Source organism: Scyliorhinus torazame, chromosome 15 (genome assembly GCF_047496885.1).
Source record: "Scyliorhinus torazame isolate Kashiwa2021f chromosome 15, sScyTor2.1, whole genome shotgun sequence".
In the NCBI taxonomy this organism is placed as follows: domain Eukaryota; kingdom Metazoa; phylum Chordata; class Chondrichthyes; order Carcharhiniformes; family Scyliorhinidae; genus Scyliorhinus; species Scyliorhinus torazame.
Window position 1 is genome coordinate 89711852 of NC_092721.1, and position 288358 is coordinate 90000209.

Consider the following 288358-nt stretch of genomic DNA (forward strand, 5'->3'; position numbering starts at 1 on the left):
CCAACCCATATATAAAGGACACCACACACATGATCTGCCCCTTTCCAGTGGAGACAGTGAGAACCGACACAGGGTTGATTCAATATTACACCCACCACATGGATTGCAGCAGCTGGTTAGTCAGTCTGGGTCGCTATGGTAGGATTAGCAGTAGTGTCGAACCCGAGTAATAGAAGTGTAAATAGTTTAATAAACGTGTTGAAGTTATCTCCACGTCTCAACCTTCCTTTGTCAAGTGCACCACAAGGAAGCCGCTTATGTTATACCTACCACATAACAAATCATGATACCAGGAGTGAACTGTTTCAATCCACATAGCCATACCTCAGCGTACAGTGACAACCAGCAATGATACCCAGGCAAGATGTTTGAGATCTGGGTTCCGCAGCAGCTCCAGTGCCACGGCGATCTCCGTGAAAACTGGCGGGCAATCCGGCAAAAGTTTGAAATCTTCCTGGTGGCAGCCGAACTAGAAGACCGGGCCGATGCTGAAAGGAAAGAGCTTCTCCTCACCATAGCTGGTGCCAGAGCAGAAGAAATCTTTAAAAAATTCAATTTCTCCAAAGGGCAAAACAGGAGCGACTTCCAGGCAGTCCTGGACAAATTCGGCAAATACTGTGAGGAAAGCACACTCCAACCAGCAAGAAAAGGTAAGAGAAACGCCAGTACTCACTATGCTGTCGTGATCCCGGAGCAGAAAACAGTTTTGATCGGCGGCCATCTTTCTAAAGGGTCTGCAGTTGCGCGAGATGCGCGCAGAACGGGAAGGTCCATTTGCGCATGCGCATGCGCAAGACGCCGCGCATGCACAATCCCGCGCCCAAGTGCCCATGCCATCGTGAACGCCGTTGAGGTTCACGACGGCACGAAACGGCCCCTATCCCGACCGATTCAGGGCCCGATAATGGGCTAGGATCGGGGCCGCATCATCTACACGAGCCAGGCCTTGTCGCTGCGTGAAGGCGCCGCCGCATACATGACGCAGTCGGCGCCGCATAACTGGCGTCACCCGTGCATGCGTGGTTGTCGTCCTCTCCGAGTCCACCCCGCAAGAAGATGGCGGACGGATCTTGCGGGGCCGATCGGTGGGCACCGATCGCGGGCCATCCCACATTTGAGGTACCCCCCGGTGCAGGATCCCCCCTCCCCCGCAGGCCGCACCCCCCCCCCCCCCCCAGCGTTCCCGCGCTGTTCCTGACGGCAGCGACCAGGTGTGGACGGCGCCGGGGGGAACCCGCCGTTTTGGCCTGGCCGCTCGGCCCACCCGGGCCTGAGAATAGCGGGGGTGCAGGAGAATCGCCATTTTGGGTGTCTCCGGCGATTCTCCGGCCTGCGGCCCGCAGAACTCGACGGGGCCGTTCCCGCCGCTTGGGAGAATCGCGGGAGGGCGTCGGACCGGCGTCCCGGGAAATTTTGGCGGCCCAGGCGATTCTCCCAACCGGCGCGGGAGTGGAGAATCTCGCCCAGTCTGCGGCGGCCCTGGTGGGGGGCGGGAGGATCAAGCACCGGGGGGGGGGGGGGGGGGGGGGCGGCCTTATGCCGGCCTGGGCGCCGATTGAGCGGGTCAGATGGAGCGGCACGGGGCAGATCGGTGGGACCTTATTTGTTGATCCAGATCCGCCATCGCGTTTGGTGTAGCCGCTGGAGGCCGCTGCCGTGCGCATGCGCAGACTCGAAACCGGAAGTGCGGGGGCCCGTATCCACAGCCAAAGCTGTGGGAAGCTCCCCGGGTCCCTGCTAGCCCCCTGCAGGTAAGTGAATTGCTCTTTATTTTTTTCAGGAAAGTCTGGAGTGAAACGCCAGCGTGGGGACACAGCCCCATTTTTGGAGAATCCAGCCCAATGGCTTTGGGCTTCTCAAAATTTAATTGGAGAAAGTTTTTGCTCATACAGCACTGGATGCCAGGCCACCAGTCTGATAATTTAGCAACGGTTGAGGAGTTGAAAGCAGCTATAGTGATGAGGAGCAGCTGGGTTTCATCAATATACATGTGAAAACTAATGCTGTGTTTTGGGATAGTATTGCCGAGGGGCAGCATGTAGATGAGAAAACGAAAGGGGCCACAGGTAGATCCCTAGAATACATGAATTCTATGGATCTATCTGTTGCACCTTTCTTGGGGAAATTATATGAGAGTGGGAAGAAAAGCCAGTGTAAGTGACACTCTAGTCACAGTTAGAGAACTAGGAAACTACAGTGCACCCAACTGAACGACAGTGGTGTGGTGTTGGAGGACGATGGTGGAGTCAATCATGTCAAAGATAGCAGACTGGTTGATAAGGATGAATAGGGATAGTTTAACTTTGTTACAATCATATTAGATGTAATCTGTGACTTTGATAAGAATTATTTTGGTACTATCATAGAATCATAGAATAGAATAGAATTTATTGGTAAAGGGATTGAGTTTCGGTGCCATGAGGTCATGTTGCAGCTGTATAAAACTCTGGTGCGGCCACATTTGGAGTATTGCGTGCAGTTCTGGTCGCCGCATTATAGGAATTTTGTGGAAGCATTGGAAAGGGTGCAGAGGAGATTTACCAGGATGTTGCCTTGTATGGAGGGAAGATCTTATGAGGAAAGGCTGAGGGACTTAAGGCTGTTTTCGTTAGAGAGAAGAAGGTTAAGAGGTGACTTAATTGAGGCATACAAGATGATCAGAGGATTAGATCGGGTGGACAGTGAGAGCCTTTTTCCTCGGATGGTGATGGCTAGCTTTAAATTGAGGGGAGATAGATATAGGACAGATGTCAGAGGGTAGTAAGGACGCGGAATGCCCTGCCTGCAACAGTAGTGGACTCACCAACATTAAGGGTATTTAAGTGGTCATTGGATAAACATATGGATGATAAGGGAATAGTGCAGATGGGCTTTAGATTGGTTTCACAGGTCGGCGCAACATCGAGGGCCGAATGGCCTGTACAGCACTGTAATGTTCTATGTTCTAGTACTGTAGAGGGACAGAAATCTGATTATAAGAATTCAAACATGAAGTTACAGGAAAGATGGGCATGGATTTGGGAGCATAATGCATGTTCAACAATTTTGGAGAGAAAGTGGAGGATAGAGATGGGGATGGTGGATTGCAAGAACGATATTTTCAAGGATTGTTTTTTAGAAGATGGTTGATGTTGGTAGTTTTGAAGAAGAGATGTAGAGAACCTGAAGAGAGATAACCGATTATATCTGGATGGACATGAGGGGCAATAGGGGCGTAATTCGCGCGCGAGCGATTTTCCGGGAACCAGAGAATCACGGCAGTAGTGAGGTAGGGTGGGGAGGATGGACTCTTAGGGAAGATTTGGTCTGGTGGACTAGGGAAGAAAGGAAAGTGGCAGAGTCCACTGTTCTTCTTCCATTCTCGCAACAATCTTTCTTCAGTGCCGTAGCTATTTGGCGGGATATAAAATGTTACGACTTTTACCTTGAAAAGTAATTTACAGAATTTAATTTTTACCTTGACTTTTACAAATTCGTACTTCATTCTTTTCAGCAAGAGGTCCCATTTCTGTTTGTCAGTCGCCATGTGTGGTCTGTTCTGTAAGGGTGTATCTTAAACTGTACATTTTCTTGGCAAAATGTCCTTATTGTCATTTAATCCTAGGCTTTAGTTTATGAGGCAAAATAACCCAGCGAGTATTTCTGAGCTGCAAAATTGAGGCTGACTCCGAATCTGAATATTAACTAAACATGCATTCATTACTTGAAAAATGGGTGAGAGGTTGTCGACTTATTTGTCAAGTATAAACCCAAACATTTATTTTGGTGCTGATTGAAACACTGCAATCCGTAAGTAGGAAGAAACATTTTGGGGAGGATTATGTTCTTTTACAGTTTATGAATGGAAAGGTATCTAGCACATTTTCACCAGTTTTGATATCAAAACCTGCTCAACATTTTCTACTAAATCTCTCAGCATGGCAGCACAGAATAAGACATCATTATAAATTAATCTCAGTTTTCTCCTGGGCAGTAGGCATCAAATAAGTATATTAAGCAGGCCAGTCATTCTGGACAAGTTAAGTTGCTGTCTGCAGTGCGGTCAGTCACTCAGTCCTCACTTCCCTGACCAGCTTCCTGTTTGTCTCTTCTTTTTAAATTAATTCATGCGATGTTGGCATCACTGTCTGGGCCAGCATTTATTGCCCATCCACTGAACGGCTTGATAGGCCATTTCATAGGAGTCAATTTGGATAACAGATTCCTGGATGGCAGATTTCCATCCCGAAAGGGACATTAGCGAACAGATGGGTTTTTCCAACAATAGTTCCATGCTCATGATTCCAATTTTGTTGAATTCAAATTTCACCATCTGTCAGAGTTTTATTGAATTCCAATTTCACCATCTGCCATGGACTCGAACCCAAGGTTTCTGGATTAGTAGTCCAGTGACAATACCACTACTCCACCTTAAGGGCATCATGGTAGCACAGTGGGTAGCACTGTTGCTTCACAGCGCCAGCGTCCCTGGTTCGATTCCTGGCTTGGATCGCTGTCTGTGTGGAGTCTGCACATTCTCCCTGTGTCTGCATGTGTTTCCTCCGGGTACTCTGGTTTCCTCCCACAAGTCCCGAAAGATGCGCTATTAGGTGAATTTTACATTCTGAATTCTCCCTCTGTGTACCCAAACAGGCACCGGAATGTGGCGACCAGAGGCTTTTCACAATAACTTTGTTGCAGTGTTATTGTAAGCCTACTTGTGACAATAATAAAGATTATTATTATTATTATAACTTGCTTGCATATCGACAGTGCGTCGTAAATATCAATAATAAATTTATTGGCAGAAAATTCACAATGACATTAAACTGGGCAATGAAGCTGCTTTCCTGAGAACTTATTTTACTTTTTCTCGTGTAGAGAGCCGACACAGACAAGAGTGGCCTCTTTGAATCTTCTAAGACTGCAGTTGGAATTTAAAAGGTTTCGGAAACATGTTTAGCATTGAAATTTGTCAAATCATTCTGGGTGTCAGAGCAGCTCTTTTGCAGAGGCTGGGGTTGATAGCCATGGCCTCTTGAGTTGAAAACCCTGCTCTATAGATTTTACCACAAATTCTAGACTGTGCTCAAGGATGCTGCAAGGTCTAAAGTGTCATTTTTTGGATGAGTTGATATACTGAGGCCCCTGACTGCCTCCTCAGATGGTGCAAACGTTCTCATGGCACTTTTTTGAAGAAAGGTAGGGGTGTTATCCCCTGGCCTCTCCAACATTTATCCCTCAACCGAGCGAAATATCTCGTCATTATCACATTGCTGTTTGTCAGGCCTTATTGTGTGTAAACTGGCTGTGGTGTTTGTTATAACAGTGACCACACTTTAAAGTAGTTCATTGGTTTTAAAGAACTGTGGGATGTTCTGAGGTCATAAAAGGTACCATGTAAATTGCTATTGTACTTTGTCGATTATTCTTTTTGTCTACTGTGTACGTACTGTGTACATTCCCTTGGCCGCAGAAAAATACTTTTCACTGTAACTTCGGTATATGTGACAATAAATCAATCAATCAATCAGATGCGTGAAACCAAGTGGTTTTGAGAGCCCTGGTGCCAGGTGCCCCGGAGGGGGGTGAGGTTTGTTGGCGCCCCGTTTCTTTTGTCGGAATATCCTCAGGCAGGATTTCACACCTGAGGTCCATGGGTTGGGGGCAGAATAAAGGGACTGAGGTACGGATCCAGTGGTATGGGGAATGGGGTTTGTCAATCCCTTCTAAAGTGAAGGTTTTGTTGGGAACCGAATGCCTTCATTTGGTTCACTAGGTACCATCCGACTTTCTTGGTATCTACTAGCAGCTTGTAAACAGAGTGGCTGGTTTAATCTACTACTGGATAAGGTCAGGCATATTTGGGGGACACGAAGGTACCAGGCTGGAACATTGGACGGGATTCTCCGGTCGTCGATGAGGAAATCGCGTCTTGCGATCGGCCAGAGAATCCCCGTCCACGACCGAATCGGAGGCGCCGCCGCATTCGTGATGGTCCACCTCCTCCAAAGCAGCGTACTCAGAGAGTATTCCGCACGCTGTACCGACATTGCCTGAGGCTCACCCTCCGATGCTTCGCCCCCGACCGGCCAAGTTCCCAATGGCATGGGTCTCTCAAGGTCTCATCCGTCGGGAACTCTGCGTGGCGGCTACGGACTCAGTCCAACGCCGCCACTGTTGGGGGGTGGTCCGGGGTGAGCGAGCCGGCCAAAGGGCGGCACTATTTTGCAGGCCGGGTCCGTGAGCAATCGACGCCATGTTGCACAGCGCAACCGCTGAAGGCCGGTGCCGTGCACACACGTGGCCACGGACCCGCCAATTCTCCGGGCCGTATCTGCAGCTAGAGCCGAGAGCTCTACGCTGCCTAGCTGCTAGCCCCCAGCCAAATGGAGGTTCTGTGGCCAAATGGGCAGGTTCCCAAATGGGCAGGTGTTTTTTCTGTCGTGAAACGCCACCGTTTCCACGCCGACGTGGGGACAAACACTCAAAATCAGAGAATCCAGCCCATTATCTTTTGCCCAACGTTTTATTTGATGGGGTTTACCTTACCATTGAAGTAGGCCTTCCCTATCTTAATGGCTGAGGCCTGTTGTGCAGCCTGGACGTCTTCATTAATGCTTTCACGGCGCTGCCATGCGTGAAGGCCATGAGTTTAGTTCGGATAAAGCTAACCCGAATAGAGGCTCGATTCCTCAGATAGGTCGGCTGGTAATTTCACGTAGGGAGTGAATCTGGTGGAACTAGATACAGAATTCTGTATTACCATGAGAACGAAGAGCAGGACTTTGTTCCAGGAGCGGTTCTTCTGCTGAACGGTTATGTGGATCATGTCTTTAAGAATTCTGTTAATTCTTTCCACAATCCCACTGGACTGAGGGCGGTAAGCAGTGTGGAAATGTTGTTTTACCCCAAACAACCCCATTATCCATTGCATTACCTGGATAGTGAAGTGAATGCCCTGGTTTGAATCGATGCTGCGCGGGAGACCCTGCTTAGTGAAGATTTGCTGCACTCGGATGTTAGTCGTGTCCTTGGCCGTGTTAATACCGGTTGGAAGGACCCATCCATTTATTAAAAGTGCCTATGACCAGGATGTATTTGTAACCTCCCATGTCAGGAGGTAGAGGACTGATATAATGAATCTGTAGATTAGTCCACAGCCCTTCCACGGGGCAAGTGTGTCTCAGCTCTCCTTTGTGAGCATATTTATCGGGATTGTTTTGTTTACAGACTATACAATTATCAACCTAATGTCGTACGTCCTAGTTTATGTTTGACCACCAGCACAATCTCTCAATGCATTCATGTGTGGTCCCTGCCCCTTGGTGGCCCAGGACATTGTGATTTTGGTATATGATTTGGTTTTGGTCCCTGGTCTGGACCACACACAGGCCGTCTTTAAGGACTAGCCTATCCCGTACAGTGATGGTGTCCTTTCTTGTGTCAAAAGAGGTTGGGCCAGCCCTTTCCTGAATGTGTTTCAGGCCCTGGTTGTTGTTCTGGGCCTGTTTAAGGTTTTTGATCTTTGTCTGATGGTCACAGCATCAATGCATTCGGTAATGGGGGGTTGCCAGGGTGCTCCCTACCAAACACCCTGTTTGGCTAATTCATCCACCCTTATGTTCCCAAATGGGCAGGTGTTATGGTCGGCCTTAACTTTGGTGATGACGTACTCATGGCCTTGGGCAGTTTGAAAAATGAATCTTAAAAATGGCTGATGGCTGAGATTTCTCATCTGCTGAGACGAATCCCCTCACTTCCCGCAGCAAGTCTGTTAAAATATCGCAGACGTACATACTGTCTGAGTGTATGCCTGCTGGTGTGGGGAACAGGTCGGGGTGGCTGACACATAGGCTATGGCTGCTAGCTCTGCAGCCTGGCCACTCATATGGGTGGGATGTTTAAAGGCTATCTCCCTCAAGGGCTTGCCTCCCTGGTCTTCCACACAAATACCACACCCTGTTTTCCTGATCATCTCCTCCACCATAGAGAATCCGTACACAGAAATGTTTAGGGTGTGACTGTCATAGCTGATTCCTCCTGGACCTTCCCCCTTTTTTTGGCAATATTGATTGCTGGAGCCTGGCATTCGTGGGGCTCCTCTCCGTTGGTCAGGTTGTCTGCCAGGAAGGTGGGGACTCGGGTATGTTTGACCGCAATGTCGCGGCCCTGGAGCATAAGTGTCCAACGTGGTATTCGATTTTGGCTTTCGTCCCATCTTTGATCTGCCTGTTCAGCAGTAATCATATTAGGGTGTGTTCTGTGAAGATGGTGAGGGGGTGTAAGCTGAATATGTAGCTAAAACGTTGTACAACTCAGAAAAACGATAATAGGTGCTTCTTGCATACGGAAAAGCTTTGTTCCACCGGAGTTAGAATGGAAGAACTGTAGTTTACTGGGCCAAGTCGCCCATGACGTTCTTGGAGGAGCACGCCTGCCAGTGTGCTCTCAGTGGCCGCTACCCCAAGTGCAAAGGGGAGATCTGTGTCAGGTACTTATAGTGCAGGGGCCGGGCCAAGGCCTGTTTCAGTTGTGACACCGCATGTGTGTAGAGCTCGGTCCAGTCCATGGGTTATTTTTACCTAAAAGCTGAGAAAGGGAGGTGGCCTTGGTAGCGAAACCATCGATGTGGTTTGAGCAGTACCCCACCAAGCCTAGAAATGAGCACAATGGGTTCACGTCCTTCGGTAGAGGCAGCCATATTATCAACTCTATCTGCTTCCTTTCGATTTCATGTTTCCCTCCGGTCACTACTGTACCCAAGTAGGATACTTGTGGTCTCATGATTTGGGTTTTCTTGGAATTTACCTTCAAACCCAATGTGGTGAGGAGATTCAGCATTTTCTTTAGCAGTTTAAGATGTTCCCCCTGGTTTTGGTCTGAAGGAGAAGATCGTCCACATACTGAACCAACTATTTGGGTTTAGAAAACTCGTCTAGGCCCTTCGCAAGTTTCTCGTGTAATAGGGAAGGAGAGTTGGGAAACCTTGTGGCAGACATGTCCAAGTGTACTGTTGTCCCTGGAAAGTGAAGGCAAATTTGTATTGACACTGACTATCTAAAGGGATGGACCAAAAGCTATTACCGATGTCCAGTACTGTAAAATATTTGGTGTGTGGAGCCTGTCTCATATGGCTTCTGGACTGGTCAAGAGTTATTGGTGGAGGCAAGGGGGAGTAGGACTTCCTGTTGTAATAATTGCTAATTACTTTGCCAACTTCCTGTTGTAATAATTGCTAATTACTTTGCAACTTCCTCCTTGGCTTGCTTGGGGAATCTGTACTGTTTCTGGGGTTTTGGATCAGGACCTTCTATGATAACCTCCCTTGTCATTCGGCCACAGTCATGTTATGGTTGGCACAAGCCTGTGTGCATTTAGCTAAGACGCCCTGTGCCCCAGGATCTTCGGTCACCTCAGTGGGTTCAGTCCACAACTCTCAAAGGTTGAAATCTGGTCTATCTATTTCCTAGGCCATCTCGACTGGGGATTTGCGGTGGTCGTCATCAGCCATATGCAGCAGTTAGCAGGATTAAAATACAGGTTACATTTCATCATTAGGTCAGACCCCAAAATATGTTCTGCTTCGGGGTGAAGGTTAACCAATAGTGGGCTGGTAACACACCACCTACCCCAACCTGAATTCTAATGGGTCCATTTCGGAACCTTCCTGTACAAGGCCTGTGAAGCCACTTCGCATGATCTTTTTGCGGGTGCACTATGTGTGGCTGAGGTAGCGGGATGTGTTGAGGGTAGTGCAGGATCCTCCTACATCCCATAGGAACTCGACAGGGTGGCCTCATACCAGGGGTCGACCTACACTATTCCATTTAGCGTTACACACCCATGTTGGTGAGGCCTGGAGCAAGCAATTAGTAAGGCAAATTACATGTTGGCTTTGGTTGCAAGGGAATTAGAGTATAATAATAAAGAAGTCTTGCTACAGTGGTACAGGGTTTTGCTGAGATCACAAATGGTGTACAGTGTGCAGTTTTGGTGTGGCCATGTAAAATGGCTGCCCGCAAGGGATGATGGGAATTGTGGTCAGGTTGGGATACAGACAGGACACAACTTGTGTATATTGCAAACAATAACTCAGACTTAGACAAAAACTCGCACCTGGTAGAGCCCACTCACAGGTCTCCCCAGGACAATGGACTTCAGATTGAAATTTACCATTAGTAACAGACTGGGGGCGCCTATTTGCCTTATTTGGGAATGCCTACGTGCCTTGGACAATATCAACTAGGACCCGCCCAGCCATCAAGGTACCTGCCCATAGTTGGCCAGAATCGATTAGGGTAATCAAAATCCTATCAATCCTTTGGATCCCTACCTGGGACCGCCCAAAAGAGCACGAAAGATCAGAGGATAAGAGGAACTGCGCAACCAACATTCTGTCTCTTTTGGGGGACCTGCTTCTGTCATCCAACTGCAGCAAATAGACCAGCCAAGTTGAAGGACCCGTGATCTGCACCTGAAGGACAACACTCAGCCTAGACTAACCAGACAACCTCCAGCCCCAACACGTGGGGAACCAGATAAAGGCCTTATCTAACCTGCACAGAGCCGGTCACTTGGAAGTTAGGTAAATGCCGTTTAAACTGCTAGATATAGTCTAATGTGTAGTAGCGTGTAATTTATTAAATTTAGAACTAATCCTATGTTCACTAATAAACTGTGATTATACTAAATACTTGTTGTGTGGTCATTTGTCCAATACCCGGAACACACTCGCACATTGTGATTATTAATAGTAATAAAGATAGAAGTCAACAACCTTGGTCTCCGCATTTAAGAAAGGATATACTTGCTTTGGAGGTGGTAGAGCGAAGGTTCACTAAATTAGTCTCTGGGATAACGGGGTGGTCCTACGATGGGAGGCTGAGTGAATTGGGCTTATATTCTCTAGAACTTAGAAGAATGAGAGGCAGGCCCATTGAAACCTTAAATTCCAAAGGAGCATGATAGGGTTGACACAGGGATTGTTTCAGCTGGTCAGAAATGGGGAAATGGAGTTGAAACCCAAGATTAGCCATGAACATATTGAACGGTGGAGCAGGCACGATGGACTATGTAGTCTTCTCCTGCTCCTGTTTCTTTGTTCCTGAGTCATTGGTAGGGAGAGGGATGGAGCTGGTAGCCAGGGAATTGAGTTTGGAGCAGGGACCAAAAAGAATGGTCCCGAACTCATCGGTGGGTTTGGCGATGGGAGTGGAAAATGTCATGAGAAATGCAAAGTCGTGTTTTACGTTGGCGTAAAAGTGTGATGTGAGTGGCCAAATGTTGAACATTGGGAAACGCATCCCATCTGTGATGGGGGGAGATGTCACTCGCATCACACTCTTACGCCAACGTAAAACATGACTTTGCATTTCTCATATTTTCCGCTCCCATCGCCAATTTAATGTTCTCCATCAGCGGGATCTCCCATTTCACCGGTGGCACATTCATGGCCACGGATTTCCCCACGGATTCACCCCATGGGGGTGCCCACAATGGGAAACCCAATTGGTCGCCTGCCGGGACGGAGAATCCCGCTGCCAGTGGAGGTGCGCCGCACAGAAAACAGGTGCGGCAGGACGGAGGATCTCGCCAATTCTTTTTTTTCAAATTAAGGGTCAATTTAGCGTGGCCAATCTAGCTACCCTGCAGATCTTTGGGTTGTGGGGGTGAGACCCCCGCAAACATGGGGAGAATGTGCAAACTCCACACGGACAGTGACCCAGGGCCGGGATTGAACCTGGGACCTCAGCATCGTGAGGCAGCAGTTCTAACCACTGTTCCACCGAGCCGCCCCTTTCCCCCAGTCTGACATTTAACTCTGCCGATTTCTGGGCAAATCACGCCAATTACTTAAGTTTTCGCAATATTTTATTGGAGCAAACCAATTGGAGCTCATCGAGTACTGGATGTCGGATAAGATCATGAGCAACAGTGGAGGAGTCAAGAGAGCTGATGGTGAGGTAGAGCTGGGACAATTTCAGTGCTCCATATATTAACATATCCCCTTCTCCCATGTCAGCCATACTCACCTCCTTTCCCACATGTCCCTCATTCTCTCCCCTTGGGGCGGCATGGTAGCACCGTTGCTTCACAATGCCAGGGTTCCAGGTTTGATTCCCGGCTTGGGTCACTGTCTGTGCAAAGTCTGCACATTCTCCCCGTGTCTGCTTGGGTTTCCTCTGGGTGTTCCAGTTTCCTCCCACAAGTTCTGAAGGACGTGCTGTTAGTTAATTTGGACATTCTGAATTCTCCCTTAGTGTACCCAAACAGGCGCCGGAGTGTGGCGGCTAGGGGCTTTTCACAGTAACGTCATTGCAGTGTTAATACAAACAAAGAACAATACAGCACTGGCACAGGCCCTTCGGCCCTCCAAACCCGCGCCCAGCACGTGTGCTATCTTGACCAACCGCCTATATCTTTCTAAAGCCCGTCTGTTCATGTGCCTATCCAGATAAGTCTTAAAGGTCGCTAATGTATCTGCCTCAACCTCACCTCACTCAGCAGTGCATTCCAGGCCACCACCACCTTCTGTGTAAAAATCTTCCCCCGCACACCTCCACTGAACCTTTCCCCCCTCACCTTGAACTTGTGCCCCCTTGTAATTACGGGGCGTCATTCTCCGACCCCACGGATGGGCCGAAGTCCCGCCAATAAATTGCCTGTCCTGTCGGCGTAAATTAGAGTAGCTATTTACCGGCGGGACAAGGCGGCGTGGGCGGGCTACGGGGTCCTGGGGGGGGCGCGGGGCGATCTGACCCCGGGCGGTGCCCCCACGGTGGCCTGGCCCGCGATCGGGGCCCACCGATCCGCGGGCGGGCCTGTGCCGTGGGGGCACTCTTTCCCTTCCGCCTTCACCACGGTCTCCACCATGGCGGAGGTGGAAGAGACTCTCCCCACTGCGCATGCGCGGAAAACTGTCAGCGGCCACTGACACTCCCGCGCATGCACCGCCCGGAGATGTCATTTCCGCGCCAGCTGGCGGGGCAACAAACGCCGTTTCCGCCAGCTGGCGGGGCGGAAATCCCTCCGGCGCCGGCCTAGCCCCTCAATGTTGGGGCTCGGCCCCCAAAGATGCGGAGCATTCCGCACCTTTGGGGCGGCGCGATGCCCGTCTGATTGGCGCCGTTTTGGGTGCCAGTCAGTGGACATCGCGCCGTTTGGGGAGAATTTTGCCCGTTATTTCCGCCTTGGGAAAAAGCTTCCAACTGTTCACCCTATCTATATCCCTAATAATTTTATAAACCTCTATCAGGTCGCCCCTCAGCCTCCGTCTCTCGAGGGAGAACAATCACAGTTTATTCAATCTCTCTTCATAGCTAATACCCTCCATACCAGGCAACATCCTTTTCTGTACTTTCTCCAAAGCCTCCACGTCCTTCTGGTAGTGCGGTGGCCAGAATTGGACACAGTATTCCAAATGTGGCCTCACCAACGTTCTAAATAATTGTAACATAATTTTCGAGCTTTTTTACTCGATACCCTGTCCTATGAAGGCAAGCATGCCATATACTTTCTTTACCACCATTTCCACACGGGCTGCCAATTTTAAGGATCTGTGGACCTGCACGTCCAGATCTCTGTGTCTCTATGCTCCTGATGGTTCTGCCATTTATTTTATAGCTCCCACCTGAATTGGATCTGCCAAAATGCATCACCTCGCATTTGCCCGGGTTGAATTCCATCTGCCATTTCCCTGCCCAATTTTGCAGCCTATCTATATCCTGTTGTATTCTCTAACAATCTTCATCACTATCCGCAACTCCTGCAATCTTAGTATCATCCGCAAACTTGCTAATCAGACCTGCTACGTTTTCTTCCAAGTCATTTATATATATTACAAAGAGCAGAGGTCCCAGTACTGATCCCTGCAGAACACCAATAGTTACAGACCTCTATTTGGAAAAACACCCTTCCACTGCTACCCTCTGTCTTCTATGGCCAAGCCGGTTCTTGATCCATCCAGATAGTTCACCCCTGACACCATATGATCTAATCTTTTGCACCAGCCTGCCATGAGGGACCTTATGAAATACTTTACTAAAGTCCATGTAGACAACATCCACAGCCCTTCCCTTGGCAATCATTTTTGTCACCTCCTCAAAAAATTCAATCAAATTAGTGAGACATGACCTCCCTCGTACAAAACCATGGTGCCTGTCGCTAATAAGACCATTCACCTACAAATGTGCATAGATCCTATCTCTGAGAATCTTTTCCAACAATTTCACTATCACTGACGTCAAGTTCATTGGCCTATAATTACCCAGATTATTCTTACAACCCTTCTTAAATAACGGTACAACATTGGCTATCCTCCAATCCTCTAGGATCTCACCTGTGGCCAATGAGGATACAAAGATTTCTGTCAGAGGCCCAGTGATTCCATCTCTTGTCTCCCTCAGTAATCTGGGATAGATGCTATCTGGCCCTGGGAATGTCTACCTTAATGCTTTTTAGCACACCTAACACTTCTTCCCTCATAATAACGACCTGTTGTAAAGTGTTTACACATCCCTCTGAGACACCACCAATCACCATGTCCCTCTCCTTTGTGAATACCGATGCAAGATACTCATTAAAAGACCTCATCTACTTCCTCTGGTTCTACACATAATTTCCCTCCTTTGTCCTTGAGTGGACCAACTCTTTCTCTAGTTACCCTCTTGTTCCGAATATACGTATAAAATGTCTTGGGATTCTCCTAAATCCTGTCTGCCAAGGACATGTAAGCCTACTTGTGACAATAATAGATCATTTTGCCGCATTTGCTATCCCTCCCGTGTTCCACATTTTCCCTTCCTAAGTCCCCCACACAGTTCTCCCTTCCCCACTCACCTTCACACATTCCCCAAGTCTCCTTACATTCCCCCCCACAATCACCCTTCTCCACTTGGCTCATTCTTGTCCTTTAGCTGTCTCTTATCCTTTTTTCTTCTGACATTTCTGCAACTTCGATTCCATCTTCACATACCTGCCTTGACATGCCCCACTCTCATTCCTTCCCCTGACATGCTGCACTCTCGCCTCGTTTTCCCGCATGTCTCTTGTTTCCATTATAAGGGCCCTTCCTGTTATTTCCCATTTCTTTTACTTTATGGTTATCATTTTTGATCCATGGATATTTAATGGGCATACACCTTTAGTTGCGCACAGGAAGTGTGCTAGCTATTGAACAGCAGAAGACAGACTTTTTGGCACCCGAGAGGTCAGAGGGATTCAGTTCGATTGGTTGACTGGTGGATTTCGCCCGGTAACAGGCAGTCATTGGGTCCTACCCGAGTGGAATGATTTTCAGAGAACCAAGGAAAGGAGAGATGAAGCTGCTCTTTTTTTCTCTCTCTCTCTCTTTCTCCAGAAAAGCTGCTGTATTTCTGAACCTGCCGAGAACCTGGGTGTATCTACAGTGAAAACTATTACAGACTGAAATCAGAAACCTCGAACGGAAGCCTAAACTGAAGGAATCTCCACCAAACCCCTCTCTTCACCAACATCTTCCCAGCTCACCTCCCTTCCCCAAATATCTGGCTGAATTTGGAAGTATGTGCAACTTTAACCTTGTGACAAAATTTACATTACTTCAATTGTTACCATGAAGTACAGTGCAGGCCTTTTGTTTTGCACTTAAAACAATTAGGAAAATACTCCCTTCTGACAGCAAAATGCCTTTGTTATGTAGGGTATTACAGAGAAGAGTACGATGTATCATAAATATTTCAATGTGTCTGGCAACACCAACAGTAGTTTAATAATTCTGCATTATTTTCCAAGCAGTACTTTGATGTGCAAATCACTCATTAATAATGCATTTCCAGGATTTAGCTTGGGGAGAGCTTCAATTTTCAGACTATCATGTTCCAGCAGTATGCAAACAGTCTGGTGTGTGGTCACTGAGAGCTTAATTCTATCCATTCCATCAATGGACTGCTGTGAAGATGTCAAACGCAAGATAAACATTGCATAAAATGCTACAAATGTATTCAGAATGGAATAGAGTAGTTTGTAAATTTACAAAGTGTTTGACAGAACAGTGGCAGGCAGGATGATGAGCATAAGATTAGCACAATTTCCTGGTGGTTTGTATTTGATCATGAAGTATGAATGATTTTCTCGTGGACAAGTGTCAGGTTCCCCAATGAACTTCAGGCGCTCTGCTGGCTGGATGAATTAAGCTTCCATATCTGTGGACAGTTGTCTCAAAAATATGGAAAAAGGTTGCAAGCTCCATTTATAGATATCCGGACAGACAGGGGTGTACTATAACAATTGAACTACACTATAATACATATGGTTATGAGTTTATGAATGCAAGAAACTCATAATAATAATAATCATTATTATTTTCTACTCATTATATTTGATCCTGTTTGGAAATGTCTAGTCCAGTGCTGTTTGCACGAGTGAAAAAGCATAAGGTAATGGGCAGCACGGTAGCACAGTGCTTAGCACTATTGCTTCACAACGGCAGGGGCTTGGGTCACTGTCTGTGTGGAGTCAGCACGTTCTCCCGGTGTCTGTGTGGGTTTCCTCTGGGTTCCTCCCACAAGTCCCGAAAAAGACGTGCTTGTCAGATGAATTGGTCGTTCTGAATTCTGTGTAGCCGAACAGGCCCCGGATGTGACTCGGGGATTTTCACAGTAACTTTATTGCAGTGTTAATGTAAGCTGACTTGTGACACTAATAAAGATTATTATATGCTGCTTTGGCTAATAATTTTTAATGGCTTTTGTAGATACTTAAAAGCAGCTGGAGAGAATGAAGTGGCGAAATAGGAACAAGCAGAAACTTGTATAGATTATTCACACAAATGTGTTCTAAATGCAGAGGTGTTTTGATCGGATGGAAATCTGCTGGTTGCAGTGAAGACGACCGATGAGGAACGGAAGTTAGGAAAGAGATTTCCTCATGTGCTAGCTGAAAAATATGGTGCTGTAGCTGTTTTGGGTCTGTCACTGTTGCTGGAAATATTTTAGCAGAAAGAAATCTTCAAATCAAGAGCCAGGAGCTAACTTTCCTTTATTTTTCAGAGACACGAGCCTCCAACTGCATTTTTGAATACACAGAATGTTGATGGGGAAGGAAATGTTATCAGTTTCATTCATGGAACTTTGTTGTTATTCACTTTCTTATATCCAGTGACAATGTTCATTTTCAACTTTTCAGAAAATGCACATGATATTCATGCTATACTTTTTAAACAGACTTGGTCAAATGAATTAAAAATGTTATGATATTTTTTGAAACAGCATTCCTGATTAAAGATGACAGAGATTTAGAATTATCTGAATTATAGCAGCTGTTAACATTTAATATAATTTCCTACACTACAACAGTGACGATGCTTAAAATATTCCATTTGCCTGGAATTGGTGATTTATAATGTATGTCAACTTCAACTCCCAAAGAGAGCAGCTGTGCGTATGTTTCCTGGTTCTCAAACCAGCAATCTTGATAGTCTCTCCTGCCCTCTAGCCCTGGTAAATGGAGTAAGATAATACATTTTTGAAAAATTGCATTTATAAAGTATCTTTTGTGACCACATGATGTCGCAAAGTGCACTTTTGAAATATAGGGTGTCATTCTCCCACCCCCCGCCGGGTCGGAGAATGGCCGTTGGCCGCCGTGAATCCCGCCCCCGCCGAAGTCTCCGGTACCGGAGATTGGGCGGGGGCGGGAATCGGGCCGCGCCGGTTGGCGGGACCCCCCGCTGGATTCTCCGGCCCGGATGGGCCGAAGTCCCGCCCAGGAATTGCCTGTCCCGCCGACGTAAATCAAACCTGGTATTTACCGGCGGGACCAGGCGGCGTGGGCGGGCTCCGGGGTCCTGGGGGGGGGCGCGGGGCGATCTGACCCCGGGGGGTGCCCCCACGGTAGTTAGGCCCGCGATCATGGCCCACCGATCCGCGGGCGGGCCTGTGCCGTGGGGGCACTCTTTCCCTTCCACCTCCGCTACGGCCTCCACCATGGCGGAGGCGGAAGAGACTCTCCCCACTGCGCATGCGCGGGAAACTGACAGCGGCAGCTGACGCTCCCGCGCATGCGCCGCATTTCCGCGCCAGTTGGCGGGCAACAAACGCCATTTCCGCCAGCTGGCGGGGCGGAAATCCCTCCGGCGTCGGCCTAGCCCCTCAATGTTGGGGCTAGGCCGCCAAAGATGCGGAGCATTCCGCACCTTTGGGCCGGCGCGATGCCCGTCTGATTGGCGCCGTCTTTGGCGCCAGTCGGCGGACATCCCGCCGTTGGGGGAGAATTTCGCCCATAGTCACTGCTGTAATGCTGGATATGCAGCAGCCACTTTGTTATTTATAGCTCGCTGTGCGAATGTGATAATGACCTAATAATCTGGTTTTGAGTTGTTGATTCAGAGATAAATATTGGCCAGGACACGAGGGATAACCCCCCTGCTCATCTTCAAAATAATACTAATAGATCTTTTCTGTCCACCTGAGGGGGCAAACAGGACCCCAGTCTAATGTATCATTAGAAAACGATTAGTTGCAGTTTCCTCACTCCATCATAATAAATAAAAAATGGAAACAAGAGAGGATAGTTGTATTCTTTTGCAAATGTTTTTAAAAGAAAAACTTTTCACATAACATTTGTATAAATTGCAGAATTGTCTGCGTTAGTCCTAATAAACATCGATGCAAACATTCTACTTCTTTAAGCTTCAGGATGTTTGCCTACATTTTAAATCAAATATGTTTTCCAGCCATTAATAAATGACAACAGGTTTTAGGTGTCCAGGTGAATGGTAACATGACTGTAGAATGATAGGTCGACATTAACTATATCATTGTGGGTCAGGTACAGAATTTGTGCACTTCTCTGTAATTTCAAAGAGGTAGTAGTACATGTTTGTTCTCAAGGCAACATCATATGCTGTCTCACCCACGTTATTTTTTAGATCTGAATTGATGTAGCGATTCATTAACAACAATTCAATGGTTTCCTTTGTGCCTTTACTTCCTGAAGCAAGATGCAATGCAGTCAGCAAACCATTGGTCTGGGCATTGATGTCTGCTTCATGTTGTAGAAGAAATGAAGCTATTGCTGCATTGTTCCATTTACAAGCACTGTGCAAAGGTGTCCAACCATCGACAGTACGAGCATGCACATCTGCTCCATGAGCTATGAGCTCACGAGCAACCTCTATATGATCATTGTAGGCAGCCCTATGAAGAGGTGTGTAGTTGTCATCATCTTTAACATTTACCAGATCTGGATTTTCAGAGAGCAGTCTCCTTACTATTGAAATCTATAAGAAAACAAAATTAGTTTAACACTTGTTGTTGCACATATAGAGACTTAAGTGATGGTTTATTTGTTGCCTTTTCTTGCCATTTGTATATCATGGAACTTAGGAACATTCATAGCTTTTGACAATAATGATCTTTTAAACCTGTTTCTTGAATAAAAACATTTTATAAGTTATCATTACTAAATATTCCTGTTGCAACCAAAAACAAAATGTGTGACAGCAACAAGGTACAACAGAAAATGTAATTGAGTTAGGCCTTCAATGTTTTTCAGATTTCATAGTGAAAGGATGTGTGTAATGGTGTTGAAGAAGCAGTTTGCTCCAGAGAATTATGAATCAGAGCACACTTGGATAAAAAAAGCACATATACTCTAAATACATAGATACATAGAAGATAGGAGCAGGAGGAGGCCTTCTGGCCCTTCAAGCCTGCTCTGCCATTCATCACGATCATGACTGATCATCCAACTCAATAGCTTAATACTGCTTTTCCCCATAGCCTTTGATCCCATTCTCCCCAAGTGCTATTCCTAGCCAACTCTTGAACATATTCAATGTAGCCGCCTCTTGAACATATTCAATGTAGCCGCCTCTTGAACATATTCAATGTAGCCGCCTCTTGAACATATTCAATGTAGCCACCTCTTGAATGTATTGAATATATACTCCTTAAGTGTACAAAGAAAAGTACAGCACAAGAACAGGTCCTTCGGCCCTCCAAGCCTGTGGCGAACATGCTGCCCGTCTAACCTAAAACCTTCTACACTTCCGGGGTCCGAATCCCTCTATTCCCATCCTATTCATGTATTTGTCAAGACGCCCCAGAAAAATAGATCGAGAGATGTAGATTTATAATCTAAAAGGTGGGAGTATGGTTAGAAAAAGCCGTTAAATGCAAACAGAATTCAGCATTTTATTAAAAGGGCCATCAAATATGAAAACAAGAAAGTGATATTAAATTTGGATATAAGATTGGTTTGGCCATAACTGGAGCATTGCATGTTAGTTTGGGCATATAAAGATATATATGTATACAGAAATACTTATGGATTCATGTCATGGAAAGAGTAGAGTGACGCTTCACTGGGATAACAGAAATGGGAGGTTGTATAGTTGTAAAGAACGGTTTGAAAATTGGACCTTTTCTTTTAAACTATAGGAACAAAGGAGGTTAACAGAGGAAAACAAATAAAAATAAAACAACTTGGATCTACATACTGCTTTATCAAATCCTCAGGAAGTCCTAAAGTGGTCTCAACCAATGAATTGCAGTGTAAAATGGGTAAATTAACAGATGTTGTGAAAATGATAGGAAGTTTTGAGAGGGTTAATAAATGAAAGACTTCCTGCCATTTGACACCAAAAGGGCAGCACGGAGGTAGCAGTTGAGGATTATTATTAGAATAGAGGAGGAACATTGTTTTTTTTTTTTTAAACAAAAGTTATTCGAAATTACCACAAGTGGCTATTGGGGCAGAGACAATAACATCACTTCAAAAATAATTGGAAAAATATTTTAAAAGGAATAATATAAACGGAACTAGGACAAGAGTAGACCATTTCAGTTATGTGCCAGCCACAAGTCCCCGATGGTCTCCTGTGCTTGTGTCCAAAACTTGTAGTTTCAAAAGTCTGCTTTGCAATTTTATTCAAAGTACCTCACCACTTGCTATTTCTCCTCTTTTGTGGCTGCTTTATCAAATACCTCCACCCTGTACTTGGGAAAGAAGCTAGTGTAGTGTTTAGCACAGGACTAAATAGCTGGCTTTTAAAACAAGCCTGCAGTGTGGGTTCAATTCCCGTACCAGCCTCCCCGAACAGGCGCTGGAATGTGGTGACTAGGGGCTTTTCACAGTAACTTCATTTGAAGCCTACTTGTGACAATAAGCGATTTTCATTTCATTTGAAATTCACTTCCAGCTGCAGCTCATTTAATTTCTCCCGATAAAATACTGTGCTGTACCATGCATCTCGGGTAAGACCTTGGGTGGGATTTTCTAGCCCTTCCCACCAGCGGGATCGTCATAATGGTTCAGGTAAACTATTGATTCATTACATCCATGAATTCTCTCCCATTAAAACTTGTTTTTCTTCCTTCTCTCTTCTCTGCTCCTGGCCTGAATACAGTGACATAAAAACAGAAAATGCTGGAAACGCAGTAGGTCTGGCAGTGTCTGGAGAGAGAAACAGAGTTGATGTTCCGTGACATGTTTTCACAGATGATCACAGCCCAATGATACCTTCTCAGTCCAAGTATTTGTCTGATGTTTCTCTTGGGATTTTACCAGGGTTGCTACTGATCTTCCACAAAAGTTACAGTGGGCAATTGGGAGAACTCCATATAAATTATTTCACAATGAATGCTGGAAGGCATTCTGTGGGCGCCATGACAAAACCCGAGCCTTAATAACGCCACATACAGTCTCCTGGAAAGGTTACTGGATAACAAAAGAACTGGGAACCCAAATATATGTTGTACTGCCTTCTTGACCTAAATTCCTGCACTTTTCTGCTGTCCCAGTCAGAGCTTATGCCCCAGATTTTCTTTTTTTAAAAAAAATATTTTATTGAAATATTTGGCCAACCATCACAGTACATTGTGTATCCTTTACACAGTAATATAACAATATAAATAACAATGGCCAGTTTTATAAACAAGAAATAAATAATATATAAACAAAAACAAAACTAAATGGCAACTGCCTTGTCCCAGATAAATATTCTCCAAAAATATGTTTTAACAGTCCAATATACAATTATCTAGAACAACAACCTATACATATTATACTTATATATTAACATCCCTGAGAATCCCTCTGGTTCCTCCCCCCCCTTCTCTCCCCCCCCCCCTCTCCCCCCCCTCCCTCCCCCCCCTCTTGTACCCTCCCTGCCAGTGACAGGGATACCATGTCCCATCTCTTGAAGTCCTCCTCCATCTGTTCCACCAGCCGCGTTAAGTTTAACCTATGCAATGTACCCCAATTCTTGGCTATCTGGATCCCAAAGTAGCGAAAGTCCCTTGTTACCTTCCTCAGCGGTAAGTCCTCTATTTCTCTGCTCTGCTCCCCTGGATGCACCACAAACAGCTCACTTTTCCCCATGTTCAGCTTATATCCTGAAAATTCTCCAAATTCCCCAAGTATCCGCATTATCTCTGGCATCCCCTCCGCCGGGTCCGCCACATACACCAATAAATCGTCCGCGTAAAGAGATACCCGGTGTTCCTCTCCTCCCCTAAGTACTCCCCTCCACTTCCTGGAACCCCTCAATGCTATTGCCAGGGGCTCAATCGCCAGTGCAAACAATAATGGGGACAGAGGACATCCCTGCCTCGTCCCTCTATGGAGCTGAAAATACGCAGACCCACGTCCATTCGTGACCACGCTCGCCATCGGGGCCCTATACAGCAGCTGTACCCATCTAATATACTCATCTCCAAAGCCAAATCTCCTCAACGCCTCCCACAAATAATCCCACTCCACTCTATCAAATGCTTTCTCGGCATCCATCGCCACCACTATCTCCGCTTCCCCCTCTGGTGGGGGCATCATCATTACCCCTAACAGCCTCCGTATATTCGTATTCAGCTGTCTCCCCTTCACAAACCCAGTTTGGTCCTCATGGACTACCCCCGGGACACAATCCTCTATCCTCATTGCCATTACCTTGGCCAGAATCTTAGCGTCTACATTTAGGAGGGAAATAGGTCTATAGGACCCGCATTGCAGCGGGTCTTTTTCCTTCTTTAGGAGAAGCGATATCGTTGCCTCCGACATAGTCGGGGGCAGCTGTCCCCTTTCCTTCGCCTAATTAAAGGTTCTCATCAGTATCGGGGCAAGCAAGTCCACATATTTCCTATAAAATTCGACTGGAAATCCATCCGGTCCCGGAGCCTTCCCCGCCTGCATACTCCTAATTCCTTTCACTACTTCCTCTATCTCGATCTGTGCTCCCAGTCCCACCCTCTCCTGCTCCTCCACCTTAGGAAATTCCAGCCGGTCCAGGAAGCACATCATTCTCTCCTTCCCATCCGGGGGCCGAGCTTCGTATAATCTTTTATAGAATGCCTTGAACACTCCATTCACTCTCTCCGCTCTATCTCTCCTTCCTCATCCCTCACTCCCCCTATTTCCCTCACTGCTCGCCTTTTCCTCAATTGATGGGCCAGCAACCTGCTCGCCTTCTCCCCATACTCATACTGTACACCCTGTGCCTTCCTCCACTGTGCTTCTGCAGTACCCATTGTCAGCAAGTCAAATTCTACGTGTAACCTTTGCCTTTCCTTGTACAGTCCCTCCTCCGGTGCCTCCGCATATTGCCTGTCCACCCTCAGAAGTTCTTGCAGCAACCGCTCCCGTTCCCTACTCTCCTGCTTTCCTTTATGTGCCCTGATTGATATCAGCTCCCCTCTAACCACTGCCTTCAGCGCCTCCCAGACCACTCCCACCTGGACCTCCCCGTTATCATTGAGTTCCAAGTATTTTTCAATGCACCCCCTCACCCTTAGACACACCCCTTCATCTGCCATTAGTCCCATGTCCATTCTCCAGGGTGGACGCCCTTCTGTTTCCTCCCCTATCTCCAAGTCTACCCAATGTGGAGCGTGATCCGAAATGGCTATAGCCGTATACTCCGTCCCCCTCACCTTCGGGATCAACGCCCTTCCCAAAACAAAAAAGTCTATTCGCGAATAAACTTTGTGGACATAGGAGAAAAACGAAAACTCCTTACTCCTAGGTCTGCTAAATCTCCACGGGTCTACTCCTCCCATCTGCTCCATAAAATCTTTAAGCACCTTGGCTGCAGCCGGCCTCCTTCCAGTCCTGGATCTCGACCTGTCCAGCCCTGGCTCCAGCACCGTATTAAAATCTCCCCCCATTACCAACTTTCCCACCTCTGGGTCCGGGATGCGTCCTAGCATGCGCCTCATAAAATTGGCATCATCCCAGTTCGGGGCATATACGTTTACCAAGACCACCGCCTCCCCCTGTAATTTGCCACTCACCATCACGTATCTGCCCCCGCTATCCGCCACGGTGGTCTTTGCCTCAAACATAACCCGCTTCCCCACTAGTATAGCCACCCCCCTGTTTTTCGCATCTAGCCCCGAATGAAACACCTGCCCCACCCATCCTTTGCGTAGTCTAACCTGGTCTATAAGTTTCAAGTGCGTCTCTTGTAACATAACCACGTCTGCCTTAAGTTTCTTAAGGTGTGCGAGTACTCGTGCCCTCTTTATCGGCCCGTTCAGCCCTCTCACATTCCACGTGATCAACCGGGTTGGGGGGCTTTTTACCCCCCCCCCCCCCGTTGTCGATTAGCCATCCCCTTTTTCCCAGCTCCTCACCCGGTTCCCACGCAGCTGTGTCCCCCCCAGGCAGTGCCCCCCCGCCCACCCCACCCCATTCCGGCTCCCCCCTCTCCCCAGCAGCAGCAACCCAGTAACTCCCCCCTCCCACCCCCCCCGCTAGATCGCCCACTAGCGTAGTTACACCCCCCATGTTGCTCCCAGAAGTCAGCAAACTCTGGCCGACCTCGGCTTCCCCCCGTGACCTTGGCTCGCACCGTGCGACGCCCCCTCCTTCCTGCTTCCCTATTCCCGCCATGATTATCATAGCGCGGGAACAAAGCCCGCGCTTCCCTTTTGGCCCCGCCCCCCATGGCCAACGCCCCATCTCCTCCACCTCCCTTCCTCCCTCCACCACCACCTGTGGAAGAAAGAAAAGTTACCGCATCGCAGGATTAATAACATAAAACTCATCTTTCCCCCCTTTTTCCCCCCCATACTCGCCCCACCACTTTGTTTCAAACGTTCTTTTTTAATAACCCGCTTATTCCAGTTTTTCTTCCACAATAAAAGTCCACGCCTCATCCGCCGTCTCAAAGTAGTGGTGCCTCCCTTGATATGTGACCCACAGTCTTGCCGGTTGCAGCATTCCAAATTTTATCTTCTTTTTGTGAAGCACCGCCTTGGCCCGATTAAAGCTCGCCCTCCTTCTCGCCACCTCCGCACTCCAGTCTTGATATACGCGGATCACCGCGTTCTCCCACCTACTGCTCCGAGTTTTCTTTGCCCATCTAAGGACCATCTCTTTGTCCTTAAAACGGAGGAAACTCACCACTATGGCTCTAGGAATTTCTCCTGCTCTCGGTCCTCGCGCCATCACTCGGTATGCTCCCTCCACCTCCAGCGGACCCGCCGGGGCCTCCGCTCCCATTAACGAGTGCAGCATCGTGCTCACATATGCCCCGACGTCTGCTCCTTCTGCACCTTCAGGAAGACCAAGAATCCTTAAATTATTCCTCCTCGCGTTATTCTCCAGCACCTCCAGTCTTTCCACACATCGTTTATGGTGTGCCTCGTGCATCTCCGTCTTCACCACCAGGCCCTGTATATCGTCCTCGTTCTCGGCAGCCTTTGCCTTCACGACCCGAAGCTCCCGCTCCTGGGTCTTTTGCTCATCCTTTAGCCCTTCGATCGCCTGTAATATCGGGGCCAACAGCTCCTTCTTCATTTCCTTTTTAAGTTCTTCCACGCAACATTTCAAAAACTCTTGTTGTTCAGGGCCCCATGTTAAACTGCCACCTTCCGTCACCATCTTGGTTCTTGCTTGCCTTCCTTGCCGCTGCTCCAAAGGATCCACTGCAATCTGGCCACTTCTCTCTCCTTTTTCCATCCGTTTCCGGGGGGGATTCCCTTCTGGTTTACCGCACAGTGCTTCTAGCCGTTAAAATTGCCGTTGGGGCTCTTATTAAGAGCCCAAAAGTCCGTTCCACCGGGAGCTGCCGAAACGTGCGACTTAGCTGGTCATCGCCGCACCCGGAAGTCTGCCCCAGATTTTCTTGTCTAGGTAACAATGAGGCTAATGTTGTTCATGGTTGTTTCTGCATAAATGGCATTGCAATTTTAGAAGAGGGGCAAATGCCCAGTTAAATGCTAATAACTGACTTCCGTGGACCATGGAATAAGTGGTCACACACAAGGCAGCTCCTGCCCAAGGTTACAGAAAAGAGCTCTTTTTTAATCAATACAGGATGGAATTTTGATGAAAAGACGTAGGTGAATGTTGGAGGGGTACTTTCCCCCAGGAATGGTATGTCTCTTGGTTACCAGACCCGGCAGAAACAGTAAAAGATTTGGCTGGAGCTGCTGTAAAGGCAAAAGCCTCTTCCAGCATGCAGGCGGGGGAAGGGCAAGCTTAAAGGCTTCAAGCTGACTTGAGGGCCTTTATTAAAGGTGAATTCTAGCAGCAGAGGGAACAACTGTGTAAAGATCTCACCAAGGCCATTGAAGAAGCGGGGACGAGGCTTCCGGTGGTGGCCATGGAGAAGTAGGTCGCGCATTCGGCAGCTCCCGTCTGGAACGGACTCTCAGACCTTTTTCAGGAGTTTCCACAGACTTTTGGGGGCAGATTGGTGAAGCGAACACTGCCAAAAGGATTCCCTCTCTGTGGGACTTCCGGTGATGGTGGGCGGGAGGCAGCTGCGCGTTGGAGGGCTCCTGTTCGGGAACGACATTGTCGGGGGTTATATCCCGGTCTTAGGGCCAGCGAAGGCAGTGAAAGTCGGGAGACAGCACAAAGAAGGGAAATGTCGAAAACCGGCAAAAAAACGGCTGTGAAAAAAGCAGCTGGAAGTCCGTCGGGGAGTGAAAAGGTCATCGCGGGGCCAGTAAAGAAAATGGTGGCTGGAGCGCTAGGGGAGGCCACATTGCTTACGGCTGAAGAAATAACTAAGGTGATGGCTGTGGAATTCGAAAGGCAGTTTACGAAACATATGGAGGCAATAAGGAAGGGGATGGGGGCGATTTTGAAAGTGCTGGTGGAGGAGGCGATTTCCCCGGTGATGACGGCGGTGGCGAGCGCAGTGGCGGAGGTGCGGGAGCAAGGGGAGGCGCTGAAGGAAGTGGAAGAGACAGTACTGCAGCACAGTGGTCAACTTACCTCGATGGGGAAGGCGATGCGGAAGGTGATGGAGATCAACAAGGATGTGCGAGGCAAAATGGAAGACCTGGAAAACAGATCCAGGCAACAGAATTTGAGGATTGTGGGGCTGCCTAAAGGAATTGAAGGACCGAGGCCGACTGAGTATTTTGCCGCGATGTTGGTGAAACTATTGGGGGAGGGGGAGGATCCCTCCCGATATGAGCTGGATCGGGCACATCAGTCATGGAGGCCTGTACCAAAGGCGAGTGAGCCGCCAAGAGTAGTGACTCTGTGCTTCCGTAGGTACAGGGTAAAGGAGAAGGTCCTGTGCTGGGCTAAGCAGAAGCGGGTGGTGCAGTGAGCTGGAGCTGGTATACGCGTATACCAGGACTTTATGGTGGAGCTGGCGAGGAGGCGGGCTTCCTTCAACCGGGTGAAGAGGGCACTGTGCGTTAGCAGGGTGCAGTGCGGCATTGTATATCCAGCGAAGCTGAGGGTGACCTACAAGTTGAAGGACTTTTATTTTGGGACGGCAGAAGCAGCGGAGGAGTTTGTGAAGGCAGAAGGACTGTGGCAGAATTGAGAAATGGTCATGTACCAATGTAGCCTCATGACTGTATTTTGTTTTTGTTTCACTGCGTGCTGGTGTATGGGCTATAGGAGCCAACGTTGTGTATATTTGGACAAGGGAGGAAATGGGACTTTCAGTCGAAATGAGGGCTCTTTGGGGTGTAGGTGGATATGCGGGGTTTGTGTGCTAAAAGGGGACTTCTGGGTTTTTCCTGGGGCCGGGCAAGGGGGAAAGGGACACGGGCGGGGGCCTCCACGCTGGCTGGTTTAAGCCGGCCAGTGAACGGGAGTGAGGTAGGGGGAGGGGCTGCGGCCATCGGAGCCTGGTAGAACAGGATCTGAGTGGTCTAGCCGGGGTGGAATGTTGGGGGTAGGGAACCAAGTTTGGGGGGAGGAGTTTTACAAGAGGAAGTGGAGGGGGAGGAGTTGGGGAGGGGTTTACAACTCTTGGGTGTCATTTACGGTACTCTTTTGGAGGTTGGATGGCATTGAGTGTTGTCGGCGGGGGGGACACGGGGACTCTATAGGTTAATGGTGGCCATGGGCGATTCCGGACTCCTTTTTCTTTTTCGCTTTTTTTTCCACCGTGGGAGGGTTTGTTTTATTTGAGGCATATATTGACAGTTGGGTGGGGTGGAGGAGGATGGGATCGTTGTTGATGTTAAGGGCATTGACTTTGTATTTGTTACCGTTTGTTGCCTGTTGGTGGGGTGTAAATTTTGAAGGAAAATGTGAAAATGGAGACTAAAAACATTTTTTAAAAAATGCTAATAACAAAAAATTGCTGTACCCATTGCACCCTTCTTATGTTATCTCACAAGAAAATGGAATTTGTCTTCCTCATTAATAACATGCATTAAATGTCATAACGTTGACTTCCGGTGACGGCGGGCAGGAGGCAGCCGCACACTGGAGGGCTCCCGCTCGGGAATAGAAATTTTGGTGTTTTTACGCCTGGTCCCAGGGGCAACGGAGGCTGATAAAGCTGCAAGAAGGCACAGGGAGGAGAAATGTCCAAGCTTGGGAAAAAAACGGCCATGAAAAAGGGGGTTAATGAAAGTCCGCAGGTGAGTGGAAGGGTCAGTGCAAGAACTGTAAGGAAAGTGGAGGCTGGAGCACCAGGGGAGGCCGCATCGTTCACAGCAGAAGAAATGACCAAAGTGATGGTTGTGGAATTTGAAAAACAGTTCACAAAGCACATGGAAAGGATGAAAAGGAGATAGAGGTGAGTACCCCGGTGAGGGTGGCGGTATCGAGCACAGCGGCGGAGGTGCGAGAGCAAGGTGAGACACCTTGATGGGGAAAGAGTTGCGGAAGGTGACAGAGACAACAAGGGTCTGCAAGCCAAAATGGAAGACCTGGAAAACTATTCCAGGCGGCAGAATCGGAGGATCGTGGGTCTGCCCGAAGGGGTGGAAGGCCCGAGGCCGACGGAGTATTTTGCCATGATGTTGACGGAGTTATTGGGGGAGGGGGACGATCCCTCTCGATACGAACTGGATCGGGCTCATCGGTTGTGGAGGCCTATACCAAAGACGAGTGAGCCGCAAGAGTAGTAACTGTTTGTTTCCGTAGGTACAGCGTTGAGGAGAAGGTCCTGTGCTGGGCGTAGCAGAAGTGGGTGGTGCAATGGGCTGGAGCTGGTATACGCATATACCAGGACTTTACGGTGGAGCTGGCGAGGAGGCGTGCTGCCTTCAGCCGGGTGAAGAAGGCACTGTACATCGGCAAGGTGCAGTGCGGCATAGTATATCCAGCTAAGTTGAGAGTGACCTACAAATCCAAGGACTTTCATTTTGGGATGGAGGAAGCGGCGGAGGAGTTTGCGAAGGCAGAAGGACTGTGGCAGAATTGAGAAATGGGACTGAGAACAGGTCATGTACCGATGTAGCTTCGTGTAATTTTATTGTTTCACTGCGTGTTGGTGTATGTACTAAATGAGCCGACGCTGTATATTTGGACAAGGGAAGAGTTGGGACTTTCATTTGCAATGATGTTTCTTTGGGGTTTGTGTATGCAGGGGTTGTGTGCTAAAGGGGATTTCTTGGTTTTCCTGGGACCGGGCAAGGGGGAAGGAGACCCGGGCGGGGGCCTCCACGCTGGCTGGTTTAAGCCGGCCAGTGAACAGGAGTGAGGTGGGGGGAGGGACTGCGGCCATTGGAGCCTGGTAGAACAGGTTTCAGTGAGTCTAGCCGGGGTGAAAAGTTGGGGGAAGGAGTTTACAAGAGGAAGTGGAGGGGAGGTGTCTGGGAGGGTTGGGGGGGGGGGGGGTTGGTTCTACAATAAATGGGTGCCATTTGCAGTACTCTTTCGGGGATTGGATGGCATTGAATATTTTGGGGAGGGGGTTGGGCTATGTGTCAATGGTGACCAGGGGCGATTCCTGATTCCTTTTTCCTCCTTGGGAGGATTAGTTTTATTTGATGCTTATATTGTCAGGTGGGCCGTTGTTTGGGGGGTGGTGGGAGGATGGGATCGTTGTTGTTGGTAGGGGGATTGACATTGTAATCGTTACTGTTTGTTGGTGGGGGGTAATATCTGAAGAAAATGTGAAAATGGAGAATAAAAATATTTTAAAAAGAAAATGTCATAACGTTGCTATATTTACAAGGTAGATACAAACTAAATTCACGATAGATGTATAGGGCTAGGAATTATAAGCCTAAGTATTCTTTCAAAAATATGCTAAGTTTTAATGATTCCAATCAATTGCCCTTGCACTAAAATTAAGAGTCTCACTTTGTCAGGTAAAGTATTTTTGAAATTTTAAGAATGTCAAATGTTAAACTTTTAAAAATCCTTTATTTCTTTTTTCTCTTTTAATCCAATCTTTCTTTTTCTCTTTTTGTATGTTTAAACACAGAATTTACCCCCTTGCAGTCAAATTCCTTCCCAGTCCTTCCATTATTTATACCCCAATGCTTAAATAAAATTTGTTAAGACGATGTATCCCTGTTGGTTATCCTATTCACTCAGATGCTCCCTTTCTTTCACTGAGTCAATTTGAGGACAAATTATTTTTGAGTTGAAGGATAAAGGGGTAAGTCTAACTAATGGCAGGCACAGTTAGATGCCCTGCTGCAGCAATATCTGGCCTCAAATAAATGAGCCTTGACAAGATAGAAACTAGAATATTCCCACTCTATACACTGTAACTGACCATTATTCTATATGGTGCATTTACACATTGACCCATTAAGGACCCATAAGACTGCTTAGAGATAACATTTTTAGAATTAAAATATCATGTTAAATACCATAAAATAGTAGCAGTACCGTTAAATGAAAACCCCCTCACATGTTTTGAATTTTCCAGTTCCAAGAATATTGCTGCATCAATGTGATAGCATTCGCAATGTCCTACATAAAGTTCATTGTGGGAAAGAGAAAGATATGCAAAGACCTGGCTGCAGAGTTTCCTTGTGTTTTCACGTGGATATTGGTTTCAAAACCTTAAGAGAATATATGCAGTGACTTCTAGTTATTATGTATTTTGATCCAATGATTCGTGATTTTAAGCCTACCTGATCCACCACCTACCTGACCCGGCAGGAGCCGAGAAGACAGAGTTCCCCTGCACACTTTGGCACGTGCATGACTTCAATTAGTTCCCAACCCAGAGAGCTGTCTCATTGTCAGACCTGGCCTTCAGCTAGAAGGGGAATATGTCTTTGGGGGGGGGGTGGCAGGGATGGAATTTTGCTAATAGGGTTTGCGTATTGTTAGCTATACCAGCATTTATTGCCCATCCCTAATTGCCCTGGAGAAGGTGGTGGTGAGCTGCCTTCTTGAACTGCTGCACAGTGAAGGTGGTGTAGGTAAACCCATGGTGCTGTTAGGGACGGAGTGTCAGGCTATTGAACCAGTGATGATGAAGGAACAGGATATATTTCCATGTCAGATGGTGTACGATTCAGAAGGGATTTTGCAGGTGGTGGAGTTCTCATGCTTTTGCTGCTTTCGTTCGTCTAGGTGATAAAGGTCAACAGTTTGGGAGGTGCTGTCGAAGAAGTCTTTCTGGGTTGCTGCTGTGCATCTTGTAGATGACACTCGCTGCTGCAGTGGTGCGCTGGTGGCAAAGGGAGTAAATATTTAAGGGGATGGATGGGGTGCTGAACAAGTGGGTTGCTTTATTCTAAATGTTGAGCTTCTTGAGCATTATTGGAGCTGCACTCATCCAGGCAAGTGGAGAGTATTCCATCACACATTCTACTTGTGCCTTGCAGATGATGGAAAGACTTTGGGGAGCAGGCAGTGTACCACTCACCACAGATATCCAACCTCTTACCAGTTCTTGCAGCCACAGTTCTTAATATGTTAAGTCCAGTTAAGTGGTGATGGGGGGGTAGTAGAGAAAGAGAGAGCAAGAGTGATTGACGATTCTGTAGGGTTTAATAACAATGGGGAGGTCTTGCTGTCGGTGGTATAGGAGGCATTGAAGGCGGTGGGAAGCGGTGAGATCGTCTCCTATAAGGCGCAGGTGGATAGGGAGGCGAGAGAGGAGTGGCCTTGGCTGGTAGATGAAAGTTTCGAAGTTGATGGGATGTATGCGGAAGATCCCACCATGGAACATTTGGCCAGTAGAAATGAACTGCAGACGCAGTTTGACCTTTTGCCCACAGAAGTGGTACGCTAGTTGAGGTGGGCAGAGTGTGGTGTGTGAGTATAGGAATAAGTCACTTGCTGGCGGGGCAGCGGCCTCCCAGGAGATTGTTCAAGTCCAGGATGGGGTGAAGGGGCTGGTGATGGTGCCGGAGCAGGAGAATAGGATATTTTAGGAATTTTATTGGAGGCTATATAGGTCAGAGCCTCCGGGGGATGAGGCGGACATGAGTGACTTTTTGCAGGGACTGTAGTGTCCCAGAGTGGAAGAGGAGGAGCAGGTTTGGAGGAGCCGGTAGGGATTGAGGAGGTTCGGACGGCGATAGGGAAATGCAAACGGGTATAGCACCGAGGCCGGATGGGTTCCCGGTAGAGTTTTCGAAGACGTTTTCGGACGGGGTGGCACCACTGTTGGTAGAGATGTTTTAGGACGCCATAGCTAGGAGGGGGTGCTCCCTGAGACGATGGAACAGCTATCTATTTCACTTTTGTTTAAAAAAAAATAAGGACCCAGTGGAGTGTGAGTCTAATTGGCCAATATCCCTGTTAAATGTGAATGCCAAGATTCTTGCCAAAGTGTTGGCGCTTAGGCTGGAGGAATGTCTCCCGCAGGTGGTTCATAGATCATAGAACATACAGTGCAGAAGGAGGCCATTCAGCCCATCGAGTCTGCACCGACCCACTTAAGCCCTCACTTCCACCCTATCCCCGTAACCCAATAGTCCCTCCTAACCTCTTTGGTTACTGAGGGCAATTTATCATGGCCAATCCACCTAACCTGCACGTCTTTGGACTGTGGGAGGAAACCGGAGCACCCGGAGGAAACCCACGCAGACACGGGGAGAATGTGCAGATTCCGCACAGACAGTGACCCAGTGGTTTGGGGAGGATCAGACAGTATTTGTAAAGGGTAGGCAGTTGTTCTCGAATGTGTGGCGCTTAGTTAATGTGGTGCTCGCCACGTCAGAAGTGGGGGGGGGGGGGGCGACTTCCGGTGGCGCCCTTGAGGAAGCAGGTCGCAGGTCGGATCGCTCCCGCCCGCGATGGGCAAACGGACCTGTTTCGCAGGATTTCTTCAGGACCTGGCGACCTGAATCGGTGGAGGGGACGAAAGGAAAAGGTTTCCCCCCCGGGGTATGGACAGTTGGACCAGAAGTGGTCGAGTGGAGCGGCGAAGTTCGAAGCAGGAGCAGCAGGGACCCCAGACCGGGCAGCGAAGCATGGCGGACGGCAGGGACCAGGGAGCGGAGGCTCACTGGCCAAGGGAGCAGCAGATGGAGTTTTTTAGAAGCTGCTTCACCGAACTGAGGAGGGACACGTTGGACCCGATGAGGGCGGTGATGGATCGAATGGTCGAGGCGCAGGCGGTCCAAGAGAAGGCGCTAAGGGAGGTCGAGGTGAAGCTCTCCACCCAGGCGGACACGGTAACGGAGCTGGAGCACGTGGTGGAGGAGCTGAACTCTCGCCAGAGGAGGATGCAGGAGCAGCTTGAATAGCTGGGGAATAGAGCCAGGAGGCAGAACCTGAGGATCGTGGGCCTCCCCGAGGGCTGTGAGGGATCGGATGCGGGCGCATACGTGTTGGTTATGCTCGGGGCGCTGATGGGACCGGAGGCCTTCCCTCGACCCCTGGAGTTGGATGGGGCGCATAGAGCCCCCGCAAGGAAGCCCAGGACGGGCGACCGACCGGGGGCCTTGGTGGTTCGCTTTTATCGGCTTGCTGACAGGGATCGTGTGCTGTGATGGGCCAAGACGGAGAGGAGCAGCAGATGGGAGAACTGCGAGGTGCGTATCTACCAGGGCTTGGGAACGGAGCTGGCAAAGAGGCGTGCAGGATTCATCAAGGAAAAGGCAGCCCTCTTCAAAAAGCAGGTGAGATATGGAATGCTGTATCCTGCGAAGCTCTGGGTTACATTTGAGGACCTCCATCACTACTTCGAGACACCAGAACAGGTTTGGGCCTTTATTAAAGAGAAGAAGCTGGACTTGAACTAACGGGCACTTAGTTTTTTCAGTGCTCTAACTTGCTTTGACTAGGAATGGACTTTTATTAAAAGAAGAAGCTGGACTTTAACTAAAGGACTCTGGGCTCACAGAGCTTTTGTGTGGCGGCGGTCTGTTAAAGTATCCTGTACTGTAATGTTTTATCGAAGATTGTTTTCAGCCTGGACAGAGAGCGGGGGCTGGAGGGCGCACTGCTTAGGGTGATTTTGGGAGATTGCAACAAGGTGGGGCGGGAGGGGGGGGCTGCACTTGGTATCTTTTGGCGGTAGATCGGGGCCTCTGATGGGGGGGGATGGGCTCGGGGCTGGTTAAGGGACTTGAAAGGGCACGGGGAGATACAATCAGGTTAATGGGTCCATAATGTGTGGGGGGAGGGCCCGAGCATTTGGGCAGGAGACAGTCGGGCGCCAAGGGCAGGCGTCGGCGTAGCTAGCGTAGGTCAGGGGGCACCAGGGAGAGTAGGAGAAGGGGCGGGCTAGGGCCAAGCGCAGGGCGGACCTGGCAGGTCAAGCCTCGGGGGGCCGGGGTGGGTCAGGAGGGGGAGCAGCCGGGAAGGAGAGCAGAGAAGACTTGAGGGCAGGGGGGGGGGGGTGATCAGGGATCCCCCGGGGGAGAAAGTCGCTTGCAGGGGACAGCGTAGGAAACTGACAGCAGCAGCACCCGGGGTGGGGGTGTGTGGGAGGGTTAGAGCATGTGGGAGAAAGCATTTGATCGGGTAGAGTGGAGTTATTTGTTTGCAGTGTTGGAACAGTTTGGGATTGGGCCTAAGTTTGTGGCTTGGGTCGAATTGTCATAAAAGGAACCAAGCATAGGGTGTCCCTGTATGCTGTTGACCTTTTGTTGTATATTTTCAACCCGGTTCCCAAGTTGGGGGGTATAATGGGGCTGTTCAAGCAATTTGGGCTTTTTCAGGATACAAATTGAATTTGGAGAACAACGAGTGCTTTTTGGTCTCACTGCCAGGGTAGGGTGTGGGCTTGCCGTTTCATGTGGCTATTACTCACTTCAGGTATCTGGTGGGGCAGGTAGTTCGAGACTAGGCCCAGCTTCATAAATTGAATTTTACAAGCCTGGTGGGCAGGGTCAAGGCGGATCTGTTGCGGTGGGACAGCCTCCCCCTATAAATGGCAGGCAAAGGTACAGTCAGTAAAGATGAATGTTTTGCCTCTGTTTTTATTCTTATTCCAGTGTTTACCGGTCTTCTTGCCAAAGGCACTTTTTATGGGGTGGAACGGTTGATTTTGTAGTTTGTCTGGACAGGTAAGGTCGCAAGGATTTGGAAAAGTGTGTTTCACAGAGGCCGACGGGGGCGGTGGGGGTGATGCTGTTATTCTTTCTACTTTGTGTTGTTTTATTTTATGTATAAAATGTTAAAAAGTGTATTAAAGTATTTTTAAAAAGAAAGAAAATCATTGCAAACTGTCTTTTGTGATCCTTGCTCTGGGGTGGAAAGGGGCAAGTGCAGTTGTTTCCCAAGCAAACATGCGATAGTAGGTAGAGATGTACAGGATCTCACCTCCTTAAACTAGCAACCTTTTCCTTGGTGTACCCGCTCGATGTCCCATGGTTCTGGCAGTCCGGCCGTTTATACTTCAGTCTGAATGAAGCTTGCAGCCTCAGTTAAAGACCCCACCCACCTCCTTGGACCTTCCTGCCTCAATTAAAGCCAGTTGTGGGCAGGCTGGAAGCAGGTTTGGGTCAGGAATCTGATTTTTAAGTTTTTACACCCCACCAGACCAAATCTCACCTGTTTTTGTGGTTAAAAAGATCTGCCAGAGTCATGCACACTAGTGTATCGGACTCACCTGGTTTTTCTCAGATGCCCAGAGTAATAGACCTGCTGGGTCGTTTTCCAACTCCATCTCTTTCATTTTAAAATCAGAATCACTTTCAACCTCATCTTCCTCATCTGACTGTCTTGGCCACTTGCTATGTGTTCCCATAGGTATCAGATGTCCATGTGTCTCTAACAAATCCAGCTGATTGAAGTATTCTGGAAAACTTGCCATCCCTTCAATGTTGTATTCCGGATTCTGGTTTTCTCCAGGTGTTTGATTTTCTCCTGAAGGATTTGCAACAAGTGGCTCATTTGCTTTGGCATCATTTTTCTCTTGTCTATTCATCATCTTCTCTGAAAAACAGTATTATCCTAATTAAATAATGGTGATTTAGCTTGAAAATATTAATGGCTTAAAAGATGATTTCTCATTAATAAATCCAACAGCAGAGTGCAGGATAGAAAGTCACCCCATTCTCTCTTACTGCTCCCTGCTCCATGTTCAGTAAACGTCATTCAATTTGGTCACATTTAACAATATGACCAAAATCTATTGTGTATCAAAATCCATAGTTAATACAATCTCCGAGACTATTTCCTTCGAGCTATTTGTGATGTCTCATATGCCATTAAAAGGACATTATTAAATGTTTTTGGTGAATACTAAACAACATCTATGTTGGTGTCAATCCTACTCCACCGGAAAAAATAGTAGTTACAACACTCTAATGCAGCCCGGACAGTTGGACAATATCTATTTTAGTACAACATGCAAGGACAGGCAAATAAAAATGCTCTATGTGGATCTGAATGAAAAGCCGGTGGTGTAGCAGGTCGAATGGCTGAAATGAGCTTTACTTTCCTGTCACATGCAATAAGACCTATAATTGACCTTAGTTATTTTCTTCCCCTTCATTCGGACCTAAATATTTTTGGAGATGTGGTGCATTAAGACAGGAAATGCAAGGTTTCCTATCCCGAGACAGAAAAGAGATTGATTATGATCGCCTCGTCATTAAGAAGCTGCTGTACTAGGGCAAGCAATGGATCAACCTTCATAGAACTAAGGAGACTGTGTTAACATGCCTTCCCTGAATCTCCCTCTCACTGGAATAATACAAATTCAAAAGTGGAGACATTAGGATAGAGACAATAAAGACAAACACTAATTAGAATTGAAGCATTAAAAGTGACAAGAGCCAAAATTCAGATGTGAGCGGTTAGAGGGGAAGAATACACAGAGAGAGGCACAGAAATATTTAGAATTATATAAAGAAACCAAGAGCAGTGTATTTTGTCAATAAAGGACCGAAGTAATCAAAAATTGGATTGGATTGGTTTATTGTCATGTGTACCGAGGTACAGTGAAAAGTATTTTTCTGCGAGTAGCTCAACAGATCATTAAGTACATGAAAATAAAATAAAATAAAATGAAAATACATAATTAAGTTAAAAAAGAAAGGTTTGTAATAATGTTAGTCTTAAATTTTAAAAGATTAGTACGATTATAAGATAAGTAAAAAGAGGATCTGTTTGGGAGAGCACGGAGAGTCGCCAAGCTCTGGCGCCATCTTGTGCATGACATAAGAATGACATTACAGTTCTGAAGGAAAGCTCATGATTGAAATGGGTTTATAATTTGCTGTTTAAATAACCATGAGATTATTTGTGTGAATGCTTCAGAAACATCAGGGGAAGGCAGAAATCCAAAAGCTCCTGCTCTGGGCGTGGAAAATACACCTGCTCCCTACACCCCATTCAAATGAATATTAAAAGGCAGGAAGTTGCTATACTTGCACCAAGATACAAATTAATACCACCACATAAGTTATTGTTCTTTTCAGTCCAAGAGTCCAAGTACCGTATTAATGATGCTTGTTAGTCACTACTGGTCAATGTCTTTGGCACTGAAAATTAACTATTACATTAACTATTGTATGGAGTCATTTTCATTCTGCTTTGACAACGAGTCATCGGACTCGAAACGTTAGCTCTCCCTACAGATGCTGCCAGACCTGCTGAGAATTTCCAGCATTTTCTTTTGTTTTTCATTCAGGGTTTTGTTGGGGATTTTAAAAAGATATAAGATTTTATTTAAGCCTCCTTTCTGTTTCTTTCTCTCTCGCTCATATTAATCAAATATTTCCCTATTTCGTACTGTACCTGAAACACTCTAATTTACACTTCTTCATCTTATTAATTTCACAATTCTTCAATCTGATTGGTTAAAATACATATTTCTAAGTGCAAGCTGATTATGTAATCAGCTCGCTCTTAAAGTAATTTGTTACTCAAAATTTTAAAACCAGGGGGCAGCACGGTGGCGCAGTGAGTAGCACTGCTGCCTCACAGCACCGAGGTCCCAGGTTCGATTCCAGCTCTGGGTCACTGTCAGTGTGGAGTTTGCACATTCTCCCTGTGCTTGCGTGGGTTTCGCCCCCAAAACCCAAAAGATGTGCAGGCTAGGTGGATTGGCCACACTAAAATTGCCCCTTAATTGGAAAAAATGAATTGGGTACTCTTAAATTTATTTAAAAAAATTTAAAACCAAAAAATGCAGCAGATAATCCAACAAAGGCAGTAGACAGAATCACAGATTTGCTACGGTACATGAGGCCATTCAGCCCATTGTGGCTGCACAAGCTCGTCAAATGAGCATTATGACTTAGTGCCATTCTCCTGCCTTTTCCCAGTAACCCGGCACATTGTTTCTATTTGAATAATCATCTAATGCCCTCTTCAATGCCTCAATTGAACCTGCCTCCCCACTTCCAGACAGTGCATTGCAGACCCAATCCACTCGCTGCGTGAAAACGTTTTTTCTCACATCACATTTGCTTCTTTTGCAAATAATTCTAAGTCTGTGGCCTCTCATTCTCAATCTTTTTACAAGCAGGAACAGTTTTCCCTCTATCAAATTCACTTCTACAGCAGACTCCTAGCTGTCAATGGAAAGTAGAGCTGATTATTCAAACAAAATACATTTTAATGTTTTAACATGATTTAAAAAGCCATTCTATCCCAATATTCTTTTATTTTAGCGTTTTCAGTGTGCAAAAAAGGGAAATCTTAATCTTGCCTTTATATATAAACTACTAACAATTTGGAATTGTTGAATATGAAATGAAAGCATCCAGTTGTTGAAAATGGGATAAGTACAATATTTGAAGCAAACATTGGCTGAAAAGATTAGAAGTTTGGGATTGGAAGTCTTGTGACTGTGGCTTCAGCTAAATCAGGGTTTTTCAAACTCAGGGTCGTGACTCATGGGTGGGTCACTGGCGGATGTTGGGAGGGTCGCGCGATCGGTCGTGGTGTTCCCGATTGTGGGAGTAACACCGAACAGCCGCGACCGGCTTTTAAATTGAGAATGCTGGCCGCAACCGGCCTTTAAATACAAACAATGGAATCTTCCCACCAGAAACGGTTGCAGAAAGCAGTTCACACACCTGGCATTCACACTAACATCATGCACCCTGTTCGTCCGTGCTTTGGATGCAAAATCACAGAGAGATTCCTCCATTTTGTAACTGGTAATAAGCAAGTAACAGGACTGTGTGAAGGGCCAGAGGCACAAACAGGCCAGGATCGCACAACAGAATCTCCTGGAGAGAGCTTCTCAGGAGGGTCCATGGCAGGACAAAGCAATGCTGGTGTTAGCTGTATCCAGAGCCTTTGGTGAACAACTCATTAAGAAACTGAAATCGGGAATAAAGTAGTATAAAGGTGATTTCTTGAGGTGTGGCTTTGTTAATTGTGCAAATGCAAATTAGGATGCAAAGCCCATGTGTGTTATATGCAGAGAAGTACTGGCAAATTTATGTTTAAAACCATAAAAACTTCAAAAGCATTTGAACACTAAGCATGGTGAGTTTGAGGGCAAACCTCTTGATTTTTTTCAAAGGGTGCAACGAGAACTTAAATCGTCAGCTGAAGTCCTTAACAGAAATGTAACATTGAATGACAACGCAAGTGAGATTGCGAGGACCAAGAAGTCTGACCTGTCGCATTAAAGGTAAGCAATATTAATGTGCTTTGAAGGTCAGCCGGTGTGGGTCGTGAATGTCGGCCGGCATGGGTCGCGAAGGTCGGCCAGTGTGGGTCGCGAAGGTCGGCCAGTTGGTGAAAGTTTGAAAAACATCGAGCAAAATGGCACAAATACTACATATTCTTATCCATGTTTTACGAGGCAAAAGTTGTATTATAGTACAATAATTGAACCATGTCTCCTTTAATACAGTGTTCTTGAGGTCCAGAGCTACACAATGACATGGTAGGTCTAGTGGACACGAGTTGGTTGCACCAGGACAGACGTGGCTCTTTTGGGTCAGAGAAGGTTCTCAGAGATAATCGGAAACCAAGTTGTATTATTTGTATGTAATTTAAAATAAATGGAAGACAAAAATCACTGCAATAAAGCCTGTTTTACAATAAGCACATGTGTAAGTCATGAGTGGCGCTGTCATTAGAAGTTTGTTGAGATGGTACCCACTAAAAGATTTGCTAACAGTTCACATGACACTCAATACTGACAAGAAACAGCGTGTAGATGAAGGGAAAAAAGGGTGGAAACCTTGAGTTGACCGAGCCACTTGAGAAGCCATTATTATACATTTGTTTCTTTTGTTAGGATTAACTGAAGTGGTTAGAGGGAATAAATAAGCTTGGATGGAGGAGGCCATTGGACTGATTAAGCATGTCAAACCAGACAGAAGAGTCAAGTAGGGATAGCAATCATAAAAGATTCAGTTTGGTAATGTTGACCAGGCTAGTCACAATAGTGAGGGCAGAAACCACACTGAAATAATTCAGGGACTATGGGCAGACGAGTCTGAAGTTGGATCATGAATGTATGTTTCAAAGGGAAAGGTAGGTTAGGCATGAGTAGCAGTTAACATGGCATTGGAGGTAAGGAGGAAGTGACTGGGGTAGGGTGGAGTTGAAACAAAATGGTTGTTGAAAAGAGGATTTGCTTGAGAATAATTAGTCTGTGAGCGGGGAGACATCAAGTCAGTCGCCTTCATGTTTCAGGGAGCAGAGGTTGGAACTAAATCAATAAAACAGCAAAGATTGCAATATGATCAAGAATTTATTTTAATCTATAATTGAGAACATCTGCACGATTTCCTCAGCTTCTGGTCAACAGATGCCAAGCTATCTCTCCCATCTAACTCTGAATCATGTTACTCGGCAGCTTTGTTTCCCTCTCAAGTTCATCTCTTGCTCGAGGCTCAGCATCTACTCATTGGATTCCTTCTGAATCTAACTCTTAACCACTCAACTGGCCTGAGGGCTTACTGATATTGTACATGGCCCTCTTTGTTTGAGCACTGTCCCATTATTTTTCAAAAGCATCACCATCATCACATCCAAAAATCATACCCCCTTCTCAGCAACTTCTCTAATCCCAGTTTCAAGATCCTTTTATGCTTCTTATGAATTCAGGACTGCCAATGGATATCTTCTCACAGTCAGTGATGTCACTCTCAAGTGGTTAAGTGTCTTATTTTTGCAGATGTGATTATGTATACTGCCCCATATCTATTTATGCAATAGCATAATCCAGGAATGTAACAACTGCATCCCCCTTTCACATGGACCAGTTACTCATTGTCTTTAGCTCTGAAAGAAAGATTAAAAATTGTCCCTTCACTTCCCATGACTCTGGCAGAATTTTTTCCAATTGGTCAGTTTTTCAGCTATTGCAAAAATGGATATATAATGAGCATTTTGCTGTACTACAAACTCCAGTGCCTTCTATAACCACCACCCTCACAATAAAATCCAAATTGTTCAGACCATCACTACCTGGCTCCTGTTGTTCAAAACGGTCAAATTTTATTCTCATCTATAAATCTCTCCCCTACTTGTGCAACCTGCTTCAAACATACATCCCCAGTCTCTTCCCTCCCTCCTCCATCATTCATGGCTGAACCTCCAGTCACCTCAGCCTTATTCTCTAGAACTCCTATTGCCTTATCTCACCACATTTATTTTTGTTATTTTAATTTTGAGTACCCAATTATATATTTTTCCAGTTAGATAATTTAGCATGGACAATCCACCTACTCTGCACATCTTTGGGTGTGTGGGGGTGAGACCCACAGACATGGGGAGAATGTGCAAACTCCACACAGACAGTGACCTGGGATCAAATCCAGATCCTCAGCGCCATGTGGCAGCAGTGCTAACCACTGTGCCATCCCTCACTACAAGTGTCTTTAACCAGCCATTTGAGCAGCACGGCAGCTAGTACTGGTCTCACAGCACCAGGGACCCAGGTTTAATTCTGGCCTTCGGTGGCTATGTGGTTTGCAAATTCTCAGTGTCTGCGTGGGTTTCCTCCCTCAGTGAAAAGATGTGAGGTTACGTGGATTGGCTATGCTAAAGTGCCCTTAGTGTCCAGGATGTGCAGGTGAACTAGGGTTGCAGGGATAGGGCGGTTAGGGTGCTCTTTTAGAGGGTCGGTGCAGACTCAATGAGCCGAATGCCCTCCTTCAGCACTGTAGGGATTCTATGATTCTCTCCTAATTCTTCCTCAAGAGTGTGAAGCTGCCTCCACCAGAGACATTTTCATAGTGTACCCAGGTGCAATTAGATTGCTGAGGCTATGATTCAAGTCAGACTGCTAGAGAAAATACAAGGGTGATGGTCTCAAGATAAAATAGTAACCAGAGGAGAAAATGGTCTATTTATTAGACTATAAGACATAGGAGCAGCATTTGGCCATTCCTCCATCGAGACTGCTCCGCCATTCAATCATGGCTGATATTATTTAATCCCCATTCTCCTGCCTTCTCTTCATAACTCCATATCCCCTAATTACTCCATCCAACACTAACATGAGTACAATTTCATGTTTAAAAATCACTTGAGCTGGGTGTCACTATGGATTCTAACTCCTATTTTGATTAGGATTAAGAGCGGTATAGCAATGGACTAGTAATTCCAACAGGGCATCTTGAACTAAACAGCTGTCGTAAACCCCCACCTGATTCCCTCAAGTCTTGTGGGGCAGGGAACCTGCCGCCCTTATCCAATCTGGACTAGCTCGAGAGGGAGGGATGGGGAATGAATGCGGCCACCAGGATGAATACAGAATGGCGCGTAAACTGAGCTTGTCCCGCACTTTGCAATGCCTCACCGATTACTCACACTTCCGGTCACCGCGGCCGTTTCACTGATTGTGTCCGGGTTAAACCGAAAGTGAAATTCCGTCTCCTGCGGTGATTGGTCTGCTCCGGCGTCCCAGCGGTGATTGGCCGGCTCCGGCGTCCCAATGGTGATTGGGCGGCTCCGCCATCCGAGCGGTGATTGGCCGGCTCCGGCATCCCAGTTGTGATTGGCCGGCTCCGGTGTCCCAGCGGTGATTGGCCGGCTCCGGTGTCCCAGCGGTGATTGGTCGACTCTGCTGTCCCAGCCGTGATTGGTCGGCCCCGGTGTCCCAGCGGTGATTGGTCGGCTCCCACATCCCAGCGGTGATTGGATATCTCAGGCTGATGCGCTGCCCGCCAGCTAGGGCCGGCCATCGCCGTGGTGCGCATGCGTGCGGCCCGGGGAGAGGCTCTCATTCAGGGTGAGTGAGAGGTAGGTAGCTTGACTCTAGCTCGTCTCAGCGTGGTGATTATAAACTGGGTTATTCCTCAATATGCGGTTCTTTCTGATCAGTTTCATTGTTAACTTTGTTTTCTCTATTCCTTTCAGAAATCCATCCCGGTTTCCAGATTTCAATGGAAACTTTATAAATCGAGCTGTCCATTTGTTAACTTTCAGCAGGCTGGCAGCATGAGTGCTGGAAATACCCTGTAAGTTCAGATCAGTCAGTCTTTGCAGCTCAGTTTTCAACATTTAATTTTGTGTTGGTTAGACATTTTGGAAAGTCTTTCACTTCAGTTGTGAGAGCGATTCACGAGGGATTTTCGGGGCTCAGTAGCTTCTTGACCATCACAGGGAAAGCACTCGGGACTGAGATCTTTCCAGTTCTGACAATCCCATCCGATGGCTCTAAGAAGTTGCTGATTTGCCTGAATTGTGCTTGCTTTCTGTACAGACTGGTTAGAACATAGAACATTACAGCGCAGTACAGGCCCTTCGGCCCTCGATGTTGCGCCGACCTGTGAAACCACTCTAAAGCCCATCTACACTATTCCCTTATCGTCCATATGTCTATCCTATGACCATTTGAATGCCCTTAGTGTTGGCGAGTCCACTACTGTTGCAGGCAGGGCATTCCACACACTTACTACTCTCTGAGTAAAGAACCTACCTCTGACATCTGTCCTATATCTATCTCCCCTCAATTTAAAGCTATGTCCTCTCGTGCTAGACATCACCATCCACGGAAAAAGGCTCTCACTGTCCACCCTATCTAATCCTCTGATCATCTTGTATGCCTCAATTAAGTCACCTCTTAACCTTCTCTCCAATGAAAACAGTCTCGAGTCCCTCAGCCTTCCCTCATAAGATCTTCCCTCCATACCAGGCAACATTTTGGTAAATCTCCTCTGCACCCTTTCCAATGCTTCCACATCCTTCCTATAATGCGGCGACCAGAATTGCACGCAATACTCCAAATGCGGCCGCACCAGAGTTTTGTACAGCTGCAACATGACCTCATGGCTCCGAAACTCAATCCCTCTACCAATAAAAGCTAACACACCGTACGCCTTCTTAACAACCCTCCCAACCTGGGTGGCAACTTTCAGGGATCTATGTACATGGACAACGAGATCTCTCTGCTCATCCACACTACCAAGAATCTTACCATTAGCCCAGTACTCTGACTTCCTGTTATTCCTTCCAAAATGAATTACCTCATACTTTTCTGCATTAAACTCCATTTGCCACCTCTCAGCCCAGCGCTGCAGCTTATCTATGTCCCTCTGTAACTTGTAACATCCTTCCGCACTGTCCACAACTCCACCGACATTACTGTCATCTGCAAATTTACTCACCCATCCTTCTACGCCCTCCTCCAGGTCATTTATAAAAATGACAAACCGCAGTGGACCCAAAACAGATCCTTGTGGTACACCACTAGTAACTGGACTCCAGTCTGAACATTTCCCATCAACCACCACACTTTGTCTTCTTCCAGCTAGCCAATTTCTGATCCAAACTGCTAAATCACCCTGAATCCCACGCCTCCGTATTTTCTGCAGTAGCCTACCGTGGGGAACCTTATCAAATGCTTTACTGAAATCCATATACACCACATCAACTGCTTTACCCTCATCCACCTGTTTGGTCACCTTCTCAAAGAACTCAATAAGGTTTGTGAGGCACGACCTACCCTTCACAAAACCATGTTGACTATCTCTAATCAAATTATTCCTTTCCAGATGATTATACACCCTATCTCTTATAAACCTTTCCAAGACTTTGCCCACAACAGAAGTAAGGCTCACTGGTCTATAGTTACCGGGGTTATCTCTACTCCCCTTCTTGAACAAGGGGACAACATTTGCTATTCTCCAGTCTTCTGGCACTATTCCAGTAGACAAAGATGACTTAAAGATCAAAGCCAAAGGCTCAGCAATCTCCTCCCTAGCTTCCCAGAGAATTCTAGGATAAATCCCAGGCGGCCCGGGGGACTTATCTATTTTCACACTTTCCAGAATTGCTAACACCTCCTCCTCATGAACCTCAAGCCCTTCTGCTGAGGGCTCGTTTAATGCATCGACGGCATCCGTCTGCTGTGGAAGCCATTTCCAAGGTGCTTACATCTTGAGAAGGTCGGACAGGAGGGCTGCCTTTGTGGCAAAACCGTCAATGTGATTCCTACAGTAGCCAACCAGTCCTAGAAATGACCGGAGGGGTGTGACACTATGGGGCAGGGGTAATTTGACGATCGAGTCGATTAGTTTCTGCTCGATCTCGCGTTGGCCGTGTGTGATCACTGTTCCTAAGTCAATCACTTTTTCCTGTAAAATCTGGGCCTTTTGGGGGTTGACTTTACAGCCAATTTGTTGAAGGAGTCCTAATAGTTCGACGAGAAGTGAAATGTACTCTCCCTTAGTGTCCGTCTGTAAAAGCAAATCATCTACATATTGGACCAGACAATTGGGTCGGGAAAATTTCCCTAATCCATTCACTTTTGAGGACCTGGATTCAGACATTACAGACTTGTAGTTGGCATTGCCAGGACCAGCTCTAGGGGCACCTGTGAATCTTGTGGTTTAAATGGTATTGTGACTATGGCTGCTGCTGAGCTGGGTAAAACTGCTCAGTTATCTTGCTGATCTCGTAACATTGTAAGCTACTGATCAGATGTCATGAACCCAGGAAATATTAAACAACTAATACAGTATGTTTATAGTCTCAAATAAAAGCAAAATACTGCCGGTGCTGGAAATCTGTAATAAGAACAGAAAATGCTGGATAAACTCTGCATGTCTGGCAGCATCTGTGGCGAGAGAAACACCGTTAATGTTTTGCGTCCATGTGGGTGGCACGTGGTGCAGTGGTTAGCACTGGGACTACGGCACTGAGGACTCTGGTTTGAATCCCTCCCTGGGTCACTGTCTGTGTGGAGTTTGCACATTCTCCCTGTGTCTGTGTGGGTTTCACCCCCACAACCCAAAGATGTGCAGGTTAGGTAGATTGGCTGTGCTAAATTGCCTCTTAATTGAGAAAAAAAAATGTTTTGAGTCCATGTGACCATTCTGCACAAAAGTTAACGCTGATGCTGCCGGACCTGCTGAGTTTATCCAGCATTTTCTGTTTTTATTTATGTTTGCCAACTGCCCTTGTACCCATGGGCCTCAGGATTCCAACAAGGGAGAGAAAGAGAAAAATTTGTGTGCTCGGACGCATCTTATTCTCGTTTACTACATATCTAATTCTTCAAAGTAACAAAGACACTATTAAGACAATTATGAGTGAAAAAAGTTCTTTGATTTCCTCGAATTAATTCAGTGTTTTGTAATATTACAGTGCAGATGAGGATACTTTTAAAATTTTGATTGCAACTGACATTCATCTTGGCTATTTGGAAAAAGATGCCATAAGAGGAAACGATACCCTTGTTACCTTTGATGAGATTTTAAGATGTGCGCAGGAGAATGAGGTAAGTCACCTGTAAAGGTGATAATGTTTCATAATAATACCAGGTATTCTTTTACTAGCCAAACATAATTGCACTCTGAATCAGAGATAAATACAATTACATATCACTCTGATTTCCCTGTCACAGTTTGAAATCAAACTGAATAGTGCAATTTTAAAAAGGAACTGGGTGAATGTTTTAGTTAAGAGAATTAAACAACAAATTACATTTATGTAGCATATAGGGGAAAATATCCCATGGTTCACAGAGGTGTGACTGAATGGACGTGGAATCATGGAAGGAGTGATTATGAGGAGTACAAGTACAGTGAGTTGAAGCAGGCTGCTAGAAGCTGTAAAAATGAGGAGCATTGAAGATTTGAAGCATATAAAGAGAAGAATGTGAGGCACTAGGTAACTTGGAGCCAGTAAAAGTAAATAAAGTTGAAGTGTTGGGCAGAAATGACTACGTTTAAATTAGCAGCAGAGTTTTTGGTGGGCTAGAAGTTAAGAAGGGTCAGCAAGGAGCAATAGAGGTGGCGATAAAGGCATGCAGATCAATTTTAGCAGTGGAGATAGGCTGTTGTGGAGGTGGGCCAATTTACAGAAGATTAAGGGTGCTCCAATATTGCAAGATTTACAGTTCCCATTATAAATGCGGACATGGACTTGTGGTGGCGGCTATGAGTTGATTGATCACACACAAGATGGCTCCCACATGGAGGTTTAGGTTTTGGCCCTTTCTGCCCGGTTAACGGACGTTTTGGTGGGAAACAGGACAGAGAAAGCTGATTGGTTTCTCCTCCGATGTGGAATGTCGGTGGGTTATAATACCGAGCTTACATCAAACAAAGCCCTTGCTCGACAGTTGAATGACACTCGTGGCGCAGTGAAGGAAGGTGTGGTGGAACAGGCTGGGTCGTCATCGCACTCCCCATTCCTGTTAAATGGAGTTTATCACAGGAGAGTTTAAGAAGCACCGGCAGGAGATACCGGAAGACCTGTCCTGGGTGATCAAGGCAACAATAGCTCCTTTTCGTGGGGCTTTGGAGAGGGTGGAGAAGAGAATGGAGTTGCAGTGACACGAGAGGCGGAGTGGGTGGTCTCTGATAACAGTGATCGGATCGTGTCGCTGAATGCAGAGCCCACAAAGTGTTGAGGGCCAGAGTGGACGACTAAGAAAATCGATCCAGGTGTCAAAAACCTAAGAATAGTTGGACTACCAGAGGGGGGTCGAAGGCACGAGCGTCTCCGACTACATGGCGAAGATGTCTGGGAAGCTGATCGAGGAGGGGGTCTTCGAGAAGACCCACCGGTTGCTGTGTCAGGCCGGGAGCTGGAGAACTGCCCCGGGCAGTGATCATCCGGCTGCATAAGTTCCAAGATGAGTGGATTTTGAAGTGGGCGAAATCCACACGAGACTAGCTGAGAAGGTCAGCTGATTCGTTTCTATCAGGACACTGGGGCCGAACTGGCAAAATGGGCTTCAACAAAGCCAAGATGGTGCTCTTTAGGATCAAGGTGCAAATCGGGATGCTGGACTTGGCAAAACTGTGGGTTACATTTAAGAACAAAGTTAATTTCTTTAATACGCCGGAGGAAGTAAATGACTTTGTTCGGAAGAATGGTCTAGGGGAGGGGACTAATGCTGATAATGTACAATCTTGACGTGTTTCTCAATTTGAATATTTGGAGATGTTATGATTGCGTGCATTGGTTTTTCCATTATGGTCAATGTTGGGATTGTTCAGAGTCTGTGTTTTTCTCTTGGTTTGGGTGTGTTCTTTTTGCAATAGTTTGGGTGGGGGATTGGGGGAAGGGTAGGTTGGACTATGAGGGTGGGACTCTTGTGTGGTTCTCCAAGGAGTGGGGGGTCGCCATGCCAGCAGGTGATGCTACTAAATGGAAGCAGGGTGGGGGCGGGGGCTGCAGCAGGTAGCCAGTGAGGGGGGGGGCAGACAGGTTTGAGGGGGTAGGCGTGTCCCCTGGGTTCAGGGCGGGGGTGGGGGAGGATGTAGTTGCGAGGTGGTTGGTTGGACGGAGAGTTTGGAGGGTGGGAAGGGTAGTAAGCTGGTAACGCATGTGTCGTTATAGTTGGGTGTAGGTGGGGATGGAGGCGGTGGTCATTCTGGCTGGGCCCGACCTTGATGGGAGCTTGGAGTTAACAAGATCTCTAGATTAGTTGGGGATGGCTGATCTTAATGGGGCGGGGGGGGGCTCAGAGATCCCCGTTGAGGATGGTGATATGGAATATGAGTGGGCTGAATGGCCTGGTGAAAAGATCCGGGATGTTTGCTGATTTGAAGAGCTTGAAGGTGGATGTTGTCTTCCTACAGGAGACGCATTTGAGGTTGAAAGACCAGGCAAGGCTAAGGAGGGGATGGATGGAGCAGGTGTACCACTTGGGGTTTGATTCAAATTTGGTGATCCTGTTCATTAAGAGGGTGGCTTTTACAGTGGGTGGCATAGTCCTGGACCCGGGTTTGTGGAGGGGAGGGGGGGGGCGAGGGGGGGTGCGGCGAGCGGTGTTATGGTACGGTACATGATGGTGAGTGGGGTGCTGGCAGGGACCCCAGTAGTCTTATTGAACATTTATGCACCTAATTGGGACGACATGGAGTTTATAAAGAAGGTGTTGGCAGCTTTCCCGGACCTCGACTCCTATCATGGGGGTTGATTTTGACTGCGTTTTGGACCCAAAGATGGATAGGTTGAGCCCCAAGTCGTTAGTAAAGCCGGTATTGCCGAAGGAAGTCGAGGTATTTGTTGAACAGATGGGCGGGGTGGATCACTGGAGGTTTAAGCATCCGGGAGAGGGGGAGTTCTCCTCTTCCCACGTGCTTTTGGTATACTCCCGAATAAACCGTTTTCGTTGTGGGGAAATCAATACTCCCGGGGATCGCAGGGACGGAATATCCGGCGATAGTGATCTCTGACCACGCACCACATTATGTAGATGTGAGGCAGGAAACAGGTCGAGCACAGAGGCCCCTGTGCAGATTAGGTCTGGTGCTCCTGGCGAATTAAGAGGTTTTGTGAGAAAGTAGCCTCGGCAACAGAGAATTATGTGGCGTTTAATCAGAATGGGGAGGCATTTGGTTAGCACTGTTGTCTCACGGCGCCGAGGTCCCAGGTTCGATCCCGGCACCTGGTCACTGTCCCTGCAAAGTTTCCACATTCTCCCGTGTCTGCGTGGATCTCACTCCCACAATCCAAAAACGATGTGCAGGGTAGGTGGATTGGCCATGCTAAATTGCTCCTTAATTGAAAAAAAGAACTGAGAACGCTAAATTTATTAAAAGAGAGAATGGGGAGGCATTGCACCCCAGTTTCTGGGAGTGCTGAAGGCGGTGGTCAGAGGGGAGGTAATTTCATATAAGGCCCACAGGGATAAGGTTGGGAGGGTGGAAAGGCAAAGGTTGGTTGATGCAATCTTGGAAGTGGATCAACGGTATTCCGTAACCCTGATGAAAGAGGTGTCAGCGGAGGGAAAGAGGTTACAGGTGGAGTTGGATCTGGTATCGATTGGAAAGGTTGTGAGTCAACTGCGCCGTTTGCAGGCGTACTCCATGAATAAAGGCCAGCCGTCTGTTAGCTCACCAGTTGAGTCAAAAGATGACTATGCAAGAAATGGCTCTGGCGAGGGACGAGGGGGGGGGGGGAGGCGGGGTGAGGGCTCTGGATAAAATCAGTGGAGCATTTGAGGCATTTTAGCGGGGGTTGTATAGGTTCAAACCCCTGGCAGAGGATTCCGAGATTGAGCGTTTTTTGGATGGATTAGACTTCCTGGTGGTGGAGAGGTTGCAGGGCACTGCCATTAGGACTGCAGGAGGCAATGGAGTGTATTAGGTCTATGCAATCGGGGACGTCACCGAGGCCCGATGGCTTCCTGGTGGAATTTTATAAACTATTTGCGGCTTCACTCATACCACACATTTATTGGGGATGTATAATGATGCGTTGGCGCGGGGAGGGGGGGGGAGATTACCGGCCATGCTGCCGCAAGCGTCCCTTTCCCTGAACCGAAAGAAGGATAAGGACCTGGTGGAATGGGCAACTTGTTGGCCCATCTTTCTGTTGAACACAAATGTGAAGGTATTAGCAAAGGCCTTGGCGAGCTGCATGGAAGGTTGTGTTCCGGGGGTGGTCTCCGAGGATTAGACTGGCTCTGTGAAGGGGCGACAACTGTCGAATAATTTTAGGTGGCTTTTGAATGTGGTCATGACCATGTCTTTGAGGAGGGGCTATAAGTAGTTATCTTATGGCTTTCGATCGGGTGGAATGGAAGTACCGTTTTAAGATCCTGGGACGGTTTAGGCCAACTGTTATCTCCTTGGTGAGATTGTTATACACCGCCCCCAAGGCGAGTGCAAGGTGAGCTCTGGATTCTTGCCATTTCTTGGGGCATGAGACAGGGATGCCTGTTGTTATTTATACTAACTAGTGAACTCCTGGCCATCGCACTTAGGTCATCGAAGGAATGGACAGGCATTGAAAAGGGGCGGGGCGGGTGGTAGAGAACACAGGGTGTCCCTTTACACGGATGATTTGTTACTGTAAACACAAGATCCCTCTGATCCTTGGTGCTTCCCAGGGTCCTGCCGTTTATCATGTATTTCTTTGCCTTGTTTGTCCTGCCCAAGTGTATCACCTCACACTTATCTGGTTTGAATTCCATTTTCCACTGATCAGCCTGTCTATATCCTCCTGTCAATGAAGGTTATCCTCCTCACTATTTACCACCGTACCAATTTTCTTATTGTCCGCAGCTAATGGGGGTAGGTTGGTGGAGGGTTGTTTTGGGGGTAAAATTAGTTAATTTGTAAAGATATGAAATGACAAACTGTAATATGGTTGCGTATATCTTTTATGACTGTGGAAACCTTTGTACTGTTTGGATTAAAATTATTTTTTTTTAAAAATGCAGACATGGAAATTTATATCAAAAATATTGATAGGATATGTATCCAGATTCAATATAGCCAAGAGCTGTATATCATAAAGTTTAATGGAAATGAGGTTCTATTTAATACATATGGCAAGTTGATTTTTGACTAAGGTTATGGGACTGGATTCTCCGCACCCCGACAGCTCAATCTCGGCCGGCACCGGGACGGAGAATCCATTTTCCCGCACGGAATCGGGATCGGCGGCAGTTCCTCGATTATCCGGGCCCCGAAAAGCAAGAGTACGCCACGCCGTGTATCCCCTACCTACGGCCATTGCTGGAGGCCCACCTTGCCATTCCCCGCCCCCGACCGGCCAAAATCCCGACAGCATGGATCTAACATGGTCCTACCTGTCGGGATACTAGTGTGGCGGCTGCAGACTCAGTCCCCGGCCGCCATGGTCGGGGGCGGGCCGATCGTAGGGCAGGGGAGGGCCTTATACGCCAGCGGGCTAATTCTGGGCGGGCGATCGGGGTCGGGCGCACAGCCGATCGGGGGCACTATTTGTAAGGTCCAGCTCCGTGGTCTGAGTCCGCCATGGAGCACGGTGCGGCCGCTGGAGGCTGTTGCCAAGTGCATGTGCGGCCTCCGACCCGGAGGTGCGGGGTCCCATATCTGCAGCAAAAGCTGCGAGGTTCCCGACGGGTCCCTGCTAGCCCCCTGCAGGGCTATGAATATGTGGCCCTTTCATGACAGTTTTTCTGGCATGAAAGGCCACAGTTTTTACGACGGCATGGGGACATAGTCCCAAAAACGGAGAATCCAGCCCATGGTCACCCCTCTTGATCATAGCATTTTGGCTTGCTGTGTATTTTCTGCTTTTTGTTTTTTAAAATATATTTTAAAGTACCCAATTTGTTTTTTTTCCAATTAAGGGGCAATTTAGTGTGGCCAATCCACCTACCTTGCACATCTTTGAGTTGTGGGGGTGAGACTCGTACAGACACAGGGAGAATGTGCAAACTCCACACGGACAGTGACCCGGGGCCGGGATCGAACCCAGGTCCTCGGCGTCGTGAGGCAGCAGTGCTAACCACTGCATCACCGTGCTGCCCCAATTTCATTCATTTTGTAAAGCACTTTGAGACCTATTTCTGTTTTGAAGATGCTGTATAAATGTATGCTGTTAAATACCAATGACCTTGATCACTGATCTGTGAATAAAAACTGTTGTTTTTGTTGCAATTCTTTTTATCGTATATCATGCTGCATCAAAGATAGATGACTCACACTTGAGAATTGGTTTATAATTTGAATGATTAGACTACTGACATGATCCTCTGTTGGCCCTCCTACTCCTGGTTGTGCTATACCCATGTAAATCCTATGGTGTTGGTTTAGGTTTACTCTGAAACAATGCAAGTAACTTTTTAAATGACCAATTGCTTAAGTATAATAAACTTGGGGAAGAAATGTCAGAGTTGAATTACTGTAACTAAAATCTAGTTTGTTTTCTTTGTTCGCCATCTGAAGGAATAGTTGGTTTGGCTTTGCCAGTGCGGCTCTGCAGTTGGCTGCTCCAATGCAGTGTAGGGTAGGTACATTAGTCTGAAGATCCCTTTCTCTAGGAAGCTATATAGTTCTGCTTGGCTGCTGAAATGAGAATTCTCATGATCCTATCACACTCTTGGGAGCATGTGCACAAACTGCTCAGACAATTGTTCCGTTATGTTGGTTAATTAACCTAAAGTTTAGTCTAGGTCATCCTTAATCATAGTTAAAGTAACATTTATTTTTACTTTGTTTTACCTTGCATCAGCCAAAATTCAGAAATAAATTTATTCTGCTTTATCTCTGCCCACTTCTTAGGTTGATTTTATACTGCTGGGAGGCGATCTCTTTCATGACAACAAACCCTCCCGTAAGACATTACATACCTGTATGGAGTTATTGAGAAAATACTGCATGGGGGATAATCCAATACAGTTTGAAATTTTAAGCGATCAGTCGGTTAATTTTGGTTTTAGCAAGTAAGTACTTTTTATATATACATTTGTGGGTATTATTTATTTACGTCTGTTTTCCTGTTGTTTAAGGTAATTGTATTAGAATTCTTGCTAACGATTGATTTCAGAGAATCTTTTCGGAGTTCCGCAAGATTTGGAAATCTAAATGTTCTTGCCATTTATTCAGTTTTTTTACTTTTGCATTTTTATTTTGTGACCGGTTTTAGCTACAAACTGTAGTGGATCGTTTGGGTAGCATTAAATTCAAGGTAACTCCTGGAACAATGAAAACCACCTTTGTACATGGGTTTTGTTAACATAGCAAATTCATACGAACAGCTAAATAGATGTTGGCACGAAAAGGGCATGGTATACAAAAGTGGTTATGCTTTGTAGCACAACACTTCTATATATTCTTAGCCTTTGTCTATCTATCAGTGTTGATATGCTGAACTTGGCATCTGGATGGTTCAACATCGTGGTAGAAACATTGCCTTTCTGAATATTTGCTATTACATTTTGATACATATGAGGTCTTGCACTATTTGGCTTTCTTTTAAAAAAATATTTTTATTAAGCTTTTGTAATTTTAATCAAGAATACAACCAACAACAGTGAACTTAAAAAAAGAAAACAATAAGCTAATCTCCCCACCCCCGCCCCGAATGTGCTCCCTCCCCACCTACCCTCCTTTAACAGCGAACAGTGACCAATTCCTTGAAATACAATGTAATGGTTCTCATTTCTGGCAGAACCCTTCAGTTGACGCCCTTACGGTGTATTTGACCTTCCTGAGGTGTAAAAACTCCATTAGGTCCTCCAGCCAGGGCGGCACGTGGCGCAGAGGTTAGCACTGCTGCCTCGCAGCACCGAGGACCCGGGTTCGATCCTGACTCTGGGTCACTGTCCGTGTAAGTTTGCACATTCTCCCCATGTATGCGTGGGTCTCATCCGCCCAATCCAAAAAGATGTGCCGTGTGAGGCAGCACGGTGACGCAGTGTTAGTACTGCTGCCTCACGGCGCCGAGTTCCAAGTTCGATTCCGGCTCTGGGTCACTGTCCGTGTGGAGTTTGCACATTCTCCCCGTGTTTGTGTGAGGTTCGCCCCCACAACCCAAAGATGTGCAGGGTCGGTGGATTGGCCATGCTAAATTTCCTCTTATTTGGAAAAAACAATATCCAGTCCCTTAGCCACGCTGAGGCAGTTGGTGGCATTGCCAGCCTCCAAATCAACAGGACTCTCCTCCGAGCAACCATTGAGGCGAAGGCAAGGATAGCTGTCCGCAGTCCCGGCACATCTGAGACCCCAAATATAGCAGCGAAAGGACAGGACTACAGCTCAATGTTCAGGCTCACCGACATGGTGCTGCAAAAGGAGACCCAAATCCCCACAAACTTGGGACAGGACCAGAACCTGTACGTGTGATTAGCGGCCCCCTTGAATAGTGCTCGTACCTATCCTCAACCCCCACAAATAAACAACTCATTCTGGCCTCGGTGAGGTGCGTCCTAAACACTACCTTGAGCTGGATCAGCCTCGGCCTCGCGCATGATGACGTGGCGTTAACCCTGTGGAGGGCGTCACTCCACACCTCTTCCAATGTAGGCTCCAGCTCCTCCTCCCACTTGGTCTTAACCATTCCACCGCGCCTGGATCTCCCCCAAATCCTGCCTGCATATGCCGGATGTACAACCCTCTTCCGACCCCGAACAGGAAGGATTCTCTCCAGCAAGGATGATGGCAGTGCTAACAAGAATGCCAGAAACATCCATTTGACAAAATTTTGTACCTGGAGGTACCTAAGTGAGTCCGAGCCCAAGAGCCCAAATTTCTCAATTCTTCGAGGCTGGCAAACTGCCCTCCACGAATAAATCGTACACTCTCTCCAGCCCCTTCAGCACCCCAAATGTTGCATTCAACCGTGCCAACTCAAACAAGTGGTTAACACAAATGGGGGCAGCCTTGACACTGACCTCAGCTTGAAATGCTGATGGAGTTGCCTCCAAATGGAGACACTATCCGGGTTTGGTGAGTACTTTGCTGGAGCAAATGGCAGCAACGCCATCAGCAGTGCCCCCAAACTGGACCCTCTACACAACCCAGACTCCATCCGCACCCAGGTAGACCCCGGGTCTCCACACCACCCCAACACCTTCTCTGCTCGAGGAGCCCAGCAATAAAATATCAGATTTGACAGAGCAAGACCCCTCGTGGCCTGACTGTCCATCCCTCTATAGATACCCTTCGAATCTTCAGAGTTTCCCCCGAGCATATGAAGCCTCAACCCCCGGAAAAATGACTTGGGTAGAAAAACTAGAAGACATTGAAATATCTGTTTTGCTTTCTATTTTCTCATCCCTCTTGCCAGTAATTTGTCCTCGAGGTGCACAACGAACAACTAATTTTTATTTTTCATAGGACATTAAGTAACACAAAGTAATGCTTAATAAAGTTTTTTCTTTTTCTTAATTTTTCCAATTAAGGCACAATTTAGCATTGCCAATGCACCTACCCTGCACATCTTTGGTTTGTGGGGGTGAGACCCATGTAGACACTGGGAGAGTGTGCAAACTCCACACGGACGGGGCCGGGATCGAACCCGGGTCCTTGGCACCATGAGACAGCAGTGCTAAACACTGCGCCACCGTGCCGTCCAAATACTTAACAAAGTTGCGCAGTGACTTTACTGACTTCATGCGGATCTTGCCTCCGAATTCGTACTTGGACGCATCAATAACGTGGGCTGATTCCTTTCTGTCTTGTTCTCCTTTTAAAAACTGGCATGCTGTCTCTCTTCTAAACTCTTCATATTCCCACTATTGCTGCTGACGGCTGGTGCTTATTAACCCCTCCTGACACACAGCTTATCTTCATGATCAGTGGTGTTCCTGAACTCTGTTGTGGGCAGTGTATGATCAGTGTCTGATTGGTTTAAGTGTTTATGTTCATTCTCTGATTGGTTTCTTAAGAGTGATGGTTATTTACAGATCTTACTTTCTATTACCTTGTGACTGATTCTATAAGAGCGGCACGGTAGCACAGAGGGTGGCACGGTAGTACAGTGGTTAGCACTGTTGCTTCACAGCTCCAGGGTCCCAGATTCAATTCCCAGCTTGGGCCATTGTGTAGAGTCTGCACGTTTTCCTTGTGTCTGCATGGGTTTCCTCCGGTTTCTTCCCACAATCCAAAGATGTGCAGGTTAGGTGGATTGGCCATGCTGAATTGTCCTTGGTGTCCACTAAGGTTAGGTGGGGTAGCTGGGTTATGGGGATAGGGTGAGGTATGTGCTTTAGTGGAGTGTTCTTTCCAAGGGCCGGTGTAGGCTCGATGGGCCGAATGGCCACCTTCTGCACTATAAATTCTATGAAGGTGTCAATTATCCTTCGGACAGTCCCTGTCATTATAGCTTTTTCTGTACTTTCATTACCTTTTTTGGCTTTCTACTAATATAATGGGCCCCCTTATAATTATTTCTTAATCTACTTATTTGAGAGAAGAGAGTTAGATGGTGATAAGTACTGATGATTAACTTCTGGGTTCATCATCCCAAATACCTAAATGATGTATGGGTATCAATATTGGATATCCTATAGGATTTCCTGAGGATTTCCTCAAGGTAGTGTCCTTGGCTGAACCATCTTCAGTTGCTTCATCAATTACCTTCCTCCATCATAAGGGCAGAAGAGGGGATGTTTGCAGATGACTGCACAATGTTCAGCACCATTCACGACTCTTCAGATACTGACGCAGTCCATACCCAAATGTAGCAAGACCTGGACAATATCCAGGCTTGGGCTGACATTCGTGCCACACCAGTGCCAGGAAATGGCCATCTCCTACAAGAGAGGCTCAACCCATTGCCCCTTGACATTCTTTGGCATTACCATTGCTGAATCATCCACTATCAAAATCCTGGGGTTACCATTGACAAGAAACTGAACCGGACTAGCCCTATAAATACTATGGCCAACTGCGCGGTCGAAGACGAGGAATCATGTGGCGAGTAACCCCCCCCCCTGTCGCTGGGTCAAAATCCTGGAACTGTCTCCCGAACAGCACAGTGGGTGTACCTACTCCTCAGGAACTGAAGCTGTCCAAGAAGGCAGCTCATCACCACCTTCTGAAGGGCAACTAGGAATGAGCAATAAATGTTGGCCCGCATACCATCTATTCATTAAAAAAAATTCTCACTGAGGCATGGTGCTTATCAGTCATTTTGCTGAAATAGTTACTTCCGGCGACCGGAGAATCGGTTCGCGCGTGCGGTCGACGTGGAGCCGGTCGGGGGCCGTTGAAAGAGGACCCCGCGTTGATTCTCCGCGGTCGACCGGCCGAGTTCCCGCCGGCGTGGTTCGTGTATGGTTCCACCCGGCGGCAGCTCGGCGTTGCGGCGGCTGTCCTGGTGGGGCAGGGGGATCAGTCTCCGGGGGGGGGGGGGGGGGGTGTCCTCCACAACGGCCAGGCCTGCGATTGGGGGCCACAGATTGGCGCGGGGCCGGGGGGGGGGGGGTCCCGACCTTCTTTTGCGCCAGCCTGCTGTGTGGCTCCACCATGTTGTGCGGCGCGGAAGTGGCGAGGAGTGCAGGGCCGCGTACGGCAGCGCAGAGCACTCTGTGAGCTACAGAATTGCTGGGCCAAGAGGCCCGTTTACGCCGGCGTCAACACTTAGCCGGGATTTTAGAGAATCCTGGCCAGTATTTTTGCATTCTGGAACTGGGTCACGTGACTTCTGTGACTTCTGGTTTCAATCTAGCCTTATCTGAGCCACTGTCTCGAGAGCTGTTCAGTCGTAGACATTTTATCTCTGTGAAGCAGCTTGTGTCCTTGCAAATGCAACATAGTAACTGCTGTAGTCCAGTGCCTTGTGCAAAAGTGGTTCTGTTCAAATATATATGGGCACGATTTAACGGGATAAAAACAGAGTTCTATTTTAGGTGCGTTTAGCGGGGTGTTTCTCAGCGCCTGCCAGAGGCGGTGCGAGCGCCACAAGCCTCTCACGAGATTTAACAAACTTGTCGCGTCACAGAGTCTGGCGCGACAAGGCCGTTCGATATGTCCAGCCAATGACGTTATTAATTAATATTCTATATAATGCATCTTCATAATTCAGCAAAGGAACAGTTATAAGCCAGAATAGTGTGTGGCTTGAGGGGAACTTGCAGGTGGTGTTCCTAAGTGTTTGGTGTCCTTTCAGTTGTTAGTGCTTGCAAGTTGGCTTTTTAACCAAAAACTGAAACTTGGTTTACTCATGGCTATTTGCTACCTTCATTTATTTTCTTCAGATTTCCTTGGGTAAACTATCAAGATGGAAATTTAAATGTCTCGATTCCTGTTTTCAGTGTTCATGGCAACCATGATGACCCTACAGGGGTAAGATTGCTTCCAGTTACTTTACAAAATGAAATCATAGAATCATAATTGCACACAAGGCCATTTGGTCCCTCCAGCCCATGTCAGCCATTTGTACATCAAGACGTAAGGTGCAATTTAACAAAAAAACAGAGTCCCATTTTGGGCCCGAACAGCGGGGTGTTTATGGTGTTTTTTCAGGGCCTCTGCGGGGAATGCCCCTCTGTGTGTGGGTCTGTCTGTGTGTGTGGGTCTGTCTGTGTGTGTGGGTCTGTCTGTGTGTGTGGGTCTGTCTGTGTGTGTGGGTCTGTCTGTGTGTGTGGGTCTGTCTGTGTGTGTGGGTCTGTCTGTGTGTGTGGGTGTGTCTGTCTCTGTGTGTCTGTCTCTGTGTGTCTGTCTCTGTGTGTCTGTGTGTGTGTGTCTGTCTCTGTGTTTGTGTGTGTCTGTCTGTGTGTGTGTCTGTCTGTGTGTGTCTGTCTGTGTGTGTGTCTGTGTCTGTGTGTATGTCTGCCTATCTGTGTGTCTCTGTGTGTGTCTCTGTCTGTCTGTGTGTCTGTCTGTGTCTGTCTGTGTCTGTCTGTGTCTGTCTGTCTGTCTGTCTGTCTGTCTGTCTGTGTGTCTGTCTGTCTGTGTGTCTGTGTGTCTGTCTGTGTGTCTGTCTGTGTGTCTGTCTGTGTGTCTGTCTGTGTGTCTGTCTCCCTCTCTCTCTCCCTCTCTCTCTCCCTCTCTCTCCCTCTCTCTCTCCCTCTCTCTCTCCCTCTCTCTCTCCCTCTCTCTCTCCGTCTGTCTCTCTCTCTCTCTCTCTCTCTTCCCCTCCCTCTCTCTCTTCCCCTCCCTCTCTCTCTTCCCCTCCCTCTCTCTCTTCCCCTCCCTCTCTCTCCCCCCCTCTCTCTCCCCCCTCTCTCTCTCTCCCCCTCTCTTTCTCGTTCTCTTTCTGCCTCTCTGACTCCTTCTCTGACTCACTTTCTGCCTCTCTCTTTCTTTGATTCTCTCTCTCTGTTTTGCCCTTGCACTCCTCCCCCCTAACGTCCGAGTTGAATTGAAATCACAGTATTTTTTTAAAGATTTATTTATATTCCTATTTGCAATTGGGAACTTTCATCATGGTATGGAATTTTACCAGGCAGTTGGAGGTGGGATTGGTGTTGGCCAGGCTGAAAAATTGCAGAAACAGACATTGGCCTCATTGTTTTCCCCCCTCCCCCTGGAGTCACTGTGGGTAAAACGGACAGCTTAGTACTGCAACTAAAAGATCAATAAAGCTTTATTTTGTGGTTACAATGGCTCTTTCCCAATATAGCATGTTGTGTTTGCAATGAGACATCAAGCCACGATCATTACAGCACCATAAAAGGGAAATCAGCAGTAAATGATCCAGCCACGGGGTAAGGCTAGAATTAACTTGCGTGAACAACTCTCTGAACTAAGTAATTTGGACAGTTTGAAGGGAAAGTTGGTGTCAATGAGACCAGTTGGAGAGAAAATGGAGATATTGACCTTTAAAGCTGTGTCCTTACACAGCGACATGGGTTTCACATGGTCTGAGGCCAGAACTGCAGGGAAAGCAAGCACCACAGGACCAGCAGTTGTAGCATCCAGCACGGGAATGGCATCAGGACACAGTACAGAGAATGGTTGACGGGCTGCACCCAGAAGAAGGGACTCTGCGCTCAGGATCCAGAAGCCAAACATCAGCTTTCTCAACCTGTCAAAGCAGCAATGGTTCTGAAGTCTGCGGCTTTCTTGTTAGCTGGTTGCTAACCTGTGTGCCCTGATCAAGGATGACAATGTCATTAGGAGTAAGCGATCACCCATTGTCGGTGATGGGCAAGGTTACTGCAGTTTTGAAATTGTTATGCATCTGACTCATTTCAGGGCTCAGCTCATCTAAATCAACAGCCCACAAATGTATCAGTCAGATCTTGGATGCCTTATATTGGAGAGCCTCCAAGGACATTAAGCTCGAAACAGATGCATCCAGACAAGCCCAGAGGACTGCAGAATTCACCCCTTTGGCAAGCTTTTCTTAGCTCCAGGGCACCATTGACATTGTGTGGTGCTCAAAGCACCTGTGGACCGGCCAGTTGTTTCTGTTGGATGAGTTTCCATTCATTCACAGGAAAATCCTGCAGGTGTATATGTGCCTGTCGGGGAGGCTGCTGGGAAGGGCTGTTACCTGCTGGCACCTTGAGGAGAGACCCCAATTCAATTATTTCTATATACTTGTTCCCTCTGAGAGTTGACCTGCACATCCCTGCTAACCAAATGTGGGTGAGCATTTGGAAATACTGCTTTGCCATGGAGGCAACTGCTTGTGCAATTCTTGTCAATGGACGTGCCATCGTAAGAAGACCATTGTTGTGTGACTGGATCCACTCATTGACCTGCTGCTTGAAATTAGCCACTCTTTCAGTGAAGCTCATACATCACATCTCAACACATCGAGGAACAGTGTTTGCAATATTTTTGTTTTACGAAGGAGATATTAAGTGAAATCTGCCACTTCTTGTAGGTAGACTTGCAGCTGCAAAGCATGAACTTCTTCACATCAGGGTCCTTACAGACTGGGATAGGTGACATCTCTTAAAGTCTTCCAGTATACAGATCAGTGCGATATTAGGGAGTGACTGACTTTATTTGTGCCACGAGCAGAGTGCATGGCATTCCCTCTGACTAGAGATGAGGAATACGGAGCATGCACATGGCTTTGCGACGATTGTAGGCTTCCTCATTGCGCAGGGTGCCATCAACGGCACACACCTACTTCTATGGGCAGTAGATCTAAATGCAGAGATGCACCGCAACTGTAAAGCATTTCACTTCCTGAATGTGCCGATCATACTTGGGTGGGAGGGTGAGCTGTGCGAAGGATGCAGAAATGCTTCAGTGAGACTTGAACAAGTTGAGTGAGTGGACAAATGCATGGCAGATGCTGTATAATGTGGATAAATGTGAGGTTATCCAGTTCGGTAGCAAAAACAGAAAGGTAAATTATCTGAATGCTATAGATTGAGAGATGGGAATGTGCAACTATACCTGGGTGTCAAGAGCAGGGTTGTCTTGCTGCAGTCATGCAGTGCCTTGGTGAGACCACACCTGGACTATTGTGTGCAGTTTTGGTCCCCTTATCTGAGAAAGGATGTTCTTGCTATGGAGGGAACGCGGCAAAGGTTTACCAGACTGCTTCTTGGGATAGTGGGACTGAGGTATGAGGAGCGATTGAGTAGGTTAGGACTATATTCACTGTGGTTTAGAAGAATGAAGGGAGATCTCCTAGGAACCTATAAAATTCTACGGGGGTGGATGCAAGAAGGATATTTTCAATCACGGAGGAGTCCCGAACCAGGGGATACAGTCTGAGGACTGCGGTGTAGACTATTTAGGACTGAGATGAGGAGTAATATTCTTCACCCAGAGAATGGTAAGCCTATGGAATTTGCTATCACAAAACGTAGGTGAGGCCAAACATTGTATGTTTTTAAGAAGGAGTTATATATAGCTCTTGGGGCTAAAGGGATCAAAGAAAGGGAGGAGAGGAAGCATGAACAGGCGACTGAGTTGGATGGTCAGCCATGATCATACTGAATGGCGGAGCAGGCTTGAAGGGCCCAAAGTCCTACTCCAATTTTCAATGTTTCTATATCCTGGTAGCATAACAATGCCTTTATCTTATGCCAATTTTGTTCCCTCGGGCAAAATAGCAGGTAGCTGCTGTGAGACAGGGTCTGTCCACTGAAAGCTTGCAATTCTGCTGCGTGATCCAATCACATGTAGCTAGTATACATATAAGGAGAGCCATGTTGCCACACAAAACTTCATCAAGCAGACCATTAGGGTGCTTGAGCATAAGCTGTGTTATCTGGAGTGCTGTGAGGGTGCCCTGCAATATTCAGCTGAGCATGTGTGATAATTTGTCATTTCCTGTAAAACCATGCTATCTTGGGGGCCACAGCCCTTACCATCAGATATACAGGGAGCAGAAGGAGGAAAATAATTATTTCTGGCTGGGCTATCTATGATCAGCGCATTCAACTGATGAGCATGAATCCAAGTCATCATTGTACAGCAGTTTCACAGCTTTCTCTCTCTTTCTCGCTGACTGTTACTGTATCTTCTTGGTCACAAACAATGCTGAAATAAAAGCCACCAAGAAATAACCATTCTCCATCCGCTTTATCACACAAGTCATCCAATATTCTAAAAAAAAAATCAACTGATCATTCTTGTGTATTTCTTTATTGCCTGGCTTCTGGGTACCTTTGTATGGCCAAGTGCTCCTACACCATGTTCCCACAGCATGGAGCATGGCTAGCAGAGGCTGCCAAGTATGGGAGACTGCAGATGGCCCTGCAGGACAACCTCATGAAGCTCTGTTTATCGAAGGCTGGGTTTCGGACTGCAGCACCTCAATATGGACAACAGTGTCTAGGTTGGCTGGCTGTGCAGGAGAGGGATTGGCAGAGAGACAATGGTGAAAGGACTAATACCACCACCCTGAGTACAGACAGCGGATTTGTGCTTCGCTGCCTTCTCCTTGGCGGCACTTTAGTCCTAGTAATGTGCTGGAGGATAGATTGCTGGACTGCTATGATATCCTGCAAGTACCATTTGGACACTGACAGCTGCAACCATGCTGTGTGTCAACAAATTGAGATTGCATGATTCCAGTCTGAGCTTCCAGTGTAGCACTGAGACATCAACCATCAGCCACTGAATCATGGTTGGATCTGAAGCATTCTCAAAGTTGGTCACCGTTTTCACAGTGGAAAGGTTGAGCTCCAAATTCTGCACAAAGTCCTCTTCCACGACGGTGCTTGTCTCCACGATGGTGCTTCTTGATAGTGACAGCAGGAATTCTGACAGGCCTGATGTTCGGGTAAGCGTTTTCCAAGGCAGCCTTCAGGTCGTGCGACAACGCAGAATCGGCGAGCAGAAACCTATAGCCAAGTTCTGCACAGATGAGTACGGCCCCAACCGGGACCTTGGATTCATGTCGCATTACATTCACCCCCCACCATCTGGCCTGGGTTGTGAAATCCTACCAACTGACCTGGTTTGAGACAATTCACACCTCTTTAACCTGGGATTACCCCTCTCTCTGTATCTGTAAAGACCTCTGCAGATGCTCGCATTCAAAGTATCGTCTTGCAGCTTTGACTTCGTCTATATATATATATATATATTTGTTTTTGGAACCTACCTCTTCATTCACCTGAGGAAGGAGCAGTGCTCCGAAAGCTAGTGATTCGAAACAAACCTATTGGACTTTAACCTGGTGTTGTAAGACATGCTGTGCTCACCGCAGTCCAACGCCGGCATCTTCATATCATTGCTTTTTGATAGTGACAGCAGGAATTCTGACAGGCCTGCACAAGTACCAACCATTTCACTGTGCATGCCCAGCAGCCTTTCCTGTAGGCCGCAGCATTGATGTCTCCATCTGTGCATTCTGTAGCAGAACATTTGTGTCACTTTTCCTTCAGGCAAACTGGCAACTGCTTTACCCTTGTCCCCTGCTCCTTTTGCAGGCCCCTCCTGCCTAATAACTCACCATATGCAAATCCTGCCACTATGCTGCCCTCTATATTACACATGTCAGTATCTGAACTGGTGACTGCAAGTATGTGATTGAATGAAGAAATTTCTTAATCTGTCTCGTGTTTCTCTTTCTCTTCATGTTCCTGTGCCACTGCTGGGCCAAGTAGTGGTTCTTGGGTATCTGAAAGTAGAAGAGCACAGGGTATGGTTTTGGTAAGTGGAGGGTGGCAATGCAAGAGATAATGCGATACCATCTGTACCTTATAAACCACAAGAAATGGTGAGTTGAGGAGAAAGTAGGATGTGCAAATGAGGATTTGAAGATTAGGCAGGAACATAACTGCACTTTCAATAATGCCAGCCCTGCTGACCATGGCCTTTGTTGTGACCGCTCCAATGATGGTGAGCAGGATCTCCTCCATAAGGATGAGGACCATGTCCCGTGCTGGGTAGGATGCAGCTACTTGCAGTTATAGAGCAATAAAATAATTTACCACGTAGAAAGAAGCCATTTGGCCTACAGGGCCTGAAAGAAGCCTACAGGGATGGTGCAGGCGGGAGGGATTCAGATTTCTGGATAACTGGGGCTCTTTCTGGGGAAAGAGGATGGTCTACATCTGAACCTGCGGGGCACAAATATCCTGGGGGGGAGATTTGTTAGTGCTCTTTGGGGGGGTTTAAACTAATGCAGCAGGGGCATGGGAACCTGGATTGTAGTTTTAGGGTAAGGGAGAATGAGAGTATAGAGGTCAGGAGCTCAGATTTGACGTCGCAGGAGGGGGCCAGTGTTCAGGTAGGTGGTTTGAAGTGTGTCTACTTCAATGCCAGGAGTATACGAAATAAGGTAGGGGAACTGGCAGCATGGGTTGGTACCTGGGACTTCGATGTTGTGGCCATTTCGGAGACATGGATAGAGCAGGGACAGGAATGGATGTTGCAGGTTCCGGGGTTTAGGTGTTTTAGTAAGCTCAGAGAAGGAGGCAAAAGAGGGGGAGGTGTGGCGCTGCTAGTCAAGAGCAGTATTACGGTGGCGGAGAGGATGCTAGATGGGGACTCATCTTCCGAGGTAGTATGGGCTGAGGTTAGAAACAGGAAAGGAGAGGTCACCCTGTTGGGAGTTTTCTATAGGCCTCCAAATAGTTCTAGGGATGTAGAGGAAAGGATGGCGAGGATGATCCTGGATAAGAGCGAAAGTAACAGGGTAGTTATTATGGGAGACTTTAACTTTCCAAATATTGACTGGAAAAGATATAGTTCGAGTACATTAGATGGGTCGTTTTTTGTACAGTGTGTGCAGGAGGGTTTCCTGACACAGTTTGTTGACAGGCCAACAAGAGGCGAGGCCACATTGGATTTGGTTTTGGGTAATGAACCAGGCCAGGTGTTGGATTTGGAGGTAGGTGAGCACTTTGGGGACAGTGACCACAATTCGGTGACGTTTACGTTAAGGATGGAAAGGGATAAGTATACACCGCAGGGCAAGAGTTATAGCTGGGGGAAGGGAAATTATGATGCCATTAGACGTGACTTGGGGGGGATAAGGTGGAGAAGTAGGCTGCAAGTGTTGGACACACTGGATAAGTGGAGCTTGTTCAAGGATTAGCTACTGCGTGTTCTTGATAAGTATGTACCAGTCAGGCAGGGAGGAAGGTGCCGAGCGAGGGAACCGTGGTTTACCAAAGAAGTGGAATCTCTTGTTAAGAGGAAGAAGGAGGCCTATGTGAAGATGAGGTGTGAAGTTTCAGTTGGGGCGATGGATAGTTACAAGGTAGCGAGGAAGGATCTAAAGAGAGAGCTAAGACGAGCAAGGAGGGGCCATGAGAAGTATTTGGCAGGGAGGATCAAGGAAAACCCAAAAGCTTTCTATAGGTATGTCAGGAATAAGCGAATGACTAGGGAAAGAGTAGGACCAGTCAAGGACAGGAATGGGAAGTTGTGTGTAGAGTCTGAAGAGATAGGCGAGATACTAAATGAATATTTTTCGTCAGTATTCACTCAGGAAAAAGATAATGTTGTGGAGGAGAATGCTGAGCTCCAGGTAAATAGATTAGATGGCATTGAGGTACGTAGGGAAGAGGTGTTGGCAATTCTGGACAGGCTGAAAATAGATAAGTCCCCGGGACCTGATGGGATTTATCCTAGGATTCTCTGGGAGGCCAGGGAAGAGATTGCTGGACCATTGGCTTTGATTTTTATGTCATCATTGGCTACAGGAATAGTGCCAGAGGACTGGAGGATAGCAAATGTGGTCCCTTTGTTCAAAAAGGGGAGCAGAGACAACCCCGGCAACTATAGACCGGTGAGCCTCACGTCTGTAGTGGGTAAAGTCTTGGAGGGGATTATAAGAGACAAGATTTATAATCATCTAGATAGGAATAATATGATCAGGGATAGTCAGCATGGCTTTGTGAAGGGTAGGTCATGCCTCACAAACCTTATCGAGTTCTTTGAGAAGGTGACTGAACAGGTAGACGAGGGTAGAGCAGTTGATGTGGTGTATATGGATTTCAGCAAAGCGTTTGATAAGGTTCCCCACGGTAGGCTATTGCAGAAAATACGGAGGCTGGGGATTGAGGGTGATTTAGAGATGTGGATCAGAAATTGGCTAGCTGAAAGAAGACAGAGGGTGGTGGTTGATGGGAAATGTTCAGAATGGAGTTCAGTCACAAGTGGAGTACCACAAGGATCTGTTCTGGGGCCGTTGCTGTTTGTCATTTTTATCAATGACGTAGAGGAAGGCGCAGAAGGGTGGGTGAGTAAATTTGCAGACGATACTAAAGTCGGTGGTGTTGTCGATAGTGTGGAAGGAAGTAGCAGGTTACAGAGGGATATAGATAAGCTGCAGAGCTGGGCTGAGAGGTGGCAAATGGAGTTTAATGTAGAGAAGTGTGAGGTGATTCACTTTGGAAGGAATAGCAGGAATGCGGAATATTTGGCTAATGGTAAAGCTCTTGGAAGTGTGGATGAGCAGAGGGATCTAGGTGTCCATGTACATAGATCCCTGAAAGTTGCCACCCAGGTTGATAGGGTGGTGAAGAAGGCCTATGGAGTGTTGGCCTTTATTGGTAGAGGGATTGAGTTCCGGAGTCAGGAGGTCATGTTGCAGCTGTACAGAACTCTGGTACGGCCGCATTTGGAGTATTGCGTACAGTTCTGGTCACCGCATTATAGGAAGGACGTGGAGGCTTTGGAGCGGGTGCAGAGGAGATTTACCAGGATGTTGCCTGGTATGGAGGGAAGATTTTATGAGGACAGGCTGATGGACTTGAGGTTGTTTTCGTTGGAGAGAAGAAGGTTAAGAGGAGACTTAATAGAGGCATACAAAATGATCAGGGGGTTGGATAGGGTGGACAGTGAGAGCCTTCTCCCGCGGATGGAAATGGCTGGCACGAGGGGACATAACTTTAAACTGAGGGGTAATAGATATAGGACAGAGGTCAGAGGTAGGTTCTTTACGCAAAGAGTAGTGAGGCCGTGGAATGCCCTACCTGCTACAGTAGTGAACTCGCCAACATTGAGGGCATTTAAAAGTTTATTGGATAAACATATGGATGATAATGGTATAGTGTAGGTTAGATGGCTTTTGTTTCGGTGCAACATCGTGGGCCGAAGGGCCTGTACTGCGCTGTATTGTTCTATGTTCTATTTGGCGTATGAGCCCATGCCGGCTTCCTGCGGAGCAGTCAAATAAGTTCCACTTAATCCCTGTAGCCCTGCAAGTTTATTTCTTTCAAGCGCCTATCCAGTTTCCTTTTGGGTAGCAAGTTCCACGTCATTACCACACACTACATAAAAAAAGGTCTGTTCTCCTGGTTCAATGGTCATGGCTGACAGGGATACTCTTCTGTGCTGCAGAAGCAATGGTCTCTATAGCGCTTCGGGAGTAATGGAGGCAAGCGGAAAAGTGTTCACGTGAGGCTTCTTGCACATGGTTCTCGTCACCCTGCCAAAGAGCAATTTCTCTAAAAGCATTCATGTTCAGACAGGAAGAAAAATGAAATGAATGAATGAAAATCGCTTATTGTCACAAGTAGGCTTCGATGAAGTTACTGTGAAAAGCCCCTAGTCGCCACATTCCGGCACCTGTTCGGGGAGGCTGGTACGGGGATCGAACCGTGCTGCTTGCCTGCCTTGGTCTGCTTTAAAAGCCAGCGAGTTAGCTGAGTGTGCTAAACCAGGATGGAAGACCATCCTTCTCTGGTCCTCCAGAATGTCCTTTACCTGGAAGTGATGGGGTGGGGTGTCGCAGAATCCTACACTGCAGAAGGAGGCCATTCGACCCAAAGAGCACCCTACCTAGGCCCACTCCCCTGCCCTATCCCTGCAACCTAACCTACACACCTTTGCACACTAAGGGGGAATTTAGCATGGTCAAGCCACCTAACCTGCACACCTTTTGGACTCTGGGATGAAACCAGAATACCTGGAGGAAGGCCACTCAGTCACCGGGAAAAGTGCTAACTCCACACAGACAGTGACCCAAGGTTGGAATTGAACCCAGGTCCCTGGCGCAGTGAGGGAGCAGTGCTAACCATGTCTAGAGGGAGGTCAGGTGAAGGACATAGTACTGGCCTGTTAGCTTGAAATTGGTAGGAAACATGCACACTAAATATCATTTGAATTTGTTCACACAGCCACTGAAGTGTTGTCAATGCAGGCTGCAGGCAACCCTGCTTTGGTAATGGCTCTCATCCAGACGAGGAGATGGGGGTTCATTGGTGACTGACACAGGGCCACGAAGAGCATGGACCTGAGCAGCAAGAGGCACTGGGGCCTTTAAAAGGTCAAGATGCTTGCAAACATAGACTATTGCAATGGCGAGCATTCGCCTGCTGTGCTCCTGCCTAGAACTGTGCAAAAACAATGCCAGATGTGTTCTCATAGCTCAGGATGTGGTTGCTCACGTCTGCAAGCTTCTCCAGCAGGAGTTTTGGCTGTAAGGACTCTGGAGGAGTAACACTGTGCTCCTGGCCTGCAGTGAGTGAACGTCTGTCTGGGTGTCCTTTAAATATGGTGCCAGGACCTTCGACCCCATGAGGTGATGGCAGGACGGGTGACCTCCTGCCACTAGGCCACAAGATTTGCTAAGTTTCTCGCTGATGAATAATTAATAATGTTTTTAAAATTTAAGAGTACCCAATTCATTTTATCCAATTAATGGGCAATTTAGTGTGGCCAATCCACATACTCTGCACTTAACAACTAGGAGCAGGAGTAGGCCATCTGGCCCCTCGAGCCTGCTCCGCCATTCAATGAGATCATGGCTGATCTTTTGTGGACTCAGCTCCACTTTCCGGCACGAACACCATAATCCCTTAATCCCTTTATTCTTCAAAAAACTATCGTTGTCTTAAAAACATTTGATGAAGGAGTCTCAACTGCTTCACGGGGCAAGGAATTCCATAGATTCACAACCCTTTGGGTAAAGAAGTTCCTCTTAAACTCAGTCCTAAATCTACTTCCCCTTATTTTGAGGCTATGCCCCCTAGTTCTGCTTTCACCCACCAGTGGAAACAACCTGCCCGCATCTATCCTATCTATTCCCTTCATAATTTTATATGTTTCTATAAGATCCCCCCTCATCCTTCTAAATTCCAACGAGTACAATCCAGACTACTCAACCTCTTCTCGTAATCCAACCCCTTCAGCTCTGGGATTAACCTAGTGAATCTCCTCTGCTCACTCTCCAGCGCCAGTACGTCCTTTCTCAGGTAAGGAGACCAAAACTGAACACAATACTCCAGGTGTGGCCTCACTAACACCTTATACAATTGCAGCAGAACCTCCCTAGTCTTAAACTCCATCCCTCTAGCAATGAAGGAGAAAATTCCATTTGCCTTCTTAATCACCTGTTGCACCTGTAAACCAACTTTTTGCGACTCATGCACTAGCACACCCAGGTCTCTCTGCACAGCAGCATGTTTTAATATTTTATCATTTAAATAATAATCCCTTTTGCTGTTATTCCTACCAAAATGGATAACCTCACATTTGTCTACATTGTATTCCATCTTCCAGACCCTAGCCCATTCACTTAACCTACCCAAATCCTTCTGCAGACTTCCAGTATCTTCTGCACTTTTTGCTTTACCACTTATCTTAGTGTCGTCTGCAAACTTGGACACATTGCCCTTGGTCCCCAGCTCCAAATCATCTATGTAAATTGTGAACAATTGTGGGCCCAACACTGATCCCTGAGGGACACCACTAGCTACTGATTGCCAACCAGAGAAACACCCATTAATCCCCATTCTTTGCTTTCTATTAATTAACCAATCCTCTATCCATGCTACTACTTTTGCAGCAACCTTTTGTGTGGCACCTTGTCAAAGGCTTTCTGGAAATCCAGATATACCACATCCATTGGCTCCCCGTTATCTACCGCACTGGCAATGTCCTCAAAATTTCACTAAATTAGTTAGGCACGACCTGCCCTTTATGAACCCATGCTGCGTCTGCCCAATGGGACAATTTCCATCCAGATGCCTCGCTATTTCTTCCTTGATGATAGATTCCAGCATCTTTCCTACTACCAAAGTTAAGCTAACTGGCCTATAATTACCCACTTTCTGCCTACCTCCTTTTTAAACAGTGGTGTCACGTTTGCTAATTTCCAATCTGCCGGGACCACCCAGAGTCAAGTGAATTTTGGTAAATTATCACTAGTACATATACAATTTCCCTAGCCATCTCTTTTAGCACTCTGGGATGCATTCCGTCAGGGCCAGGAGACATGTCTACCTTTAGCCCCATTAGCTTACCCATCACTACCTCCTTAGTGATAACAATCATCTCAAGGTCCTCACCTGTCATTGCCTCATTTCCACCAGTCACTGGCATGTTATTTGTGTCTTCCACTGTGAAGACCGACCCAAAAACTTGTTCAGTTTCTCAGCCATTTCCTCATCTCCCATTATTAAATCTCCCTTCTCATCCTCTAAAGGACCAATATTTACCTTTTGTCACTCTTTTTTGTTTTATATATTTGTAGAAACTTTTACTATCTGTTTTTATATTCTGAGCAAGTTTACTCTCATAATCTATCTTACTCTTTATAGCTTTTTTAGTGGCTTTCTGTTGCCCCCTAAAGATTTCCCAGTCCTCTAGTCTCCCACTAATCTTTGCCACTTTGTATGCTTTTTCCTTCAATTTGATACTCTCCCTTATTTCCTTAGATATCCATGGTCGATTTCCCCTCTTTCTACAGTCCTTCCTTTTGTTGGTATAAACCTTTGCTGAGCACTGTGAAAAATCGCTTGGAAGGGTCTCCACTGTTCCTCAACTGTTTCACCATAAAGTTTTTGCTCCCAGTCTACCTTAGCTAGCTCTTCTCTCATCCCATTGTAATCCCCTTTCTTTAAGCACAAAACACTAGTGCTTGATTTTACCTTCTCACCCTCCATCTGTATTTTAAATTCCACCATATTGTGATCGCTCCTTCCGAGAGGATCCCTAACTATGAGATCATGAATCAATCCTTTCTCATTACACAGGACCAGATCTAGGATCGCTTGTTCCCTCGTAGGTTCCATTACATACTGTTCTAGGAAACTATCGCGGATATATTCTATAAACTCCTCCTCAAGGCTGCCTTGACCGACCTGGTTAAACCAATTGACATGTAGATTAAAATCCCCCATGATAACTGCTGTACTATTTCTACATGCATCCTTTATTTCTTTGTTTATTGCCTGCCCCACCATAATGTTACTATTTGGTGGCCTATCGACTACTCCTATCAGTGACTTTTTTGCCTTACTATTCCTGATTTCCACCCAAATGGATTCAACCTTACCTCCATAGCACCGATGTCATCCCTTATTATTGCCCGGATGTCATCCTTAAATAATAGAGGTACACCACCTCCCTTACCATCCACTCTGTCCTTCCGAATAGTTTGATACCCTTGGATATTTAACTCCCAGTCGTGACCATCCTTTAACCATGTTTCAGTAATGGCCACTAAATCATAATCATTCACGATGATTTGCGCCATCAAATTATTCCGAATACTAGAGCATTCAGGTAAAGTACACTTATGTTGGCTTTTATACCTCTGTTTTGAATCTTAACACCTTGATCAGTAACCTCTCCTAAGTTATTTTTCCTCTTAACCTTTCTCCTAATTTTCCTTGTCGTTGAACCCATATCTTCATGTAACAACCTGCCGCGTCGCTTTCCATTTATGTTTTTACTTCCCGTTTTATTCCTTTTAGCATTACTGGGCCAATTTACTGAGCTCCCCTCAGTCACTGTACCTTGTACTGTCGCCCTTTTTGATTTTTGACTGTGGGTTCTCTGCCTTACACTTTCCCCCTTACTGCCTTTTGTTTCTGTCCCTGTTTTACTACCTTCTGACTTCCTGCATCGGTTCCCAGCCCCTGCCACATTAGTTTAAACACTCCCCAACCACTCTACACACATCTTTTGTGTTGGGGTGAGACCCAAGCAGACACTGGGAGAATGTGCAAACTCCACACAGTCAGTGACCCGGGCTTAAGTAATGAGTTGAAAGTCAAAGATCATGCATGCATGTTTACCCCTCAGGAATCACTTCAAATTTCCCACCGGTCACCGCACTTAGTTTCTAGAATGGAAAATTTAACCCGTGGTTAGCTGGCATACCTGTCATAGTTCGAAAGCTAGCAATGTTGGTGTAAAGTATATTGGGTGAGGTGAAGGTATGAATATTATGAGTTGTATACTGTGGTGTATTGAGCAGTGTCTGAGGTTACTGGTTCATTTGTGAAGATGTGACATTTGAAAATGCATCCAGTCACCAATTGTGAGGTCACTGAACCTCTTGCGGCACTCTATCCAAGTCGTCAGGGCCATACTGTTGCCATTTACTGTAACGGCTATCTTCTGCTGCTTTTGTAGCATCTGTTCAGAAGGCGTCCTTCTCCCTTGAGGTTATAGACCTTTTCTCCTTCTGCTTGCCTCCAGCAACAAGGCCTCCGGTGCCGTGCCCCAAGCACCTTGGAGTCCACTGTCTGTCCTTTACCACCATACTCACTCACTCTTCTGCTGTTCAAACACTCTCTTTCCTCAGCTACTTCCAGGAGGTGCTACAGTTAGAATGCACCTCACCTTTAAGAGGTGCAGGCAGACTTTATTAGTGCAAGGAAGCTTTAGGTAGTGCTCGTCTTGCACAAACTGACCCCTCTGCAGCTGCTTAACAGCACATTCAGCTCTGGGCTGCACATTAACACAATTAAAATTTGCAGACAATGCTCTTCATTGAAGGAATAGGTACTGGTTAACCATACATCATGTTTCCTGCGTCTATTTTCAGGCCTTGGCCAATTTTTTCCCATTTTTTTTTTTAATGGTATCAAATAACTATATAGTAAATGCCATTATGCCACAATCAAATTTAGCCCCAACCAGCTTTACCTGGTACATTTAAAAAAAATCACATAAATGAAACGATTAAAGAGGTAATTGAACCCTTGTAATTGTTCTGCTTTAAAGGATTTGATTTGGTGTATATATTGCATTTTAATTTGACTGAAACTTTTTCTCCATTTCAATACTGTTTTAGGCAGATTCATTGTGTGCCTTGGATCTTTTGAGCTGTGCTGGATTAGTAAACCATTTTGGTCGGTCAATGTCTGTTGAGAAGATTGACATTAGCCCTGTGCTGATGCAGAAAGGAAATACTAAGCTGGCGCTGTATGGGTTAGGTGAGATTTTCGAGCTTGATGAAATCAAAAACCTATTTTATTTGAATTGTAAAGGCATTATTACGGTTTATTATGAACCGCAAGTTTTCTCATGTCTGGCTCAGGAAGAAAGAGCTTGCGTTTTTATGATTCTTTTTGTACTCTCTGAAATCCCAAAATGCTCTGAGTTAATGTGTAGTCACTACATAAATGAGTGACCAGTAAATTTGTTGTGACTTGCTTATTGAAATGAACAATAGCTAAGACATTAGAAAATCTTGAGTCTAGTGGCTGCCTGGCTCTGTCCTGTCCTAGAGTGATCTTGCAAGATGTGGAGTCTGACCAGCACAAGTCATCTATCCAGTAGTGCCAGGTAGCTAATTGGGCTCAATTTAAGTTCTCACATAGGGTCAGATTGATGACGCTGCTGTGATCTTATATTCCTGCGAGTACGCCCACTTCTGCCAGTTGGATATAGCTGCGGACTTCTGTTGAACACAGTGCTCCTGGAATCAGCTTCTTAATTGGCTGCTTCCCGGAAGATTGTGACCAGTGCCTCGCAGCAGCCACTTGTGGGTTCCCGACACTGAACTGAGACGGACTTCGGGGTCCAACATTCTCGGGGCAATTCAGCTCCCCGGCTCTTTTTCTAGTAGTGCTATCAAATTGTTCATATCCACCTGATGAGGAAAACTGGGCTTTAGGTTGCTGTAACGTTTGCTGTTCTATGTGTTTTAAGGGTGTACAGTAGCATCCTGCTTTTGAAAGTGGATAATCTCTGGGATTTGGTCAATGAACTATCCTCCGAGGACAGCTTGCTTATTTCACTATTTTATGTTTCACATTCACATCACTCTTCATTTTTAGCATAGTTGCTAAAGCTATTTGCAGAAACCCCTGAATGGTAGATTGTTAGAATTTTAGTATCTGCACAAAATATTTCTTTTACATTTAACAAATGTAGACTAATGCGACTTCTCTGTTCATTCCTGTGGCTACTGTTTGGATACATAATTAATGCTGAACGTGTGGAGATGGCAGTCAATCAACTAACTTGACAGATACGCAGCTCGAGCAAGTGGATCCTAACTGATTTGAACATTGTAGGAACTACATTACTTTTTGTTGTTTGCCTGATATTAACAACTCCAATGATCATTGATCTTGAACAATGATCCAAACTACCTAGCCCCTCATATGCCAGGGAACACCATACATCATGCATCTAATTTAAACTTACACCTCTGCTATTTGACTGAATGGCAAGTTAAGTCGATGCAGGTATAATGCTATGACCAAGCAGTTGATTTTTCTAATATTCTCCCTTAACGCAGCAATTCATGCTGCTGGGAGTTGGCTTGAATGGTCATTCATATGTAAGCTGAAATTTTTCATGGCTGCAACTTCTTTGTCCCTGGAGGACAATCATACTAAGACCATGATTGAGTGTGGAAATTCTGATGTTTTTACTCCCCTCGCTAGGCAGATGACAAGCTTGAGGTGACAAGGGCAAGTATTCTCACTGCAGGTTCCCGATACAGTAAAGTCCTCACTTAAAGTTGAAGCTGCTCTCCTGAAAATTGACTTTTAAGCGAGTGATGGGTTCTCATAGAGAACTCGTTTCAAAGGCAGAGATAGGTTCCTTTGGTTTTTCTGGGCAAGAAATGTCTGATGTACAAGTTGAAATAATGTACTGTACATGTGCAGTGCTTGCTGGAATAACTTGTAAAATGAAATAAATAAGTGAATTTAATAGAATATACATTTGTTGTGGTGGGGTCTTCCAATTAACTACAGTAAACAGGTTACAATAGTTTATTCATGATTCAAACATGGGGGGAACTACCTCAGGAACCCCTGGAAGAGCAGTCTCCACTGATACAGCTCTCCATTCTAACACTGCTTTAACACAGCATACACATGGAGAGCATTCTAATACAACTGTCTTCACCAAGTCACAAATATCGGCTGCTTATACAGTTAGTACACAGAACATTTAAAATTCCCATCTTGTCTACGTGTTTTATAATGAAACCTTCACCCAAAAGCTTGTCCTGAATCTCCTATCTAAGAAACTGTCTGTTCTTCTAACAAGTAAATAACCTTGCTGGCAAGTTCTGCTGATATTAGGACCTTGAGGTAGAGCATTAACCAGCATGTGCTCTTTTTCTAATGCAGGGGTGTTAGATCTATCTCCCCTTTTACTGATTCTATTCATTTCCCCACACAAATTCACATTAGAAAACACCATATCACCCAGGAGAAAAAAGCCCTGAGTACAGCAGTTTCTGTGTCCCACCCACAGGATTCCTGAAACTTTGCTCAACCTTTTGATTACGGAGTCCTCCATTATCAGTATCTTTCACAGAATTTTAAATTGAGCAAATTTCTTAGCATCATGGGCTGATTTCATACTTGTGACAGGGGTCCCGCCCATTCGTTGGAGAAACCCCGTGTCACTTGTCCCTAGGCAGTGACCAGGCAATCGGCCACTTGCCTGGACAGTTTTGAGTCTCTCACGCAGTCAAACACTCTATAGGGCAGAAATCCCCCTCCTGAGAGCTGCTGGCCAACACTCCCTCCTCCACCCCTGTGCTGGTGTTTGGGGGGTGCGGAGGAGGGGAGGGGAGGGGAAGAGAATTCTGCCAAGGGCAGGGGCTGAATACAGGAAAGGCAACTACATGACCTTTCAATGCCCATCATCTAAAAGGCTGAAGTCCGTAGTGTGCTGATGAACACTCCCTAAATCGATGCAGATGCAGCAACACTTGACCCCCCCATCCAGAACAGAGCAGTTGATATGACTCATGGTGCTGCTAAGGGGCTCTTGAGTCTACCACAAACGCATGTAGTGGATGAAATGTATACTATCTACAGGGTGAACTGCAGCAAATTTAAAAATATATACTTTTCTCCTCATGACTCCACCAAGAAGAACAAAAGCAACAAAGTTGTGGGTTGCAATATTCGTTCACCATGACTGCATCTATATTCTTATGCAGTAAGCCCCAGCTTAACGTTGACTCAGACTCAATATTTTTCCTCTTTACCATTGTTAATAAGATAGTCTTGATAGATTTGATTAACATTGGCAGTTTAAAGGTGGCACGGTGGTGCAGTGGTTAGCACTACTACCTATGGTGCTGAGGACCCGGGTTCGATCCTGGCCCCGGGTCACTGTCCGTGTGGAGTTTGCACATTCTTCCCATGTCTGTGTGGGTCTCACACTCCGAACCCAACAATGTGCAGGTGAGGTGTGGATTGGTGACAATAAATTGTCCCTTAATTGGAAAAAAATAATTGGGCACTCTAAATTTATAAAAAACATTGCCAGTTTAATTTTTAAATTGTTTGCCACAGAATTCCTCTTCTGTTCCCTGGCTGCTCACATGATCTTTTCCACGGTGCTTCCGCTCCTACCCTCAGTCTCTTTTTCCCCTCACTCCTGCCCTTGCCCTGCCATTACTTCCCTTCAGCCTTGCCTCCCACCCTGTTCTTTTAAAAAAATATATATTTTATACAAACATGTATCATAAGAACTAGGAGCAGGAGTAGGCCATCTGGCCCCTCGAGCTTGCTCCACCATTCAATGAGATCATGGCTGATCTTTTGTGGACTCAGCTCCACTTTCCGGCCCGAACACCATAACCCTTAATCCTTTATTCTTCAAAAAACTATCTATCTTTATCTTAAAAACATTTAATGAAGGAGCCTCTACTGCTTCACTGGGCAAGGAATTCCATAGATTCACAACCCTTTGGGTGAAGACGTTCCTCCTAAACTCAGTCCTAAATCTACTTCCCCTTATTTTGAGGCTGTGCCCCCTAGTTCTGCTTTCACCCGCCAGTGGAAACAGCCTGCCCGCATCTATCCTATCTATTCCCTTCATAATCTTATATGTTTCTATAAGATCCCCCCTCATCCTTCTAAATTCCAACGAGTACAGTCCCAGTCTACTCAACCTCTCCTCGTAATCCAACCCCTTCAGCTCTGGGATTAACCTAGTGAATCTCCTCTGAACACCCTCCAGTGCCAGTACGTCCTTTCTCAGGTAAGGAGACCAAAACTGAACACAATACTCCAGGTGTGGCCTCACTAACACCTTATACAATTGCAGCAGAACCTCCCTAGTCTTAAACCCCATCCCTCTAGCAATGAAGGAGAAAATTCCATTTGCCTTCTTAATCACCTGTTGCACCTGAAAACCAACTTTCTGCGACTCATGCACTAGCACACCCAGGTCTCTCTGCTCAGCAGCATGTTTTAATATTTTATCATTTAAATAATAATCCCTTTTGCTGTTATTCCTACCAAAATGGACAACCTCACATTTGTCAACATTGTATTCCATCTGCCAGACCCTAGCCCATTCACTTAGCCTATCCAAATCCCTCTGCAGACTTCCAGTATCTTCTGCACTTTTTGCTTTACCACTTATCTTAGTGTCGTCTGCAAACTTGGACACATTGCCCTTGGTCCCCAACTCCAAATCATCTATGTAAATTGTGAACAGTTGTGGGCCCAACACTGATCCCTGAGGGACACCACTAGCTACTGATTGCCAACCAGAGAAACACCCATTAATCCCCACTCTTTGCTTTCTATTAATTAACCAATCCTCTATCCATGTTACTACTTTCCCCTCAAAGGTTTTTAATTTTAGACTTTTAATTCTGGATTTTTATGAAATTCAAATGTCACCATTTGCCATGGCGGGATTTGAACCTGGGTCCCCCGATCTTGTTCTGGGTCTCTGGATTACTTGTCCAGCGACAGTACCATTGCACTACTGCCTCTCCTTTGAGAGGCATCAAACAGGTTATAGCTAAGAAACACCCTGGGAAATATGCTTCCCTACAATCAACTATACAGTCTGGACAGATTTTTCCTCCTTTTCACCCCTCCCCTTCCCCACGATGAACAGCCCCTCAAACACGGTCACAAACACCTTTCCTCAACCCCCCCGCAGAGCCATTTAACTCATACTTTATCTTCTCTAATCACAGGAATGCGTACAGGTCACCCAACCAAGCCGCTACCCCCCGGCCGCGATGCCGACCGCCACTCCTGCGAAATTCGCCGCTGTGCAATCAGACCAAGACATCGGCCTTCCTGTTCTCCATGAGCTCCGGCTTCTCTGAAACCCCAAATATCGCCACCAAAGGGTCTGGGTCCACCTCCTCCTCCACTATCCTAGCTAAGCCTGCAAATACTCCCGCCCAGAATCTTCCAAATTTTTTGCAACCCCAAAACATGTGCGCGTGATTCGCTGGCCCGTGCCCACCTCTCGTACTCATCTGCTACCCCCTGAAAGAACTCACGCATTCTCGCCCGAGTCATATGCACCACCTTAAACTGTATCAGGCTCATCCTTGCACATGACGAGGCCCCGTTTACCCTTCGCAGTGCCTCACTCCATACTCCCCAATTGATCTCTCCTCCTAACTCTGCTTCACATTTCTCCTTGATCTTCACCACCTGCTTGCCTCCCTGATCCCCCAGCTACTTATATATATCCCCAATTCTTCCCTCCCCTTCCACATCTGGGAGCAGCAGTCGCTCCAGCAAGGTGTATCCCAGCAACCTAGGGAACCCCCTCCAGACCTTTCGCGCAAAGTCCCTAACCTGCAGATACCTGAACTCACTCCCCCTCTCCCTTAGCCCCTCCAGATTGGCGAACCCTTCCTCCAAATATAGATCCCTCACCTTGACCAGCCCCACTTCCCTCCACCTCCTGTATACACTATCCATCCATCCCGGCTCAAACTCATGATTCTCGCACAGCGGCATTAGCACCGACATCCCTTCCACCCTAAAATGCCTCCTCAACTGATTCCATATCTTCACTATGGACTGCACCACCGGGCTCCTTGAATACCTACTCTGAGCCATTGGCAATGCTGCCGTCATCATAGCCCTCAAACTTGACCCCTTACAAGATTCCTCCTTTATCTGAACCCACTCTCTCCCACTCTGTTTATACTGAGCCTCTGGAGTCTTTCCTTTGCTTGCTCTCCTTCTGGCTCCTGTTCTGAACTCACATGGAAGTCATGGCTGCCATCTAGTGGCAGCAGTTGGACAGTGCAAGTAGTTCTGAGACTACAGGTGCCACCTCCGCTGACCACCTGGTTAATTCTAAAAGTACTTTCGATGCGTGTACTTTAAAAATATTGTATTCCTTTTATATTCCATGAAGTGTTTCATTTTGCATGCTGTTTCATCTTGTGCACAGTGCTGCACATATATGATACAGTATTTCAACTTGTACATTGTTTTTTCCGAGCGAGAAATTAATAAAGGAATCTAACTGGCTTTAGCATTGATTCCGATGATTCACTTCAAGTAATTTCACTTAAAAATTGTGCTTTTCAGGAACACAACTTTAAGTGAGGGGTCCCAGTATTCCGGACAAAATTGTCACTTCCAATAATTGAAGTAATCCAAGGCCAAAGACCACTATCAACTTATATGAGCATTTAAAAATGACTGTCTTCCTGAAAGCAAATAAAATAATTTTGTCAGCTGGCTTGCTTCTCTTGGAGGTGGAGGCAAAAAAAGGTGTACTAACCTTTTGTCACCAAGGGCATCCAACTCTCAATTCTGTGAACCACTTGTGATTGAAAGGTAATGTCCTCATAGCTTTGTCAGTGCCACTTTGTCCAGATTGTGACTCCAGATTCCTTTCTCTCCATTGACTAGCCATTGTGAGCCACTTCACCTCACCAGCAAGCCTGAGATTGGGAGCTCAGTGGTGTGAGTAATCAAAACACTGCTCAATATGGTGGCTAAATCTCTTCTGAAATATTCTGTCACATTGCTGGGATTAGGGTGACACAGTAGCACAGTGGTTAGCACTGTTGCTTCACAATGCCAGGGTCCCGGGTTAGATTCCCGCTTGGGTCACTGTCTGTGCGGAGTCTGTACATTCTCCCCGTGTCTGCGTGGGTTTCCACCGGGTGCTCCAGTTTCCTCCCACAAATCCCGAAAGACGTGCTTGTTAGATGAATTGGACATTCTGAATTCTCCCTCTGTGTCCCCGAACAGGCGCCGGAATGTGGCGACTAGGGGACTTTTACAGTAACTGCATTGCAGTGTTAATGTAAGCCTACTTGGGACAATAATAATAATTATTAACTGACACTTTAGGTCAACATCTTGGCTTGAAAAGTGCTGTTGCTAGTTTTTATTCTCCCCACAAGGGGCATCAATTATTGGTGGTAATTGTTTATGGGCCATCAAACTGTAGTGTTAATGTTAGGCATGGTATAAATCAGGACATTATGGATCTATGGAATGTGGGTATGCAGCAATAATGGGCGACTTGAATTTACACATAGACAGGGTTAACTGAATTAGCACTAATGCTGTTGAGGCGGAATTCCTGGAGTATGTATGAGATGGGTTTATGGAGCAGTATATTGAGAAGCCAACTAGGAATCAGGCTTTTTTGGAATTAGTATTGTGTAATAAGAGAAGGCTTATTAATAACCTTGCTGTAAAGGAGCCTTTGGGAAATTGTGACCCTAATATGGTAGAATCTTTTACTAAGTTTGAATCTAGGGTCTTAAATCTGAAGGTATGCGGAGCAAGCCGGCTATGGTGTATTGGGAACATACACCAATGGATTTGATAGTAGACATGCAATGGCTAGTACTTAAAGAAATACTACATAGTCTACAACAGATATACATTTTTGTAAGGCACAAACACCCAAAGAGAAAGGTAAATCAACCGTGCTTAATGAAAGAAGATTGCATTAGCTCAAGGAAGTGGCTGATAAGGGTGCCAGAAAAAGTGGTCAGCCTGAAGATTGGGAGCAATTTAGATCCCAGTAAAGGAGGACCAAAAAACTGGTGAAGGAAGGGAAAAAGAGAATATGGAGGCAAACTAGTGAGGAACATAAAGGTGACAGCTTTGATCGGTTTGTGAAACTGGAAAGATTAGCTAGGACAAATGTGGGTCCATTACAGGTGGGTACAGGAGAATTTACATTGGAAAAGCATGATAGCACAGTGGTTAGCACAGTTGCTGCACAGCTCCAGGGTCCCAGCTTCTAATCCGGCTTGGGTCACTGTCTGTGCGGAGTCTGCACGTTCTCCCCGTGTCTGCGTGGGTTTTCTCTTGGTGCTCCGGTTTCCTCCCACAGTCCAAAGATGTGCAGGTTAGGTGGATTGGCCATGCTAAATTGCCTTTAGTATCCAAAAAGGTTGGGTGTGGTTACTGGGTTGTGGGGGTGTGGGCTTGGTAGGGTGCTCTTTCCAAGGGCCGGTACAGACTTGATGGGCTGAATGGCCTCCTTCACTGTAAATTCTATGAGATCTATGAGAACAGGTCAATGGCAGAGAAACTAAACAGTTACTTTGCTTCTGTCTTCATGGAAGGTACAGAAAATCTCCCAGAAATACTAGGTGACTAAGGGATTTGTTAAACTGAGGAACTAAAAGTAATTAGTGTTAGTGAAGAGGTGGTACTTGAAAAGTTAACTGGATTGAAGATTGATAAATTCCCTGGACCAGATGAGCTTCACCCTAGAATGTTGAAGGAGATGGCTAAAGCCGTAGTGGATGTATTGATGATTATCTTTCAAAGATTTATAGATTCTGGAAAGTAGCAAATGTAACCCCATGATTTAAGAACGGAGGACGAGTGAGAATAGAGAACTAAGGTACCTGTTAGTTTGAAATCAGTAGTCAAGAAAATGTTGGAATTTATTAGATTGGATGTGATAACTGTCCGTTTCGCAAAGAATAGTCAAATTGGAAAGTGTCAGATGGGATTTCTGAAAGGGAAATCATGTTTCACAAACTTGCTGGATGGTTTTGAGAATATTATAGTATTGATGAAGGAGAATCAGTGAATGTGGTATATTTAGATTTTTCGAAGGCTTTTGATGAGGTCGCACCCAGGAAGCTATTAGTAAGTGAAATTGAAGTGCATAGGATTGGGGGAAACATAAAATAATTGGATTGAGAATTGATTAACAGGCAAAAAGCGGAGATTGGGAATAAACAGAGCATTCTCAGAATGACAAACTTACTAGTGGGGTACCGCAAGGATTAGTGCTAGGTCCGCAGTTCACAATCTATCAAAATGATTTGGATATGGGGACCAATTGCAATTTTTCCAAATTTGCTGATGGCACTAAACTGGGTGGGAACGTAAGTTGTGAGGAGAATGAAAGAAGGCTTCAAGAGGACTTGGACAGGCTAAGTGAATGGACTAGCACAAGGCAAATGGAGTATAAAGTGAATGAATGTGAAGTTATTCACTTTGGTAGGAAAAACAAAAAGGCAGAATATTTGTTAAATGGTGAGGGGTCTGGAAATGTTTGTGTCCAAAGGGATCAGGGTATCCTTGTTCATGAGTCACTAAACGTTAGCATGCAGGTGCAGCACGCCATTAGGAAGGCAAATAGTGGGCGCGATTCTCCAGACTCCGACACCAAAATCGCGTTCGGCGATCGGACGGTAAATCCACGTTGGCACCAAAATCGGGGGCGGCGCCGCATTTGCGATGCTCTGCCCCCTCCAAAATGGCATGCTCTAGGTGTACGCTACACGCCATCGGGATGGCCTCAGGCCGTTACCTGAGGCCCTCCACCCGATGCACCACTCCCGATGGGCCGAGTTCCCGACAGAGTGGGGCGGGTGTGCTACTTATTTTTGGGAAATCGGTGTGGCGGCTGTGGACTCAGTCCAGCACCGCCACAGACGGGGGTGGGGGGGCCGGGGGGGGGGGGGGGGGGGGAGCCGATCTGTGGGGCGGGGGGGAGAAAGAGAGCCGATCTGTGGGGGGGGGGGGGGGGGTGCTTTGACGCGGGCTGGGGAGACTGGTGGAGGGTGATCCAGGGGTGGTGAGCCTGGCCAAAGGGGGTCACTATTTGGTAGGCCGCGTCCGCTCGCGGCCGGAGCCATGTTGAGCCACGCGGCCGCTGCAGGCGCAGCTATGCTCATGCGCGGCCACGGACCCGGCAATTCTCTGGCCGTATCTGCAGCTAGAGTCGGATGCTTTATGCTGCGTACCTGCTAGCCCCCCACAAGACAGGAGATCGGTTGCCGTTTTGCGCCGTTTTTTCGGTCATAAAACGTCACCGTTCCGCATCAGCTTTTAGTCTCAAAATCTTGCCATTGAGGGAGGTTTACCAGATTAATCCCTGGGATGGCGGGATTGTCTTCTGAGATGAGATTGAGGTGACTGGATCTGTATTCCCAAGAGTTGTGAAGAATTGCAGGCTGTGACCATCTGGATCCAGATAAGATGCTTCCTCAGACTGGAGAGTCGAAAACCAGGAAACCGTGGCTATTTAAGACTTGGATGAGGAGGAATTTCTTCACTCAGATCATGGTGAATCTTCGGAATTCTCTTTCCTCCTAGGGCTGTGGAAGCTGAAAGAGTGTACATGTTCAAGACAGAAATTTCAATTTTGATTGATGGATTTGAATTTTATGTTTAAAGTAATATTGGAAATTATAGAATGGCATATTTCTCTCTCTCTCTCTCTCTCTCTATCTCTGTCTTTCTCTCTCGCTTCTTTCTTTTTCCCTCTCTCTTTTTCTTTCTCTCTTCTCACTCTCTCCTCTCTTTCTCTCCTTTTTCTTTCTCTCTTTCTTTCTCTTTTTCTCTCTTTTGCTTTCTTTTTCTCTCCTTTTTCTTTTTCTCTTTTTTCTCTTTCTCTTCTCCCTCTCTATTTCTCTCTCCCTCTCCTTTCTCGCTCTCTCTTTCCCTCTCCTTTTTCTCTCTCTCTCCTGCTCTTTCTCTCTCTCTCTCTCTCTCTCTCTCTCTCCCTCTTCCTCTCCTTTTTCTCTCTCTCTCCCGCTCTTTTTCTCTCTCTCTCTGCCTTGCTTTTATTTTTTAATTACTTGGGAACTGGGCGACCCTTATGTTCCCTGTTACTTTCTCCATGGCAATGCCTTGGCCGAATCAGTCAATTTGCCAACCAATCAGCACTTTTTCTCCTGTAGCATAAATTATTGTGATAATTTGAAATTTAGCATTCTTGCATTTTTCCCAATGAGCGCAAGATGAAAAGCTTTGCCATGTTTCTTCAACAATATATAATTTGTGATGAATACATACGCACACAAGTATGAGATATGAATTGTCTATAATCAAAATTTAGCAAATCCTGAAATTTAGAAAAAAATAATATAAGGAAAATAAACTACAGGACTTTGGTTGTAAACATGCTTCTAAGACTTGTTAGTATAGTATTTTGAGTCAAGTACACATCTTGCAGTATTGTTCAGGGTTTTAAGAATTGTCCTTTTAAAAGAGATTTGTCCTACTCCACTTGAAATCGTTTGGGAACTTTGGTAAAATGCAGTGTGTGCTCTACTAATCCATAGGAGCCATCCCAGATGAGCGTCTCTACCGGATGTTTGTAAATAAACAAGTTACTATGCTGAGGCCAAAGGAAGAAGAAGATAGCTGGTTTAACATATTTGTCATTCATCAAAACAGGTAAGAATCTAATTAATTGATGATCTGGTATAGGGGCAGCTTGGTGGTGCAATAGTTAGCACTACTGGCTCACAGCGCCGAGGACCTGGATTCAATCCTGGCCCCGGGTCACTGTTATGTGGAGTTTGCATATTCTCCCTGTGTCTGCATGGGTCTCACCCCCACAACCCAAAAAGATATGCAGGGTAGGTGGATTGGCCACGGTAAATTGCCCCTTAATTGGGGAAAAAGAATTGGGTACTCTAAATGTATTTTTAAAAAAACTAATGATCTGGTGGCAAATAATATTATCAATCAATTTTAACTGTAGACTGGATGAGAAAAAAAATCAACAAAATGAGTCTCACTACTTGGATTTTTTGACGTCTGCACTAATTAACAAAGTATAGCACAATATTTCAGATTTCTTTGGATCATTCTAATTCGTGCAGGTGTATGTTATTCAGATGACTTGTCATGGGGAGGGGAAAGTTAAAAAGAATGCCAAATGTTTTGAAAGAGAAAGCAGGAAAAACTAATCTGCAGGTCCTGCCTTTATTCTCTGTTGCGAAGGGATTTGGAATGTGAAGGTTGCTGAATTGTTAAAAATAATATGAGGAATCTGTCTTCAAGATTACATTTTTGCTGAAACTGAGAGGTTGAATAAACTCTGTTTGTTCTCACTGGAACGAAGGAGGTTGAGGGGCGACCTGATAGAGGTCTACAAAATTATGAGGGGCATAGACAGAGTGGATAATCAGAGACTTTTTCTCAGGATAGAGGGGTCAATTACTAGGGGGCATAGGTTAAGGTGCGAGGAGCAAGGTTTAGAGGAGATGTACGAAGCAAGTTATTTTTACACCAAGGGTAGTGGGTGCCTGGAACTCACTGCCGAGGAGGTGGTGGAAGGAAGGACGATAGTGACGTTTAAGGGGCATCTTGACAAATTCATGAATAGGATGGGAATAGAGGGATATGGACGCCGGAAGTGTAGAAGATTTTAGTTTAGACGGGCAGCATGGTCGGCGCAGGCTTGGAGGGCCGAAGGGCCTGTTCCTGTGCTGTACTTTTCTTTGTGCTTTCTTATGCCATGATCTCTTTTAAAATTCAAAAAACTGGCAGAAAAAATGGACGGGACTTTCTGGCCCTGACACTGGTGGGCATTATCATGGGTGGGGTGGGGAACTGTGACGATACCGGCTGGTGTCGGGGCCAGAATATCCCACCCAATGAGACAGTCATCTCTTCTGTCAGAAGAAAATGGAAAGCCTCGGAAGTGTTTAACATTTGTGTCAGTTGTGGTTCTTAAGAAGTAAAACAACATTTTTGAGCTTTAGAGATGGGGATAATGTTGTACTTGGAAATTACCTTTATATCAGCTTGTTAAGTATTTGTACAATTTGTTGTTTCTCAAACAGGAGCAAACACGGAGCTACTAATTACATTCCTGAACAGTTTCTGGATGATTTCCTTGACCTTGTCATTTGGGGACATGAACACGAATGTAAAATCTCTCCCACAAGAAATGAACAGCAGCTCTTCTATGTTTCACAGCCTGGGAGCAGTGTTGTCACTTCTCTTTCTCCAGGCGAAGCTGTCAAAAAGTATGTGCCTTTTTAAAAAAACAAATTCTACCTTGCTATAACTTTTTTAACGTTGAGATGAATTTGTTACTGTCAGCAATCTAATTTTAAAAATTGGATTTTGATCACTGATTGCCTGACGAGGAGTTGCAGATTGCCTCATTGAATCATTACAACCCTTGTACTAATGGATGTTTCCACACTGGTGTTAAGTGAGGAATTCTATGGTAGCACGGTGGCGCAGTGGTTAGTACTTCTGCCTCACAGCGCCAGGGACCCGCGTTCAATTTCGACCTTGGGTGACTGTGTGGTGTTTGCACATTCTCCCCATGTCTGCATGGGTATCCAGTGGGTGCTCTGGTTTCCTCCCACAGTTCAAAGATGTGCAGGTTAGGTGGTTTGGGCATGCTAAATTACCCCTTAGTATCCAAAAGGTTTGGTGGGGTGTGGGCCTAGGTAGGGTGTTCTTTTGGAGGGTCAGTGCAAGCTTGATGGGCTGAATGACCTCCTTCTGCACTGTAGGGATTCTATGATTCTATATTAACCCAGCAATAATGAAGGAATTATGATATACGTCCGAGTGAGACTGCTATGATGTGGCTTGGGACCTTGGAGGTGATAATGTTCCTAAGAACTGGTCAACTCTTGTGCTGCTAACTTAATGTTTTGAGTTGAGATTTCACTGTGTTAACTTAGTCTAAGGTAGAAGTTTCTCGACACGTTCACATGTAGCAAAGCAGACAAATTGCCTACCCAAACAATACAGATAATATATAATGGACCACTTGCAATGCGAACTGGTCCTTTCAACGTAGCTTTTGAAATCTGTTTGTGAGAGATATGGCAGATGTGAGTTGAATTTATTGACTTGATTATTTATTCAGCGACATGGTAGCACAGTGGTTAGCACTGTTGTCAGGTCCCAGGTTCGATTCCCAGCTTGGGTCACTGTCTAAGCGGAGTCTGCACGTTCTCCCTGTGTCTGCGTGGGTTTCCTCTGGGTGCTCCGGTTTCCTCTCACAAGACCCGAAAGACATTCTCTTGGGTGAATTGGACATTCTGAATTCTCCCTGTGTACCCGAACAGGCGCTGGAATGTGTCCATTGGCTGCAGTATTTTTCTGGTCACTTAAAATTATTCCATTTTCATCACATTCCACTTTGAACACCTCATTTTTATCTAGAACTAAACCGAATGTTAAAAAGCTCGTAGTATAGAGTTTCACGCACCAGGAGTACATCTGTCATTTGGGTGCAAAGGTCAATGTGCTTATCCTGTCAGATGCATTGACTTTTTGTGATGAATAACTATTATACTTTCCAGCAGCATGGATTTCTAAAATTCACTTCAATACCTAGATCAAAGTGTGCGTAATTGAGTCAGAAGCGAGAGATATTGACATGGAATGATCGATCCTTGGCTATCATCAATATTTATGAAGTTTAGTAGTGATATTTATGAAGATTTATTGCTCTTGATTATAGGCACGTTGGCTTGTTGCGAATCAAAGGGAAGAAAATGAACATGCGGAAGATTCCTTTGAAAACAATTCGCCAGTTCTTTATTGAGGATGTTGTTCTTGCAGATCACTCTGATATATTTAACCCAGATCATCCCAAAGTCATGCAGAAAATCGAGGCTTTTTGTTTGGAGAAGGTAAGCCGGTAGAATACAATAAGTCCTTTCTTGATCTGAGTCAGACTGCAGAAGACAATTCTGAGCTTGTTCTAAAATATTCTCCATGGAGACTGCAAATTGTAGTGAGTGCCCTTGGTGTCACATAATCTTTGCAGTGCAGAAGGAAGCCATTTGTCCCGTCGACTCTGCACTGGCTCTCTGAAAGAGGATTCTACGTAGTCCCAGTCCCCTGCCTTATCCCCATTCTTCAGATAGCAATCCAGTTCCCTTTTGAATACCTCAATCGAACTTGCCTCCACTACCCTCAGGGAATTAGTTCCATGCTCCAGCCACCCTCTGGGTGAAATAGTTTCTATCCCATCACTTTTACTAATTTTATGAATGATTTTGAATCTGTGCCCTCTAGTTCTTGATGCTCTCTTGAGTGGAAACAGTTTCTCACTATTTACCCATTCATACTCCTCAGAATTTTGAATATTTCTGTCAAGTCTCCTCTTGGCCTTCTTTTCTCCAAGGAAAACAATCCTAACCTCTCCAACCTATCCTCATAACTACAATTCTTTATTCCTAAAACCATTCTTGTGTATCTCCTCTGTACTCTCTCTAATGCCTTCATATCCTTCCTCGAGTATAGTGACCAGAACTGGATGCAATGCTCCACAGGAGGCCTAACTGGTGTCTTATACATGTTCAATATGACCTCCTTACTCTTGTACTGTGCCCTTATCAATAAAGTGTCAGATACTTTATAGCATATTAACTGCTCTCTCAACCTGCCTTGCCATCTTCAATGACTTATGTACATCTACACCGAGGTCCCTCTGTGTCTCCATTTTCTTCCTGCCAAATGAAATACTTCCCGCTTCTCGACATTGAACTTAATCTGCCTGAATTTAGTCTGTCTGATCCACCAACATGTCAATGTCCTTATGAAGTTCAAGACTTTCCTTATCACAGTTGAAACATTTTGCATCATCCCTGAACACCACAGTCTAGGTAATTAATATATATCAGCAAGAACAGGAGTCCCAATACTTACCCTTAGGGAATTCTACTACATGTCTTCCTCCACTACGAAAAACAACCATTTATCATTACTCTCTGTTTCCTATCACTCAGATAATTTCTTATCCAAGTAGCTCCTTTCACTTTTATTCCATGAGCTAGAATTTTGCTCACAGGCTTGTTGTATGGCACGGTATCAAATGCCTTTTGAGAATCCATATAAGTTCCATCAACAAAGTTGTCTTTATCAACCATCTCTATTACCTCTTCAAATCACTCCAGCAAGTTAGTCAAACATGATTTTCACTTAATGAATCCATGCTGGCTTTCCTTCATTATCCTGCACTTAAGTGACGATTGATTTAGTCCCAAAGAAGTTTCCAGAAGTTTCCTTACCACTGAAGTCAAACTGACTGGTCTGTAGTGGCTGGATTTATCCTTGCACCACTTTTTGAACAAGGGTGCAACATTTATAGTTTTCCAGTCTGCAACAGCACAGTAGCAGCCTGAATTCCTGAAATTGGTCTGCACCAACACTGAGAATGACAACAGTTTCTCCACACAGAATGAGTTCATTCGCACCGGAAGGCACAGGGTATGCACTTACCCCCATCCTTCCAAAGAATTAAATTGTTCACGATGGAAGACATTAATTCTGTGCCAATCTCCACCCTTCTGGAGATGTTATACTCCTTAGCTCAAGATCACTACGGAATGCACAGTGATCTGCATGCTTGCACTGTGGGTCATTTAGGGATATTTGTATACTTAAACTACAGCATTTAATTTAATTTGATTTAAATTTGTTTTTTTTTTCTTTGGAGAATTTTATTTATCCTTAACTGGAATACATGCTATGCATTTACAGAATAAAATTAATATTGGGACAGTCTTAAATGGGTAGAGACTCAGGGTAAGATCAAACTGAAAGGATTCGAAGTGTCGTTTGTGGCACGTTTTGCTGGGAGTTTCCTGCCTGCTCTGTCGGCGAGTTCTCCACTGCTATCTAACCACATTTAGTCACTTTTTTGGGCCTTGGGGTGTTTCTCACCGCTGAAGCCCAAATCAACTCCTCTGAGATCGGGACGCCATTTTGAAAGGGTGCATCTCAAAGTGATCTTGTGGGTCCCCCACACTCCCCACCCATGGGCAGTGACACCCCCCACACATATGGGCATATCCCCCAAGTGATGACACCCTGCTATGAGGTTGCTGAGGACCCCCCATTTCAGGCTTCCTACGCCCCCTTCCAGGACCTCCATCCAGCACCCCCCCACCAACCCTTCATACCTTCTTCCATGGGCATGTCCCCCCCCCCTTCTCAGGCCCTGACCTTTGGCAGTGTCACCCGAGCACCTTGGGTGACAGGGCCAAATTGCCCAATTTGCAGGCCTCCTCGGTGCTGTTCTGCCTGGTCCACGATTGTGTGGACCAGTACCAACGGCACCTGGCTGGGTACTCGCTGGGGGGGGGGCGTTAGATGCCGGGAGCCTAGTAGATCCCGGGTAGGCCTAAGTACGTTCTGAACCTGCTTAAGCACGCGTGGCTTGGTCGTGCCCATTGTGGGCGAGGATCCTGATCGTGCTGTCTCGTGAGCGGTAGACCTTGCGAGGCATACTGGCTGCCAGGAAGCCCGTGTGAAGCTTCTTCCGGCATCTACCTTAATTGGAATACATGCTATGCAGTTACAGAATAAAATTAATATTGGGACAGTCTCAAATGGGTAGAAACTCCGGGTAAGATCAAACTGGAAGGTTTCGAAGTGTTGTTTGTGGCGCTTTGCACTCCCGTTTGGGCACGATGCGGCTGGCAAATCATGCCCTCAATATTTTGTTTAGACAATGAATAGTTCTTTTGTACTAATTGAATAATAGCTCCTTTTATTTGTCTGTTTGTATTCATCCTACAGGTAGAAGGAATGTTGGATGTTGCTGAAAGAGAACGTTTGGGAAATCCACGCCAACCAGAAAAGCCCCTAATAAGAATGAGAGTTAGTGCTTTTTTTTATGGCGTCGCCCTTTATAAAATGCAAATTGGAATTGGCAGAAATTAAAGCCAATTTTGAAGAACAAAGATGCTAAAGGATATTTCTTTTGTGGATAAAATATCAGGACTAGATATCCTTTTGGGATGTGTAACAAATATATTCACTATTCTGTCTAAATGAAGTCTCAAGTTTGTTACATCGAAGAAGGGCCTGGGAGATGTAGTGCATGCGTCATTAAAGGTGTATAATCGATGCAGTGAAGGGGAATGAAAAACAAATCTAATTGGTGTAAAACAAGCTGACATTGCAGTTGGGTGTCATCACCCAAGGCCAATTTCTGCCTTTCTATTTGATTTGTGTACAGGAGCTTGATCAGGTCACATCTCGAATACTGTCTTGACCTCCGCTAAATGAGGATATACATGCCTTGATAAAGGTTTCACCGAATCAGTGTTTCATCATAACTTCATTGCTTTGTACTCTGTGCCTTTGTTTCTTAAACCCAGAGACCTGCAGCACAGTAGCAGTGGGCAGCACTGTAGCACAGTGGTTAGCACTGTGGCTTCACAGCGCCAGGGTCCCAGGTTCGATTCCCCGCTGGGTCACTATGTGCGGAGTCTGCATGTTCTCCCCGTGTCTGCGTGGGTTTCCTCCGGGTGCTCTGGTTTCCTCCCACAGTCCAAAGACATGCAGGTTCGATGGATTGGCTATGCTAAATTGCCCTTAGTGTCCAGAAAAGGTTAAATGGGGTTATTGGGTTATGGGGATAGGGTGGAAATGAGAGCTGAAGTGGGTCAATGCAGACTTGATGGACCGAATGGCCCCCTTCTGCACTGTATGTTCTATGCTCTATGCCTCTTTAACCTTTATCTCAACTTGCCCTAACATCTTCAATGATCTGTTTGTATATACCCCTAGGCAGGTCTGTTCCTGCACCTGCACCCCATTTAGAATTGTATCTTTATTTTTTGTTGCCTGTCTCCATTCTTGCTACAAAAATATATAATTACATACTTCTCTACATTAAATTTCATATGCCAAGTTTGTGCCCTTTCCACACTCATGTTTTCTTGAAGTCTCACTCTATCCTCCTTCACAGTTCACAATAAACTTTGAAATTGTGCCATGCATAGTCAAGTCTTGACTATTAATATATATGAAGAAAAACATGGTCCTGGTAACTGATCTCTGAAGAGCATCACTGTATATTCATCCAGCCAAAAACAGTTGTTCACTACTACTCCCTGTTTTCTATCAACATTGCGTCCTTACAGCCACAATCCCTTTTGTATCATGGGCTGCAATGTTGCTGGTAAGCTTACTATATGGCACTTTTTTAGAAGTCCAAAATGCACTACATTACCCTCATCGATCCTCACTTGTTACCTGAGCAAAAAGGTTAAGTTAGTTAAACATGATTTGCCTTTCGCAAACGCGTGTTAGCTTTCCTTAATTAATCCACACTTGTCTGAGTGACTATTAATTTTGTCCAGGATTATCATATCTGAAAGCTTTCCCACCACTGAGGTTAAACTGACTGACCTGTAGTTTTTGCATTTATCTTTGCAGCTTTTGAACGAGGAAATTTGTAATTCCCCAGTCCTCTGGCACTACCCTAATCTAAGGAGGATTGTATGATTATGGCCAGTGTGTCGGCAATTTTCACCGTTGCTTCCCTTAGCCTGAGATGCATTCCATCCTGTCTGGTGACATTAATTTTTGCCTTTGTAATCCCACCTCTTTTGCAATTTTCAGCCTATCCAGTATCTCAACTCCCTCCTCATTCACTTGGGTTCTAGCTGCATCTTCTTCCTCGGTAAAGACAAGTGCGAAGTGCACATTTAGCTCCTCAGCCATGCTCTGTTTCCATGTGTGGATTCCCTTTTGGTTACTAATCAAGCCCCACTCTCCTCTTGCTAGCCGTTCAGTCTTTTATGCATAGAGAAGACTTTGGATTCTCTTATATTTTGCTGCCATTCTCTTCTCGTGCTCTTTTTGCCTGCCATTTTCTTCTACATTTCCCTTCTGAGTTTTCTACATTTGGCCTGGTTTTACTTATATTATCAACCTGATAGCCATCATACACATCCAGGGGCCGATTTTGAGCTTGTGTTTGCCATCAGCGTAAATGGTGACGGGGGCCCCAAATCCCACGTGCATGGTTCCTCATTTTCCCTGCCCACCCAGGGAAAATACCTCCATGATGGGTGATGTAACTGGCTGGAAACCTCGTATCCATATATTTTTAATAAATATCAGTCAAGGGTTTCCCAACCACATAATTCCTCCCTCGTTGAATATTCATATGTCATGTCGGTGAGGTTTACAACAGGAATATAAAATTGGGAATCAATTGAGGGGAATCTGCTGGGGGTGCCAAGGTAAATATAGCCCCCGGGGGGAGAGGGACATGCCGAGGCACTGGCCCCTAGCACCGGTGCACAGTGCCCAGTTGGCAGTGCCAGGGATGAGACCTCTGGGGAGCCCTATGAGAATGGAGGAGAGCTGATATCTGTGATAACGGTTGTGAGAGTTGCCCCGATACTTTTGTGGTGGGGTGGGGGTGGAGAGAGCCCTGATACTTCCATGGTTGTGGGCGGGGGAAAGAGAGCCTGCATATTACGTGGTTTTGTGTCGTGGGCAGTGGGGTGAGGAGAGATAACCCAATACCTCCACGATGGGGGTTTGAAATGAAATGAAAATCGCTTATTGTCACAAGTAGGATTCAAATGAAGTTACTGTGAAAAGCCCCTAGTCGCCACATTCCGGCGCCTGTTCGGGGAGGCTGGTATAGGAATTGAACCATGCTGCTGGCCTGCCTTGGTCTGCTTTAAAAGCCAGTGATTTAGCCCAGTGAGCTAAACCAGCCCCTCAGGGGTTTCCTTGATGCTTGTGCAGGGAGGATCCTCCGTGTCCGTTGGGGGGAGTATTATTTTCAGCACAGAGCTGGGTGCCCTTTAAATATGGCGCCCCAATCACTATCAGGCCCCATCTTGCCAGAGTGAAGGCAAAAACCACGTCCCCAGATTTTCTGTGCACAGCGTGCCTGAAAGTCTGGTGTGAAAACTCGGCTGTGCATCTGGAGAGAAACATGCTGGTTTTCAGCCTGAACCTGGTAAAATTCCGTCTCTTTTTCTTCATCTTACTCTATATATCTGTCCTCATGCAGGGAACTCGGGCTTTGTTTGTCCTACTTGTCCCCCTTGTGGAAATGTACCTTGACCTGCAGCCCTTTGTTCAATTACAGTTTGCCTGCCAATCTGTCATTTAGCTGGGACACGTCCATTCTCAGCCCTCTGAATTTGGCCCTCCTATAACTAAATATTTTTAAACTTTAAACATAAACTTGGAGATTTGTTTGAGGTCTTTTAAAAATAAGATTAAACAATGACCACTTGTGTGGGTCATTTGAGATAGCCAGATTAAGGAGGACCAGGGGACATGTGAACTTTTCATTGATATATTTGTTATTTTTAAAAAATATATTTTTATTACGGTATTTGCAATTTTTATAACAATAATAATAACAGCGACATAAACATGGTGCAATAAACATTTCCACCCCCCTCACAATCTTCACACCCGAACCATAAAACAACAATCTGCCCCCCCCCCCCTCCGCTGACATTTTAATTTTCTCGAGAAAGTTGACGAAAGGCTGCCACCTCCGGGAGAACCCTAACATTGACCCTCTTCAGGCAAACTTTATTTTCTCGCGACTGAGAAACCCAGCCATGTCACTAACCCAGGTCTCTACACTCGGGGGCTTTGAGTCCCTCCACATTAATAAGATCCGTCTCTGTGCTACCAGGGAGGCAAAGGCCAGGATGTCGGCCTCTTTCACCCCCTGAACTCCCGGATCTTCCGACACTCCAAAGATCGCGACCTCTGGATTCAGCACCACCCGTGTTTTGAGTACCGTGGACATTGCCTGAGTGAAACCCTGCCAAAACCCTCTAAGCTTCGGGCATGCCCAAAACATGTGGACATGATTTGCTGGGCTTCCCACGCACCTCGCACACCTGTCCTTTATTCCCAAGAACTTGCTCATCCGGGCCACCGTCATGTGTGCCCGGTGGACTACCTTGAACTGTATCAGGCTAAGCCTGGCCCATGATGAGGATGTATTAACCCTGCTTAGGGCATCCACCCACAGACCCGCGTCTATCTCTCCCCCTAACTTGTCTTTCCACTTGCCCTTGAGCTCCTCCACCGGAGTTTCCTCCGCATCCAAACGTTCCTGGTAAATATCTGATACCTTCCCCTCTCCCAGCCATGTACTGGAGACTACTCTCTCCTGTATCCCCCGTGGTGGCAGCAGCGGGAAGGCCATAACCTGCCTTCTCAAGAAGTCTCTTAGCTGTAGAATTGCCTGCTGGCAATTCAAATTTATCCTCCAAGGCTTTCAAGCTCGGAAAGCTCCCATCTATAAATAGATCCCCCATCCTCCTAATTCCTGCCCTTTGCCATCTCCGGAATCTACCATCCAACCTACCCGGTACAAACCGATGGTTATTATAAATCGGGGGTCGCCCCACATATATTAATTGAACAAAACTTGAGACTGAACTTAAATTGAGTTTTAATATCAATTAGCCACTTTTATTAATCTGTCTACTGACGATTGGTTTTCTTGTACAGAATATTAAGACGTTTTCAACTTCACCCTGCAGGAAGCTTAGTCGAAATGATTGTTTCTCTCAATTACAGATAGGTTGAATTCAAGATACAGTAACAGTTCAAATCAAATATGCACAGTATATAGACAACTGCGCAATTTAAATTAGATTTGCAAAGCAAGAGGACAGAACAGATTTTAGAGAATAGGTTGAGTTGATTCTAGAATAACTTTTTTGTCTCGTTACCCAACATTTTAAGGGAATTATTATCTATGAAGTCTCAGCCCCTTCAAAGCTTTAATTGGTCTGAAATCATCCATAATTCTTCTAATTTGATCACACGATTTGTCTGTCAACTGATCGAAACATCATTTTGGTCATCTTAAGAAGTCCCTTCGGCAAATTCCTTTTGTGGGGTGATTTCTGTAGTTATCATAGAATGGCATGGTGTTATCCTGGACACATAGCTGAATGTCATCCAATTCTTTCTAAGACAAAGAATTACTCATGTTCGTTTCATTGGTCAACTTGACCTTGCCAGCTTTGGCATCATCATATCTGATTCCATTTTATGTCAACTATGAAATGCCATGGCTGTAAGCCAGCCCAAATTCTCGAACACAAAGAGCTTTTCTCTCAAATTGACCCTGGAGACGTTGCAGTTTCGTTATCGGATCTTTTAACAAGCAGTCAGCTATTCCTCAAGTTATGGTTCATTTAAAACTTAGTTATCATGATTTGATTTGATTTATTGTCACATGTACCGAAGTACAGTGAAAAGTATTTTTTCTGCGGCCGAGGAACGTACACAGTACGTACATAGTTGACACAAGAATATTCAACAGGGAACATTTGCAAATGGTACATCGACAAAACAGTGATTTCTTTAAATAATTCCTTCCTTTACCCCTTTTTACCTATATAAAAAGGTTAGTTTCTATCAGGACACAAGTACAAGTTACTGAAAGCACAGAGCTGGGTTATGTTAGGAGGTTCTGCATTTGCAGTGACATTTGGATTAAGTTGTCAGAAAGTCAATTGCGTTTTTCCTAGATTGGCTAAAGATTATTTTTACCCTTGATGACTATGTGGAAAGTGGGGAATAGGGGTAATTGTGTGCCGTGTATGTGTGTACAATAAGGAAATTAATGAAGTGAATCATGTCCTACAACAGTGACTGCACTTCAAATATATTTAATCACTGTAAAGCTTTCTGCAATGTGCTGGGGTTGTGAAAAAGGCACTATCTAAATGAGTGTTTGTTTTATAAGGCTTTCACCCCTTGAAAAGGAATTGTTAGTTTGAAATTAAATTTTACATAAATTTTTAAGAATTGCACCCAGATAGTTGAGTTTAATTGTACTGCTTTTGACTTAATGCAGTTCCTCAGAAATGTTATTTGGTCATTTTTGAGTTTGTTACATTTGGCTGATTTATGTACAAGATGTTTAAGGCTTTATATCGCATTGGTAGATCATAATTGACAAAAATAATATCAGCATGGTTTCCACATGCATTATTCATTAGCTAGTTTATTACAATCAATTGTATGCTTTAAATTCTGGGCAAACTAATTTATTGATGAATCTAAAAATATCCAGGGAGCGAACATGCCAAGTAGTAATTCCATTTAAAATTGGTTTAAACACTTTAGTACAAACTGAAATATAAGCTGTACTGAATTCTGCAATTTCTTTCTTTGGTGTACTTTAGGTGGATTACAGCGGGGGATTTGAACCTTTCAGTACCCTTCGATTTAGCCAGAAGTTTGTAGAACGAGTGGCCAACCCAAAGGACGTCATTCACTTCTTCCGACATAGAGAACAAAAAGATAAAAAAGGTAGGCGTGCAGTTTGTGGTCAGCAACATTTGCACTGCCCCACAAAATTTACTTTGGACTTTTGGCAGCCGTCTTCTGGGGCGACTGATCTTGGGTGGGCCCAGCTGCTGCTCGGATGTCCCAGGTGGTGTGGAACCGCCCTTTTCTGCCCACTAGATGCACCAGGGACAGGAGGGGAGGGGGGTATCCGACGTGCGGCGGTGTACCGGCACCTTCCCTGCGGGAGTCACTGGCACGGGCCCCATCACCGCCTCCTCCCTCTGGGTGCCCGATGGCTCCCGGTGTACTCCCATGAAATGGGAGTATGAGCAACTATCCTCTGAGGTTCCCCGCCATCTGCCACTGCCAGTCCTGGAGGCCTGGCTCTGGTCTCGACCAGGAGCTGTATGCTGGTGACCATGGGGCACAGGGAGTGGACCATCGTCTTCTGGGACTGCGCCACATCACCCAATGACTGTGCCACCACCTTCTGGGTCTGTTTCACATCAACCAGTGATTGCGCCATCTCCCTCTGATACTACGCCAGCTCCCTCTGGCTACGCCATGTCAGCCAGTGCCTGTGCAATGCCGTTGATGTTCTCAGCCATGACCTGCTGTGACTGGCCACGCCCAGAAGCACCACTGCGATGTCCAGGTGGCTCTGGCACATGGCTGCCTGTGAGTCGGCAAACTTGTCCTGGGCCTCAGCCAGTGTCTGCACAGAATGCCACACAGGCCTTGGACATGCTGATCCATAGCCAAAACCGTCCCACCCCCAATGCCTCCACCGCGGACGCCACCCATGTAGTGTTGGCCTGGGTGGCACGCATGGTCAACACCACCTCCTGCTCCTGCACGCATTTGGACTCCTCCAACTGCACCTGTAGGTACTGGATGCTCGCTGACAACCCATCATGTAGCCCAGGCTCTGCGACTGCATCTCCACTATAGATGGGGCTGTCCGTTCCAGAAAGCCGGAAACCCATCTGGGCGGCAGCTAGTCCCTGGAGTCGGCCCGCCCTCTGACCGTCCGCCCCCTCGTGTTCCTACCTCCAGCTGCTGTACCGGATCAACTGTGTGGTGTGCACCAACGGGTGTTCCAGGAGCCTCTTCACACAATGACACCCACCAAGGTGAGTGTCGCTGGGATGGTGGAGGGTGTTGGAGACAGCTGTGACACAAAATCAGCGTCACCCTCTGACTCGAGCTCTGGGTGTCTTGGGTCGAGGCTGCTGTCCGAGCTGCTCTCGCCATCAGTACGGGGGGTGGGGGGCTGGAAACCGTGTTGGACAGTCCTCGCATGCAGCCCAGGGGTGGGTAGCTGGTGGCCGCAGTGGCCAGGGCAGCTTGTCAGCCTCCTGAGTGTCAATCGCGAAACCGGCCAGTCCGGCACCGTTTCTCATTGGAATCGATTGTGTTCCATGTGGCGCCGGTGCTAGCCCCTCAAGGTCGCTAAACCGGTCCAGGTGTGGCGCCAGTTTTGCTGTCGTGGAACTCCATGAATCCTGCGCTGGAGTCAACACTTAGTTACCATTAGATCTTGCGAGACGTAGTGATCTGGATCTCGCCCACAATGGACGGGACCCAAATCTGCATATTAAAATGTGCAGTTAGGATCTGACCCCGCGCTTCGGAGACCCTGAGCGAGCGCCAGTTAGTACTGGTCTCACCAACGTGGACCAGGCATAAGTGCACTCAGGCGGTGGGGAGGGGTCTCCCAGGTTTTTGGGGGCCCCCTGGGTGATCGGGCTCTGTGCAGGGTGGTACCCTGGCAGTGCCACCTGGGCACCCAGGCAGTGCCAAGGTGCCCAAGTGGCATTTTGCCCATGCCAGGGATTGGGCATTGGGATTTCTGCCCTTATGAGGTGGGGTGGGAAGGCACAATGACCTACTTAAAGGTGGGTTGGGGGGGGTCCGGAGCCCCTGGTGGGGGGTCTCTAAAAAGGTCTTTAAAAATAGCATCCCGATCTCTTACTGCGCTGTCAAGTGGAGCTTGTTAGTGCAGGAAATGGCACTGAGTGTGGCCTCAGCAGGGCCTTCTTCTCCGAGACAAAGCTAACAGTGGAGTGACGCAATTTTGACAATTTCATCAGGATATTGACAGTTAACCACACATCTGTCCCTTGCTTGAAGCTGCTGTAACATTTTCAACGGTCAGTGCCAGTCCAATTATTTTGATGGTCTCAGCCCCTGGTTTGAAAAATTGCAAGGAACAGAGAATTTTTCTTCTTCAATTTATTATAAAACCCATCTAACTGTGCACTGCATTCAATCAAAGTTGATCGACAATTCTTTCTCTTGTTTGATTTTGTGACAGATGATGCACAGATTAATTTTGAAAAAGTTGCAAGTAGATCTTCAGAAGGAATGACATTAAGAGTGGAGGATCTAGTCAAACAGTATTTTGAGACTGCAGAAAAAGTAAGTTAATGCCGCATTTACTGTGGATCAGCTAGTTCTGAGTGGGCAAGATTCTCTCCTCCCCGCTGCATGTTGGTCGGTGGCTCGGGATCTTTTGTCTCGCCGCTGTCAATGGGTATTCCCATTGAATTCACCCCATGCTGCTGGTAAACGTGTGGTGGGGTGCACTGTCAGTGGGACAGGAAGATCATGCCGGTGTGAACAGACAGAAGATCTCACCCAATATCTGTAAAAAGAAATTTTAAAAATTAATTGTTGAATTACATAAAATGAACCTCTAACATTTGAAAGTTGCACAAAATGTGATGAAACAGGTAGCAGACAAGAAATCCAAAGTTTGTAGTTTTGCCAGTGGGGATAAAGTTTTAGTGTTGTTACCAGTGGTAGGGGAACCTTTAAAAGCTAGGTTTTGTGGATCGTATCAAATTGAAAGGAAATTAAGTGAGATGAATTATGTGGTAAAAACACCAGATAGAAGGAAGACTCACCGAGTGGGTCATGTGACTATGCTTAAAAGGTACTTTGAAAGGGAAGGAGAGAAAAAGGAGGAGGTTTTAATGATTCTAACTCAAAGTGACGAACCAAATCCAGATGACTGTGAATTTGACATGCCTCAAATTAAATTGGAAAATGAGGATGTTCTTAAAAATTGGGGTGAATTGTTAAGTTACCTTCCAGAGGAAAAACGAACTGACCTGAAAGAGTTATTGATATCACATGGGCAAGTTTGTAGAGCTAAATTGGGAAGTACTAAAATGGCTATACATGATGTAGATGTGGGAAATGCTGTTCCTATCAAACAACATCCATATAGACGTAATCCTTTAAAATTGGCACAGGCTAACAAAGAGATTGAGAGTACGCTTACAACTGGCATAATTGAAGTGGGTTGCAGCCAATGGAGCTCACCCATAGTGATGGTACCTAAACCAGACAGTACCCAACGGTTGTGTGTGGACTATAGAAAGGTGAATGCAGTTACAAGAACGGACTCTTATCCTGTCCCACCATTGAAGGATTGCATGGAGAAAGTGGGACAATCTGCTTTTATTTCCAACTTCCAGACATGGAAAGAGCATTTAAAACATCATATGGAGTTCTTCGATCGACTTCACGAGGCGGGTTTGGTGATGAACCTAGCCGAAAGTGAATTTGGAGAAGCCTGAATCACTTTCCTTGAGAATTTTCCGATATCTTCATGACAAAGGGAAATAATGCAATTTCTTAGCATGAATGGCTTTTATCGAACAGTTGTGCAAAAGTTTTGTGGCGTGATTACTCCACTGATGGATTTGGTAAAGAAACTTTAAAAATTTCAATGGACCGCGGACTTTCAGCAGGCATTTGACTGCCTGAAAGCTGTGATCACCAATGTTCCTGTATTGAAGAATTGCAAGGGATTCTGTGGTCAGATTGAACTAAAGTATCTGATTCTAAAGAGAAATGCTGAGGAGTAGAGGAATGGATGGATCGTGCAGAGACTTTGTTCAAAGAGACTGTCAATGGAGAAGGTTTTCGGTTGGAGGAAGAAGAACAAAGAAAAATGGACTATATTATTATACCTGTTTGCATGTGTTGTTTATTTTTTTAAAACAAAAGGTATATTTACTGTGTACATTTCTTAGTGGATGGTGCAAAAGTGAAAAATGAAACCATCTTGAAGTTGATGGTTTATTTTTTTTTCTTGGGGGGGGGGGGAGGTGTCATGTGAGGGTACCTTTAAGACATGGGTGTTTAAGCAATGTACCTTTAAGAAAACAGTGATGTCAGAGAGTGGGTGGGGCTGAGCTCAGGTCAGCCATTTTGCAGGTTTTTAGTTTCAGTTTAAAAAGCAGTGCTGGTGTGTGTCTGTGTGTTTCCAGAGAGCTGCAAGTTTGAAAAGAGCTGGGTGTGTGTCTGTGTTTTGCAGTGAGCTGTATCTCTACCATGAAAGACTATCTCTGGATCATTTGGGTGATTTAAAGTAAAGCCTTTAACCTGATGTGCTTTTGTTTAAAGGTGTTAAGTCTCTTGGAAGTTTGAAGGAACAGTTTAAGGAGTTACTTACTGTTGCAATATTTTCTGAGTTATCTTTGAAGAAATGGGTGTTAAGAGATCCAATGTTTATTTAAGATGTTAAGTTGAGTTTGTCAAATAAACAGTGTTTTGTGTTAAAAAACCCACGTGTCCATAATTGTAATCCAACACCTAGGGAAAAAGCTGTGTGCTAGGAAAAGCAACAAATACATTAAAAGGAGAGGTTGGTTGAACTCCATGATACTCCATTTTGGGGTTCTGTAAACGCCTCGCCATAACAGCTGCATTTGGAATTCCTCTCTTGCTTGGAAAAGTGACTAAGTGTTTAGATAGCAGTGGGATACTCGCTGATAGAGCCAGGGAGAAACTCCCAGCCAAGCCCACCTGAAATGAGAAACTGTTCCATTAAATCGTGCCCGTGGTGTCACATGTCTTTCATTTCTCCAATTGGGGAGTTCCTGCAATGCATTAGAGATACTATTCCAGATAGCAAAAGCAGTTCTGCAGATTCCAGGTTTGCTTTCTTTTCTAGTAAAAGATGTATCCATTGTTTGTTCCTTCAGCTACCTCTTCCCAGAGAAGTGGTTCTTCGTGACGGCAGGATGTTATTTTGGAGTCTTAATAGTTCATGTGATAAGATTGTAATTGTTTTGGGATGGTTGCCCTTGAGATTATCCATGAGTGTTCTAACATTCCTAGTTTCAAAATTTAGAGTTTTCTTTCTTTGACCCCATGGTGACCTTGCTGTGTGGTTCTCAGCCAGAAGTGGGACATGCTATTTTTACGGCATCTTTTCTAAACCCCTCCCCATTTGCTGTCCAGCAACCTTTATGCATCTGTCATCTGTGTGCAAATTCTTGACCAAGGACTCCCATGTTCTCAGCCTTGCCCCTGTCACCAATCCTCCTTTGCCACAGGACTTGGCAGATAGGCCCTGGTAGAAGCTTGCAAGTGACTTTGTTTATCTTAGGGTGCTGTTTTTGTCCACCTAACCGTGACAGATTGGAAGTCATTTTTCAGTGACTTGTAAAACCACGATGTCTGGGACCATGTTGCTGTGACAGCCGCCTTCTGCCTTTGCAGGCAGAGTTGGAAATCTTCTTTTGCTGGTTCTGATATTGAAAACATTTTGGATCGCACTTTGTCTGGCACCTCCTTCTGCCTTGCAGCCATGGGTGGCTCTACCAAGAACAAGGAGCCCTCCACAGCATCGTTCAAAGGATTATCAGAATGCACAAGCATCTTCACCGTGACAAGATGGTGATCTACCCTCACTACATGTTGCAACTGTTCTCACTGTCTGCACTTAAGTGCTCCCTTACAGGTTTTTGAAGACTGGAGTCCAGGCGTTTGGAGTCCCTAGCCTGTGTAACCGCAAGAAGTGATTTCTTGATGCTTCGTGAAACAACAATTTGATCTCCCTGCTGCCTAATACTTGTTGCTATTTCATCTATCTTGTTAACTCGATCCTCATGAGGTGGATGTTTCGGAGCTGCTTTTTGAGTACATGACATATCACAACAGAGTTTGAAGCTTGGACATGACTTCCCTTCTGAATACACATCATCTTATTCATGAGATCCCCTCATTTGGTCAAGAAAGGAAATTACTTTGACTCTTGCCTGCCATTTTGATAATGTTGCAGATAAATAACGGAGCTTTACAGCAACTGTCTGCATCAAACCAACTTGTTTGGAAGCTGTTTCCCCATCTACTGCATCTCTACTGTGCCTCTGCAGTGGTTACACTGCTACCTCCTTGTGTACACTCATTGTTTTGATGGTGGTTATTCCTGTCCTCTGTGTTTGTTCATTGCTGTTGATTTAGATGACCATACGATATAGGAGCAGAATTAGGCCATTCAGCCCATCGAGTCTGCTCTGCCATTCGATCATGGATGATGTGTTCCCCATCCCGATTCTCCTGCCTTGATCCCCTTTCCCTTTACAAAGAGAAAAATCTCTGATCGAAATTTGGTTTGCAACCGAATGTGCTTTTTCAAGATGCATGCATGGTGCTACTGTTTTCAGGTGTATATTAACTATAGTTGCCTCCTTTGACACTTTAGCTCCCATCATGTGTTTGAGTTTTAGTTCAGGTATCCACACTGAGGTTATGGTGGCCATGAAAGTGAGTCATGTCTGTCAGCCTTACAGGATTTTTGTGGGGACCTGTGGCTTTACCGATATTGGCCACCCTTGTAAGGTCATTAAACATCTTTAGGCATTGTGTGACAGTATATTGAGGTGAAGTTAGCACTGACTGCCTCGGTCACTTCCCTTCAGAGTACCATCTCCTATACTTCTCTCTAGCTTCTAGGAGATGGACCATCCTTCCTTATTTCCGTGAGTAGTAAGACTACTGATGCATTAATGCATTTGCTGCTGAGCTCCGTGAGGGTATTCCCTTCAATCACTGTCCAGAATTTCACTCCCCAGAGAGTGCTTTCAGCATTTCACAAAGCATATTGCCTTTGGTTGCCATGTGCACAACAGTGTTTCCCTTTGTCCCAGCTCTGATCCTATCAGTAGTAATATTGCTTCAAACCTGTCCTGTGCAAATGTTTAGTTTCCACCAAGGGAGAGCAGCAGTTCTACAGGAGGGGCAGATGGATGGTAGTCCCACCCCATTCTGTGACATTTCCAGTTGCTTAATGGGAATCCACCCAAGGTTTCTTTATAAAATATGTATAGATTGGAAATACTAAGATGTTGTTTTTTTCTCTATAGAGTGTCCGGTTATCACTCTTGACTGAAAGAGGGATGGGGGAAGCTGTGCAAGAGTTTGTTGACAAGGAAGAAAAAGATGCTATCGATGAGCTGGTAAAATTTCAACTGGAAAAGACGCAGCGGTTTTTGAAAGAGCGACAAATTGATGTCACTGAAGACAAAATTGATGAAGAGGTAATTAACGGTAAAGCTTTACAACAAATATCTGCAAATGAAATACTAACTTTCAGGAAAACATTGCACTGGTCAATACAACAACTTTAACTTGGAAAAATATTCCAAGGGACTTCACAAATGTGCAATCAAAATAAATAAAGGCCGAACCATAGGAGATAGTAGCGGGGGTAAATAGAAAACAGTTTTAAATGGCCTTAAAGGAGGTGAGGGTCATGATGAGGCCTCAGGGATTTAGGGAGAGAATTCCAGAGTGTAGGACTTGTGCGACAGAAATCAGATTGTCAAAAAGGGATAAAGGGAACAGGGTTGGTGGGTGGAGGTTCACATGAGGAAAGAAGAGTTTGGAAACAGAGCTTAGTAGGACTGGAGGAGGTTACAAAGCTCAAAAGGGAGCAGTAAGCTTATGAAATTATTTTAATTGTCAGAATTATAATTTTGAGATATTGGAGGCTAGAAGCCTATATAGGTTAGTAAGAAAGTGGTTATCATTGGAAAAAAAAATAATTCATAGGATGTATGTGTCGCGGCAAGCCCAAAATCTATTGCCAATCCCCCATTGCTCTTGAGGAGCTGATGGTCAGCTGTCTTCTTGAACTCCTGTAGTCCATATGGTGAGCATGGTGCTGTTAAGAAGGGAGTTCCAGGTTTTTTGACCCAGTGACAGCGAAGGAAAATTGAAATAGTTCAAAATCAGGATGGTGTGTTGCTTGGAGGGGAACTTGCAGATGGTGGTGTTCCCGTGCTTCTGCTGTCTTGTCCTTCTAAGAGATAGTGGTCTTGAGTTTGGAAGATGCTGTTAAAGGAGCCGTGGCTAATTGTTGCAGTTGTAGATGGTACATACTGCTGCCACTGTGGATTGGATTTGATTCATTGTCACGGGTATCGAGCTACAGTGAAAAGTATTGTTCTGCATGCAGTCCAGACACATAGTTCCATGCATGAAAAAAAGATAGGACATCCATAAAGACACAATGTAAATACATAGACGCAGGCATCGGGTAAAGCATACGGAGTGTAGTGCTACTCAGTGGAGAAGATGTGCAGAGAGGTCAGTTCAGTCCATAAGAGGGTCATTCAGGAGTCTGGTAACAGTGGGGAAGAAGCTGTTTTTCAACCTGTTCGTGCGTTTTCTCAGACTTTAATATCTCCGGCCCGATGGAAGAGACTGGAAGAGAGAATAACCCAGGTGGGAGGGGTCTTTGATTATACTTCCCGCTTTCCCAAGACAGCAGGAGGCATAGACAGAGTCGGTGGATGGGAGGCAGTTTTGCGTGATGATTTTGCTGTGCTCCAGTGGTGAGGGAGTGAATGTTTACGGTGATGAATAGGAAGCCAATCAAATGGTAAATTTGTCCTTTGGTGTCAAACTTCTTAAGTGTTGTTGGAGCTGTACTCATCCAGGCAAGTGGAGAGTATTCCATCACATTCCTGACTTGAGCCTTGTAAATGGTGGACAAGCTGTGGAGTGTTAGAGACCTATTCTTGCAACTATAGTATCTAAATGGCTGGTCCATTTAGATGTTGGTCAATTGTAACCCCAGGATGCTGATGGGAGATTCGGCATTGGTAATACCAATGAATCTCAAAGGGAGATGGTTAGATTCTCACTTGTTGGAGATGAAATTCATTGCCTGACACTTGTCTGGTGCGAATATTAAATGCCAGTTATCAGCCCAAACCTGAATGTTATTCATTTTTTAAAATTTAAGGTGCCGTATTCTTTTTTTTTCCAATTAAGGGGCAATTTAGCGTAGCCATTCCACCTACACTGCACATCTTTGGGTTGTGGGGGTGATACCCACGGATACACAGTGTCATGAGAATGTCACTTTAAGAAATGTTTGGCTGCTCATGTTACTGCAGTGATGTCAGAGTGTGGGTGGAGCTGAGCTCTGGCTCTGCTTTTTAGTTTCACTTTGAGAAAAGCTTGGGTGTGTCTGTGTTTTCTTTGGTTTTGTTTCAGTGTTGGAGCTGAACCAGACAAAGCAGGTGTACTGTTGTTCTCTCTGCCATGAAAATATTATCTCTTGATCATTTGGTGAATTCAAAATTATAAATGTTCTTAGTAGTGAATTTAAACCTGATGTGCTTCTGTTAAAAGGTTTTCTTTTGCCTTCTGGATGTTGTTTGGGAATTTATTAAGAATTACTTAGTGTTGTATTCTTTGGGGGTTGTATTTGAATTGGTGGTTGCGAAGATGTTCGCTGTATGTTTTAAAAAGGTTAACTTGAATTCATAGAATGCTTTAAAAAATACTTTTTTGATTTTTTAATTTTGATTACCACACCTGTAGAGTGGGCCGTGTGCTTCCCATACCATAATCTATTAAACGTTGTAGGTCAGATGAACTCCGTGATGCACTTTGGGGTTCTCTAAACCCTGGCCCATAACAAGGGGGAGAATGTGCAAACTCCACATGGACATTGACCCGGGGCCGGGATTGAACCCGGGTCTTCGGCACCTTGAGGCAGCAGTGCCCCCTCTGAAAGTTTTCAGATCTTGCTGCATTTGGGCTTGGGCTCTGCAGTATCCAAGGAGTTGCAAATGGTACTGAATACTGCCTTCATCAGCGAACATCCATTCTTCTGTTTCCAGCGGGGTGATCATCAGTGAAGATTTGCTGAAGATAGTTGGGCCTAGGACACTACCCATGGAACTTCTGCAGCAATGTCCTGGGACTTTGATTACTGGCCCCCAACGCCTACAACCACCTTCCTTTGTGCAAGGTAATACTCTAAACAGTGGAGGGCTTTTCCACTGATTCCTGTTGACTTCAGTTCTGCTAGTGCTCCTTGATGCCATACTCTGTCAAATGTGGCCTGGATGTCAAGGAAGCCACTCTTAATTCTTTCCTTGTGTTCTGATCATGTTCCTGTTTGGTCCAAGGCTGTAATAAGATCTAGAGCGGAGTCTGCCAAGTGGAACAAAACTGAGCATTAGTGATTGGTTAGAGGATCCAGTTGTTGTGGTCCACGTTGGGACTAACAACATAGGTAAGACTAGGAAAGAGGACCTGTTTGGGGATTATCAAACACTAGGGACTAAATTAAAGAGCAGGTCCTCCAGGGTTATAATCTCTGGATTACTACCCGAGCCACGTGCCAATTGGCATAGGGTTGAGAAAATTAGAGAAGTTAACACGTGGCTAAAGGAGTGGTGTGGGAAAGAGGGATTCCATTTCATGGGGCGTTGGCATCAGTACTGGGGCAGGAGGGACCTGTACCGTTGGGACGGTCTTCACCTGAACCATTCTGGGACCAGTGTTCTAGCGAATAGGATAAATAGGTTGGTCACAAGGACTTTAAACTAGCAAGTTGGGGGGAAGGGAAGTGTAAAGCTATGGACAGTATAATGGTTAATGGAGATCAAGGCAGCAGGTTACGTGACAGGTTATTATGTAGAGATATGGGTTCAAAGACAAGGAAAATTAGGAGAAAGGGTAAGAGGAAAAATAAATTGCGAAAAGTTACTGATCAAGGTGTTAGGATTCATAACAAAGACATAAAAAACAGCATAAGTGTACTTTACCTGAATGTTCGTAGTATACGAAATAAGGTAAATGAGTTGATGGCGCAAATCATCGTGAATCAAGGGCAGCACGGTAGCCTTGTGGATAGCACAATTGCTTCACAGCTCCAGGGTCCCAGGTTCGATTCCGGCTTGGGTCACTGTCTGTGCGGAGTCTGCACGTCCTCCCCGTGTGTGCGTGGGTTTCCTCCGGGTGCTCCGGTTTCCTCCCACAGTCCAAAGATGTGCAGGTTAGGTGGATTGGCCATGATAAATTGCCCTTAGTGTCCAAAATTGCCCTTAGTGTTGGGTGGGGTTACTGGGTTATGGGGATAGGGTGGAGGTGTTGACTTTGGGTAGGGTGCTCTTTCCAAGAGCCGGTGCAGACTCGATGGGCCGAATGGCCTCCTTCTGCACTGTAAATTCTATGATTTCTATGATTTCTATGACTATGATTTGGTGGCCATTACTGAAACATGGTTAAAAGATGGTCACGACTGGGAGTTAAATATCCAAGGGTATCAGACTATACGAAAGGATAGAATGGACGGTAAGGGCGGTGGTGTAGCTTTGTTGTTTAAGGATGGCATCCGGGCAATAGTAAGGGATGATATTGGTGCTATGGAGGTCAAGGTTGAATCAATTTGGGTGGAAATCAGGAATAGTAAGGCGAAAAGGTCACTGATAGGAGTAGTCTATAGGCCACCAAATAGTAACAGGATGGTAGGGCAGGCAATAAGCAAAGAAATAACGGATGCATGTAAAATGGTACAGCGGTTATCATGGAAGATTTTAATCTGCATATCGATTGGTTTAACCAGGTTGGTAAAGGCAGCCTTGAGGAGGAGTTTATAGAATGTGCCCGGGATAATTTCCTGGAACAGTATGTAATGGAACCTACAAGGGAACAAGCGGTCCTAGATCTGGTCCTGTGTAATGAGGCAGGATTGATTAATGATCTCATAGTTCGGGATCCTCTTGGAAGGAGCGACCACAATATGGTGGAATTTAAAATACAGTTGGAGGATGACAAGGTAAAATCAAACACTAGTGTTTTGTGCTTAAACAAAGGCGATTACAATGGGATGAGAGAAGACCTAGCTAAGGTAGACTGGGAGCAAAGACTTCATGGTGAAGCAGTTGAGGAACAGTGGAGAATCTTCCGAGCGATCTTTCACAGTGTTCAGAAAAGGTTCATACTGACAAAAAAGAAAGACGGTAGAAAGGGGAAAAATCGACCGTGGATATCTAAGGAGGTGAAGGAGAGTATCAAATTGAAGGAAAAAACATACAAAGTGGCAAAAATTAGTGGGAGACTAGAGGACTGGGAAGTCTTTAGGGGACAACAGAAAGCTACTAAAAAAGCCATAAAGAAGAGTAAGGTAGACTATGAAAGTAAACTGGCTCAGAACATAAAAGCAGATAGTAAAAGCTTCTACAAATATATAAGACAAAAAAGAGTGGCTAAGGTAAATATTGGTCCTTTGGAAGATGAGAAGGGAGATTTAATAATAGGAGACGGGGAAATGGCTGAGGAGCTGAACAGGTTTTTTGGACCAGTCTTCACAGTGGAGGACACAAATAACATGCCAGTGACTGATGGAAATAAGGATATGATAGGTGAGGACCTTGAGATGATTGTAATCACTAAGGAGGCAGTATTGGGCAAGCTAATGGGGCTACTAAGGAGGCAGTATTGGGCAAGCTAATGGGGCTAAAGGTAGACAAGTCTCCTTGCCCTGATGGGATGCATCCCAGAGTGTTAAAAGAGATGGCTAGGGAAATTGTAAACGCACTAGTGATAATTTATCAAAATTCACTAGACTCTGGGGTGGTCCTGTAGATCCCCAAATTTCTTTCTCTGTCAGTCTGGCCTCAATAAAAGTTGAGACGGATTCGCACGTAAAAAGAAGTTATTTATTTAGCTTGCAAGCTTAATCATCTTACAGAAACGTAAAAGACATCCAGCCTCTTACACCCCAGAAAAACGACTGACTAAAAGACAAAGGGATCTCTGCAAAATCAATTCAAATGGTATCAAGTTTCACATACTCGACGGACATAGGTCAGCCTATGTCCCTCCTGACCTGTTTAATCTATTCTGATTGGCTCACTTCCAATCCCTTTCTCTGGCCCCTATCAATGCAGCATCACTCTCATAGACACACCTCTTCCTGCTTTTTCCATGCGGTCTCAAACCCCTTTGTCCCTAACTGCCAGAATCAAAGTGGCTTATTTCTACATTACATTAACTAGTATCTCTAAAGTAACTATTTTATATCACATTCGTCATTCCTTCCTTTTATCATTCCATGATAACCGAACTATCCAATCCATAGCTACGGTTCCTCATCTAAAAAGATCCGTCGCTGCATTTCCAATTCCTGTCTTAGCCCCCCTTCATCTGCCTCACCCTCATGGATTTTAACAGTTAAATTTTTTTTCTCGGTGATTGGGGCGGTGATCTGATCTAGTGCACCCCGCATTCTACCCATCACACATTTAAGGATGGCCAGGCCCACAAAGATGCAGCCGATAGCTACCACTAGATACATGGCCATATTTATCAACCAGTCCTTCCATCCTCCAAATCCCCAGTTACCCCAAGAGCCAGGATCCTGCATCCCGTCCAAGTGATCCCGTATGCGATCCATAAATTTAGTGATGTTAGCGGTCAAGTCCTGAACCCCCATAATACACTTGCCCTGTACTATGGCGCATACCCCACCCTCACGGGCCAGAAGATAGTCAAGAGCATACCGGTTCTGCATTGCAAACAACCGTAGCTGAGACAACTCCTTAGTTATTGCCCCGAGGGCTCCCAAGGTTTCATTTCCCAAGATGGTAAGGCCGCAAATAAAATAATTCCGATCACTAACAGCCAAGGAACCCCCCACACCTCCCAGTGTCAATACGCTCAGAATGCCCCACCCGGCTGAGTGGCCCCGGTTGGGTGCAAGAACCTGAGGTTTTTTCCAGTTCTCGCAAAATTCAGCAGAGACTGCCCGGCGTGCTAACTGATTATGCAGGTTCCACGCCGAAGGGCAGGGGAATGTGGTAGGGACTAGAGTCCCTATAGCAATTCGGCGGGGAAATGGGGGTGACAAAACGTTGGTCGCCGTACTATTAAATAAAAAGTAGTATCCTTGTTCCGTGTGGAGACTAGCATCACAATCAGCATATCGGTTGCGTAAGGACCCCCCAGTAGCCCAGTTTATCCAATTTTGAAATGCCCATTCGGGCCGCCCAGCAATGCGGAAAGCCCTAGTCCCAACAGTGATATGAGAGACATTCGCCCAGCCACAGAGGAGCTGGAGGCCGGCGTTCAATGGAACGCAAGTGATGTTGTAACAAACGCATTGGCCAGACGCCTGGGTGATATGGCACCTCCTGTCCGTACAGGTGGGAAACAGACATGTTATATTTGTGTCCACCTCTACCAGCAAACAGCCATATCCTTCACTGCTGAAGCAATTCTCGTACGACCGGGAATCCCTAATGGAGTGAAGTGGCTAGGTATGTACGCCCTCCACCGTCGCAGCCTATCGTACTGTGAATGGGAATTATCCCGAGGAAGGGGAAGGCAAATAGCCGGTGGTGCTGAATCCGGATCGTAAGGAAGAGTGACTTGCTCGGGCAGTGGTTCGGAATGCTGACAATGAACCACCGTTTGGGGAGTGCCCCAAAGCGGTGAAACAGAAAATAACCTAGACACCGCTGCGGGGTTCGGGTAGCAGACAACCCGTCCGTGGCCATACAAGCGGTGGTAAATCTGGTAGAAGAGATTCATATTACCCAGGTTTTCCTCAGTTTGGCCTTTAATTAACTTAAGTGTATCTCCCGGTAACCTACGTTCTAGCTGTACTTCCCTCCTCACACGCCCCGTCCTCTCTCTAGTCCCTTTCTCTTTCTCATGGTCTCTTCCTACACTCTTCTGACAGCCTGATGTTACCTTTATTGTACCACTTTTAACACATCCAAAATCAAATTTACATGTATTCCAAAAACAAGGCAATGTCCATATAATGTTCCCTTCCCATCGCCGGGACCGGTGCAGCTGCTTCATGACTCCCGCATTTTCCTTAACTTTGATGACCTTCCATGAGTCGATACCATGTCCTCGTATATGGGGGCAGTGAAGAACATCACCTGTGCATAGGTGATGTATCCTTGTAGATTGGTTGGGGCTACACAGATACATAATATTCCCCTTTTCCATGTCCATCGCCAATAACACGCCAAGCGAAGTGAGGCCAAATATCAGACAGACGATGCGTAGCCACTCCATCATGCTCCACACCTGGAAAATAGCACTGGAGAAGGGAGGCAGGTTAGTATCCGACCTTTTACAGTAGTGGAGATGGACTCAATTTACAGTGATGTAGGTGGACCCAAGCACCTCGCCCCTCCACTTTAACTGCTGTGGGGGTGGTAAGGAGAACTTGGAAGGGCCCGTCCCATCGTGGCTCCGACCCCTTCCTAGTCCAATTTTTGACCATGACATAACTACCGGGCTGGACTGAAAGTGAGCTAGGTACTGGGGGCAATGGCTCGTGAGCCGCGCGGACTTGGCCATGGAGTTCCTTGAGCACTTGCGTAAGGGCTAGAACATAGGTGGTAATTTCTTCAGTCATCTGATGAAACTGAACCCGTCTGGGAACCTGCAGGCTCCAAGGAGTTCTAAGAGGCCTGCCATAAAGAATCTCGGCGGGAGAGAGCCGGGCTGGTCCCGCAGGTGTAACCCGCAGCTGGAAGAGGGCAACGGGGAGCAACTTAAGCCATGTCAGTCCCGTGTCTGCTCTTAATTTAGCCAATTTAGTTTTGAGGGTCTGATTGTGTCTCTCAACCAACCCGGCTGCCTGCGGTCTGTAAGCACAGTGTAACTGCTGGCGTATGCCCAACTGGGAGCAAAACTCCTTGTTAATTTGTCCAATAAAATTAGGCCCATTATCAGAACTTAACTGAGCTGGTATACCGTACCGGGGAATGATTTCCCTCATCAAGACTTTAACCACAGTAGCAGCTTTATTATCGATAGTCGGATACGCCTCGACCCATCTGCTGAACACATCCACAATGACCAAAACATATTTGTAACATTGACACCTTTCCAACTCAATGTAATCCATTTGGAGCGTCTCAAAGGGACCACTGGGCAACGGGGTTTGCCCCTTCCCACAAGGGATACCTTTTCCGGTGTTATATTGCTGACAAATCAAACACCGATTACTGATACTTTGGGCCAACCCCTGCATTTTAGGGTGCCACCAAGTGTCCAGCAACAAATCACTAGTCCCTCGAGCCCCACAATGAGTTGCAAAGTGTACACATTCGATGACCCATAAAGCCAGTACATCAGACATACAAGTCTGATGTGCAGGCGTGGTCCATAAAGAGGAAACAGAATCATATGTACAACCTAACCGTTTCCACATTTGTTTATCACTCTCAGGAGCGTCCTCCTGTAACCTTATGACGTCTTGGATGGTTGGCATTGGCTTGTCAGAAGCAGACATATTCATAGTAGATCGTTTAGTCTGACTTAACATTTTAGGCACCATCACTTGCTGAATTTGTGCGGCTGTGCACGCTGCATGATCTGCTCGTTCATTACCAACGTCAACTGGGGTTGTACCATTCGTGTGGGCAGCGCATTTAATAACGGAAATCTGCGCTGGCATAAGGAGGGCCTGCAGTAGGTCATTAACTAAACTCCGGTTGGATATTTCTGTGCCTGCCGAGGTAAGGAATCCCCTATTCTTCCAGAGTTGTCCGAAGTCATGAACTACCCCGAAAGCATATCGGGAGTCCGTGTAGATATTTACCCGGCGATCTCCCCCAACTATACATGCACGGGTGAGGGCAAAAAGTTCGGCTTGTTGTGCTGAGTAAGGGGTCTGGAAAGCTGCCGCTTCTAGAATCAGACCATCCTGATCTATGATTGCATAACCGGACAGTCTCCGGCCAGTGGGGCTTACTAATGCACTGCCATCAACATACATAATCATGTCAGGTTGTTCTAACGGAATATCACTCAGATCGTCCCATATTGTTGTAGTTTCCTGAATCAAGGCTAAACAGTCGTGACCAGGCGCATCCTCATGGACAGGGGGACCGCTAAGAAAACAGGCTGGATTGATAGTGGTACAATATTTAAATGTCAGACGTGGATTGTTCAAAAGGTATATTTCATACCTATTCTGACGAGCTGCGGTAAGATGCTGAGTCTGCAGTTGCCCCAATAGTGCGATTACCGAGTGGGAGCTATACACCGTAATATCCTGTTGTAGAGTTTTGCACTGAGTGCTGAATTTGGTGCATTTGAGTGTGATAGTGAGAGTTTGGTGACCAAGGGAGTTAGGTGAGGAGGGAGTAAGGCGCTCCTTTCATTTTGTTTCCGACATTTCCGCAAAGAGTGCGAAGAGAGCCAGGAGTTTACAGAAAGTGTAGCTGACTGGGAGCAGGGTCGGTGGGCGGAGATCTAGTTAGTCCACAGGGCAGCTATATTCTGTCAGGTAAGAGGGGATGGAGGCTAGGCCAGTTACATGCTCCTCCTGTAGGATGTGGGTGGTGAGGGATACCACCGGTGTCCCCGCTGACTATACCTGCGGGAAGTGCACCCAACTTCAGCTCCTCAAAGACCGTGTTAGGGAACTGGAGCTGAAGCTGGATGAACTTCGGATCATCCGGGAGGCAGAGGGGGTGATTGAGAAGAGTTACAAGGAGGTAACCACACCCAAGGTACAGGACAAGAATAGCTGGGTTACAGTCAGGGGGAAAAAAACAAACAGGCAGAAAGTGCAGGGATCCCTCGTGGCCGTTCCCCTTCAAAACAAGTATACCGTTTTGGATGCTGTTGGGGGGGATGACCTACCGGGGGAAGGCCCTAGCGGCCAGGTCTCTGGCACTGAGTCTGGCTCTGGGGCTCAGAAGGGAAGGGGGGAGAATAGTAAAGCAATAGTTGTAGGAGATTCAATGGTTAGGGGAATAGATAGGAGATTCTGTGGTCGCGAGCGAGACTCCCGGAAGGTATGTTGCATCCGGGTGCCAGGGCCAAGGATGTCTCGGATCGTGTCTTCAGGATCCTTAAGGGGGAGGGTGAGCAGCCAGAAGTCGTGGTGCACATTGGTACCAACGACATAGGTAGGAAAAGGGGTGTGGAGGTAATAAACAAGTTTAGGGAGTTAGGCTGGAAGTTAAAAGCCAGGACAGACAGAGTTGTCATCTCTGGTTTGTTGCCGGTGCCACGTGATAGCGAGGCTAGGAATAGGGAGAGAGTGCAGTTGAACACGTGGCTGCAGGAATGGTGTAGGAGGGAGGGCTTCAGGTATTTGGATAATTGGAGCACATTCTGGGGAAGGTGGGACCTGTACAAGCAGGACGGGTTGCATCTGAACCAGAGGGGCACCAATATCCTGGGAGGGAGGTTTTCTAGTACTCTTCGGGAGGGTTTAAACTAATTTGGCAGGGGAATGGGAACCGGATTTGTAGTCCAGCAACTAAGGTAGCCGATATTCAGGACGCGAAAGCGTGTAATGAGGCAGTGGGGAAGGGAACACTGACAAAGGAGAGTACTTGCAGGCACGGAGAGGGGTTGAAGTGTGTATACTTCAACGCAAGAAGCATCAGGAATAAGGTGGGTGAACTTAAGGCATGGATCGGTACTTGGGACTACGATGTGGTGGCCATCACGGAAACTTGGATAGAAGAGGGGCAGAAATGGTTGTTGGAGGTCCCTGGTTATAGATGTTTCAATAAGATTAGGGAGGGTGGTAAAAGAGGTGGGGGGGTGGCATTATTAATTAGAGATAGTATAACAGCTGCAGAAAGGCAGTTCGAGGAGTATCAGCCTACTGAGGTAGTATGGGTTGAAGTCAGAAATAGGAAAGGAGCAGTCACCTTGTTAGGAGTTTTCTATAGGCCCCCCAATAGTAGCAGAGATGTGGAGGAACAGATTGGGAAACAGATTTTGGAAAGGTGCAGAAGTCATAGGGTAGTAGTCATGGGCGACTTTAACTTCCCAAATATTGAGTGGAAACTCTTTAGATCAAATAGTTTTGATGGGGTGGTGTTTGTGCAGTGTGTCCAGGAAGCTTTTCTAACGCAGTATGTAGACTGTCCGACCAGAGGAGGGGCAATATTGGATTTAGTACTGGGTAATGAGCCAGGGCAAGTGATAGATTTGTTAGTGGGGGAGCATTTTGGAGATAGTGACCACAATTCTGTGACTTTCACTTTAGTAATGGAGAGGGATAGGTACGTGCAACAGGGCAAGGTTTACAATTGGGGGAAGGGTAAATACGATGTTGTCAGACAAGAATTGAAGTGCATAAGTTGGGAACATAGGCTGGCAGGGAAGGACACAAATGAAATGTGGAACTTGTTCAAGGAACAGGTGCTACGTGTCCTTGATATGTATGTCCCTGTCAGGCAGGGAAGAGATGGTCGAGTGAGGGAACCATGGTTGACAAGAGAGGTTGAATGTCTTGTTAAGAGGAAAAAGGTGACTTATGTAAGGCTGAGGAAACAAGGTTCAGACAGGGCATTGGAGGGATACAAGATAGCCAGGAGGGAACTGAAGAAAGGGATTAGGAGAGCTAAGAGAGGGCATGAACAATCTTTGGCGGGTAGGATCAAGGAAAACCCCAAGGCCTTTTACACATATGTGAGAAATATGAGAATGACTAGAGCGAGGGTAGGTCCGATCAAGGACAGTAGCGGGAGATTGTGTATTGAGTCTGAAGAGATAGGAGAGGTCTTGAACGAGTACTTTTCTTCTGTATTTACAAATGAGAGGGGCGATATTGTTGGAGAGGACAGTGTGAAACAGATTGGTAAGCTCGAGGAAATACTTGTTAGGAAGGAAGATGTGTTGGGCATTTTGAAAAACTTGAGGATAGACAAGTCCCCCGGGCCTGACGGGATATATCCAAGGATTCTATGGGAAGCAAGAGATGAAATTGCAGAGCCGTTGGCAATGATCTTTTCGTCCTCACTGTCAACAGGGGTGGTACCAGGGGATTGGAGAGTGGCGAATGTCGTGCCCCTGTTCAAAAAAGGGACTAGGGATAACCCTGGGAATTACAGGCCAGTTAGTCTTACTTCGGTGGTAGGCAAAGTAATGGAAAGGGTACTGAAGGATAGGATTTCTGAGCATCTGGAAAGACACTGCTTGATTAGGGATAGTCAGCACGGATTTGTGAGGGGTAGGTCTTGCCTTACAAATCTTATTGAATTCTTTGAGGAGGTGACCAAGCATGTGGATGAAGGTAAAGCAGTGGATGTAGTGTACATGGATTTTAGTAAGGCATTTGATAAAGTTCCCCATGGTAGGCTTATGCAGAAAGTAAGGAGGCATGGGATAGTGGGAAATTTGGCCAGTTGGATAACGAACTGGCTAACCGATAGAAGTCAGAGAGTGGTGGTGGATGGCAAATATTCAGCCTGGATCCCAGTTACCAGTGGCGTACCGCAGGGATCAGTTCTGGGTCCTCTGCTGTTTGTGATTTTCATTAATGACTTGGATGAGGGAGTTGAAGGGTGGGTCAGTAAATTTGCAGATGATACGAAGATTGGTGGAGTTGTGGATAGTAAGGAGGGCTGTTGTCGGCTGCAAAGAGACATAGATAGGATGCAGAGCTGGGCTGAGAAGTGGCAGATGGAGTTTAACCCTGAAAAGTGTGAGGTTGTCCATTTTGGAAGGACAAATATGAATGCGGAATACAGGGTTAACGGTAGAGTTCTTGGCAATGTGGAGGAGCAGAGAGATCTTGGGGTCTATGTTCATACATCTTTGAAAGTTGCCACTCAAGTGGATAGAGCTGTGAAGAAGGCCTATGGTGTGCTCGCGTTCATTAACAGAGGGATTGAATTTAAGAGCCGTGAGGTGATGATGCAGCTGTACAAAACTTTGGTAAGGCCACATTTGGAGTACTGTGTACAGTTCTGGTCGCCTCATTTTAGGAAGGATGTGGAAGCTTTGGAAAAGGTGCAAAGAAGATTTACCAGGATGTTGCCTGGAATGGAGAGTAGGTCTTACGAGGAAAGGTTGAGGGTGCTAGGCCTTTTCTCATTAGAACGGAGAAGGATGAGGGGCGACTTGATAGAGGTTTATAAGATGATCAGGGGAATAGATAGAGTAGACAGTCAGAGACTTTTCCCCCGGGTGGAACAAACCATTACAAGGGGACATAAATTTAAGGTGAAAGGTGGAAGATATAGGAGGGATATCAGAGGTAGGTTCTTTACCCAGAGAGTAGTGGGGGCATGGAATGCACTGCCTGTGGAAGTAGTTGAGTCGGAAACATTAGGGACCTTCAAGCAGCTATTGGATAGGTACATGGATTACGGTTAAATGATATAGTGTAGATTTATTTGTTCTCAAGGGCAGCACGGTAGCATTGTGGATAGCACAATTGCTTCACAGCTCCAGGGTCCCAGGTTCGATTCCGGCTTGGGTCACTGACTGTGCGGAGTCTGCACGTCCTCCCCGTGTCTGCGTGGGTTTCCTCCGGGTGCTCCGGTTTCCTCCCACAATCCAAAGATGTGCAGGTTAGGTGAATTGGCCAATGATAAATTGCCCTTAATGTCCAAATTGCCCTTGGTGTTGGGTGAAGGTGTTGAGTTTGGGTAGGGTGCTCTTTCCAAGAGCCGGTGCAGACTCAAAGGGCCGAATGGCCTCCTTCTGCACTGTAAATTCAATGATAATCTATGATTAATCTAGGACAAAGGTTCGGCACAACATCGTGGGCCGAAGGGCCTGTTCTGTGCTGTATTTTCTATGTTCTATGTTCTATGTTCTAGAGTGATGTTGGCAGCAGCCTGCAAACTATTGTATATCGCTGCCAAGGTCTGGGTGCAAACAGGGTGGCCCAACACCACTGGGTCGAGTTTGGAAGAGTAATATGCTACGGGCCGGTGCTTGTCCCCATGTTGCTGACTGAGTACCGCTGTTGAACATCCTTCCAGAACAGTACAGTATATCTGGAATGGTCGGTCGTATAGGGGCCTACCGAGGGCCGGTGCTTGTAGCAAGGCCTGCTTCAGGCAACGGAAGGCCTCGAGTGCCTCGGTGGTGAGAGTAAAGTTTCCCTCTTTACTCGTGTAAGGTGTCAGCAGCTTTGTATAGACAGCGATGTTTGGTATCCACTGCCGACAATAATTCACCATACCCAGCCAATGACGAACCTCCTTGGCTATTGTAGGGGCGGGGAATTGGCATATTGGTTCAATCCTACTGGGGTCGAGACTTCTTTCTGTGGCTGTAAGTAAAACTCCTAAGAACTTAACTTTTCTCTGAGCCACCAAGACCTTTGCTTGTGAAACAACATAACCCAACGAGGATAGGTGGTTCAATAATTGGATCACATCATCCCTATTACTGGGCTCGTCAGGACTTGCCACCAATATGTCATCTACATACTGCACTAGAGTGGAACCATGCTCCAATGTCAAGGCCTGGAGTTGGGTCTGCAAACATCTGGAGAAGAGTGTAGGTGAATTGACGAACCCCTGTGGCAGTCGGGTCCAGGTATACTGCTGCCCATTGTAAGTGAAGGCAAACAAATATTGACTTTCAGTCGCAAGTGGGAGGGCAAAGAAGGCGTGCTGAAGGTCAATTACGGCGAAGACCCGGGCTTGTGCTGGAATTTGAGCCAGTATGTGGGCAGGGTTAGGGACGAGAGCATGTAACGGCTGTGCGATGGCATTAATTGAACGTAAATCCTGTACTAATCGGTACTGGTCTGGTTTGGCTGGTTTAGGCACAGCAAGTATGGGGGTGTTACATTCTGATTGGCAAGGGACCAAAATACCCTGTTTCAACAGTTCTTGAATTAATTTATCTATTGATGGAGCAGCTTGAGATTTCAGGGGGTATTGCCGAATGGAAGGTAGCTTTGCATGATCCTTAATCATTACCTTGATAGGTGTAACATTTGTCTTTCCCACTTGTGATGGGTATTCCGCCCAGACCTGTGGATTGACATATTCCAACACATCATGTCCCCTGTGATGCTGCAGTCGAGTGTTAATCGTTTCAGGGACCTCAAAATATTTTATGGTAGTGCCGTCTGGCATGGCTTGAAGTGCGTAGTCTGTTGGATCTGAATGATCCACTGCCCTCCTGACCATTCGTCCCATATCCCTGGCATGGTACTGGTCATGGACCTGACGTGTAATATGAGGGCTTACCGAAGCTGACTGTGGCCATAAATGTGGTGATATTGTAACAAAATCGGCTGTACCTTCTTTTCCCGTGACTGTGGCTGTAACCTTGACTGGCCATTCGGTCTCAAGTAATGGCCGGTATTTGTCCTCCAACTCCCTGTTTCGTCCAGTTCTGTCATAGGCCAGGGTAACGTGATGCAGTGACTGTTCAACGTCTAACGTCCACCACTGGGGGGTGATAGAAATATAGCACTGTTGTCTCATCCTCCATGATGTAACCGTTACCCCCTCATCTCCGCATTCTAGCTGTAGCTGGAAGATACACAGTAAATCTCGGGCCAACAAGTTACAGTCCAATCCAGTAGTCACTACAAACTGATGTTCTGCAGACGTATTCTCGTAAGTGACTGTCACAGGTTCAGAAATAGGATACTCACACACCTGTCCTTGGAACCCTGATAATTGCTGCGTGTGGTCGGATAGTGGTAATTTAAGTGTTGATTGCACAGAAGACATCGCTGCCCCTGTGTCGATTACAAATGAGTGATGTTGATCTCCTATCTGCAAAGAGATAATAGGTTCCCTGTCGGATTGGAGAGTCCTTATGGCTAAATTAGCTAGTCAATCCTGTGTTGGGAAAGGGTTTTCCTGGGAGAAGTCAGTGTATCTCATCTGTCCTCCCCTTGGTGGGTACCCTCTCCTTTGGGTCGGATAATCTCCTTCTACTGTCTGTCTTTTAAAGGGGCATTCCTGTTGCCAGTGATCTACACGGCCGCAATTAAAACATGCATTGCTCCCTCTATTTCTGCCCCGGCCTCGTCTTCCAGTAGACCAATGGCCCCTCAGAGGGGGCTGCGGTTGTAGAGCTGTTGATTCGTTCAGTGGACCATAAAAATGGGGTGAGGGTCCCTTTGGGTGGGTTTGGTATCCTCCTCTTCGCTGATCCACCCACCCAAAGTCACTATATTGGGGCTCCTGCTGGTAAACTACCATTTCTGCCGCTTGTTGGGGTCGCAGATCATCCTTTTTCATTACATACTCAGTCTTAACCTTTGTAACTGAGCCTCCTTCTTGGCCTACACCCTCCTTCCAGTAAAATCTGACTGCCCTTGCCATCTGGGAAGGGTCGTTCTCCGTCCAATTCATGTTATTACATTTCACAGCAGTAACCACAGAAGGTGGTAGGCAATGCATTAACATAGCACAGTATTGAGGGGAATTCTGACCATTTTGATACAGCAAATCGCCTGACTGCCCCCGGTAGATTTCATTAAAACGCCCCAGAAATTCCTCTGGCTCTTCAGTCTTCTTAGGTTTTAGGTCTAAGATAACAGAAAGATTTATGGGCCTTTGAAATGTGCTATTCAACGCATTTAAGATCTGTGTCTTTCTATCGTCGTCTAACGCATAGGCCTGCTGGAGTGCGGCATGACTAGCATAATTCAGGTGGTTAAGATAATTGCGGTACTCTGCTGGGGTTAAAATCTGCTGGACTAGGGCCCAGAGGTCCCTTGAATCAGCTTGATAAATTGAGATAGTAGTTCTCAATGAATCCACACAGGAGATTTTTTCCTATCTGGGATTGTAGTCATAATAGCCATCATCTCACTGGGTGTCCATGGGAAGTAAACGTCTATTGTGGGGTTTGCAGCCGCAGTCCCTGGATCGGGGTTTCGCATCTTCCTAATCGGTAACTGTCTCCGAATGTCACCAGGGGGCACTCTAGCTATTTCCCCTGGTTGTTCCAAGACTTCAACGTCTCTCCCTGTCACTAGGGGGAGTTCTTTCTCTTCAACCGAAGTTGTTTCAGCTTTCTTTGTTCCCAACTCTTGTGATTTCTCCTTAGTTTGGGGAGACTTAGGTGATATGCTTAATTGTTTCTGGTGAGCTTCAAGCCCCTCTCTTGCTGTCCGAGATCTTGTCCTAGAGCTAACTGGGCTTGTGGGACAAAGTTCCTTTTGCTCTTTCGGTTGTGAAGTTGGTAAATCAGGACCCACACTATCACCCAAACGGGCTTGAGTTTCTGGCATATTTGAAATCTGGGGAGCAATGGCTGGGTATATATTATTGTACTCTGGTGGTTCTGGAATGAGCGCAGACCATACTATGGGTGCAGACGGAATTTCTACTGACTTTTCCGACTTATTGAGTTTTTCTTCTTCTGACAATTCAAGGCCAGCCATTGAACTACGTAGTTCACCTCTTGTGTGACCCGGGTCCTTCCTGTCTCTATTTGCTCTTTTTTTAAATGCACATTCCTTTTTCAAGATCTGTAATGTTTTTAGGTTACCCTGTTCACTAATTGAAATCCCCATTTTAAGGGCGTTATCCTGCCAGCTGGACAACATAATCTTATCTTTTTCCTCTTGACAATATTGCCTCCATAATCCAATTAATTCTTTAGTTTTCATACCTTGATTTTTTTTCCATATCTGTCCCTGGATTTTCTTAACCATTTCTAGGTCTTTGGTTCCCCCTAGTGGCCATTCATCTCCCATTTTAGTTCTTAACTGTGCTGACAATTTTCTAAAGTCCTTTGCTTTGTCCGGATACTTATCACATAATATTTGCAGTGGCATGCCTGGATCATTTGTGCTATCCAAGGAATTTCCCATAATCTCAACTAGTCCTTGGAACTGCGTTTTTCCGCCACTACAGTCCAAGGAAAATTCTTTAACTTAATCAACTATATTTTTAACACACAGACATATAGAGGTGAACCATTTTTCAATTTCTAATGTTACATCTACCTCTCATAACATAACCCAACCGAATTAACTTACAAATACAGTTGAACCATTTATATTTTAAATGTTACATCAACAGTACAGCCTACCCCAGCCGAATTAACTCACAATTAAAGTTGAACCATTTATCTTAAATGTTACATCAACAATACAGCCTGCCCCAGCCGAATTAACTCACAAATAAAGTTGAACCATTTATCTTAAATGTTACATCAACAATACAGCCTGCCCCAGCCGAATTAACTCTATGAAATCCCATCAATTAAAATGCTTATCCCCAGACTGACCTGTGATTTCGTCGAGGCGGTCTTTCTGTGCCAACCGCGAGTGACCAGACTAATCAGACGATAAGAAGAGGGGAACAATCAATGCTGGTCGTTTTCCAGTTCTACATTGAGGGCCCTTTGTTCCCCATCCTCCTGTTCATAATCAGTCTAATTCTGATTTCGCAGTTGGATCAGGATCGCCCTGAGAAATCCCGGGTTTCGGCACCAAATGTAGATCCCCAAATTTCTTTCTCTGTCAGTCTGGCCTCAATAAAAGTTGAGACGGATTCGCACGTAAAAAGAAGTTATTTATTTAGCTTGCAAGCTTAATCATCTTACAGAAACGTAAAAGACATCCAGCCTCTTACACCCCAGAAAAACGACTGACTAAAAGACAAAGGGATCTCTGCAAAATCAATTCAAATGGTATCAAGTTTCACATACTCGACGGACATAGGTCAGCCTATGTCCCTCCTGACCTGTTTAATCTATTCTGATTGGCTCACTTCCAATCCCTTTCTCTGGCCCCTATCAATGCAGCATCACTCTCATAGACACACCTCTTCCTGCTTTTTCCATGCGGTCTCAAACCCCTTTGTCCCTAACTGCCAGAATCAAAGTGGCTTATTTCTACATTACATTAACTAGTATCTCTAAAGTAACTATTTTATATCACATTCGTCAGTCCCAGAGGATTGGAAAGCAGCAAACGTGACACCACTGTTTAAAAAAGGAGGTCTGCAGAAAGCGGGTAATTATAGGCCGGTAAGCTTAACTTCGGTTGTAGGGAAAATGCTGGAATCTATCATTAAGGAGGAAATAGCGGGGCACCTGGAGGGAAACTGTCCCATTGGGCAGACGCAGCATGGGTTCACAAAGGGTAGGTCATGTCTGACTAATTTGGTAGAATTTTTTGAGGCCATACCAGTGCAGTAGATAACGGGGAGCCAATGGATGTGGTATATCTGGATTTCCAGAAAGCTTTTGACAAGGTGCCACACAAGAGGTTGCTGCATAAACTAAAGATGCATGGCATTGAGGGTAAAGTGGTAGCATGGGTAGAGGATTGGTTAACTAACAGAAAGCAGAGAGTGGGGATAAATGGGTGTTTCTCTGGTTGGCAACCTGTAACTAGTGGGGTCCCTCAAGGATCAGTGTTGGGCCCGCAGTTGTTCACAATTTACATAGACGATTTGGAGTTGGGGACCAAGTGCAATGTGTCAAAGTTTGCAGACGACACTAAGATGAGTGGTAAAGCAAAAAGTGCAGAGGGTACCGGAAGTCTGCAGAAGGATTTGGATAGGTTAGGTGAATGGGCTAGGGTCTGGCAGATGGAATTCAACGTTGCCAAGTGTGAGGCTATCCATTTTGGGAGGAATAACAGCAGAATGGATTATTATTTAAACGGTAAGCTGTTAAAACATGCTGCTGTGCAGAAGGACCTGGGTGTGCTGGTGCACGAGTCACAAAAAGTTGGTGTGCAGGTGCAACAGGTGATTAAGAAGGCTAATCGAGTTTTGTCTTTCATTGCTAGAGGGATGGAGTTCAAGACTAGTGAGGTTATGCTGCAATTGTATAGGGTATTGGTGAGGCCGCATCTAGAGTATTGTGTTCAGTTTTGGTCTCCTTACCTGAGAAAGGACATATTGGCACTGGAGGGAGTGCAGAGGAGATTCACTAGGTTGATCCCAGCGTTGAGGGGATTAGATTATGACGAGAGGTTGAGTAGACTGGAACTGTACGGAACTGTACTCATTGGAGTTTAGAAGGATGCGGGGGGATCTTATTGAGACATATAAAATTATGAAGGGAATAGATAGGATGGATGCGGGCAGGTTGTTTCCACTGGTCGGGGAAAGCAGAACTAGGGGGCATAGTCTCAAAATAAGGGGAGGTAGATTTAGGACGGAGTGTAGGAGGAACTTCTTCACCCAAAGGGTTGTGAATCTCTGGAATTCCTTGCCCAGTGAAGCAGTTGAGGCTCCTTCTTTAAACATTTTTAAGAAAAAGATAGATGCCTTTCTAAAGAATAAAGGGATTCGGGGATATGGTGTACGGGCCAGAGAGTGGAGCTGAGTCCACAAAGATCAGCCATGATCTCATTAAATGGCGGAGCAGGCTCGAGGGGCCAGATGGCCTACTCCTGTTCCTAGTTCTTATGTTCTTATTACTGAGAAAGTGCCACACTCCTGCACTGTCAATGACACCTTGCATCACTTTGTTGATGATTGAGAATAGATTTCTGAGGCAGTAATTGGCCGAATTGGATTTGTCGTTTTGTTGGCAGGACATACCCTAGGTAATCTTCTAGATTTAGGGTAGGTGGGAACTGCACCGGAATACTTGGCTAGGGGTGTGGCCAGTTCTGGAACACCAATTCAGACAACCAGGATGTTATCGTGGCTTATACACTTTGCTGTACCCAGTGGCTTCAGCCATTTCTTGATGTAGTGTGGAGTGAATTGAATTTTTTGAAGATTGGCATCTGTGATGTTGGAATCTCAGGAGAAGGCAGAGATAGATCGCACTTTTGGCTGAGCCAATGTTTCAGCTTTGCCTTTTGCACTGACATTCCAAGGCCCCCCATCATTGAGGGTTGGGAATTTTTTGGAGTCTTCTGTGGTTGGTTCTTTTCCACTACCACTTACAACTGAACATGGCACAAATGCAGGGCTTTGATTTAATCTGTTTTTATTGTAAGATTGTTTTGCTGTGCCTACCTCAGTGTCGTAACTGCTGCAGCATGGATAAAAGTAGAATAGTTTTGAATGAGCTAAAATTTATGGAGGGGAGTAACATAAGGCTGGCCAGGAAAAAGTTGGAGTAAGTATTTATGGATGAGCGTTTCTGCTACAAGAGACTAGGGTAGGAGTGCAGGTGACCAATGTTACAGGACTGGAACTTTGTGATCTGAATGTTGGACATTATAGGATCAGAAGTTCAGCGTGGGGTCAATGGAATGCTATAGTTACAAGAAGTTTGTTTCTGCACCAGATGGTGGCTTGAGAGGGTTTGAATTGATGGCAAGATCAGAGTTGTAATTTCCGATAACTTCAATCTCTCTGTATTTGGAGAAAATTGTGGCTTATGTGTTACATTATCCATAGTGGCTAATAACCTTTTTTAAAAGAAAGGAATTCTGCAATGTCAATGGAAAGAAAACATGACACTTGGGCAATATATCAGTAGGTGTTCAACTGCCAGCCGATTAGTTCAGTTGGCTGGACGGCTGATTAGTGATGCAAAGTGATGCCAACGGCACGGGTTCAATTCCCATACCAGCTGAAGTTATTCATGCCCTCCCTGCCTTCTCAACCTTGCCCCTCACCCGAGGTGTGGTGACCCTCCGGTTAAATGCACACCAGTCAGCTCTCAAAGAGGAGAGCAGCCTTGGGTCCTCTGTGCTAACATTTACATTTTTCCATTTCCCGACAGGCAGTGTATGCACTTGAAAAAATTACAGGACTGAAGACTTTGTGTGGTTATTTGGCCTAGGGTGGGATCTTTGTTCATTATTGGGATATTTCACAAAGACACGTCATCTCTGATCTTTTAAACTTTCAGGTTCGCCATTTTCGTGAAACCCGGAAAAAAAACATAGCTGAAGAAGATGAAGAAGTTAAAGAGGTACGTTGTTTCCTCTCTAATTATTCTTTTTTTTTAATTTAGAGTATCCACATTTTTTTTCCAATTAAGGGGCAATTTAGCATGGCCAATCCACCTACCATGCACATCTTTTGGGTTGTGGGGGTGAGACCAACGCAGACATGGGGAGAATGTGCAAACTCCACAGCTACTCTTAATAATTCTGTATTAACCTTAATTATTAACTAAATAACAAAGCTATTCCTCAAACTTTTTCACACTGGACCCGCAGTGTGATGACACTCTCAGGAGTGCTTTTGATCTTTGCAAGCTGCACTATGTTAACAGATTTTAAAGTGGTGCTGTATTGCTGTCCTGTCTATATCGGTGCAAATGTGACCTCTCCAAACCCAAAATCGTCTCCAGTAATTGAATGTGTGTCTAAGTGATTCCATACTGAGTGCTCCATATTCCATGAATACTTTCAGACTGGCATTTATGATCTATTGTCCAAACGCATCGGCGTGGGTATGTAATGACATTACAGATTTCCAAGAAACTGGTGCACTGATGCCTGTATGGTTTGTAACTTTGTCAGGGAGATTGTTTCAATACTTCTCTCTTGTCCATACCCTCTTAAAGGGGTTAACTCATGTTGGTTATGGTTCCACAAGAAACAGCAACACTGGTACTTTGACCAAAAGGCCGTTGTTCACATGTGAACTTGGGGCAGTGAACTATTCACTCAACAGCATTACAGCTGGCCCTAATCCTGTCTTCAGGTGAATTGCGCACAGACCAGAAGTAGTCACAGGATAATCAGAATCATTCAAATGGGCTAACTTGTATTCTTCCTGTAAAGAATACTGAAGCCAATGTCAGTGCTCCAGCTGATCAGTTAACTTGTCAAATCTGAAGCCAAAACCTGAAATATGATTATCTCTGTGATTTAATACTAAGCTCAACCTCTTGCTCCTAAATCATTGCAGTAAGTCCAAACCTCTGGACTGCAAATTGGCTCTGTAAATCACTAGCTATTGACAATCCTCTCTTTTTAATTTTTTTAGTTCTAGAGAATTTGTTATCCAGGCTATTAAGACAAATGGTTCTAAAGGTTAAGAATATAAGATAACGCGAGCAATTGATTGAAATTGAATTTTTAACAGACTCTTGGACCTTATGGAACAAGATAACGAATTTTAACTACTGAGACTGGGTTAAACCTGCTAAATTGATCTGTAATATATATTTTAAAAATATATTTTTTTATCCTCCTTTTTCACATTTTCTCCCAAATTTACATCCACCAACAATAAACAATAATCAGTAACAAATATGTCAATCCCCATATCAATAACAACGATCCCATCCTCCCACCAAACCCCAAATATTAGCCCGCATGTTCACACAAACAATAGACAAAAAGGAATCAGGAATCACCCATAGTCACCATTAACACACGCACCCCCCCCCCCCCCCCCCCCAAAATAATGTTCGATGTTATCCAGTTCTTGAAAGTGCATGATGAATAATGCCCATGAATTGTAGAACCCCTCCATCCTTCCCCTCAGTTCAAACTTAATCTGCTCAAGAGTCAAGAATTCCAACAGGTCCCCCCGCCACGCCAGGGCACTGGGTGGAGAGGTTGCTCTCCAACCCATCAGGATCCGCCTTCGAGGCGAAGGCTACAACATCTGCTCTGCACCCGTTTCCGACCCTGGCTGGTCCGACACCCCGAATATGGCCTCCCAGGGGCCCGGGTCCAGTTTCACGTGCACCACTTTAGAAATTACCCTAAAAACCTCCTTCCAGTAATCCTCTAACTTTGGACAGAACCAAAACATATGAACGTGATTAGCGGGGGCCCCCCCGCAACGCTCACGCACATCTTCTACTCCTTCAAAGAATCGGCTCATCCTCGCCCTCGTGAGGTGTGCCCTGTATACCACCTTCAGCTGTATCAGCCCCAACCTTGCGCACGAGGTGGAGGCATTCACTCTCCGGAGAACCTCACATCAGAACCCCTCCTCCATATCCTCTCCCAACTCTTCCTCCCACTTTGCTTTGATCCCTTCCAGTGGTGCCTTCTCCTCTTGCAAAATAGCTCCGTAAACCGCTGACACTACCCCCTTTTCCAGTCTCCCTGTTGCCAGCACCTCCTCCAGCAATGTGGAGGCCGGCTCCACCGGGAAGCTCTATCTCCTTTTTGGCAAAATCTTGAACCTGTATGTAGAACATAGAAAAATACAGCACAGAACAGGCCCTTTGGCCCACGATGTTGTGCCAAACCTTTGTCCTAGATTAATCATAGATTAATGTAGCTAAACATTTCCTCCTGCTCCAGCCCATACTTCGCTTCCAGCTCCTTCAATCCTGCAAACCGACTCCTAAGAAACAAATCTTTTAGTGTCTTAATCCCCTTCTCCTCCCATTTCCGAAAATTTCCATCCCACCTCCCTGGCTCAAATCTGTGGTTTCCCCGAATCGGCATTTAAGTGATCTGTAATATATAAGGAATACCTAAAGGATCTTGAATCTTAAAACATCTCATTTTTAAAAATTGTTCATGGAATGTGGGTGTTACTGATAAGGCAAGAATTTGTTGCCCATTCATATTTCATCATAGTTGCCCTTGAGAAGGTGATGGTGAGCTGCCTTCTTTAACCACTCCAGTCCCTGTGGTGTAGATACACCCACAGTGCTGTTAGGGTGGGAGCTCCAATATTTGAATTCAGTGCTGGTGATGGAATGGCAATATATTTCCAAGTCAGGATGGTGTGACTTAGAGGGAACTTATAGGTGATGGTGTACCTGTGCATCTATTGCCCTTATCTCTCTAGATGTTTGGATATTGCTATCAAAGAAGCCTTGACGAGTAGCAAAAATATTAAAAGTATAGAGTTGTAATATCAGCCTTTAGATTTTCATGCATGCACCTGACTTTAGTTACCCAAATCCTGCTTCACAGGGTAAAGTGACCGATTTTTCTTCTCTGAATTCTCTGAAGTTTATTTCTTAATATTTAAAAAATATATATTTTTATTCTCCTTTTTCACATTTTCTCCCAAATTCACACCCAACAATAAACAATAATCAGTAACGAATGTAATGTCAATCCCCATATCAATAACACCTGCCTCCGCGCCCGTTTCCAACCCCGGCTGATCCGACACTCCGATTATGGCTTCCCGAGGACCCGGGTCCAGTTTCACGTGCACCACTTTAGAGATTACCCGAAACAGCTCCTTCCAGTAATCCTCCAGCTTTGGACAGGACAAAAACATATGAACGTGGTTTGTGGGGCCCATTCATCTTCTACCCCCTTAAAGAGCCGGCTCATCCTCACCCATGTACGGTGGCGCCCTATACACCATCTTCAGCTGTATCAGCCCCAACCTCGCACAAGAGGTGGAGGCGTTCACTCTCCGAAGCACCTCATTTCCTAATATTTTAATACGTTGGAAGCATTCTTGTGTGGAGAGTTACCGTCATTCATTATATATTAGAGTTCTGTAAATTGGCTGAAGGGAATTGTCAAATTGATATGGATAATATCTGCATAATATTGTTACAGTGACCATTTCTCTAATGGACAGTTTTTTTCTCCATTTAAACAAAAAGGCAATGTGTAGAGCGAGGGCCCATAGAACTGAAGGAAAAGAAGTTTCGTCATTGATTAGTGATGATGACATGGATATTTCTGAAGAAAAGGCTGCAGACTCTGATGAAAGCAGCGTGTCTGTAACTAACAGAGGGCGAGGCAGATGCCGTGGAAGGGGCAGCAGCAGAGGCCAGAGCTCTTCCACAGGAAGAGGAGGATCCAGAAGAGGAAGCAGTAAGAATTGTTTATATTAATACAAATATCTAAACTTAACAGGCAGGTAAAGATCAACTGGTCCATCAAGGCAGACCATACCATGACAAGTGGACCATTATTACTAAATATTTTTTTCTTCACCAGACTTATCCTTGCGCACACCCTTTCAGCCATGTAATCTTCTGGGAGAGACAAAAATATTCAGGCCAATAACTGGAAAGTTACTTTGAAAAATTTCCCTCTGACTCCTTCAGATGATTAAAACCAGGCCATGCAATCACCTTCAAAATTATTTGATCTCTGGCCCAATCAAGCTCCATCATGAAGACATGTAGAGAGTTAGCACCAAACATGCCAGCTGACAATGTATTCCACAGGCACACAATTCTCTGGGGAAATGAAAAACTGCCTATTGTCCAGTCGAACAAACTCCTATACAATCAATCTGTTAAAATGCTATAATCAGTAGCAATATTATCCAGCTCTTTAAATAACTGCTAGATCTAGTTTAGGGCACCTCTAAGACTTTGTTGCTCTAAAGTAAATGGATCAAGATCCTTGAGCCTATCTGCGAAGCTGAAGTTCTTTAAATTAGAAACTATTCTTGTGGCTCTGTTCTGGACCTGTTCTAAGACAATTATATCACCCGTCATTTGGAAGGGGCAAAATATTCAAGATTCCCCTGTATATTGTCAAAAAGGTGCCCTTTGGTTCGACTACTCCAAGAACTTTAGATAGTTTCTGTACATTGGTCATGACCCTTACTGATCTGAGCACAATAACATCTACAAAGTTTTTTCTCTATCTTTGTATTCTTCCCTGTGACGAATGGTTACTGTACCCTTAACACCATGTAGGCGATGCCCCTTTAAGACCGGGTTTGGAGCCCTGGGGGACTCCGCCTCTGGCTCCGCCCACCAGGGAGCCGTATATAAGGTGACACCCTGTAGGCGACACTCAGTGAGCACTCATCGCTGTAGCTGGCTAGTTCTCTGCTTATTAAAGCCTTCATTTACCATTCCACACTCTCGTGTCGTTATTGAGGGTACTACATTTCCTGTAAAAACTGTATGTGTTCTGTGTCTCTTCTACAGACACACATGAAGTTACAATTATATATGGCTATTTGCTATTTTGTGTTCTATTCCCCAACACATCTAAATCTTTTTGCATTTGATTATGTTACACTCTTATTGTTTTATCACTTGCACAGATTTTGGTGTTGTCTACAGACTGCTTACTGTACTCCCAACACCCTGAAGTATATTAAAGTCTGTGGAGAGTTCTGCTGATTTGGAACATAAGCATTGTCTATAGAAATGTTGACTGATCCAAAATTGTAATCTAGCAGCTCTACCTGAGCCTAAAGAATTAGTTTGAATCTGTCCTTTAATGAGCCTATACAGTTCATTAGTGGACTTCTGACATGGCTAGGAGAGCTTTTGTTGTTACTGCCAAAATTACCCACCATCTTTCATTCCAGAGATCTCTTTCCGAATCTTGTATAACTGCTTTTATGCCCCGCCTAAAACTTCAAAGAACACAGTCCTTAAAATGTTAGATTTAAATCTGTTACATTACATAGCGAGTCATTGTTTTCATTTGTGATGGATTCTTCAAAACTGTGTTTCACTGCCTGTCACCCAAATATGCTTCTCTCCATTGAGTGGGTTTAATTGATTTTGGGGACTATTTGCATCCACCAGTGGTTCACATTGTATTTGCTGGAACTTACAGAATATTTTATATTTGTTTCATATCCATTTAAGCGATGTTTGCTCATGGATCTAATTCATCCGTGGGTGCTTTCCAAAGCACACACTTGATGTTAATTTTATAAGTATTTGAAATGTTCACATTAAGGAAGCAGGAGTCAGTAAATATTTTTAAACATACAACCAGTTAATTGAGTTGAGCAATCAACCCTTTTCCAAAATTTGAAAAAGTTCTTTATATTTCTGACCATTTATTTGAATTGTTTAACAACTTCTCTTCTGACCTAAAATGATGCATGTTTTTCAAAATGTCACAGGGGTCTTTTCTAAACTTATGGAAAATAACTGCAAAATTGTATTGTTTTATTAATCCTATTTGAATGCAGTAAAATGTGGAGAGGTTAAGCAATTCTCGTATTTGTTTCACTAGGAAGCAGTGGAAAAGAAACTAGCAGGACGTACAAAGCTCCGGTAGTTACTCCTGTGAAGAATATGTTGATCATGGATGGTAGGCCAATTTATATATCAGCAAGCCATTGCAGATTTGTTGACTATTAGTCCTTTACTCTGAGTGCAATAACTTATTTTTGTCTTATAATGAGATTCCTTAAAAAATTCAATGGGTGCAGTTTTCCCACCTTGTTGCACCCAGCACCAATCCCATCGCGCTGAGAGAGGCCCAAAACAGGATTCGCGGCAGGCGCAAAACTGCACAGGAGTCACCCGACCCATTGTGCCCGATGTGATCTGGACCACTCTCTCGTTAGGCTCATGTAAATATGTGTGGCCAGGTTGAAGCCACATTCTCCCGGCTCTCGGGAGTCACTGGCGAGGCCATACCGGGCATTGATTAGTACTAGTCTCCACACGCGGAGACCTGTTGTGATGGCTGCTCCAGGGTCTCTGAGGCCATTGGAGCCCCCCCAGTGGTCCAAGACAGGGCAGAGCACTACCAGGGTGACAGGGCCCTGGTGCCAGGCTAGAGGTTCCAGCTTCGCACTGTCACGGGGTGAAGTCTTGAGGGGCATCATGCCCATGAAAGGGGTGGTATGAAGGGGCACCATGAATGTTGGATGAAGGAAGGGTGACCCCCATAGTGGGGTATGCTCACTTTGGGGGAGGGCAGTGGCAGGGATGGTCCCTGATGCCCACCAGGTTGGATGGGTGTTGGGCAGGGTCACCCTCATGCCTGGGGGGGGGTTGTTGTCCATTTGCTCTGGGTCACATTGTCCGTGGATGAGGGCACCTTTTCAAAATGGTGCCCCGATCTCTGAGGAGCCGGTCAGCCGGCGAGTTTAGTTCCCCATTGCAGAAAAGTATGGGCTTACCAGTGAGAAATTTCCCAAGTCTCAAAAAATGACTAAAGTGTGGGTAATAAGGGTCTGGACCGCACCCAGAAAGCTGGCGGGAAACATCCCGCAAACTCGCCCAAAAGACGGTTAGTAATTGTTTGGGTGAATTGTACCCAACGTTTATTTTATTCCTCACAGCAGTTATTATTGCTAAGGGATGCATTAAGTAGTATTTAAGAAAGCAGAATTGTTAGTGTACTGCTGAATATTACATTAATGATATTTATTACTGTATACATAGGTTCTCTACTAAATACAGTAGATGAGTAAATTGAAATAGACTTACAATTACTGGCTGCATGTTCCCTTTTCTCTGGGTTCTAGTTTTATTCATCCACGGTTCACCTCTGGACTTGAGTAAATGCCAAAGTTATTCACAGGATGTTTAATACATGGTTTTACAGCATGTTCCCCATTTGTCTACAGAATTATGTTTTTTTTTGATTAATGCGTATCAATGGGGCGATGACTCTGTATCAGATGTCACTAAATAACCGTTTAACCCATGATTACCTGGTCAGGATGACCATTGCCTTTGTAACAGGAGAGGGGAGGAATGTGGTGGGACGTTCGGGGATTGTCCATTGAGCAACGTGCGTGCCACCGTTAGGTGTTAGATGTAAGACACAATCTTTGGTTCATTGGAGATTTTAATTTATATGAAACCCTAAACCTCTCTACGCTCTCTAGTGAACACGATCCCATGACATGATTGGTAAAGCAGGGAGTTCTCAGTGTCCCGTCCAACTTTTCTGAACCAACACTATTAACAATCTGATTATTTGGTGATTAACCTGAGTGCTCTTTGTAGGACCTTGCTATATGCAAATTGGCAACTGCATTCCACTGCAACAGTGATTACATCCCAGAAGTACTGTCATGAGCTGCAGAGTTCTTCAGGAACTATTTCTATGCAAGGCCTTCCTAACATCCTGCCTGGCTGGAAAATCTCACTGATCAAGATAAATCAATCAGAGAACAATTCTGTTCACTTGATAAGTTAAAAAATATCAGAAGCCAACACCCATCGCAAAACCAACCTTCCAGTCAAATTGTTTAACTGACCTTTCGATATCTAGCATTCGTGGTATAAGCCTGTACCACCACAACTTCAACATGAACTATAAAATGACCATTGGATATAAATAGAAGAAACAAGATTTTTTTACAGTCTACTCTTGGTAATTTATTAATACAAAAATCAATGTTAACTTGTGTTACGAACAGAGTTGGGGGGGGGGGGGGGTGTTAATTTAAACAGCACACATTTCTCCTCTTTAAGTGCCTGTCTGTAAACAGACAGGAGGTTTTTTTTTGGTAAATTTAGAGTACACAATTATTTTTCTTTCCAATTAAGGGGAAACTTAGCGTGGCCAACCCACCTAACTTACACATCTTTGGGTTGTTGGTGAAACCCACGCAGACATGGGGAGAATATGCAAACTCCACACGGACAGTGACCTAGGGCAGGAATTTGAACCCGGGTCCTCAGCGAAGCTGTCCCAGTACTAACCAGTGCGCCACATGCTGCCCACAGGGAGGAATTATTGATTTGTTTCCTCTCTATCAGCAACCCCTTAATTGTTTGTGTGATACAATTTTCTATTAATAACCCCATAGCAAACTCTATACAGGATGAGCTAAAAGGGTTAGTTCATTTGCACACACTGAAAACGTAGGAAGGAAGATTCACAATGTCACCTCCACGCTTAGACAGTAAAGAGAGAGATAGAAAAAAGGTTTTGCAGTACAGAGCCTACAGATAAAACAAATGGTGGTTCACGTGTGTTTCAGAGTCCAGAATCAAAACCTAACAAGTTATTACTTCATGGAGATCAGACTGCAAGCCAATGCTATATAATTTCACTTTTCGGTGTGATCATAGAATCACTACAGTGCAGAAGGAGGCCATTCGGCCCATCGAGTCTGCACCAACCCTCTCAAAACCTAACCTTTTGAACACTTAAGGAGTACTTTATCATGGCCAATCTACCTAACCTGCACGTCTTTGGACTGTGGGAGGAAACCGGAGAACCCGGAGGAAACCCACACAGACATGAAGAGAACGTACAAACGCCACACAGTGACCCAAGGCTGGAATTGAATGTAGGACCCTGACGCTGTGAGGCAGCAGTGCTAACCACTGTGCCACAGTGACTTTACAAGATGAGATAGACACGCAGAGATCAGTCATTCTGGTAGTCGAAAGTATAGCATGCCCAACAGAAGCAGTGCAGGTGGGCCAGGTATTCAACATAGGCAGACCTCTTTCTGATAGTCAGATGTTTGGCTGATAGTCAGATGTTAAAGATCAGGACTTCAGGTGGCGTAATGTAGGGGAAGACCTGCAAGAGGTGGCTTCCACTAGAGTACTGGACCTTTTGCCTCTTTTCTAAGTTGCATGAGTTGTTTTCTCTTGAAAACCCAGTTAATGGAATAAAGATCTGGGGCGAAATTCTCCGGTATCGGCGCGATGTCCGCCGACTGGCGCCCAAAACGGCGCAAATCAGTCGGGCATCGCGCCGCCCCAAAGGTGCGGAATGCTCCGCATCTTGGGGGGGCCGAGCCCCAACCTTAAGGGGCTAGGCCCGCGCCGGACTAATTTCCGCCCCACCAGCTGGCGGAAAAGGCCTTTGGTGCCCCGCCAGCCGGCGCGGAAATGACATCTCCGGGCGGCGCATGCGCGGGGGCGTTAGCGGCCGCTGACGGCATTCCCACGCATGCGCAGTGGAGGGGGTCTCTTCCGCCTCCGCCATGGTGGAAACCATGGTGAAGGCGGAAGGAAAAGAGTGCCCCCATGGCACAGGCCCGCCCGTGGATCGGTGGGCCCCGATCGCGGGCCAGGCCACCGTGGGGGCACCCCCCGGGGCCAGATCGCCCCGCGCCCCCCCCCAGGACCCCGGAGCCCGCCCGCGCCGCCTTGTCCCGCCGGTAAGGTAGGTGGTTTAATCTACGCCGGCGGGACAGGCATTTTAGCAGCGGGACTTCGGGCCGGAGAATCCCGGGGGGTGGGGCCCGCCAATCGGCGCGGCGCGATTCCCGCCCCCGCCGAATATCCGGTGCCGGAGAATTCGGCAACCGGCGGGGGCGGGATTCACGCCAGCCCCCGGCGATTCTCCGACCCGGCGGGGGGTCGGAGAATCTCGCCCCTTATAACTGAAATGCCCAAAAAAGGCCAGGGGAAAGAAGGTGGAAAGCAGAAGTTGATCGATGGAATCTGAAGCCTCTCCGAGTTCATCAGCAGGTAAAATGGCTAGTCAGTCTCTGGTGCTCCGGTCCATTAATAGCCAAGGTGCATTGTGTCGGAGGACCTTCGGGAATGAACAGAAGAGGCCTTGGCTCCCATTCGAGTGACTCTGGGGAAAACTAATGAAACTATGGAAGCCAATGGGGCCATGATCAAAGGTATGGAAGTGTTCTTTTCGAGCTACAGTGATCGGATCGCCTTGCTGAAATCGGAGCTAGCTTCAGTGGTTGAAGCGAACAAATTGTTGAAGGCCAAGATGAATGCCCTAGGGAATAGAACCAGGAAGGGGAGGCAAAATATTCGAATTGTTGGGCTATCAGAGGGGATGGAAGGCCCACTGCCCACTGAGTACTACACCGACATATTCAGTAAGGTGATGTGTGAGGGTGGATTTTCATCCTCTCCTGAGATGAACCGAGCCCATCGTACACTCTGGCCGACGCCCCATCCTGAGGATCCACCGCGTACAGGGATGATGACGTTTCACAGCTTCAAGGAGAGGGGATTCTAAGATGGGTGAAGGAACATCGTGACTTTAAGTGAGAAGGTCATGCCATCATGTTCTATCATGACGTGGGTGTGGAACTGGCAAAGAAGAGAGGTACGTTCAATAGAGACAAGGCCGCCCTGAATGAAAGTGGAGTCTGGTTCGGTGTGATCTACCCTGCTCGGCTTAGAATAACTTTCGAAGGAAAGGACAATTTCTTTGACACACTGGGAGAGACAGATTCTTTCGTTTAAAAAAGGAAGTTAGGCGCGGTGTAATTGACTTTTTGGTTCTGTTGACGAGCATGTTGAATTATTGGGTTTCATGGTTGTTCTTGTGTTTTCTAGTTGGGGTTGAATTTGCATCGTTTTTTAGATTTGGGGTTTAGCTTCATGTGGTGTTCTGTTTGTTATGATAAAAGCTCCCTTTCGGAGAGCAAGGTTTTGGGGTTTTTTGTATTTCGATGTCTGTAACCATTTTCCTTTATCTCCAGGCGGGGGCCTCCCTGCTAACTTAAGAGTAAGCTAAAGGGAACAGTTTTGAAGAGTTGGCTGCAGCCCATAATGTAGTTTAAAAAAAAAAAAAAGATTATGAGCTGAGAGTTACATAGAATTTACAGTGCAGAAGGAGGCCATTCAGCCCATCGAGTCTGCACCGGCTCTTGGAAAGAGCACCCTACCCAAGTCCACACCTCCACCCTATCCCCATAACCCAGTAACCCCACCCAGCACTAAGGGCAATTTTGGACACTAAGAGCAATTTAGCTTGGCCAATCCACCTAACCTGCACATCTTTGGACTATGGGAGGAAACCGGAGCACCCGGAGGAAACCCACGCAGACACGGGGAGAACGTGCAGACTCCGCACAGACAGTGACCCAGTGGGGAATCGAACCTGGGACCCTGGAGCTATGAAGCAATTGTGCTAACCACCATGCTACCGTGCTGCCCTTGTTCTTGTTTTGTTTAGGTTTGCTTGAAGTAGATTTTAGTATTCTGTGTTTCCGTTGCCTGATTTGTATTTGGGTTGGGTTGTAATCATGGTGGATGGGGTAGTTTGCTGATGGTGTCTACAGATTTTTCTTAGTTCAGTCTTTTAAAAAATATATATTTTTAAAAGATTTTCGATTTTTAATATAAATTCTACATCAAAACGCATGTTCCCATAGTAGATGATACACAGAACCCACATAACAAAAACCCCAACTACCTACCAAGAAAAAAAAATACAACCAACCAACCAAGCAAATAACTCAATCGCAGACCCACCCCCATCACACTGATAGTTTAAATTATGTAGCAATTTAATGTAATTCACTTCAAATTAAGAGTAATTGATAATCATACATAAATAACATCGACCAGTTACAAAAAAGTGCTTCAGATGCAAGCAACTTAAAGTAGTAAATAGGTGGTATTAAATATTAAAGCTGTTCTCTTTGTGTAATATTTTTAGTTTGTGTCAATTGCGATGTATTACTTTGGCTTATAGGCTGGTTCAGAACCTGGTTAAGTACCAGAAACCATGCTGCATTTCTAGAGCACTATGAGCAATGCACTAATGTGTATAATAGAATAAACAGAATAAGTTGTGGGGTTTGATACTGCCATTTTATTTGCAGCTGTATTGAGTGCTGCTACTGCAAATTCAAATTCTTTCTGATCGTCTTGCATTACCAGTAACCAAACTTTTTTTTTTTCCTTCCAGCCTTTAAAGCAGCTAGCCAGCGCCCAGCACGGACCTGGCATCACAGTCCTTCTGAGGAGGTAAAAATGTTTAATCTATAAGCCATTCGGTAAAATATGATTTATATATACTAGTCAATTTAACCTGACTCTCCAGCTGGGAGTCAAGACCAATGTGCAACATTCAGGTTGAAGAGCGATAAAGAGCAGGAGAATAACTTGGTCCGAATGGGAGTGATTGGATCAAGTCAGGGAAGGAACCGGGATGGAGAGGAGGAGGAGGATGGAGGAGAGAAGAAGCTATGGAACCACCATTATGTATGTGTGCAGTGGTGGTTGGGGGGAGGCTGGAAATTGCTGAAATGGGGAATGGATTCTGGGTCGATTAAACCAAACTCTGCTCATTATGATGCATTTTCATCTTGGTATCTGAACGTTGTGATCTTCTCCTTTGCTTCAACTCCTGTTTTAAAATGTATCTTCTATGGGGAAGGAATACAGTTGGCTTCGCCTTCCCTCAGCTGAGTGGGGGTAGAAGGTTGTGAAGGACTACATGGTGTGATTAAGAAGGATGTAGAGTCATGGGGCAGGATTTTTGTGAAGGAGATGGAAAGCGGGAGTCAGGAATGTTACTGACTCTGTAAAACCAGCCCCATTAAGAAGACCCACGTACCATGTTTTTGTTCTTTTGTCCAGGAGTTTGGGGGAGGGAGGGCTGATATTTGGGCCCACCTTGCAATACACTTTCTTTTGTTCCTCATTGAGAAACCTATTTAATTCAATGTCCAGGGAGTGACCTTTCTAGAAAAAGAGAAGCTGAGCTGCGCACAATGAAAAATAAAAATGTATTCGCTTCCTTTTAGCCTACCTTGACCAAACTCCCACATGGGAAGCTGGGGATTATTGGCTACTATTGTATGTATTAGTCTATCTCCCCTGACGTGTCACATAGAATCAAGGACAAATGCAGTATTCCAGTCTTATAGAACAGTGGGCATAGGTTAATTCGTCAGAGGTGGGTGACAAGGGAGGAGGCAAATGAGGTAAAGGAGAGAGGAGTCAAAAGAGATGAGGAATGGAGGAGAAGAATGGTTTAACAAGGAAAGTGAAAGGGGAGCAGGAAGGTTGGGAAACTATTTTGGATAAGGTTTGCTTCAAAATGTCACAAGGGTGAAGTATGTGCCAAGATTATAAAATTCCCAACTGATCCACCAGTAAAATAAAGCAGGGTCGGAGTACTCTTCTATTTCATTTATGCGGGAACCCCAAAATACTCTTCATGAGGGTATGGGGCAGTTGCTATTGCATCTGCTTTGGCCAAATAATCTCAGCTCCACCCAGAACCTTTGTACCTGATTAAACAGCCCCCTCTCCACTTCGCAGCCAGGTACTGCCAGACCTGCTGTGTATTTCCAGCATTTTCTGTTTTTCACAGAATCACAGAAAATTACAGTGCAGAAAAGGCCCTTCGGCCCATCGAGTCTGCACCACCACATGAAAGGCACCTGCTCTGCCAATCCTAATCCCATTTGCCAGCACTTGGCCCATAGCCTCGAATGTTAAGACGTGCAAAGTGCTCATCCAGGTACGTTTTAAAGGATGTGAGGAAACCTGCCTCTACCACCCTCCCAGGGAATGCTTTCCAGACCGTCACCACCCACTGGGTAAAAATGTTTTCCCACAAATCCCCCCTGAACCTCCCGCCCCTCACCTTAAACTTGTGTCCGCTCATAACTGACCCTTCGACTAAGGGTATCAACTTATCCACCCTGTCCACGCCCCTCATAATCTTGTACACCTCAATCAGGTCACCCCCCTCAGTCTTCTGTACTCCAGCGAAAACAACCCAAGCTAATCCAACCTCTCTTCATAACTTAAATGTTCCATCCCAGGCAACATCCTGGTGAAACGCCTCTGCACTCACTCCAGTGAAATCACAGCCTTCCTATAATGTGGCAACCAGAACTGCACACAGTACTCCAGCTGTGGCCTCCCCAATATTCTATATAACTCCAACATGACTTCCTTACTTTTGTAATCTATGCTACGGTTGATAAAGGCTAGTGTACCATATGCCTTTTTCACCACCCTATTAATTTGCCCTTATGCCTTCAGAAATCTATTCACAAAGTATCTTCAAGATTGTTGAACTTTTATCATGGATACTTGCTAAATTTTGTTTTTGCAGGTTATAATAAGTGATGATTCTGATTTGGAAGCAACTTCTTTATCCAGTTCCTCAAAACAAAATCTAGGGTATGTGTATTTAAACTGAATATTGATAAAAGAGCTTTAAGTACTGCAAACCCATTGTTCAGAAGATGTTTTTCATACTTGCAGGAAAGCTCTTGGTGTTTTGTCCATTAAATATTTCCTTTTTGTCTTTTGATATTTACACTGTAGTGAAGACTTTTATATCAAAGGCTACAAACCTATGATAAAATCAGAAAATGCTGAAAATGTGTATATCTAGCAGCACCTTGGGTGAGAGAAACAGTGTGTATGGACCTTATTTAACTCTATGGAAGTGCAGGGGTCCTGAGTGAGTTAAAATTGGGTCAAACGTTTCAAGTTGACCTTTTGCCAAAACTGCAAATCTCTGTGAACGTGTTTCAGAGAGCATCTTCCAGAAGGCCAGATCATGGAATAATGAATTACGAGTGTACTCTGGCCCTGGATTTTTGTCTCCCAATGGGAATGCAAATTGAGTTGCTCAGTGGAGAACCTTGTGCTTCCAGTAAGTAAAACTTCCTTCCTCTGCGTTTCTGCCTCTAGGCCATTTTTGTGTGGCCTTTTTGCGCGTTGGGAAAGGTTTGGGTGTGAAATGCACACCCACACACCTCAGTCAGAGTCATCATGAAAAATTGTATTTTCTCTCGCACACTTATTTTCATGTCTGGTTACAAGTTTTAAGAACCTTTTAAAAACACATTTCCTCATTCGAGATGTGATCACTTCTGCCAGGGGTCAGGAAGAGTGCAGCATTGGAATGGAGCAATTTTCTTCCAACCTTCTCAGCTTTTAATGTTGCAAGGCCTACCTGCAGTAAGGGTTCTCTGCCAGGGAGTGGGGAGTGCACAGAAAAGTCATAGAAGGTCTTCAGCTGCTGTAGATGTGCCATCAATAGATTTCCATTGCAGCCTCAATGCCTTTGGCAATCAGCTCATTTCGACATTGGTGCAGCAGCAAACCAGCTTCATTACAGAAGAGACACTGGTGGAGCAGCAGAAATGCCTTGTTCGCCACGTGCATGGGGCTAAAGGCAGGAGAAACCAGCATGCATCATTACCGGAGATATTCTGATACTAGCGCATTTTACCTGATGGGAATTATCCATGAATGCAAAAGCTAACCTGGAAATCCGAGAAAGATGTTTGAGATATCAAAGGAAGAGCAAACACGCATGAGGGCTGATGAAGTTCAACTGGATGCAGTACTCGGGTGGCGCGTGAGACATTAACATAAAATAATTTTGACTTCAACCAACCAGAGCTGAACACTTGAGGTGACAGTGACTGCCCATGACATCCAGACAGCATTTGACTAGTGTGGCGTTAAGAAGCCCCGGCAAAATCTTCTTTCTTGCAGTCCCTCATAGAAAGGAGGACTCTGACTGCAGAATACAGCAATGGCAAGAGCCTGTATGTGGGATTTTCTTATCATGGGGATGCTGTTACACTGCAACTAACATGGTCCTGGCTGACCAGGAAACCTCCAGGCTCTCACCATCTGCCTTAGGCATATCAGAAGGATTTACAAGTCGATAATCGCCCTGTTTGGCCACGTTATGAATGCACCTTCCCGCTATCAAGTCTTAGGGTATGACTATAACCCATAGCATCCCTCAGAGGTAGGAATGCTACCCATGCTTCACAATACCTCCTTCCCATCTAATTTCATTTTCCAGCACTTAGTCCGTAGCCTTTTATGCGATGACATTTCAAGTGCTCATCGAAATGCTTCGTAAATGTCGTGAGGGTTCCGTCCTCTACCACCTTTCCAGGCAGTGAGTTCCAGATTCCCACCACCCTTTGGATGAAAAGGATTTCCCTCAAATCCCCTCTAATTCTCCTGCTCTTTATCTTAAATCTATGTCCCCTGGTTATTGACATCTTTACTAAGGGGAAAACTTTATTTCTGCCAATGCCATGTCCTTCATGTTTTGGACACGGGTGAGTGTCCGAGGAACTACTATCTTTACCTGTTTCATCAGTGATCTTCCCTCCATCATAAGACCAGACAGGGTATGGTAGAGTGATTGCACAATGTTAATGCCATTTGTCACTAAGTTACTGAAGCAGTCTGTGCCCATATGCAGCAAGACCCGGACAATATTCAGGTTTGGGCTGTTAAGTGTTAAGTTACAGTTGCGCCACACCAAGTGTCAGGCAGTGACTATCTCCAACAACAGAGAATCTAACCTTCTCCCCTTGATGTTCAATGGCATTACCTTCTCTGAATCTTCTACTGTCAATATCCTGGGGAATGCCGTTCACTAAAAACTGAACTGGACCAGCCATATTAATACTGTGACTACAAGAACAGACCCGAGGCTGGGAATTTTGCAGCGACTATCTCATTCCCAGACTCACCAAAGCCTGTCCACCATCTACAAGGCACAAGTCAGTAGTGTGACAGATAACTCTCCACTTGCCACGATGAATGCAGCTTCAAGAACACTTGAGCTCAACACCATCCAAGATAAAGCATCCCGCTTGATTGGCAATCCACTCACCAAATTGAACATTCACTCCATCCACCATCCGACGCACAGTAGCAGCAGTGTGTACCATCAAGAAGATGCACTGCAGAAACAAGCCAGGATTCCTTCAAAAGCACCTTTCAAACCCCCAACCTCTATTACGTAGAAGGACAAGGGCAGCAGATGCATATGAGCAGCCCCACCAGCAGATTCCCCTCCAAGCCACTCACTGTGGCTTGGAACTACATCACCATTTCTTGACTGTCACAGAATCATAGAAAATGCAGTGTAGAAGAGTTTGCACCGAAACATGAGAAACATCGGACCTACCTACCTAATCCCATTTGCCGGCACTTGGCTCATAGCCTTGAATGTTTTGACGTGCCAAATGCTCATCCAGGTATGTTTTAAGGGATGTGAGGCAACCCGCCTCTACCACCCTCCCAGGCATTCCAGACCGTCACCATCCTCTGGGTAAAAAAGTCTTTCCTCCCATCCCCCCCAAATCTCCTGCCCTTCACCTTGAACTTGTGTCCCCTCGTGACTGGCCCTCCACCTAAGGGGATCAGCTACTTTCTATCCGCTCATAATCTGATGTTGAGTCCTTTACCGCTCATTTACTCTGCACCCTGTCATGATATGCAGACATGCAGATAATGATATACAGACAGGCAGCTAATGAACACCGAGAACAGGACATGACCAATGAGCAGGCAGGACACTCGGGTGATATCTCACTATAAAAGGCACGAGGCACTCACACTCCTCTTTCCACTGATGAACATCTACAGAGTGAGTCAGGGTGTATGTACAGTATTACACCTCCAGCACGTGGCTAAGAGCTAGTCTGGTTCAGTCAGACAGAGTAACCACACTTGGGTTAGCAGAGAGTCAAACTCATAGAGAACTGTGCTATCTGTGCCAGTGGTTCAATAAATCAGATTGAACTAACTTCAAGGTTTGGAGTATCTTTTGGTTAAAGCTGCATCCAGTTGCAGCCTGTGTTATCCCAGAATACATAACACAACATGCTACCAGGAGACTGCTTAATGTAAGTGGTTTACCTCAGTCCGTTCCGTGACGACCAGCGAATGTATCCCGGCACCATGGGGAAGATTCGGGCTCCTCACCAGCTCAGGACCTCTGGCAATCTCAGTGCCAACTGGTGGACATCCAAGCAAAGGTTTCTGCTGTACATCGAAGCCTCAGACCTCGTGGGTGCGTCTGATGCAAGGAAGATCGCGCTTCGCCTCTCCGCAGTGGGTGATCAAGCCATCGAGCTCTTCAACTTTTTTCACTTCACCGAAGGACAGGACAAGACAAAGTTTCAGACCATCCTGGACAAGTTTTGACAGTCACTGTGAAGTGGACACCAATGAAATCTTCGAGCGCTACATGTTCAAACAAGGTAAGGATGAATCTTTCAACTCCTTCTTGACTAACCTCCACCTGCTAGCGCTGTCCTGCAACTTTGGTGATATTGCTGACTCCATGATCAGAGACCAAATCGTTTTTGGAGTTCACTCTGATCCTCTGAGAGAGCAGCTACTGAAAATCAAGCATATGACCCTGCCAGTCGCGATTGAAACATGCACAGTGCATGAGCACGCCAAAAATTGCTACGCCCATTACAAATCAGCTGAAAATGAGAAACTTGCCTCCCACGAGGCAGAGTGTGCAGGCCATCTCCCGGATGCAGCGCCTTAGCATTGATGAAAGCAGCCATTTCGCGCGTTTTTCCCGGTGCCCCACGCATGCGCGATGTCAACGGGATAACGAAGTGGCCGACACCGGCACTGCGCATGTGCGACGACGCGCGGAGCGACAGGACGCCGACGTCATGACGTGCTCGAACTGTGGCAACGCCCACTTAAAGAAACATTGCCCTGCAAGAGGCAGGCGATGTTTAAACTGCGGGAAGCCTGGACACTATGTAGCCTTGTGCAGGTCTGCACCACTAGTCAGGGGCCAGCACTCCCAATTCCGACGACTGCGCGTTCAGAGTGTGCAACAACGATTACAGGATTCTGATCCTGGCAGCACAACGGATCCAGAGGAAGAATGCCTGGACTCCGCCTAGTGTGTGGGCATCATTACCAAATGTGAATAAGCCACACATCCAACTCATCACAAATTCAATCCATCCTCGCTGTGCATTCTGTGGACGAATGGCGTGCGGTGATGCAGGTCAACCACTGCTCCATCCAGTTTAAGCTGGACACGGGTGCTTCTGCCAACCTCCTCTCGCAGGCAGATTTCAAACGCATCAAGAAGCCCCCCAAGGTACTTCCAGCAGCCTGCAGGCTCCTGGACTACAACAGAAATGCCATCACGGCACTGGGATCCTGCCATCTACTCATCTCCAACCGGAGCGCCCATGCACGGTTATGTTTTGAAATTGTCAAGCCAGACAGGGCATCCCTACTTGGCGCGCATGCCTGCAAGCAGCTGAACCTCGTGCAGTGGGTTTACACAACAACATCCTCCAATGTGGATCTTCAGGCCGGCATTGACGACATCCTCGCTCAGTATCCGGATGTGTTCGATGGGGTGGGCATGCTGCCAGATCGTTACAATATTCTGCTACGACCTGATGCCAAGACAGTGGTCCACGCACCATGCCGGTTCCCGGCTCCGCTGAGGGAGCGCCTGAAGGCACAGCTCAAGGATCTTCAGCAACAGGGCATCATTTCCAAGGTAACCGAACCAACGGGCTGGGTCAGCTCGATGGTATGTGTTAGAAAGCCTTCGGGAGACCTGCGCATCTGCATTGATCCCAAGGATCTCAATAAGAATATAATGCGTGCACACTACCCCATCCCGAAGCGGGAGGAACTCACCAGTGAGATGGCACACACACGTTTTTTCAGCAAGTTAGATGCGTCACATGGATTTTGGCAAATCCAGCTGGATGAGTCCAGCAGAAGGCTCTGCACCTTCAACACACCGTTTGGCAGATACTGTTATAATCGCATGCCGTTTGGCATTGTCTCGGCATCGGAGATCTTCCATCGCATCATGGAGCAGATGATGAAGGGGTTCGTGTGTACGTGGACGACATCATCATATGGTCTACGACCCCTGAAGAGCATGTTTCCCGTCTCCAGCAGGTATTCCACCATGTCCATGCCAATGGCCTGAAGCTGAACAGGTCCAAATGTTGCTTTGGCATGTTGACACTCAAGTTCCTAGGTGACCAGATCTCTCAGCAGAGTGTGTGCCCGGACACAGACAAGGTCAAGGCCATCGAAGCCATGAAGGTCCCTGAAGACAAGAAGGCGGTGTTGCGCTTCCTGGGCAAAGTCAATTTTCTGGGCAAGTCCATCCCAAACCTGGCCTCACACACCATGGCCCTATGAAACCTGATGAAAAAGTCCACTGCCTTTAGGTGGAAGGCAGCACATCAGGCAGAATGGTTCGAGCTGAAAGCCAAGCTCACCACTGCACCCGCCTTGGCATTTTTCGACCCAAACAGGGAGACGAAGATCTCTACAGATGCGAGCCAGGATGGCTTTGGTGCGGTGCTGCTTCAACGCGATGACACTTCATCCTGGGCACCGATAGCCTACGCATCGAGGGCCATGACGCCCACCGAAACAAGGTATGCGCAAATAGAGAAGGAATGCCTGGGTCTTCTCACTGGCATTCTCAAGTTTCACGACTATGTCTACGGCCTGCCGACATTCATGTCGAGACGGATCATAGGCCTCTGATCCACAAGGACCTGAACGACATGGCGCCTCGGTTGCAGCGCATCCTCCTCAAACTCAGAAGTTACGACTTTGACTTGGTGTACACGCCTGGCAAGGAGCTCATCATCGCTGATGCATTGTCCCGCTCCATCACATTGCCTAGTGAACCGCTGGAATTCATCCGGCAGATTGAATCACAGGTGCAGCTGTGTGCTAGCACCCCCCCGGCGTCTGATGAGAAGGTGGTTCGTATCTGCGAAGAGACAGCCAAAGACCCCCTCTTGCAGCGTGTCATTCACCACCTCACCAATGGCTGGCAGAAAGGGCAGTGCCCTCAATTTTACAATGTAAAGGTCGACCTGACGGTGATTGATGGTATCCTCCTCAAGCTGGACCGGATTGTCATTCCACTCAATCTCCAGAGCTTGGCGCTCCGCCAAATCCATGAGGGACACCTGGGCGTCGAGAAGTGCAGACACAGAGCCAGGCAAGCTGACTACTGGCCCTGTATTAGCCAGGACATCTTTAACATGGTCCTCAACTGTGCGACCTGTCAACGCTTCCAGCCAGCGCAGAGCAAGGAGACGCTCCAGCAGCATGAAACTGAGACCTCCCCGTGGTCCAAGGTTGACATCGACCTCTTTCGTGCGAATGGTCGTGACTACGTGTTAATTATTGACTATTTCTCCAATTACCCTGAAGCCGTGAAGCTCTCAGACCTCACATCTCAGACCGTCATCAAGGCCTGTAAGGAGACGTTCTCCAGGCATGGTATCCCACTCGCTGTTATGAGTGACAATGGCCCGTGCTTCAACAGCCACGAGTGGTCTATGTTTGCCAAGTCATACCATTTCAAACGTGTCACTTCCAGCCCACACTATCCGCAGCCCAATGGGAAGGTTGACAAAGGGGTGCACATTGTGAAACAGCTCATCTGCAAGGCCGCGGATTCTGCTTCTGACATCTACCTCGCGCTGCTTGTGCACAGGGTGACCCCACTGTCGCCGGCTCAACTCCTGATGAACAGGGACCTGCGGACGACACTTCCAGCAATACACTTGCCCAACTGGATCACCTCCCGGTGCTGCAGAAGGTGCAGCAGCTCCAAAACCAGCAAAAGCAGGGCTATGATGCTCATGCCACCGATTTGCCCATGGTATCCCCGGCAGACACTGTCAGGATCAAGATATCGGATGGTGGCTGGTCTGCTCCAGCTGTCAGTGTTCGAGAGGCTGCGCCCTGCTCGTATGTTGTACGTATGGCTGATGGTTCTGTTGTGCGACAAAACAGACGGGCACTGCGCAAAGTTGCCTGCCCGCAACCGCTTTCTTCTCCGTTTCCGTCCGTTGTTTTGCCACCTCCTGATACCTTGAACTACAAGGCCACCAGTCAGGCTTCCATCCCGCCTGTCAAGGCGCCGTCGTCCCCATCACCACCTCTCCAGCGTTCGACAAGGATCAGACGCAAGCCCCAGAGACTGGACTTATGAACATTTGTTTTGTTTGCTATGTTCTGTTTTCTCACATGAGACAGCTGTCTTCACATGTAAATACGTTCACGTATGCCACCGCGTGTAAATATGTTAATATGTGCCACCACATGCAAGTACGTTCCCATGTGCCAACAAAACATTTTTTTAAAAAGGAGAGATGTCATGCAGACATGCAGATAATGATATACAGACAGGCAGCAAATGAACACCGAGAACAGGACATGACCAGTGAGCAGGCAGGACACTCGGGTGATATCTCACTATAAAAGGCACGAGGCACTCACACTCCTCTTTCCACTGATGAACATCTACAGAGTGAGTCAGGGTGTATGTACAGTATTACATCTCCAGCACGTGGCTAAGAGCTAGTCTGGTTCAGTCAGACAGAGTAACCACACTTAGGTTAGCAGAGAGTCAAACTCATAGAGAACTGTGCTAACTGTGCCAGTGGTTCAATAAATCAGATTGAACTAACTTCAAGGTCTGGAGTATCTTTTGGTTAAAGCTGCATCCAGTTGCAGCCTGTGTTATCCCAGAGTACATAACACATCACACCAGACCTCTTCCTTCCACAGATATAAGTCCAAACTCATTCACGGCTTGCAAATTGCACATTGAGGCTGCCCCTTCACTGAAAGCATCCCGTGGATAGTAAGTACTCAGTCAGGAGTGTGATTCGGGAGGCACTAAAGTGTGCAGCTCACATTTTTATGAGCCCAGGTGAAAAATCCAGCTTTGATCTCAATCATGTCACAGTAGGAAATTGGTCAGAGTAGAAAAGGACCTTCCACAGAGGCAATGAAGTGAGTAGAAATGGGAGAACTGATCTGTTAAATAACTCCATTTTAATCTGACCTTTTTACTTGCTATGTGGGAGTTGAGATAACTTTGCCTCCGAAGAATATTGCCTTGCCACCTTTTGCAAGACATGAAGGGAAATTGTGCTGGGATCACTATCAGTATGACTGCTTTAAATTTTGTTAAATATATCTGTACGGGTGTCTTTTGTGAACAGTCTCTTTTGAATTTCAATCAAATGGAAAATTATTCTGGTTGTTGATTTGTCTTATTTAATTTGAAAAGGAATCCAAGCAGGTCAGAATCTTCAAGTAAAAGAAGTTCGCAAAGCCAATCTAAAGGAATACAATTTTGTGATGATGGCGAAGATGAGGTAATTTCAAGATTTCCTGCTTTCAGTTATTTACCAAACTAACCATGTTAACTGATATTGTTCAACAATCAGGCAGTATCTATGGAGAGAAATAAAGTTAATGGACGAGATTCTCTAGCCTCCCTGTGGCGTGTTTCTTGGCGGCGGGAGGCGGCCCGCTATTGGCTGGCAACGGGATCTTGTAGTCCCGCAACTATCATGGGATTTCCAATTGAATCCACCTCCGCCGATGTGGACAGCTAGACGGTCATGTCCAACGTTTCCAGTTCTGATGAAAGGCCACGGACCTGAAATGTTAATTCTGTTTTTTTCTCCGCAGATGTTGCCTGACCTGTTGAGTATTTCCATTTTTTGTTTTTTTTCCAGATTTCCAGCATCTGTAGTATTTTGCTTTTGTGACTGATTTGTTACTCTGGTATTTCCCCATCCCCTTCAAATCTGCAGTTCTCAGCTACCTCTTCAAAAATACAATGGCCCCTCTGTACTTGTAAACTACCAGTCCATCTTCAACTTCCCTCACTGTCGAAAATCCCTCAATGTGTTGCTAAACTATTCCTTTTCAACCAGCTGCAGCCCTTGACATGGTTGAGCTGCTTCCTCCTCCACTAGCTTCCAGCTATGTGGAATGTCCTTCATTCTATCAAGGTGTAATCAGAGAATGATTTTCAACAGTTTCTCTTCCAGTATTACCTCAGGAATTCCCTAAAGATCTATCCTTGGCCTTGTGCATCCTATTTCTCATCTATATGCTGCCGCTCATATGAAAACACAATGCTGGTTTTACATGCACAGTAACAAAATCCAATTTTTCCTCAACACCACCACTCTCAACCCCACCATTGTCTCTGAATGTCATCCTACTTGTGACAGTTAATGTGCAGAAATTCCATCCAATTAAATATTGAAAGAATATTTGTTCCTCACCTCGCTAATTACTGAAACCAAAATGCTCCCTGGCCACTGTCTGAGACTAAACTAGACTGTTTGAAACTTTGCTGTTCTATTTGACCTTATGTTGAGCTTTCCACTAGTATTCACTCCATCACCAAGGATGCCTATTTCCTCCGCTCTAACACTGCTCGTCTCTGGCCCACTTTGGCTCACCTGCTGCTAAAACCCTCATCCATACCATTGTTATCTCAAGACATGAATATGCTAATAAACTCCTAGTTGACCTCCCATCTTCCAACTTCCATAACCCTGGACTTGTCCAAAGTTCTGCTGCCCATGTGTTAACTCACACCAAGTTCCATCAGCTCTGTAATCACTGCTTACATTAGATTTAGTCTGACAGTGCCTTGCTTTCAAAATTCCCATCTTTATTTTCAAATTCCCCTGTTGCCTTACCCTTCATTGTCTCGGCCTTCTTCTACAGCCGCCCGAGTTCTCTGTGCTCCTCCAGTTCTGGCCTCCTGTGCATCTGATTTTTAATTGCTTCACCGTTGGTCACTGAGTTCAGCTTCTTGGGCCCTAATCTCTGGAATTCTCTCCGTAAGCTTCTCTACCTCTCTCCTCTAAAGCTTTCTTCAAAACCTATCTCTTCTAAAGAAATTATGGTGTCCTATCCTAATATCTCCTCATGTGACTCAGTCAGATTTGTTTAGATAACAGTCCATTGAAGTGCTTTGGGACATGGATGTGCCATATAAATTCATATTGTTATTGTTAAATGTTCCTGCAGCCTAAAGATGGTCAGAATTATTGTTAAACACAAATAACACTTTGTAGGTAGCTGAAAAATCACAAAGCATTTTATCACTACCTCAGGCAATATTATTATCCCAGGATATATCATTACCTCAGGATGTCGAGTGTTTTAAACTAATAGATTTTAAAAGCAATCACTGTGGCGCTGCTGCTGCTGCCTTTTAAATCAGATCTCAGATTGAGGCTGTTTGCCTAATCAGGTGACATGAACGATCCTCTGCCAATATCCCCCTGCTGTTCTGGCCAACATATATCCCTCACCCAACAACAAACAAGATTAATTGGTAATACATCTAATAGCAGTTTCTGGGACTTTGCTATGTGCAAATGAAGTGCTGTTTTTGGCTCCTTAATAACAGAGATGTTACTTGCAAGTAATGTTTGTGATATCCTGATGATGTGGTAAATTGCTGTAGAAGTGCAGATTCCTCCCTTTAATCATACCAACATCAGCACAAGTTTATGGATCCAAAGGGTTGATATTCATCTTACCGGTGTCCCATTTATGCCTCGAAATGAGGCTGTAGCTATTGCTGTGAGAACAGAAACACTGGCTAGCAATGACTGTCTGCCCATGCTAATTCTGGCTGGACTTCCAGTTTTGGTAACAGTTTCTGGACAAGATCAAATGAGTAGATGAAAATCATGCTGAAATGACCTTTTCAAGAACCAGCTGCCACCTTTTTAGGGTATTCCGGCCTGTAATCACTCGTACATTTTGAAGATCTGTGGTTTTGTGTTTGGTGTCAAGATGCTTTCCTATAGCAGTACTACTCCAACTTGCCACTGCCCCTGCACAACAAGTATGACGTTGGCTGCTTTAGGACAAGGTTTACTTCCTGCACATTTAGCTCTCGGGAACCCACACTTGGTTGCCATGCTGCACTGCAATGCAAATGTTGCCACAATCCCAGAGGACCACATGCTACTCTCGTCTTTCTTTTTGAGCTAGCTGGTGGTGATTTAACCTGAGGGTTACTACATCTCCGGTGAGGGGCAAGAAGAGGGCCTTCATGAATAACCTCAGCCGGTTCAATAATTGAACCCGCGCTGTTGCCGGTTTGAACCGGCCGTCCAGCCAACTGAGCTAACCAATCCTCCCAACTGCACTGCATTTGGATCTATGGCCCATCTGCAAACAGACCATTCTACAGTATACAATAGTGGCTTTCAGCAATACTGTCCAGAATGTGTTTCAGTACATTGATGTTTTTCTGGGTGCTGCATAACTATGCTATGAGAGGATTTTCAGCATGATTAATTCCCACTACTCGGCATCAACAATAAAGGCCGTAATTCTCTGGCCATTGCGATTTTCTACCTCCCTCCGGCTGCGCACCACTATTGTTTCCCGACAACACGGGTGTCTTCAGTGGGAAATCCCATTGACATTCGGCGGGAACAGAGAATCCCGCTGCCAGCAAAGGCATTCCACCGAGAAACACGCGGCTGGGGAACCGAAGAATCTCAACCCATGTCCATTATCTCTCTTTCCAACGTCAAATGAACAGAATTAATCCAAAGAGGAAAGCAATAATCATGTCCGCTAACATTGAGTTCACAGCTACTAGAGAAATGGGCTTGCAAGGCAGGTAGCCGGAGTTGGGAAATTCCCCTGCTCACAGCCCCCATCTTGAGAGTATCGTCCCCCGATTTGCGCAGCCTTATTTCAATAAGTCATGCCCTTCAGCCCCAGCTGGAGATTGGAGGCAGCCACGGATGCTGCCAAATGCCAAGGCAGACTGTTTAAAAGGTCCAGCTGTTCCCTTCAATTTTAGGCTCACCAGACCTCACCATTCACACCCCATCATTCCACTATTCATGCCACCCAAATGCCCCCATGCCAACCCATGTCCCCCCTTCACTTCCAGCTCGCCAATATCCACCCATGCACAGCCCTTGGGAGCGATGCTGAGATGAAATCTAACAACAGGTCTAAATACCTACTACAGCCATCAATATATTAAAACAAATCTCCAATTTATGAAAGCCCATTCAAAACATATAAATCACCTCAAATACTTGATCCCTTATAAAACATGCTTCCATTCATAATCCCACATCAAAGACAACGCATAAAAACCTGTTAGCGATCAGACTGAACTTGGGACCCCTTTGTGAAATAATTATAGCTTGTGGAAAGCATTATTAATGACATAATTGTAGTCCTTGGGGAAATGTCAATAGACAGCCAATGCAATTGGTGAAATTGTTTTTCTTTCAACTCTCACTGGCACATGCAGCCTGTTTTGTTTTTCATTTTAAAGGGCTGGGGAATTAAACAACGTCATATCATGGTTCTACTGACTATTACGCCCTTCTCGAACATTTAAGTCTAGTCTACAAATTTGTGATCTCCACACTATGGCTTAAAGCCCTTGCTACAGTGCAAATTAATGTTGAGTTCAAATGGCCCTGCTCAGTTTGGATTCAGCGCATCCGAGGAGCCTAAAAGAAGTACCGACAGAGATACAGGGAGGTGGTGGTGTAGTGGGATTATCACTGGACTAGTAAACCAGAGACCCAAAGTAATGCTCTGGCGACCCAGGTTCAAATCCTGCCTCTGCAGATGGTGAAATTTGAATTCAATAAAAATCTGAATTTGAAAGTCTAATGATGAGCATGAAACCATTGTTGATTGTTGTAAAAATCTCCTTTAGGGAAGGAAATCTTCTCTGGTCTACACGTGACTCCAGACCCACAGCAATGTGGTTGACTCTTAACTGCCCCCTCAAGGGCAATTAGGGACCGGCAATAAAGGTTGGCACAGCCTGCGACATCCTCATCCCATGAACAAATTTTTAAAAAGTGGACACATTGGTTCTAGTTTTCAAAAAATTCTTGGATTCTGGAGAAGTATCAGAGAATTGGAAACCTGCCAATGAGATACCCCTATTCAGAAAGGGAGGGAGGCAAAAAGGGGTAACTATAGGTCGATTAGTCTCATCTATTGTTGGAAAAATGTTGGAATCAATTATTAAGGGAGCAATAGCACATTTTGAAAATTCTAATCTAATCAAGCAGAGTCAGCATGGCTTCATGAAAGGGAAATTGTGTATGACTAATTTATTAGAGATTTTTGAAGAAGTCGGGGGGGGGGTGGATTAGTAGAAATGTAGTTTCTATAGAGGACAGTATGGACAAGGACATGGACACAGTTCTATATCAGAGTTCATAGACTGCAGCTGAGAGCGGCAGTCCAGAGGCTGTGTTTCCTGATCAGTTTCAGGACATCTGCACAGGGCTGGAAAAGTACATGCAATGGGAGGAGATGGGGGATCCAATTGTTGTGGTCCATGTAGGTAACACTGGCATAGGTAGAACAAGGTAAGACGTTCTGCTTAGTGTGTATGAGCAGCTAGAGGCATAATTAAAAAACAGAACTTCAAAGGTAATCTATTGTTACCTGAACCTTGAGCAAATTGGAGTAGGCTAAAAAAAGATTAGAGAATTAAATGTGTGGTTCAAAGATTGGTGTGGGTGAAATGGGTTTCAATTCATGGGATCTTGACACCAGTACTGCGGGAAGTGGGAGCTATATCATTAAGACGGTCTTCACCTGAACCATGCAGTGACCATTATTCTGGCAAGTTGTGTAACTAAGGGTGCAGAGAGGGCTTTAAATTAAATAGTGGGGCCAAGCGATCATGTGAGGAAAGATGTGATAAACGAAGGAAATTATGGATACATGGCTGCAGGATGACCACGGCTGGGAACTGAATGTTCAAGGGTATTTAGGAAGGAAAGGCAGAAAGGAAAACCATGTGGAGTAGCGCTTTAATAAAGTATACGGTCAATACAATAGTGAGAGGGAATCTTGGATTGGAAGCTCAAGATGTAGAATCAGTTTAAGTGGAGCTAAGAAATAGCAAGGGGCAACAGATATTGGTAGGACTTGTCTATAGGCACCAAACAGTAGTGGTAATGCAGGGTACAGTATTAATCAGGAAATTAAGAGGTTTATGCAGCAAGGGTGGAGGTTTATGTAACAAGGGTTACATGGGGCACTTATCTACATATAGATTGGGTAAACCTAATTAGCACTTAGCCTGTGGAGAAGGAATTCCTGGAAGGTATTAGCGATGGTTTTCTATAACAATGTTGAGAAACCAACTAAAGAATGGGTCATTTTAGATCTAGTATTTAGATTTGTATTGTGCAATGAGAAAGGGCTAATTGATCATTTCATTCAAAGGAGTCTTTAGGAAAGAGTGACCATAATATGTTTGAATTTTACATTTAAGTTTCAAAGTGATGTAGTTCAATCCGAATCCAGGAAATCTAAAGAAAGGAAACTATGAAAGTATGAGGGGCAGGTTGCCTGTGTTAGATTGAAAAACTAAATGAAAAGTTATGATGATAGACTGGCAACGGTTAACATTTAAATAATTAATACATTATATTCTTTTGAGGCAGTAAAAACCAACAGGAAAATTGATCCAAACTTATCGAAGGAAAGATACACTGGCTGTCCAGATAAACTTCACTAAGTTGATCCTGGGTATGAAAAGATTTTCTTATGAGAGGTTGAGTAGGTTGACCCTGTACTCATTGGAGTTTAGAAGAATGAGAGGCAACATTATTGAGACATGTAAGATTCTCAAGGGGTTTGACAGGGTGGATGCCATGAGGTTGTTTCCTCTTCTGGGAGAGTCTAGGACCAGAGGGCATAATCTCAAGGGGTCATCTATTTAAGATCGAGATGAGGAGGAATTTCTTGGCTGAGGGTAGTGAATTTGTGGAATTCCTCACCACAGTGGACTGTAGAGGATGGATCATTAAGTATGTTCAAAGTTGAGATAGATGGATTTTTAATCAGTATGGGATTCAAGGGTTATGCGGATATGGTGGGATGGTGGAGTTGAGGTTTGTTATATCAGATCAGTCACAATTTATTTAATGACAGAGCAGACTCGATGGGCCGAATGGCCTACTTCTGCTCCTATGTCTTGAGGTCTTAAAGATTGTATTCGATCAAAAAGAGAGGCGCATAAAGTTGCCAACATACACGTAGTAAACCTGAGAATTGGCAGTATTTTAAAATGCAGCAAAGGAGGACCACAAAACTGATAGAGGAAAAAAGAATATGACAATAAACTAGCGAGAAACTAAATGGACTGTAAAACGGATAAGATTATCAGACATTACCGGCAGAGACGGGAACATTTAAAATGGGGAATAAGAAAATGGCACTCCATCTGAACAAATATTTTGTGTCTGTTCAAGGAGGGAGATACATAAAACCTTCCTGGAATACTAGAAGGAAGCAAAGCTGGGACCTGTGTGAGACACATAAGGTGTTATTTTGGTATAGCCCTTCTCATAGTGAAAGCATTCTCTGATGCAGCATTATATTTAACCATGTTCACTCTGCCCCATCTTTGCACTGCCTCTTGCCAATGTCCCATTGTGCTCCATGAAGTGACAGCATGACCTCCACCATGTGCCAAGGTGATTGATTTTAACACTGCCATTAGAACTTGCTAATGCCGATTCACAACACCAGCAGACAACTGTTCAGGCACCCTGGCAATCTCCATGACCGTTTGTTCAACAGAACTTGTACATTTCAGGAAGGCTTATCCACACCTCCAGTTCAGGCCAGCACCGTGGCGTTCTTCACCCATTGGTCTGCAATGACAATGTGAATTTATGTTAATCTGATATTTAGTGCAAGGAGAGATATTGCTTCTCACTGCAACTGTCTTTTTCAGCACTCCTTCAGATGAGCATGCACGCCTATATGCCTCAATGCTGAAGCAGAGTTATGTGCCATTCCTTGAACCTTAGCTGCGGCATGCGGATATGACCATTTCTTGGACCTCTCCGAGGCAGAGGGACTTCACCACCTATCTCACGAATGGCCCTTTCTGAAGGCTCGCTTTTTATCTGTGCTCGAGTTGCCCAACCTGCGCTGAGTCCGTATCTGACTACTCCTTACTTATGGGATCGCATGCCCTGACTCCGAATCTAGCCCGTCCTTCCCCATCAGACTGAAAATTGTTAGTGATGGCTGCCCACACTTTTACAAGTCGGATACACAGAGCCTGGAATTCTTTTGCCTCTGTGCACCCAAGTCACTGACTAAACTCTGACCAAAATGTCATTTTGGCCGAAGACACGCTATTGTAATGACACATTGGAATATGTGCATTTAAAAAATATATATATATATTTATATAATTGTTTTATAGTTGCAGCATACTGTAAAACATACAGCAGAATTAATTTTAATTGCACATTTCAGTTGCTGTACCCTCATCATCATTTTAAAAGTAGTCATGTGTAACATGGGAATAGTGTAGTTGTGCATGAATTTATCTGCAGCATGTGAATATGCAATGAGGGAAATGACTCGTTTTATCCTGTTAATAGAGTAACAGCAGCTTAACAATGATGACTATTAATGCTAATTTTAGCACCCATCCTGCAAATGTCAGTCATGGCCATCTGTGATTTGCACTGTTTTGCTTTCTTATTAGTCTTTCTAAGAAGATGACAATAGTTGTACTTCTACAATGCATTACAAGTGGGTCTGTAAAGTAAGCTGCCATAGTCTTTTATATCACAGTCATTTCTACCTATTCACTATATTTGAAAGCAATCAGGCCTCGGAAAACATTTGATCTTGTAAGGGCGGCACTGTGGCACAGCGGTTTGCACTGCTTCCCACCGTTCCAGGTTGGACTCTGGCCTTGAGTGACTGTATGGAGTTTGCAAGTTCTTCCCGTGTCTGCGTGGGTTTCCTCCAGATGCTCTTGTTTCCTCCCACAGTTCAAAGACGTGCAGATTGAGTGAAGTAGGAAACATTGGATAATTTTCACTTTTTGAAGGGGCAGGAAATAGACGCTGGCCTAATGTACACCTGATGTTGGGCGGAATTTTCCCACCCTTCCCACAGGCGGGAGATCTTCCAGTCCCGCTGAAATCAACCACCCTCCTGGATTGCGAGCCATACAAAACGCCGTAGACGTCAGGTCCAGAAGATCCCCCAGTGGCTTGCCACCTTGGCCGTGGGGAGGAATGGGCAAGGGTAGAAATTCCCAGCTGTTGTCTTGGCTGAGACATGAAATAGAAACCCTGTTTACTCCTACAGATCAATGCAAAATCTTCCTCAAAACCAGTCTCTTCGACGAAACGTTTGGACACCCATTGAATCTAACCTCTTTTAGCCTGGCATTTGTTTTTCATACTCCTCTGAAGAACCTTGGTGCAATAGACTGTGCTATATAAATGCAAAGCTTTGTAGTTTGTGAATTGAGAGTTATGGCAAGCAGCAATAAAATGAACGACTCTTTGAAGCCACACAAAAATAGGATTCAGTCATGAATTGATTCAATTAATTTTGATCCATTTGTTGAATTTATCTATTATAATTAAAAATTCTTGAAAATGACAAACTGAGTTAACCACTACAGCAGTTTTACCAAAAGACCACTTTTGCCTCAGCGCATTTAACTTTTTGTCGTCACCTACCACAAGGGAATAAAACATTGTGCTTCCAAAATAATGTAAGCATTAATGTTGCATGTTAATGTGTCTTTGTCTTTTTGACAGTGTACAATACGCATGTTTAAAGGCTAATTGCCTGTAATAAAATGCAGGTGTTTATCTAATTTTATTTTAATCTCTGGTATCACACCCCTATTGATGCTATGTTGTTAACTGATTTAAAATCCTCAATGTAACTTTGAGAGCGATTTGTTCTAATTGTATCAATGCTCTTTATTTGTTCTCAGGATGATTTTGACCCCTTTAAAAGCTCTACAACCTTCAGAAGAAACAGAAGATAGCTTGTCCACTTCTCACAATATGCTGATATTTTAAATTCAACAGATTATCAGTTTCAATTTTGTTGTAATAACAGTTATCCAACTATTGAGTTTAAAAAATATTCCCAGCTGAATCATTTGTCCATTAAATGTGGAAGTTTTTGAGTGGTGGATGTGAATACTTCTATTTTGTTTGTAGTATATGTACAATACTGGCATCCCGCTTTAATCTATATTCAATGTGGATCATATTTTCTAAAAGAACTGTTGCTTCAGCTACCTTGAAATCGTAAAATCTTAAGGATTCCTTGAATCTGCAAGGTTTCAAAGAAGGATTGCAACCCCCCCCCCACCCCCGCCATGTAAAATGTTGCTGCAATAAAAGAAAATGACTTGAGATGCACGTATTTTGGATCTTCTTTCTCAGTGCTGTATATTAAATGCATGCACAAAATCTAGATCCCGTTATTTAAAAGTATATGCTTGATTTTCAAGTAGGTGTGATATTCATAAGCATGCGTCAGTTTAGTTTAATACTTGTTACTTAATTTGCCCTAGAGCTTAGCAAAATTCAGTCATAAGATTGTTGAAGAAAATATTCAATATTAAAATAGAGCAATGTTTTGTATTTAACTGTTGAAAATCAGTTTGAATATACATTAGAAATACTTCTGTGTTAGTCTTCGCTAATGCTTACGGTTGTATTTTTATTCAAAAGAAACAGTGTATAATTCATTAATTATGTAAAAATTCTCAACCAGTTTCACACTTACTCAAAAATATCATGTTTATAAATATATTTTCCGAAAGGCTTGTTGTAGCTCAGGAAACAGAATGAATATTGACAGCAACACCCGAGGCACGATTCAGTGACCGTGTTATGTCTGTAGAGGATCCGGGCACGCTGGGTCAATAGCAGGAAAGGCCAAAATCAAGATTTGCACCGGCCGTGAACCAGTTTGCGATTCACTTGACCTGCTCCCGGTGGAGAGTTCCAGATCTCGCCCAAAAATGACGAGAATATCATTAACCCTCATTTGCATTCATTTCAGTCTCATTACCGAGATTGAATTCAAATGCAACAGCCTCCTGGAAATTGTGTGATTCCCCAGCGGGAAGTCACTCAGGTGGCGTTTAGTACACCTTTTCCAAAAATGTGAAGCTGGCGCAAAGGCTACTGAGGGGAGATGAGTAGCCATTTCCATTTACTGGCATGCAGCTCAAGGGCTCTGGAGCTACTGATCCCTGAATCAGTGGGGAAGAGAGAGAGAGGATCCTTTGAGGGGTGGGGGGGGGGGGGGGGGGGGGCTTGGTCAGGAGCCTGAAGCGTTTTATGTCGGGAGTGAGGGGCTTTGTGACTATGAGGCTATTAATTATATTTGAATATTGTGGAAATCCATAATAAAGGCAACAAGAACTGCAGACTGTCTTTCCTACCTGACACTTCCAGGACAGAGCCCTGCTGCTGCTTCTATCCTGAAATTCAATTTCACTCCCTTCATGACTAGCCTCTAACTTCACAGTTTAAGATTATTTCAAATGAGGAATTAACCTTATTAATGTGGGAGCACCTCACTCCTCAGCACTCAGATGCTTCCTCGAGGGCACACGTACCATGTATCAGAGGATGATTAGTTCATAGTATATCCAGCAATTCATTGAGGCAGCTGCCAACAATCAAACACTGAAGATAAATGCACTGTGGATCTTCTTGCGACCAAAGGGTGAGTGGAGGGCAGCAGAACACGGTCTCCCTAATGTTTTCGCCGAGGTCTAGGGGCTACTGATGTGGTCAGGAGTGAGTGTGCAGAGCAAGGTTTGCCAGCACAAGTGGCTCGCTGAATAGCACTCTTTAAGATAAGGTGGGGCACATAATGGTGGGGAGTTGAGGGTCCCGGGATGGAAGCCCCAACTGAATTTCGGCATCTCTCCTCCAATTCCTTATAGATATAATGGTGTCTGCTGGAATCGATCCCGTGGCGGCTGCCCTCGTATTGCTTGTGGCAGCCGAGTCGGGCAGATGCTGGAGACGGCACCCCATATTGCCCTTAGTGTTGGGTGGGGTTACTGGGTTATGGAGATAGGGTGGAGGTATTGACCTTGGGTAGGGTGCTCTTTTCAAGAGCCGGTGCAGACTCGATGGGCCGAATGGCCTCCTTCTGCACTAAATTCTATGATATGCAGGGGGCCGCTGTACATCCTGCCTCCCAGGCAGCTTGCTGACCCTGCTGCTCTCCTCTGACCCCCTTGAAGGAATAGGATAGCTTGCATCTCATCCACAGCATTGAGAAATCATAAGGTCCCCATCCCAAAACGAGAAGCAGGTATCCGTGCTGCCATTCTTGAGTGTTGACTGGGAGTGAGTGGTGAGGGAGTGTTTAAAAATGGCTCCCCTTGATAGCGGTGAACTGTTGAGGCGTATGTTGGGCGAATCAGACAGCGAGGGAACCAGTAATGGCGAGAATCTCATCGGGCCCATTTTTGGCACTAAGTGCCATTGAATACTGGCTGTTGTGAAACCCCCACCAAACGCAGCCAAAATCAGACTTTGAATTTTTTCTGTTGAATCATACCCCCCGTCAATGCATTTGATGTCCCTTGAGCCTAGCCCGAGTGTTAATACTGTATTGAAATGCTGCACGTTGCTGAATTCTGCACTTAGCCACATAGAGAACAGTAAGCAGTGCTGTCACTCTACAGCCTGACCATATGAAATTGCACATCATGGACATGATTCAATGGAAACATTTTAAAATGTCATTTTGGGCGTGTTTGGCGGGGTGTTCCTCGACAGCCACATTGGCGAGATCGCGGCCTGCTGCAGATAGGACACAGCCGTGACATTCAGGAGAGGATGTCAGGTGCATTCCAGCGACTGCATAGCCAATTGGAGGAGTCCTAAGGATGCAGGAGATGGTGCCGACAATGCGTGGCACCGAGGAGGAACTTTGACAGTCATCCAGATTAAAAATGTTAGCTCCCTTCTCTCTTCACAGATGCTGTCAGACGTGCTGAGACTGTCCAGTATTTTCTATTTTTGGCACGATTATTATTATATCCTTGGCACTGAGCAGAACATCTAAAATGATGTGATGAGGCTGTGTAAATATCTTCCCCATGAGATGTGTTTTTCATGTACTTATGAGAACCAAGTTTGATGGGAGCATTTCTGTTTTTATTTCTGAAGGAGCTGGAACTCAAAGACATAAATCACACCGTGTATTTCATTTGTATCTGATTTTCCATCCACTGATTTCCTTCCTGTTTGTACAGCTCTGATTTATAATGCTAAGGTGCGACCATCAGCTCATTTGTGCAATTAGCTTACCGGCTACAAGACAGTGGGGGGATTTTCCATGCGCGCCCACGGCATGTTTCTCGGCGGCAGGTGGTAGCCTGCCGTTGGCCAGCTTCTTGAGGAATCTTCTGGTCCTGCTGCTGTCAATGGGATTTTCCATTGAATCCACCCCCCACCACTGGGAACCCCATGCATATGGGGTGCACTGTCGCGGGAGCTGAAGATTTCCCCCCCCCCCCCTATTATTTTTCACCTTTTCTTTAAAAAGTTGGAAAATAGCCAGCTGATTTTTAACTTAGTTAATGTCAAATGGAAAATCAATTGCAGTAGAACTGAAGGTATAATGGAATGGTTCCATTTCATCTTCAATGTGTGACAATTCTAATTTGTGATGCACTGCTTTAAGACCCAAGCTGCATATGTAATGCAAATTGGACTACATTTTCTGTCCGAAGCTAATTTGTGGAATTACTTGCAACTTCAAATGGCCCCAGGGTTCACACCACTTAGAGAAAAATGACATGCAAGTGCAATTTAACGGTACGAGGACAATTAAAGACGTGCTTCAAAACGCAGAGGGGAAAACAAACATTCAGACAAGTTCATTGAAGAAACTTTTAAAAATGACCTCAATTGATCAAATACTATTGTTAGTGCTGCAGGGGCAGATAATTAAAACGTGAAAGGAAGGGCTCAATTGCAGGTGTAATTGCGGGTAAGTGACAGTACCCCAACTTCCCTGCTGGCTGCTGGATGAGAGGCTGTGAAGGAGACTTGCTCTCTGACACACATCATCCCATAGGTCAATACTACAGCGTACCTGAAGGTAAAATCAATTTTCAGACTTGTACAGTTATTACTACTGTTCATGGATTTGTGCAAGTCCTTTGCTGCATGGCATTCATTTGTGTCGTAGCAGCTTGGTGTCTGCCTCTGTTGTCCAGGCCCTGAGAAGGCAGGTTCCCACAGTTGTTCAACGGTAGATGTGTGTACAATTTTGGTTGCTGTTGTAATTTTTGAGCTATGCCTTTAGGCATAGGTCCGTGTCCATGGTCTCAATAGTTTGAAGCATTTGTGATTGTATGCAACAATCCCTTCCTTTGCTAATCAACACTTCATGGTAATCGGTCTGGTTATTACACTTGTGGCTTGTTGTGAAGAAAAAATACTGACTTCGACCATACATTTTTTTCTTTAAAAAAAATAAATTTAGAGGCCCCAATTCTTTTTTTTTCAATTAAGGGGAAATTTAGCGTGACCAATCCACCTACGCTGTACATCTTTTTGGGTTGTGGGGGGTGAAACCCATGCAAACACGGGGAGAATGTACAACTTCCACAGACAGTGACCCGGGGCCAGGATCGACCCTGGGTTCTTGGTGCTGAGAGGCAGCAGTGCTAACCACTGTGCCACCCAAGAAATGTTACACATATAATTTAAGTTCAGGAAGTCCTGTCAAAATCCAAAATGTCACAGGCACAAATAGAATAGGGCAGTGAAGAAGCCAAAATTGGTCCCAATTTTTTTATATTGAACTGGGTGTAGCTATTTCAGAAACCAAGTCGAGACCTGTTTAAAATTGTGAACAAGTAAACAATGATATCCAATGTTTTCGCCATGATTTAAATAGCACTAAATTATGGTGCATGATATGGGGAATTGTATGTTTAATCTGTTTTAAAAATCTTTCACATGGTGATTGTACTACAATTAATTCTAAAATTTACTTTTCATAATTTAATATACTCTTCATAAATCATTGGGTCAGCACTGAGTTCATTTAGTTCTGTGGGATCAGTTTTGTATTTTCTGCCCCTCCAGTTCAAGAAGATGCAGGTTTCGCAATATTGATGCACCATGTTTCCATATGGAAAGAGAAGAATCAATAAGAGTTCAAAACCACTGGTTGTTGATCTCCCTGAGGAAGCTCGATTCTCCAGCAGCATTGAGCTAGATGGTTTGCTGTTTGCATTATGAGTCTTTGCTCAAAATTGAATTTACTGTTTGCAAAGCCCTTTGGGGCTTCTTGAGGCTGTGATTAGGTTTAATGGGGTTTGCATGTTAATTAGCATTGCTTTCTTTCTCAGCAATCCTTTGCTTCCCCCAACTCCCCTCCTTATTTCTCTGAGCCCATCTATCTCCGCTCCTTTCTCCGTCCCAATCACTGGCTGGGATTTTCCTGCTCTGCTGTGGGGGAGGGGATGGTGGCTGGTGGGAAGGATAAGAACAGAAGGGGGAAACAGGCAGGGTTGGAGATGCTCAAAGAACAGAGTACTTGGGACAATAGTTATAAGACAGTCCAAGGAAGAGCCTGTCCTAGGGCTGACGCCACGCTGCCAGGGGCATGTTGGGGAGACTGTCTTGGAGTTGAACGGGCTATGTTAGAGAGGTCTGCATGGCAAACACATCATGGGCGGGGAAACATCTCTGTGGGCAATGATGATTAGGCACAGTATGGTATCCATGTCGAGGTCAGTCACCTGAAGCATGTGGGGCGGGATTTTGTGATCTTGAGGCTAAGTATTGACGCTGTCGGAAACGTCATCGCGTTTCTCGATGGCGTCAACACGGCCTCAGGATCAGCAATTCTGGCCCCTACAGGGGGCCAGCACGGCGCTGGAGCGGTTCACGCTGCTCCAGCTGCTGATCCCAGCGTCAACTGTGCATCGCGCATGCGCAGTGGCTCCCTTCAATGCGCCAGCCCCGACGTAACATGGCACAGGGCTACAGGGGCAGGCGCGGAGGAAACGAGGCCCCAAAGGGGCCGGCCCGCCGATCGGTGGCCAGGCCACATCGAAGGCCCCCCCCGACCCTTCGCCGTCTGAAAGCAGGTGTGGACGGCCCCGGCAGGTCTCGGATTTTATACGACGGCCACTCGGCCCATCCCGGGCCGAGAAGCAGCAGGAGGGGACGTGCCAACCACACCGGCGCCAATGGCACCGATTCTCCGCTGTGCGGAGAATCGCGTGGCGTGATTCCTGCCGGTCGCGGCAATTCTCCGGCCCGGCCCTGGGCTGACAATCCCGCCCGGGGTTCAAATCATGGTGTGAGGCAGAGAGCAGAGCAACATTCAGCGGGGCATCTGGTTCCTCTAAGATTGTAACTGAAAGCCATTGGGAAGTATTGGGTGATCCCATGGGAGTAGGGGATCCCAAAAAGGGTGCATGTGGCTTTGAGAAGGGGAGGGGTCAGGTCAACAAAGGTCATGGGGACATCAACATTAACGGGTTCAGGGGGAGAACCGGAATATTCACATGGACAATGATAGGGCAAAGGTAATGGGAGGCTGGGTATAGCGATAGAAGGAAGGAGAATAAGGTGGTGAGAATGGAAGGAACTCGGTGGGTGATTGGAATCTGGCCTCCCAAATGAACAACAGCAGCACGAGTTTCGATCCTGCCTTACAATGAAGCAGTTCAAATACAAGCTGGAAAAAATAGATCAGGGTGGGGTTCCAGCATGTGAGAATAATTTGAACAGCAATTTTGGCCAATTGTATGGGCACTCTATAAATGTCCTGCTTAAACAATGGAGAGCATGACTGCTGTACTCATAGGTGTAATGACAATGAACGGCCTTTGCTCCTTTACACATTCAGGCAAGAATCCATTAAGTTTAGGTGCTGCAGTATTGAAAGCACTAGCAACAGCGCCGCTCCCGATGGCCCCGGGGAAATACTCAGTGAGTCCGGTAATAATAGCTTCATTGAGAATTTGGAGGCAGTTTTGCCAAAACTTCAGGTTGGGGGCAGGGTCAAGGGAAATGCCGATTCGGGGGAACCACAGATTTGAGCCAGGGAAGTGGGCTGGAAATTTTCAGAAATGGGAGAGAAGGGGATTAAGACACTAAAAGATTTGTTTCTTAGGGGTCAGTTTGCAGGATTGAAGGAGCTGGAAGCGAAGTATGGACTGGAGCAGGGGGAAATGTTTAGATGCATGCAGGTTCGAGATTTTGCCAGAAAAGAGATACAGAGCTTCCCGGTGGAGCCGGCCTCCACATTGCTGGAGGAGGTGCTGACGACATGGGGACTGGAGAAGGGGGTAGTGTCGGCGGTTTACGGAGCTATTTTGGAAGAGGAGAAGGCACCACTGGAAGGGATCAAAGCAAAGTGGGAGGAAGAGTTGGGAGAGGATATGGAGGAGGGGTTCTGGTGTGCGGTGCTCCGGAGAGTGAATGCCTCCACCTCATGCGCGAGGTTGGAGCTGATACAGCTGAAGGTGGTATACAGAGCACACCTCACGAGGGCGAGGTTGAGCCAGTTCTTTGAAGGAGTAGATGTGTGTGAACGTTGCGGCGGGGGGGGGGGGGGGCGCGCAAATCACGTTCATATGTTTTGGTCCTGTCCAAAGCTAGAGGTTTACTGGAAGGAGGTTTTTAGGGTAGTTTCTAAAGTGGTGCATGTGAAACTGGACCCGGGCCCCCGGGAGGCCATATTCGGGGTATTGGACCAGCCAGAGTTGGAAACGGGTGCGGAGGCAGATGTTGTAGCCTTCGCCTCGTTGATCGCCCGAAGGCGGATCCTGATGGGTTGGAAGGCAGCTTCTCCACCCTGCGCCCTGGCGTGGCGGGGGGGGGGACCTGTTGGAATTCTTGACTCTTGAGAAGGTTAAGTTTGAACTGAAGGGAAGGATGGAGGGGTTCTACAATTCATGGGCGTTATTCATTATGCACTTTCAAGAACTGGATAACATCGAACATTAGTTGGGGCGTGTGGGTGGGAGGGTTGGGGGGAGGGGGGCTGTGTGTATTAAGGGTGTCTATGGGTGACCCCTAATGCCTCTTTGTCATTTGTTTATGTGAACATGCGGGCTAATGTTTGGGGTTTGGTGGGAGGATGGGATCGTTGTTATTGATATGGGGATTGACATATTTGTTACTGATTATTGTTTATTGTTGGGTGTAAATTTGGGAGAAAATGTGAAAAAGGAGAATAAAATACATATATTTTTAAAAGTTTAGTTGCTGCAGTGCATATCATCTTAAGTGGAGGGATGTGCTGTTCCCCCGAGGCTCCTGGAGGGTCAGCCACAGGGCAGCCAGTGCTGCCTGGGATGAGGTGGCAGCAGCTGTGAGTGCCAGGAGTGTGACCAGGAGGACAGGCCTCCAGTGCTGAAAAAGGTCAACAATCCACACCGGGCAGCACGAGTGAGTAGACACCAACGCCCACTGACCCCCCCCCCCCCCCACCCCCCCCCCCCCCCCCCCCCCGGCCCAATGAGACCTTTCAACCCCACGTGAGCATCCACCCCCGAACTCTCCATGCGACCTCCCAATCTTTCTTTGCACCCCCCCATCCATTCCTTCCCACCACTGTGAACCACGCTTGTGGCTAATGATGCTCCCTCTGTGATTCTTCAGGAAAAAACCTCCCATAATCGCCGTCAGAGGGCCCAGACTGGCAGTGGGGTGCCGGACATAAGAATCCCCACTTCCTTCTAGGAACGGGCGCTGGAGATGCCTGGGGTGGCTGAGGACAGCTCTCAGATGGGAATGCTGAGGTGCTGCGGAGCTAGTTCCAGTCACAGGTGGGCATTGCTGAGGTGCTGCGGAGCATGAACTGTTCAGTGGGGGATGTGTCCCAATCACTGAGAGTCATCGCCGAGGGCATCGACATAATGGTGCAAACCATGGGGAACCGCCAGGGCTGGCAGAGCCAGATGTTGCAGGGGCAGCCAGGGCTCGAACCAGCTGGCCCTCCGTCCTAAGGTGAACCCCAGGGCCCTATGGGCACCGACCGGGAGGAGGGTGCGCTGAGTGCCAACCCGGGCCTGTCCCATGGGGAGGCGACGGTGCTAACCAGCTCTCGAGTGTTCCACCCCTCCGATGACGCCGTGTCTCGGGGTCAGCACATGTGCTGTACATGTGCTGCCGGCAAGTGAGCTGGTGCCCTCCGGCCCCAGAGGATGCCCGCCAGGGGCACCGAAAGCCATGGCGGTTCCCCATAGTCCGTACCATCTGAGCTGGCTGCCTCCACCTCAGATGTGCATCCTGGTGAAACACCAACACGTAGTGGTAGAGCTAGGAGGTCCAAGCACATTGGGCACCGGCGTAAGGGGGCAGCACTATTGGGAATGGGGTGTTGTACAGCACATTAAGCAACTCTTTGCACAAACATTTTGATGCCTCTGTCACTTTCTTCCGCGATGCAGGATGACCCCCGGGCCCTTTGGCTGTCTCTCCAGGTGACCCCCCCTCCCCGTGGCACCAAGCCACCCTCCAGCTGTGATCATGTCCCGGGTGCTTCAGTGGTCAGCGCTTGACCAACTCAAGACAGAACATCCGGACAGAAGCATCGCTCTGAATGTCAGCTCTCATGGATGAACAGTGCAGAGGCCTCATTTTGATACAGAGCCCCAAGATGATGTCAGACAAGAGGACTGTTAATTGACAGCATGCACCCAAAGCCGGACGTTATATTCGCACTGTCCTCACACGGATTGGTTCAGCAGGGCCATGGTGTTATTACTGACAAACACTCAATACCCTGCATTCATCGGAAGCCTGCCCACGTTTATGTCCTGCATTGCCTTGGCAGCTGGAAAGATGTGGCCCAGTCAGTATTGAGACAGCAGTCAATGACAATGTCTTCCCTTCATTAATCCTGCTGAGGACTCGGGAAATGTGCCGGAGAATTGCTTTTATAGCATTACAGTCCTCGACATTGTCCATCTCACAAAGGCAATCCTTTTTAACAGAAGTCAGTGAGGGCCATGCAATGAATATCGATTTGCATATTCTGACTTCACAAAGATTCTGTAAAGCACCACTAGGAAACCTTTCAGGAGCTAAGTAAGATCCTCACAGGCCAGTGGACGGCTTCATCAAGATAAGCACACACCTCTGACATCACACACTCATTCCCCTCGAGCAGACATTTCCAATGTCACCAAGTGAAACCAAATCCCATTGTTCAGCATTATGGATGAGGAGAGTGGGAACTTAGAAAGGAATAATGTTCAGCCTTAAACCTGGAGAAGAAAACATACTGCAGGGAATTATGAAAGGCTATGGCACTCAATGAAGAATATAACTTTTCCCTAAAACTTATACAATAAATGCCACTGCAAAGTATACTCTCCCCACTGTTGCAACTCTGACTTCCTCATATATTAGCATAGCAAATCATGACTGGCACATTTGCTGAAGTCTTCGCAAAAACAGTTTCACTTTCATCTTGTACCTTCATATCTCAAAATGACCCAGAATGTTTTAAGCAATGAAGTAATATAGCTGTTGTAATTACAGCAGTCAATCTGCACACAACAACTTCCTGTAAACAGCAGTGTGATACTGACCAAATAATCTGTTTTTGTGATGCTGATTTGAGGGAGAAATATTGGACGCGATTCTCCAGAAAAATCTCCAAGTGCTGTAGCGTGCGGAAATTGCCGCGGGTTTCCCGGCACTTGGCCCAGCGAGGCCGGCAACACTATTCAACGTTAATTGGTCCACTTAACGAGGCCTCACGGGCTTCTCGCTCCGAATGCCGGCTTGCCAGCTGATTCGCCGGGGCCGTGCTCGCCGGCCCCCCGCTAACAACATTGAGCAGCACTTATGCTGCACTTGCTCAGCCAACCCCATCCAGCTTGCAGCCATGACGCCGAGGAGACCAGCCCCATGATTCGGGGATGCTGACCTGGGGAGGCTGCTAGATGCTGTGGAGGCCAAGAGGCATGCCCTGTTCCCACGAGGGTCCCAGAGGGTGAGCCACAAGGCAGCCTGTGCTGCCTTGGACGAGGTGGCACCAGCAGTCAGCTCGGGCTGTGCGACCAGGACGACAGGCCTCCAGTGTCGGAAGAAGGTAGACACCAACGTCCCACCCCATAACATTCCTCAGAGGCGACCCCCAACCCTCCCTCCATCCCCCTCCCCTTCAGCACTCCCGCCAGCCACCCCTTCAGCCCTCCCTCAACCCCAACCCTCACTTCACACCCGCCGCCAGAACTGTGAACCACGCGGGTGGCTACCGATGCCCTCTCTGTATCCCCGCAGGAAAAGCTCTGCCATAATCGGCAGGAGGGGGCCCAGACTGGCGGTGGGGTGGCAGACCAGAGTATGCTCACCCTCTTCATCAAGCGGGCCCTAGAGGTGACCGGTGTGGCTGAGGACAGGGGTGGTCACCAATGGCACCGGCGATCCTGGGCAGCCCCCTCTCCTGACTCCGGGGAGAACACCTTGGAGGAGAGCTCTGAGATGCAAATGTTACAGTGCGGCACAGCTGTCATCCTCACCCTCCATCAGCACAGATAGACACACCTCAGTGGGAAATGTTAGTGGTCAGACTTCCGGGGCACAATCTGGTGAGCACTACACTGCTGCTGATGTATATTTGGTGGAGGCAGGAACCCCCAGGCAAGACAGCAGTCGGAGGTCTGCTGGGTGCCTGGACCCAGCCTGATGCTGAGCCTCTGGAACAGAGTTACCTGGAGCTGATGGAGACAATAGGGACCAACCTGGACGTTCAGAGATAGATGTCACCGTCACTCCAACATATCCATAGCCGATTGGAGGAGATCGTGCAGGCAATGAGTGGCACCGAGGCCAACACTGTTAGGGTGGCGACCGCAGTGGAGAGCCTGGTGCACTACGCCGGCACCATGAGTGAAGGTGTTCAAGGCGTCGCGCAGTTGGTAACGGCGATGGCTGAGGGTCTCGGCAGTATGTCTGTCTCACTGGGAGATGTCACCCAGCACCAGGCCGACCTTGATGGGGATCTGCTGGACATGGCCTGCTCTCAGATATGAATGGCTGAGGCACTGCAGAGCATGGCCTAGTCGCTGAGGGATGTGCGGACTATGGAGTACCACCAGGGCTGGCAGAGTCAGATGATGCAGGGGCTGCCAGGGCCCGAACCAGCTGCCCCACCATCCCAAGGTGAACCCCAGGGCCCTATGGGCATGACCCGGGAGGAAGGGGCACTGAGTGCCAACCTTGGTCCGTCCCATAGAGTAGCCATGGTGGCAACCAGCACTCACGAGTTCCACCCCCTTAATGAGGCCACGTCTCAAGGTTAGCACATGGGACGGTGGCACAGCTGTGCATATGCCGTCGACAAGTGAGCCGGGGCCCTCTGCCTCCAGAGGATGCCCGCCAAGGGCATCGAAGGTCACGGGACAAGGTAGGCAGCTGGCTGGCAACCGTGGCACCCACCCACCCTCCGGCTGTGGTCATGTCCCGGGAGCTGTGACCCCTACCCTGGGTGTTCGGATGTCGGCTGATGCGTGTGTGGTGTTGACTCCCACACAGTGTCCAGGCATCAAGGTGCGATCGGAACGCTAGGCAATGACTCCCACAAGCTACATGGCCCACGTACCCACGGAACCCACTTGGCATGTGTCAAGAGCTCACTTAACCTTGAATGCCAATTCTCTATTAGCAATTGCATTCAGCCGCGCAGCGAGAGACCTCAGTAGTCGTGGGGGTTATGGGTGGGGCAGATGGGCAGGAACAGGGGCCGCCCCATAATGGGTTTGGGATCCAAGGGTTGGCATGGTGGTTCCAGGAGCGATTGCCCCACAGTTACCATCCCCCCCCCCCCCCCCCCCGCCCCTCTCATGGCGTTCCACTGCTGCAGAGGTTCTTCCACCCCCCCCGAGGACTGAGGTGGCAAGGCCAGCGCCCATGGTCTCTTTGCCTGTGAGCAAAGATGGCTACTCCCCTCAGCTCACCACAGAAGCCTTCGGCCAGGTTCACGATTGTCAAAATGAGTACTAATCGGCGCCAGCATGAGCACTTGCTGGGGAGGTCAGTGAATGACAGGAGGCCGTTGGATGACGGGTGGCTCTTGTTAATTGTATGGAAATGGGTCTTAAGTGGCGACAATTGGTTTCTTGCCACTCTCGGGCGAGATTCCAACTTCGCCTACAGGAGCAGGCTGTTTGCATCGCAAACTGTTTGGTGCCTGGCGCGGTTCCCGTTTTTGGCCTCCCGCTATTCACAGGCCTCGTTAGCCTTGAACGCGCATGTAACTAGACTGGAAGATGGCGCCATTGGCTACGAGATAAGGGATAATGTTCCTGCTCGTCTTTGAAATTGTGCCACAGGATTTTTATGTATTATTGAGAGGGCAGAAGAGGCCTCAATTTAACCTCACTTCCAAAAGATGACAATGCAGCATTCTTCAGTACTACAAACTGAGTCTATATTGATGCTTGCTCAATCTCACTAGCATAGATCTTTCTTGCTGGAGAAGATCGCACCAAACTCAAGACAGGCAGCTGGAACCCTAGCAGAAGAAGCCCACCTGCAGCCGTACCCTTTCCCCTCTTAAAGAAAGTGTGCTCAAGGCCGGGGAGGGAAATGGGCCCTTGTGCTCCTCCTGTTTCCGGACTCCTTATTAAATTACCTTGCATCCTAACTCCCTTTGTGAATCTTGCTATGTGCAAATTGGGTGTCAGAATTGCCTCTGATACAACATTGACTTCAAAACTACTTCAGTAGCTGAAAAGCACTTTGTGAAGTTGTGAAAGGCACTCTATAAATGCAAGTATTTATATTTAACTCTTACAAAGCACACTTGGACAGAAAAGTAAAATATGTGTCTAATAAATAATATAAATGCAGCATCAACTTAAAATCCAGTCACATCAACGTGGAACTCAACTGAGCAACTGAATTACTTCTGGAATTACCTGAAAACCAGCTATATTCAGGACATGGCTTGGAAACTAAATACATGTACCTTGGAACTATAACTCATAATTGTTCAGAATATCTACACCACTTCCTTACAATTATAGTGTGGAGATGCCGGTGTTGGACTGGGGTGAGCACAGTAAGAAGTCTTACAACACCAGGTTAAAGTCCAACAGGTTTGTTTTGATGTAACTAGCTCCGAAAGCTAGTGACATTGAAACAAACCTGTTGGACTTTAACCTGGTGTTGTAAGACTTCTTACTGTTACAATTATAGAGTCTTGGATCATTGTCAAGACTTGGTTTAATCAATGGGAAGAACATTAGTTATTTTGTACCATATCTTAAAACTCCTGTGTTCTTCCCCGGTCAGCCTGCCAAACATTGAAGGAAATTTCCAGAAGATTGTGAGAGGAAGGACACATCATTTTAGCACAACATAGATTACAATTATAAGACTGACTAGTAGAGCATCTGATTTGCATTCTGAGGTGAACATTGCAGGATATTGTATCACACAAATCACTTTCCCTGAACCATAGTAATACATCTTGCGAGTGTGGTAAAATGCCTCTGACATGAAAAGACAATGTAGCCTCTGAGTTTTGTATGGTGTTTTCCATCAACAAGATCCACTTGTACATCGTTGTATGGAATGTGGCTAAGCTTTGACAAAGGGCCATCTGGACTCGAAACGTTAGCTTTTTTCTCTCCCTACAGATGCTGCCAGACCTGCTGAGATTTTCCAGCATTTTCTCTTTGGTTTCAGATTCCAAAGTCCGCAGTAATTTGCTTTTATCCAATATGTAATCAGATATTCCTGACCCACTTTATGTGTTCCTGCCTCTAGGCAATCTTACTGGAAGTGGGTGAGTGACAGAAGCAGTTACCAACCCAGCAGCAATGGGGAGCCAAACATGGCAGTGAACTGGCCACGTGGGCCAGTTTGGGGACCCAGTTGGATTTTACTGACAGTGAATGTGTGGCTGAATCCTGCCAGATCCTAGAGATGGCATCCTAGTGGCATGTTGGTGACTAGAAAGGCCACTTTATAATCTGCAACCCCCGTCCCCCCATTTTGCATCAAGTCTATAGCTTCAGCCAAAGCCTATCCTGGGCGGGGGCAAGCTTCATATCCTCAAAGGGTGTCTCCATCTTTGGGCACCCTCATATTCTCCACAGCTCCCAAATCCTGTGAATAGGATAACACTGAAGACCCTTCCAATGGGACATCCTGGTGTCTGTTCCACCTGCTGTCCTTGCTGGCCACTTCCGATAAGATCACCCAGACTAGTGGCTGGCCTGCAGAGTCAGACTCTGCTCCCACTTTTGGCCCAGATCTCAGAAAATCTTCCATGGCAGTAAGATTCGGCCCTGTATGTGAAAATGTATTTAGGTAATGTTGCTAACTTTTGCCTTAGTTTAATTGCTCTGTTTTATCACCTTTGCTCTTGAGTCGCCAGGTATCTTTCTGATACCGCCACGTGGTTCAAGTCCGTGTAATGATCAATAATCCAATACACCGCTTAGTAAGATTTAAATCAACGCTCATTTATTATACACAGTAATCACTACTCATGCATAAATTCTACGTCTAAGCTACTTCTACGGCTAACAGGCCAATACTTAACTCGGAACTGGCCCACTAGGTCAGGGAAACGAATGGCCTTTCGTTCGGGTTCTGAGCCTGCGGGATTCAAAGTTGGTACAGATTGGTAGCTAGGAGCGCCTATCTCGTAGCGAGCGTTGAAGTAAGACTTACTCTATTTCAGCGATGGCTGGACCGGTCACTGTCAAGGGTTGGTTCGCGTTGCTGAGTAACCCGGTCAAGGAGAGAAGCAGCGAGCGATTTGAACTTGGGCTTGATTCTTATAGTCCCCAGGGGCTTCCTGCCTTTCGGGCCGGACCCTGTACCTGGTTCCAAGTGATTGGACTTTGTCCCAATCACTTGGTTCGATTTCCTCCAATGCTGGAGCGATTCCTTGATAGATGGGCGGTCTTGAGGTGGTCGTTCACCTCCCTTTGTGTAGGCTTCTGCTGGCGCCGACGAGTCTGGGTTGGCTTTATGTATCTAAATGTTGCTCATTGTTCCCGGGGATTGCTCATAAATATGCAGATGGCTGGTGTTTTGTTATGCTGATGGTTGCCGGTATTGATCTTATCTGGCCTTTCCAGAGGTAAATACACACTCAACCTGCAGCTGCTTGTTTGTGTCCTGTTGGCTGACTTTCCCATCAGCCTTTGCCATTCGCCATTTTAAATCGGGAGTTAGCCATTCTAAAATCGGGAGTTAGCCATTTTAACTGGCTACAGTAACATTACATTTGAGGAGAACATAATTATTTATTTACCTATTTCAAAACTTTTTAACAAAATCCATTGTCTATTTTAACACCTTCACAAACATCTTTCCAAATCCAGATACATGTACAAGCATACCAATACAGCCAAATATATTATGGTTTATTTCAAATGGGATAATGCCTTCATTAACAGAGAAAATGAATACATTTCATACAAAGGCATTATACCCTTGTGCTCCAGTATCCCACAAAGTATTTCAAATTCATATATTAAAGTTGCTTGATAAACATTATGCAATTATCTCTCTGCTCCGTTGTTAACTGTTCCCTCAATGGAAATGAAAATGTGGTGTTTTCTATAATGGCTAGTGTGTTTAACATGCAGTCAATCTGCCTTTGTCCATTGTGAACATCCACTAAGATTGCATTTCCTCTCTGGAGTCTTTATTTTACAGGTACAATTTCATAACCAGTTGACCGCAGTCTTTTTTGTGGACCAGAAGATGGTGCAGTGTGACTGAGTTATAGATTGGTTTGATGAACAAGTATGCAGGTTGCATGTAACAAGATAAAGGCATATTTAAAGAGCAAGGTTTTTTTTTAGCTTATAACATAAAACAAATCTGTGATTTCCATCATTTGATAATATTTGGTGGAAAATCAAGGATTGTGGAGAGTTGTATTTTTTAATGTTATTCTTTGGGGTGTGGGTGTCACTGACGAGACCAGCATTTGTTTCTCATTCCTAATTGCCCTTAACTGAGTGTTTTACTAGGCTGTTTCAGAGGGCAGTTAATAGTCATCCACATTGCTGTGGGTCTGGAGTCACATGCAGGGCAGACCAGGTAAGGACAGCAGATTTCTTTCCCTTAGAGAAATTAGTGAACCAGATGGGGTTTTAATGATAATTTCATGGTCATTACCAAGACCAGCTTTTCAATTCCGGAATGTTTTTATTAATTGAATTTAAATTTCACCAGCCACGGCAGTGGGATTTGAACCAATGTCCCCAGAGCATTAGACTGGGGCTCTGAGTTACTAGTCCAGTGGCATTAAAACTATGCCACCATTTCCTTTGAAGGTATGATTGAAGTTTCACTTAATCATCTATAGTACAAATCTGATTTCATTCAAACTTGCATTTAAAGTTTTGAAGAAAATGCCATCAGGAAGAGGTAAGTAACAGAGTTAAAATAGTTGTGGTAAACTCACTGCCCTATTCCTAATCTGCTGCAATATTTCCTGGAACCTTGGGCTGGTCCAGATGCCCACCTGAGTCAGACAAGTAGATACCTTTTGCTCTGTTAAATTGGGTCTTATGATATATATAAGCCCCGATGCAATTTTGAGAACCAACACCTAGGCATTTGGTGTACCTTTCCCAGCTGTACTAAGCAGCGAAATGCCACAAAAAGATAAATAAAAGTTAAGCTATGCAGAAGTCCTCCCTGGGGCTCTATAAGAATAATATAAGCAGCCGCCACCATTAGCAGCCTCTCCTCTAACCTGCAAATCTATCGACCACGTCAATCTTGATATTGCACTGGCCTCAAACACCAGCAAGTTGCTGTGGACATGCAGTTCACCTATGATACGGCACTGAGACTGGACCTCCCATTGACTGGGTGACTGGCCAGGGCTGGTTGGCCTCCGAAGAGTTAACATCCACTTTCCCAACGTTTTAAGATTGCTTCGGTTTTCCTTTAAAGGGGGGAATAGTATGAAGTGCAGCAATGCTGTTTTCAATTAAATGTGAAAGGGTGGTTATAACTGTTATTAGAATGCATGAATGTTCACAGATGACAAGCTCTTCTGAGCAACATACATTATGCAACACAATTTTAAAAAAAACTTTTATAATACCCAATAATTGTTTCCCAATTAAGAGGCAATTTAGCATGCCCAGTCCACCTACACTGCACATCCTTGGGTTGTGGGGGTGAGATCCACACAGACACGGGGAGAATGTGGAAACTCCACACGGACAGTGACCCAGAGCCGGGATCGACCTGGGATCTCGGTGCTGTGTCGCAGCAGTGCTAGCCACTTTGCCACCATGCTACCCCGAGGGACTTCATTTATGTGGAGAGGCTGGAGAAACTGTTATTGGTCTCCTTAGAGTAGAAAAGGTTACCCGGAGAGCTAATAACGTTTTCAAAATCATGGAATATTTTGACAGACAAACCGTCACTAGGTTCAGAAAGTTTAGTACCAACGCAACATAAGGAATAGGAGCAGGAGTAGGCCATTCAGCCCCTTGAGCCTGCTCCTCCATTTACTAAGATCATGGTTAAGCTTTTGTGGCCTTCACTCCACTTTCCTGCTTGTCCACTGTAACCCTCGACTCCCCTGTCACTCAAAAATACGTCTAACTCAGCCCTGAATATAATCAATGACCATGCTGCTAACTGAGGAAGAAGATTCAAAACACTGACAACCCTCTTAAGAGAAGAAATGCCTCTTCATCACCGCTCTAAATGGGAGCCCCCTTATTTTAAAACCCTACCCCTCAGTTCTGGATTCCACTACAAGAGAAAATCAAGAGGGAACAGATTTACAGTCATAGGCAAAAGAACTGTAGGCAGCATAGAACATAGAAAATACAGCACAGAACAGGCCCTTCGGCTCACGATGTTGTGCCGAACCTTTGTCCTAGATTAATCATAGATTATCATTGAATTTACAGTGCAGAAGGAGGCCACTCGGCCCTTTGAGTCTGCACCAGCTCTTGGAAAGAGCACCCTACCCAAACTCAACACCTCCACCCAACACCAAGGGCAATTTGGACATTAAGGGCAATTTATCATTGGCCAATTCACCTAACCCGCACATCTTTGGACTGTGGGAGGAAACCGGAGCACCCGGAGGAAACCCACGCAGACACGGGGAGGACGTGCAGACTCCGCACAGACAGTGACCCAAGCCGGAATCGAACCTGGGACCCTGGAGCTGTGAAGCAATTGTGCTATCCACAATGCTACCGTGCTGCCCTTGAGAACAAATAAATCTACACTATATCATTTTACCTTAATCCATGTACCTATCCAATAGCTGCTTGAAGGTCCCTAATGTTCCCGACTCAACTACTTCCACAGGCAGTGCATTCCATGCCCCCACTACTCTCTGGGTAAAGAACCTACCTCTGATATCCCTCCTATATCTTCCACCTTTCACCTTAAATTTATGTCCCCTTGTAATGGTTTGTTCCAGCCGGGGAAAATGTCTCTGACTGTCTACTCTACCTATTCCCCTGATCATCTTATAAACCTCTATCAAGTCGCCCCTCATCCTTCTCCGTTCTAATGAGAAAAGGCCTAGCACCCTCAACCTTTCCTTGTAAGACCTACTCTCCATTCCAGGCAACATCCTGGTAAATCTTCTTTGCACCTTTTCCAAAGCTTCCACATCCTTCCTAAAATGAGGCGACCAAAACTGTACACAATACTCCAAATGTGGCCTTACCAAAGTTTTGTACAGCTGCATCATCACCTCACGGCTCTTAAATTCAATCCCTCTGTTAATGAACGCGAGCACACCATAGGCCTTCTTCACAGCTCTATCCACTTGAGTGGCAACTTTCAAAGATGTATGAACATAGACCCCAAGATCTCTCTGCTCCTCCACATTGCCAAGAACTCTACCGTTAACCCTGTATTCCGCATTCATATTTGTGGAATTTATTTTTATGTAGTATGTTGAATTGCATTGTCATTTATACAAACTGTATAGTGTTATGGGCCAGGGTTTGGAGAACCCCAAAGTGTATCATGGCGTTCACCTGACCCACAACTTTTACTAGATCGTGGTATGGGGAGCACACGGCCCACTCTACAGGTGTGGTAGAGCAGAAATGGAAAAATATTTTTTAAAGCAAAACAATGTTTATTCTATGAACTCAAGTTAACCTTTTTAAAACATACAGTGAACATCTTAGCAACCATTAATTAAAACACAACCCCCAAAGAATACAACACTAAGTAATCCTTTAAGCTTTCCTTTTAACATCCAAAAGACTTAAACACCATTTACCAGAAGCACATCAGATTAAAGTCACTACTGTTATTAGTTTTAAATCACTAGGATCGATTTACAGCCTTTAGATTACAGAGGGAGATTCATACACCTTCTGGCTGTGACTGCAGCTATCCAGCTCTGAAAACGAAACTAAAACACACCCTGCAGCCTGCTCAAAACCGAAAGTAAAAAGCTGACAGACAGCCCAGCTCCACTCACTCTCTGACATCACTGCAGTAATAAACACCCATTTCTTTAAGGTACTCTCACTACAGATATTTATACACATACACATTTATAAACACCCATTTCTTAAAGGTACACTCACATGGCACCTCCCCCCAAGAAAAATAAATAATCCATCAACTTCAAGATGGTTTCATTTTTCACCTTTTCATTATCCTTTAAGAAATGCACACAGTAAATATACTTTTTTGTTTCAAAAAACAACACATGCAAACAGGTATAATAATATAGTCCAATTTTTTTTTGTTTTTCTTCCTCCAACTGAAATCCTTCTCGATTGACAGTCTCTTTGAACAAGAAGGTCCTTGCATGATCCGTCCATTTCTCTTTAAAGTCAGATACTTCAGTTCAATCTGATCTCAGAGTCCCTTGTAATTCTCCAACACAGGAGCATTGGTTATCACAGCTTTCAGGCCGTCAAATGCCTGTTGAAAGTCCGTTGTCCACTGAAAGTTTTGACGTTCCTTCAGCAGGTCCATCAGTGGAGCAATCACGCTACAAAACCTTTGCACAAATTTTCGATCAAATCCACTCATGCCAAGAAATCACATTATTTCCCTTTGTCTTAAGGGTATCGGAAACGCCACAAGGAAAGTGACTTGGGCTTTTCCAAATTCGCTTTTGGCTAGGTTTATCACCAAACCCGCCTCCTGAAGTCGATCGAATAACTCCATCAGATGTTTCAAATGTTCTGTCAATGTCTGGCTGAAAATTACCAGATCGTCGATGTATACCGCACAATTGGGTAATTCCGAAACAACTTTGTTAGTTAACCGTTGAAATGTGGCTGGTACGTTTTTCATGCCAAATGGCATAACTTTGAATTGGTATATACCATCTGGAGTCACAAAAGCTGAAATCTCCTTCGCCCTTTCGGATAAAGGTACCTGCCAGTAACCTTTATGTAAATCCAGTTTGGAAATAAAAGCTGATTGTCCCACTTTCTCAATGCAATCCTCCAAATGTGGGATAGGATAAGAGTCCGTTCTTGTAACTGCATTAACCTTTCTATAGTCCACACACTACCATTGGGTACCATCTGGTTTAGGTACCATCACTATGGGTGAGCTCCATTGGCTGCAACCCACTTCAATTATGCCATTTTTAAGCATACTCTCAATCTCTTTGTTAACCTGTGCCAATTTTAAAGAGTTAAGTCTATATGGATGTTGTTCGATTGGAACAGCATTTCCCATATCTACATCACGTATAGCCATTTTAGTACTTCCCAATTTACCTCCACAAATATGCCCATGTGATATCAATAACTCTTTCAGGTCAGTCCGTTTTTCCTCTGCAAGGTAACTCAACAATTTATCCCAATTTTTAAGAACATCCTCATTTTCCAATTTAATTTGTGGTATGTCAAATTCACAGTCATCTGGATTTGGTTTGTCACTTTGAGTTAGAATCATTAAAACCTCCTCCTTTTTCTCTCCTTCCCTTTCAAAGTACCTTTTAAGCATAGTCACATGTATGCTATCTGGTGTTTTTACCACATAATTCACCTCACTTAATTTCCTTTCAATCTGATAAGATCCACAAAACCTTGCTTTTAACGGTTCACCTACCACTGGTAACAATACTAAAACTTTATCTCCACTGGCAAAACTACGAACGTTGGATTTCTTGTCCGCTACCCGTTTCATCACATTTTGTGCAATGTTTAAATGTTGTCTAGCCAGTTCACCTGCTCTACTTAATCGATCACTAAAATTTGACAGGTAATCCAATAATGTAAGTTCTGATTTCTCACTCACCAATTTTTCCTTAATCAATTTAAGTAGTCTTCTTACCTCATGACCAAAAATTAGTTCAAAAAGACTGAATTTGGTAGACTCATTAGGTGCATCCCTAATTGCAAACAGTACAAATGGAATTCCTTTATCCAAATCCACTGGATAATCTTGACAATAAGCCCTCAACATTGTCTTTAATGTCTGATGCCACCTTTCTACCGCTCCCTCCGATTCTTGATGGTACGCAGTTGATTTAAATTGTTTTATTCCTAAGCTATCCATAACTTCTTTGAATAACCTTGAGGTAAAATTTGATCCTTGATCCGATTGTATTTCTGTGGGTCGTCCATATCAAGTAAAGAATTTAAGTAACTCTCCACAATCTTTTTAGCTGTAATATTACTGGAATGGCCTCTGGAAACCTAGTAGACATATCCATTATTGTCAAAAGATATTGATTCCCACTTTTGTTTTAGGAAGCGGTCCTACGCAATTAGGACCCTTGTAAAAGTTTCCTCAAATGCTGGAATGGGTATTAGGGGCGCTGGTATTATCACTTCTTAAGGTTTCCCTATCACTTGACGTGTGACACGATTGACAAAATTTAACTACATCTTTATGTAGTCCAGGCCAATAGAAATGTTTCTGGATTTTAGCTTGCGTTTTCCTTATTCCCAAATGACCTCCCACTGGTACCTCATGTGCAACTTGCAACACCTCCTTTCTATACCCTACCGGCAATACTACTTGATGAACTTCTGCCCACTTTTCATCCGCCTGCATATGTAAAGGCCTCCATTTTCTTCACGGTAATAACGCTCTGGTATACACTCAGATTCCTCTTCCTTGTATGCTTTCTGATACGTCCGTTTTATTTCTATATCTTTTTGTTGTAACTCTGCCAATTTTCCTGAACTAAAAATATCCGCCTCACTGTCCACCTGTTCTTGTTCTTTTTCAACTATCTGATCAAAAATCGTTTCTGATAATTGCACTTCAACTTCATCTTCATTCTTTGATTTCTCCTCTTGTCTTAACCTGTGACTTTGCGACCTTGTTATCACACAATCCGGAAAAATCACACGATATTCGTCCTTCAACACTTCAGTTGTCTGATTTTCCACTCGCTTATCAACCACAGTAGGCATCACTCCCACTTGCGATCCAGCTATATCATTACCCAAGATAAACTGTATTCCTGGACAAGATAGTTTCTCTATTACTCCTCCTACCACTTCACCACTCTTCACTGGACTTTCCAACCTTATGCAATGAAACACTACTCCTCTCACCCTGAATTCCACATATTACCACCTTTTCTGGCAACATTCTTCCCAAACTACATAACTCCTCATCTCTTACCATTAAAGATTGACTAGCTCCCGTATATCTTGAAATTTTGATTTCTTTACCTGCTCCTCCTGATACACATGAGTAAACTTTACCCACACAAGTAAATTCTTTAAAGAGATCTGGCACCTTCTTATCAATCATCTCTTGATCAGGCTGTAAAATCTTTTGCACCTCCTTCGCTTCGCTTGGGCTTTCCTTCGTCACTTTAACAAACCCCACTGTCTTATCCTGTTTTACCGGTGCTTTTCTTCAACCACCAACACTGTGACTTTACATGGCCTAGTTTATTACAGTGAAAACATTTGAAACTTTTCATGTTTCTTCCACCCTCCTGGATTTCTTTTTTAATCTGAGATACACTCTCCTTATTATCTCCCATCAGATCACCTTTACCTTTACCACTCGAGTATTTCTCATGTCCCCAGTTTCTATCCCTCACACGCTGAAACTGATGTTGGAAACCAAGCTTTGATTTATGAACTAATTCATAATCATCTGCCATTTCTGCTGCTATTCTCGCAGTTTTAGCCCTCTGCTCTTCCACATGAAATCTCACTACATCAGGAATTGAATTTTTAAACTCCTCCAAAAGTATAATTTCTCTGAGAGCTTGATCTCTTTTGATCTATTTTCAAAGCCCTTATCCACCTATCAAAATTAATCCATTTGATCCTTTCAAACCACTTGTATGTTTGACCAAATTCTTTCCTTAAATTTCTAAACCTTTGTCTGTAGGCTTCAGGCACTAGTTCATATGCGCCTTAGATGGATTTTTTCACCTCCTCATACGTCCCAGATACTTCCTCCCGTAGTGATGCAAACACTTCACTAGCTTTACCTACCAGCTTTGTTTGAATCAGTAATACCCACATGTCCTGTGGCCATTTCGTTTGTTTAGCTACCTTCTCAAATTAAATAAAAAAGGCTTCCACTTCCTTCTCGTCAAACCTTGAAATACTTGGGTATATTTAAATAGATCCCAACCAAGCCTTCAACTATGACGCTCTTTATCATTATCCTCATCACTATCATCCAACTGTACGTTTCCTTTTGCGCCTGAGAATTTTAACAGACTGTCATGTTTCATGGACATTTTCTGAAGTTCAAACTCTCTCTCTTTATCTTTTTCCCTGATCTGTATCTCCCTTTCTCTTTCTTTTTGTTCTGCTCGGGTTATTCTTTCTGTTTTCCTTTCTTCTCTCTCTTTTTCCTCTCTCTCTCTTTATCTTTCTTTTTCCTCTCTCTCTCTTTCCCTCTCTCTCTTTCTTTTTCATCTCTCTCTCTTTCGTATTCAAGCTGCTTTAATTCTTTCTCATGTTCCATTTGTTTAATTTGCAATTGAATTTTTTGCCATTTCCAACGAATCAAACTGTATATCAGGCAACTTTAAATGCTTAGCCACCGCCATTATTACTTCATCTTTTTACATTTTGTCAGGTAATGTTAACTGCAATGTTTTTGACAAATCTAACAGTCTGCTTTTAGTCTCTGTCTGTAAGGTACTGTGTGTGACTGTCTCCACCCCCAAAAACTTTGGAGCCTCTGAAAGAGCCATTGTCCACAACACACTCCCCATTTAAACTAAAATACCACACCTGAAAAGCACCCACAATATGCTCACCCCTCACTGTCTTTAAGTTCACAAAGCCAATCCAATAGGTAGACTTTTATCCCCCTCGAGCCCCCAATTTGTTATGGGCCAGGGTTTAGAGAACCCCAAAGTGTATCATGGAGTTCCCCTGACCCACAACTTTTATTAGATTGTGTTATGGGGAGCACATGGCCCACTCTACAGGTGTGGTACAGCAGAAATGGAAAAGTATTTTTTAAAGCAAAACAATGTTTATTCTATGAACTCAAGTTAACCTTTTTAAAACATACAGTGAACATCTTAGCAACCATCAATTCAAATACAACCCCCAAAGAATACAACTCTAAGTAATCCTTTAAGTTTTCCTTTTAACATCCATAAGACTTACAGTCTTTAGATTACAGAGGGAGATTCATACACCTTCTGGCTGTGACTGCAGCTATCCAGCTCTGAAAACGAAACTAAAACACACCCTGCAGCCTGCTCAAAACCGAAAGTAAAAAGCTGACAGACAGCCCAGCTCCACCCACTCTCTGACATCACTGCAGTAATAAACACCCATTTCTTAAAGGTACTCTCACTACAGATATTTATAGACACACCCATTTATAAACATCCATTTCTTAAAGGTACTCTCACTACAGATATTTATAGACACACCCATTTATAAACATCCATTTCTTAAAGGTACTCTCACATGACAATGGTTGTTTGTTGGGAAGCTTGTTTCCCGAATTGTTTTTGTGTTGTAACTTTCCACATACATTTGTAATAAAATATATATTTTTTAATGTTGAATTGCATTGCCTGAAGCCTAGTGGAGAGAAACATTGATTCCGCTGTCGCTAATGCAACCAAGAGCAACTCTTTCCCTTATTCCACATGCAAATACCTGAAGAAGATGAAGTGCTGTGAGTGATCATATTGTGTGAACATTTACAGCATGGTAGCACAGTGGTTAGCCCTGTCACTTCCCGGCACCAGAGTCCCAAGTTTGATTCCGTGCTTGGGTCACTCTCTGTGTGGAGTTTGCACGTTCTCCCCATGGCTGCGTGGGTTTCCTCCGGGTGCTCCGGTTTCCTGCCAGAAGTCCCGAAAGACTGCTGTTAGGTGAATTGGACATTCTGAATTCTCCCTCTGTGTACCCGAACAGGTGCCGAAATGTGGCGACTAGGGGCTTTTCACAGTAACTTCATTGCAGTGTTAATGTAAGCCTACTTGTGACAATAAAGATTATTGTTATATGGAGTTGTACTGATTGGTGGAAGGGTTGAGAACCAGGAGACACTGATTTAAGGTGATGGGAACATGAGGGAAAACATATTAATGCAGCAAGTGGTTAGCAACTGAAATGCACTACTGAGAGTGTGGTGGAGGCAGATTCAATTCTGGCTTTCAAAAAAGAATTGTATGATTATCTGAAGAGAAAACAAATTGCAGGTCAAAAAGAAAAGGGAAATGGGACCTGCTGAACTTCCTTTGCTGATAAGCTGGTACAGACATGATGGGCCGAATGGCCCTTTATGATTCCTATTTCACAATTATATGAAAGATTCTTCTGCCTTCTATTATTTAATAAACGTGATGAACATTTGAGCGATTGCAGTCAACCAGAAGCCAAATCATCCTTATTTAAAAAAAATATATATTTATTAAAGTTTTTTAACACAAATTTTTCTCCCTTACAAACAATAACCCCCCCCCCCCTTAACAAAAAAAAACGAGAAATCACGCAGAGCAAGATATATACATGGCAAAATGATATATTTACACAGCTTTGTACACTGGCTCTCACCCGTACGTGCCAGTTTCCCCAATCCTTCATGTTATCTCTTGCTCATCCACCCTCCCAGGCAGTCCCTCCTTCCCCCCCCCCCCCCCCCCCCACCTCCCCCCCCCCCACCCGCCCCCACCCCCATCCCAGGACCTTCCCTCCACCAACTTTATGAACCCAGCCATATCATTTATCCAGGCCTCCAGGCTGGGGGGCTTTGCCTCCTTCCTCGTTAGCAAGATCCTTCGCCGGGCTACTAGGGACGTAAAGGCCAGAATGCCGTCCTCTTTCGCCTCCTGCACTCCCGGTTCGTCCACTACTCCAAATATTGCTAGCCCCCAGCTTGGCTTGACCCGGACTTTCACCACCTGAGATATTGCTCCCGCCACTCCTCTCCAGAACCCCTCCAGTGCCGGACATGACCAAAACATATGGACATGGTTCGCCGGGCTCCCTGAGCACCTTCCACATCTGTCCTCTACCCCAAAGAACCTACTCAACCTCGCCCCCGTCAAGTGCGCTCTGTGGACCACCTTAAATTGTATCAGGCTGAGCCTGGCACACGAGGAGGAGGAATTAACCCTACCTAGGGCATCAGCCCACAGACCTTCCTCGATCTCCTCCCCCAGCTCCTCCTCCCATTTACCCTTCAACTCTTCTACCAGCGCTTCCCCCTCTTCTTTCAACTCCTGGTGTATTTCCGACACCTTGCCCTCCCCGACCCATACACCCGAGATCACCCTATCTTGAACTTCTTGTGCCGGGAGCAACAGGAATTCCCTCACCTGTCGCCTCACAAAAGCCCTCACATGCATATATCTAAAGGCATTTCCCGGGGGTAACTCGAACTTCTCCTCCAGTGCCCCTAGGCTCGCAAACATCCCGTCGATGAACAGGTCCCCCATTCTTCCAATCCCCGCCCGATGCCAGCTCTGGAACCCCCCGTCCATCTTCTCCGGGACAAACCGGTGGTTACCCCTGATCGGGGACCACACCGATGCTCCCATTGCACCCCGGTGCCGTCTCCATTGGCCCCAGATCCTTAGCGTTGCTGCCACCACCGGGCTCGTGGTATACTTTGTTGCGAGAGCAGCAGCGGTGCCGTCACCAACGCCCCCAGGCTCGTTCCTTTACAGGACGCCATCTCCATCCTCTTCCATGCCGCCCCCTCTCCCTCCATAACCCACTTGCGGATCATCAAAACATTTGCTGCCCAGTAGTAGCTCCCCAGGTTTGGCAGCGCCAACCCTCCTCGGTCCCTACTGCTTTCCAGGAACCCTCTCCTTACTCTCGGGGTCTTATTTGCCCACACAAACCCCATAATACTCCTGCCTACTCTCTTAAAAAAGGCCTTCGTGATCACGATGGGAAGGCACTGAAACACAAACAGAAACCTCGGAAAGACCACCATTTTGACCGACTGCACTCTACCCTCCAGCGAGAGCGGTAACATGTCCCATCTTTTGAAATCCTCCTCCATTTGCTCCACCAACCTCGTCAGATTCAGTTTATGTAGGGTCCCCCAACTCCTGGCTATCTGGATCCCCAGATACCGAAAGCTCCCCTCCGCCCTCCTCAGCGGTAGGTCCCCTATCCCTCTTTCTTGGTCCCCCGCCTGTAATACAAAGAGCTTACTCTTCCCTACATTGAGCTTATAGCCCAAAAACTCCCCAAATTCCCTTAGAGTCTGCATGACCTCCAGCATTCCCTCCATTGGATCCGCCACGTACAGCAACAGGTCATCCGCATATAGCGACTCCCGATGCTCTACTCCCCCTCGGACCACCCCCCTCCATTTATTAGACTCCCTCAATGACATGGCCAATGGTTCGATCGCCAATGCGAACAACTGGGGGGACAGGGGGCACCCCTGCCTCATCCCTCGGTACAGTCGAAAGTACTCCGACCTCCGCCGGTTCTTCACTACACTCGCCATCGGGGCTCTGTAAAGGAGCTTAACCCAATTGATAAACCCTACCCCGAACCCAAACCTACGCAGCACCTCCCAGAGGTACTCCCACTCTACTCGGTCAAAGGCCTTCTCCGCGTCCATAGCCGCCACTATCTCCGCCGCTTCCTCCTCCGTTGGCATCATTATCATGTTTAAGAGCCGCCGCACATTGGTGTTTAGTTGCCTGCCCTTTACAAATCCCGTCTGGTCCTCGTGGATTACCCCCGGGACACAGTCCTCGATCCTCGTGGCCAGCACTTTTGCCAGCAACTTTGCATCCGCATTGAGGAGCGAGATCGGCCTGTACGATCCACATTGCAGTGGGTCCTTGTCCCGCTTTAGGATCAAAGAAATTGTCACTTCCGACATTGTCGGGGGCAGGGTCCCCTCCTCACTTGCCTCATTAAAGGTCCTCACCAGTAGCGGGGCCAACAGGTCTGCGTACTTCCTGTAGAACTCCACCGGGAATCCGTCCGGTCCCGGGGCCTTCCCGGCCTGCATGCTCCCCAAACCCTTGCTCAGCTCCTCCAACCCAATTGGTGCCCCCAAACCAGCCACCTCTTGCTCCTCCACCCTCGGGAATCTCAGCTGATCTAGGAATTATTGCCACATTTGGAGTACTGTGTACAGTTCTGGTCGCCTCATTTTAGAAAGGATGTGGAAGCTCTGGAAAAGGTGCAAAGAAGATTTACCAGGATGTTGCCTGGAATGGAGAGTAGGTCTTACGAGGAAAGGTTGAGGGTGCTAGGCCTTTTCTCATTAGAGCGGAGAAGGATGAGGGGCGACTTGATAGAGGTTTATAAGATGATCAGGGGAATAGATAGAGTAGACAGTCAGAGACTTTTTCCCCAGGTGGAACACACCATTACAAGGGGACATAAATTTAAGGTGAAAGGTGGAAGATATAGGAGGGATATCAGAGGTAGGTTCTTTATCCAGAGAGTAGTGGGGGCATGGAATGCACTGCCTGTGGAAGTAGTTGAGTCGGAAACATTAGGGACCTTCAAGCAGCTGTTGGATAGGTACATGGATTACGGGAAAATGATATAGTGTAGATTTATTTGTTCTTAAGGGCAGCACGGTAGCATTGTGGATAGCACAATTGCTTCACAGATCCATGGTCCCAGGTTCGATTCCGGCTTGGGTCATTGTCTGTGCGGAGTCTGCACGTCCTCCCCGTGTCTGCGTGGGTTTCCTCCGGGTGCTCCGGTTTCCTCCCACAGTCCAAAGATGTGCGGGTTAGGTGAATTGGCCAATGATAAATTGCCCTTAATGTCCAAATTGCCCTTGGTGTTGGGTGGAGGTGTTGAGTTTGGGTAGGGTGCTCTTTCCAAGAGCTGGTGCAGACTCAAAGGGCCGAATGGCCTCCTTCTGCACTGTAAATTCAATGATAATCTATGATTAATCTAGGACAAAGGTTCGGCACAACATCGTGGGCCGAAGGGCCTGTTCTGTGCTGTATTTTCTATGTTCTATGTATCCCCTCTTCCCTCGCTGGGGGCTGGGATCTGTACAGCTCTTCATAAAAGGCCTTGAATACCTTGTTTATTTTCGTCGCACTCCGAACCGTGGCTCCCCTTCCATCTTTGACTCCACCTATTTCCCTCGCTGCCATCCTCTTAGGGAGCTGGTGTGCCAGCATCCGACTAGCCTTTTCCCCATACTCGTAGGTCGCCCCCTGCGCTTTCCTCCACTGTGCCTCTGCCTTCCCTGTGGTCAACAGGTCAAACTCCGTCTGGAGCCGTCGTCTTTCCCCAAGTAATCTTTCCTCCGGGGCCTCTGCGTATCTCCTGTCCACTCTCAAAATCTCCCCCACTAACCTCTCCCTTTCCATACCCTCTGTCTTCTCCCTATGAGCCCTAATGGAAATGAGCTCTCCCCTGATCACCGCCTTCAACGCCTCCCATATCACCCCCACCCGCACCTCCCCGTTGTCGTTGGCCTCCAAGTACCTTTCGATACACCCCCTCACCTTCCCACACACCACCTCGTCCGCCAGCAGTCCCACATCCAGCCGCCACAACGGGCGTTGGTCCCTCTCCTCTCCCAGCTCCAGTTCCACCCAGTGCGGGGCATGGTCCGAAACGGCTATAGCCGAATACTCTGTCCCCTCCACCCTCGGGATGAGCGCCCTGCCCAGAACAAAGAAATCTATCCGGGAGTAGGCTTTGTGTACATGGGAGAAGAAAGAGAATTCCCTGGCCTGCGGCCTTGCAAACCGCCATGGGTCCACTCCCCCCATCTGATCCATAAACCCCCTAAGTACCTTGGCCGCCGCCGGCCTCTTTCCAGTCCTTGATTTGGAGCGGTCCAGTGCTGGATCCAACACTGTATTGAAGTCCCCTCCCATTAACGGGCCTCCTATCTCCAGGTCCGGAATGCGCCCCAACATGCGCTTCATGAATCCTGCATCATCCCAGTTCGGGGCGTATACGTTTACCAACACCACCCACGTCCCTTGCAGCCTACCGCTCACCATTACATATCGCCCTCCATTATCCACTACAATAGTCTTGGCCTCAAATGACACCCGCTTTCCCACCAATATTGCCACCCCTCAATTCTTCGTGTCCAGTCCCGAGTGGAATACCTGTCCTACCCATCCCTTTCTTAGCCTGACCTGGTCCGCCACCTTCAGATGTGTCTCTTGGAGCATGGCCACGTCCGCCTTCCGTCCCTTTAAGTGCGCGAACACTCGAGCCCTCTTCACCGGCCCATTCAGGCCCCTCACATTCCACGTTATCAGCCGGATTGGAGGGGCTCTCACCGCCCCCCCCCCCCCCCCCCCCCCCCCACGCCCCGCCGACTAGCCATCTCCTTTTCTGGGCCAGTCTCGTGTCCACGCCTCCCTCACCCTCCAGTCTCCCAGAGGGGGGACCCCCGTCCCGACCACCTCTTCTGTGTCCCATTCCCTTTCGGCCAGTGCAGCAGCAACCCTTTCCCCCTTCCCCCCCTCCCCTCCCTCCCGCTAGACCCCTGTCTAGCTTTTTTGCTCCCCCCATGTCACTCCCGTAAGTCAGCTGACGCCTGCTGACCCCGGCTTCCCCCGCTGTCCCATTGACCTCCCCGCGTGGGAGTCTCCCAATCCATATGCATTCCTTCGTTCCCCTTATCGCCTTTCCAAAGCCCGCTCCGCCCCCTCTGGCGCAGATCCTGTCGCGGCCTTGTCTCTCTCCCCCATCCCATGTAGCATTTCCTGCGCGTGATTGACCCCCTATATACAACAACCATCACACATCAAACCCCAAAACACCCCCCCCCACCCTCACAATCCCTCAGTTAGAGTCCAACTTTTCGGCTTGTACAAAGGTCCACGCCTCTTCAGGCGTTTTGAAGTAATAGTGTTGGCCCTTGTATGTGACCCACAGTCGCGCTGGCTGCAGCATTCCGAATTTCACTTCTTTCCGGTACAACGCCGCTTTGGCCCGGTTGAAACCCGCTCTCCGCTTTGCAACCTCCGTGCTCCAGTCCGGGTATATTCGGATCTCTGCATTGTCCCACTTACTGCTCCGCTCCTTCTTGGCCCATCTCAGGACCCACTCTCTGTCCGTGAACCGGTGGAACCTCACCACCATCGCCCTTGGTGGCTCATTTGCTTGGGGCTTCTTCGCCAGCACCCGATGTGCCCCGTCCAACTCCAGCGGCCTCGAAGGGGCCTTCGTGCCCATCATCGCCTCGAGCATCGTGCTCGCGTATGCCCCGGCATCAGCCCCCTCCACTCCCTCAGGGAGACCCAGGATTCGCAGATTCTTTCTCCTCGACCTGTTCTCCAGGTCTTCGAGTCTTCCCGCCCAACTCTTGTGTAGCGCCTCGTTCTGCTCCACTCTCACCGCCAGGCCCACGAGCTCGTCCTCGTTCTGACTGACTCTTTTCTGTACCTCCTGGATCTTAGCTTCGTGGGCCTTCTGGATGATCCCGAGTCCTTCAGTTGACGAAAGCATAGGCGCCAACATCTCCTTGCGCATCTCCTCGCGCTGCTCCTCGAAGCAGCGCTTGATGAATTCCTGCAGCTCCCCTTTGTCCCTGGCCGCCACCATTTTGTTTTCTTCCCCTCGCTTCTCCCGTTGCTCCAGTGCCACTCCTTTGGCTGTTACACTTCTGGTCCATTTCATAGAAGTTGGAGGGTTCCCTTCCCCACGGGCTGCGTCAAAAAAAAAAAAAAAAAAGTTCCGTTGGGGCTGCTCTAACGAGCCCGAAAGTCCATGGTAGCGGGAGCTGCCGAATCGTGCGGCTTAGCTCCGCATAGCCGCAACCGGAAGTCGAGAGGGAATCCTTTTGGCAGTGTTCGCTTCACCAGTCTGCCCCAAAAATTCTATGGAAACTCCTGAAAAAGGTCTGGGAGTCCATTCCAGACGGGTGCTGCCGAATGCGCGACCTACTCCTCCATGGCCGCCACCGGAAGCCTCGTCCCTGCTTCTTCAATGGCCTTGGTAGATCTTTTCATAGTTGTTCCCTCTGCTGCTAGAATTCACCTTTGATAGAGTCAAGTCAGATTGCAGCTTTAAGCTTGCCCTTCCCCCGCCTGCATGCTGGAAGAGGCCCTGTTTATCCTGTTGCAGCCAAATCTTTTACTGTTTCTGCCGGGTCTGGTAGCCAAAAGACATAACATTCCTGGGAGACACTGTCAGGGGAATGCCGCAGTCTTCTTCCCACACCGGGAAATGTCAAACAAATGCCGTGGGGGCCCTGTAAATGAGCCCAAAAGTCCATTCCAAGCGGGAGCTTCCGAATATGCGACCGAGCTCTGCATAGCCGCACCCGTAAGTACAAATCATCCTTATTCATTACTATTCTTCAGGTCTCGCAAATTCTCTGATTCTAAAGCACTGCCTTTTGATTAAGTAAATCATTGTTTTATATTTAGTAATACATCCCATGAAGTCCTATATTTAGTAATACATCCCATGAAGTCCTTTCTTTAACCAATGTGAAAGCTCAATTAAAAATAAATTATACATCAAGCGATGACAGATAACAGCAGTTTTACATTAACAGATTCACTCCTTTTTCAAGTTTAGCACTGAGAGTAATTAAAATTGTTCTGCCATAACAATAATTGCAAATCTGTAATTACTTCACATTCATTAAGAATCGCTAAAGATTAATTGACTGTATGTACAGGTGGTCACAATGGGAGAAGTTCTATATTGTTGAGCCTCGTTGATTCATGTAGGGGTATGGGCCCGAAAGTACCAGTCACCTCTGAGGTTTGGGTCAATGTGTAGCAGCTACCCTCTGAGGTGTGGGTCAATGTGCAGCATCTACCCTCTGAGGTTTGGGTCAATGTGTAGCAGCTACCCTCTGAGGTATAGGTCAATGTGTAGCAGCTACCCTCTGAGGTTTGGGTCAATGTGTAGCAGCTACCCTCTGAGGTGTGGGTCAATGTGCAGCATCTACCCTCTGAGATTTGGGTCAATGTGTAGCAGCTACCCTCTGAGGTTTGGGTCAATGTGTAGCAGCTACCCTCTGAGGTGTGGGTCAATGTGTAGCAGCTACCCTCTGAGGTATGGGTCAATGTGCAGCAGCTACCCTCTGAGGTTTGGGTCAATGTGCAGCAGGTACCCTCTGAGGTTTGGGTCAAGGTGTAGCAGCTACCCTCTGAGGTTTGGGTCAATGTGTAGCAGCTACCCTCTGAGGTTTGGGTCAAGGTGTAGCAGCTACCCTCTGAGGTTTGGGTCAATGTGTAGCAGCTACCCTCTGAGGTGTGGGTCAATGTGCAGCAGCTACCCTCTGAGGTGTGGGTCAATGTGCAGCAGCTACCCTCTGAGGTTTGGGTCAATGTGCAGCAGCTACCCTCTGAGGTTTGGGTCAATGTGCAGCAGCTACCCTCTGAGGTGTGGGTCAATGTATAGCAGCTACCCTCTGAGGTTTGGGTAAACGTGTAGCAGCTACCCTCTGAGGTTTGGTTCAATGTATAGCAGCTACCCTCTGAGGTGTGGGTCAATGTGCAGCAGCTACCCTCTGAGGTTTGGGTCAATGTGTAGCAGCTACCCTCTGCGGTTTGGGTCAATGTGCAGCAGCTACCCTCTGAGGTTTGGGTCAATGTGCAGCAGCTACCATCTGAGATGTGGGTCAATGTGCAGCAGCTACCATCTGAGATGTGGGTCAATGTGCAGCAGCTACCCTCTGAGGTTTGGGTCAATGTGCAGCAGCTACCCTCTGAGGTTTGGGTCAATGTGTAGCAGCTACCCTCTGAGGTGTGGGTCAATGTGTAGCAGCTACCCTCTGAGGTGTGGGTCAATGTGTAGCAGCTACCCTCTGAGGTGTGGGTCAATGTGTAGCAGCTACCCTCTGAGGTGTGGGTCAATGTGCAGCAGCTACCCTCTGAAGTGTGGGTCAATGTGCAGCAGCTACCCTCTGAGGTTTGGGTCAATGTGCAGCAGCTACCCTCTGAGGTTTGGGTCAATGTGCAGCAGCTACCCTCTGAGGTGTGGGTCAATGTGTAGCAGCTACCCTCTGAGGTTTGGGTAAACGTGTAGCAGCTACCCTCTGAGGTTTGGGTCAATGTGTAGCAGCTACCCTCTGAGGTTTGGGTCAATGTGCAGCAGCTACCCTCTGAGGATTGGGTCAATGTGTAGCAGCTACCCTCTGAGGTGTGGGTCAATGTGCAGCAGCTACCCTCTGAGGTGTGGGTCAATGTGTAGCAGCTACCCTCTGAGGTATAGGTCAATGTGCAGCAGCTACCCTCTGAGGTGTGGGTCAATGTGCAGCAGCTACCCTCTGAGGTGTGGGTCAATGTGTAGCAGCTACCCTCTGAGGTTTGGGTCAATGTGTAGCAGCTACCCTCTGCGGTTTGGGTCAATGTGCAGCAGCTACCCTCTGAGGATTGGGTCAATGTGTAGCAGCTACCCTCTGCGGTTTGGGTCAATATGCAGCAGCTACCCTCTGCGGTTTGGGTCAATGTGCAGCAGCTACCCTCTGAGGATTGGGTCAATGTGTAGCAGCTACCCTCTGCGGTTTGGGTCAATGTGCAGCAGCTACCATCTGAGATGTGGGTCAATGTGCAGCAGCTACCATCTGAGATGTGGGTCAATGTGCAGCAGCTACCCTCTGAGGTTTGGGTCAATGTGCAGCAGCTACCCTCTGAGGTTTGGGTCAATGTGCAGCAGCTACCCTCTGAGATGTGGGTCAATGTGTAGCAGCTACCATCTGCGACGTGGGTCAATAGGTAGCAGCTACCCTCTGAGGTATGGGTCAATGTGTAGCAGCTACCCTCTGAGGTTTGGGTCAATGTGTAGCAGCTACCCTCTGAGGTTTGGGTCAATGTGTAGCAGCTACCCTCTGAGGTTTGGGTCAATGTGTAGCAGCTACCCTCTGAGGTGTGGGTCAATGTGTAGCAGCTACCCTCTGAGGTGTGGGTCAATGTGTAGCAGCTACCCTCTGAGGTTTGGGTCAATGTGTAGCAGCTACCCTCTGAGGTGTGGGTCAATGTGTAGCAGCTACCCTCTGAGGTTTGGTTCAATGTGTAGCAGCTACCCTCTGAGGTTTGGGTCAATGTGCAGCAGCTACCCTCTGAGGTTTGGGTCAATGTGTAGCAGCTACCCCCTGAGGTTTGGTTCAATGTGTAGCAGCTACCCTCTGAGGTTTGGGTCAATGTGCAGCAGCTACCCTCTGAGGTTTGGGTCAATGTGTAGCAGCTACCCTCTGAGGTGTGGTTCAATGTGTAGCAGCTACCCCCTGAGGTTTGGGTCAATGTGTAGCAGCTACCCTCTGAGGTGTGGGTCAATGTGTAGCAGCTACCCTCTGAGTTAAAGTTCAATGTGCAGCAGCTACCCTCTGAGGTACGGTCAATGTGTAGTAGCTACCCTCTGAGGTTTGGGTAAACGTGTAGCAGCTACCCTCTGAGATATGGGTCAATGTGTAGCAGCTACCCTCTGAGGTCTGGGTCAATGTGTAGCAGCTACCCTCTGAGGTTTGGGTCAATGTGCAGCAGCTACCCTCTGAGGTTTGGGTCAATGTGCAGCAGCCACCCTCTGAGGTTTGGGTCAATGTGTAGCAGCTACCCTCTGAGGTTTGGGTCAATTTGTAGCAGCTACCCTCTGAGATATGGGTCAATGTGTAGCAGTTAGTCTCTGAGGTGTGGGTCAATGTGGAGCAGCTACCCTCTGAGGTATAGGTCAATGTGCAGCAGCTACCCTCTGAGGTTTGGGTCAATGTGCAGCAGCTACCCTCTGAGGTATAGGTCAATGTGCAGCAGCTACCCTCTGAGGTGTGGGTCAATGTGCAGCAGCTACCCTCTGAGGTATAGGTCAATGTGTAGCAGCTACCCTCTGAGGTGTGGGTCAATGTGCAGCAGCTACCCTCTGAGGTATAGGTCAATGTGTAGCAGCTACCCTCTGAGGCGTGGGTCAATGTGCAGCAGCTACCCTCTGAGGTGTGGGTCAATGTGCAGCAGCTACCCTCTGAGGTTTGGGTCAATGTGTAGCAGCTACCCTCTGAGGTTTGGGTCAATGTGTAGCAGCTACCCTCTGAGGTGTGGGTCAATGTGCAGCAGCTACCCTCTGAGGTTTGGGTCAATGTGTAGCAGCTACCCTCTGAGATATGGGTCAATGTGTAGCAGCTACCCTCTGAGGTGTGGGTCAATGTGCAGCAGCTACCCTCTGAGGTATAGGTCAATGTGCAGCAGCTACCCTCTGAGGTATGGGTAAACGTGTAGCAGTTAGTCTCTGAGGTGTGGGTAAACGTGTAGCAGTTAGTCTCTGAGGTATGGGTAAACGTGTAGCAGTTAGTCTCTGAGGTATGGGTAAACATGTGTGTAGCAGTTCATCTCTGAGGTAGGGGCTAACATCTACTGGCAACAGTTATTGTCTAGTTTCTAAGTTATGGGTCAACAAGTATGGGTAGCCTGCAAGGTTCAGATTGCAAACTCCACACAATCACCCAAGGTGGGAATCGAACCCCTGCCCCGTGCCGCCTATAAATCAATTGAAAAGTTGTCCTATCATTTCTTTGGTATGCTAATTAGTCTGTCACCTTTTTACTGGAATCTCGTACATGGCCAGGGGAAGGGAGGAAGTTGGGTGGGTCGGATTTGTAAGCAACTCAGTCTGCTTATGGAATCCCACCATTTCTTGTATCAAGAACATAATGAAAAATGTTGGGAGAAAGCCTGCAAGGTAAAATATAAATATAAAGATCACTTACAGGCTATTGAAACAACTAAATACTTTAATTCTTGATTTTGTTATCAATTTGTTATTTTAAAGTGTTTCAAGGGAAGTCTTTTGGTGTCATTGTATAATGTTTTGATCGGTATTGGCTGAACTAGGAGAGCAAATTGATAAAATATAGAAATATGCTGTTATCAATCAATCTATGGCCGTGTAATTATTTTTGAATAAGTGGTTAATGCAAAGGTACATATATATTGAGTTGATCATCTGTAAACAATGAGAAACAGTGAATGTTTAAACTCTTATGGAATTTAATTTAAATAATTAAAAGAAAGAGTTGCATTTTCTGCATTGACTGTTACATTTAATTCTCCAGAGTACAATAACAATTCAGTGAGGAGTGAATTGTGAGTCAGCACTATAGAATATTGACCAATCTACACAAAAACCATACTTCACATAAAGTGCTGTCATCAAGCGCGTGTCCAGTTAAGTGCAGATAATGTAAAATCAGTGATAATGTAAAATCAGTTATTGTTCTATATTTGTACACATGGTTGAGAATCAAAAGCCCATTTATGATGCATTGTGTTTTCTTGAGTGTTAAGGAGTCTTTCATTGCTGTGTTTCTATTTGATACTTTCCTAGTATTTTCCATATTAAGGTTTTGCTAGAGTGCCACCATCTGGCGCAGAGAGATTATTTTTGAAAAGCTTCTTGATTAGACATTCAGTGGTTTGCAAAAAATTATACAAGATTTAAATTAGCTCAAATTATGTTAGTATGAGATGATTTTCCCCCTGGTCTATATGTTTGTTCATTTCAGAAAGAAAGAAATGCTCTCTGGATGTGAGTGACACTGGTAAGTTTGCTTTTATTGCCCATCCCTAGTTATTCAGAAAAAACATTGTTTGGTTTTCTCTTTAAATCACTGCACTTGCTGTGATCATGATTTGCCTGTGATACGATGGACAGGAAATGCCAGCATTTTCCAATGACAATGAAAGGGCAGTGATGTGGGGCGTTTGGAAAGAACTTGGAAATGATGATATTCCCATGATATTATTATTCTTATTCATTGGTTGCAAGTGTTTTCTAAGTCAAATTGGTTAGTGGTGTAGCACATCCTGTAGATCATACATATTGTAATCATGGTGCACAAGTGGTGCGGGGTTTGGATATTGGTTTCAATGGTAAGTTGGCTGATCAGCAGACAAATTTGGCCTGGATGGTGCTGACCTTCTTGAGTGGTGTTCAGCTACATCTATCCAGAATATTACAACCTGATTAGGACCTTGTGACAAACAACATGAGGTGGTAAATAACATTGGGATCAAGGGATAAAGTTCAGGATGTTCAAGTCAAACTGTAGAGCTGGATGTAATTAATCAGAAATTGGCATGAGCATTTACCATCACTTGGGCAACTCCAGATAAGGGTTGAAATAAGTCACCACTTTAAATGATATAGTCAATCACCTGGATCTATAGTATACAATGTTTAAATGATTCAAAGTGTCAGTAGCTATACCGATGATCAATTTAATATATGTGGAGATGCAGAGGAAGCATTTTGGTCCTGTAATGAATCTTCCTTCAATAATTTTGAAACCGTATTTTTATTATAAAACTTTATTTCATTTCTGACTTTAGTCTGATAAATACTGAATTTAAAGAAGTTCTGCATTAAGATACTTCAAGATCCTATATGAATGGGGAATTTAGTTACCTTTTGGAAGAGAATCAGATTAAAAGAATAGCACGGTAGCACAGTGGTTAGCACAGTTGCTTCACAGCTCCAGGGTCCCTGGTTCAATTCCCAGCTTGGGTCACTGTCTGTGTGGAGTCTGCACTTTGTCTGCATGGCTTTCCTCCGGGTGCTCCGGTTTCCTCCCACAGTCCAAAGATGGGCGGGTTAGGTGGATTGGTCATGCTAAATTGCCCTTAGAGTCCAAAAAAGGTTGGGTGGGGTTACTGGGTTATGGGGATAGGATGGAGATGTTGATTTGGGTAGGGTGCTCTTTCCAAGAGCCAGTGCAGACTCAATGGGCCAAATGGCCTCCTTCTGTAAATTCTATAATAAAATGCTGATTTTCTCTCTTTTCATAAAGCCATTACAAACAATGCTTCTGAAATTAGACTATGTGTGACTCATATATGTCCAGGGAAACATTTTTCAACCAAGATTCAAAACTTTCATCTTGATCTACTCTCGCCTGCATACAACTTTAGTAGCTCCAAAGTTGTTTTTGATTTAGTTTTGGACTGGTTGTAGATATTCCTGGCATGGTGCCTGTGTATTGCTTACCGCTTGACGAGGTAACAGCAACTCTTTGATCGAAACAAGTTGGACTTAGGGATGATTATAAAGATGATGAGAGTGAATAATGACCATACCTTGGTCACGATTATTTTCTAAAGTGCTTGCAGTGGTAGAAGTCAAAATAACACTGGACAGCAACTATTACAATTAGAGCCATCTTAAAATCCCTAAAGTGCAGAAGGAGGGCATTTGGCCCATCGAGTCTGCACGACCCTCTGAAAGAGTGTCTTACCTAGTCCCACACTCCTGCCCTACCCGTGTAACCCCAACTCTGGACACTAAGGGAAAATTTTGCATGGCCAATCCACCTAACTGCACATCTTTGGACTGTAGGAGGAAACCGGAGCACCCGGAGGAAACCCACGCAGGCATGGGGACAATGTACAACCTCCACACAGTCACCTAAGGCTGGAATCGAACTCCAGTCCCTGAAGCTGTGAGGTAGCAGTGCTAATCACTTACTTCTTGAGGAAGGCGTGGCCACAACACAGGGGGTCTAATATCCTACAATATCCGTGTTGAGAATTTTAACAGCTAATCCTCAAAAACTTGATACTTTTTCGACTACTGAGTGTCACATACCCCATCCACCGCCCAACCCTGACTTGGAGCCGAAGCAAATGATAGGTTTACTGGTATCTTGTCACGTCTATTAGTTTCAATAAGCCTATTTCTGCTGCAACCTGAAATGTGCGAAGAAGTCTTGTGTCTTGAGTAGGAGCACTCAGTCCCACGCAGACAGACCGAAATATATTTGTGAACAACAGGGAGCGCTTGTGTGTGGATAGCAACCATAACGAGCAGAGTTTTATCATTAGTCTTTCCAAATCTAGGGCAAGTCCACAACCACTAAAACAGAGAATTCAATCTGTGATCAATGTCATTGATGGGATGGATAGACGACAAAAAAAAATCCCTGATAAATGTGATGTGGTGTTTCGCTGTTTAAAAAGTTACTGCCCTGTTTGTTTCCAGTTTGGGATTGTAAAAGCCCTGCTTGCTCCTTCCATTTGTGCAATAATTGTATTTTTGTTTTGGTTCGTAACCCAAAGTGACAATTAAAGAGGTGAAAAGTGCAAATCACCGAATGGGAAAAGAAGAAGATTTTCACACCTATTCCCCATGTGAAAACCAGGGATGAAACATACCTAGTGCATTGAAGAGAAAAAGAAAGCACCAAGTGTTGTTATGCCGGTCCTCACCTTCTTTGCTGATGGAGACGTCAGCGGATTCAAGCAGCCCGCAGCATCAATTGGCTGCAAGTGCGTGTCACCATGTGCGTGGGTTGCAGCCTTTCATATAAAACTAACTGCCACCACACAGACTGTAGCTGCAAAATCTCCCACCTCGGCACTGCCAGCACACTCCGCGACCAAAACCCAGAATAACAGCACAAAGATTGAACAAATCTTCAGCACCCCCGCAAGTTCCGCGCCGCTGAACGAGTGATTTGAATGATTGGCAAAACGCCTGCATCCAGGCAACTTTCCCCAAAGCAGCAAAGTGAGCGGCATTTTGACCCGTTTAACACACGAGGGAGTTTTGGAATAATGACCCGTTACAGGTGGCCCTCTCTACCCTATTTAGCCAAGGGTTTTCAAAGATCATACAACTTATTTAACTCCAGCCTCCCCGAGTTACCCAAGCTGACTAACAGATCGACTTTCTTTCCCTGGAGTAACTTTACTGTGGACGATTGGGAGAGCTTTATGGACTCGGCAAAGTACGAGGCGGAATCCCAAAATGCAACCGTGAAAGCTTTGCTTATTGTGGCGTACTCGGTTATTATAGTGATCTCTTTGTTTGGAAATATCCTGGTGTGCCAGCTCGTAATAAAGAACAAACGGATGCATTCTGCCACCAGCCTGTTCATTGTTAATCTCGCCGTAGCGGATATCATGATCACTCTTCTTAACACTCCTTTTACACTGGTAAGACTTGAATTAATTATTAAGGGTGGTAAACTTATAAAACTTTATTCCTTGTATTCTTCATATGTACTGAAAACATTTAACCAAATCGGGAATGCAATGACGTGCATTTATATAGCGCCTATCAGAGTAAAACATCAAGACTCTGCTCAGGAGCGTTATCGGACAAAAAATGATGCCCAGCCATATCAAGAGACATTAGTTGACCCAAAGGTCGGCTAACTATGATGACTATACACTGCCATGGACACAAAATAGTAACTGAGGACAATAAACATAATAATGACATGCCATGGATTTTCTTATACTGAGATTTACGAGATACCTAGTCTGTGCAGTTGTCTGTTATTCACCAGTTTAACACAAAGGGCCCAAGCCACACGCAAACACCCCTGATAACACCAGGTATTGGCAACGTTCTAAAGCGTCCACTTATGTTCCTTACAGTATCTGAGGGTATACCCAACTCAACTGCATGTACATCTTGTGAAATACAATTGTTTTGTCCACCCAAGTCTGGACGTTTGCTGCTTTCGAAATTCACTTAAAACATTGAAGAGTTTAATAGGAACCTTTGGAAATTACTGTTTGTACCAGTCAGTCTGTTTTTGGACTACCTGAATAAAGCTTTAACTGTGCTTCTTGAACAAGTTATTTAAAACATTTGTACGTAACAAGCACATGCAAACATGGTTAGCCTTCCATTTTTAAACCTTTTCGACTTGATTTTGGCAAATTGACATGTTAACGAACAGCATGTGTAAATACAACTGGGCAACACATAGTAAATGCACTCAGTTTGACGTACGACATTGTCCCAAAATAGCTTCTAAATTGTGGTAATTCTGTTTTGCACAGGCATGGCAGCACATCTTTCAAGTTATCCTGCAAATATCATTGCTATAACTTTTCAACTGTATTGCCAAAATATAAAGCACAATTAAACAACCATTAACACACTACTAGGGCAGTTAATGAAACAATTCATTAGTCAAGTTTATTTTTCCTAACAGTAATTTAGATAAAAGGATAGATTTTTAACCTCTTTGCAGTTAAGGGGTACATTTTGTTCCCTGGTTATGTATGTGATTGCCCTCAGGACAGCACAATTTTACACAATTACAGCAAACAGACATAAATAATTTATGCATTTATTATATATGAAGCACTGTATGAATAATCTTCTGGTATTTTTGATTGACAGGTTCGGTTTGTTAACAGCACTTGGGTTTTCGGGCAGCTCATGTGTCACATCAGCCGCTTTGCTCAGTACTGTTCTTTGCACGTCTCCACTCTCACCTTGACAGCCATCGCCCTAGACAGGCATCAGGTAACTCATCAAATATGTATGAGGACACATGACAATGATCTATAATTCCCCCAATAAATGCTTAAAAAGTCGGTTGGTCTTTGAGAAAGAATGTGCTGTTTTCATGGTTATTCGGACGATATTAAAGCCTTCCTTAACAAACACCAGAAAATACAGTACAGAAGAGGTCCTTGACTATCGGTCTGCATCGACACATGAAAAACACCTGACCTATCTACCTAACCCCATTTTCCAGCACTTCATAGATTATCATAGAATTTACAGTGCAGAAGGTCTTACAGTGCAGATGGACTTGGTCCATAGCCTTGAATGTTATGACATGCCAAGTGCTCATCCAGGAACTTTCTAAAGGATGTGAGTCAACCCGTCTCCACCACCCTCCCAGGCAGTGAATTCCAGACCGTCACCACCTTCTGGGTAAAAATGTTTTTCCTCACCCCCCCCCAAACCTCCTGCTTCTCACCTTGAACTTGTATTCCCCTTCAAATAAGGGGAACAGCTGCTCCCTATCCACCTTGTCCATGACCCTCATAATCTTGTACCTCGATCAGGTCACCCCTCCATCTTCTCAGCTCAAGGAAAACAACCCAAGCCTATCTAACCTCTCTTCATAACTTAAATGTTCCATCCCAGGCAACATCCTGGTGAATCTTCTCTGCACCTCCTCCAGTGCAATCATATCCTTCCTATAATGTGGCGACCAGAACTGCACACAGTACTCCAGCTGTGGCCTCACCATAGTTCTATACAACTCCAACATGACTTCCCTGCTTTTGTAATCTATGCCTTGATTGACAAAGGCAAGTGTCCCATATGCCTTTTTCACTACCCTATTAACCTGCTCTTCCCGCCTTCAGAGATCTATGGACAAACACACCAAGGTCCCTTTGCTCTTTGGAACTTTCCATTGTCATGCCATTCATTGAATACTTCCTTGTCAAATTTATCATTCCAAAGTGTATCAGCTCACACTCTTCAGGGTTAAATTCTCATCTGCCCATTTGACCACCCTGTCTATATCTTCCTGTAACCCAAGACACTCAACCTCACTGTTAACCACCCAACCAATCTTTGTGTCATCCGCAATCTTCTGACCCTATCCCCCATATAGTCATCTATGTCATTAATATAAATGATGAATAATAGGGTACCTAGCACAGATTTCTGTGCGATGTCACTGGTCACTGGCTTCCAGTATTAAAGCAGCCACCTGTCATCATCCTCTGTCTCCAACAACTAAGCCAATTTTGAATCAAATTGCCCTGTATCCCATGTACATAAGTCTCCCATGTGGGACCTTTGCGGAAATCCACTTAATTACATTAATTGCATTGCCCTCATCTACACACCTAGTCACCTCCTCAAAAATGTCAATCAAATTTGTTAGGCCTAACCTCCCTCCGACATGCTGACTATCCCTGATCAATCCTTGCCTCTCCAAGTGGAGATAGATTCTCTCCTTCAGAATTTTCTCCAATAGTTTCTCTACCACTGATGTGAGACTCACTGGTCTGTAGTTCCTAGGCTTATCTCCGCAACACTTCTTAAACAGTGAATTTTCTCCAGTTTTCTGGCACCACCCCCATGGCTAGAGCGGAATTAAACATTTTGGACCGAGCCCCTGCAATCTCCTCTCTCACCTCCCAACGCAATCTGGAACACAGTTCATCCAGACCTGCAGACTTATTCACTTTTAAGCCTGCCAACACCTCCAAAACCTTGTCACACCCTATGTCCATTTGCTCAAGAACCTCAGTCTCTCTCCCAACAAGGACCAAATGTTAACATGGGCGAGTAAGTGTTTTCACATGTTAGCTTATGGTAAGTAAGTAAAGTTATTGTAGTCGCAGATGACCATAGGCTGCTTTCTCCCCTTTGAGGGGTGGTGGTGATTTAACCTGAGGATCACCACACCTCAAGCAAGGGACAAAGTTGAGAAGGCGGGCCTTGATGAATAACCTCAATCTGTATGGGAATTGAACCTGCATCATGCACCAGCTGTCCAGCCAACTGAGCTAAACCGGCTTATGGTATAGAATTAATATTGTTCTATAATAAAGTTCTTTAACTTAGCCCCCTGCCCCAACTAAAGTGAGAAATATTTAAGTAAGTGTTTGTTGAGGTCATTAAAGTAAAACAAAGCTTGATCAAGTTCCAGATCAAACACCTTTTGGATAGTCAGCAGGACGAATCTGTAAACATTCTGGAAATAGTTGACTCAAGCAACCGGGGAAGTCAATAACTGGTGTATTTCATAACCATAATGAAGATGGAAAAATTAGTGTCTCTCATGTTCAGTGACGCCCAGCGCAAACTGCAGGAACAGCACATCATCTTCCGATTAGGCATGTTTCAGCCCTCCGGACTTAACATTGAGTTCAACAACTTCAGACTGTGAACTCTCTCCTCCAACTTCACCCCAAATTTATTTCCATTTCTTCCATCAATCTGTTTTTCCCCTCACTGTTGTCCCCCCTTGCCCCACCCACTCCACTTGGACCATCTGTTCCCTGTTCCTAGTTGTCCTTTGACACATTCCTTCCCTTTGTTCTGCCATTAACACTAATCTCTTAGTGTGCCACTATCAAAACACTTGTTAGTCATTATCACCCCCATTTACATCCCTTTTGGCTTTCTGTCCATGGCATTTTTGTCAATCTCCACCTATTGCTGGCCCTCCAGCCAACCCCACTGCTCCACGTTCCCCCCTCCCAACAGTATAAATCTGACCCGGTTTCCTGTTCTCTCCAGCTTTGACAAAGAGTCATCCAGACTCAAAATGTTAGCTCCATTCTCTCTCCACAGATGCTGTTAGAACTGCTGAGACTGTCCAGTATTTTCTATTTTTGTCTCTGATTCCAGCATCCACAGTAATTTGCTTTTATATACAAAAGTTAGTTCTGTATTGATTGTTGCACAGTGTAACCTGCAAGTGGATAAACTTCTAAAATTCCTATTCCCAGTCAATTCCCAAGATGCTATAATTTGAGCAACTTCTTCTGTTGCTTTTGCAAATTGATGTCCAATTTAAAGCAACACAAAGATATTTACAAAAACCCGGCGTCAGGTCCAAACAAAGCAAAAAGGTATCCAATAAGGGTGGCATGGTGGCGCAGTGGTTAGCACTGCTGCCTCATGATGCTGAGGACCCAGGTCAGTCCTGGCCCCGGGTCACTGTCTGTGTGGAGTTTGCACATTCTCCCTGAGACTGCGTGGGCCTCACCCCCACACCCCAAAGATGTGCAGGGTGGGTGGATTGGCCATGTAAAATTGTCCCTTAATGGGAATTTTTTGAAAAGGTGTCCAATCCCTTAGGGCACGAGATCCCGCATCGTCTGTGGTTGACACCACTTGCAGAAGAACATCTGTGCAATTTTACATTAGAATCAGAGATGGGTAGCCCCAAACTATGACCAGAGATTAAGGCAGCATGGTAGCATAGTGGTTAGCACAGTTGCTTCCCAGCTCCAGGGTCCCATGTTTGATTCTCGGCTTGGCTCACTGTCTGTGTGGAGTCTGCACGTTCTCTGCGTGGGTTTCCTCTGGGTGCTCCGGTTTCCTCCCAAAGTCCAAAGATGTGCAGGTTTGGTGGATTGGCCATGCTAAATTGCCCTTAGTGACCAAAAAGGTTAGGTGGTTAGGTGGGGTTACTGGGTTACGGGGATAAAGTGGAGGCGTGGGGCTTAAGTAGGGTGCTCTTTCCAAGGGCCGGTATACACTCGATGGGCTGAATGGCCTCCTTCTGCACTGTAAATTCTATGATTTTGTTTTCTTAAATAATAATAAATAAATTCATTCAAACATTTCAAGGAGTTTTCTAACAGTACCGCATGATTGAATAGAATTTATTAGGCATATGATCTGAACCCCAGAATGCTCTTCCCACACTTCGCAACTGTAGAACAATCACTTATCCTCACTGCAGCCCGATTTCCCTCTCCCCCTCCGCCTTTGTGAACCATTGAACAGTTTGCATTTAATTACCAAGCGAAAGGCAAAGGGAAGCGGTCAGTATTTTCAACATTTTCATACTTGCAGAACCGAGACCTCAGTCAATGCCCACTGCCCAACAACCATTCCCGGCGCTGTTTATCTGCTCGGTGCTGAATGTTTAGATAAAAGCAAATTACTGCGGATGCTGGAATCTGAAACAAACACAGAAAATACTGGACAATCTCAGCAGGTCTGACAGCATCTGTGGAGAGAGAAGGGAGCTAATGTTTCGAATCTGGATGACTCTTTGTCAAATGAATATTCAGCACTGATGGACAGTTTCTCCTTTTAAATAGAAGCCGAGGTCTCGGAATATTCCTGGATTCACTTGGATCATGTGTAGTTTAAAAAAAAAACTTATTAGCTGTAAAATGTTCCATAATACACACCAGCAGACATTGACAACAGTGTTGTTTACCGCTTGTTCAGGCTCGTCACATTAAATTGTCCATTCATTCAACTGTTCCTGAATTCTCCGCTCGCTTCCCTTTTCTTGTGTTTTGGGTCGTTGTCTTTCTTCTTTTCCCTCGATATAATTTGGTCATTAAGTAATGTAAAATAAAGGCATGAAACATCACAACAAATCATTTGATGAATCAGTAAGAGGCAACTTTCTGTGGCGGGTTCTTTTGATTGATGTTAGCAGATTTTTGTTTTGTTTTAAGACTGCAAACATAGCGATACAGCAAGGAATGATTTCAGACTGGCTGTGGTGTCAGCTTCACCTCTGCAGAGCCCTGCGCACGCGCAGTTACAGTAACACTCGACATTGAAATCCACTCATATCTATTTTTTAACGACGCAGAAAGTCCAGATTGTGGCATATCCATTGGAAATTCCAGGGCGTGCTTTTTCTCGGAGTCAGATTGTGACCTGTAAATGATCTCACTTTGAAAAGCAAATTAAAAGTTCTGAATTATGGCATGTGCTACAGTATCTATCCGGAAAACCCACCCGCACTATTTTCGTGGAGGAACTAATTTAACCAGTGCTGAAATCTTCAGAAGAATACTAGAGAGGAATTGTAGACATAAATGTTTCTACGACTTGCTGTGAAAGTGAGATTAGAAACGGGTTGCAAGAGGTAAAGGGTGATTTGGGGGAAGTAGCCATGTTACATAATATATTGCATAAATCTTTTATTTATAATCGAAATTAATGCCTCTCTCTTGTGTAGGTTATCATGCACCCTTTGAAGCCACGAGTGCCACTGGCAAAGGGTGTCCTTTATATCATCATCATATGGATTATGGCCAGTTGTTTCTCTCTCCCACATGCTATCTATCAGAAGCTCTTCAAATTTGAATACAGGTAAATGTTCAGAGATTGATTCCTCGTTTAGCTTCTATATGCGGAATTTGGATAGATTATTCTGTTTTATTTCACCCAGGTCTCAGTGGAAGCTTTAACACTGCTCATAGACTATGAGACATGGCAAGTGTAGCATGCTGGGGAGGAGCAGTTGACTTTGGATTTATGGGGCTGAATTTTGCCAGACCTCCAGAGATGGGCTGGAAGATGGGAGGTTTCTAAACTCGCAACAGAGGTTTTTGTGAGGGAAGCCCAAGGCCTTTACATCACAATTGGATATTCAAAAAGGGGACCAGCATGCCAGGAGGACCTTGTGCTGAAATGTGGTGGAAGAGTAATTCAGCCTGTTTAATAGGCAATTATCTACTAGTTTATCGGGGATTTCAAATTTACAATGTGTGCAAGGGAACAACAGGGCTTCAAATTCTCACCAGGTTTAAGGAGACTGGATAAGTGGGAGGTCTGTGAGAGGCCCTGAAACTAACTGCAGCTATCTGCTATAGGCCTCATTCATTCAAACTTCGAGATCACTGGTGAGGAAGAGTATGAGAGAGAAAGAGAACAAAATCTACAGGTATTGGGACAGCAGCAATTGGAGGGTGAAGCATGAGCTTCCAAAGAGACATGGAGCAGAAGTGTGCAGAGGGGTATGTAATCAGTCACTTGTATAGGGATGTTAACCAGCAGAGAGGGCCTACTGTCAGAGGCTCAGCTTCCTGCAAAATGTCAGATTGGCAGTGTCCCCGAAGACGGTATCCCTCCAGGGAGGTCATGCTGGAGGAGAAGCCGAATCCTAAGAGAAGTGGTAGCCACTCAAAACCTGATACACTGAAAATCCCTATGGCACTAAATTGCTGTGGCTCAGGATCATTCTAGTGATCCTGTAAATTCTATGATAATCTATGATAATCCTCTAGAAATATGCCTGTGATTTCCCAGTCTGCAGCTTATTATTGCATCAAGATGGTCATCAATATTAACTTCAAGAGGGCCAGCCAGTACCTAGGCTTTCATAATGACCACACATTCAAGCTGAGAGAGCCATAGGGTTCAGAGAAATCGCTGTATCCCCCTTGTTATAGGGGGTCATTGTCTGCATTCATATGACTATCAAGGCTCCCTTCAGATCAGACAGTCTTCAACAAGAGGAAGGGCTTCCATTCACTCAGTGTACAACCGATTTGTAACCACTGCAAACACTTCCTTCAGGTGTGTGCAGAGTACCTGGGAAACAGTGACATACTGAGACCGTCCCAGGTGCCGGGTCTTTTCAGAATCCCAAGTGATCAGGGCTACTCACTGGAGACATTGGCAACTGACACCTTTAGAAACCCAAGCACTCAAGCACAAGAGGTACAAATCTTACTTTGGGATAACTCGAATGACCATCAAGAAGGCCATATGCCTTCTGAAGATGTAGTTCAGATGCCTGGATCAATCTAGTGGAGTCTTTCAGTATGCCCCAGCAAGAGTCTCTGTTGTCATAACGGTGTACTGTGTTCTACAAAAGCTGGCACGACAGAGGGAATTGACCATCAATAATAAGGGTATCCTGGAGATCAATGCCTCTTCCGAGGATGAGGATATGGAGGAGGACCTTTTTCATTCAGGCGAGCGAATGTCGATTATTTTCTTTATTCTTTCAACTCCGGGGGCCGGTGTAGACTCGATGGACCGAATGGCCTCCTTCTGCACTGTAAATTCTATGATCTATGATCTATAAGATGCTGACCGGGCGCTGAATGATGATGAACACCAAAGACTGCAGGCAAGACACTATGAGATACGCATAAGGCAGGCTTGCAACTCACTAATATGGACATGTTTCACAGGACCCTTACTGACGGATCCATGCAATCCAATAAAGCTACAGCCTCTGGAGCCCTGTTGCTGTTCTTGGCAGCCCTTAACATTTTCCTGTGCCCATTAAGACATTAGATAGCAGCATGGGGAGTGCATTGATTTCATGCAGTTTTATCCTTCACATATCAGTCCTTGAGGGAGCCAGGATACTTTCAAAGGCCCAACAGCCCATGCCAATGGAAGGCTTCCTCTTGTCTTGCAACAACCACATTAAATATGAAGCTAGTCTCAGTAATAGTAGCCATAAAACTATCGTTGATTGTTGTAAAACCCCACCTGGTTGACTCATGACCCTTCATGGAAGGAAATCTGCCGTTCTTACTTGGTATTGCGTAAAATGTGGATCTGAAATGGCCAGAAAGCCACTCAGTTTAACAGCAATTAGAGATGGAAAACAAATGTCAATGACATTCACAACCTATGAAAGAACTTTTAAAAATAAGCATGTAAGGCTGTAAGGTAAGCAATATGCACTGCATTCACCCTGGCAGATTGCATATGGTCATTTATCCACTTGTAGCATTGCCACTGGGTTGATTCAATGGCTGCTGACCTTCTTGTTTTGGCTGATGGCTGGGCTCCTCCACTGATTCCAGAGGAAGATGACATCCCACATTGCTTGATCAGCTTGAAGGAGAACCTGCAGTGAGGTATCTTTGAGCAATGGGTTCACCTTAGATTTTCCTTCCACCATTCCTCCTGTTGCTTTCTTCCTCAGGGCTTCAATATGTGCTGTCTTTATGGGTAAGTTGAATTGACGGAGTACTAGAAATCCTTTAAATTTGATGTCAGCACTTCCAGTAGGGGATCTCATACTTCCTGCAATGCCTGAGCGGACAGTGTCTCTGTCTCAGGCAGTTCCTGCAATGCCTGAGCGGACAGCCTCTCTGTCTCAGGCAGTTCCTGCAATGCCTGAGCGGACAGTGTCTCTGTCTCAGGCAGTTCCTGCAATGCCTGAGCGGACAGCCTCTCTGTCTCAGGCAGTTCCTGCAATGCCTGAGCGGACAGCCTCTCTGTCTCAGGCAGTTCCTGCAATGCCTGAGCGAACAGTGTCTCTGTCTCATGCAGTTCCTGCAATGCCTGAGCGGACAGCGTCTCTGTCTCAGGCAGTTCCTGCAATGCCTGAGAGAACAGCTTCACTGTCTCAGGCAGTTCCTGCAATGCCTGAGCGGACAGTGTCTCTGTCTCAGGCAGTTCCTACAATGCCTGAGCGGACAGCGTCTCTGTCTCAGGCAGTTCCTGCAATGCCTGAGCGGACAGCGTCTCTGTCTCAGGCAGTTCCTGCAATGCCCGAGCGGACAGCGTCTCTGTCTCAGGCAGTTCCTGCAATGCCTGAGTGGACAGCTTCTCTGTCTCAGGCAGTTCCTGCAATGCCTGAGTGGACAGCGTCTCTGTCTCAGGCAGTTCCTGCAATGCCTGAGCGGACAGCGTCTCTGTCTCAGGCTATTCCTGCAATGCCTGAGCGGACAGCGTCTCTGTCTCAGGCAGTTCCTGCAATGCCTGAGCGGACAGCTTCTCTGTCTCAGGCAGTTCCTGCAATGCCTGAGCGGACAGCGTCTCTGTCTCAGGCAGTTCCTGCAATGCCCGAGTGGACAGTGTCTCTGTCTCAGGCAGTTCCTGCAATGCCTGAGCGGACAGCGTCTCTGTCTCAGGCAGTTCCTGCAATGCCTGAGCGGACAGCGTCTCTGTCTCAGGCAGTTCCTGCAATGCCTGAGCGGACAGCGTCTCTGTCTCAGGCAGTTCCTGCAATGCCTGAGCGGACATCTTCTCTGTCTCAGGCTGTCCCTGCAATGCCTGAGCGGACAGCGTCTCTGTCTCAGGCAGTTCCTGCAATGCCAGGTCCTGCAATGCCTGAGTGGACAGCGTCTCTGTCTCAGGCAGTTCCTGCAATGCCTGAGTGGACAGCGTCTCTGTCTCAGGCAGTTCCTGCAATGCCTGAGAGAACAGCTTCTCTGTCTCAGGCAGTTCCTGCAATGCCTGAGCGGACAGTGTCTCTGTCTCATGCAGTTCCTGCAATGCCTGAGCGGACAGCGTCTCTGTCTCAGGCAGTTCCTGCAATGCCTGAGCGGACAGCGTCTCTGTCTCAGGCAGTTCCTGCAATGCCTGAGCGGACAGCTTCTCTGTCTCAGGCAGTTCCTGCAATGTCTGAGCGGACAGTGTCTCTGTCTCAGGCAGTTCCCGCAATGTCTGAGCGGACAGCGTCTCTGTCTCAGGCAGTTCCTGCAATGCCTGAGCGGACAGCTTCTCTGTCTCAGTCTATTCCTGCAATGCCTGAGAGAACATCTTCTCTGTCTCAGGCAGTTCCTGCAATGCCTGAGAGAACATCTTCTCTGTCTCAGGCAGTTCCTGCAATGCCTGAGCGGACAGCTTCTCTGTCTCATGCAGTTCCTGCAATGCCTGAGCGGACAGCGTCTCTGTCTCAGGCAGTTCCTGCAATGCCTGAGCGGACAGCTTCTCTGTCTCAGTCTATTCCTGCAATGTCTGAGCGGACAGCGTCTCTGTCTCAGGCAGTTCCTGCAATGCCTGAGAGAACATCTTCTCTGTCTCAGGCAGTTCCTACAATGCCTGAGCGGACAGCGTCTCTGTCTCAGGCAGTTCCTGCAATGCCTGAGAGAACATCTTCTCTGTCTCAGGCAGTTCCTGCAATGCCTGAGAGAACATCTTCTCTGTCTCAGGCAGTTCCTGCAATGCCTGAGCGGACAGCTTCTCTGTCTCATGCAGTTCCTGCAATGCCTGAGCGGACAGCGTCTCTGTCTCATGCAGTTCCTGCAATGCCTGAGCGGACAGCTTCTCTGTCTCAGGCAGTTCCTGCAATGCCTGAGCGGACAGCGTCTCTGTCTCAGGCAGTTCCTGCAATGCCTGAGCAGACAGCGTCTCTGTCTCAGGCAGTTCCTGCAATGCCTGAGCGGACAGCGTCTCTGTCTCAGGCAGTTCCTGCAATGCCAGTTCCTGCAATGCCTGAGCGGACAGCGTCTCTGTCTCAGGCAGTACCTGCAATGCCCGAGTGGACAGCTTCTCTGTCTCAGGCAGTTCCTGCAATGCCTGAGCGGACAGCGTCTCTGTCTCATGCAGTTCCTGCAATGCCTGAGCGGACAGCTTCTCTGTCTCAGGCAGTTCCTGCAATGCCTGAGCGGACAGCGTCTCTGTCTCAGGCAGTTCCTGCAATGCCTGAGCGGACAGCGTCTCTGTCTCAGGCAGTTCCTGCAATGCCTGAGCGGACAGCGTCTCTGTCTCAGGCAGTTCCTGCAATGCCAGGTCCTGCAATGCCTGAGTGGACAGCGTCTCTGTCTCAGGCAGTTCCTGCAATGCCTGAGCGGACAGCTTCTCTGTCTCAGGCAGTTCCTGCAATGCCTGAGCGGACAGCGTCTCTGTCTTAGGCAGTTCCTGCAATGCCTGAGAGAACAGCTTCTCTGTCTCAGGAAGTTCCTGCAATGCCTGAGTGGACAACTTCTCTGTCTCAGGCAGTTCCTGCAATGCCTGAGCGGACAGCGTCTCTGTCTCAGGCAGTTCCTGCAATGCCAGGTCCTGCAATGCCTGAGTGGACAGCGTCTCTGTCTCAGGCAGTTCCTGCAATGCCTGAGCGGACAGCTTCTCTGTCTCAGGCAGTTCCTGCAATGGCTGAGCGGACAGCGTCTCTGTCTTAGGCAGTTCCTGCAATGCCTGAGAGAACAGCTTCTCTGTCTCAGGAAGTTCCTGCAATGCCTGAGTGGACAACTTCTCTGTCTCAGGCAGTTCCTGCAATGCCTGAGCGGACAGCGTCTCTGTCTCAGGCTGTCCCTGCAATGCCTGAGCGGACAGCTTCTCTGTCTCAGGCAGTTCCTGCAATGCCTGAGCGGACAGCTTCTCTGTCTCAGTCTATTCCTGCAATGTCTGAGCGGACAGCGTCTCTGTCTCAGGCAGTTCCTGCAATGCCTGAGCGGACAGCGTCTCTGTCTCAGGCAGTTCCTGCAATGCCTGAGAGACCAGCTTCTCTGTCTCAGGCAGTTCCTGCAATGCCTGAGTGGACAGCGTCTCTGTCTCAGGCAGTTCCTGCAATGCCTGAGAGACCAGCTTCTCTGTCTCAGGCAGTTCCTGCAATGCCTGAGTGGACAGCGTCTCTGTCTCAGGCAGTTCCTGCAATGTCTGAGCGGACAGCGTCTCTGTCTCAGGCAGTTCCTGCAATGCCTGAGTGGACAGCGTCTCTGTCTCAGACTGTCCCTTTAATGCCTGAGCGGACAGCTTCTCTGTCTCAGTCTATTCCTGCAATGCCTGAGCGGACAGCGTCTCTGTCTCAGGCAGTTCCTGCAATGCCTGAGCGGACAGCGTCTCTGTCTCATGCAGTTCCTGCAATGCCTGAGCGGACATCTTCTCTGTCTCAGGCTGTCCCTGCAATGCCTGAGCGGACAGTGTCTCTGTCTCAGGCAGTTCCTGCAATGCCTGAGCGGACAGCGTCTCTGTCTCAGGCAGTTCCTGCAATGCCTGAGCGGACAGCGTCTCTGTCTCAGGCAGTTCCTGCAATGCCTGAGCGGACAGCTTCTCTGTCTCAGGCAGTTCCTGCAATGCCTGAGCGGACAGCGTCTCTGTCTCATGCAGTTCCTGCAATGCCTGAGCGGACAGTGTCTCTGTCTCAGGCAGTTCCTGCAATGCCTGAGCGGACAGCTTCTCAGTCTCAGGCAGTTCCTGCAATGCCTGAGCGGACAGCTTCTCTGTCTCAGGCAGTTCCTGCAATGCCTGAGCGGACAGCTTCTCTGTCTCAGGCAGTTCCTGCAATGCCTGAGCGGACAGCGTCTCTGTCTCATGCAGTTCCTGCAATGCCTGAGCGGACAGTGTCTCTGTCTCAGGCAGTTCCTGCAATGCCTGAGTGGACAGCGTCTCTGTCTCAGACTGTCCCTTTAATGCCTGAGCGGACAGCTTCTCTGTCTCAGTCTATTCCTGCAATGCCTGAGCGGACAGCGTCTCTGTCTCAGGCAGTTCCTGCAATGCCTGAGTGGACAGCGTCTCTGTCTCAGACTGTCCCTTTAATGCCTGAGCGGACAGCTTCTCTGTCTCAGTCTATTCCTGCAATGCCTGAGCGGACAGCTTCACTGTCTCAGGCAGTTCCTGCAATGCCTGAGAGAACAGCGTCTCTGTCTCAGGCAGTTCCTGCAATGCCTGAGCGGACAGCGTCTCTGTCTCAGGCAGTTCCTGCAATGCCTGAGCGGACAGCGTCTCTGTCTCAGGCAGTTCCTGCAATGCCTGAGCGGACAGCTTCTCTGTCTCAGTCTATTCCTGCAATGCCTGAGCGGACAGCTTCACTGTCTCAGGCAGTTCCTGCAATGCCTGAGAGAACAGCGTCTCTGTCTCAGGCAGTTCCTGCAATGCCTGAGCGGACAGCGTCTCTGTCTCAGGCAGTTCCTGCAATGCCTGAGCGGACAGCGTCTTTGTCTCATGCAGTTCCTGCAATGCCTGAGCGGACATCTTCTCTGTCTCAGGCTGTCCCTGCAATGCCTGAGCGGACAGCGTCTCTGTCTCATGCAGTTCCTGCAATGCCTGAGCGGACAGCGTCTCTGTCTCATGCAGTTCCTGCAATGCCTGAGCGGACAGTGTCTCTGTCTCATGCAGTTCCTGCAATGCCTGAGCGGACAGTGTCTCTGTCTCAGGCATTTCCTGCAATGTCTGAGAGAACAGCGTCTCTGTCTCAGGCAGTTCCTGCAATGCCTGAGAGAACAGCGTCTCTGTCTCAGGCAGTTCCTGCAATGCCTGAGAGAACAGCGTCTCTGTCTCATGCAGTTCCTGCAATGCCAGTTCCTGCAATGCCTGAGCGGACAGCGTCTCTGTCTCATGCAGTTCCTGCAATGCCTGAGCGGACAGCTTCTCTGTCTCAGGCTGTTCCTGCAATGCCTGAGCGGACAGCTTCTCTGTCTCAGGCTGTTCCTGCAATGCCTGAGTGGACAGCGTCTCTGTCTCAGGCAGTTCCTGCAATGCCTGAGCGGACAGCGTCTCTGTCTCAGGCAGTTCCTGCAATGTCTGAGCGGACAGCGTCTCTGTCTCAGGCAGTTCCTGCAATGCCTGAGTGGACAGCGTCTCTGTCTCAGACTGTCCCTTTAATGCCTGAGCGGACAGCTTCTCTGTCTCAGTCTATTCCTGCAATGCCTGAGCGGACAGCGTCTCTGTCTCAGGCTGTCCCTGCAATGCCTGAGCGGACAGCTTCTCTGTCTCAGGCAGTTCCTGCAATGCCTGAGCGGACAGCGTCTCTGTCTCAGGCAGTTCCTGCAATGCCTGAGCGGACAGTGTCTCTGTCTCAGGCAGTTCCTGCAATGTCTGAGCGGACAGTGTCTCTGTCTCAGGCAGTTCCTGCAATGCCTGAGTAGACAGCGTCTCTGTCTCAGGCAGTTCCTGCAATGCCTGAGCGGACAGTGTCTCTGTCTCAGGCAGTTCCTGCAATGCCTGAGCGGACAGCGTCTCTGTCTCAGGCAGTTCCTGCAATGCCTGAGTGGACAACTTCTCTGTCTCAGGCAGTTCCTGCAATGCCTGAGCGGACAGCGTCTCTGTCTCAGGCAGTTCCTGCAATGCCAGGTCCTGCAATGCCTGAGTGGACAGCGTCTCTGTCTCAGGCAGTTCCTGCAATGCCTGAGCGGACAGCTTCTCTGTCTCAGGCAGTTCCTGCAATGCCTGAGCGGACAGCGTCTCTGTCTCAGGCTGTCCCTGCAATGCCTGAGCGGACAGCTTCTCTGTCTCAGGCAGTTCCTGCAATGCCTGAGCGGACAGCTTCTCTGTCTCAGTCTATTCCTGCAATGTCTGAGCGGACAGCGTCTCTGTCTCAGGCAGTTCCTGCAATGCCTGAGCGGACAGCGTCTCTGTCTCAGGCAGTTCCTGCAATGCCTGAGAGACCAGCTTCTCTGTCTCAGGCAGTTCCTGCAATGCCTGAGTGGACAGCGTCTCTGTCTCAGGCAGTTCCTGCAATGCCTGAGAGACCAGCTTCTCTGTCTCAGGCAGTTCCTGCAATGCCTGAGTGGACAGCGTCTCTGTCTCAGGCAGTTCCTGCAATGTCTGAGCGGACAGCGTCTCTGTCTCAGGCAGTTCCTGCAATGCCTGAGTGGACAGCGTCTCTGTCTCAGACTGTCCCTTTAATGCCTGAGCGGACAGCGTCTCTGTCTTAGGCAGTTCCTGCAATGCCTGAGAGAACAGCTTCTCTGTCTCAGGAAGTTCCTGCAATGCCTGAGTGGACAACTTCTCTGTCTCAGGCAGTTCCTGCAATGCCTGAGCGGACAGCGTCTCTGTCTCAGGCTGTCCCTGCAATGCCTGAGCGGACAGCTTCTCTGTCTCAGGCAGTTCCTGCAATGCCTGAGCGGACAGCTTCTCTGTCTCAGTCTATTCCTGCAATGTCTGAGCGGACAGCGTCTCTGTCTCAGGCAGTTCCTGCAATGCCTGAGCGGACAGCGTCTCTGTCTCAGGCAGTTCCTGCAATGCCTGAGAGACCAGCTTCTCTGTCTCAGGCAGTTCCTGCAATGCCTGAGTGGACAGCGTCTCTGTCTCAGGCAGTTCCTGCAATGCCTGAGAGACCAGCTTCTCTGTCTCAGGCAGTTCCTGCAATGCCTGAGTGGACAGCGTCTCTGTCTCAGGCAGTTCCTGCAATGTCTGAGCGGACAGCGTCTCTGTCTCAGGCAGTTCCTGCAATGCCTGAGTGGACAGCGTCTCTGTCTCAGACTGTCCCTTTAATGCCTGAGCGGACAGCTTCTCTGTCTCAGTCTATTCCTGCAATGCCTGAGCGGACAGCGTCTCTGTCTCAGGCAGTTCCTGCAATGCCTGAGCGGACAGCGTCTCTGTCTCATGCAGTTCCTGCAATGCCTGAGCGGACATCTTCTCTGTCTCAGGCTGTCCCTGCAATGCCTGAGCGGACAGTGTCTCTGTCTCAGGCAGTTCCTGCAATGCCTGAGCGGACAGCGTCTCTGTCTCAGGCAGTTCCTGCAATGCCTGAGCGGACAGCGTCTCTGTCTCAGGCAGTTCCTGCAATGCCTGAGCGGACAGCTTCTCTGTCTCAGGCAGTTCCTGCAATGCCTGAGCGGACAGCGTCTCTGTCTCATGCAGTTCCTGCAATGCCTGAGCGGACAGTGTCTCTGTCTCAGGCAGTTCCTGCAATGCCTGAGCGGACAGCTTCTCTGTCTCAGGCAGTTCCTGCAATGCCTGAGCGGACAGCTTCTCTGTCTCAGGCAGTTCCTGCAATGCCTGAGCGGACAGCTTCTCTGTCTCAGGCAGTTCCTGCAATGCCTGAGCGGACAGCGTCTCTGTCTCATCCAGTTCCTGCAATGCCTGAGCGGACAGTGTCTCTGTCTCAGGCAGTTCCTGCAATGCCTGAGTGGACAGCGTCTCTGTCTCAGACTGTCCCTTTAATGCCTGAGCGGACAGCTTCTCTGTCTCAGTCTATTCCTGCAATGCCTGAGCGGACAGCGTCTCTGTCTCAGGCAGTTCCTGCAATGCCTGAGTGGACAGCGTCTCTGTCTCAGACTGTCCCTTTAATGCCTGAGCGGACAGCTTCTCTGTCTCAGTCTATTCCTGCAATGCCTGAGCGGACAGCTTCACTGTCTCAGGCAGTTCCTGCAATGCCTGAGAGAACAGCGTCTCTGTCTCAGGCAGTTCCTGCAATGCCTGAGCGGACAGCGTCTCTGTCTCAGGCAGTTCCTGCAATGCCTGAGCGGACAGCGTCTCTGTCTCAGGCAGTTCCTGCAATGCCTGAGCGGACAGCTTCTCTGTCTCAGTCTATTCCTGCAATGCCTGAGCGGACAGCTTCACTGTCTCAGGCAGTTCCTGCAATGCCTGAGAGAACAGCGTCTCTGTCTCAGGCAGTTCCTGCAATGCCTGAGCGGACAGCGTCTCTGTCTCAGGCAGTTCCTGCAATGCCTGAGCGGACAGCGTCTTTGTCTCATGCAGTTCCTGCAATGCCTGAGCGGACATCTTCTCTGTCTCAGGCTGTCCCTGCAATGCCTGAGCGGACAGCGTCTCTGTCTCATGCAGTTCCTGCAATGCCTGAGCGGACAGCGTCTCTGTCTCATGCAGTTCCTGCAATGCCTGAGCGGACAGTGTCTCTGTCTCATGCAGTTCCTGCAATGCCTGAGCGGACAGTGTCTCTGTCTCAGGCAGTTCCTGCAATGTCTGAGAGAACAGCGTCTCTGTCTCAGGCAGTTCCTGCAATGCCTGAGAGAACAGCGTCTCTGTCTCAGGCAGTTCCTGCAATGCCTGAGAGAACAGCGTCTCTGTCTCATGCAGTTCCTGCAATGCCAGTTCCTGCAATGCCTGAGCGGACAGCGTCTCTGTCTCATGCAGTTCCTGCAATGCCTGAGCGGACAGCTTCTCTGTCTCAGGCTGTTCCTGCAATGCCTGAGCGGACAGCTTCTCTGTCTCAGGCTGTTCCTGCAATGCCTGAGTGGACAGCGTCTCTGTCTCAGGCAGTTCCTGCAATGCCTGAGCGGACAGCGTCTCTGTCTCAGGCAGTTCCTGCAATGTCTGAGCGGACAGCGTCTCTGTCTCAGGCAGTTCCTGCAATGCCTGAGTGGACAGCGTCTCTGTCTCAGACTGTCCCTTTAATGCCTGAGCGGACAGCTTCTCTGTCTCAGTCTATTCCTGCAATGCCTGAGCGGACAGCGTCTCTGTCTCAGGCTGTCCCTGCAATGCCTGAGCGGACAGCTTCTCTGTCTCAGGCAGTTCCTGCAATGCCTGAGCGGACAGCGTCTCTGTCTCAGGCAGTTCCTGCAATGCCTGAGCGGACAGTGTCTCTGTCTCAGGCAGTTCCTGCAATGTCTGAGCGGACAGTGTCTCTGTCTCAGGCAGTTCCTGCAATGCCTGAGTAGACAGCGTCTCTGTCTCAGGCAGTTCCTGCAATGCCTGAGCGGACAGTGTCTCTGTCTCAGGCAGTTCCTGCAATGCCTGAGCGGACAGCGTCTCTGTCTCAGGCAGTTCCTGCAATGCCTGAGTGGACAGCTTCACTGTCTCAGGCAGTTCCTGCAATGCCTGAGAGAACAGCGTCTCTGTCTCAGGCAGTTCCTGCAATGCCTGAGCGGACAGCGTCTCTGTCTCAGGCAGTTCCTGCAATGCCTGAGCGGACAGCGTCTTTGTCTCATGCAGTTCCTGCAATGCCTGAGCGGACATCTTCTCTGTCTCAGGCTGTCCCTGCAATGCCTGAGCGGACAGCGTCTCTGTCTCATGCAGTTCCTGCAATGCCTGAGCGGACAGCGTCTCTGTCTCATGCAGTTCCTGCAATGCCTGAGCGGACAGTGTCTCTGTCTCATGCAGTTCCTGCAATGCCTGAGCGGACAGCTTCTCTGTCTCAGGCAGTTCCTGCAATGCCAGTTCCTGCAATGCCTGAGCGGACAGCGTCTCTGTCTCATGCAGTTCCTGCAATGCCTGAGCGGACAGTGTCTCTGTCTCAGGCAGTTCCTGCAATGTCTGAGAGAACAGCGTCTCTGTCTCAGGCAGTTCCTGCAATGCCTGAGAGAACAGCGTCTCTGTCTCAGGCAGTTCCTGCAATGCCTGAGAGAACAGCGTCTCTGTCTCATGCAGTTCCTGCAATGCCAGTTCCTGCAATGCCTGAGCGGACAGCGTCTCTGTCTCATGCAGTTCCTGCAATGCCTGAGCGGACAGCTTCTCTGTCTCAGGCTGTTCCTGCAATGCCTGAGCGGACAGCTTCTCTGTCTCAGGCTGTTCCTGCAATGCCTGAGTGGACAGCGTCTCTGTCTCAGGCAGTTCCTGCAATGCCTGAGCGGACAGCGTCTCTGTCTCAGGCAGTTCCTGCAATGTCTGAGCGGACAGCGTCTCTGTCTCAGGCAGTTCCTGCAATGCCTGAGTGGACAGCGTCTCTGTCTCAGACTGTCCCTTTAATGCCTGAGCGGACAGCTTCTCTGTCTCAGTCTATTCCTGCAATGCCTGAGCGGACAGCGTCTCTGTCTCAGGCTGTCCCTGCAATGCCTGAGCGGACAGCTTCTCTGTCTCAGGCAGTTCCTGCAATGCCTGAGCGGACAGCGTCTCTGTCTCAGGCAGTTCCTGCAATGCCTGAGCGGACAGTGTCTCTGTCTCAGGCAGTTCCTGCAATGTCTGAGCGGACAGTGTCTCTGTCTCAGGCAGTTCCTGCAATGCCTGAGTAGACAGCGTCTCTGTCTCAGGCAGTTCCTGCAATGCCTGAGCGGACAGCGTCTCTGTCTCAGGCAGTTCCTGCAATGCCTGAGCGGACAGTGTCTCTGTCTCAGGCAGTTCCTGCAATGTCTGAGCGGACAGCGTCTCTGTCTCAGGCAGTTCCTGCAATGCCTGAGAGAACAGCTTCTCTGTCTCAGGCAGTTCCTGCAATGCCTGAGCGGACAGCGTCTCTGTCTCATGCAGTTCCTGCAATGCCTGAGCGGACATCTTCTCTGTCTCACGCTGTCCCTGCAATGCCTGAGCGGACAGCGTCTCTGTCTCAGGCAGTTCCTGCAATGCCTGAGCGGACAGCTTCTCTGTCTCAGGCTGTCCCTGCAATGCCTGAGCGGACAGCGTCTCTGTCTCAGGCAGTTCCTGCAATGCCTGAGCGGACAGTGTCTCTGTCTCAGGCAGTTCCTGCAATGCCTGAGAGAACAGCGTCTCTGTCTCAGGCAGTTCCTGCAATGCCTGAGAGAACAGCTTCTCTGTCTCAGGCAGTTCCTGCAATGCCTGAGAGAACAGCTTCTCTGTCTCAGGCATTTCCTGCAATGCCCGAGAGACAGCTTCTCTGTCTCAGGCAGTTAATTAGCTAACTCGAATTGAATCACGGACTCCAGCACACATCTGACCCCCCTGCTCGGGTGGCAACCGCCTTGGTTTCAGAGATGAATTGCCATGATTAGTCAAAAAATAGTATTATTGTTTTATCTTGCCAGTGTCAAGACTAGAGTAGGAAAATGTGATAGACATTGTTCTCTTTTATCTAGCAGTTATTAGGTTTCTATGAAGCAAAGGTTTAAATGCCTTAAACTTTGCATTTTCGTGGTCCCCATTTTAAATAAGGCATTAAACCAAGGCCCTTTCTCTGATGATTGTAAAATATCCCACAGTACTATTTGAAGAAGTGTTCACCCAGTGTCCTTGTAATACCATACGTCTGCCAGCATAGTATAAATGGATTATCTGATCATCTGCTGCTATTGGTGAAATCTTGTGGGCCACAAATTGACTGCTGTGTTTCCCCGCATGAAAAGAATGACCGTAAAGTACTTCATTGGCTGTAAAGGTTTGAAGAATTACCAGATACTATATGAAATGCTAGATCTCTCCATTTTTATTTCATTTAATGAATGATTAACTTTAAAGTCTTCAAAAAGGTACCAGAATTTATGCATAATATCCTCTGACAACTGCTGTTTTTAATGTTAACACTAAACATGCCCAACATGTACCATAGTAGTTCAGACATGGTGAATTACATTTTTTTGAATGTAAAATTACAGTCAAATGAATTCATCTATTCAACTGAATTATCTTCGTCCACCAAAGACTGTTAGAACTACATGTAAAAATTCTCGTAATAAGTTCTGCTCCTAAGAATTTGTCCACAAAATCAAAGTCAGTACTCATAACCAAGTCATTCATTTCTGGTTATCATGGAAAATGGAAGGAATAATCCAACCGAATATTCAAAACAGCACTAAAAGTTCTGCAGTATTGACTTACTTTGGTGTTATCAATCATTGATGACATTATGTCTTTTATTTTACATTGCAGCAAAGAAATGATTCGGAGTTTGTGTGTCCCAAACTTCCCAGAGCCAGCAGACCTCTTCTGGAAGTATTTGGACTTGGCTACATTTATCATGTTGTATGTAGTTCCCCTTTTAATCATCACTGTCACATATACCACAGTTGCCAAGAAGTTGTGGCTTCGCAATGCAATTGGGGATGTGACAACAGAACAGTATTTTGCACACCGACGGAAAAAGAAAAAGACAATTAAAATGCTAATGCTAGTTGTGGTAGTATTTGCTGTCTGTTGGTTTCCTCTGAACTGTTATGTTGTCCTTATTTCGAGTCACATCATTCACACCAACAATGCTCTCTATTTTGCTTTCCACTGGTTTGCCATGAGCAGTACCTGCTATAACCCCTTTATCTATTGCTGGTTGAATGAAAGTTTTCGCTCAGAACTTAAATCTCTCTTGAAGATATTCAGAAAAGAACATGGAGTACAGGAACACATCCTCCCCTCCACAGCCCCTTCTTACAGGCTAGCCTGGCCTGAACAGAGTAACTTCAAGAGGGGACAAGATCCTCAAAGTCTGCGCTCCAACAGCAACATCCAGTCAGGAAAGACAGATATTTCATCAGTTGAGCCAATAGTTGCTGCGAGCTAGAACAGAGTTCTGCCATTTTCTTTTTTTTAAATTTAGAGTACCCAATTTCTTTTCTAAATAAGGGGCAATTTAGTGTGGCCAATTGACCTATCCTGCGCATCTTTTCAGGTTGTAGGGGAGAGACCAACGTAGACATGGGGAGAATGTGGAAACTCCACATGGACAGTGACCCGGGGCCGGGATCGAACCAGGGTCCACGGTGCCATGAGGCAGCAGTGCTAAGCCATTTTCTAATATCATGTTACACCAAATAGTAAAGGTTTGGATTTTACTGTTATAACTACTGCCAAAACTGTCAATTTTTGACATTATTGTTTTGCACAACTGATGACAACTTCTGGTATCCACACATGCGCAGTTACGCTTGAAAATCCAGATATTGTCGTCACCGCTTCCCTGCCACTCCACAGGATGAACTTAAGAGTCCTCACAGGTGGAATTCACTGAATTGTGATGAAGCTCTGCTTTTTACACTATTGTTCTTGCTGTAAAAAAAACCTTGAAAATTACACCACGTTGAATGAAATGTAACTGGGTTTTTAACAGCATGATTATGAATAGCCTCTCATAATAATAATAATAATCGCTTATTGTCACAAGTCGGCTTCAAATGAAGTTACTGTGAAAAGCCCCGAGTCACCACGTTCCAGCGCCTGTTCGGAGAGGCTGGTACGGGAATTGAACCCGCGCTGCTGGCCTTGTTCTGCATTACAAGCCAGATGTTTAGCCCACTGTAAACTAATTTTATATTTGAGGAATATTTAATTTATCCATTCCTTGGTAAAACATTCATAGATTTTTAAGTTTATGATATTTAGTTTCTATCTTTGGTCCCTGCATATGTTTCTTGATTTTGCTTTTTGTAAAATTATAAAAAGTAAATGATAAGTTGGTATTCCCTGATTGGCTGTCAGTAAATATATTTCAATGTGATCGGCTGTTTAACGTGCTTGGTGACATCACTGCTACTGGATGCCAGCTTCCCTAAAGCTGACATCAAAATGAAATTATCAGCAAAAGAGTTCACCAAAGCTTTGTGCAAAGTTTCATCTGAGGACAGTAGTGTGCCATTGATCACAAAATCTGGGCCATTGCTTTAGATTTAAAAAGCTGTTCCATCACAGTGCCGTTGTACAGAATTTTTCACCCCACACTTGAGGATAGTATATTTTATCTATTGTTATAAACAACAAAATAAATACATTACTCCAAACATTCATAATCAATAATATAAAATTAATTGGTTTCATTGGTCGGTTAGGACAATGACCTTCATTGAAAATTGTGTATACCAGTTGAAGACATTAATTGTTGTGATGCCTTTAATAATTTAACATGTTGCTGACATATATGAAGCTTGCCCATTTAGTAAAGAATGGTAGGGCTGCTAAAAACCGTGGAACAGTCGGCATCTTAAATATCAGTATATGAGTATTCAGAAGAATTAAACTGATTGATAGATGTGGGTTAAATATAATTAAAAACAATAAGCTGAAAGAGATCATAATTAAAAGTGGCTTCTAATAGAGCCTTGCCAGGGTAAAAGGTAGCGATGGTAAAGCATCTAAATTAAATTATTAATGATATGCAAGGTATTGTGCAGTCTGAAGTTTTGAATAGGTCATTCAGTGTTATAGAGTAGATGTTACAAAATTGTGGTTTCATTGTAAATCCCCGAGTATCAGGAGCATGTATCAAGAATTCAGGCACATATGTCAACAGGCCACACTGAATTTTCCATCGATTAATTTAAATGCTTTGAAAATTCAATGAGGCTGATTGACCTCTATGCTTGGATTCCTGATTTGTGCTCTGATGCACAAAGTTTGAGCTGGAATTGCAAATTTGTAGAATCCACCCACACAAGCTTCAGCAATGATATTTGATTCATTCTTGATTACTGAAGCCAAACTCCAAGAGGCTTACTCAATTTTTAAATGTATTAATGTATAATGCAAAATTCTTTGTGGACTTATTTCCCACAGCTATTTTATTAACTTATGAAACTGTAAATATCTATTGTACCAGCTACACCTTCTGATCTCAGGCACGTATCAAAGAAGGGTAAATGCTATCAATCAATTACTGGGATGTTTTATTTTGATTCACTGCTGATGACAGTGGACGCACATCCAAAGACCAATTATCAGCCAGTCTGAAAAATGTGCAGGTCAGCATGATAACACCTACACCCCTAGATAATGTGAACAATCTTCAAAATTGTTGCCCCTTAATTATGTTTTAATGTGTTAATTCATTGTTTAAGTTTTCCCTTGTATTGTACTATGGCTCTTTAAGTACTATTAAAAAATAAAAACATTAAACAATGCCTTCTGTTTAAGATATTGCTAATATTCAAACCACTAAAATTTGAATACAAACATTACTGAATATCGATTCATTCTTAAGCAGCGTTGAATGGTAATTCTTCTCACAACTTTGGATGTAGAGACAGCTGCTAACGTCCTCATTCATGCCTTTGTTATCTCTATATTTGACTATTCCAATGCTCGCTCAGGTGGCCTCCCATCTTCCATACACCTAAAGTCATCCAAAACTCTGCTATCTGTGTCCGAACTTGCACCAAATCCGGATCATCCATCACCCTCATGCTCGTTGATCAACACTAGCTTCCAGTTCAGGTATGCTTCAATTTTTAAATTCTCATCGCCGTTTTCAAATCCGTCGTTGGCTTCGCCCCTCCCTATTACTTTAACCTTTCCCAGCCTTACAGCTGTCTATATCTGCACTTCCCAATTCTCCTGTGCCACCCCAATTTCCTTCCAACTTTCCACCTTCTGCAAGGCACAAGTCAGGAGTCTGATGGAATACCGTCCACTTGCTGGATGAACAGCTCCAACAAAACTCGAGAAGCCTGCACCATCCAAGAAAAAGCAGCACACTTGATTGGCACCCCAACCAGCATCTTGAATATTCTCACAATTTATCCAACAGTGCATATGGGTGCAGTGTATACCATCTACCAGTGCATTTTGGCTGCAAATGTGTACGATCTAACAATTCATACTGACTGCAGTCAGTACCATCATCAGTACACATTGGCTGCAGTGCAGTGTGTACCATCTACCAGTGCAGATTGGCTGCAGTGTGTGCCATGTGCCAGTGCACACTGGCTGCAGTATGTGCCAGGTACCAGTACACACTAGCTGCAAGTGTGTACCATCTACCAGTGCACATTGGTTGCAGACGTCTACCATCTACCAGTGCACATTGACTGCATGGGTACCATCTACCAGTGCACATTGACTGCATGGGTACCATCTACCAGTGCACATTGACTGCATGGGTACCATCTACCAGTGCACATTGACTGCATGGGTACCATCTACCAGTGCACATTGACTGCATGGGTACCATCTACCAGTGCACATTGACTGCATGGGTACCATCTACCAGTGCACATTGACTGCATGGGTACCATCTACCAGTGCACATTGGCTTCAGTGTGTGCCATCTACCAGATGAGGTACAACAACTTACCTGATTTTCTTCAGCAGCACTTCTCAAACCCATCACATCTATGCTTAGAAGGACAAGGGCAATACGTGCAGGGGAACATACAATCTCCACTTGGAAATATATTGCCAATATATGCCAAATATATATTTAATAGGCAACAGGGTCTTGACCACTAGCTGGTGAACTGTTGAGAACCCCACATTGCCGAATTTCAGGAAGGCCCACCAAATCAAGTCCCAAACATGGACTTAAATGGACAACGGTGGACTTTTCCCTGGATCAAAGACCCCACGGACAGACGTCCCACAGCCGAGAGATGTTGACCAATCAGAGATTGGTAGCTCTTCATTCATCAGCAGCAGGTGTTGGCTGCTGTCAGTCCTATTTTCACCTGAGGCCTAGAATCACTATTGATCCTAGCTACGTGCGATTGTTGGTGTTGTGGTGTGAAGGTTACAGGAGACACATTGCGGAGTCCCTCACTCACCACCCGATTGTCATGATATTCAGGTAAACATCATGGTGCAAACATACATACATACTGATGGACAGATCAATGGACCAATCAATACACACACAACACCTCAGCCAATCACAGGCAAGAGCATACACACTATAAAACGGGGAACACGACACTTCCTGCTCATTCCAGCAGGAGACAGCTCAGGGCACAGAGCTCACAGCAAGCCACTCAGACATCCACCATGTGCTGACTGCTACTACAAGATAGTGTTAGGGATAGGTCCACAGATTCAAGGGTAATGAAGGAACCACAGTAACCAGTTTACCATTGTAAATATTGTTTGTAATAAAACTGAGTTGTACCATCCGCAACCGTGTTGGTTCGTCTGTGTAGCAGAGCACCCAACACGACATAGTACCAGGACTGGAACCCGGTAACTGTGAGACCTACCTACACATCTTCAGCAATCCTGCGCCATGGACACCATCAGCCCGCCGCAGCCGCTCCAAATCGCTGGAAACCTCGGCGTCAATTGGAAGCTGTTCAAACAGCGCTTCCAGTTCTTCCTGGAAGCCACCGAAAGGCAGAGCACTTCGGACACCAGAAAAATCGCCCTCCTCCTCTCCACGGCAGGTCAACACGCCATCCATGTCTACAACTCCCTGGTGTTCGCGGAAGGTGAGGACAAGACCAAGTACAAGACGGTCCTTCTCAAACCCGAGCAACACTTCAGCATCGTGGTAAATGAGAGTTGAGAGGTATCTCTTCCAGCAGCGCCTGCAGGGTAAGGATGAGCCCTTTCAATCCTTCTTTACGCATCTCCGTATCCTCGCGCAGTCCTGCGGTTACGACACCACCCCTGATTCCATGATTCTGGACCAGATTGTTTTTGGGGTCACCTTGGGCGCCCTACGCTAGCAGCTCCTCAAAATTAAAGGCCTCACCCTAGCCACCGCCATCGAAGCCTGTGTCCTTCATGAAAACGCGACCAGCCGCTACCCCCAATTTCAGCTGTATCGGCGCGCAGGGGTCCTACGTGCCCAAATCGGCAAGGCAGGCGTCCTACGAGGCCGAATGGGTCCAGGCAATCGAGTTCCTCCCGGCCCGCGGCCCGGACGAGGGCGGCCATTTCGCGCGCTTTCCGCGGCCTCCCGCGTTTGTGCGTGCCAAAAAAGACGTCAACGCAGAGGGACGTGATGCGTATGCGCGCTCGATGCAAGACCGAACTGCGCATGCGCAGTGGCGCAACGAACGCCATGATGTCACGAAGTGCGGCAACTGCGGAGCCGCACATTTAAAGCGGCAATGTCCGGCAAAAAAAAGACAATGCCTCCGTTGTGGCAAGATGGGCCACTACGCTGCCTGCTGTCGAGCAGCTCAACCTGCCAATGCTCCCTAATTCCGACAACCTCGCAGGGATGTGCGGACCATTCAGCCTCCGTACTACGAGTCGTGCCCAGACGATTTCCAAACCAGTGACACAGACGACCGGGACGCCTTCCGTGTTGCGGTCATTGATAGGAACCGGATGTCTCCGGGCAGGACCCACCAGCCGATGCCAGTGAACAGCGTCAATCCGGATGATGAATGTTGTGCCACCCTAACGGTCAACCGATCACCGATAACATTCCGTCTGGACACTGGTGCCTCCGTCAACCTAATAGCATGGTCAGCCTTCTACGCCTTGAAGGTCAGACCACCAATTCGGCCATCCCGTTGCAAGATGGTCGACTACAATGGAAACGTTATCCCAGCCATGGGATCCTGCCAGCTCCAGGTGGCACACAACACACACACAGCCACACTGTCCTTCGAAATAGTCGGATCATCAAAGGACTCCCTGCTAGGTGCACAGGCACGCAAGGTTCTCCACCTCGTGCAGCGGGTCCACGCTCTGTCTCCAGAAGGCACATCAGACTTCCTGGATGCAGAATTTAGGGCACAGCTTCAATCACTGCTCGCCCACAACCAGGAGGCATTCGAGGGCATGGGCACACTGCCCCATACCTACAGAATACAACTCAAACCGGACGCCACCCCGGTCATTCACGCACCTCGCAGGGTCCCAGCGCCACTCAAAGACCGCCTCAAGCAGCAGCTGCAGGATCTCCAGGACCAAGGGTGCTATCCCGGGTCACGGAGCCCACGCCATGGGTCGGCTCCATGGTGTGTGTTAAGAAGCCCTCTGCCGAACTCCGGATCTGCATTGACCCGAAAGACCTGAACCACAACATAATGAGGGAACACTACCCCATACCCAAACGGGAAGAGATCACGAGCGAAATGGCCCGGGCTAAAATCTTTACAAAGCTGGATGCCTCGAAGGGTTTTTGGCAGATCCAACGGGACCAGTCCAGCAGGAAGCTGTGCACCTTCAACACACCTTTCGGTGGGTTCTGCTATAACAGAATGCCATTTGGCATCATCTTGGCATCCGAGGTCTTTCACAGGATCATGGAACAGATGATGGAGTGCATCGAAGGGGTGCGCGTCTACGTTGACGACGTAGAAGGGGAAGGGCGTTTACATCGTCAAGCGGCTCCTCTGCAAGGCTGCTGCTGCCGGATCGGTCTTCTGCCTAGCTCTGCTAGCCTATCGCTCGGCCCCACTAGCCACTGGCCTCTCACCAGCCCAGCTGTTGATGGGTCGCGCCCTCAGGACCACTGTGCCGTCCAATCTGGTTCCTACAACCAACCATGCTCCAGTACTGCACAGGATGCGACAGCAGCGCGTTTGCCAGAAGGTGGCACATGAAACACGGGCAACTGATCTTCCCGCCCTGGCGCCTGGGGACGGCGTCCACATCCACCTACCAGAAGGTGGCTGGTCAGCACCTGCCGAAGTTCTCCGACGCATGGCTCCCCGCTCGTTCCTGGATCGCATGCCTGATGGCTCCATTCGCAGGCGCAATCGCCGGGCTCTTCGCCTGCTTCCACGCTCACTACGGGAACTTACACCGGCACCACGCCCTCCTGTTGTTCCTGATGTCGACTTTGTGGAGCTTCCTGCCACCATGCCCATTCCGTCGTCGCCCATTGCCAGGCCCATTCCTCAGCCGGTGAATCCTGACCCACCCTTGAGGCGGTCAACCCGAATTCGTCGCCCACCTACTAGACTGGACTTATGAGCCTGTTTGAACATTGAACTCACTGATGTATCATACCACTGTGTTAATATGTTTCTCTTTTTCCTTGTCATTGCAGGAGTTCATTTTGATGTTTAACATTTCCACGTGTTTTGGTTTATGGTACAACCTCGTTGCTATGTCGCACCCGACATCGCCCCTTGTATATAGTTTAGCCTCATGTACATGCTCTAGATATTGCACACACACACACATTCGGCTGTACTCAGTACACATCTATATTTTTAACCACATAGGCACATGTTCTTGTAAAAAAGGGGGGATGTGATGATATTCAGGTAAACATATATACATACTGATGGACAGATCAACGGACCAATCAATACACACACAACACCACACCAATCACAGGCAAGAGCATACACACTATAAAACGGTGAACACGACACTTCCCGCTCATTCCAGCAGGAGACAGCTCAGGGCACAGAGCTCACAGCAAGCCACTCAGACATCCACCATGTGCTGAGTGCCACTCTAAGATAGTGTTAGGGATAGGTCCACAGATTCAAGGGTAATGAACGAACCACAGTAACCACTCGGGAGCATTTAAACCAGTATGGCAGGGAGCTGGGAACCAGGATGTGAGCTTAGAAGGTGTAATAACTGAAGGGAAAGAGAGAACCAAAATAGGAGAACAACATCACTTTCAGGCAGAGCAAATAAGGTGACAAGTGTGAGAAGGGAGGTGGTCAATGCAGGACTGAGGGTGTTGTACCTAAATGCGCGCACCATATAGAACAAGGTAAATGAGCTTGTAGCGCACATTGAAATTGGCCGGTACGATGTTGTGGGCATCACAGAGATGTGGCTGCAAGGGGATCAGGGCTTGGATCTAAATATCCAAGGATATGTGTCCTATCAAAAGGACAGGAAGATGAGCAAAATGGGCGGGGTTGCATTGTTAGTAAGAAATGATGTTAAATCGATAGCAAGGAGTCATATAGGCTCAGAAGGCATAGAATCTTTGTTGTAGAGTTGAGGAATCGCAAAGATAAAAAGAGCTTTTTGATTATGTACAGGTCCCCTAGCTGTAGTAGGATGTGGGGCAGAAACTAAATCAGGAGATGGAGAAGGCATGTAAAAAAGGCAATATTACAATAATCATGGGGGACTTCAATATGCAGGTGGACTGGGAAAATCAGGTTGGTACTGGATCCCAAGAAAAGGAATTTGTGAAATGTCGAAGAGATTTTTTTTTGGAACAGTTTGTGATGGACTCTACTAGGGAACAGACAGATCTGGATTTGGTGATGTGTAATGAGGCAGACTTGATTGGGGAATTTAAGGTAAAGGAACCCTTAGGGAGCACTGACCACAATATGGCAGCATTTACCCTGCAGTTTGAGAAGGAGAAGCTGCAATCAGATGTAACAGTATTACAATTAAATAAGGGTAACTATGAAGACAGAGGGAGGAGCTGGCCAGAGTTGATTGGAAAAGGAACCAAGCAGGGAAGACAGTGGAACAGCAATGGCAGGAGGTTTTGGGAGTTATTCGGGAGGCACAACTGGAATTATCCCAAGGAGGAGGAAACATGCTAAGGGAAGGACAAGGCATCCATGACTGACCAGGGAAGTCAAGGACAGCATAAATGCAAAAGAAAAAGCATACAAAGTGGCGAGGATTAGTGGGAAGCCAGAGGATTGGGAGGCCTTTAAAAACGAGCAGAGGACAATTAAAAAAGCAATAAGGGGGGAGAAGATGAAATATGAGTGCAAGCTAGCTAGTAATATAAAGAAAGATAGGAAGAGATTTTTTCAATATATGTAAGGTAAGAGAGAGACAAAAATAGACATCGGACCACTGAAAAATGTGGCTGGCGAGTAATAATAGGAAACAAAGAAATGGGAGAGAAACTGAATAGTTACTTTGCATCAGTCGTCATGGTGGAAGACACCAGTGGGATGCCAGAGCTCCAGGCGAATCAGAGGGCAGAGGTGAATGCAGTGACCATCACTAAGGAGAAGACTCTGGGGAAACTGAAAGGTCTCAAGGTGGATAAATCTCAAGGTGGATAAATGACCTGGACTGGATGGACTACATCCTGAGGTTCTAAAGGAGATAGCTGAGGAGATTTTGGAAGCATTGGTGGTGATCTTTCAGGAATCACTGGAGGCAGGAAGGATCCCAGAGGACTGGAGAAAGTGGCTAATGTAACACCCCTATTTAAGAAGGGAGGGAGGCAGAAGACGGGAAGTTATAGGCCGGTTAGCCTGACTTCGGTCATTGGTAAGATTTTAGAATCCATTATTAAAGATGAGATCGCGGAGTACTTGGAAGTGCATGGTAAAATAGATTGAGTCAGCATGGCTTTGTCAAGGGGAGGTCATGTCTGACAAATCTGTGAGAGTTCTTTGAGGAAGTAACAAGGAAGTTAGACAAAGGAGAACCAGTGGAGGTGATGTATTTAGATTTCCAGAAGGCCTTTGACAAGGTGCCGCATAGGAGACTGTTAAATAAGTTAAGAGCCCATGGATAGAGGATTGGCCGACTGGCAGAAGGCAGAGAGTGGGGATAAAGGGGTCTTTTTCAGGATGGCAGCCGGTGACTAGTAGTGTGCCTCAGGGGTCGGTGCTGGGAGTACAACTTTTCACAATATACATTAATGATCTGTAAGAAGAAACTGAAGGCAATGTTGCTAAATTTGCAGATGATACAAAGATCTGTAGAGGGACAAGAGGTATTCAGGAAGCAGGCAGGTGGCAGATGGAATATAATGTGGAAAAGGGTGAGGTTATGCACTTTGGAAGGAGAAATGGAGGCATAGACTATTTTCTAAATGGGGAAATGCTTAGGAAATCAGAAGCACAAAGGGACTTGGGAGTCCTTGTTCAAGATTCTCTTAAGGTTAACGTGCAGGTTCAGCCAGCAGTTAGGAAGGCAAATGCAATGTCAGCATTCATGTCTAGACGGCTAGAATACAAGACTGGGATATACTTCTAAGGCTATTTAAGGCTCTGGTCAGACCCATTTGGAGTATTGTGAGCAGTTTTGGGCCCCGTATCTAAGGAAGGATATGCTGGCCTTGGAAAGGGTCCAGAGGCGGTTCACAAGAATGATTTCTGGAATGAAGAGCTTGTTATATGAGGAACGGTTGATGACTTTGGGTCTGTACTCGTTCGTTAGGAGTTTAGAAGGATGAGGGGGGATCTTTTGGGGCTGGTTTAGCACAGTGGGCTAAAACAGCTGGCTTGTGATGCAGAACAAGACCAGCAGCGCGGGTTCAATTCCCGTTCCAGCCTCCCCGAACAGGCGCCGGATTGTGGCGACTAGGGGCTTTTCACAGTAGCTTCATTGAAGCCTACTTGTGACAATAGTGATTATTATTATTATTGACACTTACAGGGTACTGTGAGGCCTGGTTAGAGTGGACGTGGAGAGGATGTTTCCATTTGTTGGAAAAACTAGAAGCAGAGGACACAATCTCAGACTAAAGGGATGATCCTTTAAAACGGAGATGAGGAGGAATTTCTTCAGCCAGAGGGTGGTGAACCTGTGGAACTCTTTGCTGCAGAAGGCTGTGGAGCCCAAATCACTGAGTGTCTTTAAGACAGAGATAGATGGGTTTTTGATCAATAAGGGGATAAGGGGTTAGAACATAGAACATAGAACATAGAAAATACAGCACAGAACAGGCCCTTCGGCCCACGATGTTGTGCCGAACCTTTGTCCTAGATTAATCATAGATTATCATTGAATTTACAGTGCAGAAGGAGGCCATTCGGCCCTTTGAGTCTGCACCAGCTCTTGGAAAGAGCACCCTACCCAAACTCAACACCTCCACCCAACACCAAGGGCAATTTGGACATTAAGGGCAATTTATCATTGGCCAATTCACCTAACCCGCACATCTTTGGACTGTGGGAGGAAACCGGAGCACCCGGAGGAAACCCACGCAGACACGGGGAGGACGTGCAGACTCCGCACAGACAATGACCCAAGCCGGAATCGAACCTGGGACCATGGATCTGTGAAGCAATTGTGCTATCCACAATGCTACCGTGCTGCCCTTAAGAACAAATAAATCTACACTATATCATTTTCCCGTAATCCATGTACCTATCCAACAGCTGCTTGAAGGTCCCTAATGTTTCCGACTCAACTACTTCCACAGGCAGTGCATTCCATGCCCCCACTACTCTCTGGGTAAAGAACCTACCTCTGGTATCCCTCCTATATCTTCCACCTTTCACCTTAAATTTATGTCCCCTTGTAATGGTGTGTTCCACCTGGGGAAAAAGTCTCTGACTGTCTACTCTATCTATTCCCCTGATCATCTTATAAACCTCTATCAAGTCGCCCCTCATCCTTCTCCGCTCTAATGAGAAAAGGCCGAGCACCCTCAACCTTTCCTCGTAAGACCTACTCTCCATTCCAGGCAACATCCTGGTAAATCTTCTTTGCACCTTTTCCAGAGCTTCCACATCCTTCCTAAAATGAGGCGACCAGAACTGTACACAGTACTCCAAATGTGGCCTTACCAAAGTTTTGTACAGCTGCATCATCACCTCACGGCTCTTAAATTCAATCCCTCTGTTAATGAACGCGAGCACACCATAGGCCTTCTTCACAGCTCTATCCACTTGAGTGGCAACTTTCAAAGATGTATGAACATAGACCCCAAGGTCTCTCTGCTCCTCCACAATGCCAAGAACTCTACCGTTAACCCTGTATTCCGCATTCATATTTGTCCTTCCAAAATGGACAACCTCACACTTTTCAGGGTTAAACTCCATCTGCCACTTCTCAGCCCAGCTCTGCATCCTATCTATGTCTCTTTGCAGCCGACAACAGCCCTCCTTACTATCCACAACTCCACCAATCTTCGTATCGTCTGCAAATTTACTGACCCACCCTTCAACTCCCTCATCCAAGTCATTAATGAAAATCACAAACAGCAGAGGACCCAGAACTGATCCCTGCGGTACACCACTGGTAACGGGGATCCAGGCTGAATATTTGCCATCCACCACCACTCTCTGACTTCTATCGGTTAGCCAGTTCGTTATCCAACTGGCCAAATTTCCCACTATCCCATGCCTCCTTACTTTGTGCAGAAGCCTACCATGGGGAACTTTATCAAATGCCTTACTAAAATCCATGTACACTACATCCACTGCTTTACCTTCATCCACATGCTTGGTCACCTCCTCAAAGAATTCAATAAGATTTGTAAGGCAAGACCTACCCCTCACAAATCCGTGCTGACTATCCCGAATCAAGCAGTGTCTTTCCAGATGCTCAGAAATCCTATCCTTCAGTACCCTCTCCATTACTTTGCCTACCACCGAAGTAAGACTAACTGGCCTGTAATTCCCAGGGTTATCCCTAGTTCCTTTTTTGAACAGGGGCACGACATTCGCCACTCTCCAATCCCCTGGTACCACCCCTGTTGACAGTGAGGACGAAAAGATAATTGCCAACGGCTCTGCAATTTCATCTCTTGCTTCCCATAGAATCCTTGGATATATCCCGTCAGGCCCGGGGGACTTGTCTATCCTCAAGTTTTTCAAAATGCCCAACACATCTTCCTTCCTAACAAGTATTTCCTCGAGCTTACCAATCTGTTTCACACTGTCCTCTCCAACAATATCGCCCCTCTCATTTGTAAATACAGAAGAAAAGTACTCATTCAAGACCTCTCCTATCTCTTCAGACTCAATACACAATCTCCCGCTACTATCCTTGATCGGACCTACCCTCGCTCTAGTCATTCTCATATTTCTCACATATGTGTAAAAGGCCTTGGGGTTTTCCTTGATCCTACCCGCCAAAGATTGTTCATGCCCTCTCTTAGCTCTCCTAATCCCTTTCTTCAGTTCCCTCCTGGCTATCTTGTATCCCTCCAATGCCCTGTCTGAACCTTGTTTCTTCAGCCTTACATAAGTCACCTTTTTTCTCTTAACAAGACATTCAACCTCTCTTGTCAACCATGGTTCCCTCACTCGACCATCTCTTCCCTGCCTGACAGGGACATACATATCAAGGACACGTAGCACCTGTTCCTTGAACAAGTTCCACATTTCACTTGTGTCCTTCCCTGCCAGCCTATGTTCCCAACTTATGCACTTCAATTCTTGTCTGACAACATCGTATTTATGGGGAGAAGGCAGGAGAATGGGGATGAGAAAAATATCAGCCATGATTGAATGGTGGAACAGACTCGATGGGCTGAGTGGCCTAATTCTGCTCCTATGTCTTATGGCCACTGTCAAATTCTGTTTGCTAATAGCCCTGTGAACATCTTGAAATGTTTTACTATGTTACAGATGCTATATAAATGCAAGATGTTGGTGTTAAATACATTTTGCATGTCAAGCATGCCCTAGTTTGTAATCCCAAAAGAATATTCCTGCTAATGGCAGAATGTTTAGGCAACTACAGAATCTAAAAGTAAACGTGTCCTAATTTGACGTGCCAAGCCTGTTCCCATATATCCCTTCAATCCTTTTTCTTCAACAACATAGCAAACGTGGTCATAAATGGTGCCATGGTTGCTGCTTCAAACATTAATTATGGGAATATATTCCACGATTTCCCAACTTTCTGTGTGAAATTTTCTTAAATTCTTTGTTCTAAATCTCTTACATTTATTGCTCCAGATTGTTGACTCCAAAATGACTAGAAACAGTTCCTTACTATTTATTCCATTCCATCCCTTCGGATTTTTTAACTTCAGATAAATTACTGCTATTATAATGAAAATAGTCCCAGTTTTTCTCACCTTTTCTGGTTTATATTTCCTCATATTAGGTAGCATTCTATTGATTGGCTCAAATGTTTTTTTCTAATGTGAAGGAACATTAGAATTTAGCCCCTCAAGCTTTTTCCACCATTCAATGAAATCCTGATTGATCTGAAACATAACTCCATATACCCAAATTTGTCCATTAATATCTTTGTTAACAAAAATCTATCAATGTCAGGCTTAAATTTATAAACTGTTCTAGCATCAATTGACATTTGTGGAAGAGAGTTCTAAACTTCTAGCATTCTTTGCATGTTGCTTAACTTTACTCCTGAAAGGTTGGTCTCTAATTTTTAGACGAGGTTCTCTTATTCCCGACTCCCCAACCTGGAAATTGTTTCTCTTGGTCTACCCTACCCATTTCCCTTAATAGTCTACAGCGTCAATCAAATCACCTTTCAACCTTTTAAATTTGAGGAAATACAATGCCAATTTGTATAATCTCTCCGTGCTACCCAGCACGGTAGCATAGTCGTTAGCACAGTTGCTTTAAAGCTCCAGGGTCCTAGGTTCGATTCCCGGTTTGGGTCACTGACTGTGCGGAGTCTGCACGTTCTCCCTGAGTTTGTGTGGGTTTCCTCCGGGTGCTCCGGTTTCCTTCCACAGTCCAAAGATGTGCAGGTTAGTTGGATTGGACGTGCTAAATTGCCCTTCGTGTCCCAAAAAAGGTTAGGTGGGGTTACGGGGATAGGGTGGAGGTGTAGGGATAGGGTGGAAGTGTGGGCTTCGGTAGGGTGCTCTTTCCAAGGGCTGGTGCAGACTCAATAGGCTGAATGGCCTCCTTCTGCACTGTAAATTCTATGATCCTTGTAATTTGGGAGTCCAGGTATCATAATGGAAAATCTACACTGCATTCCTTGCGATGCCAAATATCCTGCCTAGAATTGCTCACGCTACTCCAGGTGTGGCCCAACCAGGAATTCGTCAAGCTGTGGTATTATTTCTACCCCCTTGTATTCTCGTCATTTAGGCCAGCATTTCATTAGCCTTTATGATTATTTTCTGTCCTTGTTTATGCCATTTTAATGAAGTATGTACCAGGACCCTCAAGTCCCTTTGGACCTTTACTATTTCCAGCTGTTCACTCCTTTCTCACCAAGCCTCCTTATGCAGCACGTTCCGAGCCTACAACCACTATCACCTAGAAAGACGAGGACCGCAGGCACTGGAACACCACTAGCTGGATGTTCGCTTCCAAGCCATTCACCATTCCAACTTGGAAATATATCGTCATTCCTTCACTGTTCTAGAACTCTCTCCCCAACAGCACTGAGTATACCTGTACCACGTGGACTACAGTGGTTCAAGAAAGCAGCTCACCACAAACTTCTCAGGGCAATTAAAGATAAGCACTAAATGCTGACTGAGCCAGTGATGCCCATATCCCTTGAATGAATAAAAGAAAATTAGAAAGCATGCTGTTTTATCCTTCTTTAGGCCCAAAGCTGATAACCTCACATTGTATATTGAAATCCGTTTGCCACAGTATTGCCCATTCATTTGATCTATCAACATTTATTTGTAATTTTACTCTTCTATCTGCACTGCTTATAAAGTGGTCTGTGAATCATTGAAAATATGTGTCTGTGTTATGGGACAGGGTTTAGAAAACTCCAAAGTATATCATGGAGTTCACCTGACCTACACCTGTTTTTAAAAAAAATTTAGGGTAGCCAAATCATTGTTTCCAATTAAGGGGCAATTTAGCGTGGCCAATCCACCTACCTTGCACATCTTTGTATTGTGGGGGCTAAACCAATGCAAACACGGGGCGAATGTGCAAACTCCACACGGACAGTGACCCTGAGCCGGGATCAAACCTGGGAACTCGGCGCCGTGAGGCAGCAATGCTAACCACTACGCCATCGCGCTGCCCCTTAATATTTGGCTGGGATGAATACAAGAGCCTGCCTGTCCGGTGTTATTCAACAGACTTGTTAGGCGCTTTAAATTAAAAAAAACAAGCTTTATTCTAAGAATTTAGTTAACGTTTGTATAAACACACACAGCAAGAATTCTTATCAACTACAAATATAAAGATCCCACACAGCTACAGTAATCTATGTATAACCCTTAATGAATCCCCCCCTTAACAATTCAATAACAAAATCCAAGTAAAACCAGAAACCCCTTTCCAACAGCAGATTTGAATTCCTTCCAGAAAGCAATTCTCTCTTTTAAGTTATCAAGTAGTCTGGAACAGCTTTTAAAATGAAGAGAGACACTTCTTTCAACCTGTGCAGTTCAAACCAGTCCAAACTCAAAGCGAAAGTAAAACTCACAGAGCCACAGCCCAGCTCCAGCCACACAATGACATCACTGAAGCCATGTGATAAGACAAAAATAATTTTAAAGGGATTCTCCCATGACAGTCTGTTAACCCATCGCCTTGGCAGTTAATAAATGCAGTGAATAGTTGAGATCCCAACAAAAATCCTTGCAGAATGGCACTAGTCATTTAGAGTATCGGCCTATTATACTTATTTGCGGTCTCCTGACAATCTGCCAATTTTCATACTCCCTTTTTGTAGTTCTTATTGTCTATTGTTGTTCTTTTTATCTCTCCCATTTTACAAAATCTGTGCTTTTTTTCCTTTTTCGAAGGCCTTTTCTTTGAATTTCATGGTGTATCTTTCCTCTTTAGTCAAGCACTTGCCCCTGAAGCACATAACATTTTTCTGTATCTCATTAAATTCTTTCTTTTTGAAACATCTCCCAAGATCAATAGTGTTAATGTAAGCCTACTTGTGACAATAATAAAAGATAATTATTATTACTGATCTGTCATTTTATCCAATGCTAAGTTTACGGTGGACAGTTTATGTTTCATCGTAGTTGTCTTATTGTCGTTCTTAAATTCAGAATCCGAGTAGCTGTTATATTTCTTCCTTTCAAGCACTACACTGAACGCCATTATATTATGATTGCTATTTGACAAATATTCACACATTATTAAGTTTTTAAATAGCCCCGGATCATTATTCATTACTGAATCTAAAATGGCAGTCCCCAAAATTGCTTGGACCCTAGGACCTTGCAGCAATCCCACCTAATGGGCACAATTCACCCAAGGTGTTATTTTGGGTGAGTTTGGCAGGGTGTTTCCCGCCAGCTTTTTGGGTGAGATCCAGACCTGTATTCACCCACACTTAGCCAATTTTGGGGGGCTTTGGGGTTTCTCACAGGTCAAGCCCAAACTTAGAAATCTTTTCATCAGTGTGGAACTAAACTCGACAGCCAGACCGGCTCAAGGTCTGGGGGACCATTTTGAAAGGTGCTAAAAGCATCAAATCTAACCTCCATCCTGGCCTCTGCTCCTGCTCGAACTAAGCCTGACTTCCAGCCAGTGCGATCCATGGTCGGAGATCACGATTCCTGCATACTCCACCCCCACCAACACCGCTCAGCTCACTACATAAAATTCAGTTCTAGAGTATAACTTGAACATTGCGAGAAGGAGGACTGGCCCCTCTCCTCTGCATTCCTAAACCTCCACAGATCCACCATTCCCATCCTTTCCATAAACCTTCCCAGCTCCTTCACCACCCTCAACCTTCCTATTGACTTAGTGCTCGACCTGTCCACCCTTGGTTCCAGCACCCAATTAAAACCAACCCCCCCCAAAATCAACTGATGGGTGTCCGAGTCCGTAATTATTGCCAGCAACCCCTGCACAAACCCCACATTATCCCATTTTGGCGTGCAAACGTTCACTCGCACCACCGGTGTAACGTTCAACACCCCGCTTACTATCACGTGCCTCTCACCTGGGTCTCGCACTTCCTTGGCCCCTACGAACCTCGTCCTTTCGCTCAGCAGGATGGCCATCGCACCCCCCCCCCCCTCCCCCCCGCGACTTTGAGTCAAGCCCAGAGCGAAATACCTGACCAACCCATCCCTTTCTCAACCTTACCTGATCCTTCACCCAGCAGTGCATTTCCGGGAGAAAGACCACCCCATCTTCAAACTCCTCAAGTGCGCAAAGATCCGAGACCTCTTCACTGGCCGTTCAGTCCTCGTACATTCCATGTTACGAACCTTACCAAAGGTTTGCACCTCCATTCCCCTCTACTGTCCGCCGACCTCCCCTTCCAATTCTGCCTCCTTTAATTTCACCCAGAACCGGGCCCATCCAAGGTGGCCCTCTTCTCCACCCATGACCCCACTCATTCTCCAACACTCTCATGTCGCATCCCCCCACCCCCACCACCCCCACTTGGCCAACTCCTCATGTCGCACCCCCCCTCCCCCCCCACCCCCACTTGGTCAACTCCTCATGTTGCATCCCCCCTCCACCCTCACCCCCACTTGGTCAACTCCTAAGGCCTCCTACCCCACCTCACTTCCATTCACCAGCATTACTTGCCAGACTGGCAGCTCCTGTCTGAAGGCTACTCCTACCTACCCCTCCAACCCTCTCCCCACCTCTCCCTTCTTGGGGTGTGCAAATGGCTCTCCATGGATCCCACCGTCCCCCACACAAACCCCACCGTCCCCCACACAAACAAAGACATATCCAAAACCACAGGTTACCCCCTCCAAAAAGACAACAAACAGGGGTTGGGGGGGCGGGGGTGCGGTTACCCCCTTACAAACTTGCTGCCCCTTAGCAAACAATCAGAATGGCAAAAATCGCCCGAGCCGTGAAAAGCCCCCCCGCCCAACCCCCACAATACCTGCATCTTCCTATCTCTGTTGTTCCAGCTCCCCCGTCTCCCATCAACATTCAGTTCTCCCCAGTTTATGGTCTCGAATGAAGTCATTTGTCTCCTCTGGGGTTTCAATATAGTACTCCTGACCTTCACTGGGTACAGTACTCCGAACTGGATCTGCCTTCGGCAAAGAATCGCTTTGGCCTTGTTGAATCCGGCGTGCCTTTTTGTCAGCTCCACTCCAATATCCTGATAGATTCGGACTCTGTTCCCCCCCCCCCATTCGCAGTTCCGCTTCTCCCTGGCCCACCGCAGGATGTTCTCCTTCTCCACAAACTTATGTAGACTCACAATCACCGCCTGCGGTGGCTCCCCCGCTCTCGGCTTCTGCCTTAGGGACCTGTGCGCCCCATCCACCTTCGGGGCCTTGTCCAGCACCCCTTCCGCGACCAGCCCCGCCAGCATCCTTGAGATCTATCTCATGGCACTCGTGCCTTCCATACCCTCTGGCAGTCCAACCATACAGGATTCTGCCTTCTGGATCTATTCTCCTGCTCCTGTTCTACCTTTGCCCTTAGCGACTTGCAAAGATCCCCCACGAGCCCCAACTCCAACACCACCACCCGATCGCTGTGATCAGACATCACCTTCTCCATCTCCCGGATCTGCGAACCCTGTGCCTCCAGGCACTTCTCGACTCTCTCCATTGATCCTTTCAGGAGTGCTACCCCTCCCCCGATGGCCACCGACCGATTTTCATGCATCTCCTTTTGCTTCTGCCGGAACTCCTCTCCAATAAGCACCATCTACGCTCCATCTGGGGTTTTCCAACTTGCGACAATCCTTCCCCCTCCGCCATCTTCCCAATTGCTACTGCGCCACAGGTCTCCTCCAGTTCTTGGCCAAGTCTTTAACCTCCGTCTGCCGGGTCTAATAACTAGCAGACATGCCACTCACCGGGGGAGGAGTGGGGGGGGGGGGGTGTGGGGGTGGTGGAATTCTCCTCCACACCTCCAACTACACTTTCCTGTCGAAATTACCCTACTTGCGGGTAAAAAGAGCTCAAACCAATGCCTCAGAGCCGGAGTTGCCCTGTTGAAAATGAAATGAAAATCGCTTATTGTCACAAGTTGGCTTCAAATTAAGTTACTGTAAAAAGCCCCTAGTCGCCACATTCCGGTGCCTGTTCGGGGAGGCTGATACCACTCACTCCATGGCCACCATCATGAAGCCCATTCATACCCTTCCCCTTCACCCGCTCGGCCTTCATAGCCCCCCTCCACCCCCCCCCCCTATCGTGGGCATGGCCGCCCACGGGCCCCTCCCTTGATAGTGCCAAAATGGCACCCTGGCACTGCCAGCCAGGCACCACCTCTGACATGCTGGACGTGCCAACCTGGCACCCAGGCAGTGTCAGGTTCGCATTGTCAGGGTGTCCAGGTGCGAGGGGCACTACCGTACCCTGCCCCAACAATCCAGGGGGCTTTAATAGCCTGTGAGATCCCCAGAGTTGGTATCACGCCTGGCCTCTCCTTGTGGAGACCAATACTAATCAGATGAGGCCTCGCCAGGGTGGCCGGTGATTCGCCGGAACTGGGAAAATGCGATCTTAACCCAGCCTAATGGCTCATTTAAATGTGATTACCTGGATCATGCCCATCGAGGGCGTGATCTGAAAAGCTCCAGATGCTGCGGGTTGGGTGACTTGAGCACGGCTTTGCAACTGCACGAAGCCCATTTTGAGCCTCTCCCGCGATGCACCCGACGCAAAGGGATCAGTGCCAAGCGCAACGCGGTGAGAAAATCACTCCTGATGCCTAATGATACAGGTGATCAAGGCCAGTGAATACATCTTTACAGGACATCACATACCCACTTCTGCCTTGAAAGTATAAATTTATAAAGTGATTTTGATAAATTAAGTGAAAGGGCAAAACTGTGGCAAATGCATTTCAATGTCGGCATTGCGAGGTCAATCACTTTGGACCTAAAAAAAAGATAGAAGAGGGTATTTTCTTAATGGTGAACAGCTTGAAAGAGTGTAGGTTCAAAGGCACTAATGGAGCATTAAAATCTCATTAACAGATACAGAAAATAATTCAAAAGGCAAAAGGAATGCTGGCCTTTCTTTCTGGAGGAATAGAATACCCGAGTGATAGAAGTCATGCTTCGGCTATGCAAAGCCCTGTCTAAATCACATCTGGAGTACTCTGAACACTTTTCGGCACCACACCTTACGAAGGATGTATTGGCATTGAAGTGAGTGCAGCATGAATTTACCAGAACAATACAATGACTCCAAGGGTTAAGTTATGAGGATAAATTGCACAAACTGGATGTTAGAAAATTTCAGGATATTAAACAGAACACAGAGTAGATCTGGAGAAACTATTCTGTTGTTTGGGAAGTGTAGGTCTCGGGGTATAATATAAACATTTGATTCAGAGCTCTCAGGGGTGAAATCAGGAAGCACCTCTTCATGCAGAGTGAGATAGAAATTTGGGACCCTTCACCACAAATGGCAATTGATGCTCGATTAAAACCGAGCTTGATTAGCCAAAGGTGTTAATGGGAATGAGGCAAAGGTGGGTAAATGGAGTTAGGCCACAGATTAACCAGCATTGTATTGAGGGCACATGCTCTAAAGGTTAAAGGTTGTCTCCTGTTCCTCAGCACTTGTGTTCATTTCTGATAGGAGGAGAAAGGTGTAAATGGTATGACGATGGATATTTCACTTCCCAATCACCACTTCCTTTCCTTCACCTCAACATTCCACTTCTAATTTTCTACTTTCAGACAACTAATGATTGACCTGTACATAGCCATAGCAGGCCCAAGAGGAGGAGAGAAAACAACAGTACTGATGAAACCCTGTCACTTAATCTGACACATGTAGCCATATGCTCAGACACTGGAAGTTCACGTATCTTGGAAGGTGGTATAGAGCTGGGTTTAGCACATGGTGAGTCACCATGCATATGTAATCTGCATATGTAATCTACAGCCAGGTTAGGGAGTCAAGGATAGTTTTTGCGCCGGCTCACTGGAGGATGAGGTCACAGACCATTCATGCTACAAATTACTACGGTGAGTACCTGAATAGAGTGGCATACAGGGAAAACTGATTGGTATGCACAATAAGATGTTGGGTGCACCAGATGGTCTGCCAGACAACCTTGCATCGCAGCCAAGGAGTACAAGTGAGTCTGGCTCCAACATGACAGATGCATCATGCAGATCTGGGTTTCTCTGTAGCCTGTGCTCCATCCCCTTGCCATTGTGCAAACCCAGATGCACTGCAATTGCTGCTCTCATAACTGCTGCAGGCTTTGTATGGACAAGAAAAAAAATCCTCCACCTCCCTGTGGCAATGCAGCAACACTCCGTGCCAAATCCAGTAATATCCCACAACACCTCCAACAACATTCCAAAATGTTCCAAGATACCTTATAATAGGTAAATGTTCTTAAAAATGACCTTACCTGCAAGATGGATGCTTAGACATGCAAGTTCATTCAACGGCCCTTAATGGTCCAGATTTGGACAATGGGCCTCACTTTTATAAATCGGGCTGTGCAACGCAAGGACAGCACCAGTTCTGCTGCTCCAATGCCTGAAAAGCATGTGTACGTAGGAGCTCTACTTCAGTTAGTGCGCCGTGTGGATCATGCCAGAAGTGGCTTGTGGTATAGTGTGCACTGGCTTTTGCACCTGTGATGTTCATGGAATATTTGGCACAAATGTTGAAATATCTGTTCTATATCCCGAAAACACGGCAATCCTAAACGCAAACATTCTTTGAGATGGTGTGATCCGTTATTTCTCTATCCAATTCTTTAACATTTAACCTGAGAAAATTTGTTAAAGCAGATGTCTTAAACATTTTGCTCATGTTAATATTCGATTCAGGTACTAAGTTACCATTCTGACTTGACTTTGAAACATATCACCATTCCTTCATTGTTGTTGGTCAAAATCCTGGAACTCACTACCTCAGAACACCGTGGGTATTCATACAGAACAGGGACTGCATCAGTTTTAAAAAGCCGCTCACCACCACATACCCAAAGGCAATTACATACGGTGTTCAAAATCATGAGGGGTCTGGAAGGAATTCAAGGGTTTAAAGTACTTCCGTTGGAGGACTTCCAGTGGCGGCCATCGAATGAGCTGTCGCACATTTGGTGGCTCCTGCTCAAGGTGGATTTTTTCAGTCGCTTCCCGCCCGAAGGATGTAGTATGCAAAAGGTGCCCAGGGAAACTAATACTCCTCTGGTGTGACTGGTGCATGGATCAGCGGACGAGGAGCGCCACGGGAAAGACAGAGCAGTTGGAGCAGGAGCGTTTTCGTGGTGCACCACAGCTAAAGATGGCAGAGGGCAAGGGGGGCATGCTGCCCACACTTGGGGGTCGGCGGAGCAGCTGGCGGAGTTCTTGATACAAGTTTGAGCAGCAGAGGAAAAAGGCCCTGGAAGACCTGGCCATGGCGGTGGAACTGGGAGTGAACGAGTCAAGCAGAGGCTGGAGTCCCAGGGACTGCCGATTCAGAAAGTAGATGAGGCGATGGGGGAGCATGAGGAGCAGATGGCCTCGTTGGTGGCGGAGCTGGGAGTGGTGCGGGAAAGTCAGAAAAGGCTGAGGGAGAAGGTGGAGGACCTTGGAGGAGAACCGTTCCAGGAGAGAAAATGTGAGAATTGTTGGGATTCCTGAAGGCATTGAGGTTGCAGAGGCCGTTGTGTATGCGGCAAGAATGTTGGAGAAGTTGATGGGGGAGGGGGCCTTTAATCGGCCTCTTGAGGTGAATCGTGCGCATAGGGCGCTGAGGAGGAGACCGCAGGTGGGAGAGCCGCCCAGGGCGATGGTGGTACGACTGTATTGCTTTTTGGATAAGGAAAGAATCCTACGATGGGCGAGGCAGACCAAGACATGCACCCGAGAAGAGAGTGAGCTGCGGGTCTACCAAGGCCTGGGTGTGGTTGGTGTGGCGCAGCTGGGAAGGGATCGATGGCGGTGGAAACCAGAGAGTGGGCCTGGAGAGGTGCGCGATGTGGGCTGGCTCAAATAGGGGTATGGCTGATCGGCAGGGGAGGGGGCAGGGAGCCCCCGCAACCAGGCTGGTCACGTGGAACATGAGGGGGTTGAACGGGCCAGTTAAACGGTCGCGTGTGTTCACGCATCTGAGGGGTTTGAAGGCGGATGTTGCATTTTTGCAGGAGACGCAAACCTGAAGTTGGGGATTAGACGAGGCTGCGAAAGGGATGGGTGGGGCAGATATGAAGAAGAGGGGGGGGTGGCGGTGTTGGTCACAAAGAGGTTGCATTTGAGGTGGGGAGCATTGTCGCCTATCCGGGGGCTAGGTACGTGATGGTCAGTGGGAAGTTGGGAGGGGATGCTGGTAGTTCTGGTAAACGTTTATGTCCCGAATTGCGATGAAGTGGACTTTATGAGGCCGGTGTTTGGGGACGATTCCGCACCTGGACTCGCAACGGTGATTATGGGGGGGGGGGGATTTGAATACGGTCATAGATCTGAGCTTGGACCAGTTGAGTCCCATGTTGCCGAGCATGTCGGCAGTGGAGAGAGAGCTGAGGGAGTTCATGGAGTGCAAGGCGGGAAGGGGGGGGGGGAGATTTGGGAGGCCGAGGGCGAAGGAGTTTTCATACTTCCCCCATGTGCACTGGATGTACTCCCGGATTGACTTTTTTTGTGATGGACAAGGTGCTGCTGGCAAGGGTGGCTGACTCGGAGTATTCGCGATTGTGGTCTCCAACCAAGCGCCGTATTGGGTGGATTTTGCGGGTGGCTTGGGGGGAGGCCCAATGGCCGTACTGGAGGCTAGACGTGGGGTTGCTGTGTGTGAGCGGGTGCGGTCTGACATTCAAGGCTCTGTGGAGTTGAATGACACGGGGGAGGTCAAAGCCCCCGTGGCACTCAAGGCTGTACTTCAAGTGGAGTTTATTTTGATTCAGGTGCACAGGGAGAAGGTGGAGCGGGAGGGAAAGCTAAGGTTGGTGGATGAGATTTTGAGGGTGGACAGGAGGTATTTGGGGATGCAAAGAGGCTCCAGATGGAGTTTGGGCTAATCTCTGCGGGGAAGGCAGTGGAATAGTTGTGGAGGGCCAGAGGGGCAGTGTATGAGTATGGGGAAAAGGTGAGCAGGATGTTGGCCCATCAGTTGAGAAAACAGGCAGTGGCGAGGGAGATTGGTAGAGTGAGGGATGATAAGGGTAAAGTGGTGATGGACGCGGAGGGGATGAATGAGGTATTTGAGGCTTTTTATAGGAGGCTGTACAAGTCGGAGTCCCCGACCGGGGAGGAGGGGATGCGGTGGTTCCTGGATGGGTTGGAGTATCCCAAAGTGGAGATGGGGAGGTTCAGGGCCTGGGGGCCCCATTGGGCTGAAGGAGGTGATGGATGGTATGGGGGTGATGCAAGCAGGGAAGGCAGCGGGCCCGGATGAGTTCCCAGAAGAGTTTTATAAAATTTTGGGGCGGACCAGGGGCCACTGCTGGTGAGGGCATATAATGAAGCGAGGGAGAGGGGTACTCCCCCCTACATTGTCGCAGACTTCCATCTCCCTGATTATAAAGAAGGATAAGGATCCAGAGCAGTGTGGGTCGTACCACCTAATAACGTTATTGAATGTAGATGTCAAATTATTGGCGACGGATTTTGCATTGCGGATTGAGGACTATGTGCCGGGGGTGATAGGCGAGGATCAGACGGGTTTTGCAAAGGGAAGGCAGTTGTCCGCGAATGTGCGGAGGCTACTCAATGTAATTATGATGCCTTTGGAGGGGCAGGGGGTGGAGGTAGTGGTGGCAATAGACGTGGAGAAGGCTTCTGATTGGGTGGAATGGGTGTATTTGTTGGAGGTGCTGGAGTCGGGCAGGGTTTGTGGATTGGGTACGGTTGCTAAATAAGGCACCGGTTATGAGCGTGTGGATGAACTGAGTGAGCTCAGGTACTTTGGGCTACACCATGGGATTTGGCAGGGTTGCCCACTCTCCCCGTTGTTTTTCACCTTGGTGATAGAGCTGTTGGCAATGGCGCTTAGGGCGTTGAGTATTTGGAGAGCGTTTGAGCAGGGGGGTGCTGACCATAAGGAGCGATTCTCCGGAAAGATTTCTAAGTGTGGTAGCGAGCGGGAACTGCTGCGAGGGTACCGACGCTTAGACTAGCAAGGCCATTCAATGATAATTGGTCCACTTAACGTGGCCTCGAGGCTTCTCACCGCAGATGAAGGCTCAAGCCGATTCGCCGACAGCCCTCCCGCTAACAAGGTCAAACAGCACTTGCACAGCCAATCCCAGTCATCTCGCAGCCATGGCGTCGAGAAGACCGGCTCCAAGATGCAGACCTGCCGAGGCTCCTAGATGCGGTTGAGGCCAGGAGGAATGTCCTGTTCCCTCCAGTGCCGTAAGAAGGTCAATGACCAACACCGGACAGCACAGGTGAGTTGACACCAACCAACACCCCCCCCGCCCCGCCCCCCCACGCCGAGACCTTTCTGCCCCCACGCGAGCATCCACCCTCCCCCCAAAATCCATATGGCCACCGATCCTCCCTTCACCCCTCCTCTCCCATCAGCCGCGCTTCCCAACCCTTCCTTCACTGACCCTTCCTGCTACTGTGAACCACATGTGTGGCTGATGACGCCTCTCTGTATCTCCGCAGGAGAAGCTCTCGCCTATCGCCGGGAGAGAGCCCTGACTGGCGGACTTAAGAATCCTTACCAACTGCAAGGAATGGGCCCTGGAGCTGACTGGGATGGCCGAGGACAGAGCGGTCACAAAGGCGGAGGTTGGAGGAATTCGCAGAGATGAGGAACCACCAGGCCCCACCCGGAGGACCTGTCAAAAGTGAGTTGTTATCGCCTTACTGGCTGACCCATCCCTCCCACTGACTATATGTTCATTCTCCCGCAGGTCCTCCAGCCGACGGCACCGGCCCATCCTGGTTGGCTCCCTCTCTAGCCTCCCAGATGAACACCTAGGCGGGGAGCTCTGAGGAAGACATGATCGATGTGTCACAGCTGTCATTCCCACCCTCCATCAGCACAGAAACATGCACATCGGTGGGAAACTTTGTCAGGCTTCTGGGGCACAATCTGGTGAGCACCACACAGCTGCTGATGTACATCGGGTGGAGGCAGGAACCCCCAGGCAAGGCAGCAGTCGGAGGTCTGCTGGATCCCAGGACCCAGCTGGGTCCCAGCCTGTTGCTCAGCCTCTGGTACAGGGTTATCCAGAGCTGCTGGAGACGATAGGTTGTGACGGCTGTGAGATACCCTCAATTACGACTCAGGAGAGAAGATGGATAATTCAAAAGCTTTAATTATCAGAGAACCAGACAGCTGCCAAGAAGTGTGCTCGCTGCACGCTGCCCACTGAACGTAACCTTATATACAGTTCCCTGGGGGCGGAGTCCCCCAGGGTTCCAAACCCGGTCTTAAAGGGGCCTACGCATTAAAGGTACATGTGTATACAGATATCATTCATCACAGTCACCCCCTGTTTAAAAAAAACACATAGTCCGTCAGGGGTGAAGTGGAATTACAAGTTCAGTCTTTTGGGTGGGCTGATTGCCCATGTCGACCTTCTCAACTCCGGTGGTGGTGCGGTGGATACGGTCGTCCTCGGTGGTGATATATCCGGGGGCACGGTTGTCTGAGCCTTTGCCCACGTTGGAGCAGGGGGGGTATCCGGGGTGACTAGGGTGATTGGTGCCAGTGCCGGCTGGGGGCGCTATGGAGGGGGCACTGTCGGAGTCGACAGCCGGTGCGGGAAGGGGAGCATCGGTAGAAAAGGGGGCGTCGGTGGGCGAGCCAGCGGGTGCCAAGTCTCGCATGGAAACGGTGTCCTGCCTGCCGTCGGGGTGCTCGACGTAGGCGTATTGAGGGTTTGCGAGTAGTAGATGGACCCTCTCGACCAGCAGATCTGTCTTATGGCTCCTCGTGTGCCTCCGGAGTAGAACTGGTCCCGGAGTCGTCAGCCAACGTGGAAGCGAGACCCCAGAGGTGGATTTCCTGGGGAAGATAAACAAACGGTTGTGAGGGGTCTCGTTCGTGGCCGTACTGAGGAGTGACCTAATGGAGTGTAGGGCATCGGGTAGGACCTCCTGCCAGCGGGCGATTGGGAGACATCTTGACTGTAGGGCTAGAAGGATAGCCTTCCAAACTGTCGCGTTCTCCCTCTCCACCTGCCCGTTTCCCCACGGGTTATGGCTGGTCGTTCTGCTCAAGGCGATGCCCTTGCTAAGCAGATATCGATGCAGCTCATCGCTCATGAACGATGTACCCGGTCGCTGTGGATATAAGCGGGGAAACCAAACAGCGAGACGATGCTGTGCAGTGCCTTGATTACGGAAGCCGAGGTCATATCGGGAGCAGGGGACAGCGAAGGGGAAGCGGGAGAATTAATCGATGACAGTGAGGAAATAAATGTTGCGGTTGGTGGACGGGAGGGGCCCTTTGAAGTCCATGCTTAGTCGCTCAAAGGGCCCAGAGGCCTTAACCAGGCGAGCCTTGTCTGGTCGGTAGAAGTGCGGTTTGCACTCCGCGCAAATCTGGCAAGCCTTGGTCATGGCCTTGACCTCCTCGGTGGAGTAAGGTAGGTTGCGGGACTTGATGAAATGGGCAAGCCGGGTGACGCCCGGGTGGCAGAGGTCATTGTGGATGGCCCTCAGGCGGTCTTTTTGCACATTGGCGCACGTGCCACGGGACAGGGCATCTGGGGACTCGTTGAGCTTCCCCGGACAATATGTAATATCGTACGTGTAGGTGGAGAATTCGATCCTCCACCTCAGAATTTTATCATTCTTTATTTTGCCCCGTTGTGCGTTATCGAACATGAAGGCCACCGACCGTTGGTCGGTGACAAGGGAGAATCTCCTAACGGCAAGGTAGTGCCTCCAGTGCCGCACAGCCTCCACTATGGCTTGTGCCTCCTTCTCGACTGCAGAGTGTCGAATTTCCGAGGAGGTGAGGGTTCGGGAGAAGAACGCTACTAGTCTGCCCGCCTGGTTGAGGGTAGCAGCCAGGGCGACGTCTGATGCGTCGCTTTCTACCTGGAAGGGAATGGTTTCGTCCACCACGTGCATGGCGGCCTTGATGATATTGGCCTTGATACGACTGAAGGCCGACTGAGCTGCAGCTGTCAGGGGAAAAACCGTGGTCTTAATGAGTGACCGGGCTTTGTCCACATATCTGGGGACCCACTGGGTGATGTGTTGGGTACTCTGCTACACAGACGAACCAACACGGTTGCGAATGGTACAACTCAGTTTTATTACTAACATTTATTTACAGTGGTAAACTGGTTACTGAGGTTTGATCATAACCCTTGAATCTGTGGACCTATCCCTAACACTATCTTGGAGTGGCACTCAGCACATGGTGGATGTCTGAGTGGCTTGCTGTGAGCTCAGTGCCCTGAGCTGTCTCCTGCTGGAATGAACGGGATGTGTTGTGTTCCCTGTTTTGTAGTGTGTATGCTCTTGCCTGTGGTGTTGTGTGTGTGTTGATTGGTCCGTTGATCTGTCCATCAGTATGTATGTCTGTTTGCACCATGATGTTTACCTGAATATCATGACATCCCCCCTTTTTTACAAGAACATGTGCCTATGTGGTTATAAATAGAGATGTGTACTGAATGCAGCTGAATGTGTGTGTGTGCAATATCTACAGCATGTACATGGGGCTAAACTATATACAAGGGGCGATGTCAGGTGCGACATAGCAACGAGGTTGTACCATGAACAAAGGACGGGGAAATGTTGAACGACAAAACAAACTCCTGTAACGACAAGGAAGAACAGAAACATATTAACACAGCGGTATTATGAGTTCAATGTACAAACAGGCTCATAAGTCCAGTCTAGTAGGTGGGCGACGAATTCGGGTTGACCGCCTCAAGGGTGGGTCAGGATCCACCGGCTGAGGAATGGGCCTAGCCACGGGCGACGACGGAAGGGGCATGGTGGCAGGAAGCTCCACGAAGTCGACATCAGGAACAACAGGAGGGCGTGGTGCTGGTGCAAGTTCCCGTAGCGAGCGTGGAAGTAGGCGAAGAGCCCAGTGATTGCGCCTGCAAATGGATCCATCAGGCATGCTAACCAGGAGCGAGCGGGGGGGCCACGCGTCGGAGAACTTCGGCAGGCGCTGACCAGCCACCTTCTGGTAAGTGGATGCGGACGTCGTCTACAGGCGCCAGGGCTGAAAGATCAGTTGCCCGTGTGTCATATGCCATCTTCTGGTGAACGCGCTGCTGTTGCATTCTGTGTAGTACAGGAGCATGGTTGGTTGTGGGTACTAGAATGGATGGCACATTGGTCCTGAGGGCGCGACCCATCAACAGCTGGGCTGGTGAGAGGCCAGTGGCTAGTGGGGCCGAGCAATAGGCCAGCAGGGCTAGGCAGAAATCCGATCCGGCAGCAGCAGCCTTGCAGAGGAGCCACTTGACGATGTGAACGCCCTTTTCCACCTTTCCATTGGACTGGGGATGCCGAGGGCTGAACATCACGTGTGTGAAGCCATTCGAAGCAGCAAAGGACGACCATTCCTGGCTGGCAAAACAAGGCCCATTGTCCGACATGACAGTAATCGGAATGCCGTGGCGAGCGAAGATGTCTTTGCAGGCCCTTACGACAGCGGACAATGTTAAATCGTGCAGGCGTATGACCTCTGGATAGTTTGAAAAGTAATCAATGACGATTACATAGTCCCTGCCGAGATCGTGATAAAGGTCCACACCCACCTTCGCCCAGGGGGACGTCACCAGCTCATGGGGCTGAAGCGTCTCAGGAGGTTGCGCCGGTTGAAACCTTTGGCAGGTGGGGCAGTTGAGCACCATATTGGCAATGTCATCACTGATGCCCGGCCAGTATACCGCCTCTCGGGCCCTCCGTCTGCACTTCTCGACCTCCAGATGGCCTTCGTGTAGTTGGTCGAGGACCAGCTTGTGCATGCTGTGCAGAATCACAATCCGGTCCAGCTTTAGGAGGACACCATCAATGACGGCCAAGTCGTCCCGGACATTGTAGAACTGCGGGCACTGCCCTTTGAGCCACCCTCCCGTCATGTGGCACATCACACATTGTAGAAGGGGGTCAGCTGCAGTCTCCTGGCGAATACGGGCCAGACTGGAGTCGTCAGCTGGCAGATTTGCCGATGTGAAGGCCACCTGCGCTTCGACCTGACAGACGAACCCCTCCGAATCGGGCGGTGTGCTCACTGCTCTGGATAGGGCATCCGCAATGATAAGGTCCTTTCCCGGGGTGTAGAACAGTTGGAAGTCATACCCCCTGAGTTTAAGTAGGATGCGCTGGAGGCGAGGGGGTCATCTCGTTCAGGTCCTTATGTATGATGCTGACCAGGAGGCGATGGTCAGTCTCAATGGTAAACTGGGGGAGACCATACACGTAGTCATGGAACTTGTCTATTCCGGTTACAAACCCAGGCACTCCTTTTCAATCTGCGCATAGCGCTGTTCTGTGGGGGTCATGGCCCGCGAGGCATAGGCGACCGGGGCCCATGACGCAGTGTCATCCCGCTGTAGGTGTACCGCCCCAATGCCGGACTGGCTGGCATCAGTCGAAATTTTAGTGTCATGAGATGTGTCGAAAAACGCCAAACCGGGGCTGTGGTGAGCTTAATTTTGAGCTCCTCCCATTCCAGCTGGTGTGTGTGCAGCCACTGAAACTCCGTGGACTTCTTGACGAGGTGGCGCAGAGCCGTCGTGTGGGAGGCAAGGTTGGGAATGAACTTCCCCAGGAAGTTGACCATGCCTAGGAAGCGTAGCACTGCTTTCTTGTCTGCCGGCTGCGGCATGGCTGCAATGGCACTCACCTTGTCTGCATCCAGACGGAGCCCTGACCGGGATATGTGGTCCCCCAGAAACTTCAGCTCGGTTTGGCCGAAAGAACACTTGGCTCGGTTGAGTCGCAGGCCGTTTTCCCGTATGCGCGCAAAGACGCGCTGGAGACGATTGATGTGCTCCTGTGGTGTGGTGGACCAGATGATGTAGCCACCTAAAATGGCTGATTCCCGATTAATTTGGCCAAAACCCCGATCCAAAATGGCGAACGGCAGAGGCTGATGGGAAAATCAGCCAACAGGACTCAAACGGAAGGCTGCAGGTAAAACAGTGTATTCGCCTCTGGGGGAAGTGAGACTGGTCAAATCATGCAGCCATTAACATCACAACAATCCAGCCATCTGCATAGTGAACAGCCATCCCCGGGAACAATTGCTACACATTAGCATTTGTAAAGCTACTCCAGACCTCTCGGCACCAAGAGAGGCTAACACAAAGAAAGGTGGGCAACCACCCCCCCGATCAAGGAATGCCCCATTATTGGAGCATATCGAACCGAGTGATTGGGACCAAGTCCAATCACTTGGAACCAGGGTCAAGGTCCGCCCTGAGAGGCAGGAAGACACTAGCTAACTATAAGAATAGGGGCCAAGTTCAGATGGACCCTTCTCTTCCTGCTCGCAACCTTCGCAAGAACCTTCGACAAAGAAACAAGTAAGCTTGACTCCAGCGATCGCTACCCGATAGAGACTCCTAGCCATCGACCTGTATCAGCCTTTGAATCCCGCAGACCAGACCCAATTCGATAAACCATTCGTTTCCCTGACCTGGTGGGCCATTCCCAAAAGTTAAGTATTGGCCAGTAGTGGTAGGTAGTGATATAGAAAGTAGGATTATTGTATAAGTATTTATTGCTGTATATATAATAAATGATCGTTGTTTTAACTCTTACTAAGCGGTGTGCTGTATTATTAATCATAACTTGAGCTTGAACCACGTGGCGGTATCAGAAAGATACCTGGCGACTTGTGAGCAAAGGTGACAGAATTAGAGCTAATAAAACTAAGGCTAATAAGAGCAACAATGATGACGTCGTCCACGTAGATGCACACCCCTTCGATGCCCTCCATCATCTGTTCCATGATCCTGTGAAAGACCTCGGATGCCGAGATGATGCCAAATGGCATTCTGTTATAGCAGAACCTGCCGAAACGGGTGTTAAAGGTACACAGCTTTCGGCTGGACTGATCCAGTTGGATCTGCCAAAAGCCCTTTGAGGCATCCAGTTTTGTGAAGATTTTAGCCCGTGCCATTTCACTCGTGATTTCTTCCCGTTTGGGTATAGGGTTGTGTTCCCTCATTATGTTGCTGTTGAGGTCTTTTGGATCAATGCAGATCAGGAGCTCACCGGAGGGCTTCTTAACACACACCATGGAGCTGACCCATGGCGTGGGCTCTGTGACCCGGGATAGCACCCGTTGGTCCTGGAGATCCTGCAGCTGCTGCTTGAGGCGGTCTTTGAGTGGCGCTGGGACCCTGCGAGGTGCGTGAACGACCGGGATGGCGTCCGGTTTGAGCCGTATTCTGTAGGTGTAGGGCAGTGTTCCCATGCCCTTGAATGCCTCCTGGTTGTGGGCGAGATGCGATTGGAGCTGTGCCCTGAATTCTGCATCCAGGAAGTCAGATGTGCCTTCTGGAGACAGAGCGTGGACCCGCTGCATGAGGTGGAGAACCTTGCATGCCTGTGCGCCTAGCAGGGAGTCCTTTGATGATCCGACTATCTCGAATTAGAGTGTGGCCGTGTATGTGTTGTGTGTCACCTGGAGCTGGCAGCATCCCATAGCCGGGATAATGTTTCCATTGTAGTCGACCATCTTGCAACGGATGGCCAAATTGGTGGTCTGACCTTCAAGGCGTAGAAGGCTGACCATGCTATGAGGTTGGCGGAGGCGCCAGTGTCCAGACGGAATGTTATCGGTGATCGGTTGACCGTTAGGGTGGCACACCATTCATCGCCCGGATTGACAGTGTTCACTTGCAACGGCTGGTGGGTCCTGGCTGGAGACATCCGGTTCCCATCAATGACCGCAACACGGAAGGCGTCCCGGTCGTCTGTGTCACTCGTCTGGATATCGTCTGGGCACGACTCGTAGTAAGGAGGCTGAATGGCCCGCACGTCCCTGCGAGGTTGTCGGAATTGGGGAACATTGGCAGGTTGAGCTGCTCGACAGCAAGCAGCGTAGTGGCCCATCTTGCCACAGCAGAGGCATTGTCGGTTTCTTGAGGGACATTGCTGCTTTAAATGTGCGGCTCCGCAATTGCCGCACATCGTGATGTCATGGCGGTCGTTGCGCCACCGCGCATGCGCAGTTCGGTCTTGCGTCGAGCGCGCCTGCACATCACGTCCCTCTGTGTCGACGTCTTTTTTGGCGCGCACAAATGCAGGAGGCCACGGAAAGCGCGCAAAATGGCCACCTTCGTCGGTGCCGCGGGCCGAGAGGAACTTGATCGCCTGGACCCGTTCGGCCTCGTAGGACGCCTGCCTCGCCGATCCAGCCACGTAGGACCCCTGCCGCGCCGATTCGGCCGCTTGAAATTGGGAGTAGCGGCTAGTCGCCTTTTCATGCAAGACACAGGCTTCAATTGCGGAGGCTAGTGTGAGGCCTTTTATTTTTAGGAGCTGCTGGCATAGGGTGCCCGAGGTGACCCCAAAAACAATCTGGTCCCGAATCATTGAATCGGAGGTGGTGTCGTAACCGCAAAACTGCGCGAGGATACGGAGATGTGTAAGGAAGGATTGAAAGGGCTCATCCTTACCCTGCAGGCGCTGCTGGAAGAGATGCCTCTCGAAACTCTCATTGACCTCGACGTTGAAGTCCTGGTCGAGTTTGAGAAGGACCATCTTGTACTTGGTCTTGTCCTCGCCTTCCGCAAACACCAGGGAGTTGTAGACATGGATGGCGTGTTGACCTGCCGTGGAGAGGAGGAGGGCGATTTTTCTGGTGTCCGAAGCGCTCTCCTTTTTGTTGGCTTCCAGGAAGAACTGGAAGCGCTGTTTGAACAGCTTCCAATTGACGCTGAGGTTTCCAGTGACTTGTAGCGGCTGTGGCGTGCTGACGGTGTCCATGGCGCAGGATGGCAGATTCCGGAGGATTCGTAGGTAGGTCCCACAGATACCGGGTACCAATCCTGGTACTATGATGTGTTTGGTGCTCTGCTACACAGACGAACCAACACGGTTGCGAATGGTACAACTCAGTTTTATTACTAACATTTATTTACAGTGGTAAACTGGTTACTGAGGTTCGATCATAACCCTTGAATCTGTGGACCTATTCCTTGAATCTGTGGACCTATTCCTAATACTATCTTGTAGTGGCACTCAGCACATGGTGGATGTCTGAGTGGCTTGCTATGAGCTCTGTGCCCTGAGCTGTCTCCTGCTGGAATGAACGGGAAGTGTCGTGTTCCCTGTTTTGTAGTGTGTATGCTCTTGCCTGTGATTGGCTGTGGTGTTGTGTGTGTGTTGATTGGTCCATTGATCTGTCCATCAGTATGTATGTCTGTTTGCACCATGATGTTTACCTGAATATCATGACACTGGTCATAATAGGAAAAGAGCCCCAGGCACCGTTTGAGTGCCTTGAGGCTACGGGGGAGGGGAAGTTCTTAAGGGGGTGCATTCAATCGGGGTCTGGGCCTAGGACCCCGTTTTGCACAATGTAGCCGAGGATGGCAAGCCGGGTTGTGTGGAACACGCATTTCTCTTTGTTGTATGTCAGATTGAGGTCCCGGGCGGTCTGGAGGAACTTCCTCAGGTTTGCGTCGTGGTCCTGCTGGTCATGGCCGCAGATGGTGACGTTGTCAAAGTACGGGTATGTAGCCCATAAGCTGTACTGGTCCACCGTTTGATCCATCGCCCTTTGGAAAATGGAGACTCCGTTTGTGACGCCAAAAGGGACCCTGAGGAAGTGAAAGAGCCGACCGGCTGCTTCGAAGGCCGTATAGGGGCGGTCCCCTGGGCAGATAGGGAGTTGATGATAGGCAGATTTTAGGTCGACCGTGGAGAATACTCGACACTGGGCGATTTGGTTCACCATTTCTGCTATGCGGGGAAGTGGGTACGCATCGAGTTGCGTAAAGCGGTTTATGGTCTGACTATAGTCCACCACCATACGTTGTTTTTCTCCGGAGTGGACTACCAGTACTTGTGCCCTCCAAGGGCTGTTGCTCGCCTCTATGACCCCTTCTTTTAGTAAACGCTGAACCTCTGACTTGATGAAAGTCATGTCTTGGGCACTGTACTACCGACTCCTGGTGGCGACGGGCTTATAGTCGGGAGTGAGGTTCGCGAAGAGGGGGGGGGGGGGTGCAACTGTGTCGCCAGGTTACATACCGTGAGCGGGGGCAGGGGTCTGCTGAACTTCAGTGTCAGGCTTTGGTGGCTGCACTGAAAGTCCAGACCGAGCAGCAGGGGGGCGCAGAGATGAGAGAGGACATAAAGTTTAAAACAGGCATATTTGGCGCCTTGAATAGCGAGGTTCGCGACACACTACCCCGTGATTTGGACCGAATGAGACCCAGATGCGAGGGCGATAGTTTGGGAGGTGGAATAGGTGCGCAGAGAGCAGCGTCTTACCGTGTCTGGATGGATAAAACTCTCCGTGCTCCCGGAGTCAAAAAGGCAGGGGGTGTCGCGGCCGTTGATTTGAACCTGCATCATTGAGTTTTGCAGGTGCTTCGGCCGAGATTGATCGAGCGTGATCGCTCCTAGTTGTGGGCAGTCAGAGTCCTCAGTTGAATTGGACTCGCAAAATGGCCGCCAACGTCGGCCGCACGTGTTGGGTTTTGAAGTTGGCCGCCACCAAGATGGCCGCCCCCATGATTCGCGCGAGGCCGATGACGCGTCGGAAGTAGGTGTGCCCGGCCGCCGCGCGGCCGTGTTGCAGGGCCTGTGGTCCCGGGAGTTCGATTTCTGGGCCCGATGAGACTTTTGTTTCTGGCCTTTGGGCCCAGCCAGGCAGACCTTTGCGAAGTGCCCCTTCTTTCCGCATTTGTTGCAGATAGCGGAGCGCGCCGGGCAACGCTGGTGTGAGTGCTGGCCTTGCCCACAGAAATAACATGGGGGCTCTCGGTGTGAGCGGGTCGCCGCGCCCCGCAGGCCTGTAGCGTCTGGAGGGGATCGAGAGGGGTTTGCAAGGTCCGCGGAGTACGTGCGTAGATTATGGTGGGCTGCTTCCAGAGAAGAGGCGTTACCGTGCCTCGGAGGTCCTTAGCTCCGTCTTCTAGGAGCCGTTGCCGGATGTACGTGGATCGGATACCGGACACAAAAGCATCACGAATATGTAAGTTCATGTGGACTTCTGCCGTCATCTCTTTATGATCGCAGTTCCTGGCAAGCGCGGTGAGTCTCTCCAAGTATTCGTCTAGCGTTTCCCCGGAGCGCTGGCGGCAGGTCGAGAGCAAATGTCTGGCGTGTACCTCGTTTATTGGCTTTACGAAGCGCTTCTGTAGGATTTCGACCGCCGTAGCTTTCTCGATCACGGAGGATAGTCGGTGGCACACCCGGGCATGTAGTAAGCTCAGCTTGAGAGGTCCGTCAACTTCAGTCTCTGAGGAATTCAGATAGGCCTCAAAACACCGGAGCCAGTGTTTAAAAATGTCAGTGGCCTCCGGCGACCGAGCGTCCAAATTGGTTTAGCACACTGGGCTAAATCGCTGGCATTTAAAGCAGACCAAGGCAGGCCAGCAGCACGGTTTGATTCCCGTACCAGCCTCCCCGAACAGGCGCCGGAATGTGGCGACTAGGGGCTTTTCACAGTAACTTAATTTGAAGCCTACTTGTGACAATAAGCAATTTTCATTTCATTTCATTTCATTGAGCTTCTCCGGCTTTAGACCGCTGTCCATCTTGATGTATTCTGGGAATTAAATTGAGATCGACTCAGGAGAGAAGATTGATAATTCAAAGGCTTTAATTACCAGAGAACCAGACAGCTGCCGAGAAGTGTGTTCACTGCACACTGCCCACTGAATGTAACCTTATATACAGTTCCCTGGGGGCGGAGCCAGAGGCGGAGTCCCCCAGAGTTCCAAACCCGGTCTTAAAGGGGCCTACGCATTGAAGGTACATGTGTATACAGATATCATTCATCACAGGCTGGGGCATTCAGAGAGAGATGACAGTGACACTCCAGCAGGTCCATAGCCCATTGGAGGAGTCCCAGAGGCTACGGGGGCAGGATGTCGCAGGTGGGAATTGCCGAGGTACTGCAGAGCATGTCCCAATCACAGAGGAGCATCGCCGAAGGCCTCGACACGATGGTGCAGACATCAGGGAGCTACTGGGGCTGACAGAGTCAGATGGTGCTAAGGCAGCCGGGGCTCAAACCAGCTGCCCTTCTGTCCCATGGTGAACCCCAGGGCCCTAAGGGCACCAAGTGGGAGGAGAGGGTCCTGGGTGCCAACCCAGACCCGTCCCATGGAGTGGTGTTGGATATCCATAAGGAATTGATGGAGTGGGAGGGAGCCCTGTGGGGGATATTAAGTATAAATGGGAAGAGGTGCTGGAAGGGGAAGTGGGGGCTGGGATGTGGGCGGAGGACTTGCGGAGGGTGAATGCATCCTCGTTTTATGAAAGGTTAAGCCAGGTTAAGGTGGTGCACAGGGCCCAAACAATGATGGCGAGGATGAGTAGGTTCTTTGGGGGTAGAGGATAGGTGTGGGCGGTGCATGGGGGGGCCTACAAATCACCACCACATGTTCATAGAATTTACAGTGCAGAAGGAGGCCATTCGGCCCATCAAGTCTGCACCGGCGCTTGGAAAGAGCACCCAAACCCAAGCCCACACCTCCACCCTATCCCCATAACCCAGTAACCCCACCCAACACTAAGGGCAATTTTGGACACTAAGGGCAATTTATAATGGCCAATCCACCTAACCTGCACATCTTTGGACTGCGGGAGGAAACCGGAGCACCCGGAGGAAACCCACGCACACACGGGGAGAACGTGCAGACTCCGCACAGCCAGTGGCCCAAGCCGGAATCGAACCTGGGACCCTGGAGCTGTGAAGCAATTGTGCTATCCACCATGCTACCGTGCTGCCCGTTCTGGGCATGTCCAAGACTGAAGGGTTCTGGCAGAGATTTTCGGACGTGATGTCCGAGGTGTTGGGTGTGGAGGTAGTTCCGAGTCCGGAGATGGTGATATTTGGGGTATCAGAAGTCCCGGGAGTCCAGAGAGGCCGACGTCTTGGCCTTTGCCTCCCTGATAGCCCAGAGATGGATTTTGCAAGGGTGGTGGGACTCGGAGCTGCTGAAAGCAGGAGTGTGGGTGAGTGACGTGGCAGAATTCCTGAGGCTGGAGAAGGTCAAGTTTGCTCTACGAGGGTTGGCAGAGGGCTTCACCTGGAGGTGGAAACCGTTTATCGATATCTTTTGAGAGAGTTGGGGGGTCAACGAGTGGAGGGTGGGGGTGGGGACTCGCAAGAGGTAATGGGGTAAAAATGGGGAATGCGGGATGTGGCGGGTGTTGGTGTTAGGGGGGTTGTGGTTGTTTATTCAGTTGGTATGTTGTTCTTCTGATATTTTGTGTATATATGTGAAAATGCCTTGAAAAAAAATATCAAAATAAAAACTGCTCCCATTGGTGGTAGGGTCATGAACCAGAGGGTGCTGATTTAAGGTTGTCGGACCGTCAATATGACGCAAGGCAGGTTGAGGTAACATCAATTAAAGGCTTTATTGAGCAGAACTTGTTCCCCAGCAGCTCGGTTACAGAATGCAGCTGCTGGGAGAAATCCGGGTTCTTATACCGGCATTTCTGGGTGGAGCCCAGTAGGCGGCAGATCCTATCAGGACTCGGTATCCATCTACCAATAGCCTGTCGGCATCGTGGTGTACCGTGTTACCCCTAATACATACCACCACAAAGGTGATGGGCAAATGAAGCAACAGCTACAGGAGGATAAACCTATTTACAATCTGGGATGCACTGCTTGAGAACATGGTGGTAACGGTTTGAACTGAAGCTTTCAAAAGAGAACTGGATAATTATCTCAGGAGAAAAAATCTGCAGGCCTATGGGAAAGAGGTGATGGAGTGGGACATGATGAGTGGCTCTTCCAGAGAGCCAGCAGGAATATGACAGGACAAATGGCCTCCAGCTGTACAATAACCATTCTAAGATTCTGTGAATTAGAGGTGGTCAATACGTCCCCATACTGTACACGGGTATAGCACATCTTCTTTTAGTAGCAGTCCTATCTTTAACGTAATTAGCACCACTGTCGCTTTCCACTGTGAACTAAACTCAATTGTATGGATTAACATCCAAATAATTAAAGAACTAGTTAAATTATTGCTGCATGTTGAAAACAACTAATCTGGTTATTTTCTTCAATAAATGGCTGTACTTCATGTATGCACAGTTTAAGTCGGCATAAACTCCAGACTATATTAACAATGTTATTGAAAGCTGCATTTGATTGGCATTAGCACGGCAGTAGCAGCTAGCTGGAGAATAGAGACCAATCAAACCAACCACAAAGGATGACAATTATACTTTTCAGAGAATCTCTGTCCAAAACATAATGTAATGCTACCGACTTAAAAGCAGTGTTTGCATTGTTTTCAGCTCAGTACAGACGTAGCATTGATTTATGCCATCAGTTGCATACTGACTTGAAAACGTCCTTCCTGAGAGCTTCTAACAGATGGTGAAAGTCGCTGCAGGCACAAACTTTTAACCACGGGATTTTTACAGGCCAAAGCGAATGATTAAAAAGAGGCATCTCATGGTTTGTAGTGTTTAAATTCCTTTTCCAGAATATTGAAGAAAATGTTCAAGGTCAGCAGATGACTGAGCAATTGCATAATTTAGTTCTGTTGGCTCAATTTTAATCAATCAGCCAAGATTGCAGAAGAAAGATGATCGATTCCACAAATATCTTTTGGGCGGTTGTAGAAAGTACAGTAAAATAATATACCTTGCCATGTAACGAGCTTGCCAATAAGTCACAAAGTCAGTCACCAAGCGATACTTGGCTCCCTTAAAATTAGATTCGATTATCCAAAGAAATTAGAAACTGACCGTGAATAATTTGGCCACACAGTACTGAAGCTGTACAGATGGTTCAGGAAAGGGTCCAGGCCCCATTGGCTTTATATTGACAAGATCAACAATAATGGCAAAGCAGGTTGAGGGGCTGAACGGTCTTCTAATTCATATGCTCCTATTGGATTGGATTGGATTTGTTTATTGTCACATGTACCATGGTACAGTGAAAAGTATTTTTCTGCGAGCAGCTCAAAAGATCATTAAGTACATGAGAAGAAAAGGGAATAAAAGAAAATACATAATAGGGCAACACAACATATACAATGTAACTACAAAGGCACTGGCATCGGATGAAGCATACAGGGTGTAGTGTTAATGAAGTCAGTCCATAAGAGGGTCATTTAGGAGTCTGGTAACAGTGGGGAAGAAGCTGTTTTTGAGTCTGTTCGTGCGTGTTCTCAGACTTCTGTATCTCCTGCCCAATGGAAGAAGTTGGAAGAGTGAGTAAGCCAGGTGGGAGGGATCTTTGATTATACTGCCCGCTTTCCCCAGGCAGCGGGAGGTGTAGATGGAGTCAATGGATGGGAGGCAGGTTCGTGTGATGGACTGGGCGGTGTTCACGACTCTCTGAAGTTTCTTGCGGTCCTGGGCCGAGCAGTTGCCATACCAGGCAACTATGTATAGAATAGAATAGAATTTATAGTGCAGGAGGCCATTTGGCCCTTCGATTCTGCACCGGCTCTTGGAAAGAGCACTCTACTTAAGCCCACACCTCCACCCTATCCCCATAACCCAGTAAACCTTTTCTTTGGCACTTAAGGGCAATTTAGCAAGACCTTTGGACAGTGGGAGGAAACCGGAGCACCCGGAGGAAACCCACGCAGACACGGGGAGAAGGCGCAGACTCTGCACAGACAGTGACTCAAGCCGGGAATCAAACCTGGGATCTTGGAGCTGTGAAGGAACTGTGCTAACCACTGTGCAACCGTGCTGCCGTATACTGGGTCTTCAACTCAGTGCTGAGGTTTTTGGGGAAAGGGGGGATCTCTGTCCATTCCACACATGACCTGGAGGTCACAGGACAGTGGCTGAGTGGAAAAAGAAGTTCCCAGGAAATGTCTTTAGTCCCAGCCATGGAAAATTGTGGTTGGTATGTCCAGATGAATCAGGATACCAGCTGATGGTTTGGTATAAATGGGGCCCAGCTGAAGTTCCAGACCATTGACCTGTCCTGTATTCCCCCTAAAAAATCCTTCTTTTTCCAAGTACTTACTAAGTGGCCAGGCAGCACACATAATGGAAATCCATTAATCTTCTGATATTGTTGAGATTTAAAAAACATTTCAATAGCCTTTTTGATTACTTTCTGTACCCGTGACTAGCTTTACATGATCTGTGCATATGGGCACCCAGCCATTTACTCCCTCATGGCTAGTCTCTTGCCATTGTCTTTCTCAGATGCAAAATTGATGATTGCACACTTCCCCATTTCCTCATTAACTCCATCTACCATAGATTTGTCAATTCACACGTCTATATATATCCCTTTGTCACTTGCTGCTCCCATCTACATAAAACTACTGTGCCTCCGAACTTAGTGCTATCCACAGACCCTCCAATCCTTTCCCTAAGCCATTGATATATATTGCGAAAAGCGGAGGGCAAAATACAAAATATCCAGGGAATTCCACTTGCTTAGAGGAAAGTCAATTTCAGAATCCTACATTTCTACCCCCTTTTCCTTATTTACCACTACCAGTACTTCCTTCTGGTTCTGCCTGTTAATCTTTAAGCAAACTTACATAACACAGCCTCCGATTCTTTCTACTATCAGGTATTTAATAAACAGTTCACCTTACTCAATCTCTTTTCAATCTGGTACGGTCCACTAAACCTTACCTGCAATGGTTCGCCTGACACTGGCAACAAAACGAACACCTTTTCCCCAGCCACAAAACTGTGAGCTTTTGCCCTTTAATCTGCACTTGCTTTCATCACTTGCTGTGTGATATATTTTCTAATTTCACCAAACTAAATACTTCGGTCTTATTCTCTCCCACCTTCTTCTCCGAAGTAATCTTTTCAAAGACAGATCCAACTAACTGAATTTCAGCATTTTCCCCATGTCATTTATGACGTGATCTACCGGCCACGTCTCACCCGAACTGGGTCATGGTAGATGCCGGAAGAGGCCTCTCCTAGGATTTACCCACGCCGCGCAAGATCTAACAGAATCTTGCGAGACGCCATGATCTGGATCGCGCCCATTGTGGGCGGGATCAATATTTGGCAAATCTGCGTATGAGAGTGAAGAGCCAGACTCACTAGCTGTTTGTTCCCGGGTCTTGGGAGACGCCAGCGCAGGCATATTTAAGTGAAACTAACTACTCACTGAAATATGCAAATCTGGATCCCGTCCAATAAGGGCAAGATCCTGATCACGATGTCTTGCGGGACCTCGTCACGGAGTTGGGTGCGACGAAGCCATTCACTCACATCCATTATCTTCTTTCCTTCAGTGTTACTTTCCACCTTTCCATAATAGATTAGCATCCTTCAGCTTTTTCCTTGTTACTGCCATTTTACCCCCACTAAGTTTTCTATATCTTCAATTTCCTTGCTGGTTTTCATGAGACCCTTGTCGTACACTCAACAGTTTGTGTGAAATATTATACATGTCAGCTAAAACTACAGCTTCCCTAATCTTTTTTTGTCTCTTATCTAAATCTGTCTTAAAGTTTACTGGAATGCTATTTCTAAACTCTTCTTTAATCATAACCTCTCTTACATTTTCTAAAGTCTTGTCTAATTATTTGGGCACCATCTTAGGCCCTTTCTTCCACCGTAGATGTTATAGTCTATCTTTTGACTTGTATTTGTTGTTGTCCCCCCTATGGCATTGTGTGGGGGGTCCTCTGCCCCCTCTTTCCCAGTGTACCTTCCTGGCATTTCCCTGGGTTATTCCCTTGTTGCTGTCTGCTTTGTGTGGTCCTGTTGGCTCCGATTGGTCCTCCTTGCCCCCCTTCTCTCCTATCCACTATTGTCCTCGAATAGGTCTTGGGACAGGTTGATGAATGGCCCCCACTCTTTGTGGAAGCACTTGTCAGACCCTCGGATGGTGTATTTGATCTTTTCCAGATGGAGATATTCCGACAGGTCTGCCAGCCAGTCCGCAGCTGTGGGTGGTGCTGCTGATCGCCAGCTGAGCAGGAATCTCCGGCAGGCGACTAAGGAAGCAAAAGCAAGGGCATCTGTCCTCTTCCCCATATGAAGTTTTAACCCCTTAAACTACTGATTCCAGAGGACTTCCTTTTCTCCTGCAAACTCTACAAAAGTCTGGTTTGACCTCTTCTTTGTCATTCTAAACTTCCAACTGATGAGAATCAAGAACAAGCTCATAAGCATTAAATATTGCCTCATTTACTACTTCATAATCTGAAGGCTGATCCTCTGCCAAGCTTGCATACACATTCATAAAACAATCTAACGTGATAGCCCAAGAATACCGTGGCAAATTTAGTTCCACAGCTATCTTTTCAAATGAGGTGAAATATCTTTCAACTCCGTCCTTTGCAAATTTAGGCACTAATTTAAGATGTTTAGTTAGATCAAATTCCTCAAAAGAATTAAAGTCACCATCTAAATCTCTACCTCTCCTTTCTTCCTTTATTTTATATTTCACTTTCGACAGTTCTCGGTTTAGCTTGTTTCTGTCTCTGAAGTTCTCTATCCCTTTCCTCAGTAGCCAACTTCTCTTTCTGAAGCTCCAGATCAAGCTTCAGCATTTCTATCTCCTGCAATCTCTTTTTCACCTTCTCCTGTTCCTCTTTTTTCTATACAAGCTGTTTCCTATGCAAGCTTCTTTATTCCTATCTCTTTTAATTTATTCTTGTCTTTCACCTTTCTCTCTAATTCAAGTTCACATTCCTCTATCTCTTTCTTCCAATTCCGTTGAGAGTCTGCCTTGCTACTGCTGCCAGCAAGGTCTGAGAATTTGGCGCTCAGCCAAATCTTCATTCACTGCAGCGGGAACGCAGAATTCCACCAGCGTGAAGCAATGAAGAAACAAAGTCAAAGGGTTTTCTCAACCTCCTTCGAGATCAAGGTGTTTTATTTGTAACTAAAGGCCCCAATCTCCAGCTGTGACATACTCATGTAGCAGTCCTACCTTCCTCTAACTTTAAATGCTGGGTAAGTACTTTAACCATATTAGTCCTCAAAACTCAGCTTTTATTTCCACCTGCTTTAAACCTGCTAACACTCACAGCTTAGCCTTAGTCAGAGATTTCAAGTACTCCATAATGACATCTTCCACTTCCAGAAAAGTCCTAGTCATTGCCAAAGCCATTTTGCAGTACAATTACTTCAATATCCCTCAACACCAACTCTGGAGTTCAGTATGTTCCTCTCCCATTCATAGCTTTTGGATTCACCAACTCCAAGCCAATCAAGGAATTTTAATCCCGTAAAGAGCCCCTACATTTGTGATGATCTGACAGGTGGTAAGTGCCGTACAAACCAAATCCCAAAGGGAAGATTTGGCAAGCTATAACAACGTTTTTCTTTTTCTATTTCTCCATGAGAAGATATATGTACTGAAGTCAGGAGCCATGACTTCCAGTGACACATTTTGGAGATGTTAAATATTGATGCATGATCAATTGCACAAAGACTAAGGTTGGGTACAACTGTGGCGTTATTGCAGTCAGATGCGTGGCCTCCTGCTGCAGCTGGCGAAATGGCAGCTGAATGGAGGACACGCATATTTATACTCCTCCCACTGGTAGGGGCTATTGGCGAACCTGTAGTACAGGTCCTACCTTACATCCCCTAATACAGGAGTGCAGTGCATCAGGGACGACCTCTTGCCAGCGAGAGGCTGAAAGGTTCCTGGACCGTAGGGCCAGCTGGACGGCCCTCCAAACAGTTCCGTTCTCCCTTTCTACCTGCCCGTTTCCCCGGGGGTTGTAGCTGGTCGTTCTGCTGGAGGCGATACCCCTAGTGAGCAGGAACTGATACAGCTCATCACTCATGAATGAGGATCCCCTGTCACTGCGGATGTAGGCGCGGAACCGAACAGAGCGAAGATTGTGTTGAGGGACTTGATGACGGTGGCGGACGTCATATCAGGGCATGGGATGGCGAAGGGGAATCTGGAGTACTCATCGACCACACTGCAAATATAAGTGTTACGGTCGGTGGAGGGGAGGGCCCTTTGAAATCCACGCTGAGGTGTTCAAAGGGCGGGAGGCCTTCACCAGGCGCGCATGGTCCAGCCGGTAGAGGTGTGGCTAGCACTCCGCACAGACCTGGTAGTCCCTGGTGACTGTCCGTACCTCCTCGACGGAGTAGGGCAGGTTGCGAGCCTTGACAAGATGGTACAGTCGTGTGACCCCTGGGTGACAAAGGCTGTCGTGTAGGGCCCAGAGTTGGTCTACTTGTGCGCTGGCACATGTACCTCGGGAGAGGGCGTCTGGGGGCCCGTTGAGTTTGCCGGGGCGATACAAAATCTTGTAATTATAGGTGGAGAGCTTGATTCTCCACCGCAAGATTTTATCATTTTTGATCTTGCCCCGCTGCGTGTTGTTGAACATGAAGGCTACCGACCGTTGGTCAGTGAGGAGAGTGAATCTCCTGCCGGCCAGGTAATGCTTCCAATGCCGCGCATCTTCAACGATAGCCTGGGCCTCTTTTTCGACGGATAAGTGCCGAATTTCAGAGACATGCGGAAAAAGAATGCCACGGGTCTGCCTGCCTGATTGAGGGTGGCGGCAAGGGCAACATCTGGTGCGTCGCTTTCTACTTGAAAGGGCAGTGTCTCGTCTACTGCGTGTATCCCGGCCTTGGCGATATCGGCTCTGATACAGGCGAAGGCCTGTTGTGCCTCGGCCGTGAGGGGGAATTGGGTGGACTGTATGAGTGGGGGGGCCTTGTCCGCATAGTTTGGGACCCACTGAGCGTAGTACGAAAAGAACCCCAGGCAGCGTTTGAGGGCCTTGGGGCAGTGGACCTTTAGGGTCGTGAGGCCGCACACAGTGAGGGGTGGAAGGGGCCCGCCGAATTTGAGGGTGAGGCTCTGGAGATTGCACTGAAAATCCAGGCCTAGCAATAGTGCAGCGCAGAGGTTCGGAAGGATGTAGAGGCGAAAGCCGCTGAACTCTACAGCCTGGACTGTGAGAGTGACTGTGCAGAACCCTCGGATCAGGACAGAGTGGGACCCGGAGGCCAGGGAGATCCGTTGATTGGTGGGGTGGACCACGAGGGAGCAGCACCTTACCGTATCCGGGTGTATGAAGCTTTCGGTGCTCCCAGAGTCCAGTAGGCAAGAGGTCACATGGCCATTGATTTTCACCGTTGTCGAAGCGGTGGCCAGGTTGTGTGGACGAGACTGGTCCAGCGTCATCTAGGCGAGCTGCGGGTGATTGTCACTGGTTTCAGACGAAGAGCGTTGGGGGCCCAAGTCGTGGAAGATCGTTGGCATCCATGCCCCGCGGGGAAGGCAAGATGGCGGCGGCTGGAGATCCTGTGGGGAACAAAATGGCGGCACCCATGGGCCGCATGTTGGTGGAGCAGGACAAGGTGGCAGCACCCATGGGCTGCACGTGACTGAGGGGGAGAAGATGGCGGCGGCCACTGGCCGCGCGTGGCCCTGGGAGGTGAAGATGGCGGCGCCCACTGGCCGCCCGTGGCGCGTGGGGGTGAAGAGACCATTGGCAGGGGGGAGGGGGTGATAGCGGCGACTGCGCGGGCCTGGCACACTGCGGCGAAGTGGCCCCTTTTGCCGCAAGCCTTGCAAATGGCGGCACAGGCTGGGCAGCGTTGGCGAGGGTGCTTCTGCTGACCGTAGAAATAGCATCGGGGACCCCCGGGGTGCGCGGTTTTGCGTGTGGTGCAAGCGTATTGGCTAGGCAGGGCCCCAGCTGAGGTGATCGTTTGCGGAGTCCAGGAGGCATAGGAGGGGTGGGCCGTGCGGCTGCAGGGGTAGGCCTGAACATTACGGGAGACGACCGTCATGGAGAGCACTAATTTTTTTGTCTCCGCTAGGTCGAGTGTGGCCCCTCCCAGCAATCGTTGTTGGATGAGGTCCGAACCAATCCCCGTTACAAAAGCATCGCGCATGAGGAGATTAGAATGTTCGGCGGCCGTAACGGCCTGACGGTCACAGTCCCGGACGAGTGCGATTAGGGCCCGCCAGAGGTCTTCGATGGACTCACCAGGGAGTTGAGAGCGACTGGCGAGTACGTGCCTGGCGAAGAGTGTGTTCGCTTTCTGCGCGTAGTTCTCTTTGAGTGCCATGGCTTCCGCGTAAGTTGGGGCGTCCTGGATCAGCGGGAACACGCTTGAGCTCAACCTGGAATACAGGACCTGTACCTTCTGAGCCTCCATCGGTGGGGTGGTCGCTGAGTTAATGTAGGCCTCGAAGCAAGCTAGCCAGTGATTAAAGTCTTTTCTGGCGTCGGTCGATTGCGGATCCAGCTGCAGGCGATCTGGTTTGATACGGATGTCCATCCTGTAGAAAGTCTGACTGCAATAAATTGATGCACGATCAATTGCACAAAGACTAAGGTTGGGTACAATTGTGGCTTTATTGCAGTCAGATGCGTGGCCTCCTGCTGCAGCTGGCGAAATGGCAGCTGAATGGAGGACACGCATATTTATACTCCTCCTACTGGGCGGAGCCAGCCGGCAGGGGCTACCGGCGAACCTGTAGTACAGGTCCTACCTTACATCCCCTAATACAGGTGTACAGTGGTTCACCACAAATATTAAATATTAAATAGTCGTGAACACAGCCCAGTCGATCGCACGAACCGGCCTCACATCTATTGACTCCATCTACACCTCCCACTGCCTGGGGAAAGCGGGCAGCATAATCAACGACGCCGCCCACCGGCTTACTCACTCTTTCTTCTTCCATTGGGCAGGAGATACAAAAGCTTTTCTGGCTGAACTGCGCAGCTGATTTTAAAACTGCTTCCGAAATAAGTGACACTTTTTTGTCTCATGTTGCTTCTTCACATTTCTGTCCCTAGCACAGAGCACACACCGGGAGAAATTGCGGCCACTCCCACCAAGCCCCTAACCTTTGTTTAATTTTTTTCTCTTCATTTTTTTTTGCTTTCAACTTTTCCCATTGTCCCCATCCTTCTTTGAAATTTACTTTTCGCAGAATATAAAAATCTTTTATTTTTTTCTTAAGGCGACCACTTTCGGGTGAAATGAAATTTAATAACATTGCCTTCTTTATTTATGACCTTTTCCAAGTGGTAAATCCTTTTTACTTCCCTTTGAAATTTAACAACTGAACACAACAGACATCTAATGCAAATTTCTACTCTTGTCTTATTTACTTGTGGAACATCCAACTTGGCCATATTCACTTCAAGTGCATGTCTTTCATACCTAGCCCCTTTGATGTCCTCAACCTTGTGGACACTCAGTCCCCAGCGTAATTAAATTAGTCACACACAGAGGCAAACACACACAGCCCTCCGAAGCCTGCTTCATAGAGTACCACTGTAAACATCAAAATATTTAAATAAGACTTGTTTTCTTCACACATGCAACCTACGAAGAGGGTAAGGATTGCTGGGTGCATGCAGCAAACAATTTAAAATACATCAATCATATACAGGGTTTGACAGGGTGAATGCGGAAAGCCTCTTTGCCACAGCTCGAAAATTTAGAACTTGAGTTCATAACCTCATGATGAAGTGTCAGCCATTTTGGAGGGGGTTAGGGTTGGGGTTAGGGTTAGGGATGCTGATTCATTGAGTACTATTGATCGATTATTGGCGCAAAGAGAATCAAGGGATATCAGGCTAATGCAGGAAAGTGATGTTTGAGGTAAAAGATCAGCCCTGATCTTATAAAATAGCACAGCAGCTTTGAGGAGCTGTATGGCCTATTTATGTTCTTATTTGTTACTTTCTTATGATCTTAACAGAACAGGATGCACCAATTTAATGCAATGCCTCTTTCATAAGCACAGAGGGAAAACACCTGTATCGTTCTATGTTCTATGTTCTATGTACACCCAGAAATAATGAACTTTAAATAAGACCTGTGAGTTTTTAACATTGACATACAAGCCAAAGTTAGCAACATGCTGAAACTCAGTCACTGGCTGAATTTACAGTGGGTTATACTCAGAGAGACAATGGAACCACACCATGTTTCTTGTAAGAATTCTTCTACACCTATAGAAGCTATCTCAGATGGAGGCAATGGGAGATGAATATCATCTCAGCACAAAATATCTTAGAAACATAGGAGCAGGAAGAGGCCATTTGGCCCTTCGAGCCTACTCCACCATTCATTGCAATCATGGCTGATCATCCAACACAATGTCATAATCCTGTCTTCCCCCATATCCTTTGTCCCCTTGGCAGCAAGTGTTATATCTCACTGCTTCTTGAAAACGTGCAATGTTTTGGCCTCAACTACTTCCTATGGTAATGAATTCCACAGGCTCACCATCTCTGGGTGAAGAAATATCTCCTCATCTTTGTCCGAAATGGTCAACCTCATATCCTTAGACTGTGACCCCTGGTTCTGGACACCCCTACCATCAGGAACATCCTTCTGTCTAGATCTACCCTGTCTAGTCCTGTTAGAATTTTATGAGTTTCTATGAGATTCCGCCCTCATTCTTCTGAAGTCCAGAGAATACAACCCTAACCGACTCAATCTCTTCTCATACATCCGTCTTGTCATCCCAGGAATCAGTCTGGTAAACCTTTGTTGCACTCCCTCTACAGCAAGAACATCCTTTCTCAGATAAGGAGACCAAAATTGTACACAATATTCCAGGTGTGGCCTCACCATGCCCTGTATAATTGTTGTTACAAACGCCAGACCAGGTCCCAACAGTGGCTAAAATACTGAAAATGAAATGAAAATCGCTTATTGTCACAAGTAGGCTTCAAATGAAGTTACTGTGAAAAGCCCCTAGTCGCCACATTCCGGCACCTGTTTGGGGAAGCTGGTACAGGAATCGAACCGTGCTGCTGGCCTGCCTTGGTCTGCTTTCAAAGCCAGCGATTTAGCCCTGTGCTAAATACTGGATCAGAATCACAACTTTTTTTATTTTTGAAGACTGTGTGGAAAGATCTATTTGCTCCAGGAGATTGTATGAGACATAGGGCTTGGTTATTTTTACAAACAAAACTTTAATATACCAAAAGAAAAACAATATTTAAACTTGAACCTAACAACAACAGCTTACATGTATCTCTTAACCCTAACACAATTTCTCATTATACAGCACGTAAAGTGAACATTCAGCTCCCCTTACACAGGACCATAAAAATGGCCTCTCTTGATTGCTCTCCAAATTCTTCTGCCCCTCTCCTGTTCAAGCAGGATTCTTTCATCTCTCTAAGCCTCATCCAGACCCTTAAAGATGGTTCTGTCCAGGCGTGTCCAGAATTGAACTCATCGTCGCTACCTGGACTACTGATTATCCAATCCCTTTCTACAAAAGAACAGTGTCATGCTATGAATATGCAACTAACCTCCAATTTATGGACAAAAGACCCCATCACACTCTGTAATAGGCTAATGGCTGATCAGACCCAGAGGACAATGGAGCTTGAGTGAATCACCCGAGCTGAACAGGAGTATCCTGTTTGTTCCCATTAAAGTCTGAATTGGACAATGTAACTCAGGCCAGGTGTGGGTGTATACCTCTGACTCAGTACCTCTGGTTATTAACCCCTAAATTGCCCACTACATCGCCAATCTAATTTCCTAACATCTCCCAGGCATCACCTTGTAGCAAGACATCCCTTCTCCTATACTCAAAAACTCACTATGAAGGCCAGAATATCATTTGCCTTCTTCACCAACTGCTGTATCTGCATGTTACCTTCAGCAACTGGTATACAAGGATACCCAGGTCTAGTTGCACATTCTCCTCTCCTAATTTATGGCCATTCAGACAATAGTCTGCCTTCCCATTTTTGCTACCAAGGTGGATAACCTCACATTTATCCAAATTATGCTGCATTTGCCATTAATTTGTCCACTGACTCGAATTGTCCAAATCACACTGAAGGATTTCTGCATCCTTCTCACAGCTCACCCAACTTTGTATCATCTGCAAATTTGGAGATATTACATTTTGTTCCCTCATCTAAATCATTAATATGTATTGTGATTAGCTGGGGTCCCAGCACCGATCCCTGCGGGACCCCACTTGTCACTGCCTGTCAGTTGGAAAAAGATCCGTTAATTCCCGCTCTTTGTTTCCTATCTGCCAACCAGTTTTCTAGCATCTCAATTGTAGCTACCTGGGTTGGCCAACTCCCGACGTAAAATGGAGAACAGCAAAGGCTGCAGGGAAATTCAGCCAACACAGGCAGACACTAGCAGGCGCAAGTTACTGTTTATTAAACTCTGCAAAAGCCCAGACAGCATCGATACAAGCAGCCATCTGCATAATAATGTAGCAGTCATCTACATACTAATGAGCGATCCCCAGGTACAATCGAAACATTTGGGATAAACAAAGCCAAGCCAGACTCCTCGGCGCCAGCAGGAGACAACACAAAAGAGGTTAACGGACACCTCAAGACCGTCCATCGCTCAGGGAACCGCTCCAGTATTGGAGAAATAGAACCAAGCGATTGGAACGAAGTCCAATCACTTGGAACCAGGTACAGGGTCCACCCCGAAAGGCGGGAAGCCCCTGGGGACTATAAAGTTAAGCCCCCAAGTTCAAATCGTTCTTCTTGACCGGGTCACTCAGCAACGCGAACCAATCCTTGACAGTGACCAGTGCAGCTGCCGCCGAGATCCAGTAAGTCTTAAGTCAACGCTCGCTACAAGATAGGCGCTCCTAGCTACCAGTCCGTACCAACTTTGAATCCCGCAGACTCAGAACCCGAACGAAAGGACATTTGTTCCCCTGACCTGGTGGGCCAGTCCGAAGCTAAGTATAGGCCTGTTAGTTGTAGAAGTCGCTTAGAAGTAGAATTTATGCATGAGTAGCGATTACTGTGTATAATAAATGTGCTTTGATTTGAATCTTACTAATTGGTGTATTGAGTTATTGATCATTACTTGAACTTGAACGTCGTGGCGGTATCATAAAGATACCTGGCGACTCGAGAGCAAAGGTTAGAAAACAGAGCAATTGAACCAACCAAAAGTTAGCAACATATTACTGGCGACATCCTGCCGGGACCTGATCTAGAAGTGGCTTAACCAGTCTGGGAGAACCCAAAAATTTGAATTCGAGATCCAATTGGGAACAAAAAACCACAAGTGTTCAAGCAGTTCTGATCAATCCTCATAATTCGGAAGTGTGTTTATGAATTTACATAGAATTTACAGTGCAGAAGGAGGCCATTCGGCCCATCAAGACCGCATCGGCTCTTGGAAAGAGCACCCCACCCAAGGTCAACACCTCCACCCGATCCCCATAACCCAGTAACCCCACCCAACACTAAGGGCAATTTATCATGGCCAATCCACCTAACCTGCACATCTTTGGACTGTGGGAGGAAACCGGAGCAACCGGAGGAAACCCACGCACACACGGGGAGGATGTGCAGACTCCGCACAGACAGTGACCCAAGCTGGAATTGAACCTGGGACCCTGGAGCTGTGAAGCAATTGTGCTATCCACAATGTTACCGTGCATAACTAACAAGGCGATAAGATAATACAGATAGACTTTTGTTGCGACAAAACTGTCGGGAGTTTGTATTCCGGAAAATAGCGAAAGCCGTACCCGTAATTACAGCACCGCCTTAGTACCCCTGGTTCCAAATTTAAAAAAGCATTCAGATAGGAAAGATGGCAATGCAGGCAATGCAACGCCTCATGAACCCAGAAGTATTTGCGGTCGCAGCAACCAGCAGCAGTAGAGTAGGACAATGTCCCGTATGGGAAGAAGAAATCAGGAAGTACCTCAAAGGGAAAGGATGGCCCCTTTGGAGCGAATTCTGTAACAACGAGGAAACAGGTCCCGGGAGTATAGGACATACTTGGTGGGAGAACCTGAGCGAGATTCACAATAAGAGCTTAGGAAAAGCTCGCAAGCCGATGGTAATCGTGTCCTGCTTGGCACAATTGCGAGGCACAGAGGAGGTCGTTAGGACGCTCCGGAAAGAGATAGAAGGCATACATCGAATGAGCAAGGTCGATGTCAGTGTGGTAGAGAGAGAGAACGTAGACTTAAGGAGGAAGTTGGCAGCAAAAGACAGAGAGGTGGATGCCAAGAGGGCACACCAGTCTTGTCTGCCGCACTTAAGCAGCTTCCAGTCCCAGTATGAAAAGGCCTATAAGGACACGCAACGTGCAGTCCTGGTACGAGGGGAAACCGAGAAGCAGGTAGAAACATTGCAGAGCCAGTGTAGTGACCTGAAGGCAGCATTAAGAGCACTCCATACTGCCACCACGGAGCAAAGACAAAGCTCACTAGACCACCCAAAGTGCCGAAAGCAGATTGCAGAGCTGCAATCTCTGCTTTCAGTTCAAAAAGGATTCCAGGAAACGTTTGGATCAAAGTTAGACGAGGAAGACAGCCCTGATTGGGAAGAGTTAAATGAGACAGCGCAGAGATATGTTCAGGGAACATGTGCACAGGGCAGATAGTTCAGGTTCCAATGAACCCAGTAACCACCCACCGCACAGCCACATCAGACAACACAGAATTTCTGTACACCACCCCCTTAACAGTGACCCAATTACGGGACCCATGCGATAAAATCACACCGTTCCTCCCAACTTCAGACCCCCACCACTTCTTTGCAAGAGTAAAGCAGCAGGCGACCATGTACGGCCTGGATGAGCGAGAGCACGTGAAGCTCACAGTTTTGAGTCTAGACCCTTCGGTTGTAGCAGCCCTTCCCGACCCACAGAATGTAGGAGGAGGCACCCTTGCAGAAATGCATACCGCAGTCCTGTACGCGATCGGGTATAACCGGGGTGACCCCGTAGATGGCCTCAGTAAGTGCAGGCAAAAGAAAACCGAGCACCCCACAGCGTTTGCTGGACGCCTGTGGATCCATTTTGCAGCAGTTTTTGGAGACTTAGACCGTGCCCATTTGTCCCCAGACAACATGGCCAAATGGACCCGCTCCCTTATCTCCCATGCCACAGAAACAGGACAAAAAGCTTGTGCGAATTATGATCCCTCAGAGGAGGCTCGTAATGAGAAATGGTCGTAAAAAGATTGTCCCGCACCTGGGAGCAGTCAGTACAAAACAAACCCGCAGTTAAAAATCCCGAAGAAAAGCAGGCAGAAGCAGACATACAGGCAGTTAAAACACACCAGAACCCCGCATGGGTAAATGAAAGCAAAAACACCCCCCCCACAAAAGTCACAGGTGTGTTACAACTGTGGACATTTGGGACACGTTGCAAGAGAATGCAATGCCCCACGAAAGCCACAGAGAGCCCAGCAGACGGGCACTCTAAGTAAGAATAAGACCGAGCCCATACATTGTGTGAGCACCCGTTCAGATCAGACGGACCTGAACGGAACGGACTGACGGTGTACGGGCTCCCCCAGTTGGGTCTGTGACACCCTTTGGGATAGGTCCGGACAACCGGTAGTTGCAGCAAAAATTCGGGGACAGCCCATCGAGTTTCTCTGGAACACAGGAGGGTCCCGCACCACAATAAATTCCTCCACCATGTTTCAAAAGGACACGTGGCCCACTACAGCCACCATCACCCTCAGCGGCTTTACAGGCCACTCACAGCAGGGACACATCACAGCCCCTGTACCCATTCAAATCGGCACCATCACCACCAAGCACCCCATAGTTTTAGTTGACCTGCCCCACACAGCAGAACACATTTTGGGCATCGACTTTATGAATTCCCACAACCTATCCTTTGATCCAGTCAACCAATGTGTCTGGAAAATGGCAAAATCTGCAAGAGCCCCCGCAACGCTCACAATAGGAGAATACGCCAACAAAATTAGCGCAGTAGGCAAATTTTGGTTTAACCCGACCACGCTTAGCACGGACAAGCAGGTTAGGGCAGTTCTGCAAAAGAACAGGACAGCATTCGCGACCCACAAACACGACTGTGGACGGATGACTGGTTCAGTACAAACCACAGGACCTGACCATAGACCCCAAAAGCAATATGGATTTTCCCAAGAGGCAGAGGGAAAATCTCAAATGTAATCGACAGCTTATTAGAGCAGGGCGTACTTAGATCAGTAGCCTCCACTAATAATGCCCCGATTTGGCCAGTGAGAAAGCCCGATGGATCATGGCGACTGACCATCGATTACTGGGAACTCAACAAAATCACCCCCGCAACCGCCCTACAGTAGCAACAAGTCCTGAGACCATGCTCAGACAGGGACTCAATTCCCGATAATTTATGGTTTTTGATATCAGTGATGGATTCTGGTCCATCCCATTGGCAAAGGTTTGCCAGTACAAATTTGCCTTCACCTTTAAAAACCAACAGTACACGTGGACATGCCTTCCACAAGGATTCCACAACTCCCCCTCCATTTTCCACCGACAGCTGGCAAATGGTTTAGCCAAATTTTCTCGCCCCGAATGTCTGGAATGTAGATGACCTACTACTGCAGACAGACACCAAGGAAGAGCACATCGAGCTTCTGTCCGAACTCCTGGAACTCCTACAAGCAATTGGATGTAAAGTTAACCCCAAAAAGGCCCAGATTTTGGAACACAAGGTGATATATTTGGGTACAATTATCACACATGGTAAACGCGAGATCGAGCATAAAAGGATTGACTCGATTGCTAAATTGCCCCTTCCCCAGAACGTTTCAGCCCTCCGGTTGTTTTTAGGACTGGTTGGCTACTGCCGAAACCACATTGATGGTTTCGCCACCAAGGCAGAGCCTGGGAATGGCTTCCGCAGCATACGGATGCTGTGGACTCGTTGAAACAAGCACTCATAGCAGCCCCCGCACTACAAGTTCCAGACCCGCTTTCCCCTTACGCTATAGAGGTAGCAAGCACAGACTGCACCCTTTCGGCACTGCTCCTCCAGGAACGGCACGAACAGTTAAGGCCCGTGGCTTACGCCTCCAGAGTTTTAGATGCTGTGGAGCAGCGATTTTCAGCCTGTGAAAGGCACCTGCTCACAGTTTTTTGGGCAGTACAGTATTTTTCTTACATTACCGGACTGAACCCCATCACAATCCTCACAGAACACAGCCCCACCCAACTTTTACTGGACGGACGACTCAAGGACGGTACAGTTAGTCAGATAAGAGCAGCTAGATGGACCCTTCTTTTGCAGGGACGGGACATCACTGTTAAAAGGACGAAGACCCACACCTTTTTAGCCGACAACCTACAGTACCCCGGAACCCACCATGAATGTGAAATGATCTCTCCACACCACAACACAGGCCCCTTTATTGCTAAACCACCCCCCCCCCCCGAAAGATAGGTAGTTCAACCCAGAGCCCCAAGCACACAGACACGTGCGACCCCATAAGGATATATGTGGATGGATCTTCCACAATATTAGAAGGGAAGGCAATAACAGGATGCGGCATTTATGTCGAGGATGCGCAGGGACGAGCCCTAGAAGAAATAGCAATAAAACTTCCAGGACACTTAGACGCGCAGGCAGCAGAACTTGCGGCCATCGCATACATAGTGGACCACCCAGAATCCTTCCCCAGTCCAGCAGACATATATTCGAACAGCCTCTATGTCTGCAACAGCCTTACGGAATTCCTACCCCTGTGGAAAGCAAGAGGATTTGTTTCCGCAGACGGAAAACCCCTCCCTTCAGCCCCATTACTCCGTCACATCTTAGAGAGAGCACAGAACAGGACTTTTGGAATAGTCAAAGTTCGAAGTCACCATCGTTCCTCCCCCCCTGGAAATGTAAAAGCCGACGCACTGGCTAAAGCAGGTTCCAGGCACGGATATTTTTGGACACCCCCCAAAAGCGCACCAGTGAATGCGGTTCAGGTCTCGCAGACATATCAAGGATTTAGTGCAAGTCCAGAAGCAGGACAACAAACTCAGGGAGATTTTGAAAGGAAACTATCCAGCCCCCTATGATAAGTGTAGAAATACTCTGACCACACATGACGGTGTGGTGTTAAAAGACACCCTTTATGTGGATCCTGAACAGGACAGGAATCAACTGATTTGTTTGTTCCATGACAGTCATGGACATCAGGGAATTGACCCCACTACAGCCCACCTCAGGCAGCTCTGTTGGTGGCCGAGTTTGAAGGAAGATGTAACTCACTACGTTGAGAATTGTCTTATCTGTGCCCAGAACAACCGGACAGATATGCCAAGAAGGCTCAACTCAGTCACACCCGACCCGTTAATGGCCCCTGGACTAACCTCCAGATTGATTTTATTGGACCATTGCCCCCTTGCAGGAATGGTTATAAATATGTACTCGTGGTGATAGACACGTTTACAAAATGGGTGGAAGCATTCCCATCCAGAACATACACTGCAAAGACCACAGTCAAGATTTTAACCCACCACATCATTACAAGATGGGGACTCCCCCGCAGCATTGAATCCGATCAAGGTTCCCATTTTATGGGATGTGTCATGAAGAACGTCCTCACGATATTTGGCATTACCCAAAAATTCCACATTGCATACCACCCCCAGTCAAGTGGTATCGTGGAGCGCATGAATCGGATGCTAAAATCCACCCTCAGAAAAATGGTCCAGCAAAACAACACCACTTGGGATTCAGTCCTCCCTTTTGCGCTGATGTTTTTGCAAAATACAGTTTCAACATCCGCAGGTTACACCCCACACACTCTCATGACCGGACGCCCCATGAAAGGCACAGAATTACTATTAGGCTTAGATTTGACCAGCCCCGAAGTGACGGCCCTCACACACGAGAAAGCAGTAGAATCATTAGTGGCGAATGTTAAAACGGTTCAGCTAGCAGCCGCAGTGAAATTGGGCACAAGAAAGAAACAGAGCAAGGCCTGTTTTGATAAAACAGTGCATGCGACTGAGTTCAGTATAGGACAGCAAGTCATGCTCTCCGTATACAACCCCAGCACATTCCTGTCACCGAAATATTCGGGTCCGTACTCCATTGCGGACAAAGTAAGCCTTTCCGTCTACAAAATAAAGGACCCCAATGGAAAGACTGCGTGGTTCCATATCAATCAGCTTAAGGCATATGGAACACAGTCTAACCACGCACACTACATCATGCTCGACGCAGCAGACCACACCCCGCCCACAGCCAACATAACTCTACCCTCACGTCCAGCCCAGCCATGGACTCAACCCCGACTCCACCCCCGAACGATAGACTCCGCCCCGGAATTCCCACAGACTGCAGCAGCAGAGACAGCGACTGTGACTCGGACAATCGCCACAGCACGTCTCCCTACTATCCCCATACAACAGGACCCACATCCAGCGAATCTGACCACGATTCGAGTGATCCCTTCACGATCACTTTCCTAAACAAACCCCACCACCGACCACCGACCTACAATGACGACCCCGATTCCGTGCCCACAGAATTAGACACCACCTTTTGGCATCGAGATAATTCGTACAGACTCGTCCGGAACGACGAGAGCGATCCAAAATCACATCAAGCAGCCCTATCAGCCCTAATGCACTCGAGAGGTTGGCATCCGGGAGAAGATGACGACTTTGAGTCCGACTCCCAAAACGAGAACCCCTTTGCGACCCTGAGGTGTCCAGATGATGTTTTAAAAGGAACCGCTTGGGAGAAACGTGTCCTTTCTGATGGAACCTGCAGCATGTTTGATGTTGTTTGTACTAGTATTGTTAAATGTTGTATGTTCGACCGGAAATTTTTTCCACGGCCCCATGACACCACCCTTCTGACGCCCACTGGCAGTCAGAGAAACTAGTTTGGCCAGACGCTAGTTCAGAGGAACTAGTTTGTCCGCAGAGACTTCTTAATGTCGCAGACGCCAGTTCAGAGGAACTCGTCTGTCGACTGAAACACAGACCCCCGCGTTCGTAACTGCCCTTCTGGTTCGAAGGAAGAACCAATTCGGCAACCCCCCCACGATGACTACATTTCTTGCCCGTTCTTGTCGGTTGCTCAGGCAGTGGAGAAACGGCATTGGGACCCGCCCTGCCTGGGAACCCCCCCCTCTGGTCAGCTACGCTCGGGTAGGGCACACACGGCATTGGTCGCCGTCCTACCCAGGGACTCCATCCAAATCTTACCCATCGCGGCCCATACGCACCTCATTTTGGCACGTTTTGTTCAAAAAGTTTTGGTTTGTTTTCAGGTAACCCTTAGGTTGCCAACTACATGCTATTAACATCCTCAAACATTTGGATGGTAAACCGCACAGTCTGCGAGACGGCTCGCACTGGTTCAGTATTTGTAAGTGTGTCTTGTCCTGAAATTTGGTTTTTGAAAAAAAAATGAGGGAGTCACACATAGTGACCAATTATAAAGGGAGTAATTGGCACTAAAGGACAGACAGGCTATCATACGAGATGTTAAACCAAGATAGTAACAGACACTATGCTTGATTCCACAGGACCCCAGAAGCTCCAGGACCAGAGAAGAGAAGAGAAGAGAAAAGAGAGAAGAAGAACCAGGAGGACATCCTCCGTGTGGCTCATCATTATAATGGACATTTAGTTGCGCGCAAACGCGAACACCCTGACCTCAACCCCCCCCCCCCGCCATTAATGATTCACTTCCCCACAGTACCCAGAGCCCAGTCACAAGCAACACTGCACCATCTTGGTGTGACAGGTTTATAACCTGGTACTCCCTGTCCTACATGATAGAATCCCTATTGGTATTGGCGATACTCTGCTGCATCGTGCAGACTATTCGTCTGAGAAAATGGAGAAGAAGAGCTCGCACCCCGGTATATAGGATAAGATCCCCTATTTTTGGATATGACCAGACCCCCGAACCCCGCGATCTATAATAAAGAGCATTCGTTTGCGATTTGTTGTAAATAAAGAAATGTTCATGAGCATTTGTACAATCCTGAGCTTGACTGCCAAGCCACGAAAAATGTGTATAATACTGCTATGATTTGTTTGTATGGTTTAGGAAGTTAGTGTGATTAAATGTTTGAGTGAGTGTAGTTTATTAAGGGTAGTTAGCGGTTCCAATTTTCTTGTTTGTAATGCATGTCCCTATTTGACATAGCGCGGCTCAAAATTGTCAGTTAAAATTTTTTGCATAGTTATGGTCAGTGTAGAGGCCATAGAAGAGTGCTCACCGGGTCAGGGAATGAAAAACAACGCAGTAATGTGATCCTTCACGCTTCGCGTTAGGATCACAGGGAGGGAGTGTAGCCACCTGGGTTGGCCAACACCCGACATTAAGTAGAGAACAGCAAAGGCTGCAGGGAAATTTAGCCAACACAGGCAGAAACTAGCAGGCGCAAGTTACTGTGTATTAAACTCTGCAAAAGCCCAGACAGCATCAATACAAGCAGCCATCTGCATAATAATGTAGCAGCCGTCTACATACTAATGAGCGATCCCCAGGTACAATCGAAACATTTGGGATAAACAAAGCCAGGCCAGACTCCTTGGTGCCAGCAGGGGCCAACACAAAAGAGGTTAACGGACACCTTAAGACCGCCCATCGATCAGGGAACCGCTCCAGTACTGGAGAAGTCGAACCAAGCGATTGGAACACAGTCCAATCACTTGGAACCAGGTACAGGGTCCGCCCCGAAAGGCGGGAAGCCCCTGGGGACTATAAAGTTAAGCCCCTAAGTTCAAATCGTTCTTCATGACCGGGTCACTCAGCAACGCGAACCAATCCTTGACAGTGACCGGTGCAGCTGCCGCCAAGATCCAGTAAGTCTTAAGTCAATGCTCGCTACGAGATAGGCGCTCATAGCTACCAATCCGTACCAACTTTGAATCCCGCAGACTCGGAACCCGAACGAAAGGCCATTTGTTCCCCTGACCTGGTGGGCCAGTCCGAAGCTAAGTATAGGCCTGTTAGTTGTAGAAGTAGCTTAGAAGTAGAATTTATGCATGAGTAGCGATTACTGTGTATAATAAATGTGCTTTGATTTGAATCTTACTAATTGGTGGGTTGAGTTATTGATCATTACTTGAACTTGAACCTCGTGGCGGTATCATAAAGATACCTGGCGACTCGAGAGCAAAGGTTATAAAACAGAGCCAATTGAACCAACCAAAAGTTAGCAACACAATACACTATCCCTAATCCCATGCGCTTTAATTTTACACGCTAATCTCTTATGTGGGGCTTTGTCAAAGCCTGAACGTCCAAATAAACCACATCCACTGGCTCCACCTCATCAACTCTACAAGTTACATCTTGTAAGTAATGTCCAGGTGGATTTTGCTTTCCAGGAATATATATAAAGACTGGGATAAAAGCTATCTGCAAAGCTTGGTCAGGGTGATGACTTTTTAGAAGTGTGTATGTGAAATAGTGTTGGACGTGTCAGCATGTGTGTAACACTGAATAGAAAAATCAGCAAGCAGCAGCACCCCTGCAAATGCTTTAGCAGGTATTTCCGTCTCTGATTGTGGAAGTAAGCCATGTCAGCAGAGACCATAGCCCGAAAGCAGTACTGGCAACATTTCTAGATGCCTCAAAGAAAGGCTTGGGTGCTTTCCGGGGAACTGCCGCCAAGATTTTCGTGGACTTTATGACCTTCGTATTTTCATGCCCGGCCCGTTCCTTACACATTGAAACCAAAAGTGGATGCAGAGCTGCCCACTCAAACAGTTGGGGATCATCCGGCCAGTACAGTTCGCAGTTTGGGCAGTTCCGCCGATAGTGCCAGTGATGAAACCTGATGGTACAGTCAGGTTGTGGGAGGACTACAAACTGACGGGGAATTGCAAGTCCCATTATCTGGTACCCTGGATTGAAGACCTTTACGCACGGCACAGTGGGGGTGGGGGAATACTTTCACAAAACGTGACTTGAGCCATGCCTACCTACAGCTGATCCCGTCGATGCGGAGTGGAACGCTGTGGTGTCACTGTTGATGCGCTGGAGAATTGCGATTTGGCATGAAACCGGCGGCTGCTACGATTTCAGCGTATGGACCGATTCTCCACCCAATTGCGTTTCCGGATTCCGGCGGCAGCCAACGTAGAATCCCAACATTTTTGCAGGGTGCCAGAATATTTATGGATTTCTTGTGGAGGATAAACAATTGGTTGAGTCAAGCAGCCTTTTTCCATGCTCTAATTTCTGTGACTGCATTTCATAAAGGAGAGAAGGCAAATGAGAATCAATGTATTTAGTTGGAAAGATTAGCTGCATATTTGCATTCCATATTGAGGAATGCTGTAAATCGAAAGGATGCTTATCCTAAGTGTCTCAATTACCTTATTTTGGATGTGATCCACCAATAATAAAACAGACTTAAAGGCTGTTGCGCAATTAAGCTAAGGATGGATGTTTGTGCTGTGAATTGTTTTCAAAGGGAAGAGTGCCAGCATGGTGGATGATACTGAATTAACGTGGTCAGTCAAGTGATAAATTCTGAGAATTTGTTAATCTTGCCTTCTGTGGAACAGTTACTCTATAAAGTTGTGAAGATGTTGTTCTGATACAGATGAGAGGTAAATGTGCTAGCAACTTGGCTGTGTCTTGTGGATTTATTCATTTGGAAATGATGGTTTTGAGTTTCCCTTATTTTTGCCCAGAGACATGAGTCACTGTCCTGAAAACACCTGCTTGCAAAGATCATGGAACTTTGTTTGTGTACACGTACAGTATATCCAAATACCCTCCACCTTTAACGGTGGTCTATTGATTCTTTATCCTGAACTCGTCTC

The 288358-nt window shown here is 46.9% G+C and overlaps 3 protein-coding genes across 8 annotated transcripts; 2 read left to right on the plus strand and 1 right to left on the minus strand.

The window, feature by feature from the left end:
- Positions 1-16981: 16981 nt before the first annotated feature.
- Positions 16982-43388, minus strand: ankrd49 (ankyrin repeat domain 49). Of its 5 annotated transcripts, none has more exons than XM_072476412.1 (3): positions 43265-43388; positions 36149-36474; positions 16982-19240 (listed from the first exon to the last, which is right to left on the minus strand). In XM_072476412.1, the coding sequence occupies exons 2-3, from the start codon at positions 36467-36469 to the stop codon at positions 18776-18778; spliced, it is 786 nt and encodes a 261-aa protein (XP_072332513.1). In that variant the 5' UTR covers positions 36470-36474; positions 43265-43388; the 3' UTR covers positions 16982-18775. The 5 variants fall into 5 exon arrangements, with proteins under 5 accessions (XP_072332513.1, XP_072332514.1, XP_072332516.1 ...); XM_072476413.1 differs by having other exon boundaries at positions 43276-43374; XM_072476415.1 differs by having other exon boundaries at positions 36149-36469; positions 43265-43288.
- Positions 43389-43619: 231 nt separating this feature from the next.
- Positions 43620-161556, plus strand: mre11a (MRE11 homolog A, double strand break repair nuclease). Of its 2 annotated transcripts, none has more exons than XM_072476417.1 (20): positions 43620-43696; positions 43825-43925; positions 47056-47188; positions 53925-54085; positions 59345-59432; positions 74494-74635; positions 85960-86074; positions 87472-87657; positions 89121-89292; positions 92189-92269; positions 98599-98725; positions 101022-101125; positions 105871-106044; positions 128300-128362; positions 131942-132155; positions 134283-134360; positions 140646-140704; positions 142812-142879; positions 151593-151680; positions 161127-161556. In XM_072476417.1, the coding sequence occupies exons 2-20, from the start codon at positions 43906-43908 to the stop codon at positions 161178-161180; spliced, it is 2127 nt and encodes a 708-aa protein (XP_072332518.1). In that variant the 5' UTR covers positions 43620-43696; positions 43825-43905; the 3' UTR covers positions 161181-161556. The 2 variants fall into 2 exon arrangements, with proteins under 2 accessions (XP_072332518.1, XP_072332519.1); XM_072476418.1 differs by having other exon boundaries at positions 43678-43707.
- A 41288-nt stretch (positions 161557-202844) lies between these two features.
- Positions 202845-227523, plus strand: LOC140391681 (G-protein coupled receptor 83-like). The gene is made up of 4 exons (XM_072476420.1): positions 202845-203428; positions 204633-204758; positions 209929-210062; positions 224604-227523. The coding sequence occupies exons 1-4, from the start codon at positions 202952-202954 to the stop codon at positions 225226-225228; spliced, it is 1362 nt and encodes a 453-aa protein (XP_072332521.1). The 5' UTR covers positions 202845-202951; the 3' UTR covers positions 225229-227523.
- The last annotated feature ends 60835 nt before the right edge of the window (positions 227524-288358 follow it).

Bases quoted from the DNA above. Each gene is read 5' to 3' on its own strand.
- ankrd49 (XM_072476412.1), bottom strand. From the start codon at position 36,469: ATGATGAATAGACAAGAGAAAAATGATGCCAAAGCAAATGAGCCACTT. The intron at 19,241-36,148 runs GTGAGTCCGATA...GTTTTCTTATAG, and splicing joins GGGCATCTGAGAAAAACCAG to ATTTCAATAGTAAGGAGACT.
- mre11a (XM_072476417.1), top strand. From the start codon at position 43,906: ATGAGTGCTGGAAATACCCT. The intron at 87,658-89,120 runs GTATGTGCCTTT...TCTTGATTATAG, and splicing joins CCAGGCGAAGCTGTCAAAAA to GCACGTTGGCTTGTTGCGAA. The intron at 89,293-92,188 runs GTAAGCCGGTAG...TTCATCCTACAG, and splicing joins AGGCTTTTTGTTTGGAGAAG to GTAGAAGGAATGTTGGATGT.
- LOC140391681 (XM_072476420.1), top strand. From the start codon at position 202,952: ATGATTGGCAAAACGCCTGCATCCAGGCAACTTTCCCCAAAGCAGCAA. The intron at 203,429-204,632 runs GTAAGACTTGAA...TTTGATTGACAG, and splicing joins TTAACACTCCTTTTACACTG to GTTCGGTTTGTTAACAGCAC. The intron at 210,063-224,603 runs GTAAATGTTCAG...TTTACATTGCAG, and splicing joins CTCTTCAAATTTGAATACAG to CAAAGAAATGATTCGGAGTT.